This window comes from Ranitomeya variabilis, chromosome 1 (genome assembly GCF_051348905.1).
Source record: "Ranitomeya variabilis isolate aRanVar5 chromosome 1, aRanVar5.hap1, whole genome shotgun sequence".
NCBI lineage: Eukaryota > Metazoa > Chordata > Amphibia > Anura > Dendrobatidae > Ranitomeya > Ranitomeya variabilis.
Window position 1 is genome coordinate 278564000 of NC_135232.1, and position 288358 is coordinate 278852357.

Here is a 288358-nt window from a genome sequence, read left to right on the forward strand (position 1 = left end):
ATTATTAAAGGAGTCTGTGTCATTTTTTCAATTAAAGGACTTTATTCTAGGTGTCTGTGTTTTCTTACAATGTGACTATGGGGTTAGTAATGGGGGCGTTTTATTGATGACTCTCCATTACTAACCTCTCGGCTTGATGTCACCTGACAATACAAAGGTGACATCAACCCCCCCCAACTATCACCCCTTTTGCCACTGCTACAGGGTAAGCGGGTAGAGTGAGGCTAAATGCCAGAATTGGCGTATCTTAGAGATAGCTGAGAGCTGCTAATTTTAGGTTCGAGGGGGCCAGTATCCATGCTAACACCTAACATTTTGGCATCATAATCTTTGAACATGTGATAAACATGCAAACCGTGACATATGGTAATGTTTTGTAGTTGATTATTTGTAATATGTGATATGTGTATGTAAATTAACTGTTTGTTTTGCATAATTGTAAGAACATTGATGAGAACCTGATACCAATAGCAGACCTCTCGGATTTTCAAAGAGGACAAATTGTTGGTGCTCGTATGGCAGGCGCTGGTGTAACAGAAAGTGCCAGAATGCTTGGCGTGTCAACAGGTACTGCCTCCAAAGTAATGACTGACTGCGTTTGAAAGAGAAGGAAAAACGTCCTCAGCAAAGCACAGGTCCGGTCGAAAGTCAAAGTTGACTGAGAGAGACCGTCGGACTCTAAAGTGAATTGTGAGAGAGGATCGCAAGACCATGGCGCCAAAAATCAATTCTGAGCCCAATGAACACCTACAGAACCCAGTTTCCACAAAAACTGTTCGTCGGGAGCTGCACAAATCTGGATTCCACGGAAGTGCTGCAATTAGAAAACCGCTGCTCTCAATGACAAATGTTTCCAAGCATTTAGAGTGGTGTAAAAACCTCCAGAATTGGTCCATCGAGCAGTGGAAATGTGATATTCTCAGATGAATCATTGGTTACCCTATTTTCAACCTCCGGCCGAGTATGCGTTTGGAGACAGCCGAAAGAAGCATTCCATCCAGACTGCCTTCTCCCAACCGTAAAACATGGCGGAGGTTCTGTGATGATCTGAGGTGATATTTCGTGGAGATCCGCCGGGCCAATGATATCCCTTCATGGAAGAAGTAACAGCTGAGATTATTTAGGCATTTTGGGAGACCAAGTGTTAGGAGTTGAGTTCCCGCTGCTGCACAGGGGGAATTTCGAGCCGAGTCTGCTGCAGTCTCCCATTCTGCATCGGCCACAGTGGAGCCTGCTCGGCGGAGACATCGGTCCCAGCGTCTCACTGAGTCTGATACTGTGCAAAGGGTTACTGCTGTCTCTCCAGGCTCTGCTATTGTACCCTGCACTGATCTGTGGCGAGCAGGCTTTTCTGGGACTAAGTCCTGCTTTGCACACACTGACCATGCCCAGGGTAAGATCTCTCAGTGGAGATCAAGGGTCACATGCTCAGGTACTGCAGCAACTTCCATTGGTCCTCCAGGAAGGTCCTGTACCTGATCAAGTTCTGTGGCAGCCTTCCATTGGTCCTTCTTGGAAGGTCCTGTGGGTGCTGCAGCTATATAAGGTTCTCATGACCGCATGGCCATGCGCTAGTGTCAAATATGTAGAAGCTCAGCGCCAGTGTGGTCGTGTGTGTGTGTGGACAGGGACCCGGCTGAAATAAGCCCCTAGAATGCTGGCACCTCCGGCGAGTTTATGTGTGAATTCAGGGCTGGCTAATAGCCGATAGAATTCCGGCTCCACCGGAGAGGAGCTGCGTGTTGGTTGGACTGCATGACCACTGTCGGCTCTACACAATAGCTGTGTCCCCTGTGAGCTAAACAGGGCACAGCGTTCTCTTTACTACGGGCTCTGTGAAGTAACAGAGTTCGTTTATTCTAATTTGCTTCACCACCTTACTTAGCAGCAGGTTCTTTCCTGCACGATGGATCCCGGGTTGCGAACGCACCTATCCCATCTAATAAATATATTCGGTGCGTTCCGCCAACCCTAACACCAAGTGCATCCAATGGTTCCCGGAGGGGAACACCATCTTTCAGGATAATATTGCACCAATTCATACAGCTAGAATCATTAAAGCATGGCACGAGGAACATTCTAATGAAGTTGAGCATCTCATCTGGCCCCCACAATCCCCAGTCCTCAACATTATTGAGCATTTATGGTAGATTTTAGAGATTCAAGTTAGACGTCAATTTCCGCTGCCATCGTCGCTCAAGGAACTTTTGGAAACAATTCACACCTTTTATGAATCCATACCTAGGAGAATTGAGGCTGTAATAGCTGCAAAAGGTGGACCTACACCATATTAAACTAACTTTGTTGATGTTTCCAGGTGTTGCCATTATTTTGTCCAACCCCTGTAGGTAACTTATAGATTACATTATCTCTGATTGGCGTTGTTCTCTCTCTTTTCTTCTCTGTCTTGTTCAGATGTCATGATGACTTTTCGCGTAAACAGCTCATCTCAGCATACTCCCATCTTCTCCAGTGCTCTGCAGCACATCCTGACATGGTGCCCTTAAAAAGAACAGTGTCACTATAATGTTTCTAAAAAAAACAGACCTACACTGTGCCCAGAATAAAAAATTAAATAACTGAATAAACCACTGTGCTCCTTAAACTAAATATGTCTCCACACTGTTTCTCTTATGATACATACATGCTACACTGTCCTCTTCTATAACAATTGATTCCACACAATCTGCCCTTATGAACTATAACTGCCGTTGTCTGCCCTTATTAACTGTAACCGTCACATTGTCCATGGTTGTTAATGATAATTGCCAAAATGTCCACTTTTTTGTCCACTACCACACAGTCCTTAAATTAATTGTTCCCACTCCATGCTGCTCCCTTTCTATACTAGGCCCCCTCTTCACTATGCCCTTCTTTATACTGTGCCCCATACTGTGCTCACACTGTGTTCCCCTGAATACTGCCCAGTCTCTATACTGTGTAACCTCCTCAAACTTTTCCCTCTATGCATACTGCACCCTCCATACTCTGCCCTCATATACTCCCCCATTCTGCACCCTTTCTTTACTGGCACATATATTGTACCTCATACTGTGTCCCCCCTGACACTGCTCAATTTCAATATTGTGCCCAATTTCCACACTTTTCCCATAATACTGTCCCCTCACACTATTCCTACCAATAAAATTTCTCTCTTCCTCAATTCACATCAAAGCACTTCACTGAATCAAGTTTTCCCTATAAAAATGTGAATCGAGTCTACCCTGAAAAATCCACGTAATATGCAGAATTTGAATCTTGACAGATCTGCTCATCTCTTCTTGGAAAGAGTAACATTTGCTACTACTCTCTAAGTGTAACTATTGCAGTTCATCAATTTAGCGATAAATGGAGATCAATACTTTGCAATTAGCAAAATGCAAAGTAATCCCTTGTGAGATAAGAGACTTAGAATTATTTTTAAACTTAGTTGTGGTGAAATAAAAATGGAGTATTGTCGGTAAATGGAGTTTCCTTGAGCTTATTCTGTAGCATGTCACAAATGGATCTGTAAGTGTTTACAGTTCAAACTAGCTTTGCTAATGTGCCCCATGTTGGAATGAATTATGAATAACAGGGGTACACGTGTTTCTGGTTTACTGAATATTTTATCGATTTACTAAGAGTTGTGCTCAAAGGTTTACACAGAGAGTATGAATGATAACACCAAAACTTTTTCTCCACTCATGGTTAGTCGTTGGGTGAAGCCATTTATTGTCAAACTACTGTGTTTTCTCTTTCTAAATCATAATGACTACTCAAAACATCCAAATGACCCTGATAAAAAGTTCACATACCCCATTTCTTAATACCGTGTATTGCCCTGTCTAACATCAATACTAACACCAGGCTGGACGGGATGGTGAACAAATTCAGGGAAAGACAGTACCCCGCCGGACTACTAGAAAAAGAAAGAAGACGAGCTATAACCCCACCCTCCCTGGCTCCACCTTCCCACCAGACTCAGAGAGTACCTTTCGTACATACATACCATCCTTGCATGCCAAAGGTATATTCCATTATTAAAAAACATTGGTCACTCCTCTCGAAGTCATATCCTAGCATTGAATCTTTTAATGCACCAGCAGTAATCTGCACTCGGAGACCTACCAATATCAGGGACTCGGTGGTTCGGGCTGACGTGGGAAGCGCACTTACGGAAACCACACAGAGATTTTTCGGCAACAGACGCTTAGGCACCTTCCCATGTTTGAGTTGTGCTGCCTGCTCCAATGTCACCAAGGCAGAAAACATTACTCATCCCAGGACAGGCAAGAGTTACCCCATTAAGGGTTACTTCACATGTAACTCGAATTTTGTGATCTATGTGATTAAGTGCCCATGCGGTCTTCTTTACGTTGGGGAGACCACTCAACATGTTCGTGATCGAATAGCGAGTCACAAGTCCACAATCCGATGTGGCAGAAACTGGCTCCCACTGCCCGACCACTTCTCAAAATTCAAACATTCAGTTACACAGTTGCGCTTCCAGGTTGTGGAACAGGTAACACGTCCTAGGAGAGGGGGGGACCACGTTAGGCTCCTAAGGCCGGTTTCACACGTCAGTGGCTCCGGTACGTGAGGTGACAGTTTCCTCACGTACCGGAGCCACTGACACACGTAGACACATTGAAATCAATGCATCTGTGCAGATGTCATTGATTTTTTGCGGACCGTGTCTCCGTGTGCCAAACACGGAGACATGTCAGTGTTCGTGGGAGTGCACGGATTACACGGACCCATTAAAGTCAATGGGTCCGTGTAAACCACATACCACACACGGACGTTGTCCGTGTGCAGTCCGTGTGCCGTGCAGGAGACAGCGCTACAGTAAGCGCTGTCCCCCCCACATGGTGCTGAAGCCGCCATTCATATCTTCTCTGCAGCAGCATTTGCTGTAGAGAAGATATGAATAATCCTTTTTGTTGTTGTTTCTCATGTTTAACATAAAGATCCATGTCCCCCCCCCTCCCACCCCCTGTGGGGCCGCCCGCTGTTATTAAAATACTTACCGGCTCCCTCGCAGTGTCCTGTCCTGACCGCAGCTTCTACTGTATGCGGTCACGTGTGGCCGCCCATTACAGAAATGAATATGCAGCTCCACCCCTATGGGAGGTGGAGCCGCATATTCATGACTGTAATCGGCGGCCCCACGTGACCGCTCATACAGTAGAAGCTGCGGCCAGGACAGGACACTGCGAGGGAGGCGTGTAAGTATTTTAATAACAGCGGGCGGCCGCACAGGGGGTGGGAGGGGGGTGGGGACATGGATCTTTATGTTAAACACGAGAAACAAAAAAAAAAAGGATTATTCATATCTTCTTTACAGCAAACACTGCTGCAGAGAAGATATGAATGGCGGCTTCAGCACCACGTGGGGGGGACAGCGCCTATCTCTAGCGCTGTCTCCTGCACGGTGCGTGTGGTACCCAGTCGGCACACGGGCGGCACACGTGTGCCACACTGATGTGCCGCAGAAACGCACGGGCACACGGTCACGGATAATTCCGGTGCCGATTTTTCCGGTACTGGAATTATCTGGATGTGTGGGACAGGCCTTAAGCAGAGGGAATCATACTGGATATACAGTTAGGTCCATATATATTTGGACAGAGACAACATTTTTCTAATTTTGGTTATAGACATTACCACAATGAATTTTAAACAAAACAATTCAGATGCAGTTGAAGTTCAGACTTTCAGCTTTCATTTGAGGGTATCCACATTAAAATTGGATGAAGGGTTTAGGAGTTTCAGCTCCTTAACCTGTGCCACCCTGTTTTTAGAGGGACCAAAAGTAATTGGACAATTGACTCCAAAGCTATTTCATGGACAGGTGTGGGCAATCCCTTCGTTATGTCATTCTCAATTAAGCAGATAAAAGGCCTGGAGTTGATTTGAGGTGTGGTGCTTGCATTTGGAAGGTTTTGCTGTGAAGTAAACATGCGGTCAAAGGAGCTCTCCATGCAGGTGAAACAAGCCATCCTTAAGCTACGAAAACAGAAAAAACCCATCCGAGAAATTGCTACAATATTAGGAGTGGCAAAATCTACAGTTTGGTACATCCTGAGAAAGAAAGAAAGCACTGGTGAACTCATCAATGCAAAAAGACTTGGGCGCCCACGGAAGACAACAGTGGTGGATGATCGCAGAATAATCTCCATGGTGAAGATAAACCCCTTCACAACAGCCAACCAAGTGAACAAAACTCTCCAGGAGGTCGGTGTATCAATATCCAAATCTACCATAAAGAGAAGACTGCATGAAAGTAAATACAGAGGGTTCACTGCACGGTGCAAGCCACTCATAAGCATCAAGAATAAAAGGGCTAGACTGGACTTTGCTAAAAAACATCTAAAAAAGCCAGCACAGTTCTGGAAGAACATTCTTTGGACAAATGAAACCAAGAGCAACCTCTACCAGAATGATGGAAAGAGAAAAGTATGGCGAAGGCGTGGTACAGCTCATGATCCAAAGCATACAACATCATCTGTAAAACACGGCGGAGGCAGTGTGATGGCTTGAGCATGCATGGCTGCGAGTGGCATGGGGTCACTAGTGTTTATTGATGATGTGACACAGGACAGAAGCAGCCGAATTAATTCTGAGGTATTCAGAGACATACTGTGTGCTCAGATCCAGCCAAATGCAGCCAAACTGATTGGTCGTCGTTTCATAGTACAGATGGACTATGACCCAAAACATAAAGCCAAAGCAACCCAGGAGTTTATTAAAGCAAAGAAGTGGAATGTTATTGAATAGCCAAGTCAGTCACCTGATCTCAACCCAATTGAGCATGCATTTCACTTGTTAAAGACTAAACTTCAGACAGAAAGGCCCACAAACAAACAGCAACTGAAAACCACCGCAGTGAAGGCCTGGCAGAGCATCAAAAAGGTGGAAACACAGCGTCTGGTGATGTTCATGAGTTCAAGACTTCAGGCAGTCATTGCCAACAAAGGATTTTCAACCAAGTACTAGAAATGAACATTTTATTTAAAATTATTGAATCTGTCCAATTACTTTTGGTCCTTTTAAAAACAGGGTGGCACATGTTAAGGAGCTGAAACTCCCAAACCCTTCATCCAATTTTAATGTGGATACCCTCAAATGAAAGCTGAAAGTCTGAACTTCAACTGCATCTGAATTGTTTTGTTTAAAATTCATTGTGGTAATGTCTATAACCAAAATTAGAAAAATGTTGTCTCTGTCCAAATATATATGGACCTAACTGTACACGTTAGATACCCTGGAACCTAGAGGTCTCAACAGAGAAATAGATTGGCATGTATGAATTGGACTGTCGCAGTGGTCACTAACTATTTCTTCTTTTTAATTTCCAGACACGCTGACTTTGATCCTCCATTTGTGAGTCCGTGTTCCATAAAATTAAGATTTTTAACCATTTTTTCCATTTAGTTTATTTCATTTTATTTTTATTTTTTATTTTTACAATTTTTTCGGCTTTACGTTCATTCTATTTCACTTTATTTCATTATATATTTTTATTTTTTCTGCTTTGCGTTCATTTTTTTACTTTACTTTACTTTTCATTTACATCCATTCACCCAATTATTATTTATTTTTTACTTCTTATTTTTTATTTTTTATTTTTATTATTTATTTTTTAATTTTAATTTAAATTTTAATTTTTTTATTTTTTTATTTTTTTTTATTTATTTATTTTTTATTTATTTTTTTTATTTATTTATTATTATTTCTATTTTTTTCTTCATTTATTCCTCATTACAAGACGCTATGTTCACTTTATTTCTAATTCCAATTTATTTTTTATTTTTTTTTCATGTATAATGAGTGCCAGATTACGATCTCCACTTAGTACTACGTTCCTCCATTGATAATATTACTTTGCTGATATTTACCGGTAGAATTACATTTACCCATATTAAACAGATCTGGGTTACACCTGTCAGGGATGTATGATCTTTTGTTTAGACACATTCCTGTTCCTGGGGGCAGTGGTACCGCCATACATGCAGGCACATGCACATTGGAAGGCTCGCACGCTTCATTACGGCACCTGTGTGCAACCTGGGCAGACCCACGTCACTTCCGGGAGGAGGAGCCTTCCTCTCCACAGCATGAACATGGGGTTATGAGTGCCTCAGATACCAGTGCAGGCACACACAGCTACAGCAGGGCGCGGGAGCGCCGCTCTTCCTGGCTCACTTAAGGTAAATACCTATGCCATGCACCTACACGGGCGCACAACTTTGGGATCATTATCGGTCCGGGTCGCATTACTTACTTATTTCCCATAATATTACAGGCTCAGCTAATGTGACTTATTCCCCATACGAACGCTGTACACCACGTCTCTAGGTAACTAAACACTTCTCCCTTTTTTTTTTTCCTCCTGACTATAGTATATAGCCTTCTAATCCCCACACTATTCCTTACAGCAAACAGACTGAGTTCATTTGTTCCTTCCCTTTGGGTGTTTACCACTCATCACTTTGCCAAAGGTAACTTCATATTGCTCTCTCCTCACTCATGTGTGATTTTGGGTGATATATGCAGGCACGGCTTGAAACTGGTGTTATTTCCCTACTTTAAGGTTTTGGAGTTCGGGGCAATTGCTTTTGGGTTCATTTACCATTTGTGTACTTGATACCATGAAAATGTTATTATTCTTTGTATATTTTATATTTGTATATATATTGTATGTTTTCTTTTTTCTTTTCACAGCGATATATGATTAAGGACCCGGAGGGTCCGAAACGTCATTTGTTCATAACGCTTTGTAAATTTCATTTGTACAGTGATGCTACGTTGTTTATGTACACAATAAATTGTTCACACTTTGCATGATATTCCACTTGTGAGTGCGGTATATTTCTGAGCTATCTGTCTAACATCAATGGCAGCTTGATGTATTTTGTGGTAGTTGTGGATGAGGTTCTTTCTTTTCTCAGATGGTAAAGCTGCCCACTCTTCTTGGCAAAAAGCCTCCAGTTCCTGTAAATTCCTGGGCTGTCTAGCATTAGTGATGAGTGAACAGTTGCTGGAGTCGAGCAGATTGGAATACTCGGTTACTCGGCCAGAACAGCGAGCTCAATGTAAGTTTATGGGAGACCCAAGTATTTTACTGCGATCCCCCCCAGAGGTCCTTTTAAGGTCTAAAAATGTCTGAAAATTATGGAAACACTGCTCAAATGACACAGGGACATCATGGGGATCACCCCTGGAAGCATTCCTGACTCCTAGTTCACAGCTTTAAACAATTTTTTCCGAGATTCATGCAATTTTTCCCGGTGCCACCAAAAACACACTAAAACGAAACCAAAATGGATTTTGCTGGGAAATATGTTAAGGTACATTCTTTGCAGGTTAATCACTTGCCTGTAAGGCCAAATTATTAACCACAGAACGAAAATTTCCTCCTCCACTTAGGCTTAGTTCAGGCGCAGCGTTTTTGAAGCGTTTTCCAACTTTAACATTGCTTTCAACCACTACAAATGCGTTCACTGGGAAATGTCATTGTAACATTTAACAACCCTAGCTGGCCATGCGGTGTGTGCCCAATTCCCAATTCATGACCAATTCCCCAATATAGGTTCTTTTTTTTACAATACAATACAATAGTGCCATCACAGCCCACGTGCCCAAAATGCACCGTACAGAGTACATTCACCATGGTGATCTATGTGCAGTTAAAGGACACATTACAGGAGACAGAATGAAGAAGTAGGCCCAATGTAATGTCATGCCCAATTCCCCAATGTTGGGTCCTTTTTTACAAATTAAAATAGTGTCATCACAACCCCCTTGCCCAAAATGCACCATACAGAGCATGTTCACCCTGGTGATCTGGTGGCAGTTAAAGGACACATTGCATAAGACAGAATGAAGAAGTAGGCCCAATGTAAAGTCATGCCCAATTCCCCAATGTAAGAACAAAAAAATCGGGCACTCAAAATCGGCAATATTTGGTTTATTTGGATCACGCAATCCCAAGACTCATAACATTTCAGTCCTACAATTGGACCTTCATCAGACTAGGATTGAAAACAAAAACATTAAAAAAAATCAACGTATAAATATATGCCTTACACATGGCCAATTCATATTACAAATAAAGGTTTCCATACAATGTCACTTTAGATAGCAGTATATAATGAACAATAGTACATAAGGTAGTTCTGAAAAACGTATTGAAAACAATTGAGACCATAGAACAACATAATCACTAGTGGTTTCATAAGAAAATATGCATTTAGTGAAAGTATAGACTCCATACAATAAGTTCAATGTCATGACAGATAGCTATGTAAGGGCTGTCCCACACGTCCAGATAATTCCGGTACAGGAAAAAATCAGTACCGGAGTTATCCGTGTCCGTGAGCTCACGTAGGCCATACGTGCGGCACACGTGTGCTGCCCGTGTGGCGAGTCGGTACCACACGGAGCGTGTGGTACCCACGCGTGTGGTACACTGCATCGTGCTGAAGCCGCCATTCATATCTTCTGTGCAGCAGCATTTGCTGCATAGAAGATATGAATAATAGTGTTTAAAAGAAAGATCTATGTGTCCGCCACCCCCCCCCACCCCCTGTGCGCCCCCCCGCTGTTCTGAAAATACTCACCCGCTTCCCTCGTTGGCTGTCGATGCTTCCTGGTCTGACCGCGCCTTCTACTGTATGCGGTCACGTGGGGCCACTCATTTACAGTCATGAATAGGCGGCTCCACCCCTATGGGAGGTGGAGCCACCTATTCATGACTCTAATCAGCGGCCCCACGTGACCGCATACAGTAGAAGGGGCGGCCAGCACAGAACACTGCGAGGGAGGCGGGTGAGTATTTTCAGAACAGCGGGGGGGCGCACAGGGGGTGGGAGGGCGGCGGACACATAGATCTTTCTTTTAAACACTATTATTCATATCTTCTATGCAGCAAACGCTGCTGCACAGAAGATATGAATCGCGGCTTCAGCACCATGTGGGGGGGACAGCGCTTACTGTAGCGCTGTCTCCTGCATGCCACACGGACTGCACACGGAGAAGGTCCGTGTGTGGTCCGTGTTTTACACGGACCCATTGACTTTAATGGGTCCGTGTAATACGTGCACTCCCACGAACACTGACATGTCTCCGTGTTTGGCACACGGAGACACGGTCCGCAAAAAATCAATGACATCTGCACAGATGCATTGATTTTAATGGGTCTACGTGTGTCAGTGGCTCCGGTACGTGAGGAAACTGTCACCTCACGTACTGGAGCCACTGACGTGTGAAACCGGACTAAAACAAAGTCAGTAAAAGGCGGATTCTTTAGGAGCGCTGGACAGGTAGCCCTAGTGAGGTTGTTAGTTTCCTTTCAGCACTCCTTGGACTGAGTTTCACCCTTTTCCTACTACAGATAACCATGACACATATAGAAGTGATTAAGTACCATGTGGGTTTGTGGAGGCAAAAATGAAAAAAAAACTTTCAAAGGAAAAAAGGAGAAAAAATATATATAAAAAAATTCATAAAAAAGAAAAATTAATAAAAAAGAAAAACGCCAAACAATTCTATATATTCATGACATAAGATTCACTATAAACCATATAGAAATGGTGCTATATAAAAAAATTCATAAAAAAGAAAAAATAATAAAGAAAAACGCCAAACAATTATATATATTCATGACATAAGATTCACTATAAACCATATAGAAATAGGTGATGTGCTTAGCGGATTGCTATGGAAATGTGAAGTATTCAATCTGCGGCGCAGGGTAATGGAAAGATTCCTATTTAGTAAGGAGCTAAAGATAGAGAGCCAGGACATGCTTATATACCTTACTGCTAGTAGAGATGCTGGCAAAAAATTCAAATGCGCATCTCAGGAAGTGGATATGATGTCAGTAAAGTGGTTTCCTCGAACGTACCTTGTGCACATGTCCGGAAGAGCGTGTGACATGGATGGAGCACAATGATGGAACGCATGGTGAAATGGGGGCCTGGCACGCATATTGTGTGCATGTCCGGAAGAATGTGTGATGTGAACGAACCGCAACTTTGGAACACACAGTCTGCGCATGTCTGAAGTTGAAGTGGAAACGTATTCTAAGTAGATTGCTATCCCAATAATCACAGAGGTCTCGGAGTAAAAAGAGAACTTTGTATTTGTGCTAGTGTAATCCAGAAACCAATAAAACAAGTGGTGACTAGAAAATAAAAGGAAAGAAAGTTGTTAATTGTAGAAACGATAGTATGTGGACACTAAAAATTACATTGAAATAAGTTAAAAAGAAAGAATTAACAATTAAAAATAAAATTAAAAAGATACAAATAAAAGGAGTAAAAAAAAAAAAATAAGAAATAAGAATAATAATGAAAAATAAGGACTACAATTAGACAATTAGAAAAGGAAGGTAGGAAATTGGGTAAAAGTTGGATAAAAATTATACAAACCAATAAAATAGAATCTGAGGGATACACAATGAATAATAAATGATAAATTTAAAAAAAAACATATCAATATAAAAAGGAAACAAAGGGAAAAAAGGTAAAAAGGATAAAAAAAGGAAAAGAAAAGAAAATTCCTCCATCCCTTCTGGTGAATAGGTCAAATATGCGATTGGGAAAACTGCAAGAGAAGGAACAATGTTGAAACAAATATACAGACTATAAATGAACCTATAAATTTATAATGTCATATTCCCTATGAAGTCCTTTAGGTTCCATACTTTGCAAGCAGTGTATCCAAAATGCCTCCCTCAATGTAAGTCATCTGACATGGTTACCTCCTCGTCTATTCAGATAATCATGTTCCAGCACTAGAAATCTAAGCTGTGCAATTGTATGGCCTACGGTATGAAAATGATAATGAATAGGAAGGTAATCCCTTCCACATCGTATATCAGATTTATGTTGAGGTCTTTAACCGCCTGTGTAGTTTCACCAACGTAAACCTTGCCACATGGGCATTTAATGGCATAGACCACATATTTGGACTCACATGTGTAGTAACCTTGTAGATGGATGTGAGATTTTGTGGCCCTTTAACACATTGGCACATTGTGCACACTGTAAACAAGGGAAAGTACCTGTCTTCTGGGTTCGAAGAAATACCTGCCTAGCAACTTTTTGAGTGGATCCTATATCAGCTATTACTAGTTTATTCGTCAAATTGCTAGGTTTTCTAAAACAGGGAAAAAAAGGTACTGTAAATTCAGGTATTTCTGGATAACTTGTCTGCAAAAGTGACCAATGTTTACGGATTTTCTGGTGTAGTTTATAAGTGAATGGGTGAAACGTGTGAACAAATGGTATTCTACATGTGGTATTCTTGTTACCAGTTGAACTAGACTAAGGGTATGTGCACGCGTCAGGATTTCTTGCAGAAATTTCCTGAAGAAAACCGGAAATTTTCTGCAAGAAATCCTTTTTGTTTTTTTCCCCGTTTTTTTCGCGTTTTTTTTTTTTAGCATTTTGCAAGCGAAATTAGCTCGTATGCTTGTGTGTTCAGGGACCTGGCCGAAATAAGCCCTTAGAATGCTGGCACCTCCGGCAAGGAGATTCGTGTGCGTGCAAGACCACTGACTGCTCTTGTTTAGACAGTTAGCCTGTGCCTCTGTGGAGTCTAACAGGGTGCAGCGCTTTGATTTCACGGCTGCTCTGTGAAGTAACAGTTAGCTAACACTGCCATTAGTTCTGCTATTTGCTAGCACCAGGTTCTCCTGCACGGTGGACCCCAGGCTGCAAACGCATCTATCCTAATAAAATATATACTTTCATTAGGTGCGTTCTGCTAGCCCTATCATAACATAATACTAGCGCCAGGGTCTGGCTAGTAAATGGCAGACATACAGCAATCTTTGCGGTATATCCAGCAGCTGGAGGGTAGGTTGGCGGCTCTCGAGAGCTCAACCTCAGCTGTGGATATTTTCGCCGTTGCTGTACAGGCTGCTAGTGTGGCAGCAGCAACTTTGTCTACTGCCACCCCTGTTCCGACATTTTCGCACCTCCCGCTCCCATAAAAATTTTCTGGAGAAAACAGATCTTGTAGGGGATTCATGAGTCAGTGCTCTATTCACCTTGAGCTTCTGGTTGCACGTTTTCCCACAGAGCGGGCTAAGGTGGGATTTATTGTGTCCCTCTTGTTGGACAGGGCGTTGGAATGGGCTACGCTGCTGTGGGAGCGTGGCGATCATGTTGTGCAGAGTGCTCCGTTGTTTCTGAACACTCTGAAACAGGTCTTCCTAGGACCTCAAGTCACCCATGATATGGCGCTCCAACTGCTGGCATTAACTCAGGGTGAGTCCTTGGTCAGCCAATTCGCCATCCGTTTCCGTACTTTAGCTTCAGAGCTGGAGTGGTCGGATAAAGCCCTTATCCCCATATTTTGGAGGGGGCTGGCTGATCACGTTAAGGACGCTCTGGCCACTAGGGAGATTCCAGCCACACTGGAGGAGTTAATAACTGTCTCTACCCGCATTGACCTCCATTTTAATGAGCGGAGGTTTGAGCGAGCCCAGTGTAGGCAGAGGTTTCGGCTGACGCCCACCTTCGCCAGACCTCTGGAATCTCCGGTCCTGGTTCCTGAGTCACATGAGGCCAGGGAGGTGTCACGAGTGGATTCTAAGTCCCGGAACGCTTGGGCATCCAAGGTTCGTCATGTTTGCCAGCAGTCTGGACATCTTGCCACCAGATGTTCTCAGCGGTTGTGGAGACGTCAGCCTCTAGTGGTAGTCGGGGGAGGTACAATAGATACGGCGATGTTTGCCTCAAAATTGTCCTTTAACCCCTTTCTGTCATTAGACGTACTATTCCGTCCATGTGGGGTGGGCCCTACTTCCCAAGGACGGAATAGTACGTCATACGCGATCGGCCGCGCTCACGGGGGGAGCGCGGCCGATCGCGGCCGGGTGTCAGCTGACTATCGCAGCTGACATCCGGCACTGTGTGCCAGGAGCGGTCACGGACCGCCCCCGGCACATTAACCCCCGGCACACCGCGATCAAACATGATCGCGGTGTGCCGGCGGTATAGGGAAGCATTGCGCAGGGAGGGGGCTCCCTGCGGGCTTCCCTGAGACCCCCGGAGCAACGCGATGTGATCGCGTTGCTCTGAGGGTCTCCTACCTCCCTCCTCGCCGCAGGTCCCGGATCCAAGATGGCCGCGGCATCCGGGTCCTGCAGGGAGGGAGGTGGCTTACCGAGTGTCTGCTCAGAGCAGACACTTGGTAAGCCTGCAGCCCTGCACAGCAGATCGCAGATCTGGCAGAGTGCTGTGCACACTGCCAGATCAATGATCTGTAATGTCCCCCCCCGGGACAAAGTAAAAAAGTAAAAAAAAAATGTCCACATGTGTAAAAAAAAAATTAAAAAAAAATTCCTAAATAAATAAATTAAAAAAAAATATTCCCATAAATACATTTCTTTATCTAAATAAAAAAAAATCAAACAATAAAAGTACACATATTTAGTATCGTCACGTCCGTAACGACCCCACCTATAAAACTATATCACTAGTTAACCCCTTCAGTGAACACCGTAAAAAAAAAAAAAACGAGGCAAAAAACAACGCTTTATTCTCATACCGCCAAACAAAAAGTGGAATAACACGCGATCAAAAAGACGAATATAAATAACCATGGTACCGCTGAAAACGTCATCTTGTCCCGCAAAAAACGAGCTGCCATACACCATCATGTGCGAAAAAATAAAAAAGTTATAGTCCTCAGAATAAAGCGATGCCAAAATAATTATTTTTTCTATAAAATAGTTTTTATCGTATAAAAGCGCCAAAACAAAAAAAAATGATATAAATGAGGTATCGCTGTAATCGTACTGACCCGAAGAATAAAACTGCTTTATCCATTTTACCAAACGCGGAACGGTATAAACGCCTCCCCCAAAGGAAATTCATGAATAGCTGGTTTTTGGTCATTCTGCCTCACAAAAATCGGAATAAAAAGCGATCAAAAAAATATCCCGTGCCCGAACATGTTACCAATAAAAACGTCAACTCGTCCCACAAAAAACAAGACCTCACATGACTCTGTGGTCTCAAATATGGAAAAATTATAGCTCTCAAAATGTGGTAACGCAAAAAATATTTTTTGCAATAAAAAGCATCTTTCATGTGTGATGGCTGCCAATCATAAAAATCCGCTAAATAACGCACTATAAAAGTAAATCAAACCCCCCTTCATCACCCGCTTAGTTAGGGAAAAATTAAAAAAATGTAAAAAATGTATTTATTTCCATTTTCCCATTAGGGTTAGGGCTAGGGTTAGGGTTAGGGCTAGGGTTAAGGCTACAGTTAGGGTTGGGGCTAAAGTTAGGGTTAGGGTTTGGATTACATTTACGGTTGGGATTAGGGTTGGGATTAGGGTTAGGGGTGTGTCTGGGTTAGAGGTGTGGTTAGGGTTACCGTTGGGATTAGGGTTAGGGGTGTGTTTGGATTAGGGTTTCAGTTATAATTGGGGGGTTTCCACTGTTTAGGCACATCAGGGGCTCTGCAAACGCAATGTGACGCCTGCAGACCATTCCATCTAAGTCTGCATTCCAAATGGCGCTCCTTCCTTTCCGAGCCCTCCCATGCGCCCAAACGGTGGTTCCCCCCCACATATGGGGTATCAGCGCACTCAGGACAAATTGGACAACAACTTTTGGGGTCCAATTTCTCCCGTTACCATTGGAAAAATACAAAACTGGGGGCTAAAAAATAATTTTTTGGGGAAATTTTTTTTTTTTTTTATCTTCACGGCTCTGCGTTCTAAACTGTAGTGAAACGCTTGTGGGTTCAAAGTTCTCACAACACAACTAGATAAGTTCCTTGGGGGGTCTAGTTTCCAATATTGGGTCACTTGTGGGGGGTTTATACTGTTTAGGTACATTAGGGGCTCTGCAAACGCAATGTGACGCCTGTAGACCAATCCATCTAAGTCTGCATTGCAAATGATGATCCTTCCCTTCCAAGCTCTGCCATGCGCTCAAACGGTGGTTCACCCCCAGATATCAGGTATCAGCGTACTCAGGACAAATTGGACAACAATATATAGGGTCCAATTTCTCCTGTTACCCTTGGAAAAATACAAAACTGGGGGCTAAAAAATAATTTTTGTGGAAAAAAAATATTTTTTATTTTCACGGCTCTGCGCTATAAACTGTAGTGAAACAATTGGGGGTTCAAAGCTCTCACAACACATCTAGATGAGTTCCTTAGGGGGTCTACTTTCCAAAATGGTGTCACTTGTGGGGGGGGTTTTACTGATTAGGTACATTAGGGGCTCTGCAAACGCAATGTGATGCCTGCAGACCATTCCATCTAAGTCTGCATTCCAAATGGCGCTCCATCCCTTCCGAGCCCTCCCATGCGCCCAAACGGTGGTTACCCCCCACATATGGGGTATCAGCGTACTCAGGACAAATTGGACAACAACTATTGGGGTCCAATTTCTCCTGTTACCCTTGGGAAAATACAAAACTGGGGGCTAAAAAATAATTTTTGTGGGAAAAAAATTTTGTTTTATTTTTACGGCTCTGCATTATAAACTTCTGTGAAGCACTTGGTGGGTCAAAGTGCTCACCACAGCTCTAGATAAGTTCCTTAGGGGGTCTACTTTCCAAAATGGTGTCACTTGTGGGGGGTTTCAATGTTTAGGCACATCAGTGGCTCTCCAAACGCAACATGGCGTCTCATCTCAATTCCAGTCAATTTTGCATTGAAAAGTCAAATGGCGCTCCTTCGCTTCCGAGCTCTGTCATGCGCCCAAACAGTGGTTTACCCCTACATATGGAGTATCGGCGTACTCAGGACAAATTGTATAACATCTTTTGGGGTCCATTTTTCCTGTTACCCTTGGTAAAATAAAACAAATTGGAGCTGAAGTAAATTTTGTGTGAAAAAAAGTTAAATGTTCATTTTTATTTAAACATTCCAAAAATTCCTGTGAAACATCTGAAGGGTTAATAAACTTTTTGAATGTGGTTTTGAGCACCTTGAGGGGTGCAGTTTTTAGAATGGTGTCACACTTGGGTATTTTCTATCATATAGACCCCTCAAAATGACTTCAAATGAGATGTGGTCCCTAAAAAAAAATGGTGTTGTAAAAATGAGAAATTGCTGGTCAACTTTTAACCCTTATAACTCCCTAACAAAAAAAAATTTTGGTTCCAAAATGGTGCTGATGTAAAGTAGACATGTGGGAAATGTTACTTATTAAGTATTTTGTGTGACATATCACTGTGATTTAATTGCATAAAAATTCAAATTTGGAAAATTGCGAAATTTTCTAAATTTTCGCCAAATTTCCATTTTTTTCACAAATAAACGCAGGTAATATCAAAGAAATTTTACCACTATCATGAAGTACAATATGTCACGAGAAAACAATGTCAGAATCACCAGGATCCGTTGAAGCGTTCCAGAGTTATAACCTCATAAAGGGACAGTGGTCAGAATTGTAAAAATTGGCCCGGTCCATAACGTGCAAACCACCCTTGGGGGTGAAGGGGTTAAGGGGACAATTAACATTGGCTCATCTTCCCACTCAGTAGAGCTCTGCGTGGATTCTGGGGCAGAGGGCAATTTCATGTCTTCCGCCTTTGCCCAACGTCACGCAATACCCCTGGTTATGCTAGCGCAACCAGTTACGGTACGAGTGGTGAATGGGTCGACACTAGTGTTGAGCGATACCTTCCAATATCGGAAGGTATCGTATCGGAAAGTATCGGCCGATACCGTCAAAGTATCGGATCTCGCCGATTCCGATACCCGATCCCAATGCAAGTCAATGGGATGAAAATATCGGAATTAAAATAAACCCTTTCTTTCCTTGTAGATTCATTCTACATGAAGGAAAACAACTAAGAATAATGTAGGATGTATTGGGGGAGGTGGCGGAGATATTAAAGGCACAGAGGTTTAGCCCAATCAAATAGAATAGCATGAATTTTATTTTTTTTAAAGACGTTCGGAGTTACAAAGATATTGACTATGTTAAGATTTTTTTTATTTTGTCAGATATTGATGTTTCACTACTTCCACGCCCTTCACCCTCTTTTTTACTTTCCCACACTTTCTTCTTCATCATCAGCATCTTTGACATCAACTTCTTCACCATATTCATCTTCTTCATCTTCTACCTATAATTTTTTTTTTTACATTGTTCATATTCTTTTTATTTAACTATTGTTCTTCTTCATATTCAACTTCTTCATCATATTCTTATTTGTGACAGGCATTCCCGTAGTTGTGATCTATAAAAGTTTGAAGATTACACCTTCCGTTCTGCCTGTCACAAAAGAGTTACATTTGTCCGCGTTCAGTTTGGCCTGCAGCATCAGGCTTTATCCAGGGGCACCACGAGGAGGAACGGACTCACCCCCATACACTGCTTAGTCTTCTTCTGCTTATAATTTAGATAATATCTTTTGCTCTGATATTTAGTGTTATGCTTAATGTTCTTCTGCTCTTTGTTCTGCAGCCTCTTGTTCTTCTGCTTCTCGGTCTCCCATGTTGTCGTCTTCGGGTTCGTCGTCATCGGGGTGGTCTTCAGGGTCATCGTCTCCAGGGTCGTCGTCATCTCAGCGGTTGTCATCTCTGGTGTCGTCGTCATCTTAGGGGTGATCTTCTGGGTCATCGTCTTTAGGGTCTTGAACTTGGAAATGTAGCAGAAGGTACAAGAAGGCTGAGAAAATGCAGAGAAACAGCTGATGGAACTGGAACTCGGATGGCTACCCGAAGGTCCAAGAGCCAATGGAACTACCGAGGACCAGAGGGAGGGACCTAAGCCAAAGGCTCTGCCCGGAACCAGCTGATGGTACTGGAACCAGGATGGGGAGCAGAAGGTGCAAGAGCAAAAGACACTGCCGAGAACCAGCTGATGGTACTGGAACCCGGATGGGTAGCCGAAGGTCCAAGAGCCAATGGAACTACCAAGGACCAGCTGACGTTACTGGAACCCGGTTACTAAGCAGGAGGTACCCGTGCCTGAAAGCACTACCAAGGACCACCTGACATTGGTGGAACTTGGATACCCAGAGGGAGGCACCTAAGCCAAAGGCTCTGCCAGGGAACCAGCTGACGGTGCTGGAACCAGGATGGGGACCTATTCAAGCTTGTCTTCCTAGAGCCCCAACTAGCGGTGTTGGAGCAAAGGGTCAGCAGGGGGAGCAGAGTGTAGTCCGAAGCCTGCACTGGAGGCATTTGTAGGTCTGTTGTGTCTGCGTGGCGTTTGCAGGACACGATGCCGGCTACACAGCAGGGAACAGCTGGCGGTGCTGAACCCCACTGACACATTGGCGGGTGTTTTTCTCTGTGCAGCCAGCACTTCGGGGCACCAACTGGCGGTGTTAGAGCCCAGGGTCAGCAGGAGGAGAGGGAGCAGAGTGTAGGCTGAAGCCTAATTGAACCAATGTTAAAGGTAACCTTTAACCCCCCCTCAGGTGTTACAAACTAGAAGAGCCACGCCTTATGCAGCAATAGTGCTGCACAAGTCAAAGGTTGCTCTTTTAATTTTGTTCCTTGCACAAGCTGAATGAAACACGTACAACATTTTGGCCCTTATACAGTCAATCTGTCTTGTAGGCGGGAGTTCCCTTCGTAATGAGACGCAGCACAGCTGGCAAAAATACCACCTTGGTGCTTGGCGCGGCCTCCTGAGCGTCGGTATTTGCTGCACAGGAGTCTGCCCTGTCGTGTTATCCCTTGGCCTTGCACTGTTAACGCTGCCCGTCTTCTGACTTCATTTAATGTCGGCCGTTGCGGTTCGCGATGCCCATGAATACCAGCCCCGCAGTGTCTTCTCATGTATTCACACTGCAGGGCTGGGATTCATGGCCTCTCACACTCGTGTCCTTACACCTGCTTCAGACTGTGCGGCGTCAGCTGATCCCTTATCGCATACCACGGCCATGAGGACGCACAGTCTGAAGAAGGCGGAAGGAGATGAGGGACTGGCGAAGATATGCACTGCTGATGCCCATCAATCACACCCTCGCAGTCAATATAAATAAGACACCGAGGGTCGTTGTGTCGGGCAGGGCGGCAGCAGAGGCACAGCCAGCCAACCAAGGATGCCAGAAGACGGGTAGCACTACCAAGGGGGTTGCAGCGTGTCATTACAAAGGAAAGTCACACCTCAGGGACGGTTTAATGGTCTCAGATGACACATTTTAGATGTGTTTCGTTCGCCGTGTGCAAGGAGAGTAACTTAATGAGCCACCTTGTACAAATGCAGCATTACTGCTGTACAAGGTGGCTGTTATACATACAAACGCCTGGGTTACCTTCAATTTCCTTCAATTTCAGTTTCAATTACCTTCAATTTCAGTTCTTGTGTCTGCGTGGCTTTTGCAGGACACGATGCCGGCTACACAGCAGGGGAACAGCTGGCGGTGCTGAACCCCACTGACACATTGGCTGGTGTTTTTCTCTGTGCAGCTAGCACTCCCGGGCGCCAACTGGCGGTGTTAGAGCCCAGGGTCAGCAGGAAGAGCAGAGTGTAGGCCGAAGCCTGCAGTGGAGCAAGTTTAACCCCCCCCAAGGCGTTTGTAGCTGAAAGAGCCATCTTGTACAGCACTAATGCTGGAAAAGGTAAACTTATCTCTTTTAATTATGGTCCTTGCAAACGCTGTACTTGACACTTATGAAATGTGTCCCCTCCCACCGTTAAACCGTCCGGTAGGTGGAAATTTCCTTCGTAATGTGACGCAGCACAGCCGTCATTCTTACCCCCTTGGTGCCGTGCGCCGCCTCCTCAGCGTTGTTTGAATCTGTCCCGGAGCCTGCGCTGGTATGTTAGCCCTTGGCCATGCACACATTTTGCGCTGCCCGTCTTCTGACATCATTTGGTGTCAGGCTGGCTGCGCCTGTGCGGCCGCGCTGGCCAAGATCCCGCCTCGCTGTGTCATCTAATGTAATCACTCTGTGGACCTGTGATCCATGGGCATGAGCAGTGCATATCCTCGCCTCTCACTCCCCTCCCTACGGCTTCTTCAGACTGTGCGGCGTCACGGCCGTGGCATGCTATTAGGGATCAGCTGACGTTGCACAGTCTGAAGAAGGCGTAGGGAGATGAGTGAGAGGCGGATGTTAAGATATGCACTGCGCATGTCCATGGATCACAGGCCCGCAGTGGGATTAAATCAGAAGATACTATGAGGCGGGATCTCGGCCAGCGTGGCTGCACAGGCGCAGCCAGCCTGACACCAAATAATGTCAGAAGACGGGCAGCGCTCAGTGTGCATGTCCAAGGGCTAACATAACAGCGCAGGCTCCGGGACAGATTCAAACAACGCTGAGGAGGCGGCGCACGGCGCCAAGGGGGTAAGAATGACGGCTGTGCTGCGTCACATTACGAAGGAAAGTTCCACCTACCGGACGGTTTAACGGTGGGAGGGGACACATTTCATAAGTGTTAGGTTCAGCATGTGCAAGGAGCACCACGAAAACAGGCACTTTTTCCTTTTGCATCATTACTGCTGCACAAGGTGGCTTTTTCAGTAAGAAACGCCTGGGGGGGGACAGGTTCCCTTAAATTTAAGTTGTTGTGCCTGCGTGGCGGTCGCATGTCACATTGCCGTATACACAGCAGGGGAGCAGCAGGCATTACTGAACCCCACTAACACATTGGCGAGGTGTTTGGCTCTGTGCGGACAGCACATCTGGACAACTAGCAGTGTTGGAGCCCAGGGACAGAAGGAGGAGGAGGTGGAGGAGAGAGGAGGGATTGCCACACACACAGCTGGGGAACAGCTGACGTTACTGAACCCCAATAACAGAGGAGCGACTGTTGACTGTGCGGACAGCACTTCCAGGCACCAACTAGCGGTGTTGGAGCCCAGGGACAGCAGGAGGAGCAGAGGAACACAGTGTAGGCCGAAGCCTGATTGGAGAAGGTCGAAAGGGAACCTTTAACCCCCCCCCCAAGGCGTTTGTAGCTGAAAGAGCCAGCTTGTGCAGCACAAAGGATGCAAAAGGAAAAGGTGGCTCTTTTCATTATGCTCCTTGCAAACACAGAACTAAACACTTATAAAATGTGTCCCCTGATACCGTGAGACCGTCCCGGAGGTGGGACTTTCCTTCGTAATATGACGCAGCACAGCCGTCATTCCTACCCCCTTGGCGCCGTGCCCCGGCTCCTCAGCATTGTTTAATTCCGTCCCGGAGCCTGCGCTGTTATGTTATCCCTTGGCCAGGCACACTTAGCGCTGCCCTTCTTCTGACATCATTTGGTGTCAAAACTAACAAATAGCAGTCCAGCCGCACCCTAAACATGTGACGTCTCTATGGACAACGGGTGCACGTCCTTACCAGGGGATCCATCCTGGTGTCTAAGTCCAAATATAAAAGAGGGACAGCACCGCAGCAGTTGTGAAAAAAGAACCACGTATTTATTCCACCTCCTGCACCGTTTCGGTCCTCAGACCTTTATCAAGCATAATACAAAAACACTCCAACCACCATTATATATCATTAGTCCCACCCCATCAATTGACTAGCAACCAATGGGACGGTTCAGTACAATCAGACAAAATATAAACATATAACTGTAATTAAAAACCCACATCCCATGAGCAGCCCACCATACATACTGACCATTAACGGGGTTATACCCTCCCTGATCGCTCCTTTTGTGTGAATCATCCCCAGAAAACACAACAATACACAACCCACATGTCCTGATGGAAAACAGCGATCGCACCAATCCATACGATGCGTCAGCCGTTCTCATAGCAACGGGGCGTGTCCATAACATCACTAGTCCAATCTTATCCACAGGATTCCCACGTGACATCACAACAGGCATGTCCATAGAGGCGCTGGTACAATCATAATCATGGACGTGACATCAGCGTCATATGTCCAGCATGCCTTGCACTGCTTACATTAGTTGATTCTCCAGATCGTTCGTTCCTCAGCGCACATGTCCACAGCGCCATCTTCCACTTAATCCTTTGTGCGCAAGTCCCAGTTTAACGCTCCGACACCCTTTCTGCGCTGGCACAAATCTAACGCAGTAGCGCATCACAGAAGACTCTCCTCAGACATCACAAAATGTCCCGGGTATGCACAATAACCCAGCAAGGTAACATCCGCATATAGATAGCGATCTAATCAGCAGCCGAGGAACCTCATGATATTTCATCACCTCAGGTCCACATGTAAATATAACGGATATCCCAATCCATCCGGATCTCAGCCGTTCCATATGGACCTGAAATGAGAAATCGCACATACAGGGAGAAAACTGACATCTAAATAAATCTATACATCAAATAATATATGTCTTCACACATAGGGATATATGCTATCATTAATCTATAATACATAAGTAGGGACACCATTCCTCCTCATATTAATCCCTACAGGAGCTTATTGTCACACATATACTGTACAATGATTACCATGGCCAACATATAATGATCCCTTTATATATATTTACATCCATGGGAACCGGTTGCGTATATATCTGTCCACAAGGGACGATTCTATATATAGGGGGCTGTTCTGATTAATACCATAAAATACTATACAACATAGGTTAAAAACAAAAAACATACCGATGAAGAGATTGCAATGAATCAATAGAACGTTTATAGAGGACAACTTTGTGGATAATCAATATTTAAACCCTTTGGGGAGAGTGTATCTAACTCATATATCCATTTTAACTCTTTCCTTTTGAGAAGAGAAATCCGATCCCCCCCCCCACGTCTGAGTATGGGTACATCGTCTATAATGCGATATCGGAGCTGATTGATAGAATGCCCCAGATCATGAAAATGTCGGGGTACTGGAAGGTCAATAAGTTTTTTTCTAATCGTGCTTTTATGCTTTGAAATTCTAGCCTTGACCTCCATCGTGGTCTCCCCTACATAGTAGAGACCACATAGGCAGCTCAGAATGTACACCACAAAACTACTTTTGCAAGTATAGCGTTTACGTATTGTGTATTCCTTACCAGTTCGGGGGTGGTAAAAAACCGCCCCCTTCAGGAGGTTATTGCAACTTGCACATCCGAGACATGGGAAATTACCCATGCTCGGACGACTCAAAGTAGTCTGTAGGTCCCTCCTTGCGCTGCCCACATCAGAAACCACTAACTCATCTTTAAGGCTCCTATTCCTCTTATATGAAAATAACGGAGGCGATTGAAACTCACCGACATTCCTATGACCCCTACTGAGTTCCGACCAATGTCTACTAATGATCTCTGAGATCTGTCCACTCTGGCTATTGAATGTTGTGACGAATGGTATTCTCACAGAATCAGGGGCCACCCTGGGGGTCAGGAGCTCATCCCTATCCGTATTCAATGTTTTTGCCTTAAATTTGTCCAAATCCCTTTGTGGATATCCTCTCATTAGGAATTTTTGGCACATCTCATTGAGTCTAGTGTCTATCCTAGATTCATCAGAGACAATTCTCCTGACCCTCAGGAGCTGGCTCCATGGCAAAGACTCTACCATTCTATCATTTGGTGTCAGTCTGGCTGCGCCTGTGCGTCCGCGCTGGCCGAGATCCCGCCTCGCAGTGTTGTCTAATGTAATCCCACCGCGGGCCTGGGATCCGTGGCCATGCGCAGTGCATATCCTCGCCTCTCACACCCCTCCCTCCGGCTTCTTCAGACTGTGCGGTGTCACGGCCGTGGCATGCTATTAGGGATCAGCTGACGGCGCACAGTCTGAAGAAGGCGAAGGGAGATGAGTGAGAGGCGGAGGTGAAGATATGCACTGCGCATGCCCATGGATCCCAGGCCCGCAGTATGATTAAATCAGAAGACACTGCGAGGCGGGATCTCGGCCAGCGCGGCCGCACAGGCGCAGTCAGCATGACACCAAATGATGTCAGAAGAGGGGCAGCGCTAAGTGTGCCTGGCCAATGGATAACATAACAGCGCAGGCTTCGAGACAGAATCAAACAACGCTGAGGAGCCAGTGCACGGCGCCGGGGGGGGTAAGAATGACGGCTGTGCTGCGTCACATTACGAAGGAAAGTCCCACCTCCGGGACGGTTTTACGGTATCAGTGAACACATTTTATAAGTGTTAAGTTCTGCGTGTGCAAGGAGCTAAACAAAAATAGCTACCTTTTCCTTGTGCAGCATTACTGCTGCACAAGGTGGCTCTTTCAGTAACAAACGCCTTGGGGGGGGGACAGGTTCCCTTACATTTCAGTTGTTGTGTCAGCGTGGCGGTCGCAGGACACATTGCCGGCTACACAGCTGGGGATCAGCTGACGTTACTGAAACCCAATAACACTGGGTCGTATGTTTTGACTGTGCAGACGGCACTTCTGAGCCTCAACTGGCGGTGTTGGAGCCCAGGAATTAAAGTTCAGGTGGTAGAAAGATGAACACAACTGGAGACCTGGATACTGTAGACAGTCACCTAATTATTTAATCAGGAAGAGGAGTGGCAAAGTCCTGCGAGATCCAGGCCTGGTTCATTTTCAGGAAAGTAAGCCGGTCAACGTTATCGGAGGATAGTCGCATGCGATGGTCAGTTAGTACACCACCTGCAGCACTAAAGACGCATTCCGATAGTACACTAGCCGCAGGGCAAGCCAGCACCTCCAATGCATACTGGCTTAGCTCTGGCCATGTATCCAGCTTTGAGACCCAAAACTTGAAAGGGGAAGAGCCGTCTGGGAGTACAGCAAGAGGGCAAGACATGTAGTCTGTCACCAGTAGAAAAGGAAGGAGCAGCAACCATTCCAGGTGAAAAATATCAAAAGTCTTTATTCCGCCATAATAGGATATACAACGTTTCGGCCATATTGGCCTTTATCAAGTATAAAATCAATCACATGTGGCCATCTTAAATAGTGTGGTGCCTATGCAGCACCCAATCACCATTAAGAGGCGGCCTTTATTTAAACATATATAAAAACAACATAATATACATCTGCACAAAACCTCTAATGCAATATACATAAAATCATGTTCAATTACATGCGCATCCCATAAAAACGATAACTGGAATACAAAAGGGAAACATGTTATCGATGTAAACATATCGCTGCCCCAATCATGGCACAGCTCCTGCGTTGTCATAGTGAAAATGCCTCCAATCCCTGGCCTTAGATACACTAAACAAGCTCCCCAGCCAATCCTAGATAGTCTCTAAAAGAAGCGCCAAAGCTCGCACTATCCAATCATGCCATACCTGTATAATAGTGTCCCTGGAGTAGCGCACGCCGGCGCCTGCGCACACACACACTCCAGACAGGCGGTCATATGACCAGCCCCGGAGTGCGCCGAGCGCACGCGCAAACCGCCGCCACCCAGACGTCATCTCAGGGAGCATCCAGCCGGATAGCCACGTGATCCACCAGGGGCGGAGAACCGCTGACCCGGGGAGCCCACGTGACACTCCGGATCTGTGTCCACAGGGAGACGCGGACCTAGCCATTACCATGGCAACAATCATATACTACCTAATAAACCGTGATCTGGCACGCAAAAATCCACAAGAAGGGGGCACATTAGCATACGGATCTTGCACAGTTGGAGGAAAACAATAATTGTACAAAACAAAGAAAGAAAAAGAAAAAGGAAAGGGGGCAGGAAAAAAAGGAGGAGGAATATCCTCCACATCTTCCACATGTCCCTTGTTTATCAAATCCCTGATGCACTGTAAAGAGCAAACAAAACAAGAAAACAGAAACAAAAAGAGTTAAAAAATATATACATATAGCAGTACATAATTAAAAACCTACACACATAAGGACCCACCATAAGGGAAGGAGGACTTAGGATATACATATTTGAAGGTTATAGTCCACATTTAACCCTCCAGGTTGTAGGGTCTCCAACACCGAGATCCACCTTAACTCCTTCTGTTTTAATTTCCGTACCCTGTCACCCCCTCTCCTCAAGGTCGGGACCCCATCGATCACTCTAAAGCGCAATTGATTAATCGAGTGTCTACACTCACTGAAGTGCTTTGGAATAGGTAATTCCAACAAATTTGTTCTTATAGTGCTCTTGTGCTTACTTATGCGTGCGCGAATTTCCATAGTAGTCTCGCCGACATACATAAGTCCGCAAGGACATACTATTAAATAGATGACAAATTTTGAAGAGCACGTATATCGTTCCTTAATCATGAACCTCTTACCCGTCCGGGGATGGTTGAAGCTGTCGCCTTTTAGCATATTGCCACAGCAGGCACAATTGAGACAGGGAAAGTTGCCCATCCGAGGTGGACACAAGGTCCTTTGGATGGCAACTTTACCTGTGCCAATATCGGACCTAACCAGTTTATCTCTTAAATTACGTCCCCGTCTGTAGGACAGAATGGGTCGTGAATGAAAATCCTGAATCTGAGGCATACCTTTGTTCAGTATACCCCAGTGCCTATTCAAAATGTTGGCAATGCCATTGCTAGCTGGACAATATGTCGACACAAAAGGTATGCGTTTCGGTTTGACTTGCTTTTGAGTTCGTAGGTCCCCATTGGATAGTTGTACTATTTTATCCCTATGGCCAATCACTTTAGATTTAGGATACCCTCTATATAAGAATTTTTTACACATTTCATCTAATCTTAACTCACAGGTTTCATTGTCCGACACAATCCTCTTAACCCGGACCAATTGACTCCAAGGAAGCGAATCCATCATCTTCCTTGGATGATAACTGTCATAACATAAGAGGCTATTCCTATCTGTTATTTTCGTGAATAAATCAGTACATAGGTTACCATCCTGTTTATACACCATAGTGTCCAAAAATTGTACTCTATCGACAGAGTATGTCATCGTGAATTTTAATTCGGGGTGTATGTTATTCAGTTCCGTGAAGAAATCAAAGAGTAGCTCCTCAGTACCCTCCCATATACAAAAAATGTCGTCAATGTAGCGCCACCAGGCCCGGACGTGGCCCCAGAAGATGGATCTGTACACATGTTGATCCTCGAGTACCGCCATATAGATGTTAGCATAAGTGGGGGCCACATTGGACCCCATGGCGGTACCCCTTAACTGCTGGTAGTAATCATCCCCAAAGAGGAAAAAATTCCTCCTGAGGATGAACTCCAGCAGTGTGAGGACCAACTGTGCACAATCCGGAGGCACGTCCGAGCCTGATAGCACCACACCGACGGCATGTAGACCTCTTTCGTGTTCTATTGATGTGTACAAAGACACAACATCGAATGATACTAGAATAGTAGAAGCACTAGTAGGGACACCACTTAACTTCTCCAAGAAATCATTGGTGTCTCTAATGTACGACCGTGCAGAGGTAGAGAAACATCGAAGGACTTTATCTAGAAAAATTGACACCTTGTTGCACATAGACCCCCTACCAGATACGATAGGGCGCCCAGGGGGATCCACTAGATCTTTGTGTATCTTTGGTAGTGTATATAGGATTGGGGTAATTGGTGCGTCTACCTACAGAAACTCAACCAGCTTCTGATCAATGAGTCCATTGTGGAGGGAGTCATTGATCAGAAGCTGCAACTCGCCCTGGAAAGCAGTAGTAGGATCACTTTTCAATTTTTTATAAACAGCAGTGTCTGACAATTGTCGCATAATTTCAGCCCTATATTTAACGGTGTCCATTGGCACAGGTAAAGTTGCCATCCAAAGGACCTTGTGTCCACCTCGGATGGGCAACTTTCCCTGTCTCAATTGTGCCTGCTGTGGCAATATGCTAAAAGGCGACAGCTTCAACCATCCCCGGACGGGTAAGAGGTTCATGATTAAGGAACGATATACGTGCTCTTCAAAATTTGTCATCTATTTAATAGTATGTCCGTGCGGACTTATGTATGTCGGCGAGACTACTATGGAAATTCGCGCACGCATAAGTAAGCACAAGAGCACTATAAGAACAAATTTGTTGGAATTACCTATTCCAAAGCACTTCAGTGAGTGTAGACACTCGATTAATCAATTGCGCTTTAGAGTGATCGATGGGGTCCCGACCTTGAGGAGAGGGGGTGACAGGGTACGGAAATTAAAACAGAAGGAGTTAAGGTGGATCTCGGTGTTGGAGACCCTACAACCTGGAGGGTTAAATGTGGACTATAACCTTCAAATATGTATATCCTAAGTCCTCCTTCCCTTATGGTGGGTCCTTATGCGTGTAGGTTTTTAATTATGTACTGCTATATGTATATATTTTTTAACTCTTTTTGTTTCTGTTTTCTTGTTTTGTTTGCTCTTTACAGTGCATCAGGGATTTGATAAACAAGGGACATGTGGAAGATGTGGAGGATATTCCTCCTCCTTTTTTTCCTGCCCCCTTTCCCTTTTCTTTTTCTTTCTTTGTTTTGTACAATTATTGTTTTCCTCCAACTGTGCAAGATCCGTATGCTAATGTGCCCCCTTCTTGTGGATTTTTGCGTGCCAGATCACGGTTTATTATGTAGTATATGATTGTTGCCATGGTAATGGCTAGGTCCGCGTCTCCCTGTGGACACGGATCCGGAGTGTCACGTGGGCTCCCCGGGTCAGCGGTTCTCCGCCCCTGGTGGATCACGTGGCTATCCGGCTGGATGCTCCCTGAGATGACGTCTGGGTGGCGGCGGTTTGCGCGTGCGCTCGGCGCACTCCGGGGCTGGTCATATGACCGCCTGTCTGGAGTGTGTGTGTGCGCAGGCGCCGGCGTGCGCTACTCCAGGGACACTATTATACAGGTATGGCATGATTGGATAGTGCGAGCTTTGGCGCTTCTTTTAGAGACTATCTAGGATTGGCTGGGGAGCTTGTTTAGTGTATCTAAGGCCAGGGATTGGAGGCATTTTCACTATGACAACGCAGGAGCTGTGCCATGATTGGGGCAGCGATATGTTTACATCGATAACATGTTTCCCTTTTGTATTCCAGTTATCGTTTTTATGGGATGCGCATGTAATTGAACATGATTTTATGTATATTGCATTAGAGGTTTTGTGCAGATGTATATTATGTTGTTTTTATATATGTTTAAATAAAGGCCGCCTCTTAATGGTGATTGGGTGCTGCATAGGCACCACACTATTTAAGATGGCCACATGTGATTGATTTTATACTTGATAAAGGCCAATATGGCCGAAACGTTGTATATCCTATTATGGCGGAATAAAGACTTTTGATATTTTTCACCTGGAATGGTTGCTGCTCCTTCCTTTTCTACTTGTGAGTATTGGTCCTGTTGGATCCCTGGACTCTGGAGCGTGCAGCCTTCAGCTGTGTGCTGTTGGTTACCTGTGGACTGAATTGGCTTGGATCTGAACCAGCGTGCACCAGATAATGGCAATGGAACCTAGAAGAAATCCAGAGGTGGGTGAACTGGATACCGCCACGACTTTTTCCTACACGGATGAGGACGCAACACGGATCCTGTCTGGTACGTCTAATGACAATACTTTCTTAAGTAAACCTACTGCAGAGATGCTATGTAGGAAACATGAAAGTGAGAAAAGGAGACTTATCTCTTTTGAACTACATGTGACAACACTCACTGAATATTACAAAGCCCGTAGGATACCACGGGGTTTACGTCCACATCTACGCCCTACATTGATGGCGGACAATGTACAATTTTGCAACAAATTTGAATCCATCACTAACAAATTTTCTTTTGATTTAATGCTCCTAAATATTGAATTCCTTCGGAAAGAGATGGAGCTTATTGAAACAACTGTGGTGGATTTAGAGCAACAATTGACTGGTATGATGACCACACATGAGTTTGATTTGTATAAGACTCGGTTGGAGGAAAATCTTGCTAAATTTCGTAGTGACATTGAGAAGACCAAAAGGTCTAAATGGTTCCGTGATATGGAGGACTATAGATCTGGCCGCATCTTTTCATGGCACCCTGGTTCACAATCATCCTTCAATAATAGAAGACCTAGAGCCTCTCATCAACATAGGAGAAAGAGGACACCTCAAGAGAGGGACCCACAGAGATTCGGCTTTACAACTGCGGAATCAGACTCCACGGATGATTCCAACCTGGGAGCTGCTTCTTCTTCTTCTTCTTGTATTTTTTTAGGCCCAAAAAAACCAGATATGACAAAAAGAGGAGTGTTGTGAATTTGGATTCTGGGCTCCCCCGGTGGCTACTGGTGGAATTGAACTTGTGACATCATCTTCCCTGTTCACCTGTTCTGATTAGATCTGGGTGTCGCTATATAACCTGGCTTCTCTGTTAGATGCTTGCCGGTCAACAATGTTATCAGAAGCCTCTCTGTGCTTGTTCCTGCTCCCAGACATCTACTAGATAAGTTGGACATTCGTCCATGTTTTGTTTTTGTATTTTGGTTCCAGTTCACAGCTGCAGTTTCGTTACTGTGTCTGGAAAGCTCTTGTTGATCAGGAATTGCCACTCTGGTATTATGAGTTAATGCCAGAGTCCTAAAGTAATTTCTGGATGTGTTTTGTTAGGGTTTTCTACTGACCATGAAAGTATGCTTTCTGTCTTCTGCTATCTAGAAAGCGGACCTCAAATTTGCTAAAACTATTTTCCTGCTGCGTTTGTTGTTTCATCTCATATCACCGCCAATATATGTGGGGGGCTTCTGTCTCCTTTTTGGGCATTTCTCTAGAGGTGAGTCAGGTCTTATATTTCCCTCTGCTAGCATTATTTAGTTCTCCGGCCGGCGCTGGGCATATAGGGATAAAAAGTAGGACATGCTACCTGGCTACTTCTAGATGATGCGGTAGGTTTAGTTCATGGTCAGTACAGTTACATCTTCCAAGAGCTTGTTCCTATTGAGGCTTATGCTAGTTCTCTGGCCATGGAGATCATGACAGTTTGACCGGCCCACTAAAGGGTTAAATCCTTGGCTGAGAAAGGAGAGAAATAAGAAGTCTGCTGAGAGTTTTTTTTTTTTTTTTTTTTTTCTCTGTGCTCTTAATTGGATCACTTGCCAGTCTGTCTATGCTGCAGTCTTTCTTTTTTTTCTCTCTCCTTCTAATCTTTGAATGGCTCTATGTTCACCTGTCTATAATGGATCTACAGAGTGTAACTGCAGGTTTGAATAATCTCGCCACGAAAGTACAAAGTTTGCAAGATTTTGTTGTTCATGCTCCGGTATCAGAGCCGAGAATTCCTTTGCCGGAATTCTTCTCAGGGAATAGATCTAGCTTTCAGAATTTTAGAAATAATTGTAAGTTATTTTTGTCCCTGAAATCTCGTTCTGCTGGAGACCCTGCACAGCAGGTTGGGATTGTGATTTCCTTGCTCCGCGGCGACCCTCAAGATTGGGCTTTTGCATTGGCACCAGGGGATCCTGCGTTGCGCAATGTGGATGCGTTTTTTCTGGCCTTGGGCTTGCTTTATGAGGAACCTCATTTGGAACTTCAGGCAGAAAAAACTTTGATGTCCCTATCGCAGGGGCAAGATGAAGCTGAAATTTACTGCCAAAGATTCCGTAAATGGTCTGTGCTTACTCAGTGGAATGAGTGTGCCTTGGCGGCTACTTTCAGAGAGGGTCTCTCTGATGCCATTAAGGATGTTATGGTGGGGTTCCCTGTGCCTGCGGGTCTGAATGAGTCCATGGCAATGGCCATTCAGATCGATAGGCGTCTGCGGGAGCGCAAACCAGTGCACCATCTGGCGGTGTCCACTGAGAAGACGCCAGAAAACATGCAGTGTGATAGAATTCTGTCCAGAAGCGAGCGGCAGAATTTTAGACGGAAAAATGGGTTGTGTTTCTATTGTGGGGATTCTACTCATGTTATATCAGCATGCTCTAAGCGTACTAAAAAGCTTGATAAATCCGTTCCCATTGGCACTTTACAGTCTAAATTTATTTTGTCTGTGACCCTGATTTGCTCTTTGTCATCTATTACTACGGACGCCTATGTCGACTCTGGCGCCGCTTTGAGTCTTATGGATTGGTCCTTTGCCAATCGTTGTGGGTATGATTTAGAGCCTTTGGAGACTCTTATTCCTCTGAAGGGGATTGACTCCACCCCATTGGCTAATAATAAACCACAATACTGGACACAAGTGACTATGTGTATTAATCCGGATCACCAGGAGACTATTCGTTTTCTGGTGCTGTATAATCTACATGATGATTTGGTGCTAGGATTGCCATGGCTGCAGTCTCACAACCCAGTCCTTGACTGGAGAGCTATGTCTGTGTTGAGCTGGGGATGTGGGGGGACTCATGGGGACGTACCTTTGGTGTCCATTTCATCATCTATTCCCTCTGAAATCCCTGAGTTCCTGTCTGATTATCGTGACGTCTTTGAAGAACCCAAGCTGGGTTCGCTACCTCCGCACCGTGAGTGCGATTGTGCTATAGATTTAATTCCGGGTAGTAAATACCCAAAGGGTCGTTTATTTAATCTGTCTGTGCCTGAACATGCTGCTATGCGAGAGTATATAAAGGAGTCCTTGGAAAAGGGACATATTCGTCCATCGTCATCTCCCTTAGGAGCCGGTTTTTTCTTTGTGTCAAAAAAAGACGGCTCTTTGAGACCATGTATTGATTATCGGCTTTTGAATAAAATCACGGTTAAATATCAATACCCATTGCCGTTGCTGACTGATTTGTTTGCTCGCATAAAGGGGGCCAAGTGGTTCTCTAAGATTGATCTCCGTGGGGCGTATAATTTGGTGCGGATCAGGCAGGGGGATGAGTGGAAAACCGCATTTAATACGCCCGAGGGCCACTTTGAGTATTTGGTGATGCCTTTTGGTCTTTCTAATGCCCCTTCAGTCTTCCAGTCCTTTATGCATGATATTTTCCGCGATTTTTTGGATAAATTTATGATAGTGTATCTGGATGATATTCTGATTTTTTCGGATGATTGGGACTCTCATGTCCGGCAAGTTAAGAGGGTTTTTCAGGTTTTGCGATCTAATTCTCTGTGTGTCAAGGGTTCTAAGTGCGTTTTTGGGGTTCAGAGAATTTCCTTTTTGGGATATATTTTTTCTCCCTCTTCCATTGAGATGGATCCTGTCAAGGTTCAAGCTATTTGTGATTGGACGCAGCCCTCTTCTCTTAAAAGTCTTCAGAAATTTTTGGGCTTTGCCAACTTTTATCGTCGATTTATTTCTGGTTTTTCGGATGTCGTTAAGCCATTGACCGATTTGACTAGACAGGGTGCTGATGTTGCTAATTGGTCCCCTGATGCTGTGGAGGCCTTTCAGGAGCTTAAGCGCCGTTTTTCTTCTGCCCCTGTGTTGCGTCAGCCTGATGTGACTCTTCCTTTTCAGGTTGAGGTCGACGCTTCTGAGATCGGGGCTGGGGCAGTGTTGTCGCAGAAAAGTTCTGACTGCGCCGTGATGAGGCCTTGTGCCTTCTTTTCCCGTAAATTTTCGCCCGCTGAGCGGAATTATGATGTTGGGAATCGGGAGCTTTTGGCCATGAAGTGGGCGTTTGAGGAGTGGCGCCATTGGCTCGAGGGGGCCAGACATCAGGTGGTGGTATTGACTGACCACAAAAATTTGATCTATCTTGAGACCGCCAGGCGCCTGAATCCTAGACAGGCGCGCTGGTCATTATTTTTCTCTCGGTTTAATTTTGTGGTATCGTACCTACCGGGTTCTAGGAATGTTAAGGCGGATGCCCTTTCTGGGAGTTTTGAGCCTGATTCACCCGGCAACTCTGACCCCACAGGTATTCTTAAGGAGGGAGTTATCTTGTCAGCCGTTTCTCCAGACCTGCGGCGGGCCTTGCAGGAGTTTCAGGCGGATAGACCGGATCGTTGTCCGCCTGATAGGTTGTTTGTTCCTGATGATTGGACCAGTAGAGTCATCTCTGAGGTACATTCTTCTGCATTGGCAGGTCATCCTGGAATTTTTGGTACCAGGGATTTGGTGGCAAGATCCTTCTGGTGGCCTTCCCTGTCACGAGATGTGCGAGGCTTTGTGCAGTCTTGTGACGTTTGTGCTCGGGCCAAGCCTTGTTGTTCTCGGGCTAGTGGATTATTGTTGCCCTTGCCTATTCCTAAGAGGCCTTGGACACACATCTCGATGGATTTTATTTCAGATCTGCCTGTTTCTCAGAAGATGTCTGTCATCTGGGTGGTGTGTGACCGTTTTTCTAAGATGGTCCATTTGGTTCCCCTGCCCAAATTGCCTTCTTCTTCCGAGTTGGTGCCCCTGTTTTTTCAAAATGTTGTTCGTTTGCATGGTATTCCTGAGAATATCGTTTCTGACAGAGGAACCCAATTTGTGTCTAGATTTTGGCGGGCATTCTGTGCTAGGATGGGCATAGATTTGTCTTTTTCGTCTGCTTTTCACCCTCAGACTAATGGCCAGACCGAGCGGACTAATCAGACCCTGGAGACATATCTGAGGTGTTTTGTGTCTGCTGACCAGGATGATTGGGTTGCTTTTTTGCCATTGGCGGAGTTCGCCCTCAATAATCGGGCCAGCTCTGCCACTTTGGTGTCCCCGTTTTTCTGTAATTCGGGGTTCCACCCTCGATTTTCCTCCGGTCAGATGGAATCCTCGGATTGTCCTGGAGTGGATGCGGTGGTGGAGAGATTGCATCATATCTGGGGGCAGGTGATGGACAATTTAAAGTTGTCCCAGGAGAAGACTCAGCTTTTTGCCAACCGTCACCGTCGTGTTGGTCCTCGGCTTTGTGTTGGAGATTTGGTGTGGTTGTCTTCTCGTTTTGTCCCTATGAGGGTCTCATCTCCTAAGTTTAAGCCTCGGTTCATCGGTCCGTATAAAATATTGGAGATTCTTAACCCTGTTTCCTTCCGTTTGGACCTCCCTGCATCCTTTTCTATTCATAACGTTTTTCATCGGTCGTTATTGCGCAGGTATGAGGCACCGGTTGTGCCTTCCGTTGAGCCTCCTGCTCCGGTGTTGGTTGAGGGTGAGTTGGAGTACGTTGTGGAAAAAATCCTAGACTCCCGTGTTTCCAGACGGAGACTCCAGTATCTGGTCAAGTGGAAGGGATACGGCCAGGAGGATAATTCTTGGGTCACTGCATCTGATGTTCATGCCTCTGATCTGGTTCGTGCCTTTCATAGGGCCCATCCTGATCGCCCTGGTGGTTCTGGTGAGGGTTCGGTGCCCCCTCCTTGAGGGGGGGGTACTGTTGTGAATTTGGATTCTGGGCTCCCCCGGTGGCTACTGGTGGAATTGAACTTGTGACATCATCTTCCCTGTTCACCTGTTCTGATTAGATCTGGGTGTCGCTATATAACCTGGCTTCTCTGTTAGATGCTTGCCGGTCAACAATGTTATCAGAAGCCTCTCTGTGCTTGTTCCTGCTCCCAGACATCTACTAGATAAGTTGGACATTCGTCCATGTTTTGTTTTTGTATTTTGGTTCCAGTTCACAGCTGCAGTTTCGTTACTGTGTCTGGAAAGCTCTTGTTGATCAGGAATTGCCACTCTGGTATTATGAGTTAATGCCAGAGTCCTAAAGTAATTTCTGGATGTGTTTTGTTAGGGTTTTCTACTGACCATGAAAGTATGCTTTCTGTCTTCTGCTATCTAGAAAGCGGACCTCAAATTTGCTAAAACTATTTTCCTGCTGCGTTTGTTGTTTCATCTCATATCACCGCCAATATATGTGGGGGGCTTCTGTCTCCTTTTTGGGCATTTCTCTAGAGGTGAGTCAGGTCTTATATTTCCCTCTGCTAGCATTATTTAGTTCTCCGGCCGGCGCTGGGCATATAGGGATAAAAAGTAGGACATGCTACCTGGCTACTTCTAGATGATGCGGTAGGTTTAGTTCATGGTCAGTACAGTTACATCTTCCAAGAGCTTGTTCCTATTGAGGCTTATGCTAGTTCTCTGGCCATGGAGATCATGACAGAGGAGCCGCAGAGGTGGGAGAAAACACAGGAGGGGTCGGCAGGAATCAAGACCAGAGGAAAATCTACAGGTCCCCTGTGAGGACCCGGAACAGGAACGAACGACGGAAAGCGAACTAAACTGCAGTGAACTGGTGGTAAATATATCATCTGTACAGTTGTCAGAAGTTGAATGCAACATTTTAGCCAAAGGCCTTTCTTTTTGCCCTAAAAATCTGCCTGACTGGTTCCAAATCGAGTGTGATTTATATGCATTCTTCAGAAGGCTACGGTTAGCCGCATATTTCTCTGAGATACAACAGAATAATGTGGAACCCCCAGATGTAGGTGTGGGTGGGTTTACCCTTAAAGGGGCGGGTTTATATAACAAAAGTTCTTTTCAACCCCATGTTAAAAATCATTTTGTTGAATCCTACATCGAATTGGTGGAGAGGGATATAAAATCACTGAAGAATGGAATTTATAATGCCGGATATAACAACTTGTCCAGGGTTGAGAGACAGGCCCTTGATCGCTTGTCAGGTAATACTGAAATCACTATAAAACCAGCCGACAAAGGCGGAGCAGTGGTGATTATGGACACCGTTAAATATAGGGCTGAAATTATGCGACAATTGTCAGACACTGCTGTTTATAAAAAATTGAAAAGTGATCCTACTACTGCTTTCCAGGGCGAGTTGCAGCTTCTGATCAATGACTCCCTCCACAATGGACTCATTGATCAGAAGCTGGTTGAGTTTCTGTAGGTAGACGCACCAATTACCCCAATCCTATATACACTACCAAAGATACACAAAGATCTAGTGGATCCCCCTGGGCGCCCTATCGTATCTGGTAGGGGGTCTATGTGCAACAAGGTGTCAATTTTTCTAGATAAAGTCCTTCGATGTTTCTCTACCTCTGCACGGTCGTACCTTAGAGACACCAATGATTTCTTGGAGAAGTTAAGTGGTGTCCCTACTAGTGCTTCTACTATTCTAGTATCATTCGATGTTGTGTCTTTGTACACATCAATAGAACACGAAAGAGGTCTACATGCCGTCGGTGTGGTGCTATCAGGCTCGGACGTGCCTCCGGATTGTGCACAGTTGGTCCTCACACTGCTGGAGTTCATCCTCAGGAGGAATTTTTTCCTCTTTGGGGATGATTACTACCAGCAGTTAAGGGGTACCGCCATGGGGTCCAATGTGGCCCCCACTTATGCTAACATCTATATGGCGGTACTCGAGGATCAACATGTGTACAGATCCATCTTCTGGGGCCACGTCCGGGCCTGGTGGCGCTACATTGACGACATTTTTTGTATATGGGAGGGTACTGAGGAGCTACTCTTTGATTTCTTCACGGAACTGAATAACATACACCCCGAATTAAAATTCACGATGACATACTCTGTCGATAGAGTACAATTTTTGGACACTATGGTGTATAAACAGGATGGTAACCTATGTACTGATTTATTCACGAAAATAACAGATAGGAATAGCCTCTTATGTTATGACAGTTATCATCCAAGGAAGATGATGGATTCGCTTCCTTGGAGTCAATTGGTCCGGGTTAAGAGGATTGTGTCAGACAATGAAACCTGTGAGTTAAGATTAGATGAAATGTGTAAAAAATTCTTATATAGAGGGTATCCTAAATCTAAAGTGATTGGCCATAGGGATAAAATAGTACAACTATCCAATGGGGACCTACGAACTCAAAAGCAAGTCAAACCGAAACGCATACCTTTTGTGTCGACATATTGTCCAGCTAGCAATGGCATTGCCAACATTTTGAATAGGCACTGGGGTATACTGAACAAAGGTATGCCTCAGATTCAGGATTTTCATTCACGACCCATTCTGTCCTACAGACGGGGACGTAATTTAAGAGATAAACTGGTTAGGTCCGATATTGGCACAGGTAAAGTTGCCATCCAAAGGACCTTGTGTCCACCTCGGATGGGCAACTTTCCCTGTCTCAATTGTGCCTGCTGTGGCAATATGCTAAAAGGCGACAGCTTCAACCATCCCCGGACGGGTAAGAGGTTCATGATTAAGGAACGATATACGTGCTCTTCAAAATTTGTCATCTATTTAATAGTATGTCCGTGCGGACTTATGTATGTCGGCGAGACTACTATGGAAATTCGCGCACGCATAAGTAAGCACAAGAGCACTATAAGAACAAATTTGTTGGAATTACCTATTCCAAAGCACTTCAGTGAGTGTAGACACTCGATTAATCAATTGCGCTTTAGAGTGATCGATGGGGTCCCGACCTTGAGGAGAGGGGGTGACAGGGTACGGAAATTAAAACAGAAGGAGTTAAGGTGGATCTCGGTGTTGGAGACCCTACAACCTGGAGGGTTAAATGTGGACTATAACCTTCAAATATGTATATCCTAAGTCCTCCTTCCCTTATGGTGGGTCCTTATGCGTGTAGGTTTTTAATTATGTACTGCTATATGTATATATTTTTTAACTCTTTTTGTTTCTGTTTTCTTGTTTTGTTTGCTCTTTACAGTGCATCAGGGATTTGATAAACAAGGGACATGTGGAAGATGTGGAGGATATTCCTCCTCCTTTTTTTCCTGCCCCCTTTCCTTTTTCTTTTTCTTTCTTTGTTTTGTACAATTATTGTTTTCCTCCAACTGTGCAAGATCCGTATGCTAATGTGCCCCCTTCTTGTGGATTTTTGCGTGCCAGATCACGGTTTATTATGTAGTATATGATTGTTGCCATGGTAATGGCTAGGTCCGCGTCTCCCTGTGGACACGGATCCGGAGTGTCACGTGGGCTCCCCGGGTCAGCGGTTCTCCGCCCCTGGTGGATCACGTGGCTATCCGGCTGGATGCTCCCTGAGATGACGTCTGGGTGGCGGCGGTTTGCGCGTGCGCTCGGCGCACTCCGGGGCTGGTCATATGACCGCCTGTCTGGAGTGTGTGTGTGCGCAGGCGCCGGCGTGCGCTACTCCAGGGACACTATTATACAGGTATGGCATGATTGGATAGTGCGAGCTTTGGCGCTTCTTTTAGAGACTATCTAGGATTGGCTGGGGAGCTTGTTTAGTGTATCTAAGGCCAGGGATTGGAGGCATTTTCACTATGACAACGCAGGAGCTGTGCCATGATTGGGGCAGCGATATGTTTACATCGATAACATGTTTCCCTTTTGTATTCCAGTTATCGTTTTTATGGGATGCGCATGTAATTGAACATGATTTTATGTATATTGCATTAGAGGTTTTGTGCAGATGTATATTATGTTGTTTTTATATATGTTTAAATAAAGGCCGCCTCTTAATGGTGATTGGGTGCTGCATAGGCACCACACTATTTAAGATGGCCACATGTGATTGATTTTATACTTGATAAAGGCCAATATGGCCGAAACGTTGTATATCCTATTATGGCGGAATAAAGACTTTTGATATTTTTCACCTGGAATGGTTGCTGCTCCTTCCTTTTCTACTTGTGAGTATTGGTCCTGTTGGATCCCTGGACTCTGGAGCGTGCAGCCTTCAGCTGTGTGCTGTTGGTTACCTGTGGACTGATGTAGTCTGTCACCATCTGACGGAACCGTTGCCTCCTGCTGACTGGAGCCGTCTGTGATGGTGTAGACTTTTGTGGCGGGCACACAAAACTGTTCCACAGTTGGGCCATACTGGTCTTGCCTTGGGCAGAGGCACTGCTTCTGCTCCCTCTTTGTGCAGAGCCTCCTCCACTGCCTGGACGCACTGAGCTGCTTTGTAATGCACTAGCAGCACTTCTCTCAGTTGGAATGGAGAAGATGATGGAATTCACCAGTGTGTCTTGGTACTCCCGCATTTTTCGCTCCCGGTTCAACGGTGTGATGAGGCTTTCTACGTTGTCCCGGTAGCGAGGATCGAGGAGAGTGAACACCGAATAATCAGACATGTTGAGAATGTGGGTGATGCGGCGGTCGTTTCTCAGGCACTGCAGCATGTAATCCACCATGTGCTGCAGACTGCCAACTGGCCAAGAAACGCTGTCTCCTGCTGGAGGCGTGATCTCTGCCCGCTCGTCATCACCCCACCCTCGCTGTACACACTGAGTACTGGACAATTGTGTAACTCCCTCCTCTGGATGGATGTCTTCCTCCTCCATTGACTCCTCCTTATCCTCCCCACAAAGTGTCCCCTGCCTACGCGCTTGTGAGGAACCACGTGGCGCTGACTGTCCAGAAGATGATGGAAATGGTGAATCCTCATCCTCCACCTCTTCCACAACATCATCCCTTAGCGCTTGCAGTGATTTTTCAAGCAGGCAGATAAGGGGGACAGTCATGCTGACTAGTGCATCATCTGCACTCGCCATCCGCGTGGAATAATCGAAGGGACGCAAAACCTGGCAGACGTCCTTCATAGTGGCCCACTCTGTGGTTGTGAAGTCTGAACGGCGCGGAGTGCGACTTCTTTGTGCCTGATGCAGGTGGTACTCCATTACTGCTTGCTGCTGCTCACACAACCGCTCCAACATATGTAACATGGAATTCCACCTGGTAGGTAGGTCACATATGATGCGATGTTCCGGAAGGCGGAATCGGCGCTGCAGAGCCGCAATGCGCGATTTTGCCGTGCTGGAACGCCGCAAGTGAGCACACTCTAGGCGGACCTTGTGCAGCAGTGCATCAAGATCCGGATAGTCCCTCAAAAAACTCTGCACGACCAAATTGAGCACATGTGCCAGACATGGGATGTGAGTGAGGTTGCCGAGGCCCAGAGCTGCCACCAGATTTCGTTCATTATCACACACTACCATGCCTGGCTGGAGATTCGCTGCCACAAACCACACATCGCTCTCCTGCTTGATGGCATTCCAGAGCTCCTGCGCTGTGTGGCTTCGATTCCCCAAAGAAATTAATTTCAAGACGGCCTGTTGACGTTTGGCCACGGCTGTGCTCATGTCGGTCGTAACAGGTAAACGTTCAAGTAGGGTTGAGCGAAACGGGTCGTTCATTTTCAAAAGTCGCCGACTTTTGGCTAAGTCGGCGTCTCATGAAACCCGATCCGACCCCTGTGCTTGTCGGCCATGCGGTACGCGACTTTCGCGCCAAAGTCGCGTTTCAATGACGCGAAAAGCGCCATTTCTCAGCCAATGAAGGTGAACGCAGAGTGTGGGCAGAGTGATGACATAGGTCCTGGTCCCCACCATCTTAGAGAAGGGCATTGCAGTGATTGGCTTGCTGTCTGCGGCGTCACAGGGGCTATAAAGGGGCGTTCCCGCCGACCGCCATCTTACTGCTGCTGATCTGAGCTTAGGGAGAGGTTGCTGCCGCTTCATCAGAAGCAGGGATAGCGTTAGGCAGGGTCCACTAACCACCAAACCGCTTGTGCTGTAGCGATTTCCACTGTCCAACACCACCTTCGGTGTGCAGGGACAGTGGAAGCTATTTTTTTTTTTTTCCCTCAGCGCTGTAGCTCATTGGGCTGCCCTAGAAGGCTCCGTGATAGCTGTATTGCTGTGTGTACGCCACTGTGGAAACCAACTGCTTTTTTCAAAGCACATATCCTCTTGTTCCTTCCTTTCTGCACAGCTATCTTTTTTGTTTGTCCACACTTTTTATTTAATTTGTGCATCAGTCCACTCCTATTGCTGCCTGCCATACCTGGCTTACATTACTGCAGGGAGATAGTAATTGTAGGGCAGTCCCTGTTTTTTTTTTTTTTTGTGGAAGATTAAGATTGGCATTTCTGCTACAGTGCCATCCCTGTGTGTGCCATCTCTCACTGAGTGGGCCATAGAAAGCCTATTTATTTTTTTCCTTGATTTGTGTTCTAAAATCTACCTCAACACAAAAACACTACATCAATCAGTGGGAGAAAAATATTGGCCTCAGTCAGGGCTTGTGTGCCACTCCTGTGTGTGCCATCTCTCATTCAGTGGGCCATAGAAAGCCTATTTATTTTTTTGCTTTTTTTAATATTATTTGGTTTCTAAAGTCTCCCTGAAAAAAAAAAAAAGTACATAAAAAAACAGTGGGAGAGTAATATTGCCCTTTCAGCTTGTGTGCCAGTCTTGACTCCTGGGTGTGCCACCTCTCTCTCTCTAATTGTGGGCCATAGAAAGCCTATTTATTTTTTTGCTTTTTTTAATATTATTTGGTTTCTAAAGTCTCCCTGAAAAAAAAAAAAGTACATAAAAAAACAGTGGGAGAGTAATATTGCCCTTTCAGCTTGTGTGCCAGTCTTGACTCCTGGGTGTGCCACCTCTCTCTCTCTAATTGTGGGCCATAGAAAGCCTATTTATTTTTTTGCTTTTTTTAATATTATTTGGTTTCTAAAGTCTCCCTGAAAAAAAAAAAAAACATAAAAAAACAGTGGGAGAGTAATATTGCCCTTTCAGCTTGTGTGCCAGTCTTGACTCCTGGGTGTGCCACCTCTCTCTCTCTAATTGTGGGCCATAGAAAGCCTATTTATTTTTTTGCTTGATTTGGGTTCTAAAATCTACCTGAAAAAAAAAAAAACACTACATCCATCAGTGGGAGATTAATACTGTCCTCAGGGCTTCTGTGCCACTCCTGACTCCTGTGAGCGCCATCTCTCACTTAATGGGCCATAGAAAGCCTATTTATTTTTTTGCTTGATTTGGGTTCTAAAATCTACCTGAAAAAAAACCACTACATCAATCAGTGGGAGATTAATACTGTCCTCAGGGCTTGTGTGCCACTCCTGATCCTGACTCCTGTGCGCGCCATCTCTCACTCAGTGGGCCATAGAAAGCCTATTTATTTTTTTGCTTGATTTGGGTTCTAAAATCTAACTGAAAAAAAAATCACTACATCCATCAGTGGGAGTTTAATACTGTCCTCAGGGCTTGTGTGCCACTCCTGATCCTGACTCCTGTGAGCGCCATCTCTCACTCAGTGGGCCATAGAAAGCCTATTTATTTTTTTGCTTGATTTGGGTTCTAAAATCTACCTGAAAAAAAAAACACTACATCCATCAGTGGGAGATTAATGCTGTCCTCAGGGCTTGTGTGCCACTCCTGATCCTGACTCCTGTGCGCGCCATCTCTCACTCAGTGGGCCATAGAAAGCCTATTTATTTTTTTGCTTGATTTGGGTTCTAAAATCTACCTGAAAAAAAAACACTACATCAATCAGTGGGAGATTAATGCTGTCCTCAGGGCTTGTGTGCCACTCCTGATCCTGACTCCTGTGAGTGCCATCTCTCACTCAGTGGGCCATAGAAAGCCTATTTATTTTTTTGCTTGATTTGGGTTCTAAAATCTACCTGAAAAAAAAAACACTACATCCATCAGTGGGAGATTAATGCTGTCCTCAGGGCTTGTGTGCCACTCCTGATCCTGACTCCTGTGTGCGCCATCTCTCACTCAGTGGGCCATAGAAAGCCTATTTATTTTTTTGCTTGATTTGGGTTCTAAAATCTACCTGAAAAAAAAACACTACATCAATCAGTGGGAGATTAATGCTGTCCTCAGGGCTTGTGTGCCACTCCTGATCCTTACTCCTGTGCGCGCCATCTCTCACTCAGTGGGCCATAGAAAGCCTATTTATTTTTTTGCTTGATTTGGGTTCTAAAATCTAACTGAAAAAAAAATCACTACATCCATCAGTGGGAGATTAATACTGTCCTCAGGGCTTGTGTGCCACTCCTGATCCTGACTCCTGTGAGCGCCATCTCTCACTCAGTGGGCCATAGAAAGCCTATTTATTTTTTTGCTTGATTTGGGTTCTAAAATCTACCTGAAAAAAAAACACTACATCCATCAGTGGGAGATTAATGCTGTCCTCAGGGCTTGTGTGCCACTCCTGATCCTGACTCCTGTGCGCGCCATCTCTCACTCAGTGGGCCATAGAAAGCCTATTTATTTTTTTGCTTGATTTGGGTTCTAAAATCTAACTGAAAAAAAAATCACTACATCCATCAGTGGGAGATTAATACTGTCCTCAGGGCTTGTGTGCCACTCCTGATCCTGACTCCTGTGAGCGCCATCTCTCACTCAGTGGGCCATAGAAAGCCTATTTATTTTTTTGCTTGATTTGGGTTCTAAAATCTACCTGAAAAAAAAAACACTACATCCATCAGTGGGAGATTAATGCTGTCCTCAGGGCTTGTGTGCCACTCCTGATCCTGACTCCTGTGCGCGCCATCTCTCACTCAGTGGGCCATAGAAAGCCTATTTATTTTTTTGCTTGATTTGGGTTCTAAAATCTACCTGAAAAAAAAAACACTACATCCATCAGTGGGAGATTAATACTGTCCTCAGGGCTTGTGTGCCACTCCTGATCCTGACTCCTGTGCGCGCCATCTCTCACTCAGTGGGCCATAGAAAGCCTATTTATTTTTTTGCTTGATTTGGGTTCTAAAATCTACCTGAAAAAAAAACACTACATCCATCAGTGGGAGATTAATACTGTCCTCAGGGCTTGTGTGCCACTCCTGATCCTGACTCCTGTGCGCGCCATCTCTCACTCAGTGGGCACTGGGCCATAGAAAGCTTTTTTTTTTTATTATTATTATTTGGTTTCTAAATTGTCCCTGAAAAAAACAATTTATCTTATTTGGTTTCTAAAGTCTCCCTGAGGGAAAAAAAAAAAAATAGGTGGGAGATTAATATTGACATTTGTGTTTGAGTGACATTCCTGCGTGTGTGGCATCTCTGTGATTTGGTGCCACAGAAAACAGAGTGTGTAACATTGTGCCTGATTTTCCTTGTGGTCTCACCAACCTGTTAAGGGATATTGAAATCATACTGAAGTTATAGCGCACCGTGTAAGTTGTTTGACAGCAACAAATAAAGTTACTTTGGTTAAGTTTTTAAAACAATGAGGAAGTCTGGTGCAAGAGGTCGTTGTGGGCGTTCATTATCAGCTGGTAATGATGGTAGTGGTAGTGGAGCATCAGGTGGTCGTGGGGATAAAAATATTCCACCTAAGTCTGGAGCTGTGGAGCCAGTTTCGTCGTCTGGCTACACAAGGCCTCGAACGCTCTCTTTTCTGGGAGTAGGAAAACCGCTTTTAAAGGCGGAGCAGCAACACCAAGTTTTGGCTTACATTGCAGACTCAGCCTCTAGCTCTTTTGCCTCCTCTTCTGAAACTGGTAAATGTAAAAGCAGCGCGTCACTTGTGGATGTGCACGGTCAGGGACAAGTCGCTTCCTTGTCCTCTTCAGCAAAAACTACAACAAGAGAGAAGGATGCAGCAGGCGACACAACGGGTTACTCCATGGAGCTCTTTACACATACCGTCCCTGGCTTACAAAGTGAAACACTTAACAGGCCATGTCCATTACAAGTTGATTCTGACATGGAGTGCACTGATGCACAGCCACAGCCAGAGTACTATGCTGCTCCTTTGACTCAGACCACCACATTGCCCTCTCAGGGTACTGATCCACAATCAGACCCTGATGAGACTATGTTGCCCCGCCACGAACGCTATACCACCGACCGACACAGTGACACAGACGAAGTTGCACACGAGCTCGAAGAGGAGTTAATAGATGACCCAGTTATTGACCCCGATTGGCAGCCATTGGGGGAACAGGGTGCAGGCGGCAGTAGTTCAGAAGCGGAGGTGGAGGAGGGGCCACAGCAGGCATCAACATCGCAACAGGTTCCATCTGCCGGGCCCGTATCTGGCCCAAAACGCGTGTCAAAGCCAAAACCTGTTGGAGGACAGCGTGGCCATCCGGTTAAAGCTCAGTCTGCAATCCCTGAAAAGGGATCCGATGCTAGGAAGAGTGCAGTCTGGCATTTTTTTAAACAACATCCAATTGATCAGCGCAAAGTCATCTGTCAAAAATGTTCAACTAGCTTAAGCAGAGGTCAGAATCTGAAAAGTCTCAATACTAGTTGCATGCATAGACACTTAACCACCATGCATTTTCAAGCCTGGACTAACTACCAAACGTCCCTTAAGGTTGTAGCACCCTCGGCCAATGAAGCTAGTCAGCAACGCAACATCCCTTCCGTCACTGTAAGGCCACCATTTTCCGCACCACCGGCAGTATCTGTGCAGGTTTCTTTGCCAGCCAAAAGCACTCAGGGTCAGGGAATCACCAGTTTTGTAGGAGGAAATATTGCATCTAGGTCACCGGCGGAAACAATACCATCTCCAACCGTCTCGCAGTCTGCCATGTCCACCGGCACACCCGCAAGTTCCACGATCTCCATCTCTCCAGTTCAGCTCACACTACATGAGACTCTGGTTAGAAAAAGGAAGTACTTATCCTCGCATCCGCGTACACAGGGTTTTAACGCCCACATAGCTAGACTAATATCGTTAGAGATGATGCCCTACCGGTTAGTTGAAAGCAAAGCTTTCAAAGCCCTGATGGAGTACGCTGAACCACGATACGAGCTACCCAGTCGACACTTTTTTTCCAGAAAAGCCATCCCGGCCCTGCACCAGCATGTTAAACAGCGCATCGTCCATGCACTCAGGCAATCTGTGAGTACAAAGGTGCACCTGACTACAGATGCATGGACCAGTAGGCATGGCCAGGGACGTTATGTGTCCATCACGGCACACTGGGTGAATGTGGTGGATGCAGGGTCCTCAGGGGACATCAATTTCGGGACAGTTGTGCCTAGCCCACGGTCTAGGAAACAGTTGGCTGTAGGCGTTCGCACCCCCTCCTCCTCCTCGTCCTCCTGCAGAAGCTACAGCTCTTCCACAGACCGCAGTCGGCCAACCACTCCATCGGCAGATGACACTGTTGCACACCAGTTGTCCCATTATGGGCCAGCTACTGGCAAGAGTCAGCAGGCTGTATTGGCTATGAAGTGTTTGGGCGACAACAGACACACCGCGGAAGTTCTGTCCGAGTTCTTGCAACAAGAAACGCAGTCGTGGCTGGGCACAGTAGATCTTGAGGCAGGCAAGGTAGTTAGTGATAACGGAAGGAATTTCATGGCTGCCATCTCCCTTTCCCAACTGAAACACATTCCTTGCCTGGCTCACACCTTAAACCTGGTGGTGCAGTGCTTATTGAAAACTTATCCTGGGTTCTCCGACCTGCTCCTCAAAGTGCGTGCACTTTGCTCACATATCCGACGTTCGCCTGTACACGCCAGCCGTATGCAGACCTATCAGCGGTCTTTGAACCTTCCCCAGCATCGCCTCATCATAGACGTTGCAACAAGGTGGAACTCAACACTGCACATGCTTCAGAGACTGTGCGAACAGAGGCGTGCTGTTATTTATTTGTGGGAGGATACACGGGCAGGCAGTAGGATGGCAGACATGGAGTTGTCAGGTGTGCAGTGGTCTAAGATACAAGACATGTGTCAAGTCCTTCAGTGTTTTGAGGAATGCACTTGGCTGGTTAGTGCAGACAACGCCGTAATAAGCATGAGCATCCCCCTAATACGTCTGCTGATGCAAAGTTTGACGCACATAAAGGAGCAGGCGTCTGCACCAGAGGAAGAGGAAAGCCTTGATGACAGTCAGCCATTGTCTGGTCAGGGCAGTGTACAGGACGAGGTAGCGGGCGAAGAGGAGGTGGAGGACGAGGAGGATGATGGGGATGAGTATATTTTTAATGCGGAACCTTTCCCGGGGGCACTGGAAATTGGTTGCGTGTCAAGGCCGGGTTCTGGTTTTTTGAGGGACACAAGTGACGTAGATTTGCCTGCAACTGCCCCTCACCCAATCACAACCGGAGATTTGACAACTGGAACTTTGGCCCACATGGCGGATTATGCCTTACGTATCCTAAAAAGGGACACACGAATAACGAAAATGATGAACGATGACGATTACTGGTTGGCCTGCCTCCTTGATCCACGCTATAAAGGCAAATTGCAAAATATTATGCCACATGAGAACTTGGAACTAATATTAGCAACCAAACAATCAACTCTTGTTGACCGTTTGCTTCAGGCATTCCCAGCACACAGCGCACGTGATCGTTCTCACACGAGCTCAAGGGGGCAACAGACTAGGAGTGTTAGGGGTGCACACATCAGAAGTGGCGTTGGACAGAGGGGTTTTCTGACCAGGTTGTGGAGTGATTTTGCTATGACCGCAGACAGGACAGGTACTGCTGCATCAATTGAAAGTGACAGGAGACAACATTTGTCCAGTATGGTTACTAACTATTTTTCATCCCTTATCGATGTTCTCCCTCAACCGTCATTCCCATTTGATTACTGGGCATCAAAATTAGACACCTGGCCAGAATTGGCAGAATATGCATTGCAGGAGCTTGCTTGCCCGGCAGCAAGTGTCCTATCAGAAAGAGTATTCAGTGCTGCAGGTTCAATATTAACCGAAAAAAGGACTTGTCTGGCTACCCAAAATGTTGACGATCTAACATTCATTAAAATGAACCACAACTGGATTTCGAAATCTTTTGCCCCACCTTGCCCGGCCGACACCTAGCTTTCCTATGAAAAGCTCTTGCCTGTGAATTACTTTTCTAATGTCTAATTTGCTGCAGCTGATTGTACAGCATACGACATGTTTACACCTCCCTAAATGGCCAAACTCCCCACACGGGGCCGTGGTATCGCGACTTGGCGCAAGCACCCGTGAGACTGCTGTTTGTCTGAAGAGGTGGGTGTGCTCGCTTTTGGTTGACGGCATTGCTACTGGGTCCCTCATAGTACAATGTAGTGTCTCTGGCGGTGGTGGTGCGCACCCAAGTCAGACACACCGTTGTAACATGAGGGGCCCTGGGGCGGTCCCGCCGGCCTCAAGAGAGTTCCCCCCTCCCCCAGCTCAAACTGTGCTCTACCACGTGCAAAATTATGTCGCACAGCTCCACCAATCTTTAGTCTATTCGCTGACATCATTCAATGTCTGGCACTGACAATACAAATTTGTAGACATCTATGATGCAACTTAAAGTAGTCTATGTCTGTGTCCTATATTGGCACCATTAAATAGTTACTGCCAAATTACTATGTCAGAAACTCAGCAGATGAGCCCACCCCTGTACCTAAGTATGCCACCTTTTTTTTTTTTTGGTTGTTTTGCGAGACATTAACATCTATTTATATTTTGGGAGTACTGGGACAGACACTCCTTGCAATACTCCTCCACTGACCACCAAGCTGCCTGCCCGTGTATCCATGTAACCGATGTAAAACAGCCATGAGCCTATTGTTTGTTATTTTAGGCCTTTGATAGCCTGTCTGCGGTCCCTACTTTAAATACTCCTCCACTGACCACCAAGCTGCCTGTGTATCCATGTAACCGATGTAAAACAGCCATGAGCCTATTGTTTGTTATTTTAGGCCTTTGATAGCCTGTCTGCGGTCCCTACTTTAAATACTCCTCCACTGACCACCAAGCTGCCTGTGTATCCATGTAACCGATGTAAAGCTGCCATGAGCCTATTGTTTGTTATTTTAGGCCTTTGATAGCCTGTCTGCGGTCCCTACTTTAAATACTCCTCCACTGACCACCAAGCTGCCTGCCCGTGTATCCATGTAACCGATGTAAAACAGCCATGAGCCTAATGTTTGTTATTTTAGGCCTTTGATAGCCTGTCTGCGGTCCCTACTTTAAATACTCCTCCACTGACCACCAAGCTGCCTGTGTATCCATGTAACCGATGTAAAGCTGCCATGAGCCTATTGTTTGTTATTTTAGGCCTTTGATAGCCTGTCTGCGGTCCCTACTTTAAATACTCTTCCACTGACCACCAAGCTGCCTGCCTGTGTATCCATGTAACCGATGTAAAACAGCCATGAGCCTATTGTTTGTTATTTTAGGCCTTTGATAGCCTGTCTGCGGTCCCTACTTTAAATACTCCTCCACTGACCACCAAGCTGCCTGTGTATCCATGTAACTGATGTAAAGCTGCCATGAGCCTATTGTTTGTTATTTTAGGCCTTTGATAGCCTGTCTGCGGTCCCTACTTTAAATACTCCTCCACTGACCACCTGTCTGCCTGCCCGTGTATCCATGTAACCAATGTAAACCAGCCATGAGCCTATTGTTTGTTATTTTAGGCCTTTGATAGCCTGTCTGCGGTCCCTACTTTAAATACTCCTCCACTGACCACCAAGCTGCCTGTGTATCCATGTAACCGATGTAAAACAGCCATGAGCCTATTGTTTGTTATTTTAGGCCTTTGATAGCCTGTCTGCGGTCCCTACTTTAAATACTCCTCCACTGACCACCAAGCTGCCTGCCCGTGTATCCATGTAACCGATGTAAAACAGCCATGAGCCTATTGTTTGTTATTTTAGGCCTTTGATAGCCTGTCTGCGGTCCCTACTTTAAATACTCCTCCACTGACCACCAAGCTGCCTGTGTATCCATGTAACTGATGTAAAGCTGCCATGAGCCTATTGTTTGTTATTTTAGGCCTTTGATAGCCTGTCTGCGGTCCCTACTTTAAATACTCCTCCACTGACCACCAAGCTGCCTGCCCGTGTATCCATGTAACCGATGTAAAACAGCCATGAGCCTATTGTTTGTTATTTTAGGCCTTTGATAGCCTGTCTGCGGTTCCTACTTTAAATACTCCTCCACTGACCACCAAGCTGCCTGTGTATCCATGTAACCGATGTAAAGCTGCCATGAGCCTATTGTTTGTTATTTTAGGCCTTTGATAGCCTGTCTGCGGTCCCTACTTTAAATACTCCTCCACTGACCACCAAGCTGCCTGCCCGTGTATCCATGTAACCGATGTAAAACAGCCATGAGCCTATTGTTTGTTATTTTAGGCCTTTGATAGCCTGTCTGCGGTCCCTACTTTAAATACTCCTCCACTGACCACAAAGCTGCCTGTGTATCCATGTAACCGATGTAAAGCTGCCATGAGCCTATTGTTTGTTATTTTAGGCCTTTGATAGCCTGTCTGCGGTCCCTACTTTAAATACTCCTCCACTGACCACCTGTCTGCCTGCCCGTGTATCCATGTAACCAATGTAAACCAGCCATGAGCCTATTGTTTGTTATTTTAGGCCTTTGATAGCCTGTCTGCGGTCCCTACTTTAAATACTCCTCCACTGACCACCAAGCTGCCTGTGTATCCATGTAACCGATGTAAAACAGCCATGAGCCTATTGTTTGTTATTTTAGGCCTTTGATAGCCTGTCTGCGGTCCCTACTTTAAATACTCCTCCACTGACCACCAAGCTGCCTGTGTATCCATGTAACCGATGTAAAACTGCCATGAGCCTATTGTTTGTTATTTTAGGCCTTTGATAGCCTGTCTGCGGTCCCTACTTTAAATACTCCTCCACTGACCACCAAGCTGCCTGCCCGTGTATCCATGTAACCGATGTAAAACAGCCATGAGCCTATTGTTTGTTATTTTAGGCCTTTGATAGCCTGTCTGCGGTCCCTACTTTAAATACTCCTCCACTGACCACCAAGCTGCCTGCCCGTGTATCCATGTAACCGATGTAAAACTGCCATAAGCCTATTGTTTGTTATTTTAGGCCTTTGATAGCCTGTCTGCGGTCCCTACTTTAAATACTCCTCCACTGACCACCAAGCTGCCTGCCCGTGTATCCATGTAACCGATGTAAAACTGCCATAAGCCTATTGTTTGTTATTTTAGGCCTTTGATAGCCTGTCTGCGGTCCCTACTTTAAATACTCCTCCACTGACCACCTGTCTGCCTGCCCGTGTATCCATGTAACCAATGTAAACCAGCCATGAGCCTATTGTTTGTTATTTTAGGCCTTTGATAGCCTGTCTGCGGTCCCTACTTTAAATACTCCTCCACTGACCACCAAGCTGCCTGTGTATCCATGTAACCGATGTAAAACAGCCATGAGCCTATTGTTTGTTATTTTAGGCCTTTGATAGCCTGTCTGCGGTCCCTACTTTAAATACTCCTCCACTGACCACCAAGCTGCCTGTGTATCCATGTAACCGATGTAAAGCTGCCATGAGCCTATTGTTTGTTATTTTAGGCCTTTGATAGCCTGTCTGCGGTCCCTACTTTAAATACTCCTCCACTGACCACCAAGCTGCCTGCCCGTGTATCCATGTAACCGATGTAAAACAGCCATGAGCCTATTGTTTGTTATTTTAGGCCTTTGATAGCCTGTCTGCGGTCCCTACTTTAAATACTCCTCCACTGACCACCAAGCTGCCTGCCCGTGTATCCATGTAACCGATGTAAAACTGCAGTATTTTGCTTATAAAAAAGAAAATACTGGAGAGATATCAAATGCAGACATTTTAACATTAAAAACAAAAACACATACAACAAAAAACTGGTACAGTACAAAAATTGGCCACCAGCTACAAAAACTTTCTCCTGCAAGTCGTTAACTGAAAGGTTTTTTTCCATTGAAAACACAGATATGGCATCCACCGAGTGTTGTCCTGTCGCGTCTTCTTTATATTATTGCCAAGAAGCTGCAACTGAATAAAGCTGAGCTTCTACCTTCTGCCTCTTATTAACTGCTTTTTTTTAAAAAAATTGTCCACCAGCTACAAAAACTTTCTCCTGCAAGTAGTTAACTGAAAGGTTTTTTTCCATTGAAAACACAGATATGGCATCCAACGAGTGTTGTCCTGTCTCGTCTTCTTTATATTATTGCCAAGAAGCTGCAACTGAATAAAGCTGTGCTTCAACCTTCAGTTCCAAATTACCATTTTTAAAAATGCAATTGGCTGTTCCGGCCTACTAAAGGTGTCTGTCTGCCCCTGCCTGGTGTTGTCCTCAACTGAATAAAGCTGAGCTTCAACCTTCAGTTCCAAATTACCATTTTTAAAAATGCAATTGGCTGTTCCGGCCTACTAAAGGTGAATGTCTGCCCCTGCCTGGTGTTGTCCTCAACTGAATAAAGCTGAGCTTCTACCTTCTGCCTCTTACTAACTGCTGTTTTTTAAAAAAAATTGGCTGTTCCGGCCTACTAAAGGTGTCTGTCTGCCCCTGCCTGGTGTTGTCCTCAACTGAATAAAGCTGTGCTTCAACCTTCAGTTCCAAATTACCATTTTTAAAAATGCAATTGGCTGTTCCGGCCTACTAAAGGTGTCTGTCTGCCCCTGCCTGGTGTTGTCCTCAACTGAATAAAGCTGAGCTTCAACCTTCAGTTCCAAACATACAACCAAAAACTGGTACAATACAAAAAGTGGCCTCCAGCTACAAAAACTTTCTCCTACAAGTAGTTAAATGACAGTTTTTTTTCCACTGAAAACACAGATATGGCATCCAACGAGTGTTGTCCTGTCTCGTCTTCTTTATATTATTGCCAAGAAGCTGCAACTGAATAAAGCTGTGCTTCAACCTTCAGTTCCAAATTTCCATTTTTAAAAATGCAATTGGCTGTTCCGGCCTACTAAAGGTGTCTGTCTGCCCCTGCCTGGTGTTGTCCTCAACTGAATAAAGCTGAGCTTCTACCTTCTGCCTCTTACTAACTGCTGTTTTTTAAAAAAAATTGGCTGTTCCGGCCTACTACAGGTGTCTGTCTGCCCCTGCCTGGTGTTGTCCTCAACTGAACAAAGCTGTGCTTCAACCTTCTGTTCCAAATTACCATTTTTAAAAATGCCATTGGCTGTTCCGGCCTACTAAAGGTGTCTGTCTGCCCCTGCCTGGTGTTGTCCTCAACTGAACAAAGCTGTGCTTCAACCTTCTGTTCCAAATTACCATTTTTAAAAATGCCATTGGCTGTTCCGGCCTACTAAAGGTGTCTGTCTGCCCCTGCCTGGTGTTGTCCTCAACTGAATAAAGCTGAGCTTCAACCTTCAGTTCCAAATTACCATTTTTAAAAATGCAATTGGCTGTTCCGGCCTACTAAAGGTGTCTGTCTGCCCCTTCCTGGTGTTGTCCTCAACTGAATAAAGCTGAGCTTCAACCTTCAGTTCCAAACATACAACCAAAAACTGGTACAATACAAAAAGTGGCCTCCAGCTACAAAAACTTTCTCCTACAAGTAGTTAAATGACAGTTTTTTTTCCAGTGAAAACACAGATATGGCATCCAACGAGTGTTGTCCTGTCTCGTCTTCTTTATATTATTGCCAAGAAGCTGCAACTGAATAAAGCTGAGCTTCAACCTTCAGTTCCAAATTACCATTTTTAAAAATGCAATTGGCTGTTCCGGCCTACTAAAGGTGTCTGTCTGCCCCTGCCTGGTGTTGTCCTCAACTGAATAAAGCTGAGCTTCAACCTTCAGTTCCAAATTACCATTTTTAAAAATGCAATTGGCTGTTCCGGCCTACTAAAGGTGAATGTCTGCCCCTGCCTGGTGTTGTCCTCAACTGAATAAAGCTGAGCTTCTACCTTCTGCCTCTTACTAACTGCTGTTTTTTTTAAAAAATTGGCTGTTCCGGCCTACTAAAGGTGTCTGTCTGCCCCTGCCTGGTGTTGTCCTCAACAGAACAAAGCTGTGCTTCAACCTTCTGTTCCAAATTACCATTTTTAAAAATGCCATTGGCTGTTCCGGCCTACTAAAGGTGTCTGTCTGCCCCTGCCTGGTGTTGTCCTCAACTGAATAAAGCTGAGCTTCTACCTTCTGCCTCTTACTAACTGCTGTTTTTTAAAAAAAAATTGGCTGTTCCGGCCTACTAAAGGTGTCTGTCTGCCCCTGCCTGGTGTTGTCCTCAACTGAACAAAGCTGTGCTTCAACCTTCTGTTCCAAATTACCATTTTTAAAAATGCCATTGGCTGTTCCGGCCTACTAAAGGTGTCTGTCTGCCCCTGCCTGGTGTTGTCCTCAACTGAACAAAGCTGTGCTTCAACCTTCTGTTCCAAATTACCATTTTTAAAAATGCCATTGGCTGTTCCGGCCTACTAAAGGTGTCTGTCTGCCCCTGCCTGGTGTTGTCCTCAACTGAATAAAGCTGAGCTTCAACCTTCAGTTCCAAATTACCATTTTTAAAAATGCATTTGGCTGTTCTGGCCTACTAAAGGTGTCTGTCTGCCCCTGCCTGGTGTTGTCCTCAACTGAATAAAGCTGAGCTTCAACCTTCAGTTCCAAATTACCATTTTTAAAAATGCAATTGGCTGTTCCTGCCTACTAAAGGGGTCAGCCCCTGCCTGGTGTTGTCCTCAACTGAATAAAGCTGAGATTCTACCTTCTGCCTCTTACTAACTGCTGTTTTTTTAAAAAATTGGCTGTTCCGGCCTACTAAAGGTGTCTGTCTGCCCCTGCCTGGTGTTGTCCTCAACTGAACAAAGCTGAGCTTCCACATTCTGGCTTTCGCCCTATACTATCAGATATTAAACTGCATTTGGCCTACTAGTGTGGTTAGGCCCTTGAAACAGTGTCTGCTGCTCTTGGGTTTGCTACTCCACTGAACAAAGCAATGCCGCCTGTTTAGTCCTGTTACCAATTTTGAACTGCATTTAGCCTACATTATTCTTTGGCCCTATATCTGTTTCCTCCTCATCCTGCCCATTGCCCAGACACTGCTAGATGAGTCTGCTGGTACATTGACCTAGACCACTACATTCCCCTTATACTCTACACAGCCAGAATCTGACCCTGCTGAAAGTAAGGTTCCCCTTCCCGCATGTTATACCACCTTACACAGGGACAGAGAGGAAGGTGCAGATGAAAGTGCAGGTTCCTTCATCAGGTGGGGGGGCATACTCGTTGGCGACGTCACTGGCACAGGGCCCCTCAGAGTACGCAAAAGTGTCGCTGCTGGTGGGAGGCGCCCCCGCCATGCAAACACACTGCTGTACTTTGAGGGGCCCTGTGCCAGTGCCAATGCGAACGAGTGGCCCCCCCCGCTTGCTCAGGATCACAGCACTTGCAACGTTGAAATACTTACCTTTCCCTGCAACACCGCCGTGACGTAGTCCGCATTTCCTGGGCCCACGAAAAACTTGAGCCAGCCCTACTCCCCCCACAACTTTTGCCAAATGACCCCCAATTCCCTATGCCCAACTATTATTATAAAGTTAATTAAGATTGACAAGCTTCAGAAACAAGAATGGATGTTTTTGGCATTAAAATGGGCACTGTAGGTGTTTTCCTGGCCTCCACTCACTGCCGACTATGCTTCCCCATTGACTTGCATTGGGTTTCGTGTTTCGGTCGATCCCCGACTTTTAGCGATAATCGGCCGACTGCACTCGACTCGACTCTGGACAAAATCGGGTTTCACAAAACCCGACTCGATCTTAAAAAAATGAAAGTCGCTCAACTCTACGTTCAAGGGTCCATGTGGAAGTGGACTGTGACGGCTCCTGCAGCGATGATTCTGAGGAACTGGTGTAAGAGGAGGAGTCAATGCGTACAGACTGGATTCCTGCAATCCTTGGAGTGGGCAGGACACGTCCTGCGCCACTCGCACGATCTGTACCCGGCTCAACACATTAACCCAATGGGCTGTGGGGGAAAGGTATCGCCCCTGTCCATGTTGACTGGTCCACGCATCGGTGGTGAGGTGGACCTTGCTACTGACGGCGTTCAGTAGCGCGTGTTTTATGTGTCCCTCCACATGCTTGTGCAGGGCAGGGACAGCTTGCCTGCTGAAGTAAAAGCGGCTGGGCACATTGTACTGTGGGACTGCCAATGACATCAAGTCACGGAAGCTGTCAGTCTCCACCAGCCTGAATGACAGTATTTCCAGTGACAGAAGTTTGGCAATGCCTGCAGTCAGAGCCTGTGCTCATGGGTGGTTTGACGAGAAAGGCCGCCTTTTCTCCCATGCCTGTACTACCGATGGCTGTAGACTGGGCTGGGAGTGTGAGGATGCCTGGGAACGTGGTGCTGCGGGTGGAATTACAGTGGGTCTCTGGACAACAGGGCCAGAGGTTCTTCCACGGCGATCCTGGGAGGAAGCTGAACCAGCTGCGTGTGAGCTGGAGGAAGAGGCAACACGAGCTGAAGAGGTGGTAGCTGCCGCTGTTGGTTGGCCTAGCTCTTCAGTGTGTTTTTCTAACTCCGCCACATGCCTGGTCCGCACATGTTTCCACATGTTGGAGGTATTGAGGTTGCTGACATTTCGACCTCTTTTGACTTTGTGATGACACACCTTGCATTTGACATAGCAAATGTCATCTGCAACTGTGTCAAAAAAGGACCAGGCACTGCAAGTCTTGGGAGCGCCCTTTTTGGCTTTTGAAAGAGACACGCTCCTAACGGGTGCCACAGCGGAGGCTGCAGGATCGGCAGTCTTCCCCCTCCAACTCCCTCTTTGGCCCGTTCGGGGAATCTCTTCCTCAGAGCTGCTCCCACCACCTTCCTGTCCCTCACGCCAAGATGGGTCAAGGACCTCATCTACACTACCCTCTGCCACCAACAGCTCCTCCTGGGTAGTCTCAGCAGCAGAGCACGCACCAGAAAGTGGCACCTGAGTGTCATCAGCGGATGCGTCCTGCGATGTGGTGACCGGAGGCACTGGCCCACCCACCTCTTCAGACTCAGAGAGAAAAAGCTGTTGGGCATCACTGCACCCTGCCTCTTCTCCCATTTATTCAATGCTGCTTGGCTGGCCCCCTGTTTCCAAGCCAAGAGATTCAGAGAACAGAAGTAGAGACGGCTCCTGTCCTGGGCTCTCTGTCTGCCTGGGCAATTTGGCAGGTGGTGAAGAGACAGATGGGTGCTCTCCAGTGCTCTGTGTCTGAGAGGATGTGGCACTAATTGAAGTCGATGCATTAGCTGCCATCCATCCAACAACGGCTTCAATTTGGTCTTCACGCAGCAGCGGTGTACGACGCTCTCCGACAAAGCTGCGCATGAACGACTGTTCCCTGCTGAAAGTGGGTGCTGATGAGTCACCGGTGCCCGCAGCAGGCACAGAATCCCCACATCCTCTCCCACGTGCCTTACTCCCTGCCTTCTTCATCTTGGTTGACTGATAAAGATAAGCAGAAAAGTACTAACGGCTTTGTGTGCTTATTCCTGAACAGCTCCCAGTCCTAACAGGTATAAGAAACACAAATTTTCTAAAGTGTAGACTAGACTTTAATATGAGCTAATGTGGCCTACACAAATGTAAAGTGGTGTGTTTGGTGAACTTTATTATTTATTTATTTTTTGGGGGCTGAACTGACAACAGGGAGAGCTGCAGTCACACGGAGACCGTGCAGACAGCCGTAAACGGCGCTGCAAGGCCCAAAAACACTCCTCTACGTTTTCCTATGTAGTGTTTTTCCACAAGTTAGCTGTATACGGGTGGAAAGACACTAATAGGAATTTTTTGAAAATATGTGCAGCAGCCTGCACTACTTGAAAAAAAAAAATAGAACAGTATGAGGCAGTGAACCACCCTCCCTGAACTGAATACAACCAGCTATGGCCTATGGCTGCACACAGACACACACACACACACACACACACACACACACACACAGAGACCTTGCAGATCGCTGTGAAAACAGTGCTGCAAGGCAAAAGCAAGGTGATTAGTAGGTGAACACAGCGGTTGCTAAATTAGCCTTGGAAAAGAACAATGAAGCAAATCGCTATCTCTAAACTGGCCCTCAGTCAGCAAACAGCGTCCTGTCACTAAGGGTACCGTCACACCGTGCAATTACGATTGCTACGACAGCACGATCCGTGACGTCGCAGCGTCGTATGAATATCACTCCAGCGTCGTAGACTGCGGTCACACTTTGCAATCACGGCGCTGGAGCGATGCCGAGGTTCGCTGGTAACCAGGGTAAACATCGGGTTACTAAGCGCAGGGCCGCGCTTAGTAACCCGATGTTTACCGTGGTTACCAGCGTAAAAGTAAAAAAAAAAAAACCGTACATACTCACCATCTGATGTCCGTCAGGTCCCTTGCAGTCTGCTTCCTGCTCTGACAGTGCCGGCCGTACACTGAGAGCAGAGCGCAGCGGTGACGTCACCGCTGTGATCTGCTCTCACTTTCCGGCCGGCGCTCACAGTCAGAGAGGGAAGCAGACTGCAAAGCCCTTAGAATGCTGGCACCTCCGGCGAGGAGATTCGTGTGCGTGCAAGACCACTGACTGCTCTTGTTTAGACAGTTAGCCTGTGCCTCTGTGGAGTCTAACAGGGCGCAGCGCTTTGAGTTCACGGCTGCTCTGTGAGGTAACAGAGTTAGCTAACACTGCCATTAGTTCTGCTATTTGCTAGCAGCAGGTTCTCCTGCACGGTGGACCCCAGGCTGCGAACGCATCTATCCTAATAAAATATATACTTTCATTAGGTGCGTTCCGCTAGCCCTATCATAACACATGTTGCTTTTTTTTCTGCGATGCGATTTTTTTTCGGGGAAAAAAATGCAACATTTGCACTAGAAATGCGGAATACACTGTAAATAATAGGAGGCATATGTAAGCGTTTTTATCACGTTTTTATAGCGAAAAAACACGAAAAAAACACGAAAAATACTGAATGTGTGCAGATGGCCTTAAGGCGACAGTTTTGCAACAATTTTCGGGGATAATCTCTCTGTAAAAATTTTGTTTACATTTCCTCAAGTCGTTGGGCACATATATCTTTTTCGCTAACAATTTTCCTTACTCTGTGAAACAGAGATTGGAATTTATTTTTTAGTTGCTGCCGGATGGCAGCTTTGGTGCAACAGTAAATTATTGCAATCGGAAGTTTCGGTATACAAGTCTGTGTTTAAAGTCCCATCCGTATTTTTTATTACGGTTGTATCTAGAAAGTTAATCTGACTAAAACTGTTAGTAATTGTGAATGTTAATTCAGGCCAAATCCCATTAATTTAGTTATAAAAGCTTTCCAGTGTTTCAAGTGGCCCTTCTGTTGTGAATTCCGTTCTTGGGCTCCATCCTGTGGTTGCGAATGGTATTTTTGGGAGTTCTGCTCTTGGGCTCCCTCTTGTGGTTTCGAGTGGAACTTAGCAGCTGCGTTCACTAATCGGTTTCCTGGCCTTGTTATTTAACTGGGCTTTTGGCTTTAGTGCATGCCAGATGTATTTCCTGTGGATTCAGTCCTTTCCTGGATGTTCTCTGTTGGCCAGTCCATTTTCAGCTTAAGATAATTCTGCTACTTTTTGGGTGTTTCCCTGCTTATGACCTTCTGTTCAGTTCAATTTATGTCTTTGTCCAGCTTGTCATTATGAAATATTCCGGCTAGTTGGAAGCTCTGGGGTGGCAGATTTTCCCCCTCCACACCGTGAGTCGGTGTGGTGGTTATTTTTGTAAACTCTGCGTGGACTTTTAGTTTTTATACTGACCGCACAGCAACCTATCATATCTCTGTCTATTTAGATAGTAGTGGCCTCCTTTGCTAAAAAATCTAGTTTCATTTCTGAGTTTGTCATTTCCCTCTCCACTCACCGTCAATATTTGTGGGGGGCTATCTTCCTTTGGGGGTTTCTCTGAGGTGAGATAGCTTTCCGTTTCCATCTTTAGGGGTAGCTAGTTCTTAGGCTGTGCAGAGGCGTCTAGGCAGAGTTAGGTACGCTCCACGGCTATTTCTAGTGTTGGTGTTAGGAGTAGGGATTGCGGTCAGTAAAGTTACCACCTCCTCAGAGCTAGTCCTATTTTTGTTTTACCCACCAGGTCATTTCAGTGCTGCTCCGTAGTGAGTCCATGATTGGTTTTGCCCACCAGGTCATCTCAGCACCGCTCCGTACCCACCAGGTCATAACACCCTTCCCATATGCAAAACACGTCATCTATGTATGTAAGCCAATGATGACAATGAGTACAGTATAAAGAATTAGGGTAAACAAATTTGGATTCGAAATAAGACATGAAAGTATTAGCATAGGGTGGGGCCACATTGGACCTCATGACTGTTCCTTGTGTCTGTAAATAAAATGTATCTTCAAACAGAAAACATTTTTCTGTAAGTACGAGTTTTAATAATTCCATCAAAGTTAATGACCATTGAATTCATATTGGATTGTTCCAGTAGGAGCCTAGCTGCTTGTATGCCTTTCTCGTGTTTTATTGATGTATATAGATTATTTACATCTAGTGTGACCAAAATAGTTTCTTTTGTGACTTTGCCCATATTCTTGATAATGTTAAGGAAGGCCCCTGTATCCAAAATAAAGGATGAGGTGTTTTTAACTAAAGGGGTTAATTAATACCTTCTCCAGCAATATAGATAGTGGTGATAAGATGGAATTTGTGGAGACCACTATGGGTCTCTCTGGGGGGCTTATCCAGCCTTTTGTGGATTTTGGGCAATGTATAAAATACTGGTATCATAGGGTCCACTTTAATAAGAAACTCCTGTTTTTTTTTGTCAGTAATGCCTAAATGAATAGCCTGTTCTAAAACACCTCTGATTTTTTGTTCTATGGCCATAGTGGGATTCTGCTTTAGAGGTAAATAGACAGTTCTGTTATTAAGTTGTTTTAAAATTTTGTCTCTATACATGGAATGGTCCATAATGACCGTGGCACCCCCTTTATCCACTGGTTTTATAATTATGTCTTATTATGTCTTATGTCATCAGACATGAGGGCTTGAAGTGCCTTACGTTCACTTGGGTCTAAATTTGTTTGAAAAAATAACTCCCCTTTAGTGATTTGTTTAGAAAAATTACTGAGTCTTTCTCTATCAGAGCGATAAACGTCTCAACTGGTGGGTTGATTTGGGGTGAATTAAATTTACATGGTAGCTTGAGACCTAGACTGGGTCGGTTAATAGGTGTAATGGTAGTAGTAACTCTCTCTGTATTATTCAGAGGAACTTAATTGTGAAAGAAAGTTTTTAATCTTAAGTTTCTGTAAAATCTTTGTAGATCAAGATCTAGATGGAATGTATTAAATTTATATGTGGGACAGAATGATAAACCTTTCTGTAATAAACGTAACTGTGTATGGTCCAAAGTTTTAGAGGAAACGTTGATAACTAGATTGGTAGTACTACCTGTGATCTCGTGTTCATCGTATGGCGATTGATTTCTGAAACATTGCCCACCCCTCTTTGTTCTTTTCTTTGATTGTTTCTTCTGGCTGTACCTAAAAAAGGAACTCCATGTGTATCCATTCGTTCGTTGTCTGAGCTGGATGCTGAAGAGCCTTCTGTATATCTGGATCCTCTGTGATAGGGTCTGAAGGGGGTTTTAGAGCCACACCATCTATAAACTCTATTTTGCAGGTAGTCTTGTGTGAAACGGATGAGCTTCTGATGTTTTCTTTTTTCTGTTTCCAGTCGAAATGAATCTAGATTGTCTTTCATACGAGATTTTATAGAATCAAATTCTTCTTTAGACAACGTATCTTTTAGTTGTGTTTCAATACCTTGTAATTTGTCTTGACTAGTTTTCACCTCTTTATGTAGATAATCCAAGGTCAAAGTAATCAGATCTAGAGAGCAATTATTAAGAATTTGCTCAAAATGTTGACAAAAATCTGCGTTGTCCTGAAAAAGAGTTGGACAATTCCCCAATGTGGGGTCCTTTTTTTACTAAATAAAATGGTGCCATCACAGCCCCCTTGCCCAAAATGCACCGTACAGAGCACCTTCAACATGGTGATCTAGTGGCAGTTAAGGGACTCATTGCAGGAGGCAGAATTAAGAAGTAGGCACAATGTAATGTCATGCCCAATTCCCCAATGTAGGGTCCTTATTTTACAAATTAAAATAGTGCCATAATAGAAAAAACTTGGCACTCAGTAGTGAGGAAAATTATTTTGCTTCTTTTTATTATTAATGCATCCAGACAAAATTAACGAATAAACGTTTTCGGTCCAGCAAAGGACCTTCATCAGACAATTCTTTAGTGTGAACTGGATGTAGAAGCAATCTAAGAAGGTATAAGGACATCCACAGATTATATAACAGTAAACTTTATTACAAAAATATATAAAATAGTACAAATATATTTCAAAAAAGTGATTTTTAAAACCGGATGATGTGCCAGATCAATAGCGCCACCTATACCCCAATAGTATATAATACATAGTGAGAGAAAGGTATGTGTTGCAAATATAAGGTATTTATATCCAGACCAAGTGGTCAAAATGTACCAATGTACAACAGGAACAACACTCACCAAAAAAGTAGATGGGGAAGGTGGCACTAGGTCGCATCCAAGAGCGCCCCAAAGATCTTTACAAAGTTGGTAACAGAAGATCTCAAATAGTTGTCTACCAGACGCCGGTTTGACAATCTCACACAACAACAACGGCAAGCCATCAAAGAATTACAATCATACAAAGATGTAGTATACAAGCCGGCTGACAAGGGGGGAAACATCGTGGTCTGGCCATGTCAAAAATATGAGAAAGAAGCGTTTTGACAATTGAGGGATGATAACACCTACTCAAAATTGTCATATAATCCGGTTGCCTCTTTCTCATCTCAGTTGCAGCGAATCCTTATTAAGGCTCATGAGGGAGGTATTATTGACAAAAGGATGTTGGAGGGGTTGACGGTCAGGTTCCCCAAGACGCCAACTTTCTATCTCTTGCCGAAAATCCACAAGGATGCCGTCGACCCCCCTGGACGTCCGATAGTGTCTGGCATTGATGGTCTATCTGACCCGATATGCAAATTTATTGATTATTTCTTGAAACCTTTGGTAGAAAATCTACCATCTTATGTACGTGACACTACAGACATCCTCACAAGGGTCGACGGCGTCCTTGTGGATCAACATGTATTATTGGTCACCGCCGACATTCAAACCCTATATACATGTATTGACCATACTCATGGTTTGGATGCGGTCCGTTTCTTCCTGGGGACCTCCGACCTGGACAGCTCTCTGTGTGGTTTAATCCTCGAGCTGCTGCATTTTATCCTCACCAATAATTTTTTTGTTTTCAAAGATGTTTTTTACTTGCAGAAGCGTGGCACAGCCATGGGTGCGGCCTGTGCGCCCTCGTACGCTAATCTCTTCCTTGGTTTTTGGGAGAGATCCTTGTTTGGCGACGAGGGTGCGGGGAGCCGCTGACCATGTGCTGTGCTGGCTTCGGTACATTGATGATATTTTTTTCATATGGGCGGGGACACCGCAGCAGCTCGAGGATTTCATGCTTCAACTGAACACGAATCCGTTTAATTTCAAACTTACTTACCAGTATCACTCTACCCGGATTGACTTTTTAGACGTCACTCTGGAGGTCGACGCTGCTCGATACATCCAGACTGACATCTTTCGCAAACCTACTTCTGTCAATGCCTTGATTCGTGCAGATTCGGCACATAATCCTGCCACCATCAGAGCTGTCCCGGTCGGACAGTTCCTAAGGTTGAGACGGATCTGTTCATCCGACCAGAAATTTCAGAACCAAGCCACAGATTTGCAGTCTCGTTTTTTAGCACGCGGCTATAGCCGCAGGAGTGTTAAGCGTGGCTTTGATAGGGCCGGAAAAATTCGGCGTAGTGACCTACTATATACAACTAAGAGAAGAAAGACAAATACCAGTGATGATACCATTAGATTCATTGGTACATATAATCATGAATAGCAAAACATCAGGGGCATCCTGAAGAAACACTGGTCTATTTTGAAGACAGAGCCCACCCTGGGGGCTAGCCTGGGAGATTTTCCTGCTATGACCGCCAGGAGGGCACCCAATTTAGGTAACCTCCTGGTTAGGAGTCATTATGTTCCACCTATTCAAAACCTTTTTGGCACTCGGGGACCCCTACTTGGGTGTTTTCAGTGTGGCCACTGCCTGGCCTGCGCGAATGTCGACCGCATCTCTACTTTTGATACATCAGATGGCCTTAAACAATTTCAGATTAGACAGCACATCACGTGTGGCACAAGTAATGTTGTATATTACGCCACATGTGCCTGTCCTCGCATATATATAGGCCTCACTTCTAGGGAGCTCAGAATTAGGGTGCGGGAGCACGTTCGAGACATTCGCGCGGCTGGGACGGTGGTCGATCCCTCTGAGCTGGAGACTCTCCCGCGTCACTTTAGGACTTTTCACAATTGTGACGCGGGGTCTCTTCGGGTCAGGGGGATCGAAAGCCTTCACCTTGGAGTGAGGGGTGGAAATTATAAAAAATTCTTAGCCCAACATGAGGCGAACTGGATAGTTCGCCTCAACACTATGGTGCCCAATGGGCTTAATGAGACACTAAGCTTGTCGTCCTTTTTATAATATAGTACCGTATTCTGGGGCTCATTTGTCTTACCCCTTTTTGACATCATTATGCACCTTTTGGATCATATAATCGGATCCTTTTATTGCTCTTTATGTTTTTAACTTTTTCTTTTTCACTATTTCTTTAGTTTTCATGGATTTATGCATGAATCAACGTATCCCAGATATATTTTGACGTGTCTCTACTTGGACCCCAAAGTCTCTCGTGCATGCACCTTTATTCTTATTAAGACATATACATCATCTGATGAAAAGAGGATCTCTTCTGACAACAAGCAGAACATAAATGATGGACGTTTTGTTTTCTATGACATACCATCTCTGGCTTGTCAAGGTAAGGAGGCTTATTTGCCGTGCAATGCTCCTCTGGGAAATTAAATATGCAAATTGCCTCTTCTGAGAAAATGAGGACTTAACTCTATAGCGCCACCTGTTGGAAGTAGTGATCCTACAAGTCACAATCAACCCTCTAACGAGTCGTGCAATATGACTTAGGATAAAAGCGAAATCAGTATCTCAATTCGCAGACACGGTGTTTCGGGCTGTTGGCCCTCGTCAGTGCGAAGCATGAGGACTGATTTGGCTAGGTGAGAGGCTCTGGACTGGGGTCTAAGGGGTATCATTTCTCCTTATGGAGAGTGACATACCATCTCTGGCTTGTCAAGGTAAGGAGGCTAATTTGCCGTACAATGCTCCCCTGGGAAATTAAAAATGCAAATTGCCTCTTCTGAGAAAAAGAGGACTTAACTCTATAGCGCCACCTGTTGCATATGTTTATATGGAGTGGGGTAATCTTGTTCCCTATGGCGTTATTGTACGTAATTTCTGAAACATAATGTGGTTGTCTGGTATTTTGTTTAGATTATATAACAGACAGCAAAAACAGTGGCAAAATGGCCTACAATGCCCAAAGATGGAGATGTATGAGGGTTCTCACAGAAATACCACACTGGCAAATATGTGCCCTTTTTATATTTTTTTTATGCTAAGTAGTGCTGTATATAATTTCAGTAACAGACAGCAAAAAAAGTGGTACATTGGCCTACAATGCCCAAACTTGGAGCACACAGATATATGAGGGCTGTCACGGAAATACCACACTGGCAAATATGTGGCCTTTTTATATTTTTTAGGCTGAATAGTTCTGTATATAATTAGAGTAACAGACAGCAAAAAAAGTGGTAAACTGGCCTACAATGACCAAACTTGGAGCATGCAGATATGAGGGCTCTCACGGAAATACCACACTGGCAAATATGTGGCCTTTTTATATTTTTTATGCTAAATAGTGCTGTATATAATTAGAGTAACAGACAGCAAAAACAGTGTCAAAATGGCCTACAGTGCCCAAATTTGGAGAACGCAGATATGAGGGCTGTCACGGAAATGACACAATGGCAAATATGTGGCCTGTTTTTTTTAGAAATGCCAAATAGTGCTGTATATAATTAGAGTAACAGACAGCAAAAACAGTGGCAAAATGGCCTAAAATGCAAAAACTTGGAGCACGCAGATATATGAGGCCTTTTTTAGTGAATTTAAAACACCAACAAAAAAAAAGGGGCACAAGGCTAGCAAACACAACTATGCTACGTATGCCTGACAAACTATGATTTTTAAACAGGCCTCTGTATGACAGAACACTCTGTATATATTTTTTGGGGGGTGAATTTTTGGGAAAAAAAATGCAACTAGGTATATAGTAAAGAAGCTGCAGTAGCAGCAGCAGACAGTTATGAAGCTTTGGGAGGGATGCAGTGGGAGCAATGGACACACATACAGTGCCTGCAGGCCTTGCACTGATGTGGATATGCTGTGCCCTGCCTACCTAGCGCTCGGGACCCACAAATTAGCTCTAAAAAGGACTGTTGGTTTCTCAGGAGTTGTGGATTTAAGAGTTGCAGACCTACACTAACTCTAAAAACCACGATTCTGACCCTATCTTGGCAGCAGCTCTCCCTACTCTCACTGAATCCATTGCAGAATGCGGCGAGCAGGGCGGCGCCAGGTCTCTTATACTCAGGATGATGCTGTGCGGCCAAGCCAATCACTGCACGACCACAACAAAGATGGTGTGGCATTTCATCAACTGGGAGACAATTCCTGCATCGTGATTGGGTCTCTAAAGTCCATAAAAAATGCTGGGTGGAGACACCAGTTACCGCCAAATAATCCCGGAAATGCACGGTGCTCGCCTAGTACACTGAGCATAGTGATACTCGGGCGAGTAACGAGTAGTGGTGAGCACGTTCACTCATCACTATCTAGCATGAACTGCACGCTTGAGATCTCCCCAGACTGGCTCAATGATACTGAGGTCAGAGGACTGAGATGGCTACCCCAGAACCTTCACTTTGTTCTGCTGTAGCCAATAACAGGTCGACTTGGCCTTGTGTTTTGGATCGTTGTCATGTTGGAACATCCAAGTACTTCCCATGCGCAGTTTTTGGGCTGATGAGTGCAAATTTGTCTCTAGTATTTGCTGATAACGTGCAGTATTCATCTTTCCTTCAACTTTGACCATGTTTCCTGTGCCTTTGTAGCTCGCACATCCCCAAATTATCAGTGATCCACCTCCATGCTTTACAGTAGGAATGGTGTTCTTTTCATTATAGGCCTTGTTGACCTCTCTCCAAATGTAACGTTTATAGTTGTGGCCAAAAAGTTCAATGTTGGTCTCATCACTCTAAATTACTTTGTTCCAGAAGTTTTGAGGCTTGTCTTTGTGCTGTTTTGTGTATAGTAGGTGAGATACTTTGTGGCATTTGTGCAGTAATGGCTTTCTTCTGGAGACTCAACCTTGTAGCCCATTTTTCTTCAAGTGCCTCCTTATTATGCATCTTGAAGCAGCCACACCGCTAGTTTTTAGAGTGTCATGTATTTCAGCTGATTTGTGGGTTTTCTTTACATCACGAACAATTTTCCTGGCAGTGGTGGACAGCATTTTTGCTGGTCTACCTGACCGTGGTTTTGTTTTTATAGAGCCCCTGATTTTCCTTTTGTTAATCAGTTTGAATTCTGCTGACTTGCATTATTAGTTCCTTGGATATCTTTTTGTATCCCTTTCCTGTTTTATACAGTTCAACTACTTTTCTTGTAGATCCATTGACAATTCTTTTGCTTTCCCCATGACTCACAATCAAGAAACAACAGTGGCTGGATGAAAGATGCAAGAGTCTGTCTTGATCCCAGAAACTCACTCAGCTTTTATGCACATACACTATAAGCAAACAAGTCACCAGTGAGGATGTTACTTTTAGTAGCCATTCAAACCCATTTGTGTTAACTTCAGTGCATGTTATCAGGCCAAAATCACCAGAGTATGTGAACTTTGATCAGGGTCATTTGAATGTTTTGGGTTGTCATTATGATATAAAAAGAGAAAGCACAATAGAGAATCATAAAAGGAAAGTAACTGGCCAATGAGCTCAGAGACAGAATTGTGGCATGGCACAGATCTGGCAAAGGTTACAACATAATTTCTGCAGTAATCAATGTTCCTAAGAGCACAGTGGCCTTCATAATCCTTAAGTGGAAGAATTTTGGGACCACCAGAAGTCTTCCTAGACCTGGCCGTCCAGCCAAACTGAGCAATCATGGGAGAAAAGCCTTGGTGAGAGAGGTAAACAAAAAACCCAAGATCACTGTGTCTGAACTTCAGATATAAAGTAAGGGGATGGGAGAAAATTCCACAAAGTCAGATATCACTGCAGCCCTCCACCAGCCAGGCCTTTATGGCAGAGTGGCTTGACAGAAGCCTCTCCCCAGTGCAATATAACATATGAAAGCCTTCATAGAGCTTGCTAAAAAACACATGAAGGACTTCCAGGCAATGAGAAATAAGATTCTCTGGTCTGATGAGACAAAAATAGAACTTTTTGGTGATAATTCTAAGCCATATGTGTAAACAAAACCAGCAACTGCTCATCACCTGCCCAATACAATCCTAACAGTGAAAGATGGTGGTGGCAGCATGAGGCTATGGGGGTGTTTTTCAGATGCAGGGACAGGATGACTGGTTGTCATTGAAGGAAGCATGAATGCGACCAAGGATAGAGAGATCCTGGATGAAAATCTCTTCCAGAATGCTCTGGGCCTCAGACTTGGCCGAGGGTTCTCCTTCCAACAAGGCAAATGGCCATAAGCACACAGCTAAAATAACAAAAGAATGGCTTCAGAACAACTCTGTGACCATTCTTGACTCGTGCAGAAAGAGCCCTGACCTAAACTCAATTGAGCATCTCTAGAGAGACCTGACAATGGCTGTCCACCAACGTTCACCATCCAACCTGACGGAACTGGAGGGGATCTGCAAGGAAGAATGGCAGAGGATCCTCAAATCTAGGTGTGAAAAACTTGTTGCATCATTCTCAAGATGACTCATGGCTGTACTAGCTCAAAATGGTGCTTCCACTCAATGCTGAGCAAAGGGTGTGAATACTTATGACCATGTGATATTTCAGTTTTCCTTTTAATACATTTGCAAACATTTCTACATTTCTGTTTTTTTTTCAGTCAAGATTGGGTGCAGGGTGTACATTAATGAGAAAATAAATTATTTTTTTTAATTTACCAAATGGCTGCAATGAAAAATAGAGTGAGAAATGTAAAGGGGTCTTAATACTTTTGGTACCCACTGTATGTATAGCATGAGGAAACTTTGACTAAATTTAGCTTTCCCCCTCTAATCATAAATGCTATAATGGGAATGTACTTGGCCACATCAGCGAGAATAAGGCTTTACGGCTCATTAACAGTTTCATTCCAAATATGTAATGGAACGAGACAGGGACGTCCGCTATCATCTCTTCTGTTTGTGATGACCATAGAACCCCTGTTACAGGCTATCCAACAAAATCCTGAAATCAAGGGTATTTGCATAGGAGAAGATCTTTATAACACAGGAGCCTTTGCGGATGACCTCTTGTTTGTGCTCTCCCAGGCTTTGAGAGGGTTGCCAGCCTTAAAACAAGCATTGTAAAAGATATGGTGATCTATGAAATTTTAAAGTGATTACAACTAAATCTGAGGCGCTGGGCCTGGACCTTCCTGGGGAGCTGGAAAGAAAACTCAAGTAAAATCATTCCTTCATCTGGCCGCCTAGATTTATATCATACCTAGGTATTAAAATAGGAAAGACAGACAGAGATCTCTTCACTTTAAACATAAAACCGTTAATAGAAATCACGAATGCCTGCATTCGATCCTGGAGAAACCCCTTACATTCATGGATGGGGAGAAAGAATATCTTAAAAAAACATTTCTCCAACATGGGACACTGTCCTCTTTCCTTCATAGACATAAACATAAGCTACATTTAAGCAGACTTATCACACCTTTTGAAGGCCTCTGGGCCAAAACCGAACACCCCACCAGGGCGCTCTCTACAATTTACCAGCAATTGCTAAAAAGCTGATACTACCCTGAAACAAGCATACCTAGCACTTTGGGAAAAAGACCTTGGCAACAACTTTTCAGATGCTCAGATAAAACATATATACCAAAATTCACATGGATATTTGCATTGTGTACGAATCCAAGAGAATTCCTTTAAAATAATAACTAGGTGGTATACCACTCCTAAACAGATACACAAATGGCACAACTCGGTGCCCAATACATGCTGGAGGTGCCAAAAAGCTGAAGGAGGATTCTTCCACATTTGGTGGTCTTGCCCAACTCTGCAGAGTTTTTGGAAAACAATATCCAAGACTATTTCTGAAGCCATAGGCAAACAATTCACACTGACACCTGAAACGGCTTTATTAAATTTTCCAATCAATCAATCGCCATATAGAGGAAGTAAATAAACAGATAAATACCAGCGTTAATACAACCACTATAAAAGGTATTAGGGGTGTTCCATAAAAGAGGGGGAAGCATTAAAAAAAATATATGCCTAGTACGGCTCTCACTGTAAAATACAGTCGTGGTTCAGTGCACTTACGTTGCCCAAAAGGAGGGGGTGAGACCAGATGGGTGCCGTGTGCTGCCTTCAGCAGTGTCAGGTAAGGTTGCCGTAGTTGCGCACGATCCTCCGTAGCCCCGTGCACTTCCGTTGTCAGAAGGGGATGAAGTCAGGTGAAAGCCGCGTATTGCCTTTAGAATAGCGGGCTGCAGGCACTGCCCCGGCCGGTGGCAGAAGATCCTGCGCTCGCGTGTTCTGTAGAGTAGGTCAGCGTTGCTGGGCTAAGCCGCTAGGTGCTCTGCTGCTGCAGGACCTTACGTGACGTCACGGTCACGTGATTGCTCACGTGACAGGCTAGGGAAAGCGTATAGGACCAAATCCTATGCGTTTCGGAGACAACCGTGCTCCTTCATCAGGGATCCCTAAAATAAATAACTTTGATATAATTTAGTCTTACATAACTATAAAAATTTCAACAAGTAGCACTTCTTTAATAGATCTAGCCATGCTTGGTCATTTATTGCATTAAGTTAAACTCTGTAAAGCTATTACCTTTAGGTAACTTCTCACACTCGGGCTCCTGTTGAGCTTCCCCTTGGATGGGGAACTTTAGTTTTTCATTCCATCAAGTCGGCACTGGATTGTCCGATTCATGTTACTGTAATATTTACCTTTTTCTGTTTTATACTCTACTACATGCTTCACAATTCTTATATGGTTAAGATAATGTCTTTGAATGTATGATCTGTTTTTCTATACATGGTTTATCATTCATTGTATGATTTATTATCGTTAAATAAAAAGAACATTGAAAAAAAGAGACAATGGGCAGTGAACTTTGCATTGCAATAAAACAAAAGCTGGAGTGGTGCTTTACCCCAAATCTGAAAATTAATACAATTTGAGGACATTACAAGCTTACCTTAACCTCTTTCTGACATACGGCATAATAGTACACCGATGTTGGACTCCCCCTGTTTGGTGCGGGCTGACATGTGACCGCAACAGCTGCAGGTGGAATCACTATCCACCCACTGCTGTTAACTAGTTAAATGCCTCTGTCAATTTTTAATTGTGCCTCACCAATGGGTCAGCATGACAACCAGAGATCTAAAGCAGACCTCTATGGTTTGCATTGCTGGATTGATATGAGTATGGCCCACTGGTTAGCACTAGGGTTGAGCAAAACGGATCGGACAAATTCAAAAACCGCCGACTTTCGGCAAAGTTGGGGTTTTGTGAAACCCGACCCGATCCCACTGTGGGATCGGCCATGCGGTCGGCGATCTGCGCGCCAAAGTCGCGTTTCATATGACGCTTTCAGCACCATTTTTCAGCCAATGAAGGAGGATGCAGAGTGTGGGCAGCGTGATGACATAGGTCTCGGTCCCCACCATCTTAGAGAAGGGCATGACAGTGATTGGCTTGCTTTCTGCGGCATCACAGGGGCTATAAAGGGGCGTTCCCGCCGACCACCATCTTACTTCTGCCGATCTCAGCATAGGGAGAGGTTGCTGCAGCTTCGTCAGAAGCAGGGATATAGTTAGGGAGAGAAGATTAACCCCAAACCACTTGTGCTGTAGCGATTTCCACTGTCCAACACCACCTTTGTTTTGCAGGGAAAGCGGAGGCTATATCTTTGTGCATCAGCTCTGTAGCTTATTAGGCTGCCTTATAAGGCTCCCTGATAGCTGCATTGCTGTTTGCACGCTGCTGTGCAAACCAACTGCTTTTTTAAAAGCAAAAATCCTGTTGCTCCTTTCTGCAGTTATCTTGTTTATTTGTCCACACTTTTGTGTGCAGCAGTTCTTTTTGTTGCTGCCATACTTGTCCTGAGATCATTGGAGGGAGATTGAAATTGTACTACAGTCCTTGTATTTTTTCAGATATCTTCCAGCCACTTGCTGCCACTTACATTGCGTTGTGTTACACACTGTGCCTGAGTTGTGGTGTTGTCTCCCCCCAAAAAAGTGAGATTGAAATTCTCACAAAGTGGATAACCTCAGTCCTCTTTGTTTGTGGTGTATCAGCCAGCCACCTGCTGCCACTCACATTGCATTGTGAAATACACTGGGCCTGAGTTGTGGTGCAGTCTCCCCAAAATAAAAGGGAGATTTTAATTGTCACACACTGGATATACGTCAGTTCTGTTAGTTTGCCGTATATCAGCCAGCCACTTTCTGCCACTTACATTGTGTAGTGTAATACACTGGGCCTGATTTTTGCTGCAGTCTTCCCCACAAAAAAGGGAGATTTAAATTCTCAACAAGTTTAGATACACCTTTTACATTGTTTTACAGTACCATATAACAGTTGTTATTTTGGTTACATTTTCCCAAAAATGAGGAAGTCTGGTGGAAGAGGCCGTGGGCGGTCGTTGCCAGCTGGTAATGATGGTGGTGGTGGTGGAGCATCTGATGGTAGTGGGAAAAGCAAAATAGCACCTAAGGCTGGAGATGTTGAGCCAGCGTCATCGTCTGGCTACACAAGGCCTCGAAGGCTCCCTTATCTGGGAGTAGGAAAACAGCTTTTAAAGCCGAAGCAGCAGGAAAAAGTTTTGTCTTTCCTTGCTGACTCAGCCTCTAGCTCCTTCGCCTCCTCTTCAGAAAGTTCCAAATATAAAAGCAGCGAGTCATCAGTGGATGCTTCCTGTCAGGAACAAGTCGCTTCCTTGTGTCCTTCACCCAGAACAGCAGTGAAGGATGCGTCAGGCGACACTACAGGTTACTCCATTGAGGTCTTTACACATACCGTGCCTGGGTTAGAAAGGGAAATTGTTAACAGCCCATTACAAGATGAATCGGACATGGAGTGCACTGATGCACAGCCACAGCTAGATTATTATGCTGTTTCATTGACTCAGATCAGTACATTGCCCTCGCAGTGTACTGAGCCAGAAACTGACCCTGATGAGACTATGGTGCCCCGTCCCGAACGCTATAGCACCTTACACGGTGACACAGAGAAAGGTGCACATGACATTGAAGAGGAGATGATAGATGACCCAGTTGTTGACCCAGATTGGCAGCCGTTGGGGGAAGAGGGTGCCCCTGACAGTAGCTCAGAAGCGGAGGGGGATGATCCGCAGCAGCCATCAACATCACAACAGCTTTCATCTGGCAGGCCCGTCTCAGGCCAAAATAGTTTGTCAACCAAAAAAACAGTTTTAGGACAGCAAGGCCATCCGGTGAAAGTAGCACAGCGTGGAATGCCTGAAAAGGTATTGCATAGTAGGATCAGTGGAGTGTGGCAATTTTTTAACCAAGATCCGAATGATCAGTGGAAAGTTATCTGTAAAAAATGCTCAAAGACCTTTAGCAGAGGGAAGAATCCCCTAAATTTAAATACAACGTGCATGCGTAGACATTTAACCAGCATGCACTTGCAAGCCTGGACTAACTACCAAACGTCCTGTACCATTGGTGCACCTTCTCAGAATGAAGGTAGTCAGCAACGCTACATTGCATCCCTAACTGTAAGCCCACCAGTTAGGACACCACCAGCAGCAAATGTGGAAGTATCGTCGCAAGGCCAAAGCAGTCAGGGAATCACAAGGTTTTTGGTAGGAAACATTGTATGTAGGTTAACATCAAGAATACCATCACCAACCCTCTCTCAATCCGCCATGTCCACCACCACCGCTAGTTCCACCATATGCACCTCTCCAGTCCAGCTCACCCTACAAGAGACTCTCTCAGGAAAAGAAAGTACTCATCCTGTCATCCGCGTACACAGGGTTTGAACGCCCACATTGCTAGACTAATCTCGTTATAGATGATGCCCTACCGGTTGGTTGAAAGTGAAGCTTTCAAAGCCCTGATGGCCTACGCAGTACCATGCTATGACCTACCCAGTCGACACTTCTTTGCGAGAAAAGCCATCCCAGCCCTCCACCAGCATGTCAAAGACCGCATTGTCCATGCACTGAGGCAATCATTCAGTAGAAAGGTTCACCTCACAACAGATGCATGGACCAGTAGGCATGGCCAGGGATGTTACATGTCCATCATGGCACACTGGGTTAAAGTGGTGGATGCAGGGTCCACAGGGGACAGCCATAGTGGGACAGTTCTGCCTAGCCCATGGTCTAGGAAACAGCTGGCTGTAGGCATTCGCCCCTCCTCCTCCTCCTTTTCCTCCTCCAGAAGCAAGAGCTCGTCCACAGAGTGCAGTCACACGACCACTCCATCCGCAGCTGCCAGTGTTGCACACGAGGTGTCCCATTATGGAACAGCTTGTGGTAAGCGTCAGCAGGCTGTGTTGGAAATGAAGTGTTTGGGTGACAACAGACACACCGCGGAAGTTCTGGTTGAGTACTTGCAGCAAGAAACTCAGTCATGGCTGGGCAGTGTACATCTTGAGGCAGGCAAGGTAGTCAGTGATAACGGAAGGAATTTTATGGCTGCCATAGCCCTTTCACAACTGAAACACATACCTTGCCTGGCTCACACCTTGAACCTGGTGGTGCAGTGCTTCTTGAAAAATTATCCGGGGTTACCAGCCCTGCTCCTGAAGGTGTGAAGACTTTGCTCGCACATCCGCCGGTCACCCGTACACTCCAGCCATATGCTGAACCATCAGCGATCGCTCAGGCTTCCCCAGCACCGCCTAATAATGCTTCAGAGGCTGTGCGAACAGAGGCGGGCTGTAATGTATTTGTGGGAGGAAACACATACATGGGCAGGCAGTTGGATGGCAGACATGAAGTTGTCAGGTGTGCAGTGGTCGAAGCTACAAGACCTCTGTCAAGTCCTTCAGTGTTTTGAGGAATGCACACGGCTGGTAAGTGCAGACGACGCCATCATAAGCATGAGCATCCCACTAATGCATCTGCTGATGCAAAGTTTGACAACACATTAAGGAGCAGGCGTCTGCAGCCGAGGATGAGGGAAGCCTTGATGACAGTCAGCCATTGTCTGCTCAGGGAACTCTCCTGGACGAGGTGGCGGACGAAGAAGAAGAGGAGGAGGATGATGGGGATGGATATTTATGGGAGGAGGATGCTTCTCAGGGGGCAATAGAAACTGGTGATGTTGCAAGGTCAGGTACAGGGTTTTTGCAGGAGACAAGTGATGTTGATTTGCAAGAAAGTGCTCCTCACCCTAGCACAAGCAGTGAATTGACACCTGGAACATTGGCCCACATGGCTGATTATGCCTTACGTATCCTAAAAAGGGACCCCCGCATTATCAAAATGATGACCGATGACGATTACTGGTTGGCCTGCCTCCTGGATCCACGATATAAAGGAAAATTACAAAATATCATGCCACATGAGAACCTTGAGCAAATATTGGCTTCCAAAAAAGCAACTCTTGTAGACCGTTTGGATCAGGCATTTCCAGCACATAGCGGTGGTGATGGTTCTCACACGAGCTGTAGGTGGCTACATGGCAGAGGTGTTAGAGGTGCACAAATCAGAAGTGGCGTTGGACAGAAGGGTTTTATGACCAGGTTGTGGAGTGATTTCGCAATGACCGCAGACACGACAGGTACTGCTGCATCTATTCAAAGTGACAGGAGACTGCATTTGTCCAGTATGGTTATGAACTATTTTTCCTCCCTTATCTATGTTCTCCCTCACAGGTCATTCCCCTTTGATTACTGGGCATCTAAAATAGACACCTGGCCTGAATTGGCAGAATATGCATTACAGGAGCTCGCTTGCCCTGCTGCTTGTGTGCTATCAGAAATAGTCTTCAGTGCTGCTGGTTCAATACTGACCGAAAAAAGGACTCGTCTGGCTACCCAAAATGTTGATGATCTAACCTTCATTAAAATGAACCAGTCATGGATTTCAAATTATTTTTCCCCACCTTCCCCTCCTGACACGTAGCAGCTGCTGAATGTCCACCATAGGCCTTTTTTTACCTCCCTAAATGGGCTGACTCCCCCCAGAGGGCCATGGGCACCCGTGTGAGTGGCGTTTGCCTGGACAGGTGGGTGTGCCCACTCTTGGGCGACGGCACTGGCACAGGGTCTTTTATAGTACAATGAAGTGTCTCTGATGGTTGTGGTGCACAACCAACATCAGACACACCGTCGTAATATGAGGGCCCTGTGCCAGTACCGCCGCCCACGAGAGAGTGTTCCCCCCAGGTCAAACAGTGCTCTACCACTTGCAAAACTTACCTCTCCCTGCTCAACCACTGTGTAGTCTGTGCTGTTAAATCCTTCAATGCCACTGCCAATACAAATTTGTTGAAATGATAGATGATAGCAAAAATATACAGGGGCCCTGGCCTCCATTTAGAACAGTTAACACTTTGTGCCAACTACCACTGGCTGCTACTCAGCAGATGAGCCCACCCCTGTACCTAGCTATGCCACCTGTTTATTTATGAACATATTTTGGGCAGACATTTACTCACTTTATTATTTTGGCCTACTAACTGTGTCAACCACTCCTTACAGTTGTCCTCCACTGAACAAAGCTCTGCCTCCTGTGTACTCCAGTTACCAATTTTGAACTGCATTTAACCTACTTTTTTATTTTAAGCCTACTAACTGTGTCTGTCTGCACCACTCAATACAGCTGTCCTCCACTGAACAAAGCTATGCCGCCTGTTTACTCCTGTTACCATTTTTGAACTGCTTGGAGCCCACTTTTTTAATGTGGGCCTACAAACTGTGTCTGCGCCACTCCTTTCAATTGTCCTCCGCTGAACAAAGCTGAGCCGCCAGTTTCATCCTGTTTTGAATATTAAACTGCATTTGGCCTACTTGTTTGGTTGGGCCTACTAACGGTGTCTGCAGCTCCTTGCTTTTCTCCTCCACTGAACAAAGCTGAGCCTCAATTTTCATCCTGTGTCGAATATTAAACTGCATTTGGCCTACTTGTTTGGTTGGGCCTGCTAACGGTGTCTGCCGCTCCTTGCTTTTCTCCACTTTACAAAGCTGAGCCTCAGTTTTCATCCTGTGTCAAATATTAAACTGCATTTGGCCTACTTGTTTGGTTGGGCCTACTAATGGTGTCTGCCCCTCATTACAGTTGTCCTCCACTGAACAAAGCAATGCCGCCTGTTTAGTCCTGTTACCACATTTGAACTGCATTTAGCCTACTTTATTATTTGGGCCTCTATATCTGTTTTTCCTCCTCATCCTGCCCATTGCCCAGCCACTGCTAGATGAGTCTGCTGGTACATTGACCCAGACCACTACATTCCCCTTTCACTCTACACAGCCAGAATCTGACCCTGCTGAAAGTCAGGTTCCCCTTCCCGCATACTATACCACCTTACACAGGGACAAAGAGGAAGGTGCAGATGAAAGTGCAGGTTCCTTCATCAGGTGGGGGGAGGCATACTCATTGGCGACGTCACTGGCACAGGGCCCCTCATAGTATGCAAAAGTGTCTCTGCCGGTGGGAGGCGCCACCGCCGTCAAACACACCGCCGTACTTTGAGTTGCCCTGTGCCAGTCCCAATGCGAATGAGTGGGCCCCCCTGCTTGCTCAGGATCACAGCACTTGCAAAGTTGAAATACTTACCTCTCCCTGCTCCACCTTCGTGACGTATTCTGCTTTTCCTGGGCCCACGACAAACTTGAACCAGCCCTACCCCCCCCCCACAACTTTAGCCAAATGACCCCCAATTTTCAATGCCTAACTATTATTATAAGGTAAATTAAGATTGACAAGCTTAAGTAACAAGAATTGATGTTTTTGCCCTTAAAATGGGCACCGTAGGTGTTTTCCTATCCTCCACTCACTGCCGACTTTGATTCCCAATTGACTTGCATTGGGTTTCGTGTTTCAGTCGGCCCCCGACTTTTCGCAATAATCGGCCGATTTCACAGCCGATTTCACCTGACCCGACTTTTGAGAAATTCGGGTTTCGCGAAACCCGACTCAATTCTAAATAAGTAAAAGTCGCTCAACTCTAGTTAGCACTCATAGCAACTGAGCACTGCTACATATAGGTGATCTGATCATCGCCTGTGTGCAGCAGAGGTGATCGAAGTAGTGCAGCTTCTAGTCTCCCATGGAGACTATTGAAGCATGCAAAAGTGAAAAAAGTTTTTAAAAGTATTAAAATCAATTATGCACATACACTCACTGTCCACTTTATTAGGTACACCTGTCCAACTTCTTGTTAACACTTAATTTCTAATCAGCCAATCACATGGCGGCAACTCAGTGCATTTAGGCATGTAGACATGGTCAAGACAATCTCCTGCAGTTCAAACCGAGCATCAGTATGGGGAAGAAAGGTGATTTGAGTGCCTTTGAACGTGGCATGGTTGTTGGTGCCAGAAGGGCTGGTCTGAGTATTTCAGAAACTGCTGATCTACTGGGATTTTCACGCACAACCATCTCTAGGGTTTACAGAGAATGGTCCAAAAAAGAAAAAAAATCCAGTGAGCGGCAGTTCTGTGGGCGGAAATGCCTTGTTGATGCCAGAGGTCAGAGGAGAATGGGCAGACTGGTTCGAGCTGATAGAAAGGCAACAGTGACTCAAATCGCCACCCGTTACAACCAAGGTAGGCCTAAGAGCATCTCTGAACGCACAGTGTGTCGAACTTTGAGGCAGATGGGCTACAGCAGCAGAAGACCACACCGGGTACCACTCCTTTCAGCTAAGAACAGGAAACTGAGGCTACAATTTGTACAAGCTCATCGAAATTGGACAGTAGAAGATTGGAAAAACGTTGCTTGGTCTGATGAGTCTCGATTTCTGCTGCGACATTCGGATGGTAGGGTCAGAATTTGGCGTAAACAACATGAAAGCATGGATCCATCCTGCCTTGTATGGAGCATCTTTGGGATGTGCAGCCGACAAATCTGCGGCAACTGTGTGATGCCATCATGTCAATATGGACCAAAATCTCTGAGGAATGCTTCCAGCACCTTGTTGAATCTATGCCACGAAGAATTGAGGCAGTTCTGAAGGCAAAAGGGGTCCAACCCGTTACTAGCATGGTGTACCTAATAAAGTGGCCGGTGAGTGTATATGGTATCGCCGCTTTCAGAATAGCCCAATATATCAAAATAAAAAAATAATTAATCCACTAAATTGCATAACTAGAAAAATAACACTTTTTTGGTTGCCGCTACATTGCAGTAAAATGCAATAACAGGCGATAAAAAGATTGCATCTACACCAAAATGGTATCAATAAAAATGGCAGTTTGACGCACAAAAAAAAGCCTCATCCAGCCCCAGATCACGAAAAATAGAGATGCTACAGGTCTTGGAAAATGGCACCTTTTGTTTTGCACCAGATTTTGAAAAAAATTTTCACCATTTCAATAAAAAAAGAACCAAGTCATGTTTGGTGTCCATGAACTTGTAATGACAGGTCAGTTTTAGCATTTAACCCCTTAACGACCGCCGATACGCCTTTTAACGGCGGCCGCTAAGGGTACTTAAACCACAGCGCCGTTAATTAACGGCGCTGTGGAAAAAGTGAATAGCGCCCCCCAGAGTCGGATTTTCTCTGGGTTCTCGGTTGCTGAGGGTAGCCGAGACCCCAGAGAACATGATACAGGGGGTTTTTACCGACCCCCGAGTTGCGATCGCCGGTAATTAACCGTTTACCGGCGGTCGCAACAAAAAAAAAAGCGATTTGCCATTTAATTTCTCTGTCCTCCGATGTGATCGCACATCGGAGGACAGAGAAATAGTGTCCCCGATGGCCCCCAATAGCCCCCCAATACTCATCTATCTCCCCCGGTGCTCCTCGTGGCTCCCGATGGGCGCCGCCATCTTTTTTCCGGGAAAAAATGGCGGGCGCATGCGCAGTGCGCCCGCCGCCCGGCACCCGGAAGATCTTTGGGGTCTCGGCTGCCGGGGGTAGCCGAGACCCTAAAGAACATGATCGGGGTCGGTTTTTACCGACCCCTGTTTTGCGATCGCCGGTAATTAACTGTTTACCGGCGACCGCAAAAAAGAAAAAAAGCGATCTGTAATTCTCTGTCCTCTGATGTGATCGCACATCAGAGGACAGAGAAATAGGGGGATTCGGGGACCCTATCATACTCACCCGGTGTCCCCGGGTCCTCCTGCGTCTCCTCTTGCCGGCCGGCTTCTTCCTCTGCAAAGAAAATGTCGGGCGCATGCGAGGTGCGCCCGCCATCTGCTGCCATCTGCCGGCCGGCAGGAGAGACGAGTTGAGGCTAAAATTAGGGCTAGGGCTAGGGTTAGGGCTAGGGTTAGGGCTAGGGTTAGGGTTAGGGCTAGGGTTGGGGCTAAATTTAGGGTTAGGGCTAGGGTTAGGGTTAGGGTTAGGCTACATTCACACTAGCGTTTTTTGGCCTCCGTTACAATGCGTTGTTGGAGAAAAAACGCATCCTGCAAAAGTGCTTGCAGGATGCGTTTTTTCTCCATTGACTTGCATTAGCGACACATTGCGACGGATTGCCACACGTCGCATCCGTCGTGCGACGGATGCGTCGTGCTTTGGCGGACCGTCGGCACAAAAAAACGCTACATGTAACTTTTTTTGTGCGACGTGTCCGCCATTTCTGACCGCGCATGCGCGGCCGGAACTCCGCCCCCGCCTCCCCGCACCTCACAATGGGGCAGCGGATGCGTTGAGAAAACAGCATCCTCTGCACCCGTTGTGCGGCGCTTACAACGCTAGCGTCGGTACGTCGGCCCGACACACTGCGATGGGCCGAGTACGTCGCTAGTGTGAAAGTAGCCTTAGGCTTCTTTCACACTTGCGTCGGTACGGGGCGGTCGCAATGCGTCAGCCCGACGTACCGACGCACATTGTGAAAATTGTGCACAACGTGGGCAGTGGATGCAGTTTTTCAATGCATCCGCTGCCCAGTCTATGTCTTGGGGAGGAGGGGGCAGAGTTACGGCCACGCATGCGTGGAAATGGCGGACGCGATGTACAAAAAAAAGGTTACATTGAACTTTTTTTGTGACGACGGTCCGCCAAAACACAACGGATCCAGTGCACGATGGACGCGACGTGTGGCCATCCGTCGGTAATACAAGTCTATGGGCAAAAAAGGCATCCTGTGGGCACATTTGCAGGATCCGTTTTTTGTCCAAAACGACGGATTGTGACGGATGCCACACGACGCAAGTGTGAAAGTAGCCTTAGGGTTAGAGTTGGGGCTAAAGCTAGGGTTAGGGTTAAATTTAGGGTTAGGATTGGGGCTAAAGTTAGGGATAGAGTTGGGATTAGGGTTAGGGTTTGGATTAGGGTTGGTATTAGGGTTACGTTTGGGATTAGGGTTACGTTTGGGATTAGGGTTGGGATTAGGGTTAGGGTTGGGATTAGGGTTAAGGTTAGGGTTGGGATTAGGGTTAGGGGTGTATTGGGATTAGGGTTAGGTTTGAGGAGAGGGTTGAGATTAGGGTTAGGGGTGTGTTGGATTTAGGGTTTTGATTAGGGTTATGGTTAGAGTTGAGATTAGGGCTGTTTTGGGGTTAGGGTTGTGATTATCGTTAGGGTTGTGATTAGGATTATGGATCGGGTTGAGATTAGGATTAGGGGTGTGTTGGAGTTAGGGTTGGAGTTAGAATTGGGGGGTTTCCACTGTTTACGTACATCAGGGGGTCTCCAAACACGACAGACAATTTTGCGCTAAAAAAGTCAAATGGTGCTCCCTCCCTTCTGAGCTCTGCCGTGCGCCGAAACAGTGGTTTACCCCCACATATGGGGCATCAGCGTACTCAGGATAAATTGGACAACAACTTTTGGGGTCCAATTTCTCCTGTTACCCTTGTGAAAATAAAAACTTGGGGGCTAAAAATCTTTTTTGTGGGAAAAAAAATATTTTTTTATTTTCACTACTCTGCATTATAAACTTCTGTGAAGCACTTGAGCATTCAAAGTTCTCACCACATATCTAGATAAGTTCCTTAGGGGGTCTAGTTTCCAAAATTTGGTCACTTGTGGGGGGTTTCTACTGTTTAGGTACATCAGGGGCTCTGCAAACGCAACATAACACCCACAGACAATTCTATCAAAGTCTGAATTCCAAAATGGCGCTCCTTCTCTTCCGAGCTCTGCCGTGTGCCCAAACAGTGGTTTACCCCCACATATAGGGTACTAGCATACTCAGGACAAATTGGACAACAACTTTTGTGGTCCAATTTCTCTTGTTACCCTTGTGAAAATAAAAATTTGGGGGCTAAAAATCTTTTTTGTGGGAAAAAAATATATTTTTTATTTTCACTACTCTGCATTGTAAACTTCTGTGAAGCACTTGGGCATTCAAAGTTCTCACCACATATCTAGATAAGTTCCTTGGGGGGTCTATTTTCCAAAATGGGGTCACTTTTGGGGGGTTTCTACTGTTTAGGCCCATCAGGGGCTCTCCAAACGCGACATGGCGTCCGATCTTAATTCCAGTCAATTTTGCATTGAAAAGTCAAATGGCGCTCCTTTGCTTCCGAGCTCAGCCATGCGCCCAAACAGTGGTTTACCCCCACATATGGGGTGTCGGCGTACTCAGGAGAAATTGCACAACAACTTTTGTGGTCTAATTTCTCCTGTTACCCTTGTGAAAATAAAAATTTGGGGGCAAAAAGATCATTTTTGTAGAAAAAATACGATTTTTTTATTTTCACGGCTCTACGTTATAAACTTCTGTGAAGCACTTGGTTATTCAAAGTGCTCACCACACATCTAGATAAGTTCCTTAAGGGGTCTAGTTTCCAAAATGGTGTCACTTGTGGGGTGTTTCCACTGTTTAGGCACATTAGGGGCTCTCCAAACGCGACATGGCGTCCGATCTCAATTCCAGCCAATTCTGTATTGAAACAGTCAAACGGCGCTCCTTCACTTCCAAGCTCTGCGGTGCGCCCAAACAGTGGTTTACCTCCACATATGGGGTATCGGCGTACTCAGGAGAAATTGCACAACAAAATTTGTGGTTAAATTTCTGTTTTCACACTTGTGAAAATTAAAAAAATGGTTCTGAAGTAAAATGTTTGCAAAAAAAAGTTAAATGTTCATTTTTTTCTTCCACATTTTTTCAGTTCCTGTGAAGTACGTAAAGGGTTAATAAACTTCTTGAATGTGGTTTTGAGCAGCTTGAGGGGTGCAGTTTTTAGAATGGTGTCACACTTGGTTATTTTCTATCATATAGACCCCTCAAAATGACTTCAAAGGTGATGTGGTCCCTAAAAAAAACATGGTGTTGTAAAAATGAGAAATTGCTGGTCAACTTTTAACCCTTATAACTCCCTAACAAAAAAAATGTTGTTTCCAAAATTGTGCTGATGTAAAGTGGACATGTGGGAAATGTTACTACTTATTAACTATTTTTCGTGACATATCTCTCTGATTTAGGGCATAAAATACAAAGTTTGAAAATTGCAAAATTTTAAAAATTTTCGCCAAATTTCCATTTTTTTCATAAATAATCGCAAGTAATATCGAAGAAATGTTACCACTAACTTGAAGTATAATATGTCACTAAAAAACAATCTCAGAATCATCAGCGGGATCCGATAAAGCGTTCCAGAGTTATAACCTCATAAAGTGACAGTGGTCAGAATTGTAAAAATTGGCTCGGTCATTAAGTACCAAATTGGCTCTGTCACTAAGGGGTTAATGAACATGGTTAAAAAAATAAAAAAAAAGTGGAATTGCACTTTTTTGCATTTTCACTGCACGTGGAACTTTTTTCCAGTTTTCCAAAACATGATATGTTTAAAACAAGTGGTGTCGTTCAAAAATACAACTTATCTCACAAAAAACAAGCCCTCACATGGCCATATTGACAGAAAAAGTTATGGTTATTGGAAGAAAAGGAGCCAAAAACGAAAAGGCGAAAGGGAAAATATCTCTTGTTGTGAAGGGGTTAAAGTCTAAAGTTTGAGGGGAAATATTGTATTTTAATAATAATATTGTCAAACATTATTTGTATCTGGAATTATCTTCTTAAAAATAAGGATATAATAAACTTGTATCTGCTTTATATATCAGCCTCCTTAAATGTTATGTGATGGTTTCGTTAAATGAAAGTGAATAATAAAGGAATACAGCATGCAATATAAATGCTTTCTGGGGTACAAGAAAACTCATTCAGCGTGTGTCAGAAAAGGACTGGAAAACATGCTCTGGTAATGCATGCATCTATAACACTTGGATGACATACAAACAATGATGTTTTACTGATTTTGATTTATTTTGGCATATGAGGTCTTGTAAATGTACAATAGCAGCCCAGCTGTGTTTAGCTGAAAGGGATAGAGATACAACTTATTACCTTTGATCTGACAAGTTATGTCCTTGCATTTTTCATTTCTATACCATCTGTAAAGCCGGAAGCACGTTTCTTTTCATTAAAGTTGATATGATCAAATGACAAAAAGAGTTAATTAGAAATGTACAAAGAACAAGGCGTCTAATGACATGAAGATATTTAGCATTCTTTCCCAAGTCAGTTGTTGGACATTTAATAATAAATGCTTGACGTTCAAAGACCAAATAAAAAATATATTGCAGTAACAATAGCACAGTAAGGAATCACACTAAGGTCAGATAAGACCCAGTCGACTTGGTGGGCAGATGAGAAAATGATTTACGGAAACCTTAACAAAGGCTATAAAGAGTGATCACCCTCTTAACACTGCTGAAAATCTCACCAGGGAATATGTAAATTGAAGCTACTGACCTGAAATAGAGAAAATTTCTCTTATAATAGAGTATTCAGTGTCATAGACATGTCTAGTGAAAACCTATTTTGCTACATTAATGGAAAAATTGCCAAAGAGTTTTACTGATCTTGCTTAAAAATGGTTTGTCATAAACAATAAATAAGTATGCAACAAACTAAGAAAATAATCTATATATGGTATATTAGAATTTAGTAAATGAGCCAATGCAAATGCTGCAATACTGCAAGGGTATGGAGACAGTCCAAATACAATCCACCAAGGAAGTTAATATATCCCTACTTGGTCCTGCTCCAGCAGTACCTGCCTCCATCACCATGTACCACCACCATATGTGTACTTCGAGTGGCGCTGGTGATGGAGGAGGCAGCATTACCAATATTATTGGGTGTGACAGGTGCTATTCACCCAGGAATAAGGGTGCAGCTGTGACTCATGGTGCAGCCGGGGAAAATATGTGTGTATGACTAAGGCCGGGGTCACACTTAAAGTATGAAAAATCAGTCCGAGTTTCTTGGCTGAGAGTCTCCTTTTGGTTATCCGTGTGTAATCCATTTGTAATGTGATGATGCGTATCCGTATGACATCCGTATGTCATGCATATGGCTTGAACTTTCTCACTGACTTGCAAAATGGACATAAATGGATAAATGGCCTGAAATAAATAAAGACCTAATCAAAGACCCTGTTTATTGGCTCCTCAAAAGTTCCACCCTCCCATCTTTGCATTAGAGTCCATGCTGGTGATTTGCTATTGCTGCTTTGTGTCAAACATGTCAGACAGGTTTACTTTCAACACAACTGTTCTTTTACTCTGGGTTTTGTTCCAACATTTTGGGGAGCCTTACCCAGTGATTGTGGATCCGAGGAGGCGGAGACAAATGTGGGTACATACGCTTCTGAGGTGACAGCTGACTGTTACGGTTTGGAGGAACACACCAAATATATATTTATAAAGTAATAGGTGCATTTGCAACCCGGGGTCCACCGTGCAGGAGTAAACCCTCTGCTAGTAACAGACGGTACTATATGGCGGTATAAGTGAAGTCCGCTACTTCACAGAGTCACTTAAGACAAGAGAACGCTGTGCCCTGTTAACCTCACAGAGGAACACAGCTATCAAATAGAGCGAACAGTGATCATGCAGTCAGAATAGCACACCAAAATTCCTCACCGGAGGTGCCGGTATTCTAGGGGCTTATTTCAGCCGGGCCCTGAATCCACTCACACAAAACTCCTCACCAGTGGTGCCAGTATTCTAAGGGCTTATTTCAGCCGAACCCTGAAACCACATGCATATGACCACACTGGCGCTGAACACAAAACTTAGTTGATACTAGTGCATGGCCGTGCGGCCATACAAACCTTTTATAGCTGCAGCAACATCAGGACCTTCCTAGAGGACCAATAGGAGCTGCTACAGTACCTGAGTCACTTCAGGACCTTCCTAGAGGACCAATGGGAGCTGCTGTAGTACCTGAGCATGTAACCCCGTCCTCCAATGAGAGGTCTTACCCTGGGCATGCTAAGAAGGGGAAAAGCAGGACTTAGTCCCAGAGACGTCTGCTCGCCGCTGACCAGTACTGGCTACAATGGCTGAACCTGGAAAGGCAGCCGTAACCATCTGCACCGTATCAGGCTGAGCCAGACGCTGGGACCGACGTCTCCGCTGAGCAGGCTCCACTGTGGCTGGAAAAGAATGGGAGACTCCAGTGGAGATGGTTCGAGATTCCCCCTGTGCAGAGGTGGGAACTCGACCCCTAACATTACCCCCCTCCTAGGGCCCCACATCCTTGGACCTCGCTACGCTCAAAGGCCGCAATGAGCTGCGGAGCTCGAATGTGCTCAGTAGGTTCCCAAGACCTGTCCTCTGGCCTATAACCCTTCCAGTCCACCAAATAAAATTTCTTGCCACGTACCACCTTGCACCCCAAAATAGAGTTCACCTCGTAATTGTCCATAGACGAACCCGATGCCCTGGCAGATGACTCGGAAAACCGGGACATGTATACAGGCTTCAAGAGGGGCACATGAAAGGTGTTGGTGATACCTAGGAATGGAGGAAAGGCCAGGCGGTAGACCACAGGGTTAACCTGTTTGAGGACCTTGAAGGGACCCAAGTAGCATGGTGCAAACTTAGTGGACTCAACACGCAGCCTGATGTTATGGGCAGAGAGCCACACTAAGTCACCAGGAGCATAGGTCGGAGCGGGGCGCCGATGAGCATCGGCGGAGGACCTCATTCTCTCCTTGGAAGCCCGAATGGCATCCTGAGTGTGGTCCCAAATGTCCTGTGCCTCCACAGCCCAGTCTGCCACCTTGGAGTTGGCGGAAGACACGGGCATGGGCACAGGGACACGCGGATGCTGGCCGTAATTAAGGAGGAATGGAGTCTGACCGGTGGAGTCAGCTATGGCGTTGTTAAGCGCAAACTCCACCCATGGTAGCAAGGATGCCCAGTCATCCTGCCTGGCAGAAACAAAATGACATTGGTCACATATCTGAGTCAGGTTGGCCCTCTCTACCAACCCATTTGTCTTGGGATGATATGCCGAGGAGAGATTCAACTCAATCCTGAGTAGACGACAAAGCTCTCTCCAGAATCGAGATGCAAACTGGGAACCCCGGTCACTGACAATTTTGTCCAAGGCATACCTTGTAGGCAAAAGATATGTTTGATAAACAATGCTGCCAGCACCCATGCAGAAGGTAGCCCTGGAAGAGGCACCAAGGGCAACATTTTGGAAAAATGATCGGGGATCACCCAAATAATGGTGCAGCTACGAGACTTGGGCAAGCTCACCACAAAATCCATCCCGACCATCTCCCAGGGCCTGTCCGTCACCGGCAGGGGTAAAGCAACCCAGCTGGCCATTGACGAGCAGAGTTGTTCTTGGCGCAGGAGGCACACGCCCGAACATAGTCTGCGACGTCACGGGCCATATGTGGCCACCAGTATGTCCTCTTCAGTAGCTCAGATGTGCTTTTGGACCCAAAATGTCCACCCACCCTGGACGAGTGAGCCCAAGAGAGAACCTCCAGATGCAGACTGGATAGTACAAAAGTCTTGCCTGGAGGCACAGACTCTAGCGAAACCGGGGCCACAGTTCTCAGACTCTCGATAGGGACAAAAAACTGAGGCTCCTCTTCCTCCTCCTCAGATGATACAATGGAGCATGAGAGAGCATCGGCACGAATGTTCTTCTCCCCAGAAAGGAAATGGAGGGTGAAATGGAACCAGGAGAAGAACAAGGACCATCTGGCCTGGCGAGAATTTAACCGCTGGGCTGTCTGTAGGTAAACCAAATTCTTGTGGTCTGCGAATACTTGGAAAGCAAAGCAAGCCCCCTCCAAAAGATGTCTCCACTCAGAGAAGGCCAAATTCATTGCTAGCAACTCCTTGTCCCCGATGGAATAATTCCTCTCCGCTGGTGGGAAGGTCTTGGAAAAGAAGAACCAAGGATGCTTCTGACCTTGAGCATCCTTTTGAAAGAGGACTGCTCCAGCACCAACGGAAGAGGCATCCACCTCCATTATAAAAGGCTTACCTACATCGGGGCGATGTAGGATGGGAGCGCTAGCAAAATGGGACTTAATAGAAGTAAAGTCCTTGGAGACCTCCTCAGACCACAATTTGGGATTTGCTCCCTTCTTGGAGAGGGCTACCAAGGGAGCTATCAAAGTTGAGAAATGAGGAATGAACTGGCGATAATAGTTAATGAACCCCATAAAGCACTGCACCGCTTTAAGAGAATGGGGTTCTTGCCAGTCCATCACAGCCTGTAGTTTGGCAGGATCCATAGCCAATCCCTGGGCGGAGATGATATAGCACAGGAATGGTAAGGACTCCTGCTCAAACACACATTTCTCCAACTTGGCGTAAAGGGAAATAGCTCGTAAGAGGTTGAAGACTTTGCAAACATTTCTCCAATGGGAGTCAATATCTGGAGAGTAGATGAGGATATCATCCAGATAGACTTTGACCGAGGTGGAAAGGATATCCCGGAACATATCATTTACAAAGTCTTGAAAAATGGCTGGGGCATTACAGAGCCCAAAGGGCATCACTAGATATTCATAGTGCCCATCCCTGGTGTTAAAACCCGTCTTCCATTTGTTCCCCTCATGGATGAGAATCAGGTTGTAAGCACCCCCGCAGATCTAGTTTAGTAAATACCCTTGCTCCCCGAAGCCTATCAAAGAGCTCAGATATCAGGGGCAGGGGATATTTATTCTTAATGGTGATGGCGTTAAGACCCCTGTAGTCTGCATGGACGTAGTTCCCCATTCTTCTTCTGCACGAAGAAGAACCCAACCCCTGCAGGTGACACTGACTTCCTAATGAATCTCCTTGCCAAATTTTCCTGGATGTACTGTGACATTGCCTCCGTCTCCGGGAGAGATAACGGATAGACTTGACCCCGGGGAGGCTCAGCACCAGGCAAGAGGTCTATAATACAGTCATAGGGGCGGTGAGGCAGAAGGGTCTCCGCCGCCCTTTTGGAGAACACGTCCACAAAGGGCCAATATTGCTTTGGGAGAGAGGATAGATCTGTGGGTACTTCGGTAGTAGCAACCTGAACGCATTCCATCTGACATCTACCCCCACAAGATTCACCCCATCCCAAAATTCTGCCTGGTGACCACTCAATATGAGGAGAGTGGAACCGTAGCCATGGTATCCCTAATAGGACCTCATCAATTCCCTCAGGAATGACGAACAGAGATATAATCTCCTGAAGAGATGGCAACATGGACAGAGTGAAAAGGGTGGTCTGGTGTGTTATGTTATCTGAGAGGGCAATGTCGACCCATTCACCATTCGTACGGTAACTCGTTGAGCTAGCATTACCAGGGGAATTGCGTGACGTTGGGCAAAGGCAGAAGACATAAAATTGCCCTCCATCCCAGAATCCATGCAGAGCTCTACTGAGTGGGAGAATGGGCCTATAGTAATGCCCCCTTAAAGGACAATTTGGAGGCAAACGTCGCCGTGTCTAGTGTACCTCGACCTACTACCACTAGACGCTGATGTTTCCTCGACCGCTGGGGACATCTGGTGGCAAGATGTCCTGACTGCTGAAAAACATGACAGACTGTGAGAGCACAAGCGGTCCGGGACTTAGATCCCACTCGTGACACTTCCATGGCCTCATGTGATTTAGGGACCAGGACCGGAGATTCCAAAGGTTTGGCGAAGGTGGGAGCCAGCCGAAACCTCTGCCTACACTGGGCTCGCTCTAACCTCCGCTCGTTAAAACGGAGGTCAATACGAGTGGACACAGTTATTAACTCCTCCATTGTGGCAGGAATCTCCCTAGTGGCCAGAGTGTCCTTCACGTGGTCAGCCAGCCCCCTCCAAAATATAGGGATAAGGGCTTTATCTGACCACTCCAGCTCAGATGCTAGGGTACGGAAGTGGATGGCAAAATGGCTGACCAAGGGCGAGCCCTGAGTCAATGCCAACAGTTGGAGCGCCATATCATGGGTGACTCGAGGTCCTAAAAAGACCTGTTTCAGAGTGCTCAGGAACAGTGGAGCACTCTGCACCACATGACCGCCACGCTCTCATAGCAGCGTAGCCCACTTCAACACCCTGTCTGACAGGAAAGACACTATAAAACCCACCTTTGCCCGCTCTGTGGGGAAACATGCGGCCAGAAGCTCGAGATGTATAGGGCACTGGCTTATGAAACCCTTAGAAGATTTACTATCTCCAGAAAATTTATCTGGCAGCTGGAGGCGAGAAAGAGTCGGAACAGGGGTGGCAGTGTACAAGGTTGCTGCAGCCATGCTAGCAGCCTGAACAGCAACTGTGGTAATATCCACTGCTGAGGTTGAGCACTCGAGAGCCGGCCACCTACCCTCCAGCTGCTGGATGCACCGCAAAGATTGCTGTTTATCCGCCGTTTACTAGCCAGACCCTGGCGCTAGTATTATGTTATGGTTTGGCGGAACGCACCAAATATATATTTATAAAGTAATAGGTGCGTTCGCAACCTGGGGTCCACTGTGCAGGAGTAAACCCGCTGCTAGAAACAGACGGTACTATATGGCGGTATAGGTGAACTCTGTTACTTCACAGAGTCACTTAAGACAAGAGAACACTGTGCCCTGTTAACCTCACAGAGGAACACAGCTACCAAATAGAGCGAACAGTGGTAATGCAGTCAGAATAGCACACGCAAAACTCCTCACCGGAGGTGCCATTAATCTAGGGGCTTATTTCAGCCGGGCCCTGAATCCACTCACATAAAACTCCTCACTGGAGGTGCCGCTATTCTAAGGGCTTATTTCAGCCGAACCCTGAAACCACATGCATATGACCACACTGGCGCTGAACACAAAACTTAGTTGATACTAGCGCATGGCCGTGCGGCCATGTGAACCTTTTATAGCTGCAGCAACATCAGGACCTTCCTAGAGGACCAATAGGAGCTGCTACAGTACCTGAGTCACTTCAGGACCTTCCTAGAGGACCAATGGGAGCTGCTGTAGTACCTGAGCATGTAACCCCCGACCTCCAATGAGAGGTCTTACCCTGGGCATGCTCAGAAGGGGAAAAGCAGGACTTAGTCCCAGAGACATCTGCTCGCCGCTGACCAGTACTGGCTACAATGGCTGAACCTGGAAAGGCAGCTGTAACTATCCTCACTGTACCAGACTGAGCCAGATGCTGGGACTGACATCTCCGCTGAGCAGGCTCCACTGCGGCTGGAAAAGAATGGGAGACTGCAGTAGAGATGGTTTGAGATTCCCCCTGTGCAGAGGTGGGAACTCGAGCTCTAACACTGACTAAAAGGCATTTCCACCATCTGTATGCTTCACTACCTCTGAATTTGGATCTGCTATACATGAAATTCCAAGTAAAAATCAGCACCTGGTGTAAATTACCATTATCTGTAGTGGGTCACACAAACTTGGTTAAAGTGATTCTCATGCCCCAGCTGCTCTATGCCATCCATAGAGCCCTGGGGTGGATTCCTTTGAAGCACTTTTACAAATTTCCAGCTTTGTTCAGAGAATTAATTTGGAGAAAAGGCACAGCTCGGATTAAATATGACACATTACAGAGGGGGAAGGAGGAGAGAGGACAGGCTACCCCTATCCCGTGGCTCTATTGTCCATTGCAACAGCTTAAACTGCTTCAGGGCACTATAGCTTCCTTTGTCCAATGGTTTTGGGGGGGGATCCAACTATCTCATTTTTGGAAGCAGGTTATTTGGGGGAAAATAAGATGAATCTCCCTTCTCTAGTCCTTATGATTAAAACCTGAGAGGAAACTAAGCAACTCCTTAATATTGATGGGTTAACTCCAGTTACTCCTATGTGGCACAACCCAAAGTGGCTGGAAATAGTCAGGTTAGCCCCTGGCGACACGCAGGGATCCTATTTATAGATCAACTTCAGTTAGATGGAGTCTTAAAAAGTTTTCAGCAGTTAAAGCAGTTAAAAGATGAATTACAGCTACCACATAAATGCTTTTTCAGTACCTTCAATTGAGACATGCATGGCATAAACAGGAGTCCCTTACTCAGCTTAGAACCCATAATCATTTATTGTTTTCTATGGTTGCGAACCAGGATTGTGTTGCTGCTGCAATTTCTAGGTTTTATCAACAACTCCTTGCCCAGGTTAAAAATAAGCATCCGTTGAAGCTGACAGAGAAATGGGAGCAGGGTGTTTGGGTGATTGACAATGAGCAGTGGGATGACATACAGGGGGGGGGAGTAATTATTTGATCCCTTGCTGATTTTGTAAGGTTGCCCACTGACAAAGACATGATCAGTCTATAATTTTAATGGTAGGTTAATTTTAACATTGAGAGATAGAATATCAAAAATAAAATCCAGAAATTCACATTGTATAAATTATATAAATTTATTTGCATTTTTGCAGTGAGAAATAAGTATTTGATTCCCTACCAACCATTAAGAGTTCTGGTTCCTGCAAACCAGTTAGACGCTCCTAATTAACTTGTTACCCGAATTAAAGACAGCTGTCTTACATAGTCACCTTTATAAAAGACTCCTATCCACAGACTCAATTCATCAGTCAAACTCTGACCTCTACCACATTGGCAAGACCAAAGAGCTTTATAAGGATGTCAGGGGCAAGATCATAGACCTGCTCCCAGCCTAGAACTGAACGGGGGGAAATGTTAATGATCTCAAGACAGCTTGGACCACAGTCACCAAGAAAACTATTGGTAACACATTATGCGGTAAAGGGTTAAAATCCTGCAGTGACCACAAGGTCCCCCTGCTCAATAAGGCACATGTGTAGGCCTATCTGAAGCTTGCCAATGAACACCTGGATGATTCTGTGAGTGATTGGAAAAGGTGCTATGGTCAGATTAGACAAAATTGACATTAACTCACCTTGCCATGTTGAGAGGAAGAGAAATGCTGCCTATGACTCAAAGAACATTGTCCCCACTATCAATCATCGAGATGGAAACTGTTAGGAGTCGAGTTTCCGCCGCTGCACAGGGTAAACTTGAACCTTGTCTGCTGCGGTCTCTCATTCTGCATCAGCTGCAGTGGAGCCTGCTCAGCAGAGACGTCAGTCCCAGCATCTCGCTCAGTCTGGTTCTGTGCAAAGCGTTACTGCTGCCTTTCCAGGCTCTGCCATTGTAGCCTGTACTGATCAGCGGTGAGCAGACGTCTCTGGGACTAAAGGTCCCATCACACTAAGCGACTTTTCAGCGAGAACGACGACGATCCGTGACGTTGCAGCGTCCGGGTTAGCGATCTCGTTGTGTTTGACATGCAGCAGCGATCTGGATCCCGCTGTGATATCGCTGGTCCGAGCTAGAAGTCCAGAACTTTATTTCGTCGTTGATCACCTGCTGTCATCGCTGGATCAGTGTGTGTGACACCAATCCAGCGATGTGTTCACTTGTAACCAGGGTAAATATCGGGTTACTAAGCGCAGGGCCGCGCTTAGTAACCCGATATTTACCCTGGTTACCATTGTAAAAGTAAAAAAAAAAAACACTACATACTCACCTTCTGATGTCTGTCACGTCCCCCGCCGGCGGCTTCCCTGCACTGAATGTGTCAGCGCCGGCCGGCCGTAAAGCAGAGCACAGCGGTGACGTCACCGCTGCTGCCGGCGCTGACACATTCAGTCAGTGCAGGAAGCTCTGAGCAGCAGCGTGTAACCCTGTGGACGCCGGGGGATGTGACAGACATCAGAAGGTGAGTATGTAGTGTTTTTATTTTTACTTTTACAATGGTAACCAGGGTAAATATCGGGTTACTAAGCGCGGCCCTGCGCTTAGTAACCCGATGTTTACCCTGGTTACCCGGGTGCTGCAGGGGGACTTCGGCATCATTGAAGACAGTTTCAACGATGCCGAAGTCATTCCCCTGATCGTTGGTCGCTGGAGAGAGCTGTCTGTGTGACAGCTCCCCAGTGACCACACAACGACTTACCAACGATCGCATCGCTGGTCGTGATCGGTGGTAAGTCGTTTAGTGTAACGGTACCTTAAGTCCTGCTTTTCCTCTTCTGAGCATGCCCAAAGGAAGACCTCAGTGGAGGTTTGAGACCCTTCCGCCTCACCGCCCCTATGACTGTCCTATTGACCTCTTGTCTGGTGCTGAGCCTCCCCAGGGTCGAGTCTATCCATTATCTCTACTGGAGATGGAGGCAATGTCCCAGTACATTCAAGAGAATCTGGCAAGAGGATTCATTAGGAAGTCAGTGTCACCTGCAGGGGCTGGGTTCTTCTTCATCCAGAAGAAGAATGGAGAACTACGTCCATGCATAGACTACAGGGGTCTTAAGGCCATCACCGTTAAGAATAAATACCCACTACCCCTGATATATGAGCTTTTTGATAGGCTTCGGGGAGCAAGGGTATTTACTAAACTATATCTGCGGGGTGCTTACAACCTGATTCACATCCATGAGGGAGACGAATGGAAGATGGATTTTAACACCAGGGATGGGCACTATGAATATCTGGTGATGCCCTCCAAGCTCCTTAATGCCCCAGCCATTTTCCAAGGCTTTGTGAATGACATCTTCCGAGAGATGCTCACCACCTCGGTCGTAGTCTATCTGGATGATATTCTCATCTACTCTCCAGATATTGACTCCCATAAGAGAGATGTTCGCAAAGTCTTCTACCTCTTACGGGCAAACTCCCTCTACGCAAAGTTGGAGAAGTGTGTGTTTGAGCAGGAGTCCTTGCCTTTCCTTGGCTATATTATCTCTGCCCAGGGATTGGCTATGGATCCTACCAAGCTACAGGCTGTGATGGACTGGCAAGGACCCCATTCTCTTAGAGCGGTGCAGCGCTTTATGGGGTTCATTAATTACTATCGCCAGTTCATTCCACACTTCTCAACATTGGTAGCTCCCTTGGTTGCCCTCACCAAGAAGAGAGCAAATCCCAAGTTGTGGTTGGAGGAGGTCTCCAAGGCCTTTCTCTTGATTTAGTTACACTTCGCTAGCACTCCCATCCTGCATCGCCCCGATGTAGATAAGCCATTTATTATGGAGGTGGATGCCTCATCCGTTGGTGCTGGAGCAGTCCTCTTCCAAAAGGATGCTCAAGGTCAGAAGTATCCTTGCTTATTCTTCTCCAAGACCTTTTCACCAGTGGAGAGGAATTATTCCATCAGGGACAGGGAGTTGCTAGCCAGGAAGTTGGCTTTCTCAGAGTGGAGATACCTCTTGGAGGAAGCTCGCTTTCCCTTCCACGTGTTCACAGACCACAAGAACTTGGTGTACTTACAGACGGCCCAGCGGTTGAATTCTCGCCAGGCTAGATGGTTCCTGTTCTTATCCCGGTTCCATTTTACTCTCCATTTTCTCTCCGGGGAGAAGAACATTCGTGCCGATGCTCTCTCTCGCTCCGTAGTGTCATCCCTTCTGAGAGCCTGAGAACTGTGGCTCCGGTTTCGCTAGAGTCTGTGCCCCCAGGCAAGACTTTCATTCCATCTATTTTGTGACCGGAGATTTTTCTTGGGCTCACTCGTCCAGGGTGGGTGGATATTTTGGGACCAAGAGGACATCTGAGCTGTTGGCAAGGACGTACTGGTGGCCGCATATGGCCCATGATGTCGGGGACTATATAATCGGGCGTGTGTCTCCTGCGCCAAGAATCAGTCTCCTCGGCAATGGCCTGCTGGGCAACTTTACCCCCTGCTGGTGGCAGACAGGCCCTGGGAGATGGTCGGGATGGACTTCGTGGTGGGCTTACCCAAGTCTCTCAACTGCACCATTATCTGGGTTGTCACCTATCATTTCTCTAAGATGGTGCACTTGGTGCCGCTTCCACGGTTACCTTCTGCACGGGTCTTGGCGGCGTTGTTCATTAAACATATTTTCCATTTACATGGCATGCCTGATAAGATTGTCAGTGACCGGGGTCACCAGTTCGTGTCTCGGTTTTGGAGAGAGCTCTGTCGTTTACTCAGCATAGAACTAAATCTCTCCTCTGCATATCATCCCGAGACGAATGGGTTGGTAGAGAGGGCCAACCAGACTCTGGTGACATATTTGTGACATTTTGTCTCTGCTAGACAGGATGACTAGGCATCTTTGCTACCTTGGGTAGAATTTGCTCTGAACAACGCCGTAGCCCATTCCACTGGGCAGACTCCTTTTCTCCTTAATTACGGCCAGCATCTGCGTGTCCCTGTGCCCATGCCCGTGTCATCCACTGATTCCAGGGTGGCAGACTGGGCAGTGGAGGCACGTGACATTTCGGACCGCACACAGGATGCCATTCAGGCTTCCAAGGAGAGAATGAGGGTTTCTGCCGATGCTCACCGGTGCCCCGCTCCAACCTTCGCTCCTGACGACTTAGTGTGGCTCTCCGCCCGTAACATCAGGCTGCGAGTTGAGCCCACTAAGTTTGCGCCTTGCTACATTGGTCCTTTCAAGGTTCTGGAACAGATTAATAACTAATAACAGATTAGTCAATATCTTTGTAACTCCGAACGTCTTAAACAAAAAAAAATATTCCTGCTATTCCATTTGATTGGGCTAAACCTCTTTGCCTTAAATGTCTCCTCCACCTCCCCCAATAAATTCTACATTATTCTTAGTTGTTTTCCTTCATATAGAATTAACCTACAAGGAAAGAAAGGGTTTATTTTAATTCCGATATTTGTGTCCCATTGACTTGCATTGGTTTCCGGTATCGGCGATATCCGATATTTTTTGGATATCGGCCGATCCAATCTGATCCGGATATTTCCCAATATCGGAAAGAATCGCTCAACACTAGTGACGTCACCAAACTATGTAGGATATTAAAATCTGACCCTGACATTACAATATTGCAAAACGATCTGAATAAGATTACTGAATGGGCAAACACTTGGCAAAGGAGATTTAATATAGATAAATGTAAATTAATGCACCTAGGACGGAGTAATCCTATTGCTGCATATACATTGAATGGGAGGATACTCGGGACTACAGATCAAGAGAAGGACTTGGGTATTCTCATTACAAATAAGCTGTGCAGCAGTGCTCAGTGTCAAGCAGCAGCTGCAAAAGCAAGCAAGATTTTTGGATTTATAAAAAGAGAGATAAAATCCCACAATCCCAACATATTATTACCCCTTTATAAATCACTGGTGAGGCCACATCTAGAATATGGGATCCCACTTTGGGCTCCACATTTTAAAAAGGATATTCAGAAGTTAGAATAAGTTCAATGACGGGCAACTAGATTATTACAAGGGATGGAAGACCTCTCATATGAAGAGAGGTTGGAAAAGTTGGGCTTCATTAGCTTAGAAAAAAGGTGCCTCAGAGGGGATCTAATTTACTTGTATAAATATATGTGTGGCCAGTACAAAACACTGTCACATGACTTGTTCCTTCCAAGGACTATCTTGAGGACTAGTGGGCACTTATTACAAGTGGAAGAAAGGAAATTCCGACAGATAAACAGGAAAGGTTTCTTTACAGTTAGAGCAGTCAGACTGTGGAATGCTCTACCACAGGAGGTAGTAATGGCAGACACTATAACAGCTTTTAAAAAAGGGCTGGATGATTTCCTTGATACACATAACATTGCAGGTTATAGCTAGATTAGTGAGGTGGTACATACAGTTGGTGGATAAAGGTTCAACTTGATGGACCTAGGTCTTTATTCAGCCTACATAACTATGTAACTGATGAGAAGAAAAACGGCTGCACTCACCAACCTTCTTATACAGGTCACTTTATTCAGTCCATTATAACACGGCACGGGGGTGTACACATAGGGTAATGCGGCAGCTGAACGACGATCGTTTCGCACCTGTCTGGTGCTTCAACGGGTTCAGTGTGTGTGCAGGAAATGACGCTTTAAGAAGGACACACTCACCGTGCGCCTCCCTCCAGCCTCAATCCGCCCACCACAAGTACACAAAACACTAAAAATAGTTAAAAACAATTAATTTAAAAACAAAACACTCACCATAGGCATGAATCATTACATTGCTACTATTGTCATTACATTACTACTATCTAAGCGCTCTCTTATCATTTATTAATGGTCTCATGGGGAGGCCACGATTGTATAGGTTAACCCTTCAGGTTCCTTCCCAATGAGTCCGACCTGATGTTACCAGAAAGAACTATACTTATTGTTAGTCCAAGATAGGGGTCCTGGTGAGGGGGTGGTTTTACGTTTGCAATAAAAATCTATACTATACTCTTATCTTACCATCTCGCTGTAACTTAACCCCACGGTCTCATGCTCACTTTCTCTGTTCTGGACCATTGATTTGTTTGAGGCGCAAGTCCTCAGGGACGTAGAAGCCCAGATTTATCCAACAGCTCCACCTAATCTCACACCCCAAGAGAATCAGGCTCTAAAAGACATAGCCAGTTGGGAGGATACTGTAGTCCGCCCTGCGGATAAAGGGGGAAAAACGGTGCTAATTCCAAAAGAACAGTATGTGAATGAGGCATATAGGCAGTTACAGGATGCCAATACGTATAAGAGATTAGCAGGAGACCCCACAAATAAATTTAAAGGGGAATTAAGATCCCTACTTAGGCAAGCAGTAGAGAAGGGGGTTCTTTCAAATAGCACCGCGGAGAAGCTGCTGCCGGAGTTCCCCATACGGCCGCATTGGTATCACGTCCCCAAAATTCACAAGGCCCTGGACAACCCACCAGGCCGACCCATTGTGTCGGGGGTGGGTTCCCTAACGGAACCACTTTCTAAATATATAGACTGGTTGCTTCGCCCATTGCTGGCACAAATCCCCTCTTACATTAAAGATACTGGGGTATTCTTAACACAGATTCAGCAGTTTTCGTGGCAACCTGGCTTCAGTTTGGCATCTATTGATGTTGTCAATTTGTATACACGGATCCCGCAACAACTAGGGGTAGATTCGATACGTCAAATCCTGCAAACCACACAGAAAGGGAACCATGTTATAGATTTCATTTGTAGTGGCCTTCTGTTTATTCTCACTCATAATGCTTTTACATTCATGGACCTCTGGTACCTCCAAATGGTTGGCACTGCTATGGGGACTCCGGCAGCGTGCACATTCGCAAATTTGTTTCTGGGGTATTTTGAGGAGCTTTATATGTATTCAGCAAGGAACAAATATTTCAAACACATAAGAATGTATTCACGTTATGTGGATGACATGTTCCTTGTATGGGACGGACCAAAGGATATATTTGAGGAATTTGTCACCTTGCTGAATGACAATACTATGGGCATGGCATTCACCGCTGTATTCGGGGGCACACATCTGGACTTCTTAGATGTGGCCATAGATATAGTGGATGGAGAGGTTAGCACCTCATTATACCGGAAAGAAGTAGCCACTAACGCACTAATGCACTTTGAAAGCTATCATCCCAGTCACACTAAGGCTGGTTTCACACTTGCGTTTTTGTCTGCAGCGTTTTTTGCACAAAAAACGCATGCGTTTTTTTTTCCTATATTTAACATTGAAAACGCATGCGTTTTTTTGCACATGCGTTTGGTCACGTTTTCAAACGCATGCGTTTTTTGTCTGCATGCGTTCATTTTCAAAAATGCTACCTGCAGTATTTTCTTGCGCGTTTTTTTGCCGCGAAAAAACGCATGCGTTTTTTCGCGGCAAAAAAATGCATTGCTGTCTATGTAAACGCATGCGTTTTTAAGCACATGCGTTTGTTTGCGCTAAAAACGCATGCGTTTTTATAGAAAAAAACCAGAAAACACACTGAAAAGCCACCCACACCACCATCAAGGTGATAAAGGGATCCAAACCCTAACCCTAACTCTACCCCTAACCTCACCCCTAACCGTTTAATGAACATTTTCTGACAGTCATATTGCCACGTATTTAAGTGCCACGTATCACGTATTTCAGTGCCACGTATGCCACGTGCCACGTATTTAAGTGCCACGTGCCACATATTTAAGTGCCACGTGCCACGTATTAAAGTGCCACGTGCCACGTGCCACGTATTTAAGTGCCACGTGGCACATATTTAAGTGCCACGTGCCACGTATTTAAGTGCCACGTGCCACGTATTTCAGTGCCACGTATGCCACGTGCCACGTATTTAAGTGCCACGTGCCACATATTTAAGTGCCACGTATCACGTATTTCAGTGCCACATATGCCACGTGCCACGTATTTAAGTGCCACGTGCCACATATTTAAGTGCCACGTGCCACGTATTAAAGTGCCACGTGCCACGTATTTAAGTGCCACGTGGCACATATTTAAGTGCCACATGCCACGTATTTAAGTGCCACGTGCCACGTATTTGAGTGCCACGTATTTAAGTACCACGTATTTCAGTTGCACGTATTTCAGTGCCACGTATTTCAGTCACGTTTAGGGTTAGGGTTAGGGGTAGGGGTAGGGTTAGGGTTTTCTTGTTTTTTCTTGTGTTTTCTTGTGTTTTCTTGTGTTTTCTTGTGTTTTTCTATAAAAACGCATGCGTCTAAAAAACGCATGCGTTTTACCGCGTTTACATGCGTTTTTCACACATGCGTTTTTTTTAAAAAAACGCATGCAGACAAAAACGCAAGTGTGAAACCAGCCTTAGTGCGCGTTACCTTATGGACAATTAGTAAGAGCCAAAAGAGCCAACAATACAACGGAGGGATTCTTAAGACAGACAGGAGAACTTGAACAACGGCTAAAACATAGGGGGTACCCTGATCACATTTGGCAAGGGGCCCGGAGAAAAATAGAAAGCCATAGCAACACAGTAGGAGATAGAGGTAATCCCATGGATAAAAGATTTACTTTTTGTTTCAAGTATGGTCCAATGGACCAACAAATCAGAGCCGCAATCAGGAACAACTGGCACTTACTTAATAATGAGAGAGAACTCACTGAAGTAGTAGCAAGGGGGCCTCTAATTTCCAACAGAAGAAGTACCCGGGTTAGAGACTTGATAGTGCGTAACCAGGTTATAAATGAGAGGGAAAGTAATTGGTTGGAGCGCAGTGCCCCAGTAGGAAACTATTGATGTGGGCATTGCTCATACTGTGACAAACATGTCACAGATAAGTTGTTAAACATCGGTCCCATCCAACATAAAGTAGCACAAATGATTACCTGCCAAACCAAGCATGTTGTTTATGTAGTTTGGTGTCCCTGCAGTAGATTTTATGTAGGCAAGACAATTAGATGTCTCTATGTACGTTTTAGAGAACATTGCAGGTCAGTAATAACTGGTAAAGGGGTGTCTAGACTAATTAAACACATGCGTGAAAACCATAATGGGAACCCAGCCTTAATGTCCTTTGCAGGTATAGAGAGAGTTAATGTGGCTAGGAGGGGAGGTGATTATCACAATGCCCTACTAAGACGTGAAGCCGTATGGATTATGCAGACGGGAGCTGTAGGCCCGGCAGGGCTTAATGATAAAATAGACATGTCTATATTTTTATAAATGATATTAACATCAAAGGGTGGAGATAGCCTGGTTAATGGTCCAGAACAGAGAAAGTGAGCATGAGACCGTGGGGTTAAGTTACAGCGAGATGGTAAGATAAGAGTATAGTATAGATTTTTATTGCAAACGTAAAACCACCCCTTCACCAGGACCCCTATCTTGGACTAACAATAAGTATAGTTCTTTCTGGTAACATCAGGTCGGACTCATTGGGAAGGAACCTGAAGGGTTAACCTATACAATCGTGGCCTCCCCATGAGACCATTAATAAATGATAAGAGAGCGCTTAGATAGTAGTAATGTAATGACAATAGTAGCAATGTAATGATTCATGCCTATGGTGAGTGTTTTGTTTTTAAATTAATTGTTTTTAACTATTTTTAGTGTTTTGTGTACTTGTGGTGGGCGGATTGAGGCTGGAGGGAGGCGCACGGTGAGTGTGTCCTTCTTAAAGCGTCATTTCCTGCACACACACTGAACCCGTTGAAGCACCAGACAGGTGCGAAACGATCGTCGTTCAGCTGCCGCATTACCCTATGTGTACACCCCCGTGCCGTGTTATAATGGACTGAATAAAGTGACCTGTATAAGAAGGTTGGTGAGTGCAGCCGTTTTTCTTCTCATCGTATATATTCATTTGGCTTCCTTGGCTACGGCACCCGACACCTAGCAGGACAGCAACATTCCATTAACTCACAGGCTCGCATACATACAGGATCTGTGGTGCGGGTCGCTGACTTCCTTATCTGCATAACTATGTAACTACCCAGTCATAGTTGTCATGGTTTGGACAGGGTTCATGCCCTGCCCTCTCAGGGTTAATTGTATGTGGCCTCCTTTTGGATCTGGGAGGGATATTTATATCCACTCTGAACCTTGATTCCCTGTCAGTTATACTTTCGTTTTGTCTGTGTGTCTGACCCCCCTGGTGTGCGTGTGCATACTGCATTTGTTTGACTGCTTTCCTTGGATCTGACCTCCTGGCCTGTCTGTTCTGACTTCTTCACCTCACGTCTCTTTTGAAACTTCATTGCTTGGTTCGGCTCCCTGATTTCCATCTTTCACCTGACTATCCTTCCGTCTCACCCCCGGTACCTCATTGACCACCCGGTTTTTACCTCGGCACCTTTGACTTCTCTCTCTGGTGCCTGTCTCTGACCTTGGCCACTCCCCCTCAGTCACGTGGTTCAGATTCTGCTCGCTGCCCAGTGAGTTCTCCGCCACTTTGCCTGTTTCTCCCTTACTGCGGCTAGCCACCCGCCTTGCGTCAGTTAGACCCTATGTTCGTGACAATAGTTACATAGTATTTTTGACAATGAAGGGAATGTTTTAAAAGATGATCAAGCAATACCTGGCCAACCACACCACCGTAATCCTCAATTCCTCTGCGTCCTTCAGCTATTGAATCTCAAAGCTGAACAACTAGCATGAGCTGTCCCTCTATGCCTTGGAAGTGTTGTGCTGCCCTGCCGCTAATGTCTTGTCTGAGCAGATTTGTAATACTACAGGGGGATCATAACAGACAAACACTTTCGCCTAACAACAGAGAGTGCTGACTCTGATAACAATGAACAAAGACCCAACTTTTACACACCATCGGATGGTAGCAGCACATAAACTGTTTTTATTGTTCTACAGTATATTTGAATGAGGCCCACCAGTTGTTGCCTATTAGGGTCTATGGATGACCTTAATTATAATTTTTTACTGGCTTCGCACTTTGTGCAAAGCCATTATGAGTGTGGGAGTACCACAACTACACTTTGTTCACAATATTTGAATGAGGCAATAGACTTAATATCCCTACTGATGCCCGCCAGCCAGCAGCCTCCAAGCTCCTGGCCCTTACTTCATCCTTTGGACTTACTCAGTTGTCCTCCACATCCACCCACACAGACGGACATACACTAGACCTCATCTTCACCCTCCTCTGTTCCTTATCTAATCTCACAACCGATCCCTTCCCCTTATCTGGCCACCATCTACTCACCTTCTCATCCTTGTCCTCCTCACCACCCCCATGTCCAGCCATTACAACATCTTCGCAGAAACCTTGCACACCTAGTCATTCACAGACTCTCAGACTCACTTCTACCACTGTCCTTCATATCTTCAGTCCATGACACAGACAGCGCCACCGCTTTCTATAGCTCCACCCCCACAACAGCCATGGACTCAGTCGCCCCTCATGCATGGCAAAGTGCGACAAATCAATAGGCAACCCTGGCATAACAATCTCACCAAAAAACTCCAAAAAGCATCCAGGGTCACGGAGCGGCTTTGGAAGAAAACACGCCTGCCAGATGACTTCACTGCTTTCAAACAAGCTACACTTGCCTTCAAACTAGCCCTCACTCCTGCTAAACAGACCTATTTCACAAACCTTGTATCTTCATTATCCTACAACCCAAAACAATTGTTCAGCCCATTTAACTCTCTCCTCTGCCCACCACTGCCACCTCCAACTCCTTTCATCTCTTCCGAGGACTTTGCTACCTACTTCAAAAACAAGAATCGACCAAAAAAGGCAAACCTTTACTGTTCCACCACCCCAACCACTCCATATACCAGATCTCTGCCCTTCCCTAATAACCTCCCTCTCCAACATCACTGAAGGAGAAGTTACTCACCTCCTTTCCAAATCACACCAGTGCACTTGACCCCATCCCTTCCCACCTGCTCCCCAACCTCACTAACATGCTCATTCCAGCCCTAACCCATCTCTTCAATCTATCGCTATCTTCTGGTACCTTCCCCTCTGCCTTCAAACATGCCACCATCACCCCCATCCTAAAAAAAAGATAACCTTGACCCAACTGCTATGTCCAGCTATTGCCCCATATCACTGCTCCCATTTTCTTCCAAACTCCTTGAGCAGCATGTCCATGCTCAACTTTCCTCCCATCTCTAAGGCTACTTTCACACTAGCGTCGGGCTCGGCCCGTCGCTGTGCGTTGGGGGCGACGTTCCCGACGCTAGCATTGTCTCCGCCGCACAACGGGGGCAGCGGATGCATTTTTCCAGCACATCCGCTGCCCCATTGTGAGGTGCGGGGAAGTGCGGGGAGGTGGGGGCGGAGTTCCGGCCGCGCATGCGCGGTCGGAAAAAGCAGACCGTCGTGAGCAAAAAAGTTACATGTAGCGTTTTTTGCTCCCGACGGTCCGCCACTGCACGACGCATCCGTCGCACGACGGGTGCGACGTGTGGCAATCCGTCACAATGCGTCGCTTAATGTAAATCAATGGTGAAAAAACGCATCCTGCAAACACTTTTGCAGGATGCGTTTTTTCGGCAAAATGACACATTGTGACGGAATGCAGTTAACACTAGTGTGAAAGTAGCCTTATCTAGCTCTCTCCTTGACAACCTCCAATCTGTCTTCCGCCCCCACCACTCCACCGAAAATGCTCTGACCAAAATTACTAATGACTTTCTCACAGCCAAAGCCACAGACAGTTCTCCATCCTCCTCCTTCTCGACCTGTCCTTTGCTTTCGACACAGTCGACCACTGCCTATTGCTACAGATTCTTTCTTTCCCTTGGCATCAAAGGCCTTGCAATGTCCTGGATTGCCTCATACCTTTCTGACCGCACATTTAGCATTTCCCACTCCCACACTACCTCCTCATCCAACCCTCTCTCTGTTGGAGTCCCTCAAGGCTCTGTCCTAGGGCCCCTACTTTTTTCCATCTATACCCTTCGCCTAGGACAACTCATAAAGTCCCATGGCTTCCAGTACCACCTATATGCAGACGACACTCAGATCTACCTCTCTGGCCCAGATGTCACCTCCCTGCTGTCCAGACTATCTATCAGCCATATCCTCCTTCACCTCTCACTTCCTAAAACTCAATGTAGACAAAATACTCATCATCTTTCCCCAATCTCACGTATCCCCCTACCTGATTTTTCTATTATGGTAAACGGCATCATGCTCTCTCCTGCACCTGAAGCCCACTGCCTCGGGGTAACTCTTGACTCTGCCCTGTCTTTCAAACTGCACGTCCAAACTCTTGTCGCCTCCAACTCAAAAATATTGTCAGAATCCATCCCTTCCTCAGCCCACCGTCTACTAAAACTCTTGTGCATGCCTTCATCATCTGCCACCTCGATTACTGCAATACTTTCCTCTGTGGCCTCCCCGCTAACTCTCTTGCACCACTCCAGTCTGCCCTCAACTCTGCTGCCCAGCTAATCCACCTCTCTCTCTGCTACTCCCCTCTGCAAATCTCTCCACTGGCTCCCAATTCCCCAACAAATCCCGTTCAAGCTACTAACACTGATCTACAAAGCCATCCACAATCTGTCCCCTCCTTATATCTCTGAACTAATCTCCCACTATCTTCCCTCACGTAATCTTCGATCCTACCAAGACCTCCTACTCTCCTCCACACTTATTCGTTCCTCACTCAACCGTCTCCAAGATTTCTCCCGAATATTCCCCATCCTCTGGAATTCCACGCCTCAACACATCCGATTATCCACCACCCTCGGATCCTTCAGACGAAACCTGAAAACCCATCTCTTCAGAAAAGCCTACAGCCTGCAATAACCATTCTGCTGCCTCACCACCACCTGACCTGCCACCTCACCAACCACCCAAGCTGCCGCCTAACCAATACCCGAGCTGCCACCTCATCACCACCAGAGTTGCCGCATCCCCCGACCTTCTGCCTCTTCCCCATTATCCCATAGAATGTAAGTCCACAAGGACAGGGTCCTCTCCCCTCTGTGCCAGTCTGTCATTGTAAAATTGTTTACTGTAAACGATATCTATAACTCTGTACGTAACCCCTTTTCTCATGTAGAGCACCATGGTGCTACATAAATAAATAATAATAATAAAAATAATAATAGTGCCTTAAAAGGTGTACTGATGACCCTGCTTGTAATTTTTGGCAGGATTTTCAGAATTTGTATGAAGCCCTCCTTTATGTCAAATACAGGGTGTATCTGAGTCTCTCTGAGTCCCTAATATTATTTTACAGTTCTTGCTTACTTCATAAACTAAGCTGAAATTTCATATTTTAATAAAAAAACAATTTTGGCTCCATTAAATTATAATTTTTAAAAATCCTTTTAACTTTTTGCCTTATATACGAGTCATTATACAGGAAAAAATGGTTCTCAACATTTTCCTACTTGTAAAATGTAATTTTTTTGTCGATTTGGAATGTTTTATTGTCATTTCTTAATCCCTTTACCCCCAAGGGTGGTTTGCATGTTAATGACCAAGCCAATTTTAACAATTCTGACCACTGTCCCTGTGACCAAGCCAATTTTAACAATTCTGACCACTGTCCCTGCACTTCAATGGATCCTGATGATTCTGACATTGTTTTTTGTGGCATATTGTAGTTCATGACAGTGGTAAAATTTCTTTGATAAGACTTGCGATTATTTGTGAAAACATTTTTTTTTTTTAAATGTTGCAATTTTTCAAATTTGAAATTTCATGCCTTTAAATCACAGGGATATGTCACACAAAATACTTAATAAGTAACATTTCCCACATGTCTACTTTATATCCGCACAATTTTGGAACCAAAATTTTACTTTGTTAGGAAGTTATAAGAGTTAAATTTAAACAGCGATTTCTCATTTTTATAACACCATTTTCTTTTAAGGACCACCTCACATTTGATGTTACTTTGAGGGGTCTACATGATAAAAAATACCCAAAAGTGACACCATTCTAAAAACTGCACCCCTCAAGGTGCTCAAAACCACATTCAAGACATTTATTAATACTTCAGGTGTTTCACAGGAATTTTTGTAATGTTTTTAAAAAATGAACATTTACCATATATACTCGAGTATAAGCCGACCCGAGTATAAGCCGAGACCCCTAATTTTGCCACAAAAAACTGGGAAAACTTAATGACTCGAGTATAAGCCTAGGGTGGAAAATGTAGCAGCTACCGGCAAATTTCAAAAATAAAAATAGGCACCAATAAAAGTAAAATTAATTGAGATATCAGTAGGTTAAGTGTTTTTGAATATCCATATTAAATCAGGAGCCCCATATAATGCTCCATATTGTTCACGATGGGCCCCATAAGATGCTCCATACAAAATACGCCCCATATAATGCTCCATAAAGTTTATGATGGGCCCCATATGATGCTCCATAATAAAATATGCCCCATATAATGCTGAATAAAGGTTAATAATGGCCCCATAAGATGCTCCATAGACTCATTTGCCCCATACAGTGCTGCATAAAGGTTAATAAGGGCCCCATAAGATGCTCCATAGAGACACTCGCCCTATATAATGCTGCACAAATGCTGATTATGGCCCTATAAGATTTTCCATAGAGATATTTGCCCATATAATGCTGCACAAATGCTGATTATGGCCCCATAAGATGCTCCATAGCATATTATGCCACAAATGATGCTGCTGCGATTAAAAAAAAAATTAATGACATACTCACCTCTTATCGCTCAGGCCCCCGTCACTTGCGATATTCACCTGTCCTCGTTCCACTGCTGCGCGTCTCTCCATCTTCCGCATCTTCTGCACTGACATTCAGGCAGAGGGCACGCACTAACCACGTCGTGCCCTATGACCTGAACATCACAGCCAGAGGATGCGGAAGATGGAGCGGTGCCCTGGCGGTGGAATGGGGACAGGTGAATATCGTGCAATGCTCACCCTCCCCATTATACTCACCTGCAGCTGTCCCTGGCAGCTTCCCTGATTGTCTTCTCTGGACGCTGACAGCTTCTTCCAGCATTGAGTGGTCACCGGTACCGTTCATTACACAAAATGAATATGCGGCTCCACCCCTATGGGAGTGGAGTCACATCCATATTCATTATTGTAATGAGTGGTACCTTGTGACCGCTCAACACTGGAAGAAGCTGTCAGAACATGGAGACCATCAGGGACCATGCCTGGAGCAGGTGAGTATGTCACAACCTCCGCTTCTCCTCCCCCGCCAACCTCCCTGGGACAAGGACAAGAGTATTAACCAAGAGGGGCACTTTCAGCCTAAAAAAATGGGCTGAAAATCTTAGCTTATACTCGAGTATATACGGTAACTTTTTTCACAGAAAATTTAATTCAGATCTAATTTTTTTCATTTTCCCAAGGGTAACAGGAGAAGTTGGATGCCATAAGTTGTTGGGCAATTTGTCCTGAGTATGCTGATACCCCATATATGCAGGTAAACCACTGTTTGGGCACATGGCAGAGCTCGGAAGGGAAGGAGCACCATTTGACCAATGCAAAAGTGGCTGGAATTGAGATCGGACACCATGTCACGTTTGGAGAGTCTCTGATGTGCCTATACAGTGGAAACCCCCAACAAAGTGACAAAATTTTGGAAAATAGACCCCCCCCATGGAACTTATCTAGATGTGTGTTGAGATCTTTGAACCCCCAAGTCCTTCACAGAAGTTTATAACGTAGAGCCGTTAAAATAAAAAAATCATATTTTTTCCACAAAAATGATCTTTTTGCCCCAATTTTTTTTCCCAAGGTTAAGAGGAGAAATTGGACCCCAAAAGTTATTGAGCAATTTGTCCTAAGTACGCTGATACCAAATATGTGGGGGAAAACCACTGTTGGGGTGCATGGCAGAGCTCAGAAGGGAAGGAGTGTTGTTTTACTATTTCAACGCATAAGTGGCTGGAATTAAGATCGGACACCATGTCGCATTTGGAGAGCCCCTGATGTGCCTAAACAGTGGAAACACCCTACAAGTGACACCATTTTGGAAAACAGACCCCCCAAGGAACTTTTCTAGATGAGTGGTGAGCACTTTGTTATAAACTTCTGAGAAGCACTTAGGGGTTCGAAGAGCCATAAAAATACAAAAATCATATTTTTTTCCACAAAAAAGATCATTTTGCCCTCAATTTTTTATTTTACTAAGGGTAACAGGATAAATTGGACCCCAAACGTTGTTGTGCAGTTTTTCTTCAGTGCGCTGATAATCCATGTAGGGGGATCCTACTTATAGGGGTATAGCTAATAGGACATTTTTATACAACAAACTGAGGTCCATTTTTTCCTGAGTGTGCCAATACCCTACATGCAATCGGGAAATATTTTTCAGGAACAGTACAAAGCTCACTGTTATAGTTTGCAGGTGCCATAACCAACTGGGAGAGCCCATGAGATGCTAGAACAGCAGAACCCCCATAAGTGACACCATTTTATGAGCTACACCTCTCAATGAATTCATCTAAGTGATAATATTAACACCATGGGTGTGTCACAGAATTTTATACCATTGGGAAGTGAAGACAAAATAACTAAATTTTTACCACCAACATTTTGTTTTAACCAAAGATTTTACATTTTCACACAAAAACTGCATAAAAATGGCACCAAAATTTGTCCCACAATTTCTACTGAATGTGGCAATACTACATATGTGGCTGATACAGTACTACTTAGACATATGGAGAGACTCGGAGGAACTAAGTGCTATTTGCCTATTCAAGTGAATGGGTCTGTGCACTTGTAAGTGTGTTTCCATGGACCGTGTGTCCATGGGCAAAAGACACTGACATGTCCATTGTTTATGTCAGCATGGGCCACAAAACACCCCGCACATGTGCATACTCATAACACACGGTTATCATCCGTGTGACATGCATTGGCGCTGGGCAAGAAGCGTCTCAGTAAGTGCTCTTCCCAGTCACCAGGTGCTGTACACAGCTCTCATCATTCTCCTCTTGCTCTGCCGGCGATCGGGAACACGCCGTTTTTTTCCATTTATATATTTATAGCGCAGGCAGTGGCTGATGAATACCCCATCATTCGCTCTTGCTGTCACTGTTATTAGCAGCAGCAGGGATGGGCTGATGGGAGTAATAGTCCCATCAGCTGCCACCTGCTCTTTTATCACTTAAATGTAACTCTCATCATTCTCCCCTGCTCGTGACAATCGCCGGCAGAGCAGGGGAGAATATTGAGTCGTGTTCAGCACCCGGCACCTGGGAACAGTGCTTACTGAAAAGCTTCTTTGCTGGCGACCTTCCGTGTGGTACTGATGCGGCACAAGCATGCCACATGTGTGCCACATGTATTACACACACGGACACTGACATGTCCTGTACCAGAAATATCAGGGCGTGTGAAAGAGACCTTATAGCGGGTTTTTATGTTTGGCTGCTGTCACACACTAAAAGATGCTTTCTATTGCAAAAAATAGTTTTTGCATCGCCACATTTTGAGAGCTATAATTTTTCCATATTTTGGCCCATAGAGTTATGTGAGGTCTTGTTTTTTGCGAGACGAGTTGACGCTTTATTGGTACTATTTTTGAGCACATGACATTTTTTGATTGCTTTCTATTCCGATTTTTGGGAGGCAGAATGAACAAAAACCAGCAATTCATTAATTTCTTTTGGGGGAGGGGAGTTTATACCGTTCCGTGTGTAGTAAAATTGATAAGGCAGTTTTATTCTTCGGGTCAGTATGATTACAGCAATACCTCATTTATATCATTTTTTATGTTTTGGCCTTTTATACAATTAAAATCTATTTTATAGAAAAAAGAATTCTTTTTGCATCGCTTTATTCTGAGAGCTATAACTTTTTATTTTTCTGCTGATGCAGCTGTATAGTGGCTTGTTTGTTGTGGAATAAGATGCCATTTTCAGCGGTACCATGATTATTTATATCGATCTTTTTGACCGCGTGTTATTCCACTTTTTGTTCGGTGGTATGATGATAAAGTGTTGTTTTTTGCCTTGTTTTTTATTTTTATTTTTTATAGTGTTCACTAAAGGGGTTAACTAGAAGAACAGTTTTATAGGTCAGGTCGTTATGGCCGCGGCAATACCAAATATGTGTACTTTTATTGTTTAGATTTTTTTTTCATTCAAATATTTATTTAGTGATAGAATATATATTGATTTTTTTTATAATTATTTTTGATTTTTTTAATATATTTTTACATTGATTTAAAAAAAAATGTTTTACTTTTTTACTTTGTCACACTACGGGACAATCATTTTTTGCAGTCTGAAAGCTTCTATAGCATGCAGATGAAGGAGCATCTGCAGGTCATAGTAGCTGTCAGCGCTGCACTGACAGGTAGACTTGCTGACCATGCACTGCGCATGACCAATAAGTTTTCTTGCTCTGGTGACCCAGATGTCATCATGATGACATCCACTCACCATGGCAATGATCGAGACCCTGCGTAATGCCAAAGGGTCTCGGATCCAAAAGCAGAGGGGCAGTCATCCCTGCGCCAGCCTTCGGAATGCTGCGATCATGTTTGATTGCAGAATTTTGGGGGTTAAAGTGTTGGGAGCAGTCTGTGACTGCTCCTGGCATCTAGTGCCGGGTGCCAGCTGTCAAAATTAGCTGACATCCAGTGGTGATCGCCCTCGCTCCCCCCCGTGAGCGCGGCCGATTGCTCAGATGTAATATTCCATCCATGGTCAAATTGGTCCAGGTCACATGGAAGAAATATTACATCTGATGTCAGAAAGGGGTTAAAGTAGAGCAAAAGTATCACATCATTGTTCTCAGAAGCAAGCGATCTGGGAGTCAGGGAAGCTTCCAGGGGTCGTTCCCATGCTGTTCTCCTTCTATTTAGCACTTTTCCCACTCATTTCAACATTTTCACTGCCACACAGACCTTTTTGTAGTGTCTGATGGAAAAATGTTTGGATTTCCCATTGACTCCCATTATACTCATTATTTGAAACAAGCATTTGAGCAATAGGATCTGAACATTTTAGTGCTCACTCATCTCTAGATATTTTCCTTGTTTGGTGCAAAATGAGAAAGAGAGAGATGGAGAGAGAGAATGAGAGAGATTTTTCCATGTGCAAAGTTCGGGTCCCTATTGAATTCAATGAGATTCGGTTCAAGTTCGGGTACATTTCTGGTAACTCGTATTCGACCTGTTAAAAATATGTATGCAATATTACTTTTTATTAAATAGAGATACAACTGTCATTCATAATATTCCTACCATGGTGAGACTTTATGGCATTTAAATTTAACTTTTAAATGATTGGGGCTATGCAGATTGTATCTGCAGTCTGCAACAATCCATGCTGTGTTTGCACGCAATGCATGACACATCTGCTCCAGGTCCTGTCTCTTCCCCTCATATTCCATTCATGTCTATTTCCACTTTTTAATCATTTGTGCTATACCTTACTGAGGTTTCTAAGACTGTTTCAGGACACACACTGTGGTGCACATTTGCATTGAGCTCTCTTCACAGGCATTCCGCTGCCAAGCTAACATAAGATCGCGCGTGGATTCCCCACCCTCCTGATCACCATGGTGACTCGGCTCGCTTGCACTTCTACTACATGATGTAGTGTGCCAATAGTGAATTGCGTGATCCTGTCCCGTAACTTACCTTCCAATCATGTGGTTTAAAAGAGAGGCAATCAGTGGCTAATTTAATGTTCACTGTCCCCCAGTCTCAGGGGAAGTAGGACAAAACACGGGTTGGGGTGGAGGGACACGGCACACAAACTGTGTCCCTTTTTTGAGGCAACTATGTTTTATACTTTATATGTAATTTAACTATTTACTAATAAAATTACATTTTAAGGATTTATTTAACTTCTGTTATATTGTGCATGTAGTAAGATATTTCAGTAAAAGGGTATTGTTATACAGTAATGTATATGTATATACGTATTGTTTTATTTATATTTTTTTACAAGTTTCTGAGCTTGGTTTTATAAATTTAACAATAAATTCCCTGCATAGAAATTCTAGCTACCTGAACCCACCACTAGGATGAGATAAGAAGTTTACTACATACAGTACTATTTATATTTTGAACTGATAATAAAAACATAAAATACTTAATCAAATTTTTAAATCCTCCTTTTAAGGGAAATTATATTTTTTTATTTTCATTTTAATTGTATGTAGGAATTGTTCTTAAACCAAACATCTTTAAGACCAATTGTAGCTCTCCTTAACATCAGATTGTATAGTTATTTTTTGTTTTTAAAGGTCACGTTAAATTGATGTAACACTACAGGCCCTCGAGGTAATTTTTGTCAGCCCCTGGTTTAAGTAATATAAACACTAAGTGCCTAAAGGATGATAAAGTTAAAGATAAATAAAAGTTCAGCATAAGTCAGATAGAAAAGTTGTTCAGACATTATTATTATTTTTACTTTTTATTTACTCCACTTAGCTCCTTGTATGTGTATATCAATTTTCTGGTAACTGGCCTGTGTCTACCTCAATTCATCCAATAGGTCATGCTTATTGTGAAAATAGAGAACAGAATGTATAATAATACAGTAGCGGCGCTCGTGAGATGGAAAAAGATGGCTGCGGGTACTGCTCCTTACCACACCAAGGAGAAAAAAGGAGGGGTAACTGCAAAAGAATGATATATAGTATACTTCAAAAACAATGTCTTTAGAGTTGCATATATATCTGTACCTGCGCTAAACTTATAGTGCACTGGAAAAAGATCACAATAAAATTAGTTTACCTGTGCGATGTGGAGTTTGTTTTAAGGAGAATTGCTTGTGAATATGAGTATCAGGTCATGAAATGATATGAAGAGGGACTAGGGAGGGAAAAATTGAAAATGAAGAGTATAAATAAATAGAAATAAAGTCACAAATATTTAGCATTCGGTATATATCTTATTTCCCATGGAGATACAAGTACTACTGTATTAGTATAGGAGCTATAGAGGATGTGTAGTGATCCGTAAGGCTGGATCACTAATGTGCAAGTTAAAAAACAAAAACTAAAAAACTGACACCCTGTGAGTGCGTTCCTTGGACTAAAAAGGGTGCGTGCAATATTGCTTGCAGAGTTCAATACCTGAGATGCAGGCGTTGGTTAGAAAGAGGGAAAAATAATCTCCATTAAAACTTGGTGGTAGGCTAGAAAGCAGTTTGTACTTAGCTGGGTCGGAGATTTTCTTTCTGTTAGTCAGGCGGCTTCTGCAGGCGCCGTCCCGGCCGGTGACGGGCGCTAGCGCGGCCTGGATTCTGTGAGTCCGGAGTTTTGCTTCGCAGGACCTGCAGTAAATTCAGGTCACGTGATCGCTGATCACGTGGTGCCCTTGGTACTAGTACGGAGCGCTGTGGGAGCCAAAAAACCAACGCGTTTCGGAAATACTACGGTTTCCTTCCTCAGGGTTGGCTCCCCCTGCGCTTTCTGGCCTTTTATATATGTGTGCTCAGCAATCTTGTTCTTTAAGGGCTCAGTTGAATGCAAATAGTTCTACTTCGTTGTTTAAGCCCCTTGGTTTTAGGGTATCCAATTCAAAGATATACCTAGTCTCTTCCCTGGACATCTGTTGTATAAAGTCCCCATTTCGCCAATCTTGTTGGACTATTTTTATTCCTATCACTTTGATTCCTTGCGTGGATCCTTTGTGGTAATATGCAAAATGCTTAGATAATGGATGCGCATCATACTTTTTACGTATATTACTCAGATGTTCATTGATTCTTTTATGTAAAGGGCGTTTGGTGCGCCCAACGTACTGTTTTCCACATGGGCACTCTAAAACATATAGACTAACAGAAAGAAAATCTCCGACCCAGCTAAGTACAAACTGCTTTCTAGCCTACCACCAAGTTTTAATGGAGATTATTTTTCCCTCTTTCTAACCAACGCCTGCATCTCAGGTATTGAACTCTGCAAGCAATATTGCACGCACCCTTTTTAGTCCAAGGAACGCACTCACAGGGTGTCAGTTTTTTAGTTTTTGTTTTTTAACTTGCACATTAGTGATCCAGCCTTACGGATCACTACACATCCTCTATAGCTCCTATACTAATATAGTAGTACTTGTATCTCCATGGGAAATAAGATATATACCGAATGCTAAATATTTGTGACTTTATTTCTATTTATTTATACTCTTCATTTTCAATTTTTCCCTCCCTAGTCCCTCTTCATATCATTTCATGACCTGATACTCATATTCACAAGCAATTCTCCTTAAAACAAACTCCACATCGCACAGGTAAACTAATTTTATTGTGATCTTTTTCCAGTGCACTATAAGTTTAGCGCAGGTACAGATATATATGCAACTCTAAAGACATTGTTTTTGAAGTATACTATATATCATTCTTTTGCAGTTATTGTGAAAATAGATAAAAACGTTACACACTGAAGTCATATCTGTATGCATACATTAATTTTCAATTGTCCTTATGTTATATATATATATATATATATATATATATATATATATATTCAATATATATATTTATATATATATTCAACTAATAAAATAACTAAGGAATGACCATTAAAATCTTAACATTTGTCAGTTGATTTAAATATTGTGAAATATAAAAGATAAAATTACACCAAGCAACATTTTTATTTTATCTGGAAAAGTTAGTTTTGCATTGTCTACAGAGTAAAGCAGTAATAAAATATACATTGCAATCCCAATAAACTCATTTAGCTATGCTAAAACACTATTCATCTCCCTATAAAAGGAAACAATGTGAAATGTAAAAGACTTTTCAAACTCTCACTTATCATTCAACATTTGAGGGGACACTTCTTCCCTGTGTGTACTATTGTAATGCAAGAAAATGTTAATTTCTATGGTATATATTCTTATTGTTAACAAACTGTTGGGGTCAACAGTATTGGCACTATTAACTATTTTTTATTGTAAAGAAGTTATAACTTCTGCTCCAGAGTGTGCAACAAGAAGATAAAGAAGCCACAGCTTATTTTAGCTGTGCCAACTACTGATGGGCGAGCACTAAAATTTAAGTATATGGGAAACTTGAGCATGTTTCCGGCAGCCCCCCACCCCCCCGGCGGTCTGCAGAGGAACTAGAAATTGTGGAAATTGGTGGGAACCATGCTCGTATGACATATGAACAGCATAAGGAAGACCCCTGGAAGCATTTCTGACTCCCAGGTCACTGCTGTGAACAATGTTGTCAGAGTCTTAGGCCACTTTTCCAGACTCACAATAAAACATACAAAAATGAAACTAAAATGGATTTTCCTGGAGAATATGCTAAGGAACATCCTTTCCGGGGTAATGACTTGTATATAAGGCAAAATAACCAAAAACTAAAATGCTCCTCCATACCTTGAGTTATGTTCACACGTAGTATTTTTTATGCATTTTTCAACTATAGTACTGCTTTCATCCAAGGCAAATACATTCTGGGAAATGTCTTTTTAACATTTTGAAACTTTATCTGGCCATGTGGTGTGTGACACATCATCAGACACATCCTGTTTCATTTATGAAGGAGGAACTCTGAAAGTCACACAGCCTATTTTTATAGGGCCATCAGGCGGCCTTTACTATTCTTAAAGTGCCAGCAGTCGGCCCTCAATATTCTTACAAAGCCATCAGCCAGCTATGCTTTGTTGTTCTCATTATTAAACAGTGGGTCTTCTATACTGTTATAGTATGCAGTGAGTGGCATGGCTGCCCAAAATTTGCACGCACCCCAATAAACCTTTAAGGAGATGTACAAGAGGTCCTCCTAAAAACAATGTTCCCATTATTAGGAAGTGAGTCAGTTTGCCTTGGCAGTGAATGCAAGTGCTGCCAAAAACTTGGAGGCACTACAATGCCCCTTTGAAGAGAGATAGAGGAGGGCCTCATGAAAAATTGTTCCCAATATTAGTAAGTGGGTCTCCCATAGTGTTTGCCTATGCAGTGAATGCAAGGTCTACCAAAAATTTGGAGGCACTTCAATGCAACTTGGAGGAGATGTGGAGGAGGGCCTCATAAAAAAATGTTTCCATTAGAAAGAGTGGGTCTCCTATACAAGGTACTCCCTCAGCATCTTCCCAAACTTTGAATTCCTTGTGAGAGAACCCTGCGCCTCAGGGCCTGTGCGATGGGAGGGTCTGAGAAAACTTTCCCAGAACTTTGACAGTATTGGCCTGCCTATGCTGGATTGGAGTTGTGTCTCTCACCTGCACTCCTTGGTTGTCCAACAAGCTGTGTCCTCTGTCGATAACGTTTTCAGATGGGAATTTTTTAAATAATTCTGCAACAAGGGCCTTCTGGTACTGCATCATTTTAGTAGACCTGTCAGCCTTGCGAATAAGAGATAGAAAGTTCTCCATGTAGCATGGGTCTAGAAGTGTCATCAACCAGAAGTGAGTGTCACTCAAAATTTTCAGAACTCGAGGGTCACAGGAAAGGCAGTGTAACATAAACTCAGCCATGAGTGCCAGACTGCTAATAGGCAAGACTTCTGTGTCCTCACCAAGAGGATGACTGACCATGTTCCCCTCCTCCTCCCTGTCCTCAAGCCATCCACGCTGAACAGACGATATGATAGTTGTGCAGATAGTACCATCTATATCGCATGAAACTAGCTTCTGTTCTTCCTCCTCCTCTACCTCTTTCTCTTCCTCATTGTCACCCAATCCATGTTGGGATGACATGAGGCTGGGCTGTGTGTAATCACCCTGTATGGTTCCTTGCTCCATTTCATCGTGCTCCGCCTGCAATGCATCCTCTTTGATTGTGAGAAGAGAGCGTTTCAGGACACAGAAAAGTGTCATAAGTGGGCATAAAGAGCAAGGATATCCCCTTGAGAAAGCAAGTACTAAAAGAAGCAAAAACGCACGTTGAGGGCTATTTTGGATCCAATCCATTGTCTGTCGACTGCTATACATACTGGTAAGCGCTGCTCTTTATACCCAATGGGCTTTTATGGTGATATTTATTGTTTGACTTGCACTAGCATTACATTGAGCAGCTCTCTGCCCTGATACGTATTAATTGAGCTGGCCATTCACAAGGGGGTTCCTTCCTTATTCCATCCTCATTCCATCCTTGTGCACTTTATTGCTTTTGTAATTTTGTATTTTACTGTATAATGTATTGTTAATAAAAAATACTGTTTTATTTCTTGTAGCGTGGCTAAAGGGTTGTATAGTCGACAGGAGGTATGTATCACAGAGAAGGCTTGTCGCTGTGATGTAACCCGGAGTGTTTTCTGTAATGCACATAAAGCAATAAGGAAGTGTTTAAGTATAATTGGGTCCGGGTTATGGGTAGCTATGAGAGATGGGAGGGTCTGGCTACCCATATACCTCACCCCTGGGTAAGGGGCATAACCATGCCTATCTATGTTTGTTTCAGGACCTGTGGTGATGTCAGAATCACATGTCTAATCATGTGACAGGTACCTGGGTGTGGTTTCAGGCTACATAATGGAGGTGTGTTTGGCACATGCTGGTGAGTGTTTGGGAATCTGTGAGTGTGGACAGATCCCTGTGTCCAGGCGGGACACTACAGACAGGAGTCTGTGTGTGTGGAGGAGAAAGCCTCCACAGTGTGTTAAGGCTCCAGGAATGGGCCTGCGTGCTGGACATAGCACAGTCTGTGTGCCTACAGACCTGAGGGAGAGCGGAGCTCTACTATGGACACTGAGGACTTATCCATCTGATGTAAGACTGTTTACCTTTGTTTTGCTGACTTAAATGGTTTATGGAGTGAATAAACCTACATGAACGCTGAAGAGAATGTGCCTCCTGTTTCCTCCTATGCACCTGAGCGAGTGAACCCCTACAATTGGTGTTTCGGATGCGGGCAAAGATCCGAAGAGCACATGTTGCAGCACTGGCTGGTCTGAGCCAGAAGAGTGGAAGGTCTTGAAAACCGTCACAAAGTTTGCTGTGGCTCGGTGGGGTCACGAAGGTGACTAGCGGCTTGCTGTGGATCGGCGGGTCCATGAAGGTGACAAGCGGCTTGCTGTGGATCGGCGGGTCCACGAAGTCTGTGGTTGAGCTGTGCAGCACGGTTGCAGCAAAGAGAGAAAAGAAGAAAAAAAAAATGACATTGCTGGTTTAGTGTGCAGACTCTTAAAGGGCCAGAGTCACATTGGTGTGCTGGGCGAACTGGGGCCTGAGAGTACTGTGGGAAGTCGACAGGGTGTACCCCAGAGTGGGGTGGTGTCCCTAAAAGTGGGTGGAGTCCAAAAAAAAAAACAGAGCAGTGCCCAAATAATTATGGTTGGTCAAAAAGGGGCTGCGTCTCAAAAGGGGGTAGTTGCCCAAAAGGGGGTGGAGTCCCTAAAAGGGGTGGTGGCCCTAAAGGAGAAAATGGTCCACAAGGGGGCAGTAACCCAAAAGGGGGTGGAGTCCAAAAAAGGGGCGGCGGCAAATTCGCTGATGAACTGTTGCCGGGTTCAGTGTTCGAACAGCGCATGTTCAGAATGTTGTACTGACTTTTCATCTGGCAAGATGACACAGAGCTGTTCTGTGGAAATCAATGGAGTGTGCGTGACTGGACTTCTGGACTCAGGGAGCCTGGTGACGCTGGTGAGCGCCACACTCCCTGTCTATCTGATTCCCGGAAGGAAGATGGAAGTCCACTGCGTTCATGGGGTCGCTAGGGATTATCCGGTGTCCAGGGTAATCATTGAGACGCCCACTATTATTACCAGCCATGATGTACCTGTAGTCTCAGATTTGCCATTCCCTGTTGAAAGGTTTTGGGACTTGTAGGAGGAAAGGGGAGTGTCTGATTGCTCAGAACGGACTCAGAATGACCCTAAGGGAGCCCCACCACAACAGGCGGCTGTAGTGATTCCGAGTGGTGTGAGGTGTGAAAAGGAGATAGCGACACCTAAGGTCGATAATCCAGAGTCCCGGGTGACTGGAAGAAAGTGTGAATTTGACACTTGTGTAAATGGGGAATTGCTGTTCCAGGATGACAGAGTGAGAGGAGGTGACTCCTATCCAGACTGTGACTTGAGCACAAAGGGAAAAGTGTGCAGTAAGGAGGAGCCGAGTAAAAATCACAGATCTTCCTCTCGTCGCGGGGGACGGAAAAAGGTGGGACAGGTTACACCCTCTGAGAAGAAAGATGATGAGGAAGAGACATTGTCAGGTGCAGATAACATTATTGTCCTTGATGAGGAGGTCACTTTATCTCTGACAAACCCTAGTACTGAGGTAGTTAGTGACGGGCTGGGGTTAGAACAGACCTGTGGTAGTCCCATATCTGCAATGCCCAGAAAGGGTGAAGTGGCTCAGTATGAAGGCTCCAGAGTACCTGATGCTAAAGAGATGGAGAACTCTGAAGTTACAAAGAGCCCAGGAGAGACCATGGAGGTGGATGCAGAAACAGGTGGAACTCTGAAGAGGCAGAGTCTGGCTGGGCAAGAGACCCTGTATGAAAGTTTAATTAAAGAACTGGTGGTGCAACATGTGCTAGCCAAAAGAGAGCAGGACCATGAGATAGAGCTGCTTAAAGAGACAGTCAAGCAAGAAAGGGTCCTGAGACTGGCGATTGGTCACAGAGTGGATGAGCTGGAGAAGGAAGTCTCTGAGCTCAGAGGTCACCTGTCAATGTGGCAAAGCGTGAATAAAGCCTTAAAGGAAGATGTGGATGTGCTCAGGGAAGCATTAAATGGTCTTCTGCAAGAGAAGAAGATGCTGGTCACAGACTCACACCGACGGTACCAGAGTGGTAACGAGGTGAAGTTGCCAGTGCCCATCCTGGCCAACGTTCTGGAAGAGTGTAAAGCGGAGGAAGAATTGGCACTAAAAGCGGAACAAGACAGTCACCCGGTCATGACAGATGTCTTGGTGGAAAGGTCAGAGGCAAAAAGGGAGCCGTCTGTCTATGAAGAGAGAGAGACCCCGCTCTTCAAGACCGTGATTGATGTACCCGAAGAGGTGCAAGAAGCCTGTACCGGTGAAGGTGTGCATGAGGCCTTCAGAAAAGCAGTGGAAGCATGTAGTGTGCACTGGGCACCAGAGACTAAACAGTTGGTGATACTGTCGACTATGGAAGTCACAGTGAAGCGGGTGGCTATCCTGAGGGATATGCACCTACACTGCCTCCATACAAAACAGAGGATCATTTTGAAGAATGATGAAGCCGTTCGACGTTTGGAGCATGAAAGGAAAGCTCTTAGTCGGCTGGGCTTAGTGGAAGACACAGTCCAAGTACCCAAAGTTCTGGTGGCGAAAGTCATTGGGAAACTTGGGAGAGTGATGCAGGAGATGGTGGATAAATCCGGTCTGAAGAGATTGAGGATACCGGCTGTGAAGAGCGGAACAAAAATGGTTATCTCAATAAACCAAAAATAATTTGTGATCAATATTGACCTGTCCATTCAAGGACATTTTAGCTATAGTGTGAAATCCTATTTTTTGTCTGTGAAACTGCCACTTAGGCGAAACTGTACTGTTTTGTTTGTTGTGAAACTATCACATAGCCGAAACTGTTTTTTTTTTGTCTTCTCTTTTCTCTCTTTGTTTAAACAAGCAAAACTTGTATAACCACTGAAACTACCTGTCCAACTATATAAAGAGGGAATAGCACCTTGAAGGCAGGCGTGCTTCAAGAGGCTTCCCAGTGATATACTATACGAGACGTGTCTTGTGTATTATTTCTGGTGATTCCCCACTTCCAAAGGCTGCTCCGACTGAGTGTGGTCCCGACATTTCCTGGCGCCTGAACAGGGACCCGAGGTCTGTGTACTCCTTCAAGAACACCGGCAGAATACGAACGAAAAGAGAATCTGGGATAATGGACGGCAGATGAATAAAAACCTGGCCAGGTAAGAGACACTGTTAGATCTCTTATATCTGCCCTGCACTGTCCGTAAGATTTTCTGTGTCGTGTCCTTTAGCGGGTAGTTCTAGTAGAGGAGGATACCTATAGCTCGGGTTCTTGAACTACTTAGGAATTGACCACCTCACGGAGTACGGCATTGAATGAGAGTGAATGTGAATAGAAGGTGTGTGGAAGTTGGGAATAGCCCTATAAGCCGCCCAGGGTGTTGAAACAGAAGGAGTGACTGTCCCACTGGGCAACGTGGTTGCGTCCTTTCGGGGAGACTTCCGCGCCTATGTTCAATCTCTGATCCTGTCTTTGACGAAAACCTGGTGACGGATAAGTGTATGATAGTATGAGCCCAGGACAGATAAATTAGCCTGGGACAAGATACGTTGTATTTTGATCCTCTGTCTGGTTGCATTTGTGTTGTTTGCTATAGGTGTAGGAATCAGGATTTTCTTACATCAACACGGTACGCAGAAGCCGTTAAACATCCTAGCTCCTTAGGAAGAAGGTAACGAGGTATTCTCATACCCAAACGCCACCTAGGGCAAGAAAGCTCAGGATAAGAAAATGGGGAATAAGCAAACAAAGTCGGAACCAGAAGAATTAGATATCTATACTATCATAAAGGAGAGAAGTGGTGAAGATGCCACTAAGGGGCTGAGAAAGATTTTTAGTAAGTTTGGAGTTACTAAGGCAGAAGCCTTTAGTAGAAAAAAATGGGAAGGAATTCAGGAAAAAAAAAAGGCATAATCAGAGACAAGAAATGGATAGATCAGATCCAAGCGTTGATTGATGTCTCTAGGGTAGCAGAAATGCTGTGGTCTGCCCTATTGGAACAAGCATGTGGGCATGACAGCATGTGCATACAGAAACGGTCGGTCTTGAATAAATCAAGCAAACGACTACAAATGTTAGCTAAACTGATCTGTGTGTATGAGGAATCCCTGTGTAATGCAGATTCCCCAAATTTCCACTGCCAGTGTTGTGTGAGTAATGTGCAGAGAGTGTGTGCCTTACAGACACAACTGGCAGAGAATGAACAGTATAATGTAGACAGAGAAAAGCAGATTGCTAGTCTTGAATCACAACTGCTGAAAATGAAAAATCATTGTGTTGATATGGAAGCCCAGCTGATTCAGTCTGGGGCTGAGGTCAGAGCTGTGAAGGAAATGGCAGCAGCCAGTGATGCCATTGTTAATCAGTGCAGTGTGGAGCTGGATACTAGTTCCCAACTGATTACTAGTCTGAAAAATATCATCAATGATTTTTCAAATGTGGTGCCGGCCTTCTCTTTGTCTCTGAACACAAGGTCAGATCCCCGACCAATTGTGCCCTGTGCAGGGCAAAAAGGGGGGAGTGATGGAAAAGGTGATATATCAAATATTTTATCAAATTTTGATCCAATAATAAAAAGTAATGACAGATATGTGCTGTCTAAATTACAAAGAAAGTTCAAACGTGACATTGTTAAGAGTGCATCCTTAGTAATGGAAGAGTTTAAAAGTTCCAGACAGAGGGAGGTATGTTCTGTCCGGGCCCATAAATCAGGCTTGGCATGTGTTACATGTTATGCCTGTGCTGGCTCCGGCCATATTGCCAGGTACTGCAAATGGCCGGGTACGATGAAGGAGAGGAAATATTATTCTGTGAAATGTTTTAAATGTGGTCACTTTGGACATATTGCAAGGAACTGTTACTGCACAAGTAATTGTGAGGGGCCTAGCAATATTGTCAGGGAGCACAGGCATTTTCACAGACATAATGGCATTTTCTCTCAGTCTGTCCCAAGCCACGGGCAAACTCCTCAAAATGGCCAATTACAACCAGGGAGGATAGTGAGGTCTTGATGTAAACTCAGATTATAGAGTTTCTATCTGGTCTCTGGTCTTTCATTGTTTCTTTTGTTTTAGCTCCTTTTATTCTTCTTCTATTTGTTAAGTTTGCTCTTTTGTTATTGAAATGAATTGTTAGACCAGTGTGGTTTAGACAGGAGGCAGAAGGGCCTTATCTGAGGTGCAATGTGATTGCAATGATAATAGGATTTGTTAGTTGTTGTTTTTTTTTTTTGTTTTTTTTTTGCTGTTTTCTATCAGACCCCCTGTGGTTTTTAACTCCAGGTTTCCATAGAATTCATAATGATAAGAGTAACACAGATCACAGGATAATAGAGTCACATCCATGGATGCTCTGATTTGTTGCTTGAACTAAGATAGGTAGGGAGGTGTGTGTTCACCTAAGCTTTGAAGTTCAGCTGTAAAACTGACTTTGTTTGTTTGTTTTCCTGTGCATCTTAGATTAGATAAAGGGTGTTGTTACGTGAGCTAAGATAGGCGAGTAAAGGCCCCGTCTCACTTAGCGATTTACCAACGATCACGACCAGCGATATGACCTGGCCGTGATCGTTGGTAAGTCGCTGTGTGGTCGCTGGGGAGCTGTCACACAGACAGCTCTCTCCAGCGACCAACGATCAGGGGAAGGACTTCGGCATCGTTGAAACTGTCTTCAACGATGCCGAAGTCCCCCTGCAGCACCCGGGTAACCAGGGTAAACATCGGGTTACTAAGCGCAGGGCCGCGCTTAGTAACCCGATGTTTACCCTGGTTACCAAAAAAAACAAACAGTACATACTCGCCTTTCGGTGTCCAGGTCCCTTGCCGTCTGCTTCCTGCTCTCTGACTGAGCCGCCGTACAGCGAGAGCAGAGCGCAGCGGTGACGTCACTGCTGTGCTCTCACTTCTCACTGTACGGCCGGCAGTCAGTGAGAGCAGGAAGCAGACGGCAAGGGACCTGGACACCGAAAGGCGAGTATGTAGTGTTTGGTTTTTTTGGTAACCAGGGTAAACATCGGGTTACTAAGCGCGGCCCTGTGCTTAGTAACCCGATGTTTACCCTGGTTACCAGTGAAGACATCGCTGGATCGGTGTCACACACACCGATTCAGCGATGTCAGCGGGGCCTCAACGACCAAAAAAAGGTCCAGGCCATTCCGACACGACCAGCGATCTCGCAGCAGGGGCCTGATCGCTGGTACGTGTCACACATAGCGAGATCGCTATGGAGGTCGCTGTTGCGTCACAAAACTAGTGACTCAGCAGCGATCTCGCTAGCGATCTCGCTATGTGAGACGGGGCCTTAAGCATGGACAGATAACGGATGTACACGATGGAGTGTCATGTTATACAGTGTGCTGACCTTGAAGTTTGGACGGACAACATGGTTTCGTTCACCTGATGCAGGATACAACTAGAGTCAGTGTACCTTAGCTAAAAGTTTAGTTTTCCTAGGGTGTTAAGTAGCCGCAATTTCACTGTTATTAGATAAAGCTTCTGAGATTGTTCTTGATCACCCACTTCTAGTTCAGACCACTCATGATGTACATGGCATTCTTAACCAGGTCCAACCTAAACATATTTCAATGGCCAGACACCTCCGTCTCCAATGTCCCCTACTACTGCCGCCCAACATTTCCTTTGCCAGGGTTCAGACTCTTAATCTCGCGTCTTTGCTCCCTTTAGAGTCTGAGGGGGGTACCATACCTGAGGAAACTGCACTCTCCAACTCCTTTGACCCATCAGAGTCAATGCATGATTGTGTACAATTAATGGAACAAGAGACTCAGGGCTTACGTAATGTACGTGACAAGCCACTCTGTAATGCTACATTTGAACTTTTCATAGATGGCAGTAGATATGCAGATATGAATGGACAATTTCATACAGGTTATGCGGTATTAACTCAGCATGAAGTGCTGAAAGCAGAACCTCACCCTGCTAATCAGTCTGCACAAGAAGCAGAACTTACGGCATTAGTTGAAGCTCTAAAAATAGCCAAAGATCAGACAGCAAACATATACACTGATTCTAGATATGCACATGGCATTATTTTCGATTTTGGCGTAATATGGAGAGCCAGAGGTTATATGACTGCTTCAGGCCAACCTGTTAAACATGCCTCCCTCATTAGACAGATTCTGGAGGCAGCACAAGAAACTAAAGAAATAGCGGTGATAAAGGTAGCTGCACATGTGAGACTCGACACCGAGGAAGCCAGGGGTAACGATAAAGCCGACAAAGCAGCAAAACAGGCAGCACGTAAACCCTTACATCATGCCCACACACTAGATAGCTCTGAAGATGATGAGGAGAGATTGAAGGAAGCTCAGAAACAGGTAGACGACGAAGAACGAGGGCAGTGGCAGAAAAAAGGGGCAGAAGATCAGCAAGGATTATGGAAAAAAGGAACTTTGTTGTGTTTACCCAGAGCCTGGTACCCCGCAGTGGCGAGTGACCTCCACCTACCTACGCAAGTATCGGCAAACGGTATGACGCTCAAGGTAAAAGAAAGGTGGTTGGCTCCAGGCTTTGGTAATTTCGCTCGGAACATGTGTGCTGCATGCGCTATATGCCTGGCACACAATCCAGGTCAGACCATTAAAACCCCAACCAAGCATCATGTAAGACCACTGTATCCCTTTCAAAGACTCCAGATCGACTACATCCAGCTTCCTAGGTACAATGGATACGAATATGTGCTTGTGTGTGTGGACATGTTCTCAGGGTGGCCAGAGGCTTATCCAGTTCGTAAAGCCTCAGCAAAAACTACTGCCATTAAAATAGCACATGAACTGATACCCCGTTACGGCATGCCTGAGGTGATCGAGTCAGATAGGGGTACCCATTTTACTGGAGAAATATTCCAGAATGTTATGAAAATGTTGGGAGTAGAAAACCAGTTTCACACTCCGTATCACCCACAGAGTTCAGGTAAAGTGGAAAGATTAAATGGAACAATAAAATTAAAAATCCAGAAGGCCATGGCAGAAACAGGAAAGCCTTGGACCGAGTGTCTACCACTTGCCCTGTATTCCATCCGAAACGCCCCAAGGGGGAAGGCTAAGCTGTCACCACATGAGATTCTTTTTGGTAGAACAGCAAATTTGGGTTGTTATTTTCCACAACAACTGATGTTGAATACTGAGACTTTAACTGCTTATGTACAAGAATTACAAAAACGTTTAACTAAAGTGCATTCGCAAGTTTTTGCTTCCCTTCCAGATCCAGAAAATCTCGAAGGAGGCCACAAGTTGGAACTTGGTGATCAAATCTACGTGAAAAGACACACCAGAAAGACTCTGGAACCGAGATTTGACGGACCTTTCCAAGTCCTGTTAACAACTCCAACAGCAGTCAAGCTTGAAGGAAAGGCATCATGGATACATGCAAGCCATTGCAAAAAAGCAGTATAAGACTCATGATATTGATAATAATGTTAACCTCAACGGAATGCATGTATGTGGGAATCCTGCAGCCGGGTACTGTAGCCCCTTGGGACAAAAACCCACTTGGTGTATGCTTCAGAATGTATCTAGTTTTGTGGATTTGGCTCACAGATTGGTATTGCAGCACTCAGCTTTGTGGGATCTGCCTGAGGGTACATTTTGGATATGCGGAGAAGGAGCATATAAATGGCTTCCCGTAGGTATAAAGGGTACTTGTACATTAGGACGCCTAACCCCGGCTACTTTCATAATTTCGAACAAACAAGTGAATATGCAAGCCGTGCCCAAGCACACACTGTATAAAAGAGCTGCAGATAACTCACCACGTCCCTCGGGGAGGCCACATATAGTACAAATGGGAATTCCCAACAAAATTGCTAGTACCATTTTTATTTATCCTATGTTAACACAGATGTGGGATAAATTAGTTAGAGCCACGGATTATCTAGATGACCAGATTTGGGATATATTGGACATATTAAATACTAGTATAGCTGTACAGAATCAGCTTATAATAGTCACTAACCAACATACCCTGGTATTGGATTACCTAACTGCCTCACAAGGGGGTATGTGTCAAATCATCGGACCCACCTGCTGTCATTATATAGACCCGAATAGTACTATGAGTATGAGATTTAAATTAGAAGACGTACAACGACTCAGGGATCAGTATGACAAAGACAATGACCAAAATAAGGATAGCTGGTGGTCAGATACCTTTTCTTTTCTTAACCCGGCCAATTGGTTCAGGGGGATCGGTGAGTGGGTTACCGGGATTATGCAAAGCCTAATACATACAGTTATAGTTATTGTAATTATATATGTATTATTCAAGGTTGTACTCAAAGGTATCTCGGTATGCACAAATAAATTTTGTGTAATGGATGCGAGAATATAAAGTTTTTTTTTTGTAATATCACAAAAAGAATGACTAAAATAATCGTCTATATGACAATGTTTTGAATGGAATATGTCAAAGGGGGGATTGTGAAGAGCGGAACAAAAATGGTTATCTCAATAAACCAAAAAGAATTTGTGATCAATATTGACCTGTCCATTCAAGGACATTTTAGCTATAGTGTGAAATCCTATTTTTTGTCTGTGAAACTGCCACTTAGGCGAAACTGTACTGTTTTGTTTGTTGTGAAACTATCACATAGCCGAAACTGTTTTTTTTTGTCTTCTCTTTTCTCTCTTTGTTTAAACAAGCAAAACTTGTATAACCACTGAAACTACCTGTCCAACTATATAAAGAGGGAATAGCACCTTGAAGGCAGGCGTGCTTCAAGAGGCTTCCCAGTGATATACTATACGAGACGTGTCTTGTGTATTATTTCTGGTGATTCCCCACTTCCAAAGGCTGCTCTGACTGAGTGTGGTCCCGACACGGCTGATGAAGAGGTCCAGGCCATGGGTGAAGATGGGATGGTTCCATTCCTTGTTGTCGGATCCAGAGAGAGTCTTAGGAATATCCGCATGCTCCTGGAATATCGCATGGCATACCTAAGGGAGGTAGAACAGCTGAGACTTGAGAGAATGCAAGTTAATAAACAGCTGCCAGAGAGGCGAAGAGGTGCTCTAAAGCCTGGAAGTCCTCAAGCTGAAGTTAACAGAGGATATAGACGTAAAGAGAAGAGCTGCTCTCCGAAGATAGACAATAGGAGAGATCAACGACTGAGAGAGAACCGAAGGTGGTCAGATGGAAGAGCTAGAAATAGTGACTCCTCAGTTTGCTCAGGGCTCAGTGACTTAAGCGGGAGATCCTGTAGCAGACGAGATGACAAGGGGTCATCGTTATCAAAGGATGTGACGGAAAGGGATGACGAATACTGACAAAAGGGTTCAATAACAGGACCTGACTTAGACAGATGGTTTGACTGTCAGGAACGACTGAGAGGGGTCTCTAGTTGGTTTAGGATAAGTGCCAAGCCCCACGGCTTTAGGCAGAGGGGGGAGGTATGTAGCGTGGCTAAAGGTTGTATAGTCGACGGGAGGTATGTATCACAGAGAAGGCTTGTCGCTGTGATGTAACCCGGAGTGTTTTCTGTAATGCACATAAAGCAATAAGGAAGTGTTTAAGTATATTTGGGTCCGGGTTACGGGTAGCTATGAGAGATGGGAGGGTCTGGCTACCCATATACCTCACCCCTGGGTAAGGGGCATAACCATGCCTATCTATGTTTGTTTCAGGACCTGTGGTGATATCAGAACCACATGTCTAATCATGTGACAGGTACCTGGGTGTGGTTTCAGGCTACATAATGGAGGTGTGTTTGGCACATGCTGGTGAGTGTTTGGGAATCTGTGAGTGTGGACAGAGATCCCTGTGTCCAGGCGGGACACTACAGACAGGAGTTTGTGTGTGTGGAGGAGAAAGCCTCCACAGTGTGTTAAGGCTCCAGGACTGGGCCTGCGTTCTGGACATAGCACAGTCTGTGTGCCTACAGACCTGAGGGAGAGCGGAGCTCTACTATGGACACTGAGGACTTATCCATCTGATGTAAGACTGTTTACCTTTGTTTTGCTGACTTAAAGGCTTTATGGAGTGAATAAACCTACATGAACGCTGAAGAGAATGTGCCTCCTGTTTCCTCCTATGCACCTGAGCGAGTGAACCCCTACAATCTATATACTCCTTCATTCTCCTTTCTTGGCATATGATATGGAGTTGTTTTTTCCGGTTTTGGGTTCTTTTGCATGATTTAGTGCAACTTTCCCTATTTGACCAATATGTTACCTGGTTCGGATGTTTTGCTGCCATGTGCCTGATCTTGCTGGTGGTGGTTAGGCTGGTAGTTTTGCTACCCCTACTGATACTGGCCTGGCAGGTGGTGCAAATGGCCTGTTTGGGGTTATCGGCAGAGTCTTTAAGAAACAACCAGACTTGGGAAGACCTAACAGTTGGACTGGCAACTTCCATTGTGTTGGGTGTTATGGGAAATGGTTTCCTGACTTCTGTCTGTGGCTACCAAACTGCTTCTTCTTGCCTGTTGGGGTGCTACGCCTACCTCCCCTGTGTGCTGCTGTCCTCACTCTGCTTTTCTTCCTGCCAGGTTGGGTCAGTTACTATATCATTCACCACCTCGTCTTCCACTTCCGCACCCTGGTCCTCCTCCTGATTTTTTCTGGCAATTGTGTCTCATCATTGTCCACCTCTTGTGACACTTTCCCACCATCACCTTCGTGTGACCATGGCTGCTCAAATATTTTGGCATTGCTACAGGCAATCTCACGGCCCCCGGAAGAAGCCTACGTGAAACGCGCGTAGGGGCTGGCGTTCCCACATACACACCACGACTGACATGGGTGAGGTCCAGTCTTAGACTTTTATATTTATGTACTTTTATTTGGTTCCCAGTGGGACTATGTAGTGTTTACTATTAGTAGACTTATCCCAGTGAACCTGTGACCTCAAGTCGCTTAATAGAGGTGTGTTGTGTGGGCTCTGTTACCTGTATCCGTGATTTATTTAGCAACCCTTATGATTGGATGTTTTAGATCATCAGTGTACTTGAATTTCTAACTTATGATGTTACTTAATAAATGTTATAATCTTTATACTTAATTGGCAGTTTGTTGACTCCTTCTTCCTGATTTGTGATATTGTTTGGGAGTTTCTGTCCGTGAGTGGATTTATATGTGGCTCTGTTCTAATTATTTATTTATAGGCCTGTTCTAATTATTTATTTATCTCCTCTTGCCCCACTTCAAGTGGACTGAATCTATAAATGGAAAAGTGAGCATCTCTTTGGATTGTCCAAGTGTGCTATCAGTTGTCTCAGGGCACTCGGCAGGGTGGGAAGAAGGAGGGTCAGGGTGATGAATATGCGGTCCAGACTCACAGCTACTGAGGCTTGACCGTGTGGAATACAGGGTGGTGGTGGTGGCAAAGTGACTTAAAGAATTATCCTCAATCCAACCAACAACCTTTTGACACTGCTCTGTGTTCAATAGTGGGGTGCTGCGGTCCCCTAGTAATTGGGACATGAAGTTTGAGCGAGAAGATGTGGGTGTTTATTGGGGCACAATTTCAGCTAGCCCATGGCCTCAGCCTCTTCATGCACCATCACCATCATATCACGTCCAGTGTTATGATCCTAGTGGCTTAGGATCACAAATCTAACCAGCTAAGTAGAAAATAGGACGAGCTCTGGGGATGTGGTAACTGGACTAACTGCAAACCTGATCCTAACCGCACACACTATAGGCAGCCGTGGAACGTTTCCTGAAATCCTAGACGTCTCTTCACGGCCTGAGAAACTGACTACCCCTAAAGAGAAAGTAAAGACCTCACTTGCCTCAGAGAAATCCCCCAGAGATATAGAAGCCCCCCACAAATAATAACGGTGAGTTAAGAGGAAAAGACAAACGCAGAGATGAAACAGGTTAAGCAAATGAGGCCCGCTAACGCTAGATAGCAGAAAATAGCATGGGATCTGTGCGGTCAGTAAAAAACCCTATGCAAAAATATCCACGCAGAGAATGCGAGAACCCCCACACCAACTAACGATGTGGGGGGAGCAACTCAGCACCCCAGAGCACCAGCAAGCAGGGAAATCACATATTAGCAAGCTGGACAAAAACTCATCATATACTAGGAAACATCTTGAACACAGATAAGCAAAAATAAGCAAACAGAACTTAGCTTCTCTTGGAGAGACTGATAACGGATGTAGACAGGAGCAATCAGAATAGCACTGAATACAACGGCAACAGGCAAGGAATGAAGGACCAGGTGGATTTAATAGGAAACCTAACTAGCAGATGACGAGACAGCTGATCCTGCCAGAAACCTGCAAAATAACAAAAAGAGCCACCAGGAGGAGCCCAAAGAGAACTCACACAGTACCACTCATGACCACAGGAGGGAGCCCGGAAACAGAGTTCACAACAGTACCCCCCCTTGAGGAGGGGTCACCGAACCCTCACCAGAACCCCCAGGGCGATCAGGGTGAGCCACATGGAAGGCACGAACCAAATCGGCCGCATGAACATCAGAGGCGACAACCCAGGAATTATCCTCCTGACCATAGCCCTTCCACTTAACCAAATACTGAAGCCTCCGTCTTGAAATACGAGAATCCAAGATCTTCTCCACCACGTATTCCAATTCTCCCTCAACCAGCACCGGAGCAGGAGGCTCAACAGAAGGAACCACAGGCACCACATACCTCCGCAACAAAGACCTATGGAACACATTATGGATGGTAAACGATGCCGGGAGGTCCAAGCGAAATGACACAGGGTTGAGGATTTCCAAAATATCATCCAGATACACAATCATAAATTTATCCAGATATTCTCAGAATATATCGTGCATGAAGGACTGAAACACAGAAGGGGCATTAGAAAGTCGAAAAAGGCATCACCAAGTACTCAAAATGGCCTTCCGGCGTATTAAATGCTGTTTTCCATTCATCGCCCTGTTTTATACGCACAAGATTATACGCACCGCGAAGATCTATCTTGGTGAACCAACTAGACCCCCTAATCCGAGCAAACAGATCAGACAACAATGGCAAGGGATACTGGAATTTGACCGTGATTTTATTTAGAAGGCGATAATCTATACAGGGTCTCAACGAACCATCCTTCTTGGCCACAAAAAAGAATCCCGCACCAAGAGGGGACGAGGAGGGGCGAATATGTCCCTTCTCCAAAGACTCCTATACATAGCTCCGCAGAGCGGCATGCTCTGGTACAGACAAATTAAACAGTCGTCCCTTAGGGAACTTACTACCAGGAATCAAATTTATAGCACAATCACAATCCCTATGAGGAGGTAGGGCACTGGATTTGGGCTCATCAAATACATCCTGGTAGTCCGACAAAAACTCAGGGACTTCAGAAGGAGTAGAGGAAGCAATTGATACCAAGGGAGCATCATCATGAATTCCCTGTCAACCCCAACTCAACACAGACATAGCTTTCCAATCCAGGACTGGATTATGAGCCTGCAACCATGGCAGACCCAACACGACAATGTCATGCACATTATGTAACACAAGAAAGCTAATCACCTCCTGATGTGCAGGAGTCATACACATGGTCACTTGAGTCCAGTATTGAGGTTTATTCTTGGCCAATGGTGTATCATCAATTCCCTTCAATGGAATAGGGAACTGTAATGGCTCAAGGATAAAACCACAGCACTTGGCAAATGACAAATCCATCAGATTCAGGGCGGCACCTGAATCTACAAAAGCCATAACTGAGTAGGATGACAGAGAGCAAATCAAAGTAACAGACAAAATGAATTTAGGCTGTACAGTACCAATGGTGACAGATCTAGCAAAGTTTTTTGTGCGCTTAGAGCATGCTGAGATAACATGAGCTGAATCACCACAGTAAAAGCACAACCCATTCTGACGTCTATGATTTTGCCGTTCCATTCTGGTCAGAATCCTATCACATTGCATAGACTCAGGTTTCTGTTCAGAAAACACCGCCAGATGGTGCGCAGGTTTGCGCTCCCGCAAACGCCGATCAATCTGAATGGCCAAAGCCATTGACTCATTCAGACTCGCAGGCGTGGGGAACCCCACCATAACATTCTTAATGGCTTCAGAAAGACCTTCTCTGAAATTTGCAGCCAGGGCACACTCATTCCATTGAGTAAGCACCGACCATTTCCGAAATTTTTGACAATACACCTCAGCTTCATCCTGACCCTGAGAGAGAGCCAGCAAGGCCTTTTCTGCCTGGTTCTCCAGATTAGGTTCCTCATAAAGCAATCCAAGTGCCAGAAAAAAGACATCCACATTCAGCAATGCAGGATCTCCAGGCGCCAGGGAGAAGGCCCAATATTGAGGGTCGCCGCGTAACAGAGAGATAACAATTCTAACTTGCTGAGCGGAATCACCAGAGGAACGAGGTCTCAAAGAAAGAAATAATTTACAATTATTCTTAAAATTCAGAAACCTAGATCTATCTCCAGAAAAAAACTCAGGAATAGGTACTTTTGGCTCAGACATAGGACTGTGAACAACAAAATCCTGAATGCTTTGCACCCTTGCAGCAAGATGATCCACACTAGAAGTCAGACTCTGAATATCCATGTCTGCAGCAGAACTCAAAGCCACCAAGAGATTAAGGGGAGGAGAGAAGCAGGACAGACTGCAGAGCAGAAAAAAAAAATTGAACTCAGGATTTCTCTTATCCCACTTTTGCGATGCATTTAACACTTTTGGCCTGTTGCACTGTTATGATCCTAGTGGCTTAGGATCACAAATCTAACCAGCTAAGTAGAAAATAATAGGACGAGCTCTGGGGATGTGGTAACTGGACTAACTGCAAACCTGATCCTAACCGCACACACTATAGGCAGCCGTGGAACGTTTCCTGAAATCCTAGACGTCTCTTCACGGCCTGAGAAACTGACTACCCCTAAAGAGAAAGTAAAGACCTCACTTGCCTCAGAGAAATCCCCCAGAGATATAGAAGCCCCCCACAAATAATAACGGTGAGTTAAGAGGAAAAGACAAACGCAGAGATGAAACAGGTTAAGCAAATGAGGCCCGCTAACGCTAGATAGCAGAAAATAGCATGGGATCTGTGCAGTCAGTAAAAAACCCTATGCAAAAATATCCACGCAGAGAATGCGAGAACCCCCACACCAACTAACGATGTGGGGGGAGCAACTCAGCACCCCAGAGCACCAGCAAGCAGGGAAATCACATATTAGCAAGCTGGACAAAAACTCATCATATACTAGGAAACATCTTGAACACAGATAAGCAAAAATAAGCAAACAGAACTTAGCTTCTCATGGAGAGACTGATAACGGATGTAGACAGGAGCAATCAGAATAGCACTGAATACAACGGCAACAGGCAAGGAATGAAGGACCAGGTGGATTAAATAGGAAACCTAACTAGCAGATGACGAGACAGCTGATCCTGCCAGAAACCTGCAAAATAACAAAAAGAGCCACCAGGAGGAGCCCAAAGAGAGAACTCACACAGTACCACTCATGACCACAGGAGGGAGCCCGGAAACAGAGTTCACAACAGTCCAGTTCCCAGTCCCGTGCCCATTTTAAATGGAGGACAATATTTTCCACATTCACTACAAATGGCTGAATTTGTAGCAAACTTATATGTGGCCTGTGTGACTGAAAACCACAGTTTCAAATAGCTGGCCTGTAGGTAACTACTATTTTAACAGCAAACTGGTGTCAATAACTTCGCTAACACACTGCAGCAAAATTTAAATGGAGGCTAGAAATGGCAGAATTTTGAGCGCACTTATATGAGATCCATGTGATGGACAAAACATAATTTTAAATAGCTGGCCAGTAGGTCACTATTTTTAACAGCAAATTAGTGTCAATAACTTTGCTAACACACTACAGCAAAATTTAAATGATGGCCAGAAATGGCAGAATTTTGAGTGCACTTATATGTGATCCATGTGGCGGACAAACCTTTTTTAAATAGCTGGCCTGTAGGTGACTATTTTTAACAGCAATCTGATGTCAATAACTGTCATTTATGATGTCATTCATCCTCATGTTTATAGTCTTTTCACTAGGCACTGCTCCTAATAGCCAGTTTCCTACTCCACACTGATGAGGGGCAAATACCCCAAAACAGCTGTCTGTGGATGGATACCATGTTTTGGCATAGGTGGTTTTCCTTTATTGGATGCTGCCCTTCCCGTTGTTGTTCCATACCGGTGAAAGACCTGGCTATTCATTGCTTGCGTTGAGAAACACGTGATGGTATCTTCGTGGCTTTTCTACATGCATTTGCATATTTCCCTTAAAGGATGGGGGCAGTATTCTGGATCACTGCGTTGAGAAACACGTGATGGTGTCTCCGCGGTGTTGGATGTTTTGATCTCCCCGAGGTCATTCATCCTCATGTTTATACCGAAGTTTTAAATACCTGGCCTGTAGGTATATATTTATAACAGCAAACTGGTGTCAATAACTTTGCTAACACACTGCAACAAAATTTAAATGGAGGCTAGAAATGGCAGAATTTTGAGCGCACTTATATGTGATCCATGAGATGGACAAACCAGTTTTAAATAGCTGGCCTATAGGTAACTATTTTTAACAGCAATCTGGTGTCAATAACTTTGCTAATGCACTGCAACAAAATTTAAATTGTGGCAAGAAATGGCAGAAATTTGAGTGCACTTACATGTGATCCATGTGACGGACAAACTACAGTTTTAAATAGATGGATTTTTTGCAATATGCAGTGCCAGCAAGCAAATGGATCAGAAAAACGGATTGTTCTCTGGATTGCTTTTTAAGCAAATAATCAGGATTAAGATCCCCAAAAAATTATTCTTTGCCCTTGATACCTGGGGCTATGTCTAGATCTATCTGTAAAAGCAGCAGCAGGAGACAGAACTGGAACTCTATTTTATTTGTAAAAGTAGAAAACATTACAATTAATATAACATAACTTCATAACAAGAGCCAGCAATAACAAAAGCAAAATAACTCAACTCTCAGTACAAATCAAACAAAATTACACCACTCACCTGGCTCCACTGCCATATATAACCTACTATTACCTTCACCAAGTCATCTAAGATGTTACTACAAACCTCATCCACTGGGAGAATTTTACTACCTGTCGAGACTAAGCACCGTGCATTCCACGTGAAGTATCTAACCACTATGCTAACTAGAAAAAGCGTGGTTCTGTCCTGTCCACCAACGTCCCTGAATACCCCATAGGCCCACTTACCATAGGAGAGGCCAGCCATCCTAGGCCAGCCGGTGGAAGCACCCACCCTGTTATAAACCTCTGTAATAAATAAAGGACAATGAAGCAGGAAGTGCTCCATACTTTCCAGCATGTCAGCACAACTCTCACGATGATATTTCCTGTCCTCAGAGTTCCTATACTTCAGATTATCCCTCACATACAGATTACCCTGGAAACCGCACCAAGTCAAGTCCAAATACTTTGAGGGGATACGTTTTGTTTTGAATTGAAAAGATGCATCCCATCCTCCAGATCTAAACTTTGGCAAACTCTGAGGGACAATGGTTTCTGAAAATGTGTAGACAAGATCCTCTTATTGGGGAGTTTCCTAGACAGAGTCCTCACCTCCCATATCGCCAGACACGACCGACGAATAGCTTTCAAAACTGGGGTAACATAAACCGGGAGATGCCCTTGCGGTTTGCAAAGATCCTTCACACACCCTCTTGCCTCCCATTCCTGGAAGAAAGGCTGTAACCATCCCCTGCAGGAGAATACCTGCAGAGGAGCCATCTCTTTTTAAGGTTTGCTATATTTACTTTCAAAAGCTATTTGAAAGAAACACCACGGGGTTGACCATATTGAAGAAAACAAAGCAAAAAAACAGCTCACCTGATGCGGCTTGTGGTGTGGGGAAGCACGGAGCAAGTGTAGTTGCACTGTGATGAGATCAAAGAAAAAAAAATAGATTGTTCCAGCTTCCAAGTAGTCAGAAATAAATTATTTATTGCTTGCATATAAAAACCAGACTTGTGGAGGCAAATTCACATGTCCAAATAGCGGCGTATAGCCGTTACGCGTTTCAAACACACTAGGTGTTCTTTGTCAAAGCTATACCATAGATAAAATGGCAAGTAATTAACTACACTATAGCCAATGAAAATCAGTCAAAAGGTCATGTGACAAACACTGATTAAGATCACAACCAAAATATGTGAGAACAACCACAATGTGAAAAAACGTAACAATTTCATGCAAAAATTATACATATATTAACAAATTATTAACAAATTATTAACAAATTTCATTAAATGACACCATTAACATAGGTTCTAATAATGGTACATAAGTGTAACGCTCGTGCCCAGACTTATTGGCGCGGGCAGACCAGACTTTCCTGGAAGGGGCATAACTAAGTAGCTTCCTAGGTGTTCGCTGGAGCCTCTGATGGTGAGGTCAGACTTGTGCAATAGGTAGCTACCAGGTACCACTACAGGGTGGAATCTGACTGTGGATGCTGATCCTACCGGGGGACAAGACACAGGCAGGCACGGCTGTGACACTGGCTGATGGACGTGTACGGCAGAGGCCCTGACGGGCAGACTGGCTTGACGGAGATACACACAGACAGGCGGGTATGGCTGGCACTCTGGCAGACAGGCGGGCATGGCTGGCACTCTGGCAGACAGGCGGGCACTCTGGCAGACAGGCGGCTGTATGGAGACTGGTGAGATCCTGTACGGCAAATTGCAGAACAGAGATAGAACAAGGCCACAAGAGTGGATGCTAAGCAGAACCACAGGAGGTGGAGTTAGGAGCAGGAGGCAGAGCCAAGAACAGAAACACAGGAAAGAGCAGAGAAGGAGAAGACTGAGCTAAGAGCAGAAAAGAGGAAGGCGGAGCTAAAAGTAAAGAGGGAGAAGGCAGAGAAGGAGAGGGAGGAGCTAAGGAAGGAGACACCAGAGGCAGAGCCAAGAGTGGAGATGCCGGAGGCGGAGCCAAGAGCGGAGATGCTGGAGGTGGAGCCAAGAGCAAAGACGCTGGAGGTGGAACCAAGAGCGGAGATGCTGGAGGCAGAGCCAAGAGCGGGGTGGCACAGAGCCACAGGTTGTGGTGAGAAAAGCAGAGAAGCACAGAGCACAGAGAGAGATAGCGCACAGATACACACAGCAGAGTGGGAATGGCAACAACCAAAGCAGGAACAGGAACAGACATAAAACAGAGTTCAAACAGGAACGGACATAGACCAGAGTTCAGACAAAGAAGTAACAGAACACAGATTCAGACGGGTACGACGCCCCACTGGAAGGATAACACAGACCAGGGTACTACACCCCACTGGGTGGCGGACACAGAGACCGAACCAGACACCACAGCAGCAAAGTACTGACTGAGGAGGTAAGTTTGCTCCGGCATCCTTCAATGGGTGAGGATGCCTTAAGAATCAGAGGCCTCTAGGCTATTGGTCAGAGACACCTTAGGGAGGTGCACACAGACTGAATAAGAAACAAGTGTTGCTGGTGCTGCCCAGAGTGTACACAGAGCAAGCAGCCATGAAGCACACGGCATGGAGCCGGCAGCAGACAGATCTCAGAGCATGGCACTGGGTGAGTGAGTTGATGTAACAGTCAGGTGGGGTAGGGCAGGGTTGTTACAATAAGTTCACGGTGCGCATTCAAGCCGGCCAGATGATAGGTTCCAAGACAAAACATCCAGAATGATGCGTGAAGCCTTCTGGATGTTTTGAACCTATCTATTCTAGACCTGCACTGACTACCTCTAATGAAAGTGAACCCCACGTGGCCTATGGTGTTCCAAATGTGGACATACACCAGGAGATCCTTACTGACTATACGATTCAAAGCGATGCTATTGTAAGCCAACCAGTCTCTGGAACCTCCTCTTTCCTGGAGTCTCAAGATGTTATTGAAATCCCCTCCAAAGACCACCTGTCGACTACAAAACAGAAATGGTTAAATACTCATAGAAAGACTTTTACGATCTCACTTAGACTGGAGATCATAGATAATCATGAGCTGAAGCTCCTGTCCCTTCATGAGTACATCCAAGATCAAGCACCTCCCCATTTCCAACTCAATAACCCATCAGCATACTACATCTGCGGTTTTAATAAGAACCGCCACTCCGCTATACATGTCGGCCGCAAGAGACCAGTAGGAGGGCCCATGCATCCACTCCCTCCATGCTTTCTGCAAGAACATGAGATCTATCAACCTGATCTACTGCAAAAATAAAATGTCGGTATCAAGGTGACCGAGAAAATCACAGGCCATGCACCTAGCAGCATCAGAATTTATGGTGGTGACACTAATGGATGCCAGCATCAATGGAGTGAGTAGCTCCATCATGTGTTCACTCTCCTCAGAAGAAGACATCCCATGCTCCAAACTCACAGACATATCCATCCCATCGCTCAGGTGCACTCACAGACATATACTCGCCCTTGACGGGCGGCCCCGGAGTGACCCCCCACTGATGATGCTTCTGCTGCCCCCAGCGAAGGAAGTCCAGCATCCTCCGGAGCCCCGGTGTCCTTGTCCACAGCATCTGGCACCACACTCTCCGCCTCCTCCAACTCTGAAGAAAGGGGGAACTAGCCAGAGCTTGGCAGCAGTTGGGTGAGGTCCAACGGAGGCACGGTGGTCTACCCTTCATTTACCATCTGGCCCAGCATAGGCTCCTCCAAGGGGTCCCATTCTAGAGACTGGCCCCTGGGCACCCTTACTTTATTTTTGTTCCTATTCTTTCTCATATTCCTTTTTTTCCTTTTGCTTTTGCCACTTCTCCACCTTGTCCAAACTCTCACCGGACAAGGACATGGAACCTGTGGCATCCTCTCTCTGCAACCTACTGACCTCTTTGTTTAGTTCACCTTCTGGGACCTCAGCCGCAAGCTCACCAGGGCTAGGATCCTGGGCCAGGGACATGACTCCTTGCTCCTTTCCCCTCTCCTCGTGGCATTTTTCCTGCCATCTTGCTCTGGAAGGTGGTATCCTGCTCCTCACTGGTCCCTTGCTGCCTCTTGTCTCTTCACCTAGCTGTGTGGCATGGCACATTGTCTTGTTGAAAAAATAAGTCCTCAGAGTTGGGGAACACTGCCTGAGCAGAAGGAATCAACTGATTTTCCAGGATAACCTTGTATACTGCTTGATTCATATGTCCTTCGCAAAGATTAACCTGCCCAATTCCAGCCTAGCTGAAGCATTCCCCACATCATCACTGATCCTCCACCAAATTTCACAGTGGGTGCAAGACTCTGTGGCTTGTACGCTTCTCCAGGTCTCTGTCTAACCATTAGACAACTAGGTGTTGGGCAAAGCTGAAAATTAGACTCATCAGAGAAGATTACCTTACTTCAGTCCTCTATGGTCCAATTCTTATGGTCTTTGGCAAACTTCAGCCTGGCTCTCCTTTGCTTCTCATTGATGAAAGGCTTTTCTCTTGCTTTACAAGACTTGAGTTCTGCCTCTAGGAGCCTGTTTTGAACTGTTTTTGCAATGCACTTCACCCCAGCTGCCATTTGCCATTCCTTTTGTAGGTCACTTAATGTAATCCTGCAGTTGCTGAGTGACATTTGAATAAGATGACGGTCATCCCGTCAGTGGACAGTCATTTTCCCCCCTCTGTCGGTCCGTAGCTTTTTTGTCCCCAATGTCTGTTGCTTGACTTTGTTGTAATGGACTATTGTCTTTGAAATTTTAAGGATGGAGGCAACATGACACTCACTGTGTCCCTCTGCTAGTACAGCCAGAATTGAGTTCTTATTTTCCTCACTCAAGACTTTTCTTTTCAACTCCTTTGACATGGTTAAAAGTTACTTTTTCATTCCTATTACTTTTGAGTTATTACTAGCACTTGTTTTGCCATCTAGCTTGTCCTATTGCAAGAGGATTGTGAATACCACAGCAGTGTTTTTTATACTTTCCTTTGTTAAATAAGATTTGATCACCTAAACAGAAGCTCATTAAGAAGAATGAGGTGTACTCTGGTTGGAATTCAACTGACACTGGAATGAAATGACTGTCAGACATGTAAAGAAGCAAATTTTTATAAAACTGTGCAGTAGTTAATTTTTGCCAGATACAGCTCGGGCAAAAATTAACAGACCACTGCAAAATGTTCAGTTTGTTTGATTTATCTATTTATTGGTATATTTTTGAGTAAAATGTAAATTGTTCTTTTAGTCTATAAACTTCTGACAACATGTCTCTGAATTTCCAAATAATATTTTTTTTTTTCTGAAAAGGAGAAATGGTCAAAATAAAAAAAACAGTGCTTTCAGACCTCAAAAAATACAAAGAAAACAAATTCATAATCATTTAGAAACAACAATGCTAATGTTTTAACTCATGAGGTGTCATGCTTTTGCAATGCTGGTAGGTGCAGGCTTCTCTAGATGGCAGTAGAGAGGAAGCATGTCTGCACCTAAACAGGGCTAACCTGCAGTGCAACAGTGAGGCTACCACATGTGGCATCAGAATAGTCAAAACCAGCCAGGTCAAATCCTAGACTGTAGCGCAGTACCAAAGGAATAAGCAAACTCACTGTCAGAGACAAGCCAGGGGTCAGTAACTGTCAGGAGCAGATAAGCCAAATGACAAAGGACGGAAACAGGTCAGGATACATGCCAAGTCAAACCAGGGAGTCTGCACACTAAAGGGAAACACTGAGTCAAGACGGGAGCAGGGGAAAACAGAGACACAGATTCAGACAGCAAATGGACCAGGACAAATCGGAGCAATCAGAGTCAGCTTCAGCAGCACTAAGCAGAAACTATAACTGACATGATCTGCAAGACACAGCGGGGCTAAATAGCTAACCTGAGACCAGACTGAGGCTGAGAAAAGTTAACCCCTGACATGATCAGACTGGGAAAAGGGATGACAGGACTAAAAACCTGGTCTGGCTCATGATAGTACCCTCCTCTCAAGGGGGGCCACCGGACCCACAGGTTTCCCAGGATAACGTAAATGAAATGCCCTAACCAATTGATCTTCATGGTCAGATCGTGCCGGGACTGAAGATCGATCCTCAGGACTGTAACCCCTCCAAAGGACCAAATACTGAAGTGAATTGCAGACAATGCGAGAATCCACAATCCATTCAACTTCATACTCAGTCTAGCCATCTATGAAGACAGGAGGAAGAGGGGATGGAGACCCAGCAGAGGAAGGTACAAATGTCTTAAGAAGTGACTTATGGTACACATTGGGGATCCGAAGCAATGGAGGTAGGCATAAGCAAAAGGCAACTGGATTGACAACCTCAATGATCTCGTAAGGACCAATAACTCTGGGCCATAGCTTAGTAGAAGTAACTTTCAGAGTAACTTTCAGACTAATGTTCTTGGTAGACAACCACACTTTATCTCCTATGAGAAATATAGGTCCTACCGACCGTCGCTTCTCAGCAAAATGTTTGTGTTTGTCCTGAGCCTCCCCAATGTTCTTCTGGACCTCCCTCCACACCTCCTCCAACTATTGAACTACCGTATCAGCCCCTGGACATCCTGAATCCAGCCTGGAAAATTTGCCAAAATGGGGGTGGAAGCCGTAATTATAAAAGAACAGAGAGGTGCCAGTGGACTGGTTAATCCAATTTTTAAATGCAAACTCAGTCACTAGCAACAAAGAACATCAATCATCCTGCCGAGAAGTAGCAAGACACCACAAAATCTGTTCAAGTGACTGATTGGTCCTCTCCGTCTGACCGTTGGTCTTGGGATGGTAGGCAGAGGAGAAGGTCAAGCAAATACCCATTTTTTTCCAAAATGCCCTCCAAAATTTGGACACAAATTGTACCCCTCTATCGGAAACCACACTCAAAGGAATTCCATGCAACCGCACAACGTGCTCAACAAACAACTTAGATAGTGTTTCTGCATTAGGCAATCCTGACAGAGGTACAAAATGCGCCTGTTTACTGAATCTGTCAACCACTACCCAGATTGCAGTTTTGCCATTGGAGGGAGGGAGATTATTGGTAAAATCCATGGACAAATGAGTCCAAGATCTATCTGGAATTGGCAATGGCACCAATTCCTCGGCCGGCCGGTTATGGAAGCTCTTAGTATGGGCACAGGTATCACAAGCATACACAAACAGTGACATCAGAGGTCATGGAGGACCACCAAAACAGCCTAGTAATGGCTTTCTGAGTGGCTGAGATCTCCGGGTTTCCACTGAATCGTGGAACTCCTGGAGTACCCTCAACCAGTACTGAAGCGGGACAAACAGCTTATTATCAGGCAAAGAGGGAGGAGCAAGAGACTGAGCCTCCCGAATTTCACGCTCTGATTCAGAGGATACCCCAGCAACAACCACCTCATGCTGAAGAATGGAGGAAGGAGGTTCAGGGGGTGATATCGGATCAAAACTGCAAGATAAGGCATCTGCCTTGACATTCTAGGAGCCAGACCAAAAGGTGATAGAAAAATGAAAATGAGAAAAAAAAAAGCGACCACCTCACCGCCTGCCTAGGAGTTAACCACTTGTCAGACTCAATGTAAAACAGGTTCTTGTGGTCCATAATCACCGTGATCCGATGAACTGCCCCTCTCCAAAAAGTGCCTCCATTCTTCAAAAGCCAATTTTATGGCCAATAACTCCCAGTTACCAACATCATAATTCCTCTTCGCAGAAGAAAACTTCCTGGAGAAAAAGGCACATGGTCTTAAATTGGTCAAAGTAATGGGTCCCTGAGACAACACCGCCACCACTCCCACCTCCGATGCGTCCACCTCTACAATGAATGGTTCTGACAGATCAAGCTGAACCAATACTGGAGCAGATATAAAACACTTCTTTAATTAAGAAAATGCTTCAACCGCCAAGGGTGACGAGTCTTGAGATCAGCCCCCTTGCGAGTGAGATCGGTGTGTGGCTTGACCACCTGAGAAAACCCCTTGATGAATTTCCAATAATAATTGGTGAAACCCAGAAAACGCTGCAGACCCTTGAGGTCTCTGTGTTGCACCCAATCAACAATGGTCTGTACCTTCCTGGGATCCATCCAAAACCCATTGGCAGAAAGGATGATCCCCAGAAAAGATATTTCCTGGACACAAAACAAACATTTCTCACGTTTAGCAAAAAGAGAATTTCCCCGTAACATATGAAGAACAGCACGTAAATGACCAGTGCGGGATTCCTTGTCAGATGAGAAAACAAGGATATCATCCAGGTATATGGAGCGCCCCCACAGTCGCAGGGCCGAGGGGTACCCGGTACCGGGCCTCTCTGTCTCGGTTCTGGGATTGTCACGGTGGCTAGACCCAGTCCGTGACCCTGCTGAGGGGCGTCCAGTGAAAGTTGAAAGTGGTAATGTGTGGTGCAGGGTGCGATGAATAATGAGGACACAGGGTTGCAGTCTCTTTACCTCTTTACTGAAGGCTTCAGGATCCTCAATCCCGAGTACGGTTAACAGGGCTGTCTGAGACCGGCCAGTCCGATGGCACCTCCAGAGTTCCCTTTGCAGGTGGAAATCTGTCCCTTCTTTCTAGCGCTTGTGTGTTGTAGTCCTTCCCTGCTGAGCACCACGGGATAGTCCTCACAACTGTTGGGTCTGTTTCTGAAGTTCCCTCACAACTGATTCTGATGTTCTTCTCTGTCCCCCCAGATGATATGGCTAGGACGCACCAGTATGACGGGTAGGCCTGGAGTTCTTCCAGGACCCTAGAGTCGCCCCTCTCCTACTGTTGCCCCCTATGTCTGCTTAGGTGATTTAGGTGAGACAGCCCACCTATAACTGACTGTCCTGCCGTAGGTTTGAAGTAAGGCCTGGAGCTCAATACTTGCTCGACGTTTCCGGCCACCGGCTACGCGCCTCAGTAGGATGTTGCCTCGATCTTACAGCACGACTCCTACTGGTGTTATCTCCTTGTTGCGTTGATCTCGTTTCTCACTCTTCACAATAAACCTCGCTTCTTGTCCTTTCTTGGGGTACCGCTGCAATGAAGTGCAGGCACGGTCCCGTAATGTTCTTTCTGTTCGCTAGGCCTCTGTCAGGATCCCACCCCTGACAGGGACCCCCCTGAATCTTCCCCTGCAACACCCTCTGCCACAGGATGTTGCCTGGTTCCAACCCAGTCAGCTTTCTATCTAACCCCCAGTTTTACCAGACTGTGAGGAGTGGCCTAATACATAGCACCCTTAGCTCCCCCTGGATGCCAGACTGTGAAGTGTATTGGTGTCTGTGATACCTGGTCAGGTGAACTCCTTCAGTGCCATCAGACGTACCAACACCCCCCTTAGCAGCAGAGCATCAGTACTGCAACGACTAGGACTCTGGGGCGCTGCAATCCCCCCCAGTTAAATCCAGTACTCCTGGACTGGGAAGAAAACAACAATACATGTCAGCAAAAAGACATACAATTTTTGGAAATGCAAAAACAAGTAAATTTTATCAGAGCTTCCCTTTATGGGAGGTGAGAACACTTGAACGTTACAAACATGGTTAAATATTTTAAATAACATACTATAAATAACTTCTATTACCCAACCGGGTATTCTACTTAGTGCAATCACTGAACAATAATTTAACTTTGCCTCTAAGGACGTATAAGCTGAATCCACTAAAGGCTTACTCATAAAACACTACAATGTTAATCAACTATTCTTCATTTTCTAACTTTACATTCGCAGGACCACCTGTCTATCTGCCCCAGGCCTACTGCCTCTCGCTCTCTTGCAGGACCACCCCATTCCTCATCTGGGCCTACTGCCTTTCTCTTTCTATACACAGTATAGGACTTATCAACCTTCTCTCAGCACAAGATCACTGAGCCATCTCTGTATGGCTCCTTGGAGGACTCACCAACTAACCCCGTACGGGTTCACTTCCTGTCCTCATTCTCTAACACATTATTAAACATTTCCTACAATCAACTAACTGACTATATATAACTTTTACATATAAATATTATCATTACTTCTTTTAAGGCATCATTATACTTTAAGTGCTATTGGTGAACATTCCCTTTAAGAGAGAACCAAGTCTCTTGGAGGTAGTGCAACTTCTCAAGCTGCAAGTTCGTGTAAGGCAAGGGCTCCTGTACTGTTTCCAGGAACAGTTTCTTCGCAAAGGGTCCGTTTCCTTGTAAAACCAGTAGGGGGCACCTTTAAGAAGGTGCAAACTATCTACAATAAGTTTGTAATCATGCAGTGTTCATGATCCAGCAGTTCTTTCAACAGTGATAAATAGGAAACAAAACAAAAAGGACAAAAATAGGGATCCCGGGTAAACTAAGGGATCCCTTTAAGAGTTAACCCTAGTCGGGTTGTAGCAGCAGAACAATACCAAAAGACGAACAGTTAGCTATATACATTTTGTAAAGCATTTATGCTTACTCAGGTTCTGGCTGATCCGGAGGTGGCCTCCTTCTGGGCCTCACCCGGCAAACGGCCCGTGATGGTATAGAAAGGCCTGATCCTCGTCCAGGCAGCGGCACCACTCCTCTCTGGGCCACCTTCCTCGACCGGGAGCGGGCGCGACCCATAGATGCACTGTGGGCCGGGATATCCTGGGGTTCCACGGTGGCGGGTTCCGCTGCCTCTTCTGCAGGGGATTCGTCCTCTGACGTTCCGGCAGCAGCCTGGAGAGTGACACACTGCTGAACGCCCCGAGCCATCCAGCCGACCTCCCTCCTCCACCGGGTATAGGTCACTGCGTCTCCAGGCTCTAAATCACGGTCTTTGTCATATCTTCCACTGCAGGGCTCCACTTCCCCCGGTCAACGTGGACCTGCAGCGGCTCTACAATTTCCTGGATGACTCCCCTGCCCTCTCGGGGATTAAAGAATACCACTACACCCCAGTGTGAAGGGGGAACCTCCTCAGCACCCGTCAGGTCGATCTGGACCGCAGGTTGGGGTCTATTCCTCCACGCTGTCATCAGGCGCCACAGATGTTCTGCCTCCGGCAGGATCCTCAGGCCCTGTGCCTGCAGCTCGCACTCTGCCGCGGCCGGGATGGAGGAAGCAGGGGACACCGGAGTTAGGCGGACCTCCGTAGGCTGGCCCAGCCGAGCGGTCACACGAGCGTCAGCCTCCCGGCGGCGTGCTATCTGCCGGGCCTCAGCTGCAGCCACACACTCCTCCGACGGCGACCAGTTAGGTCTGCCCGGTGGTAACTCCGTGAGGGCCAGTCCCTGTAACAATGGCTGGGGCTGTGACGGGTAGCGCAGCCTCATGCTGGGTCGGGTCGTCCCCATGCGGTGCTTCCGACGTCGCCATCTTTGCCTCCTCCTCGATATCTTCTTCCCGCGCTCTCTTTCGTGGGCGGTCCCGTCTCCATGGTCTCCACCCTCCAAAGAGAATAAGGAGGCGGACCTCAGCTGCTGACAGACACATCCTCAGGATACAGAAATACTTAGACTGGGCGGCCATTGTCTTTCGCGCTCTCCAGCTTGTCTATGCCCACTCAACGCCCTTCTTCTTCTCCTGCGCCCTCCTCAGCGCTGTAATGGCGGCAGTTTTGGCGGGAGCTTTTGCCGGCAAGTGGCAATACACCGTCTTTGCAATAAGTCACAGTCCAAGTACAATAAATCACAGTTCCAAGGCACATATGACCTGATTCTTCAGGCTTAAGTAGATCCTGTTCGTGATGCCAAATTGGGGCGCCCCCACAGTCGCAGGGCCGAGGGGTACCAGGTACCGGGCCTCTTTGTCTCGGTTCTGGGATTGTCACGGTGGCTAGACCCGGTCCATGACCCTGCTGAGGGGCGTCCAGTGAAAGTTGAAAGTGGTAATGTGTGGTGCAGGGTGCAATGAATAATGAGGACACAGGGTTGCAGTCTCTTTACCTCTTTACTGAAGGCTTCAGGATCCTCAATCCTGAGTACGGTTAACAGGGCTGTCTGAGACCGGCCGGTCCGATGGCACCTCCAGAGTTCCCTTTGCAGGTGGAAATCTGTGCCTTCCTTCTAGTGCTTGTGTGTTGTAGTCCTTCTCTGCTGAGCACCACGGGATAGTCCTCACAACTGTTGCGTCTGTTTCTGAAGTTCCCTCACAACTGATTCTGATGTTCTTCTCTGTCCCCCCAGATGATATGGCTAGGATGCACCCATATGACGGGTAGGCCTGGAGTTCTTCCGGGACCCTAGAGTTGCCCCTCTCCTACTGTTGCCCCCTATGTCTGCTTAGGTGATTTAGGTGAGACAGCCCGCCTATAACTGACTGTCCTGCCGTAGGTTTGAAGTAAGGCCTGGAGCTCAATACTTCCTCGACGTTTCCGGCCACCGGCTACGCGCCTCAGTAGGATGTTGCCTCGATCTTACAGCACGATTCCTACTGGTGTTATCTCCTTGTTGCGTTGATCTCGTTTCTCACTCTTCACAATAAACCTCGCTTCTTGTACTTTCTTGGGGTACAACCGCAATGAAGTGCAGGCACGGTCCCGTAACGTTCTTTCTGTTCGCTAGGCCTCTGTCAGGATCCCACCCCTGACAGGGACCCCCCTGAATCTTCCCCTGCAACACCCTCTGCCACAGGAGGTTGCCTGGTTCCATCCCAGTCAGCTAACCCCCAGTTTTACCAGACTGTGAGGAGTGGCCTAATACATAGCACCCTTAGCCCCCCCTGGATGCCAGACTGTGAAGTGTATTGGTGTCTGTGATACCTGGTCAGGTGAACTCCTTCAGTGCCATCAGACGTACCAACACTCCCCTTAGCGGCGGAGCATCAGTACTGCAACGACCAGGACTCTGGGGCGCTGCATATACATCCATAAAGCACCCGATAAAATCAGAAAAAACATCATTCATGAAGTCCTGAAACACTGCGGGTGCGTTCGTGGGTCCAATGGGCATGACCAAATATTCAAACAGACCCTCGGGGGTGAGAAATGCCGTTTTCCACTCATCCCCTTCCTGAATGCGGATAAGGTTATATGCTCCCCTGAGATTGAGTTTAGAAAACCACTTAGCCCCAGAAATTGGTTATACAGATCTGGAATGAGTGGGAGTGGGAAGGTATTTCTCACCGTAATATTACTTAGTTCCCAGAAATCGAGGCAGCGGCGTAAACCACCATCTTTTTTCTTAACAAAAAAGAATCCAGTGGCCACAGGTGAAACAGAAGGATGGATGTGACCTTGTGTAGACTATCAGAGTTATAGTTTTTCATAGTGGTACGTTCTGGGCCACAAAGATTGTACAAACAAAAGAATAAGATTAATTGTACAATCATACGGACGATGTGGCGGCAAGAACTCAGCCTCTTTTTTGGAGAACACGTCCCCAAATCCTTCAGGTACTCTGGAATACCATCCAAATTAATGGCAGACACAAAAACAGCTGAAAGACAACCATTGGAACAATTAGGACCCCATTTAACAATATCGCGAGACCCCCAGGATTATGCCTCTGTAACCAGGGGAACCCCACCACCAGTCCCACAGGAAGATTATTCATAACTAGTCATGAGCGAGCACTAAAATACTCGGGTGCTCGTTGCTCAGGTCGAATAATTTGTACTACTCTGATACTTGGACAGAACAATGAGCCCAATGTAAGTCTATGGGTGCCCGAGTGCCACGCCTTTCTGTCTGTATCTGGTTTTTGGCGTGACAATGCATGTCTTTGCTGTAACCCTTTGCTCCTTTCCCCCTAAATGAGCTGGCATACTATTGGCTATGACCTGTATGGACCCGGCTTAGATCCCTGTCATGAATCCCAATGGCTAGGGATAGCACAGGACAAGCAAAGTACAAATATATTACGGACGAGCTCTAGGGTGATGGAACCTGGGCTGACCGCTGCCCTACGCCTGACAAACGCAACTAGAGATAGCCAGGGAGCGTGCCTACGTTGGTTCTAGACGCCACGCACCAGCCTAAGAGCTAACTAGCACTGCAGAGAAAATAAAGACCTCACTTGCCTCCAGCGGAATGAACCCCAAAAGATATAGTTGCCACCCACATGTATTGACGGTGAAATGAGAGGAAGGCACACACATAGAGATGATGTTTATAGTTTTAGCAAATTGAGGCCCGCTGTAAACTAGAAAGCAGAATGATACAAAAGGGGACTGAGCGGTCAGCAAAAAACCCTAATCAAAAAAACCATCCTGAGATTACAAGAACCCATGTGCCAACTCATGGCACATGGGGAGAACCTCAGTCCACTAGAGCTACCAGCTAGCATAGAGACATAATAAGCAAGCTGGACAAAAAACCAAACAACTGAAAATCAGCACTTAGCTTATCCTGAAAGATCTGGGAGCAGGTAGGCAGGAACCAAACAGAGCACATCTGAATACATTGATAGCCGGCAAGGGAAATGACAGAAAGGCCAGGTAAAATAGGAAACACCCAGCCACTGATGGACAGGTGGAAACCAAAGGCCGCAACCCACCAAAGTCACCCAGTACCAGCAGTAACCACCAGAGGGAGCCCACAAACAGAATCCACAACAGTACCCCCCCCTTGAGGAGGAGTCACCGAACCCTCACGAGAACCCCCAGGGCGATCAGGGTGAGCTCTATGGAAGGCGCGGACCAAATCAGTCGCATGAACATCGGAGGCGACCACCCAGGAATTATCCTCCTGACCATAACCCTTCCACTTAACCAAATACTGGAGTTTGCGTCTGGAAACACGAGAATCCAAGATCTTCTCAACAACATACTCCAATTCTCCGTCCACCAGCACCGGAGCAGGAGGCTCAACCGAAGGAACAACGGGCACCTCATACCTCCGCAACAACGACCGATGGAACACATTATGAATAGCAAACGATGCTGGGAGATCCAAACGAAAAGATACAGGGTTAAGAATCTCCGAGATCCTATAAGGACCGATGAACCGAGGCTTGAACTTAGGAGAAGAGACCTTCATAGGGACAAAACGAGAAGACAACCACACCAAATCCCCAACAAGAAGTCGGGGACCCACGCGGCGACGGCGATTAGCAAACTGCTGAGTCTTCTCCTGAGATAACTTCAAATTGTCCACCACCTGATTCCAAATCTGATGCAGCCTGTCCACCACCACGTCCACTCCAGGACAATCCGAAGGCTCCACCTGACCAGAGGAAAAACGAGGATGAAACTCCGAATTACAAAAAAAAGGAGAGACCAACGTGGCCGAACTAGCCCGATTATTAAGAGCAAATTCGGCCAGTGGCAAAAAAGCAACCCAGTCATCTTGATCAGCAGAAACAAAACACCTCAAATAAGTTTCCAAGGTCTGATTAGTTCGCTCCGTCTGGCCATTCGTCTGAGGATGGAATGCAGACGAGAAAGACAAATCAATGCCCATCTTGGCACAAAACGTCCGCCAAAATCTAGACACAAACTGGGATCCCCTGTCAGAAACGATATTCTCCGGAATCCCATGCAAACGAACCATGTTCTGAAAAAATAAAGGGACCAGCTCAGAGGAAGAAGGCAACTTAGGCAAGGGTACCAAATGAACCATCTTAGAAAAGCGGTCACACACAACCCAGATAACGGACATTTTCTGTGAAACCGGGAGATCAGAAATAAAATCCATGGAAATGTGCGTCCAAGGCCTCTTCGGGATGGGCAAGGATAACAACAACCCACTGGCCCGAGAACAGCAAGGCTTAGCTCGAGCACACACTTCACAAGACTGCACAAAGGTACGCACATCCCTAGACAAGGAAGGCCACCAAAAAGACCTGGCCACCAAGTCTCTAGTACCAAATATTCCAGGATGACCAGCCAACATAGAAGAATGGACCTCGGAGATGACTCTACTGGTCCAATCATCCGGAACAAACAGTCTTTCTGGTGGACAACGATCCGGTTTATCCACCTGAAACTCCTGCAATGCACGTCGCAAGTCTGGGGATACGGCGGACAATATTACCCCATCCCTAAGGATACCAGTAGGCCCAGAGTCTCCAGGAGAGTCAGGCACAAAACTCCTGGAAAGAGCATCTGCCTTCACATTCTTTGAACCTGGCAGGTATGAAACCACGAAATTGAAACGAGAAAAAAACAACGACCAACAAGCCTGTCTAGGATTCAAACGCCTGGCAGACTCAAGGTAAATGAGATTCTTGTGATCAGTCAAGACCACCACACGATGTTTAGCACCCTCAAGCCAATGACGCCACTCCTCAAATGCCCACTTCATGGCCAAAAGCTCCCGATTACCCACATCATAATTGCGCTCGGCGGGCGAGAATTTTCTAGAGAAGAATGCACATGGCTTCATCACCGAGCCATTAGAACTTCTCTGTGACAAAACCGCCCCCGCTCCAATCTCGGAAGCATCAACCTCAACCTGAAAAGGAAGTGAAACATCTGGTTGACACAACACAGGAGCAGAAGAAAACCGGCGCTTAAGTTCCTGAAAGGCCTCCACGGCCGCAGGAGACCAATCAGCAACATCAGCACCCTTTTTAGTCAAATCAGTCAAAGGTTTAACAATACTGGAAAAATTAGCAATGAACCGATGATAAAAATTAGCAAACCCCAAGAACTTCTGAAGGCTCTTAACAGATGTAGGTTGTGTCCAGTCACAAATCGCCTGAACCTTGACGGGATCCATCTCAATAGTAGAAGGAGAAAAAATGTACCCCAAAAAAGAAATCTTCTGGACTCCGAAGAGACACTTTGAGCCCTTCACAAACAGAGAATTGGCCCGCAGAACCTGAAACACCTTCCTGACCTGTAGAACATGAGACTCCCAGTCATCAGAAAACACCAAAATATCATCCAAATACACAATCATAAACTTATCCAGATATTCACGGAAAATATTGTGCATAAAGGACTGAAAGACTGACGGAGCATTGGAGAGTCCAAAAGGCATTACCAAATACTCAAAATGGCCCTCAGGCGTATTAAATGCGGTTTTCCACTCATCACCCTGTTTTATCTGCACCAGATTATACGCACCGCGAAGATCTATCTTAGTGAACCACCTAGCCCCCTTAATGTGAGCAAACAAATCAGTCAATAATGGCAATGGATACTGATACTTGACTGTAATCTTATTCAGAAGGCGATAATCTATACAAGGCCTCAGGGAACCATCTTTTTTTGCCACAAAAAAAAAACCTGCTCCCAGAGGGGACGAAGATGGACGAATATGTCCCTTTTCCAAGGACTCCTTAATATAATTCCGCATAGCAGTATGCTCTGGCAGTGACAGATTAAATAAACGACCCTTAGGGAACTTACTGCCAGGAATCAATTCTATAGCACAGTCACAATCTCTATGCGGAGGGAGCGAATTGAGCTTAGGCTCCTCAAAAACATCCCTATAGTCAGACAAAAACGCAGGGATCTCAGAAGGAGTAGATGAAGCGATTGAAATCGGAGGTGCATCATCATGAACCCCCTGACATCCCCAGCTTAACACAGACATTGTTTTCCAGTCCAGGACAGGATTATGAGTTTGTAACCATGGCAGACCAAGCACTAGTACATCATGTAAATTATAAAGTACAAGGAAGCGAATCACCTCCTGATGAACGGGAGTCATGCGCATGGTCACTTGTGTCCAATACTGCGGTTTATTCATAGCCAATGGTGTAGAGTCAATTCCCTTCAGAGGAATAGGAACTTCCAGAGGTTCCAGACTAAAACCGCAGCGTTTAGCAAATGACCAATCCATAAGACTCAGGGCAGCGCCTGAATCCACATAGGCATCGACGGAAATGGAAGACAGTGAAAAAATCAGAGTCACAGACAAAATGAACTTAGGCTGCAGAGTACCAATGGCAAAAGATTTATCAACCCTTTTTGTGCGTTTAGAGCATGCTGATATAACATGAGCTGAATCACCACAATAGAAACACAATCCATTTTTCCGCCTATAATTTTGCCGTTCACTTCTGGACTGAATTCTATCACATTGCATAGTCTCAGGTGCCTGTTCAGAAGACACCGCCAACTGGTGCACGGGTTTGCACTCCCGTAAACGCCGATCAATCTGAATGGCCATAGCCATAGACTCATTCAGACCTGTAGGCGTAGGGAACCCCACCATAATATCCTTAATGGCCTCAGAAAGACCATTTCTGAAGTTTGCAGCCAGGGCGCACTCATTCCACTGAGTAAGCACCGACCATTTCCGAAACTTCTGACAATATATCTCCGCTTCATCATGCCCCTGAGAGAGGGCTAATAAAGCCTTTTCAGCCTGAATCTCCAGGTTAGGTTCCTCATAGAGCAATCCCAATGCCAGAAAAAACGCATCCACACTGAGCAATGCAGGATCCCCTGGTGCCAATGCAAATGTCCAATTCTGAGGGTCGCCCCGCAGGAAAGATATTACAATCCTGACCTGCTGAGCAGGGTCTCCAGAGGAGCGAGACTTCAAAGAAAGAAACAATTTACAACTGTTCCTGAAATTCAGGAAGGCAGATCTATCTCCAGAAAAGAACTCTGGAATAGGAATTCTAGGTTCAGACATGGGAGTGTGAACAACAAAATCCTGTATGATTTGAACTTTTGCCGCGAGATTACTCAGGCTGGAAGCCAAACTCTGGACATCCATGTTAAACAGCTAAGATCAGAGCCATTCAAGGGTTAAGAGGAGGTAAGAAGCAGCTAGACAACAATTAAGGGCTAGGCAGCAAAACTCTGAAGGGAAAAAAAAAAAAATAAATAAATTTCCCTTAAACACTTCTCTTTCTCCTGCTTCAGCCCAAACAATTAACACTTTGTGGGCCGGCTATACTGTCATGAATCCCAATGGCTAGGGATAGCACAGGACAAGCAAAGTACAAATATATTACGGACGAGCTCTAGGGTGATGGAACCTGGGCTGACCGCTGCCCTACGCCTGACAAACGCAACTAGAGATAGCCAGGGAGCGTGCCTACGTTGGTTCTAGACGCCACGCACCAGCCTAAGAGCTAACTAGCACTGCAGAGAAAATAAAGACCTCACTTGCCTCCAGCGGAATGAACCCCAAAAGATATAGTTGCCCCCCACATGTATTGACGGTGAAATGAGAGGAAGGCACACACATAGAGATGATATATATAGTTTTAGCAAATTGAGGCCCGCTGTAAACTAGAAAGCAGAACGATACAAAAGGGGACTGAGCGGTCAGCAAAAAACCCTAATCAAAAAAACCATCCTGAGATTACAAGAACCCATGTGCCAACTCATGGCACATGGGGAGAACCTCAGTCCACTAGAGCTACCAGCTAGCATAGAGACATAATAAGCAAGCTGGACAAAAAACCAAACAACTGAAAATCAGCACTTAGCTTATCCTGAAAGATCTGGGAGCAGGTAGGCAGGAACCAAACAGAGCACATCTGAATACATTGATAGCCGGCAAGGGAAATGACAGAAAGGCCAGGTAAAATAGGAAACACCCAGCCACTGATGGACAGGTGGAAACCAAAGGCCGCAACCCACCAAAGTCACCCAGTACCAGCAGTAACCACCAGAGGGAGCCCACAAACAGAATCCACAACAGTACCCCCCCCTTGAGGAGGGGTCACCGAACCCTCACGAGAACCCCCAGGGCGATCAGGGTGAGCTCTATGGAAGGCGCGGACCAAATCAGTCACATGAACATCGGAGGCGACCACCCAGGAATTATCCTCCTGACCATAACCCTTCCACTTAACCAAATACTGGAGTTTGCGTCTGGAAACACGAGAATCCAAGATCTTCTCAACAACATACTCCAATTCTCCGTCCACCAGCACCGGAGCAGGAGGCTCAACCGAAGGAACAACGGGCACCTCATACCTCCGCAACAACGACCGATGGAACACATTATGAATAGCAAACGATGCTGGGAGATCCAAACGAAAAGATACAGGGTTAAGAATCTCCGAGATCCTATAAGGACCGATGAACCGAGGCTTGAACTTAGGAGAAGAGACCTTCATAGGGACAAAACGAGAAGACAACCACACCAAATCCCCAACAAGAAGTCGGGGACCCACGCGGTGACGGCGATTAGCAAACTGCTGAGTCTTCTCCTGAGATAACTTCAAATTGTCCACCACCTGATTCCAAATCTGATGCAGCCTGTCCACCACCACGTCCACTCCAGGACAATCCGAAGGCTCCACCTGACCAGAGGAAAAACGAGAATGAAACTCCGAATTACAAAAAAAAGGAGAGACCAACGTGGCCGAACTAGCCCGATTATTAAGAGCAAATTCGGCCAGTGGCAAAAAAGCAACCCAGTCATCTTGATCAGCAGAAACAAAACACCTCAAATAAGTTTCCAAGGTCTGATTAGTTCGCTCCGTCTGGCCATTCGTCTGAGGATGGAATGCAGACGAGAAAGACAAATCAATGCCCATCTTGGCACAAAACGTCCGCCAAAATCTAGACACAAACTGGGATCCCCTGTCAGAAACGATATTCTCCGGAATCCCATGCAAACAAACCACGTTCTGAAAAAATAAAGGGACCAGCTCAGAGGAGGAAGGCAACTTAGGCAAGGGTACCAAATGAACCATCTTAGAAAAGCGGTCACACACAACCCAGATAACGGACATTTTCTGTGAAACCGGGAGATCAGAAATAAAATCCATGGAAATGTGCGTCCAAGGCCTCTTCGGGATGGGCAAGGATAACAACAACCCACTGGCCCGAGAACAGCAAGGCTTAGCTCGAGCACACACTTCACAAGACTGCACAAAGGTACGCACATCCCTAGACAAGGAAGGCCACCAAAAAGACCTGGCCACCAAGTCTCTAGTACCAAATATTCCAGGATGACCAGCCAACATAGAAGAATGGACCTCGGAGATGACTCTACTGGTCCAATCATCCGGAACAAACAGTCTTTCTGGTGGACAACGATCCGGTTTATCCACCTGAAACTCCTGCAATGCACGTCGCAAGTCTGGGGATACGGCGGACAATATTACCCCATCCCTAAGGATACCAGTAGGCCCAGAGTCTCCAGGAGAGTCAGGCACAAAACTCCTGGAAAGAGCATCTGCCTTCACATTCTTTGAACCTGGCAGGTATGAAACCACGAAATTGAGACGAGAAAAAAACAACGACCAACGAGCCTGTCTAGGATTCAAACGCCTGGCAGACTCAAGGTAAATGAGATTCTTGTGATCAGTCAAGACCACCACACGATGTTTAGCACCCTCAAGCCAATGACGCCACTCCTCAAATGCCCACTTCATGGCCAAAAGCTCCCGATTACCCACATCATAATTGCGCTCGGCGGGCGAGAATTTTCTAGAGAAGAATGCACATGGCTTCATCACCGAGCCATTAGAACTTCTCTGTGACAAAACCGCCCCCGCTCCAATCTCGGAAGCATCAACCTCAACCTGAAAAGGAAGTGAAACATCTGGTTGACACAACACAGGAGCAGAAGAAAACCGGCGCTTTAAGTTCCTGAAAGGCCTCCACGGCCGCAGGAGACCAATCAGCAACATCAGCACCCTTTTTAGTCAAATCAGTCAAAGGTTTAACAATACTGGAAAAATTAGCAATGAACCGACGATAAAAATTAGCAAACCCCAAGAACTTCTGAAGGCTCTTAACAGATGTAGGTTGTGTCCAGTCACAAATCGCCTGAACCTTGACGGGATCCATCTCAATAGTAGAAGGAGAAAAAATGTACCCCAAAAAAGAAATCTTCTGGACTCCGAAGAGACACTTTGAGCCCTTCACAAACAGAGAATTGGCCCGCAGAACCTGAAACACCTTCCTGACCTGTAGAACATGAGACTCCCAGTCATCAGAAAACACCAAAATATCATCCAAATACACAATCATAAACTTATCCAGATATTCACGGAAAATATTGTGCATAAAGGACTGAAAGACTGACGGAGCATTGGAGAGTCCAAAAGGCATTACCAAATACTCAAAATGGCCCTCAGGCGTATTAAATGCGGTTTTCCACTCATCACCCTGTTTTATCCGCACCAGATTATACGCACCGCGAAGATCTATCTTAGTGAACCACCTAGCCCCCTTAATGCGAGCAAACAAATCAGTCAATAATGGCAATGGATACTGATACTTGACTGTAATCTTATTCAGAAGGCGATAATCTATACAAGGCCTCAGGGAACCATCTTTTTTTGCCACAAAAAAAAAACCTGCTCCCAGAGGGGACGAAGATGGACGAATATGTCCCTTTTCCAAGGACTCCTTAATATAATTCCGCATAGCAGTATGCTCTGGCAGTGACATATTAAATAAACGACCCTTAGGGAACTTACTGCCAGGAATCAATTCTATAGCACAGTCACAATCTCTATGCGGAGGGAGCGAATTGAGCTTAGGCTCCTCAAAAACATCCCTATAGTCAGACAAAAATGCAGGGATCTCAGAAGGAGTAGATGAAGCGATTGAAATCGGAGGTGCATCATCATGAACCCCCTGACATCCCCAGCTTAACACAGACATTGTTTTCCAGTCCAGGACAGGATTATGAGTTTGTAACCATGGCAGACCAAGCACTAGTACATCATGTAAATTATAAAGTACAAGGAAGCGAATCACCTCCTGATGAACGGGAGTCATGCGCATGGTCACTTGTGTCCAATACTGCGGTTTATTCATAGCCAATGGTGTAGAGTCAATTCCCTTCAGAGGAATAGGAACTTCCAGAGGTTCCAGACTAAAACCGCAGCGTTTAGCAAATGACCAATCCATAAGACTCAGGGCAGCGCCTGAATCCACATAGGCATCGACGGAAATGGAAGACAGTGAAAAAATCAGAGTCACAGACAAAATGAACTTAGGCTGCAGAGTACCAATGGCAAAAGATTTATCAACCCTTTTTGTGCGTTTAGAGCATGCTGATATAACATGAGCTGAATCACCACAATAGAAACACAATCCATTTTTCCGCCTATAATTTTGCCGTTCACTTCTGGACTGAATTCTATCACATTGCATAGTCTCAGGTGCCTGTTCAGAAGACACCGCCAACTGGTGCACGGGTTTGCGCTCCCGTAAACGCCGATCAATCTGAATGGCCATAGCCATAGACTCATTCAGACCTGTAGGCGTAGGGAACCCCACCATAATATCCTTAATGGCCTCAGAAAGACCATTTCTGAAGTTTGCAGCCAGGGCGCACTCATTCCACTGAGTAAGCACCGACCATTTCCGAAACTTCTGACAATATATCTCCGCTTCATCATGCCCCTGAGAGAGGGCTAATAAAGCCTTTTCAGCCTGAATCTCCAGGTTAGGTTCCTCATAGAGCAATCCCAATGCCAGAAAAAACGCATCCACACTGAGCAATGCAGGATCCCCTGGTGCCAATGCAAATGCCCAATTCTGAGGGTCGCCCCGCAGGAAAGATATTACAATCCTGACCTGCTGAGCAGGGTCTCCAGAGGAGCGAGACTTCAAAGAAAGAAACAATTTACAACTGTTCCTGAAATTCAGGAAGGCAGATCTATCTCCAGAAAAGAACTCTGGAATAGGAATTCTAGGTTCAGACATGGGAGTGTGAACAACAAAATCCTGTATGATTTGAACTTTTGCCGCGAGATTACTCAGGCTGGAAGCCAAACTCTGGACATCCATGTTAAACAGCTAAGATCAGAGCCATTCAAGGGTTAAGAGGAGGTAAGAAGCAGCTAGACAACAATTAAGGGCTAGGCAGCAAAACTCTGAAGGGAAAAAAAAAAAAAAAAAAAATTTCCCTTAAACACTTCTCTTTCTCCTGCTTCAGCCCAAACAATTAACACTTTGTGGGCCGGCTATACTGTCATGAATCCCAATGGCTAGGGATACCACAGGACAAGCAAAGTACAAATATATTACGGACGAGCTCTAGGGTGATGGAACCTGGGCTGACCGCTGCCCTACGCCTGACAAACGCAACTAGAGATAGCCAGGGAGCGTGCCTACGTTGGTTCTAGACGCCACGCACCAGCCTAAGAGCTAACTAGCACTGCAGAGAAAATAAAGACCTCACTTGCCTCCAGCGGAATGAACCCCAAAAGATATAGTTGCCCCCCACATGTATTGACGGTGAAATGAGAGGAAGGCACACACATAGAGATGATATATATAGTTTTAGCAAATTGAGGCCCGCTGTAAACTAGAAAGCAGAACGATACAAAAGGGGACTGAGCGGTCAGCAAAAAACCCTAATCAAAAAAACCATCCTGAGATTACAAGAACCCATGTGCCAACTCATGGCACATGGGGAGAACCTCAGTCCACTAGAGCTACCAGCTAGCATAGAGACATAATAAGCAAGCTGGACAAAAAACCAAACAACTGAAAATCAGCACTTAGCTTATCCTGAAAGATCTGGGAGCAGGTAGGCAGGAACCAAACAGAGCACATCTGAATACATTGATAGCCGGCAAGGGAAATGACAGAAAGGCCAGGTAAAATAGGAAACACCCAGCCACTGATGGACAGGTGGAAACCAAAGGCCGCAACCCACCAAAGTCACCCAGTACCAGCAGTAACCACCAGAGGGAGCCCACAAACAGAATCCACAACAGTACCCCCCCTTGAGGAGGGGTCACCGAACCCTCACGAGAACCCCCAGGGCGATCAGGGTGAGCTCTATGGAAGGCGCGGACCAAATCAGTCGCATGAACATCGGAGGCGACCACCCAGGAATTATCCTCCTGACCATAACCCTTCCACTTAACCAAATACTGGAGTTTGCGTCTGGAAACACGCGAATCCAAGATCTTCTCAACAACATACTCCAATTCTCCGTCCACCAGCACCGGAGCAGGAGGCTCAACCGAAGGAACAACGGGCACCTCATACCTCCGCAACAACGACCGATGGAACACATTATGAATAGCAAACGATGCTGGGAGATCCAAACGAAAAGATACAGGGTTAAGAATCTCCGAGATCCTATAAGGACCGATGAACCGAGGCTTGAACTTAGGAGAAGAGACCTTCATAGGGACAAAACGAGAAGACAACCACACCAAATCCCCAACAAGAAGTCGGGGACCCACGCGGCGACGGCGATTAGCAAACTGCTGAGTCTTCTCCTGAGATAACTTCAAATTGTCCACCACCTGATTCCAAATCTGATGCAGCCTGTCCACCACCACGTCCACTCCAGGACAATCCGAAGGCTCCACCTGACCAGAGGAAAAACGAGAATGAAACTCCGAATTACAAAAAAAAGGAGAGACCAACGTGGCCGAACTAGCCCGATTATTAAGAGCAAATTCGGCCAGTGGCAAAAAAGCAACCCAGTCATCTTGATCAGCAGAAACAAAACACCTCAAATAAGTTTCCAAGGTCTGATTAGTTCGCTCCGTCTGGCCATTCGTCTGAGGATGGAATGCAGACGAGAAAGACAAATCAATGCCCATCTTGGCACAAAACGTCCGCCAAAATCTAGACACAAACTGGGATCCCCTGTCAGAAACGATATTCTCCGGAATCCCATGCAAACGAACCACGTTCTGAGAAAATAAAGGGACCAGCTCAGAGGAGGAAGGCAACTTAGGCAAGGGTACCAAATGAACCATCTTAGAAAAGCGGTCACACACAACCCAGATAACGGACATTTTCTGTGAAACCGGGAGATCAGAAATAAAATCCATGGAAATGTGCGTCCAAGGCCTCTTCGGGATGGGCAAGGATAACAACAACCCACTGGCCCGAGAACAGCAAGGCTTAGCTCGAGCACACACTTCACAAGACTGCACAAAGGTACGCACATCCCTAGACAAGGAAGGCCACCAAAAAGACCTGGCCACCAAGTCTCTAGTACCAAATATTCCAGGATGACCAGCCAACATAGAAGAATGGACCTCGGAGATGACTCTACTGGTCCAATCATCCGGAACAAACAGTCTTTCTGGTGGACAACGATCCGGTTTATCCACCTGAAACTCCTGCAATGCACGTCGCAAGTCTGGGGATACGGCGGACAATATTACCCCATCCCTAAGGATACCAGTAGGCCCAGAGTCTCCAGGAGAGTCAGGCACAAAACTCCTGGAAAGAGCATCTGCCTTCACATTCTTTGAACCTGGCAGGTATGAAACCACGAAATTGAAACGAGAAAAAAACAACGACCAACAAGCCTGTCTAGGATTCAAACGCCTGGCAGACTCAAGGTAAATGAGATTCTTGTGATCAGTCAAGACCACCACACGATGTTTAGCACCCTCAAGCCAATGACGCCACTCCTCAAATGCCCACTTCATGGCCAAAAGCTCCCGATTACCCACATCATAATTGCGCTCGGCGGGCGAGAATTTTCTAGAGAAGAATGCACATGGCTTCATCACCGAGCCATTAGAACTTCTCTGTGACAAAACCGCCCCCGCTCCAATCTCGGAAGCATCAACCTCAACCTGAAAAGGAAGTGAAACATCTGGTTGACACAACACAGGAGCAGAAGAAAACCAGCGCTTAAGTTCCTGAAAGGCCTCCACGGCCGCAGGAGACCAATCAGCAACATCAGCACCCTTTTTAGTCAAATCAGTCAAAGGTTTAACAATACTGGAAAAATTAGCAATGAACCGACGATAAAAATTAGCAAACCCCAAGAACTTCTGAAGGCTCTTAACAGATGTAGGTTGTGTCCAGTCACAAATCGCCTGAACCTTGACGGGATCCATCTCAATAGTAGAAGGAGAAAAAATGTACCCCAAAAAAGAAATCTTCTGGACTCCGAAGAGACACTTTGAGCCCTTCACAAACAGAGAATTGGCCCGCAGAACCTGAAACACCTTCCTGACCTGTAGAACATGAGACTCCCAGTCATCAGAAAACACCAAAATATCATCCAAATACACAATCATAAACTTATCCAGATATTCACGGAAAATATTGTGCATAAAGGACTGAAAGACTGACGGAGCATTGGAGAGTCCAAAAGGCATTACCAAATACTCAAAATGGCCCTCAGGCGTATTAAATGCGGTTTTCCACTCATCACCCTGTTTTATCCGCACCAGATTATACGCACCGCGAAGATCTATCTTAGTGAACCACCTAGCCCCCTTAATGCGAGCAAACAAATCAGTCAATAATGGCAATGGATACTGATACTTGACTGTAATCTTATTCAGAAGGCGATAATCTATACAAGGCCTCAGGGAACCATCTTTTTTTGCCACAAAAAAAAAACCTGCTCCCAGAGGGGACGAAGATGGACGAATATGTCCCTTTTCCAAGGACTCCTTAATATAATTCCGCATAGCAGTATGCTCTGGCAGTGACAGATTAAATAAACGACCCTTAGGGAACTTACTGCCAGGAATCAATTCTATAGCACAGTCACAATCTCTATGCGGAGGGAGCGAATTGAGCTTAGGCTCCTCAAAAACATCCCTATAGTCAGACAAAAACGCAGGGATCTCAGAAGGAGTAGATGAAGCGATTGAAATCGGAGGTGCATCATCATGAACCCCCTGACATCCCCAGCTTAACACAGACATTGTTTTCCAGTCCAGGACAGGATTATGAGTTTGTAACCATGGCAGACCAAGCACTAGTACATCATGTAAATTATAAAGTACAAGGAAGCAAATCACCTCCTGATGAACGGGAGTCATGCGCATGGTCACTTGTGTCCAATACTGCGGTTTATTCATAGCCAATGGTGTAGAGTCAATTCCCTTCAGAGGAATAGGAACTTCCAGAGGTTCCAGACTAAAACCGCAGCGTTTAGCAAATGACCAATCCATAAGACTCAGGGCAGCGCCTGAATCCACATAGGCATCGACGGAAATGGAAGACAGTGAAAAAATCAGAGTCACAGACAAAATGAACTTAGGCTGCAGAGTACCAATGGCAAAAGATTTATCAACCCTTTTTGTGCGTTTAGAGCATGCTGATATAACATGAGCTGAATCACCACAATAGAAACACAATCCATTTTTCCGCCTATAATTTTGCCGTTCACTTCTGGACTGAATTCTATCACATTGCATAGTCTCAGGTGCCTGTTCAGAAGACACCGCCAACTGGTGCACGGGTTTGCGCTCCCGTAAACGCCGATCAATCTGAATGGCCATAGCCATAGACTCATTCAGACCTGTAGGCGTAGGGAACCCCACCATAATATCCTTAATGGCCTCAGAAAGACCATTTCTGAAGTTTGCAGCCAGGGCGCACTCATTCCACTGAGTAAGCACCGACCATTTCCGAAACTTCTGACAATATATCTCCGCTTCATCATGCCCCTGAGAGAGGGCTAATAAAGCCTTTTCAGCCTGAATCTCCAGGTTAGGTTCCTCATAGAGCAATCCCAATGCCAGAAAAAACGCATCCACACTGAGCAATGCAGGATCCCCTGGTGCCAATGCAAATGCCCAATTCTGAGGGTCGCCCCGCAGGAAAGATATTACAATCCTGACCTGCTGAGCAGGGTCTCCAGAGGAGCGAGACTTCAAAGAAAGAAACAATTTACAACTGTTCCTGAAATTCAGGAAGGCAGATCTATCTCCAGAAAAGAACTCTGGAATAGGAATTCTAGGTTCAGACATGGGAGTGTGAACAACAAAATCCTGTATGATTTGAACTTTTGCCGCGAGATTACTCAGGCTGGAAGCCAAACTCTGGACATCCATGTTAAACAGCTAAGATCAGAGCCATTCAAGGGTTAAGAGGAGGTAAGAAGCAGCTAGACAACAATTAAGGGCTAGGCAGCAAAACTCTGAAGGGAAAAAAAAAAAATAAAAATTTCCCTTAAACACTTCTCTTTCTCCTGCTTCAGCCCAAACAATTAACACTTTGTGGGCCGGCTATACTGTCATGAATCCCAATGGCTAGGGATAGCACAGGACAAGCAAAGTACAAATATATTACGGACGAGCTCTAGGGTGATGGAACCTGGGCTGACCGCTGCCCTACGCCTGACAAACGCAACTAGAGATAGCCAGGGAGCGTGCCTACGTTGGTTCTAGACGCCACGCACCAGCCTAAGAGCTAACTAGCACTGCAGAGAAAATAAAGACCTCACTTGCCTCCAGCGGAATGATCCCCAAAAGATATAGTTGCCCCCCACATGTATTGACGGTGAAATGAGAGGAAGGCACACACATAGAGATGATATATATAGTTTTAGCAAATTGAGGCCCGCTGTAAACTAGAAAGCAGAACGATACAAAAGGGGACTGAGCGGTCAGCAAAAAACCCTAATCAAAAAAACCATCCTGAGATTACAAGAACCCATGTGCCAACTCATGGCACATGGGGAGAACCTCAGTCCACTAGAGCTACCAGCTAGCTTAGAGACATAATAAGCAAGCTGGACAAAAAACCAAACAACTGAAAATCAGCACTTAGCTTATCCTGAAAGATCTGGGAGCAGGTAGGCAGGAACCAAACAGAGCATATCTGAATACATTGATAGCCGGCAAGGGAAATGACAGAAAGGCCAGGTAAAATAGGAAACACCCAGCCACAGATGGACAGGTGGAAACCAAAGGCCGCAACCCACCAAAGTCACCCAGTACCAGCAGTAACTGTCATGGTTCTGAATGGCAAGAGAACGTAATTAAGCATACAAAAGGACTAGCTCTTGGAAGATGGGAACTCGAGCTGACCATGAGCTAAACCTACCGCACAACTAACAATGGCCGGGTAGCGTGCCTACGTTTTATCCCTAGACGCCCAGCGCCAGCCGGAGAACTGACTGACCCTAGCAGAGGAAAATACAGACCTGGCTTACCTCTAGAGAAATTTTCCCCAAAAGGCAGACAGTAGCCCCCACATATATTGGCGGTGATTTTAGAGGAAAATGACATACGAAGTATGAAGATAGGTTTAGCAAATTGAGGTCCGCTTACTAGATAGTAGGAAGACAGAAAAGGGAACTTCACGGTCAGCTGAAAAACCCTTTCAAAATACCATCCTGAAATTACTTTAAGACTCTAACATCAACTCATGACTAGTGTTGAGCATTCCGATGCTGCAAGTATCGGGTATCGGCCGATACTTGCTGTATCGGAATTTCCGATACCGAGATCCGATATTTTTGTAATATCGGATATCGGTATCGAAACAACATTAATGTAAAAAGGTGTAAAAGAAAGAATTAAAATAAAAAAAATCGCTATACTCACCTGTCCGACGCAGCCGGGACCTCGGCGATTGTAAGCGGCAGCGTTGTTTCTTTAAAATTCGCGCTTTTACTTGCTTACGTGAATTCCCGGCTTCTGATTGGTCAGGGCGGCCATGTTGCCGGGACTCGGACCAATCACAGCAAGCCGTGACGAAATTACGTCACGGCTTGCTGTGATTGGTCCGCGTCCCGGCAACATGGCCGCCATTAACCAATCACAAGCCGTGACGTCACGGGAGGCTGGACACGCGCTTATTTTGAAAAGCGCGCGTGTCCAGCCTCCCGTGACGTCACGGCTTGTGATTGGTCACGGCGCCATATTGCCGGGATGCGGACCAATCACAGCAAGCCGTGACGAAATTACGTCACGGCTTGCTGTGATTGGTCCGCGTCCCAGGAACATGGCCGCCATTAACCAATCACAAGCCGTGACGTCACGGGAGGCTGGACACGCGCTTATTTTGAAAAGCGCGCGTGTCCAGCCTCCCGTGACGTCACGGCTTGTGATTGGTCACGGCGCCATATTGCCGGGACGCGGACCAATCACAGCAAGCCGTGACGTAATTTCGTCACGGCTTGCTGTGATTGGTCCGAGTCCCGGCAACATGGCCGCCCTGACCAATCAGAAGCCGGGAATTCACGTAAGCAAGTAAAAGCGCGAATTTTAAAGAAACAACGCTGGCGCTTACAATCGCCGAGGTCCCGGCTGCGTCGGACAGGTGAGTATAGCGATATTTTTTATTTTAATTCTTTATTTTACACATTTATATGGTTCCCAGGGCCTGAAGGAGAGTTTCCTCTCCTTCAGACCCTGGGAACCATCAGGAATACCGTCCGATACCTGAGTCCCATTGACTTGTATTGGTATCGGGTATCGGTATCGGATTGGATCCGATATTTTGCCGGTATCGGCCGATACTTTCCGATACCGATACTTTCAAGTATCGGACGGTATCGCTCAACACTACTCATGACACCAGAGTGGCAATTTCAGCTCACAAGAGCTTCCAGCCTCAGAAATATTCAATCACAGAGAACTGGAACAAAAATGCAAAACAAACTTAGGACAACAAGTCCAACTTAGCTGATAGTAGTCTAGGAGCAGGAACATGCAACAGAAAGGCTTCTGGTAACATTGCTGGCCGGCATAGAAATGACTGAGGAGCAAGGCTAAATAGAAAACTCCCACATACTGATGGAAAACAGGTGAACAGAGGAGATGAAGCACACAAGTGCAGTACCACCAGAAACCACCGGGGGAGCCCAGAAACCAAATTCACAACAGTACCCCCCCTCAAGGAGGGGGCACTGAACCCTCACCAGAACCACCAGGGCGATCAGGACGAGCCCTATGAAAGGCACGGACCAAATCGGAGGCATGAACATCAGAGGCTGTCACCCAAGAGTTATCCTCCTGACCGTAGCCCTTCCACTTGACCAGATACTGAAGTCTCCGTCTGGAAACACGGGAGTCCAAGATCTTCTCGACAACGTACTCCAACTCACCCTCAACCAACACCGGAGCAGGAGGCTCAACGGAAGGCACAACCGGTACCTCATACCTGCGCAACAATGACCGATGGAAGACATTATGAATAGAAAAAGATGCAGGGAGGTCCAAACGAAAGGACACAGGGTTAAGAATCTCCAATATCTTGTACGGGCCGATGAACCGAGGCTTAAACTTAGGAGAAGAAACCTTCATAGGGACAAAACGAGAAGATAACCACACCAAGTCCCCAACACAAAGACGAGGACCAACACGACGACGGCGGTTGGCAAAATGCTGAGTCTTCTCCTGGGACAACTTCAAATTGTCCACCACATGCCCCCAAATCTGATGCAACCTCTCCACCACAGCATCCACTCCAGGACAATCCGAAGACTCCACCTGACCGGAAGAGAAACGAGGATGAAACCCCGAATTACAGAAGAAAGGAGAAACCAAGGTGGCAGAACTAGCCCGATTATTGAGGGCAAACTCCGCCAAGGGCAAAAAGGCAACCCAATCATCCTGATCCGCAGACACAAAACACCTCAAATAAGTCTCCAAGGTCTGATTAGTTCGCTCGGTCTGGCCATTAGTCTGAGGATGGAAAGCAGACGAAAAAGACAAATCAATGCCCATCCTAGCACAGAACGCTCGCCAAAATCTAGACACGAATTGGGTTCCCCTGTCAGAAACGATATTCTCCGGAATACCATGCAAGCGCACCACATTTTGAAAAAACAGAGGAACCAGCTCGGATGAGGAAGGCAATTTGGGCAAGGGAACCAAATGGACCATCTTAGAGAAACGGTCACACACCACCCAGATGACAGACATCTTCTGAGAAACAGGGAGATCAGAAATAAAATCCATGGAGATGTGAGTCCAAGGCCTCTTCGGAATAGGCAAAGATAACAACAATCCACTAGCCCGAGAACAACAAGCCTTGGCCCGAGCACAAACATCACAAGACTGCACAAAACCTCGCACATCTCGCGACAGGGAAGGCCACCAGAAGGACCTAGCCACCAAATCCCTGGTACCAAAGATTCCAGGATGACCTGCTAATGCAGAAGAATGGACCTCCGAGATGACTCTACTGGTCCAATCATCAGGAACAAACATTCTACCAGGCGGGCAACGATCAGGTCTATTCGCCTGAAACTCCTGCAAGACCCGTCGCAAGTCTGGGGAAACAGCAGATAATATCACTCCATCCTTAAGGATACCTGTAGGTTCAGAATTACCAGGGGAATCAGGCTCAAAACTCCTAGAAAGGGCATCCGCCTTCACATTTTTAGAACCTGGTAGGTAAGAAACCACAAAATTAAACCGAGAGAAAAATAACGACCACCGCGCCTGTCTAGGATTCAGGCGCCTGGCAGACTCAAGATAAATCAAATTCTTGTGGTCGGTCAATACCACCACCTGATGTCTAGCCCCCTCAAGCCAATGACGCCACTCCTCAAAAGCCCACTTCATAGCCAAGAGCTCCCGATTACCAATATCATAATTTCGCTCCGCGGGCGAAAATTTACGAGAAAAGAACGCACAAGGTCTCATCACGGAGCAGTCGGAACTTTTCTGCGACAAAACCGCCCCAGCTCCGATTTCTGAAGCGTCAACCTCAACCTGAAAAGGAAGAGTAACATCAGGCTGACGCAATACAGGGGCGGAAGAAAAGCGGCGCTTAAGCTCCCGAAAGGCCTCCACAGCAGCAGGGGACCAATCAGCAACATCAGCACCCTTCTTAGTCAAATCAGTCAACGGTTTAGCAACATCAGAAAAACCAGTTATAAAACGACGATAAAAATTAGCAAAGCCCAAAAACTTCTGAAGGCTCTTAAGAGAAGAGGGTTGCGTCCAATCACAAATAGCCTGAACCTTGACAGGGTCCATCTCAATGGAAGAGGTGGAAAAAATGTACCCCAAAAACGAAATCTTTTGAACCCCAAAAACGCACTTAGAACCCTTTACACACAAGGAATTAGAGCGCAAAACCTGAAAAACCCTCCTGACCTGTTGGACATGAGAGTCCCAGTCATCCGAAAAAATCAAAATATCATCAAGATACACAATCAAAAATTTATCCAAATAATCACGGAAAATGTCATGCATAAAGGACTGAAAGACTGAAGGGGCATTTGAAAGACCAAAAGGCATTACTAAATACTCAAAATGGCCCTCAGGCGTATTAAATGCGGTTTTCCACTCATCCCCCTGCTTAATTGGCACCAAATTATACGCCCCACGAAGATCAATCTTAGAGAACCACTTGGCCCCCTTTATTCGAGCAAACAAATCAGTAAGCAGTGGCAAAGGATACTGATATTTAACCGTGATTTTATTCAAAAGCCGATAATCAATACACGGCCTCAAAGAGCCATCTTTTTTAGATACAAAGAAAAAACCGGCTCCTAAGGGAGATGACGAAGGACGAATATGTCCCTTTTCCAAGGACTCCTTAATATATTCCCGCATAGCAGCATGTTCAGGCACAGATAGATTAAATAAACGACCCTTTGGAAACTTACTGCCCGGAATCAGATCTATAGTACAATCGCAATCTCTGTGCGGAGGTAGTGAACCAAGTTTAGGCTCCTCAAAAACGTCACGATAATCAGATAAAAATTCCGGAATCTCAGAGGGAATAGATGACGAAATGGAAACCAAAGGTACGTCCCCATGAGTCCCCTGACATCCCCAGCTTAACACAGACATTGCTTTCCAGTCGAGGACTGGGTTATGAGATTGCAGCCATGGCAATCCAAGCACCAACACATCATGTAGATTATATAACACAAGGAAGCGAATAATCTCCTGGTGATCCGGATTAATACGCATAGTTACTTGTGTCCAGTATTGTGGTTTGTTACTAGCCAATGGCGTGAAGTCAATACCCTTCAGAGGTATAGGAACTTCCAGAGGCTCTAAATCAAACCCACAGCGTTTGGCAAAGGACCAATCCATAAGACTCAAAGCGGCGCCAGAGTCGACATAGGCGTCCGCGGTAATAGACGATAAAGAGCAAATCAGGGTCACAGATAGAATAAACTTAGACTGTAAAGTGCCAATTGAAACAGACTTATCAACTTTCTTAGTACGTTTAGAGCATGCTGATATAACATGAGTTGAATCACCACAATAGAAGCATAACCCATTTTTTCGCCTAAAATTCTGTCGTTCGCTTCTGGACAGAATTCTATCACATTGCATAATCTCTGGCGCCTTCTCAGTAGACACCGCCAAATGGTGCACAGGTTTGCGCTCCCGCAAACGCCGATCAATCTGAATAGCCATTGTCATGGACTCATTCAGACCTGTAGGCACAGGGAACCCCACCATAACATCTTTAATGGCATCAGAGAGACCCTCTCTGAATTTCGCCGCCAGGGCGCACTCATTCCACTGAGTAAGCACAGACCACTTACGAAATTTTTGGCAGTATATTTCAGCCTCATCTTGCCCTTGAGACAGGGCCATTAAGGCTTTTTCAGCCTGAATCTCTAAATGAGGTTCCTCATAAAGCAACCCCAAAGCCAGGAAAAACGCATCCACATTGAGCAACGCAGGATCCCCTGGTGCCAAAGCAAATGCCCAATCCTGAGGGTCGCCCCGGAGCAAGGAAATTACAATCCTGACCTGCTGTGCAGGATCTCCAGCGGAGCGAGATCTCAGAGACAAAAATAATTTACAATTATGTTTGAAATTCTGGAAGCGAGATCTATCCCCAGAGAAAAATTCAGGTAAAGGAATTCTAGGTTCAGATGTAGGAGCATGAATAACGAAATCCTGTAAGCTTTGAACCTTCATAGCGAGATTATTCAAACCTGTAGCTAAACTCTGTGGATCCATATTAATCAGGTGAAATCAGAACCATTCAAGGATTAGAAGGAGAGAGAGACGAAGGCTGCAGTAAGCAGAGATGCTAGTGAATCAACTAATGAGCAAACTCAGGAAAAAAAAAAAATTCTCTGCAGACTTCTTTTCTCCTTTTTTCTGCCAATTATTTTAACCCTTGGCCGGCCAAACTGTCATGGTTCTGAATGGCAAGAGAACGTAATTAAGCATACAAAAGGACTAGCTCTTGGAAGATGGGAACTCGAGCTGACCATGAGCTAAACCTACCGCACAACTAACAGTGGCCGGGTAGCGTGCCTACGTTTTATCCCTAGACGCCCAGCGCCAGCCGGAGAACTGACTGACCCTAGCAGAGGAAAATACAGACCTGGCTTACCTCTAGAGAAATTTTTCCCAAAAGGCAGACAGTAGCCCCCACATATATTGGCGGTGATTTTAGAGGAAAATGACATACGAAGTATGAAGATAGGTTTAGCAAATTGAGGTCCGCTTACTAGATAGTAGGAAGACAGAAAAGGGAACTTCACGGTCAGCTGAAAAACCCTTTCAAAATACCATCCTGAAATTACTTTAAGACTCTAACATCAACTCATGACACCAGAGTGGCAATTTCAGCTCACAAGAGCTTCCAGCCTCAGAAATATTCAATCACAGAGAACTGGAACAAAAATGCAAAACAAACTTAGGACAACAAGTCCAACTTAGCTGATAGTAGTCTAGGAGCAGGAACATGCAACAGAAAGGCTTCTGGTAACATTGTTGGCCGGCATAGAAATGACTGAGGAGCAGGGCTAAATAGAAAACTCCCACATACTGATGGAAAACAGGTGAACAGAGGAGATGAAGCACACAAGTGCAGTACCACCAGAAACCACCGGGGGAGCCCAGAAACCAAATTCACAACAAGTAACCACCAGAGGGAGCCCACAAACAGAATCCACAACAGATCCCTGCTCTGCTGCGTAGCCGTACATGGGTGATTAGGTCTTTGCTCTTCTGCATGACCATCGGCATGTGCAGTCCCTGGTTGCCACTGTGGAAGCTGTCCATGGGCTGTGAGGTCAATTGCAGCTGGTGCATGACTTTCCATGTGTGTCTGGGCATGCAACCGCTGTCAGGTGCCCTGAGCCTCAGTTCTTGCACTGATTGTGCTGCAATGGTTTCTGTTTGTGCTAAGGGTGTGCACGTCCACACCTCCCCTGCTTTTATCACGGCTAGTGTGTGTACTTGAAATGCTGTCCCCAGCTAATTGCTGAGGGGCAGCTCCTATATAAAGTTCCCCTGCCCTACGGGTGGGGCCGGAGCTACTCAAAAAGTTCTTGAACTTTTTTATGTGTGTTTTGTGTTCCTTCACCTCTCCTGTCTATGTTTTGGTACCAAAGTCCTTGCCTTGATTCCTGTTATGTCCTGTTCTGGTGCCAGTTCTGGAGGCGGTATATCCAAGCCTGAATCCTTGATCCTGTACCTGTCCTGTACCTGACCCTGTCTGAACTGTGTCTGCTGTGTTATGTTCCAGGAATCCCTCTGCTTCTGGAGCCTAGCACCCAGTTACTTTGAGTCTCTTGTAACCGGTGTTTCTGCTGAGCATCTACTACTCTGTGCTCTGGGTACCATGCAGTGCTATCTCCTGGCAGGCCCAGCAATCCTGCGGTTCTAGCACTGTGAGGGTGATCCCTTAAAGTGAGATCTATATGATTGCTTGTACCTGACCAAATATAATCTGAGTGTGCGCTTAGCGGCCAAAGAATGTATCAGATACATACTACAGGTAGGAAATGGGGATTGCACAACTTCTGAACAGCTAGGCACTTTGTAATTGGCCCATTCCAACTTCATTTCCAAATATGGTGTCTTGGTGCATTCCAGTGCCTTCACTCCTGCATTCCAAAGATTCCTTCCAGGACAGTTTCAAGGACACAATCGCCATCTTGCTACACCATATCTGAACTGACTATATAAGGTTTAATAATTGATTTCATTAGCCATGCTTTCCTTCACATCACCATCCCACTTGAGTTCCATCCTAGGTCCAATGCACGGAGCCTGACGACCGCAGTCTGGAACCTGATGACCGCTGCCTGGAGCGAGGAGCCTGATGACTGTGGTGGTGCCTGTAGGTCGTGTTGGATGTACAGAATCGAACAACTCCTGTCTGATGTCTGCTGGTGGCCCTGTATCCAGATGTCCTGATGTCCTGTCTGTGTCCTGATGTCTTGCCTGCGTCTTGATGACCTCGTATACCCTGATGTCCTGCCTGTGTCCTAATGTCCCGCCTATGTGTGCCTGGGTGATGCGTTGGTGCCTTGGGGTCCACTGGGTGGTACCCTTCTGAGAGGTGTGGAATCGGGAGCCAGGCATACAGTAGTCATGTCTGATTTATGTACTGTGTGACTTAACTTTAGTAAACTTTACTTTCTCTATACCTGAAGTTGTGCGGTGTAAGCAAGTCCTACGTGTCTCTTTCCTTGTCCACATGCTCAGCTGCCACAGAACCCCGGTCTCTGCCCTCCCCTAGTTCGGGTAGGCCCGGTTCCCCCTATGCGGATAAAAGGTCCATATTGCTTCCCAGGGGACGCGTGCCCCACGCCGTCCTGGTCGGTCGGCGTGGGGTCGTCAACGGGCTTACACCGGGCCATGACACTGAGCAATTTTACAGCGATACCCCCGGGGGTCTTTTTAAAATATAAAAACATCTGAAAATGATGGAAAATGTGCTCAAATGACACGGGAGCATTATGGCAAATGTCCCTGGTAGCAGTTCTGACTCCTAGGTCACAGCTGTAAGCAATTTTGTCAGAGTTTCACGCCATTTTAACAGGTGCACCAAAAAACATACAAAAACAAAACCAAAATGGATTTTGCTGGGAAATATGTTAAGTAACATCCTTTCCAGAGTAAAGACTTGTATATAAGGCAAAATAACTAACCCCAAACAAAAATGTTCCTCCACCACTTGGGCTATGATCACATGCAGCATTTTTTATGCGCTTTTTAACTTTAGCATTGCTTTCAACCAATGCAAATGCATTCACTGGGTAATGTCATTGTAACATTTAACAAACCTAGCTGGCCATGTGTGTGACACATAAGCAGACATATCTTGTTTCATTTATGACGAAGGGACTCTTAAAGTCACAGAGCCTATTTTTAGAGGGGCATCAGGGGGCATTAATCTTCTTAAAGGGCCATTAAACAGTGGGTCTCTAACACTGTTATTGCCTATGCAGTTGGTGGCTGGGCTGCCAAAAAGTAGGACGCACCCCAATACCCCTTTCACGAGAAGTACAGGAGGGCCTCCTGAAAAAAATGTTGCACTGAATGCAAGGCCTAGCCTGCCCCAAAGTTACTTGCACCCCAATAACCGTTCCTGCAGACATACTTGAGGGCTAATTGTTACCATTAGAAGAAAGTGTGTTTCCCATACTGTTTGCTTATGCACTGAATTCAAGGCCTGCTTTGCACCAATGTTACATGCACCCCAATAACTGTTTCAGCAGACGTACTTGAGGGCCTCAGGACAAAATTGTTCCCATTAGAAGAAAGTGTGTGTTAGGTGTCGTGTTCCCGCCTCTGCACAGGGGGAATCTCGAACCATCTCCACTGCGGTCTCCCATTCTTCTCCAGCCGCAGTGGAGTCTGCTCAGCAGATATGTCGGTCCCAGTGTCTTGATCAGTCTCACTCTGTCTCACTTCTGCCATTGAAGCCAGTGCTGGGCAGCGGCGAGCAGACGATTTTGGGACTAAGTCCTGTTTTTTCCTATTCTGAGCATGCCCAGGGCAAGATCTCCCATTGGAGATCGAGGGTCACATGCTCAGATACTGCAGCAGATCCCATTGGTCCTCCAGGAAGGTCCTGAAGGTGCTCAACGTCTGTGGCAGCTTCCCATTGGTCCTTCTGGGAAGGTCCTGTACATGCTGCAGCTATAAAAGGTTCGCATGACCGCACGGCCATGCACTAGTGTACATTTGTATATGTGTGTGTGTGTTGATGAGTGCAAGTCGTCCTTAAATATCCCATCCCTATTGAATGACTGCTCACGTAAGGTGGATGATTGATATCTAGCGCCCGACTTAGTCATCAGCACGTAACACACAAAAGAGCGTCTATTGCTGTGACCGCCAGTGCGGCGCCATGCGCTTTCACAGCGCTTTCCTGACCCAAGCCTGGGTGGTTAGTGGCGTCCGCCAGTGCGGCACTGCATGCACTCTTGTGCATCTTTATTAATATTATTTCTTTCTCTCTGACACCCCAGTTGCGGTGTCGAGCACAAGAGGTCTATATGAAGTCAAATCCTGTGTCTTGGGATTGAGTTCTGGGACTCCTTGCTTGCGCTCTTGGTGCGGTACCGTGGCCCTGTGACGCAACAGGGTTCGCTTCCTCCACACAGGGTGAAGTTAACCCGTGTGTGTATCCACATTGTACCGCTATATAGTCCGTCATTAATTAGCAGCAGGTTCCATCTCTGCACGGTGGACCCCGGGCTGCGAATGCACCTTACTCTATCTATTCTAATTATTTGGTGCATTCCGCAAGCCCTAACAGTGTGTCTCGCACACTGTTTGCTTATGCACTGAATGCAAGGCCTGCTGTGCACTAATGTTAGATGCACCCCAATAACTGTTTCAGCAGAAGTACTTTAGGGCCTCAAGACAAAATTGCTCCCATTAGGAGAAAGTGTGTCTCCCATACTGTTTGCTTATGCACTGAAAGTTAGGCCTGGCCTGCCCCAAAGTTACATGCACCTCAATAATAATTTCAGCAGACATACTTGAGGGCCTCAGGACAAAATTGTTCCCATTAGAAGAAAGTGTGTCTCACATACTGTTTGCTTATGCACTGAATGCAAGGCCTGCCGTGCACCAATGTTAGATGCACCCCCAATAACTGTTTCAGCAAACATATTTGAGGACCTCAGGAAAAAATTCTTCCCATTAAAAGAAAGTATGTCTCCCATACTGTATGCTTATGCACTGAATGCAAGGCCTGCCCTGCACCAATGTTACATTCACCCCAATAAGCCTTTCAGCAGACATACTTGAGGGCCTCAGAACAAAATTGTTCACATTAGAAGAAAGTGTGTCTCCCATACTGCTTGTTTATTCACTGAATGCAAGGCCTGGCCTGCACCAATGTTACATGCACCCCAATAACCCTTTGAAACCAGGATGGCCACATGAAACTAAAGTTTCCATTGTTCTTTTTTTATTACCATACATTTTGACCATGAAGTGAATGCAAGGCTTGGCCCTAATTTGCAGGCACCACAACCCCCCTTGGAAGAAAGGAGGAGTGCTTCATGTGATGGTGTGAAATGCTATGTGGGTATCATTTTTGTATATTTCTATTTTACTTAATTTCATGCTGTTCTCTTGTAGAAGGAGTTATTTGCTAATTGATGAATGGCTGTTGCTGCCATCTGATATCAGACCCCACAGTACTGTATAGTTTGCTAATATGCTAATGACATGTTGACCTAGCTTGTTGAAACAATGAGCCCCTGCAACCTTCCCCTCCTGACCTGTAAATGAGGAGGGAGACTTTTAAAATATCAGTGAGGTTAGACACAGATCAGTCCTGTGTGGAATGATGATGTGTTCACAGCATCTCAGAGAGAAAGAAGAGTATATGGACTATGCTATCTTCTGTCTGCTGGATTGTTGGACTTTTATCCTGTTACTGAACTGCATTCAGGTTCTGGACTATTTTATCCTTTGTGTGGTGGATCGTATATGGACCTTTCATATTTTTGTCTAAATAAAGGTCTTGGGATATTCTCTTGCTCTGTTGATTGTGTGGTATCGGAGAAGGACCCCGTGACAACTGGTGGCAAGCAGTGGGATCAACAGAGCGTAACCTAATGGAGAACCACACACAGAGTGAGTACAGAAATTTGACTGTATCCAGTTTACAGGAGAGAGCCAGAGACCTGGGCCTGAACTACCAGGGACTGACTAAAGAGGCCTTAATTGACCAACTGGTGGGTGCCAGCCCAGCCACCTCCTCCCATATGTCTGAAGGACGAGCCCTGGAGGCGAGGACCCCCACCCCAAAAAGCCAGTGGGTGGTGTGGTACGAAGAAGAGATGGCAGTTCTGGGCCCAGGCATCTCTCAGGAGTACAAGGAGGAGGCTGCCCGCCGGGCACAGAGGAGACAAGAAGCAATGGAGCTTGAAAGAGGGAGTAACTCAATGTGGAATGTAAACCCAACGATCCGGGAGCCTGTACGGATCACCAGGACAGAGTTTAAGCCATTTGATGAGGCTTCCGGAGATGTGGAGGGGTTCTTCAAGGACTTTGAGCAGCAGTGTGCTGTGATGAAGGTGCCCCACTCTGGCTGGATGCGTTTGTTAATGGGACTCCTGAACGGTAGCCTGGCGGAGGCTTACCGAACCATTGACTCACAGCGGAATCGGGATTATAACATTGTAAAGCAGACTATCCTGGATTACCATGCTATCACCCCAGACTCATATAGGGCCAAGTTCCGAGACCTCCCATGCACTACGGGGGGATCGTTTAGGATGTATGAACATAAGATGTCCTAGGCATGTTGGAGATGGCTGGAAGCAGAAAACGCCTTTACTTTGGAAGATGTTATACAGGCGTTCCTTATAGAACAATTTCTTGCCAAGTGCCCCGCAGAGGTACGGGAATGGGTCCGGGAGCGCACGCCATGCACCATAGATAGAGCTGCAGCCCTAGCCGATGAAGCCCTTACTATCTGACTGCAATGGAGGAGGCTTCTGGACAATGAACCATGGCCTTCTCCCGCACCCCATCCCCCTCAGATTATATCTTCCCTTCCACCTAGTCGCAAGCCGATGACCATCCCGCCTCACAATCCTGGGCCACAACAGTTCTGACCATGACCTGGGGGTATTACAATGAGGAGATGTTATGGGTGTGGGCAATCTGGACATTTGCAGTCTGGCTGTCCCTCAAGGATTTGAAGGGAGCCCCACACAGCCCCACCTCGTCCAGTACATCTTGTGCACTCCATCCCGCCTGAGGAAGAGCTACCACCACCCCCACCAGAGTGGATCACTGACCATGGCACCATAGATACCCCTCCTGGAGTGTATGGACTCTGGCCTTTGTCCATCAGAAATACAGAGCAACAGCATTGCCACCTGCAGGATGTCTTAACCCCTTTCTGACATTAGACGTACTATCCCGTCGAGGTGGTATGGGACAGTATAACCACTGACAGGATAGTACGTCATATGCGATCGTGGCGCAGGTGTCAGTTGACTATCGCAGCTGACATCCGGCACTTTGTGCCAGGAGCGGTCACGGACCGCCCCCGGCACATTAACCCCCGGCACACTGCGATCAAACATGATCACAGTGTTCCGGCGGTATAGGGAAGCATCGCGCAGGGAGGGGGCTCCCTGCATGCTTACCTGAGACCCCCGGAGCAATGCGATGTGATCGCGTTGCTCAGAGGGTCTCTTACCTCCTCCTCCCTGCAGCAGGCCCAGATCCAAAATGGCCGCGGCATCCGGGTCCTGCAGGGCGGTGGATTCACAGCGCCTCCTCAGAGCAGGCGTCGGGAAGCCTCCAGGAGTGCACGTCACATCGCTGATCTGACACAGGGCACAGCAAAGTGTCAGATCAGCGATCTTACACTATAACATGATGTCCCCCCTGGGGCAATGTTATAGTGTAAAAAAATATATATTCACATGTGTAAAAAAAAATAAAAAAAATGTAAAAAAATATATATATATTGTTCCTATAAATACATTTCTTTATCTAAATTTAAAAAAAAAACAATAAAAGTACACATATTTAGTATCACCGCATCCGTAACGACCCAACCTATAAAACTGTCCCACGAGTTAACCCCTTCAGTGAACACCGTAAAAAAAAAGAGGCAAAAAACAACACTTTATTATCATACCGCCAAACAAAAAGTGGAATAACACGCGATCAAAAAGACAGATATAAATATCCATGGTACCGTTGAAAACGTCATCTTGTCCCGCAAAAAAACAGCCACCATACAGTGTCATCAAAGATAAAATAAAAAAGTTATAGTCCTCAGAATAAAGCGATGCAAAAATAATTATTTTTTCTATAAAATAGGTTTTATCGTATAAAAGCGCCAAAACATAAAAAAATGATATAAATGAGGTATCGCTGTAATCGTACTGACCCGAAGAATAAAACTGCTTTATCCATTTTACCAAACGTGGAATGGTATAAACGCCTCTCCCAAAAGAAATTCATGTATAGCTGGTTTTTGGTCATTCTGCCTCACAAAAATCGGAATAAAAAGCGATCAAAAAATGTCACGTGCCCAAAAATGTTACCAGTAAAAACTTCAACTCGTCCCGCAAAAAACAAGACCTCACATGACACTGTGTACCAAAATATGGAAAAATTATAGCTCTCAAAATGTGGTACTGCAAAAAATATTTTTTGCAATAAAAAGCATCTTTCAGTGTGTGACGGCTGACAATCATAAAAATCTGCTAAAAAACCCACTATAAAAGTAAATCAAATCCCCCCTTCATCACCCCGTTAGTTAGGGAAAAATTAAAAAATTTAAAAAATGTATTTATTTCCATTTTTCCATTAGGGCTAGGGTTAGGGCTAGAGTTAGGGCTAGGGTTAGGGCTAGGGTTAGGGCTACAGTTAGGGTTGGGGCTAAAGTTAGGGTCAGGGTTGGGGCTAAAGTTAGGTTAGGGTTTGAATTACATTTACGGTTGGGAATAGGGTTGGGATTAGGGTTAGGGGTGTGTCAAGGTTAGGGGTGTGGTTAGGGTTACCGTTGGGATTAGGGTTAGGGATGTGTTTGGATTAGGGTTTCAGTTATAATTGGGGGTTTCCACTGTATAGGCACATCAGGGGCTCTCCAAACGCGACATGGCATCCGATCTCAATTCCAGCCAATTCTGAGTTGAAAAAGTAAAACCGTGCTCCTTCTTTTCCGAGCTCTCCCGTGCGCCCAAACAGGGGTTTACCCCAACATATGGGGTATCAGCTTACTCAGGACACATTGGACAACAACCTTTGGGGTCCAATTTCTCCTGTTACCCTTGGGAAAATACAAAACTGGGGGCTAAAAATAATTTTTGTTGAAAAAAAAGGATTTTTTATTTTCACGGCTCTGCGTTATAAACTGTAGTGAAACACTTGGGGGTTCAAAGTTATCAAAACTCATCTAGATAAGTTCCTTGGGGGGTATAGTTTCCAATATGGGGTCACTTGTGGGGGGTTTCTACTGTTTAGGTACATTAGGGACTCTGCAAACGCAATGTGACGCCTGCAGACCAATCCATCTAAGTCAGCATTCCAAATGACACCCCTTCCATTCCGAGCTCTGCCATGCGCTCAAACGGTGGTTTCCCCCACATATGGGGTATCAGCGTACTCAGGACAAATTGGACAACAACTTTTGGGGTCCAATTTCAACTGTTACCCTTGGAAAAATACAAAACTGGGGGATAAAAAATTATTTTTGTGGAAAAAAAAAGATTTTTTATTTTCACAGCTCTGCGTTATAAACTGTAGTGCAACACTTGGGGGTTCAAAGCTCTCACAACACATCTAGATAAGTTCCGTAGGGGGTCTACTTTCCAAAATGGTGTCACTTGTGGGGGGTTTCAATGTTTAGGCACATCAGTGGCTCTCCAAACGCAACATGGCGTTCCATCTCAATTCCTGTCAATTTTGCATTGAAAAGTCAAACGGCGCTGCTTCCCTTCCGAGCTCTCCCATGCGCCCAAACAGTGGTTTACCCCCACATATGGGGTATCAACGGACTCAGGACAAATTGTACAACAACTTTTGGTTTCCAATTTCTTCTCTTACCCTAGGGAAAATCAAAAAAATTGGGGCAAAAAGATTATTTTTGTGAAAAAATATGATTTTTTATTTTTATGGCTCTGCATTATAAACTTCTGTGAGTCACTTAATGGGTCAAAGTGCTCACCACACATCTAGCTAAGTTCCTTAGGGGGTCTATTTTCCAAAATAGTGTCACATGTGGGGAGGTTTCAATGTTTAGGCACATCAGGGGCTCTCCAAACGCAACATGGCGTCTCATCTCAATTCCAGTCAATTTTGCATTGAAAAGTCAAATGGCGCTCCTTCGCTTCTGAGCTCTGCCATGCGCCAAACAGTGGTTTACCCCCACATATGTGGTATCGGCATACTCAGGACAAATTGTACAACAACGTTTGAGGTCCATTTTCTCCAGTTACCCTTGGTAAAATATAACAAATTGGAGCTGAAGTAAACTTTTGTGAAAAAAAGTTAAATGTTCATTTTTATTTAAACATTCCAAAAATTCCTGTGAAAAACCTGAAGGGTTAATAAACTTCTTGAATGTGGTTTTGAGCACCTTGAGGGGTGCAGTTTTTAGAATGGTGTCACACTTGGTTATTTTCTATCATATAGACCCCTCAAAATGACTTCAAATTAGATGTGGTCCCTGAAAAAAAAAGGTGTTGTAAAAATGAGAAATTGTTGGTCAAATTTTAACCCTTATAACTCCCTAACAAAAAAAAATTTGGGTTCCAAATTGTGCTGATGTAAAGTAGACATGTGGGAAATGTTATTTATTAAGTATTTTGTGTGATATATCTCTGTGATTTAATTGCATAAAAATTCAAAGTTGGAAAATTGCGAATTTTTTTTTTCACAAATAAACGCACGCAATATCAAAGAAATTTTACAACTATCATGAAGTACAATATGTCCCGAGAAGACAATATCCGAATCACCAGGATCCGTTGAAGCGTTCCAGAGTTATAACCTCATAAATGGACAGTGGTCAGAATTGTAAAAATTGGCCTGGTCATTAACGTGCAAACCACCCTTGGGGGTAAAGGGGTTAATTGATGGATACAAAGTGCTGGGATTTAGAGACACAGGGGAATTCCTGACTATCGCTGACCCCCGTGTGGTTCGACCTGAGGCAATTCACCAGGGCCCGGGAATTCCCATTGTCCGGGCGGGGGTGTCAGCAAATATATACAGCGAGCTTTGGATTATGGTTTTGGAGAAAAACTGTGTTGTATTGGAGTTATGGGAGGACTTCCTGCAGATATCTTCCTTGGAAATGATATTGGGGAGTTACAAAGTCATTTTGTGGGAGCAGAAGGTCCGTGGGTCTCTCTCACTCTTCTGAAAGAACAATTGGAGGGAGATAACGCAGATACCGGAATGCCAATCATTCCCTAAAATCTAGAATTCAGAGACTGTCTCACCCAGCTAGATACCTTGGCTAGTGAACATCAGTGAATGGCCCAGTCAAGTCAAAAAGCCTGGTATGACCATAAAGCCAGGACCTGGGAATTTATGGACAAGTGCTCATGATTATTGCAACCCCTGCCACTGTACAAGGAACTATAAACTATTGAGCAATGTGGACTAAAGTGAGCAGGCCAGAGGTCTGTGTAGACCTCATAGCGTGCTCACTTATTATGAGGGGGAGAAGTTGTGATGGTGTGATATGTTATGTGAGTATCACTTTTGTGTATATTTCTATGTTACTTATTTTCACTGTGTTCTCTTGTAGAAGGAGTTATTTGCTAATTGATGAATGGCTGTTGCAACCATCTGATATCAGCCCCCACAGTACTGTATTGTTTGCTAATATGCTAATGACATGTTGACCTAGCTTGTTGAAACAATGAGCCCCTGTAACCTTCCCCCTCCTGACCTGTAACTGAGGAGGGAGACTTTTAAAATATCAGTGAGGTGAGACACAGATCAGTCCTGTGTGGAATGATGATGTGTTCACAGCATCTCAGAGAGAAAGAAGAGTATATGGACTATGCTATCCTTTGTCTGCTGGATTGTTGGACTTTTATCCTGTTTTGTCCTGTTACTGAACTGCATTCAGGTTCTGGACTATTTTATCCTTTTTGTGGTGGATCATGGACCTTTCATATTTTTGCCTAAATAAAGGTCTTGGGATTGTTCACTCTTCTCTTGCTCTGTTGATTGAGTGGTATTGGAGTACAGCCCCATGACACTTCATTAAAAAAAAAATTCATATTGCAAAGGAGCGGTTCACCTATACTTGGAATGCCCATATACTAAGTGTATGGGCTGACAAGCATTTCCCCCTGGGGGGTACATATCAGCATAGTGTGTAAAAAATTTTTTAGGGGAATCATAAACACCTTTGAAAACAATAAAGTGGTTTCCTACACAGTTGCTGCTGGGAATTTGCATGTTTTTAGTAAAAATATGGCGGATGAATCATTGGATGAAGTGATCAAGAAAAGGGGCATGGTGACGACAGGAATAGTAATGTATAGAATTAATAACAGCTGTGGCTATGGGAGGTATGAGATCCAGGATCCAGCCTACAATGATTAGTCCTTTAGCAGTCCCATCACCAATTACCAGAATGTGTTTCATGCCCGTCAGAAGATCGGTGTATTAGATGCGGGTGTGAAGCTCGGTATAAAAAATGCCTGTAAAAAATATGTTGCCAAAAACGCACATGTCCGTATAAAAGACAAAATGCAACATGTTCATGAGATGCTGAATTACAGAAAGCAGATCAGAGGTGGAGGAAAGCGAAACAAACTGATGGATGCTCGTGAAAAGCTAAGTTTAAAGAGGAGTGCACCGTCCGTAACTATCAACCGACTTGTGGCACAAGGTTTTTCATCTTCACCCATACATATTACCAATAATATCCAAATGTCGCAGCCGAAAATTATTTGTTCAAGTGTAACGAACACTGTTAAGGAATGCCACCGAACATAGATAATTATGACCCTGGGAAACACCAGATTTCCTCTTTACAAGATATGGACGATGAAGGTATTGATGACGATGTTGAGCTTTACCACATCCCCACCAGAAGATGAAGATCACAGCTGCAAACACTGTTCAAAAAAGGCCATGAAGGTCTAGAAATTAATTTTCTCTTGTGAAAACTTTCCCTTTTACTAAAATGGTACTGAATGATGCATACACAGCTCTCATGTCTACTCAGCGTGAGATGGTTGAAACATGATGTATTCCATTTTATCCATGTCCACTTTTTGAAAGTGAGCAGAATAGAAGGATGAAATAGCGGGAAGAAGTGTGATTTGGATCAGTAAGGAGGTGATGTCATTGTTAAGGAGAGAATGTATGGCATATGAATATATACTAAAATCAAAATGGACGCTTTGCTGAATATTAGAATCATGTAACTTTAAGGGTTTCTGATTCACTGTCATAAGACTTAATTCTGTTTATTATTCTGTACTAGGATGTACCAAGATACTCCAATGTCCAGATGGACTTTAAAAGGCTGTGTAATTCACCTACCTTATCAAGAGTAAATGCACCTGCACATGGGGAAATTGATCCCCCATAAACCAAAGATCAGTAGAATACGTGCATAGACAGATGTCAGCCTGAAGTAAAGCAGGCCATTAGGGTGATAACTGTACAGAAATAATCTAGCAGAGGCAGTGGAACACTGGCAAAGTTCTGTGATAATTTGGTCAGACCCTCCCATTATGCTGGCCCTGAGGCACGGAGGACTCTCACAAGGAGTGCAAAGTTTGGGAAAATGCTTAAGGTGTACCTTGCTGAATATACCAACGTCCTCTCTCATTCCTCTGTGCCTTATAATTATTGTTTAGCAAAGCTGAACATGTAGCATGAACTGGTTCTCTCTACTAAACACGGTCATGGAGCACACGGCGCCTCACTCTCTGGTGGTCACTGGGCACATGGCGCCTTGCTCTCTGGCAGTACTGCTTTTAGTGGTGAGAGCCAATGGGAACAGTCCTTTGCGGAGCCAGTGCTATAATGACGGAGCACGCTGCTCAGCCTCCTATGCGCTGCTTGTCCACGCCAAAAATCTCTGCTGGGGTGCCCGCTTTCTCTTAAGCTTGCTCCCCTGCCTTTAGGTCACCAGTCTGTCTGCTTCAGTTCATCTCAGCACCGGCACTTTGGGTGCATAGTGCACTGCCCCCCTTGCTGCTGACACGCTGACAGCTGGGGACTCACTCCTGCTTTATGTGTTTTTTCCCTCAGCTTCCAGCCAGGTTCCATGTCTAAACATGCCCCTCTTCCTGGGTAATGTGGCCTGTCCATTCCCCCATTCCTTCCCCTGAGAAACAGGGACGCAGCCTTGACATTTCCAGACCCAGCGCAGCACATATACCCGCAGCCCGGTCATCCTGATTCTATACATATTTGGCCAACCAGTTCTTTAATGCAAGCATCATAGAAGGCATGTTCTAATTTTCAAGAGCAAATTGTACATCATATCCAGAACAGTTTCACTTTGAAGGACTTTGTGGCTTATATCAATCCACAAAATGACACTAGTCCCATACTTCAAAATTTTGGTGGTAAATCATTTCCCCACAGATAGGTTGTGCAATGTTCTGACTTCTGTAATATTATTTGGGTGATAATTATTCATACCTATTTGCTTCACATCATATTCATCTTCTTCTTTAAGGCTTTGGAATATAATGTTGTAACAGTGAAAGCAAGTTGGTGAAGTGTGTGTTAACTGAAATGTGAAAGTAATTGTCATCTTTACTATTTCTCCATTGCATGTGTGGCTAACCACCTCATTGATCTTGTTTTGTTTCTTTGGCAAGAAAACAACAGCTCCATCAATACCATGTGCTTTTCCTATTAATTCATATTGCTGGTAAAGTAGAGGAGAGATTAGGGATCCACATAACATATGTGGACTGTAGTCAACATGACACTGACAAGACCCACTGGGGTCTAGCTACAAATTTGACATAGTTTGTGCACAGCTGAACAGAGTTATGAGAAAAAAGGATTTTGATGCAATAACATGTTGGATTGATTGTCTAGTGGAAACACCCATGTAGTAGAAGTCACATCTACGACCACCACGATCTCCAATTGACACCTCTTGAAATACAGCCGAAATGTCAAAATCTCTAGCTTCTGTTCTGGAAACTGCAGGGGCTCCTTTTTTACGTCCTCGTCCAACAAGTTCAGAATTAGTAGGTGATGGATTGATCGAATCCGGCCCAGGAACACAAGGCTTCAGTAGTTGAGAGTCCTGGCCCCGTGCTCTTCCACGTGCGCTTGCTCTGGGTTTTCCAGTCATGATTTATTCTAGAATATTTCCCTTCATAATCCAGAGACAGAGTACAGCACCACCCAAGCATTCACCCTCTGCTCTTCAGACTTTCTATCTGCACACTGACTGTCTCTAGGCAGAAGATGATGATGGTGGTAGTAGTTGGTGCATTTAAGACACACTCCTGAAGCAGCCATAACAACTTGAAACAGAGGTATTTTTACCGAGATACCACACTGTAAAATATGTGGCCTGTGTTTTTATTTTTTCCCAAAAAAGTGTATAGAAGTAGGGTCACAGACAACAAATACAGTGGAATGTAGCCTTTAAATGACACAATTTGTAGGCCACAGATACATCTAGCATTTGACTGAGATACCAGACATTTCAATAAGTGCCCTATATTTTTTTACATTTGTACCCCAAAATTGTGTACAGAACTAGGGTAACAGACAGCAAATACAGTGGAATGCAAGTCTGAATTGCCGCAATTTGTAGGCCACAAATAGCTCAGCTGTCTGACAGCAATACCAGACTCTTCGATATGTGGCCTGTATTTTTTTATTTTTTACCCCAAAATAGTGTTTTGAGCTAGGGTAACACGCAGCAAAAAGAGCACACTTTGCAGCCCACAGATAGAAGAGGCGTGTCACAGAGATACGAGACTGTTCAATATGTGGCCTGTATCTTTTATTTTTTACCCCAAAATAGTGTATACTAAACCTAGGGTAGCAGACACCAAAAAAATTGGAATGTAGGCCTGAAAAGCAACTATTTGTAGAGCACAGATAAACAGGAGTCTGACGGAGATATCACACTCTTCAATATGTGGCCTGTATTTTTTTATTTTATACCAAAAAATAATGTACTGAACTAGGGTAACAGACAGCAAATACAGTGGAATGTAGGCTTGAATAGCCACAATTTGTAGGCCACAAATAGATCAGGCATTTGACATCAATACCAGACTGTTCAATACGTGGCCTGTATTTTTTTATTTTTTACCCCAAAATAGTGTATAGACCTTGGGTAGCAGACAGCAAAAAAAGTAGAATGTAGGCCTGAAAAGCAACTATTTGTAGAGCACAGATAGACAAGGAGTCTGACAGAGATATCACACTCTTCAATATGTGGCCTGTATTTTTTTATTTTATACCCCAAAATAGTGTACAGAACTAGGATAACAGACAGCAAATACAGTGGAATGTAGGCTTGAATAGCCACAATTTGTAGGCCACAAAGAGATTAGGCGTCTGACAGAGATACCAGACTGTTCAATACGTGGCCTGTATTTTTTTATTTTTTTACCCCAAAATAGTGTATAGACCTAGGATAGCAGACAGCTAAAAAAGTGGAATATAGGCCTGAATAGCAACTATTTGTAGAGCACAGATAGACCAGGAATCTGATGGAGATATCACACTCTTCAATATGTGGCCTGGTGTTTTTTTAAAAAATGTTACCCAAAAAATACTGTATAGATGTTGGGTAGAGGACAGCCAAACAAGTGGAATGTAGGCCTGAAAAGCAACTAATTGTAGAGCACAGATAGACCAGAAGTCTGACACAGATATCACACTCTTCAATATGTGGCCTGGATTTTTTGGGCCCACCAAAATTATGTCAATAAGTATGCTATGACACTAAAAAAAATGTTGGAGTACTAAAATCGTAAACTATTTAGTGCAATGATATGCGATGCGTGTCAATCACCCAGACTATGAAGCTTGTTAATCGATGGACAAGAGAGGCAGTCCTTCTTCCAATGTCCCGAATCTCCACAATAAAAACATAATTTCTCATCGTGTCATTGCTTCCTCTCCTTTTCCTTGGAGTTCGTGGCCCCACCTCCATAGGTTCAGACCATGGCAAAACAATAGGATTAGCAAAGAGCAATGCAACATCTCGCTGTGTAACACCTCTTTCCCGCAGCCTCCAATCCATATGGATAGCCTGAGTCATAGTCTTCTCCAATGAGCTGGGTGGTAGATGGAGAGCCAGAGCATCCTTCAGGTGATCCGACAGTCCTCTCCTGAACTGACATCTCAGTGCAGAGTCATCCCAGGACACCTCAGTGGACCTTCGATGGAACTAGGAGCTATACCATTCAGCCGATAACCTACCCTGAAAGAGACTCATGATTGTGTCCTCTACCACTCTGACCCGGTCAGGCTCATCAAAGATAAGTCCTAAGGCCTCAAAGAACTTATCAACAGACATACATTCAGGGGCAGTAGTAGGTAAAGAGAAAGCCCATGATTGAGGTCTCTCCCGAAGTAAAGAAATGATTACCCCATTCGCTGACTCTCATCTCCAGAAGATTGGGGTCTAAGAGAAAACAACAACTTGCAATTCTTCTTGAACATATGGAACTTCTCTTTTTTCCCTGGCAAGGTATCTGGGAGCCTGACCGTAGATTCAGGAGTGTGCAATGAGACATCAACAGTGTCAGAATGCTTACAGCCAGATTGGGAAGAAGATCCCTGAAAAGATCTTACTGTGTCAGAAAGCTCTCTTTACAGGTGGTTATGAGAGGTGGCCAAGGCCCTATGTTGCATCATTTGTGTCAAACTAGCCATTTGATCCACCAAGGTATGGAGCGGATCTGGTCAGTTGTAATGTCATGCTGCTGCAATGCAGGTAGGTGCAGGCTTCACTAGATGGATTAGAAAGGAAGCAGGTCTGCACCTAAACAGAGCTAAACTGCAGTGCAACAGTGAGGCTACTAAAGGTGGCAGCAGAATAGTCAAAACCAAGCCAGTTCAAATCCTAGATTGTAGCACATTACCAAAGGAATAAGCAAACCCACAGTCAAAGACAAGCCAGGGGGTCAGTAACAGTCAGGAGCATGCCCTCATCATCTCCCACCTTGACTACTGTAACATCCTTTTCTGTGGCCTCCTTGCTAACACCCTTGCACCTCTCCGGTCCATCCTTAACTCTGCTGCCCAACTAATTCATCTCTCTCCTTGCTACTCCCCGCTTCCCCCTCTGCAAATCTCTTCACTGTCTCCCATTCCCTCAGTGCATCCAGTTCAAATTACTAATACTGACCTACAAAGCTATCCATAACATGTCTCCGCCATATATCTCTGAACTAATCTCTCGATATCTTCCCTCACGTAATCTCCTTTCCTCCCAAGACCTCCTTCTCTCCTCCACACTTATTCGCTCCTCACCCAACCGCCTCAAGACTTCTCCCGAATTTCCCACATCCTCTGGAATTCTTTGCCCCAATACATCCAACTATCAACCTCATTCGTATCCTTCAGATGGAACATGAAAACCCACCTCTTCAGGAAAGCCTACAGCCTGCACTGACCCTGCTGCCTCCTCACCACTACCTAAGCTACCGCCTCACCAACACCGCCGGAGCTCATGCAACTCTCAACTTATTGTTTCCATCCCCACCATCCTCTACAATGTAAGCCCACAAGGGCAGGGTCCTCGCTCCTCTGTATCAGTCTGTAATTGTTAGTTTGCTTACTGTAAGTGATATCTGTAAGTTGAATGTAACACCTTCTCATGTACAGCACCATGGAATCAATGGCGCTAGATAAATAAATAAATAATAATAATAATAATAATAATAATAATAAACCAAAAGACAAAGGACAGAAACAGGTCAGGATACACGCCAAGTCAAACCAGGGAGTCTGCACACTAAAGGGAAACACTGAGTCAATACGGGAACAGGGGAAAACAGAGACACGGGTTCAGACAGCAAACGCAGCAGGAAAAATTGGAGCAATGAGAGTCAGCTACTGCTGCCCAAGACAGAAACTAGAACTGACAATAACTGCAGGACACACAGGGCTAAATAGCTAAACTGAGACCAGACTGAGGCTGAGAAAAGTTAATGCCTGACATGATCAGACCGGGAAAAGGGAAGACAGGACTCAAAACCCGGTCTGGATCATGACAGGAAGAGTTCAGAAATCAATATTTTGTGGAATAACCATGATTTTTAATCACAGCTTTCATGCATCTTGGCATGCTTTCCGCTAGTCAGAATACCGAAAACAAATGGACACGAGTTAATTAAAAGTAATATAAACGTTAATTGTAAATATTTTAGAAAAACATAATAAAAATTAGGTAGTAGATGCAACAAAAAAAGTGATAGAAAACCACCTAGTACCGCATCAGGAAAACAAGAAACACAAATAGCACTGTCAAAGGCCACAGGATACTAATAAACGGATTGTACAGAGAATCAAATAATACAATCAAGAAGAAGTCCAAATGGCCTACTGTAATTCATGAGGATAAAGGCCCCGTCTCACATAGCGATTTACCAACGATCACGACCAGCGATACGACCTGGCCGTGATCGTTGGTAAGTCGCTGTGTGGTCGCTGGGGAGCTGTCACACAGACAGCTCTCTCCAGCGACCAATGATCAGGGGAACGACTTCGGCATCGTTGAAACTGTCTTCAACGATGCCGAAGTCCCCCTGCAGCACCCGGGTAACCAGGGTAAACATCGGGTTACTAAGCGCAGGGCCGCGCTTAGTAACCTGATGTTTACCCTGGTTACCAAAAAAAACAAACAGTACATACTCGCCTTTCGGTGTCCCTTGCCGTCTGCTTCCTGCTCTGACTGAGCCGCCGTACAGTGAGAGCAGAGCGCAGCGGTGACGTCACTGCTGTGATCTGCTCTCACTTTCCGGCCGGCAGTCAGTCAGAGCAGGAAGCAGATGGCAAGGGACCTGACGGACATCAGATGGTGAGTATGTACTGTTTTTTTTTTTTTACATTTACGCTGGTAACCAGGGTAAACATCGGGTTACTAAGCGCGGCCCTGCGCTTAGTAACCCGATGTTTACCCTGGTTACCAGTGAAGACATCGCTGGATCGGTGTCACACACACCGATTCAGCAATGTCAGCGGGACCTCAACGACCAAAAAAAGGTCCAGGCCATTCCGACACGACCAGCGATCTCACAGCAGGGGCCTGATCGCTGGTACGTGTCACACATAGCGAGATCGCTACTGAGGTCGCTGTTGCGTCACAAAACTAGTGACTCAGCAGCGATCTCGCTAGCGATCTCGCTATGTGAGACGGGGCCTTTAGGTGATATATATATATATATATATATATATATATATATATATATATACAGACTTAATGTATTAAGCAAATAAATGAATCATAAAAAGTGTCAAGTGCCAAAGTGCAATGCAAATATAGCCTAGAAAAATGGCAGCCGACTCAAAGTATCCTATAAGTAATCTCATCAATATAAAGTGCATAGTGCTAAAGTGCAGTAAATAGTAGATATAGTCACCCCCCAAAAAAACCTACATGACTAGTATTCATCAGTAAACCCCTAAGTCTTTCACACTGCTTCTGGTGCTAAAATTTAAGCAGCTCTTCTTTGTTTGATGGCTTGTGATAATCCATCATCCTCTTGATTACATTCCAGAGGTTTTCAATGGGGTTCAGGTCTGGAGATTGGGCTGCCTATGACAGGTTTTTCATGTGGTGGTCTCTTAATTTCTGCCAGAGCTGTGTGTATATATATATATATACAGTACAGACCAAAAGTTTGGACACACCTTCTCATTTAAAGATTTTTCTCTATTTTCATGGCTATGAAAATTGTAAATTCACACTGAAGGCGTCAAAACTATGAATTAACACAAGTGGAATTATATACTTAACAAAAAAGTGTGAAACAACTGAAATTATGTCTTATATTCTCGGTTCTTCAAAGTAGCCACCTTTTGCTTTGATGACTGCTTTGCACACTCTTGGCATTCTCTTGATGAGCTTCAAGAGGTAGTCACCGGAAATGGTCTTCCAACAGTCGTGAAAGGAGTTCCCTGAGATGCTTAGCACTTGTTGGCCCTTTTTGCCTTCACTCTGTGGTCCAGCTCACCCCAAACCATCTCGATTTGTTTCAGGTCTGGTGACTGTGGAGGCCAGGTCATCTGGTGTAGCACCCCATCACTCTCCTTCTTGGTCAAATAGCCCTTACACAGCCTGGAGGTGTGTTTGGGGTCATTGTCCTGTTGAAAAATAAATGATGGTCCAACTAAACGCAAACCGGAAGGAATAGCATGCTGCTGCAAGATGCTGTGGTAGCCATGCTGATTCAGTAGGCCTTCAATTTTGAATAAAGTGTCACCAGCAAAGCACCCCAACACCATCACACCTCCTCCTCCATGCTTCATGGTGGGAACCAGGCATGTAGAGGCCATCCGTTCACCTTTTCTGCGTCAAACAGACACGCTGGTTGGAACCAAAGATCTCAAATTTGGACCCATCAGACCAAAGCACAGATTTCCACTGGTCTAATGTCCATTCCTTATGTTCTTTAGCCCAAACAAGTCTCTTCTTCTTGTTGCCTGTCCTTAGCAGTGGTTTCCTAGCATCTATTTTACCATGAAGGCCTGCTGTACAAAGTCTCCTCTTAACAGTTGTTGTAGAGATGTGTCTGCTGCTAGAACTCTGTGTGGCATTGACCTGGTCTCTGAGCTGCTGTTAACCTGTGATTTCTGAGGCTGGTGACTAGGATAAATTTATCCTCAGAAGGTGGTCCTCATGTGAGACAGTTTCTTTGAAGAGATTGATGGTTTTTGCAACTGCACTTGGGGACACTTTCAAAGTTTTCCCAATTATGTGCAATAAATGTCTAAATGTTTGCATATCCATTAAACAATATACAAACCACTCATTGCTGTATTTTAGTGCAAACTTTTCAGTTACTTGTGTTTTTTTTTTTTTTTTTAATCTATGGCCCTGACTGCCTATTCCAGTATCTTTATCATTTCCATTTATTTTAAATTTCTCTGGTTTCAGGAAAAACACACACACAACAAAAAGTCAAGAATAAGATCTAATACAATCTTTCACTTTTTTTTATTATTTTAACTTTCCCTGATACTCGTACTCTTTCACCTTATTCCTTTGTGCTCTGAGCAATATAGCTTTGTGTTACCAGCAGAACAGGGAAAAAGACGTGACTATATCCTGCCTGTCAGAAATATTTTAAGAAAAACCTAAAATCTTCTTGAAGGAGCAACTTTTTCAAGTTCCTCTTTCATCGTGAACCAAAAAAGACACTTTCTAAATGTTTTATCATTAGAATGAAAACATAGACTTTGTTCTTAGCATTGTTGTGAATTGGATTAAATATATTTGCTGGAAGACTCCATTCTTTCACCCATCCTAAAACTCAATAACTAGCAAGTCTGCAAAGAATATTATGTAAAAGATCTTGCTTGATATACTAATATATAAAAAGACTAATATTTTATATGCCAGATTAGAGGTTTCCATTAGTGATGAGCGAGCATGCTCACCACTATTCGGTACTCGCCCGAGTATCATGGTAGTAGGTGTACTCAGCAAGCACTGAGCATTTCCGGGATAATTTGGGGGGAGCTCGGGTCTCCTCATTTAAATTTTGGCGCTTTTTAGAGCACCAATAAACATGAAGGGATTGTCTGCCATGCACTGTAATGCCTCAGCAATCTGTTGTGGTATTACAGTGATTGGCTGGCCGTACAGCGTAATCAGGTCTAGAAGAGACCTGGCGCTGCCTTGCTCAGCGCATTCTGCTCCGGACTCAGATAGTGTAAGGAGAGCTTCTGTTGAGATAGGGTCAGATTTGTTCTTTTATTAATTAGTGTGGGTCTACTATTATTCAATCCACAAATCCTGATAAACCAACAGTCCTTTTTAGGTTAGGGCTAATTCGGGGGTATATAGATTGCAGTGCTAGGTAGGCAGAGGAGTCTATGTGCGCATATCCACCTCAGTGCAAGGCATGCAGACACTGTATGTGAGTACATAGATCTCACTGCATACATCAAAAGGCTCCATTACTGTCTGCTGCTGCGTATTTTAGATATACCTAGCTGCAGGTATCCGTGGCTAGGATTTTTTTTTTGCACCTTATACCTGCTAATTTTATTACTAAGCAATCCATAGCCCCCTTTTTTCTACAATTATTTGTTTGGTCACACTGCAGACTACAGCCAGGTCATTTTAAAAAGGGTTTTTTTGTCACAGACATCAGATGTGAGTGCGCAGAAAATTCTTGCCTTTTTTTTGGTACTATAGTATTTTTTGGAGTGTCTTACAACATTTTTGGACACCATTTTGCTGACCAAAAAAATCTTTAGCTGGCCCAAAAATATTTAGCTACAGTTCTTATATTTATCACTTTGATGCAACTTTTTTGTCTGCCTACTAACCTTGGTCTATGCAGTATTTTGGGGTTAAAAAAATAAAAAAAACTCCAGGCCACGTATTGAAACAGTCTGTTATCTCAGACAGACGCCCAGTCTATCTGTGGTCTCCAAATACTTGCTTTTCAGGCATACATTCCACTTTCTTGCTTGTCTGCTATCCTTGGTCTATACAGCATTTTGGGGTTAATTTTTTTTTTAATATCTCCAGGCCGCTTATTGAAACAGTCTGTTATCTCCGTCAGACACCTTGTCTATCTGTGGTCTTCAAATACATGCTTTTCAAGCATACATTCCACTTTTTGTCTGTCTGCTACCCTTGTTCTATACAGTATTTTGGGGTTAAAAAAAACTCTAGGCCACATATTGAAACAATCTGTTATTTATGTCAGACGCCTAGTCTATTTGTGGTTTCCAAATACTTGCTTTTCAGGCATACATTTCACGTTTTTGTCTGGTTGCTACCCTTGGTCAATACAGTATTTTGTGGTTAAAAAAATTAGTAAAAACTCCAGGCCACATGTTGAAACAGTCTGTTATCTTCTTCAGACGCCGGTCTATCTGTGGTCTCCAAATACTTGCTTTTCAGGCACACATTCCACTTTTTTGTCTGTCTGCTACCCTTGGTCTATACAATATTTTGCGGTTGAAAATGTTTTAAAAACTCCATGCCACATATTGAAACAGTCTGTTATCTCCATCAGATTACTGGTCTATGTGTGGTCTCCAAATACTTGCTTTTCAGGCATGCATTCCACTTTTTTGTCTGTCTGCTACTGTTGGTCTATACAGTATTTTGGGGATAAAAAAATTAAAAAAAACTTCAGGCCACATATTGAAACTGTCTGTTATCTCAGTCAGATGCCCGGTCTATCTGTAGTCTCCAAATACTTGCATTTCAGGAATACATTCCACTTTTTGTCAGTCTGCTACCCTTGGTCTATACAGTATTTTGGGGTTAAAAATTTGTAAAAACTCCAGGCCACATATTGAAACAGTCTGTTATCTCAGTCAGACGCCGGGTCTATGGCTGGGGTCACACTGGCGAATTAAACTTAAATTTTTTATCGCATTGCACTCGGACCAATGTTAAAATATGGTGCAGCTCCCAGCAGCCGACTTTCTGGCAGCCGTTTTCCTTGGTCCGAGACAATCGCAGCATGCTGCGATTGTCACCGATTATCAGATCGGACTCGCCAATGCAAGTCTATGGGTGCGATGAAAAATCAGATTACAAACGAACCACAAGTGTAACTTGCGATTAAAACGCAAGACTTCTCCAGGTGACAGGAAATTGCATCAGGCATTGTCAGGATGCTTTGGCATGCAAATTACCCAGGAACAGATAAAAAAACCAGGAACAACCCCTCCACGGATTTCTACCAGCATGTCGATGCTTATTAATGTCGAGATGCTCATAGTTCAGGTCCAAGAGAAGCCTGAACTATGGGACCAGAGAGATTCCCACTATGCCGACAGGGCATGCAAGGAGGCAGCGTGGAGAAAAATTTGTTGCCAAATGTTCCCAGGTTATGCAGACAGATCTCAGGAGGACCAGGAGAGAATTAGTGAGTAAAATACTGTCAAAATATTCACATTTAACTTTGAAAATGTTTCTGCAAACTTAAATGTACAATATTTATATGTAATATTGATTTAAAAAATGTGCCCTCCTATTCAGCTAAACCGTATAAAAAGTAAGACACCAGATTGTTATGTGGTAATCAGGGGCGGATTATAATAGGGTCAATCTGGGCGGTAGCCCAGGGCCCAGTGGTGTGGGGGGGGACCTGGGCTACCGCTCAGATTGCCTGCCACCATCAGGGTATTACTTGTTGTGAACTCTATTTTTAGGCTCCCTCTAGTGGTCACAAGCGGTACTGTGTAGTGTTGTCTTCTGCAGGTTGGCTGCATCAGCTGGTTCGTTATCCTTGGTTCGTTTCCTATTTAACTCACCTGGATACTCAGTTCCTTGCCTGCTATCAATGTATTCAGTGCTCTTCAGATTCCTTGTGATTACCTTGCTCCCAGCCTCTCCAAGACAAGCTAAGTTTTTGTCCGTTCATTTTTTGATTATCAGCATTCATCATGTTTCTTGTCCAGCTTGCTAAGATGTGATCTCCTCGCTTGCTGGTTGCTCTAGGGGACTGAGTTTCTCCCCCTACACCGTTAGTTGGTGCGGGGGTTCTTGAAATCTCAGTGTGGATATTTTGTTAGGGTTTTTTACTGACCGCACAGACCCCTTACTATTTTCTGCTATCTAGTATTAGTGGGCCTCATTTGCTGAATCTGTTTTCACCCCTGTGTATGTGCCTTCCTCTTACCTCACCGTTATTATTTGTTGGGGGCTTCTATATCTTTGGGGATTATTTCTCTGGAGGCAAGAGAGGTCTTTCTTTGTCTCTAGGGGTAGTTAGTTCCTCAGGCTGGCTCGAGATGTCTAGGATTTTTTAGGCACGTTCACCGGCTACTTCTAGTGTGTTTGGATAGGTTCAGATTTGCGGTCAGTCCAGTTTGCCACCTCCCTAGAGCTTGTCCTATGTTTGTTACTTAGCTGGAGTAATTTGTGATCCTCAACCACTAAGGATCATAACAGTATAGCAGGCCAAAAAAGTGTTTAAAGCATCGCAGAAGTGGGATAAAAAGAAGACCTGAGTACATTTTTTTTTTTCCCCGCTTTTCCTTTGCTGCAGTCTGTTTAGTTTCTTTCATCCCCTTGAACTCTGGGTGGTTTTGAGCTCAGCTGCAGACATGAATATTCAGACTCTGACTTCTAGTGTGGATCATCTTACTGCACGGGTGCAAAGTATTCAGGATTTTGTTATTCATAGCCCTATGTCAGAACCAAAGATACCCATTCCTGAGTTGTTTTCTGGAGATAGATCTAGGTTTCAGAATTTTAAGAATAATTGTAAGTTATTTCTGTCTCTGAGACCTCGTTCCTCTGGTGATTCCGCTCAGCAAGTTAAAATTGTTATCTCCTTGTTGCGCGGCGACCCTCAAGATTGGGCCTTCTCTCTGGCGCCAGGAGATCCTGCATTGCTTAATGTAGATGCATTTTTTCTGGCACTTGGACTGCTTTATGAGGAGCCTAATCTTCAGAATCAGGCAGAAAAAGCGTTGCTGGCTATCTCTCAAGGTCTGGATGAAGCAGAGGTGTATTGTCAAAAATTTCAGAAATGGTCGGTGCTTACTCAATGGAATGAGTGTGCCCTGGCTGCAAATTTCAGAGAAGGTCTTTCTGAGGCCGTTAAGAATTTTATGGTGGGGTTTCCCACCGCTACAAGTCTGAGTGATTCTATGGCTTTAGCCATTCAAGTTGATCGGCGTTTGCGGGAGCGCAAATCTGTTCATCCTTTGCCGGTATTTTCTGAACAGAGACCTGAGTCTATGCAATGTGACCGAACTCTGACCAGAATTGAGCGACAAAGTCATAGACGACAAAATGGGTTGTGCTTTTACTGTGGTGATTCTACTCATGTTATCTCAGCATGCTCTAAACGTTTAAAAAAATCGCTAAATCTGTCACCATTGGTACGATGGTACGATACAGCCTAAATTTATTTTGTCTGTTACTTTGATTTGTTCTTTGTCGTCCTACCCGGTTATGGCTTTTGTGGATTCGGGTGCTGCCCTGAATCTGATGGATTTGTCGTTTGCCAGGCGCTGTGGTTTTGTCCTGGAGCCTTTGGAATTTCCTATTCCTCTGAGGGGAATTGATGCTACGCCATTGGGTGAGAATAAGCCTCAGTATTGGACGCAAATGACCATGTGCATGACTCCCGTACATCAGGAGGTGATTCGCTTTCTCATTCTGCATAATTTGCATGATGTTGTCGTTTTGGGTCTGCCATGGCTGCAGGCTCATAATCCAGTTTTAGATTGGAAAGCTATGTCTGTGTCAAGTTGGGGTTGTCAGGGAATTCATGGCGATACTCCGTTGGTGTCTACTGCTTCTTCCACTCCTTCTGAGGTCCCTGAGTTTTTGTCTGACTACCAGGATGTATTTAATGAGCCCAGGTCCAGTGCCCTGCCCCCTCATAGGGATTGTGACTGTGCTATAAATTTAATTCCTGATGGTAAATTCCCTAAGGGACGACTTTTTAATTTGTCTATACCAGAGCATGCCGCGTCTCCCGGTACTTACCTACACGCAACCTCCGATCCTCACAAGATCTCCTTCTCTACTCCCCTCTTATCTCCTCTTCCCACAATCGTATACAAGATTTCTCTCGCGTATCACCCCTACTCTGGAACCCTCTACCACAACACATCAGACTCTCGCCCACCATCGAAACCTTCAAAAAGAATCTGAAGACCCACCTCTTCCGACAAGCCTACAACCTGCAGTAACCACCGATCAACCAACCGCTGCATGACCAGCTCTATCCTCACCTACTGTATTCTCACCCATCCCTTGTAGATTGTGAGCCTTCGCGGGCAGGGTCCTCTCTCCTCCTGTACCAGTTATGACTTGTATTGTTTAAGATTATTGTACTTGTTTTTATAATGTATACCCCTCCTCACTTGTAAAGCGCCATGGAATAAATGGCGCTATAACAATAAATAATAATAATAATATATAAAGGAGTCTTTGGAGAAGGGACATATTCGCCCATCCTCTTCCCCTCTTGGTGCAGGATTTTTTTTTTGTGGCCAAGAAGGACGGTTCTTTGAGACCTTGTATAGATTATCGTCTTCTGAATAAAATCACAGTCAAATTTCAGTATCCTTTGCCACTATTGTCTGATTTGTTTGCTCGGATTAAGGGGGCCAGTTGGTTCACTAAGATAGATCTCCGTGGTGCGTATAACCTTGTGCGCATTAAGCAGGGAGATGAATGGAAAACAGCATTTAATACGCCCGAAGGCCATTTTGAGTACTTAGTGATGCCTTTTGGACTCTCTAATGCTCCTTCTGTGTTTCAGTCCTTCATGCATGACATCTTCCGAGAATATCTGGATAAATTTATGATTGTTTATCTGGATGACATTTTGGTCTTTTCTGATGATTGGGAGTCCCATGTGAAGCAGGTCAGGATGGTGTTTCAGGTCCTGCGTGCTAATGCTTTATTTGTGAAGGGCTCAAAATGCCTCTTCGGAGTACAGAAGGTCTCCTTTTTGGGTTTTATTTTTTCTCCTTCTACTGTGGAGATGGACCCAGTCAAGGTCCAGGCTATTCATGACTGGACTCAGCCTACGTCTGTTAAGAGTCTTCAGAAGTTCTTGGGTTTTGCTAATTTTTACCGTCGTTTCATCGCTAATTTTTTTTAGCGTGGTTAAACCTTTGACGGATTTGACCAAGAAGGGTTCTGATGTGACTAATTGGTCTCCTGCGGCCGTGGAGGCCTTTCGGGAACTGAAGCACCGGTTTTCTTCAGCTCCAGTCTTATGTCAACCAGATGTCTCTCTCCCCTTCCAGGTCGAGGTTGATGCTTCTGAGATTGGAGCAGGGGCTGTTTTGTCGCAGAGAAGCTCTGATGGCTCTGTGATGAAGCCATGTGCTTTCTTTTCAAGAAAGTTTTCGCCTGCCGAGTGGAATTATGATGTTGGTAATCGGGAGTTGTTGGCTATGAAGTGGGCATTTGAGGAGTGGCGACATTGGCTCGAAGGAGCTAAACATCGTGTGGTGGTCTTGACTGATCACAAAAATCTGATTTACCTCGAATCTGCCAAGCGCCTGAATCCTAGACAGGCTCGTTGGTCGCTGTTTTTCTCCCGTTTCAACTCTGTGGTCTCATACCTGCCTGGTTCGAAGAACGTGAAGGCTGATGCACTTTCTAGGAGTTTTGTGCCTGACTCTCTGGGAGTTTCTGAGCCGGCTGGTATTCTCAGAGAGGGAGTGATTTTTTCTGCCATTTCCCCAGATTTGCGACGAGTGCTGCAGAAATTTCAGGCGGATAGACCTGACCGTTGTCCACCAGAGAGACTGTTTGTCCCGGATAGATGGACCAGCAGAGTTATTTCCGAGGTTCATTCTTCGGTGTTGGCGGGTCATCCTGGGATTTTTGGTACCAGAGATTTGGTGGCTAGGTCCTTCTGGTGGCCTTCCTTGTCGCGGGATGTGCGTTCCTTTGTGCAGTCTTGTGGGATTTGTGATCGGGCTAAGCCTTGCTGTTCTCGTGCCAGCGGTTTACTTTTGCCTTTGCCTGTCCCGAAAAGGCCTTGGACGCACATTTCCATGGATTTTATTTCGGATCTTCCAGTATCTCAGAAAATGTCTGTCATCTGGGTGGTGTGTGATCGTTTTTCCAAGATGGTCCATTTGGTGCCCTTGCCTAAGTTGCCTTCCTCCTCCGATTTGGTTCCTCTATTTTTTCAGAATGTGGTTCGCTTGCACGGCATTCCTGAAAATATTGTGTCTGATAGAGGATCCCAGTTTGTGTCCAGGTTTTGGCGGACTTTTTGTGCTAAGATGGGCATTGATTTATCTTTTTCGTCGGCCTTCCATCCTCAGACTAATGGCCAAACCGAGCGAACTAATCAGACGTTGGAAACTTATTTGAGATGTTTTGTTTCTGCTGATCAGGATGATTGGGTGACTTTTTTGCCATTGGCCGAGTTTGCCCTTAATAATCGGGCTAGTTCTACTACTTTGGTTTCGCCTTTTTTCTGCAATTCTGGTTTCCATCCTCGTTTTTCCTCGGGTCAGGTTTAGTGTTGAGCGATACCGTCCGATACTTGAAAGTATCGGTATCGGAAAGTATCGGCCGATACCGGCAAAGTATCGGATCTAATCCGATACCGATACCCGATACCAATACAAGTCAATGGGACTCAAGTATCGGACGGTATTCCTGATGGTTCCCAGGGTCTGAAGGAGAGGAAACTCTCCTTCAGGCCCTGGGATCCATATTAATGTGTAAAATAAAGAATTAAAATAAAAAATATTGCTATACTCACCTCTCCGACGCAGCCTGGACCTCACCGAGGGAACCGGCAGCGTTGTTTGCTTAAAATGCGCGCTTTTACTTCCTTCCGTGACGTCACGGCTTGTGATTGGTCGCGTGCCGCCCATGTGGCTGCGACGCGACCAATCACAGCAAGCCGTGACGTAATTTTCAGGTCCTCAATGCCTAATTCTAGGCATTCATGATTTTAAAATTACGTTCCGGCTTGTGATTGGTCGCGTCGCGGTCACATGGGTGACGCGACCAATCACAAGCCGTGACGTCACGGGAGGCAGGAGACGCGCGCATTTTTAAAATTATGTCACGGCTTGTGATTGGTTGCGTGCCGCCCATGTGACCGCGACGCGACCAATCACAGCAAGCCGTGACGTAATTTCAGGTCCTGATGCCTATTTTTTTTTTTTTTTTTTTTTTTTTTAAGTTTAGTGGAGGTTTTCCTCCAATGGTGTTTTTTTAGATTAGGACTGCCAAGATACAAGGACCCTTGACGTGGGTTGGCAGCTTTAATATTGTGGCCATAATATCAACCAATACCTTGCATACATTGTTATGTTTTTGGTGCACTGTACATTTTTCCAGGGTGCGCCTGGGCCCTAGATGGCTCTGTACACTGTGGCCTCTGTTCACACAGGATGCATCATGGTTAGCCCGCTATATTTATGGCGTCATTAATAGGCTTTTCACCATATACTTTGCAGTCCTGTGTGAACATGCCACATACAGACTATTTTTTTGCATGGGTGCTCCAAGCAGCCAATTCCTGATTGTAGGTTGGCTGCATCGGTATTATTTGCACCTGTGTTGTTTGCTATCTTTACTTGGGCCTGGTGCACCCTGGGTAGTGCAATTGTTGGAGGCCTTGAACAGGTAAGCATGCCTGTGTTCTGGTGTTTTTTTTTTTTTTTTTTTTTTTTGAGTTTAGTGGAGGTTTTCCTCCAATGGTGTTTTACTAGTCTGCTGATCAGCTAAGTGGACTTTGTCCTTTTGTTTTGTATCTTTTGTCCAGTTTGCAGTTTTTGTTATTCTCTGTAGCTGGAAGCTCTTGCGGGCTGAAATTGCCACTCCTGTGTCATGAGTTGACACAGGAGTCTTAAAGTAATTTCAGGATGGTTTTTTGAAAGGGTTTTCAGTTGACCGTGAAGTCCTCTTTTGTATCCTTCTGCTATCTAGTAAGTGGACCTCTCTTTGCTAAATCTACTTTCATACTGTGTATGTCTTTTCCTCTTAACTCACCGTTATTACATGTGGGGGGCTGCTATCATCTTTTGGGGTATTTCCCTAGAGGTAAGCCAGGTCTGTTCCTTCCTCTACCAGGCGTAGTTAGTCCTCCGGCTGGCGCGTGGCATCTAGGAAGTCGTAGGTATGCTCCCTGGCTACTATTAGTTGTGTGGTAGATTTAGCTCACGGTCAGCTCGAGATTCCATCACCCAGAGCTCGTCCGTTATTTTTGTGTTCTGATGTTTCCCTGCCATTGGGAATCAAGACAGTATGACCGGCCAATGTTAAAGTTATTGGCAGAAGAAAGGAGAGAAAAAAGAAGTCTGTAGATTTTTTTTTTTTTCCCCCTTTGCTTGCTCCATAGTTGGATCAGTTGTATTTCAGCTCTAATTACAGCCTTTGCCTTTCTCTCCTTCTAATCCTTGAATGGCTCTGATCTCACCTGTTTAAAGATGGACCCTCAGAGTTTGGCGGTAGGTTTAAATAATCTTGCTACCAAGGTTCAAAATTTACAAGATTTTGTTATACATACTCCGATGTCTGAACCTAAAATTCCTACACCAGAGGTGTTTTCCGGAGATAGATCTCGGTTCCTGAATTTCAAATATAATTGTAAATTGTTCCTTTCTCTCAGACCTCACTCCTCTGGAGATCCTGTCCAGCAGGTTAAGATTGTAATCTCTTTGCTGCGAGGTGACCCTCAAAATTGGGCATTTTCATTGACACCAGGGGATCCTGCGTTGCTCAATGTGGATGCGTTTTTTCTGGCTTTAGGGTTGCTTTATGAGGAACCTAATTTGGAGATTCAAGCTGAAAAAGCTTTGATAGCCCTATCTCAAGGGCAAGATGAAGCTGAGATATACTGCCAAAAATTTCGTAGATGGTCTGTGCTTACTCAGTGGAATGAGTGCGCCCTAGCGGCAAATTTCAGAGAGGGCCTTTCTGATGCCGTTAAAGATGTTATGGTCGGGTTCTCTGCGCCCACAGGTCTGAATGAGTCCATGACAATGGCTATTCAGATTGATCGGCGTTTGCGGGAGCGCAAAACCGTGCACCATTTGGCGGTATCTTCTGAAGAGACGCCAGAGAAAATGCAATGTGACAGAATTCTGTCCAGAAGCGAGCGGCAGAATTATAGGCGTAAAAATGGGTTATGCTTCTATTGTGGTGATTCTGCTCATGTTATATCAGCATGCTCTAAACGTACAAGGAAGGTTGACAAGTCTATTTCAATTGGCACTTTACAGTCTAAATTTATTCTGTCTGTAACCTTGATTTGTTCATTATCAGTTATTACCGTGGATGCCTATGTGGACTCTGGCGCCGCTCTGAGTCTTATGGATTGGTCCTTTGCCAGGCGCTGTGGGTTTGATTTAGAGCCTCTGGAAGTCCCTATACCTCTGAAGGGTATTGATTCTGCGCCTTTGGCTTGTAATAAACCACAATTCTGGACGCAAGTGACTATGCGTATGACTCCAGACCATCAGGAGGTGATTCGCTTCCTTGTGTTGTACAATTTGCATGATGTTTTGGTGCTTGGATTACCATGGTTACAATTTCATAACCCAGTCCTTGACTGGAAAACAATGTCTGTGTTAAGCTGGGGATGTCAGGGGGCTCATGGGGACATACCTTTGGTTTCCATTTCGTCATCTATTCCCTCTGAGATTCCGGCATTTTTGTCTGATTATCGTGATATTTTTGAGGAGCCAAAAATTGGTTCACTCCCTCCCCACAGAGATTGTGATTGCGCCATAGATCTGATTCCTGGCAGTAGATTTCCAAAGGGTCGTTTGTTTAACTTATCTGTACCTGAACATGCTGCTATGCGAGAGTATATTAAGGAGTCCCTGGAAAAGGGACACATTCGTCCTTCTTCATCTCCTTTAGGAGCTGGTTTTTTCTTTGTATCTAAAAAGGATGGCTCTCTGAGGCCTTGTATAGATTATCGACTCCTGAATAAAATTACAGTCAAATATCAGTATCCGTTGCCTTTGCTGACTGATTTGTTTGCTCGCATAAGGGGGGCTAAGTGGTTCTCTAAGATTGATCTTCGTGGGGCGTATAATTTGGTGCGAATTAAGCAGGGGGATGAGTGGAAAACCGCATTTAATACGCCTGAGGGCCATTTTGAGTATTTAGTAATGCCTTTCGGCCTTTCTAATGCACCTTCAGTCTTTCAGTCCTTAATGCATGATATTTTCCGTGAATATTTGGATAAATTTATGATTGTGTATTTGGATGATATTTTGATTTTTTCTGATGACTGGGAGTCTCATGTTCAACAGGTCAGGAGGGTTTTTCAGGTTTTGCGGGAGAATTCTTTGTGTGTAAAGGGTTCAAAGTGTGTTTTTGGGGTTCAAAAGATTTCCTTTTTGGGGTACATTTTTTCCCCTTCTTCTATTGAGATGGACCCTGTCAAGGTTCGGGCTATTTGTGACTGGACGCAGCCTACTTCTCTTAAGAGTCTTCAGAAATTCTTGGGCTTTGCTAATTTTTATCGTCGATTTATAACTGGTTTTTCTGGCGTTGTTAAACCTCTGACGGATTTGACCAAAAAGGGTGCTGATGTTGCCAATTGGTCCCATGCTGCTGTGGAGGCCTTTCGGGAGCTTAAGCGCCGCTTTTTGTCTGCCTCTGTGTTGCGCCAGCCTGATGTTTCTCTTCCCTTTCAGGTTGAGGTCGATGCTTCCGAGATCGGAGCGGGGGCGGTTTTGTCGCAGAAAAGTTCCGACTGCTCAGTGATGAGACCTTGTGCGTTCTTTTCTCGAAAATTTTCGGCCGCCGAGCGAAACTATGATGTTGGTAATCGGGAGCTTTTGGCCATGAAGTGGGCATTTGAGGAGTGGCGTCATTGGCTTGAGGGTGCCAGACATCAGGTGGTAGTTTTGACGGATCACAAGAATCTGATTTATCTAGAGTCTGCCAGGCGCCTGAATCCTAGACAGGCACGATGGTCGTTGTTTTTTTCTCGGTTTAATTTTGTGGTTTCATACTTACCGGGTTCTAAAAATGTTAAGGCAGATGCTCTTTCTAGGAGTTTTGAGCCTGACTCTCCTGGGGATTCTGGACCTGCTGGTGTCCTTAAGGATGGGGTGGTTTTGTCTGCTGTCTCTCCAGATCTGCGACGTGCTTTGCAAGAATTTCAGGCGGATAGACCTGATCGTTGTCCGCCTGGTAGACTGTTTGTTCCTGATGATTGGACCAGTAGAGTCATCTCGGAAGTTCATTCTTCTTCGCTGGCAGGTCATCCTGGAATTTTTGGTACCAGAGATTTGGTGGCTAGATCCTTCTGGTGGCCTTCCCTGTCTCGGGATGTGCGTGTTTTTGTGCAGTCTTGTGATGTGTGTGCTCGGGCCAAGCCTTGTTGTTCTAGGGCTAGTGGGTTATTGTTGCCCTTGCCTGTTCCGAAGAGGCCTTGGACGCACATCTCTATGGACTTTATTTCTGATCTCCCTGTTTCTCAGAAGATGTCTGTCATCTGGGTGGTGTGTAACCGTTTTTCTAAAATGGTTCATTTGGTACCATTGCCTAAGTTGCCTTCCTCATCTGAGTTGGTCCCTCTATTTTTTCAAAATGTGGTTCGCTTGCATGGTATTCCGGAAAACATCGTTTCTGACAGGGGAACCCAGTTCGTGTCTAGATTTTGGCGGGCATTCTGTGCCAGGTTGGGCATTGATTTGTCTTTTTCGTCTGCATTCCATCCTCAGACTAATGGCCAGACGGAGCGAACTAATCAAACCTTGGAGACTTATTTGAGGTGTTTTGTGTCTGCGGATCAGGATGACTGGGTTGCCTTTTTGCCGTTGGCAGAATTTGCTCTTAATAATCGGGCTAGTTCTGCCACTTTGGTTTCTCCTTTCTTTTGCAATTCAGGGTTTCATCCTCGTTTTTCATCTGGTCAGGTGGAATCTTCGGATTGTCCTGGAGTGGATGCGGTGGTGGATCGGTTGCATCAGATTTGGGGACAAGTGGTGGACAATTTGAAGTTGTCCCAGGAGAGGACTCAGCAGTTTGCTAACCGCCGTCGTCGTGTTGGTCCTCGCCTTCGTGTTGGGGACTTGGTGTGGTTGTCTTCCCGTTTTGTCCCTATGAGGGTTTCTTCTCCTAAGTTTAAGCCTCGGTTCATCGGTCCTTATAGGATTTTGGAGATACTTAACCCTGTGTCCTTTCATTTGGACCTCCCGGCATCTTTCGCTATCCATAATGTATTCCATCGGTCGTTGTTGCGGAGATATGAGGTACCGGTGGTTCCTTCTAATGAACCTCCTGCTCCTGTGCTGGTGGAGGGTGAATTGGAGTACGTTGTAGAGAAGATCTTGGATTCCCGTATTTCCAGACGGAGACTTCAATATCTGGTTAAATGGAAGGGCTATGGTCAGGAAGATAATTCTTGGGTAACTGCCTCTGATGTTCATGCCTCGGATTTGGTTCTTGCCTTTCATAGGGCTCATCCAGATCGCCCTGGCGGTTCTCGTGAGGGTTCGGTGCCCCCTCCTTAAGGGGGGGTACTGTTGTGAATCCGCTTTTTGGACTCCCCTGGTGGTTGCTGGTGGTACTGGTGACTTGTGTGTGCTTTGCTGTCTCAGTTCACCTGCTCCCATCAGTGTTTGGGAGTTTCCTATTTAGCCTTGCTCTCCAGTCATTTCCTTGCCGGTCATCATTGTAACCAGAGCCTTCGGTTGCATGTTCCTGCTACTAGTCTGCTGATCAGCTAAGTGGACTTTGTCCTTTTGTTTTGTATCTTTTGTCCAGTTTGCAGTTTTTGTTATTCTCTGTAGCTGGAAGCTCTTGCGGGCTGAAATTGCCACTCCTGTGTCATGAGTTGACACAGGAGTCTTAAAGTAATTTCAGGATGGTTTTTTGAAAGGGTTTTCAGTTGACCGTGAAGTCCTCTTTTGTATCCTTCTGCTATCTAGTAAGTGGACCTCTCTTTGCTAAATCTACTTTCATACTGTGTATGTCTTTTCCTCTTAACTCACCGTTATTACATGTGGGGGGCTGCTATCATCTTTTGGGGTATTTCCCTAGAGGTAAGCCAGGTCTGTTCCTTCCTCTACCAGGCGTAGTTAGTCCTCCGGCTGGCGCGTGGCATCTAGGAAGTCGTAGGTATGCTCCCTGGCTACTATTAGTTGTGTGGTAGATTTAGCTCACGGTCAGCTCGAGATTCCATCACCCAGGGCTCGTCCGTTATTTTTGTGTTCTGATGTTTCCCTGCCATTGGGAATCATGACAGGGGGTACTGTTGTGAACTCTATTTTTAGGTTCCCTCAAGTGGTCACAAGCGGTACTGTGTAGTGTTGTCTTCTGCGGGTTGGCTGCATCAGCTGGTTCGTTATCCTTGGTTCGTTTCCTATTTAACTCACCTGGATACTCAGTTCCTTGCCTGCTATCAATGTATTCAGTGCTCTTCAGATTCCTTGTGATTACCTTGCTCCCAGCCTCTCCAAGACAAGCTAAGTTTTTGTCCGTTCATTTTTTGATTATCAGCATTCATCATGTTTCTTGTCCAGCTTGCTAAGATGTGATCTCCTCGCTTGCTGGTTGCTCTAGGGGACTGAGTTTCTCCCCCCACACCGTTAGTTGGTGCAGGGGTTCTTGAAATCTCAGTGTGGATATTTTGTTAGGGTTTTTTACTGACCGCACAGACCCCTTACTATTTTCTGCTATCTAGTATTAGTGGGCCTCATTTGCTGAATCTGTTTTCACCCCTGTGTATGTGCCTTCCTCTTACCTCACCGTTATTATTTGTTGGGGGCTTCTATATCTTTGGGGATTATTTCTCTGGAGGCAAGAGAGGTCTTTCTTTGTCTCTAGGGGTAGTTAGTTCCTCAGGCTGGCTCGAGATGTCTAGGATTTTTTAGGCACGTTCACCGGCTACTTCTAGTGTGTTTGGATAGGTTCAGATTTGCGGTCAGTCCAGTTTGCCACCTCCCTAGAGCTTGTCCTATGTTTGTTACTTAGCTGGAGTAATTCGTGATCCTCAACCACTAAGGATCATAACAATTACTGCTCTGACTGGCATATGGGCCCGGTGGGCAGAGAGGGGGCCCGCATCGGGCCCCGTCTCATCTGCTCACCGGGCCCCTACCGGCGCTGTGGCAGTTTCACCTATTGACGTGCGGGAGCACGCCCGCACGTCAATAGATAACAACAGCCGCCAGCCAATTGGAGGCTGGGAGCTGAAGTCAGCCGCAGGCACAGCGCACACGTCACCGGCATCTGACATCATTGTCAGTTGCCTGCGAGTGCGCGCTGCTGGAGGGAGCTCGCCGCTGGAGCGCACAGGTCAGGTGAGGAGAACTCATTTATTTTTGGGTTTTTTGCTAACAGCAATCCGGGGGGCCCGGGTGGGTCAGAATGCTGGACACTGTCTGTGGGCAATATGCTGGACACACTGGGGGCAATATGCTGGAGACACTGGGGCAGATTGCTGGACACACTGGGGGCAATATGCTGAACACACTGGGGGCAGGACTGGAGGCATGGGCAGAATGTTACTGTGCAGAGTGACACTATGTCACCTTTTTTCTTCATGTGGCGTAATGTAGAAGTTGGGAAAAATTAAGTAATGTGTTCTGCAAGCGAAGCTCTAGATAACTGTGTTATTTCCTGCAGAAGCAAGCCCTGGCTGGAAGAAATTATGGCGGTCTGTGCTGGATGAAAGATGAAGGACTTCACCTAGAGACGTCACTGGTGAGTCAGTGTTACCTATACACTGACACTGTACACTGTATACTATATACAGAGGTCCTGTGTATAATGTTACCAGTGATCACTGTATAACCTCTACACAGACACTGCATACTAAGTACAGATCTCCTGTGAATACTGGCACTGATGGCGATAGTATTGTTTTTTTTGTTAATTACTGATCAGTATTGTAGTATTCAGTCACTATGTGGTGGTAACATGTGGTCTGGAAATGGTGCTGCGGTATTTGTCCCTTGTATGTGCTATTTGGTCACCATGTGGTGGTAATATGTGGTCTTGACATGGTGTAGCGGTATTTGTTCCTTGTATGTGATATTATTCGATCACTGTAGTTGTAATATGTGGTCTGGTCATTGTGCGGTGGTATTTATTATTGGTCATTTTAAAAATTGAAAAATAAATCAAAATATACCTAAATTGTATTGCATATTTTAACAAATATTTAATAGGTTACAGTAGAGTAGGGCCCGGTCAAAAGTGTCTACCGTGTTATGGTGGCGACTTAAAAAATCTTTGTAACATGACACACATGACCCCATCACATGACCCTGTCACATGACCCCGTCACATGACCAGGGGGGCCCACAGTGTCTGAGCAGCCCGGGGCCCTGGCTACCCTTAATCCACCCCTGGTGGTAATCTTTACACAATATAATTTCTAGATCCATGTATGTTGTCCCCATTATTTTGTAAATGCAGTAATTCAAAAATGTAGTACACAACAAATGTGTTGCTTTTCTTGTTGATGTTTTGCCCATATCTTAGTCAGTATATAGGTGAATGCTTTGGGCTTAAGTAATAATAGATGTCCTAACCCATACCTGAAAACATCATCATTATAGTAATTTTCCTTTCAAGTATGTTCTGATGAAGGTCCTTTTTCGCCCTGATATAGTAACAGCTTTTTTTTTTTCTGGAGCCGTTTAAAAAAAAAACATAATTTCTGTACTGAATGGAAAGTAAATGTTTTTATGCTCAGAACATATCCATATTTGTGGTTAAAACACTTGTGTTTTGAGTTACATTTCAGTGAATGATGTGACAAGGCGTTGGCGCAGCTGTAGGGACTCATATAGGAGGGAGAGATAGCTGCGGGGCCGGAGTGGAGCGGATGCAACCACCAAGAGGAAATACCTCTACTTCAACCGCCTGAATTTCCTAGCTCCGGTGATGGCTCTGAGACTGTAAGTGCATGCCTTTATAAAGGTTAGATTCTATTTTGGTGTCAACTAGTAATGTTTTTTTTTAATTTGATTATAAATATTGCACCGAGTCAAACCTTACAGAGAGGGAGACAGCTTCCAACTCCGAGGTGCAAATAGATCCAGTGGATGATGTTGATGAACAGGCTGGTCCTTCTTCATCACTTTCAAGATGCACTCAAGCACCACCACCACCACCAAGATCACCACCACCACCGGAATCTGCAAGCCAGGCAGCACATCCAGAGGAACAGGGCATCAGTAGCAGTCCCACCATGCCTCTGGATGCCTCTCCACAGGCTTCAGCCATCCCACGGCAAGCCTGGAGAAGGAGAGAAGTAGCAGCTTCTGGCACAAGGAGGCAGTTGGACAGAGGTGTTTTAGACTATTTGTCCACAGCTGCTCATGATGATGTGGAGGAGGCTTATGGACGCAGTCTGGCACAGTATCTCAGGGCTATTCCCCATGAGTAGAGGCTGCGTACCAGAGGGGCAATACAAATAGTCCTGGATGCCGGCACCCCACCAAATAATCCCAGCAATGTATTTATTTTTTTAGAAAGGTGGCAACTTTCAAATGATAATCAAATACATATGCTGGGAAGCCAACAAGTGCAGGGTGAATCAGCCTCTCATCCACCTCCCGCTCCTCCTCCTCCTGCACGGATGCCAACACCTCTGCCTCAGCCATCAATACTAAAAAATGTGCCTCAACAGGTCCAATATATGGGCCATAGTGCACATGCACATTATGGCCACTTGAACATACCCAATGTTGTAGGCTGGCCACAACATGGGTATGGGCGACATGGCCATATTGGGGTATACAATCACATTGGGCAGCCCTACACTCAGGATAACCACAAAATTTCAAAATTATCCTTACCAAAACCCACAACTGGATCTTGGCAGGATCCAACAGAATACAGGTCTGTCTGCCACCACGCATGATGACACTGAGGTTGTGCAGCAACATAGCCAAATCACACAATCTGGACCACCGTCTTCCCCACCCCCGACCTACCATCAGTTGTAGGATTTCTTTTGTGACACAGTGATTGCCTTAAATTTGGACCAAGGATATTTTGATGTTATGTTTTCTATTTTTTAAGAACAATGTGATTGTAACATTATGCCATATGTTTTAAATATGGTTCTTTAAGTTTTTTACAAAAAAAACATGCATAAGAATTAAAAAATCTAATTCACAATGACTGATTGATGATGTTATAACATGTTATGTCATTTTTTAGATAAAGCTAACAATAGAGCAGTAGCAAAACAACAACTAAAAGGTCAAGTTGAAATATTTTATGATAGCAAAATCAAAAAACACTACATAGATAATGCATCCTCTTGCCAGGGAGTAGCACCCTGAGGTGAAACAAAATAAGTAGTGAAAACATCACGTACTTTAAGTCCAGAGAGGGGACGACGGGAAGGGATCACATGTGTCCTAGGCCTATACTCATTGCCAGACACAACATCAGCACCATCAGATGAGGAGCATTCATGTATTCTGGTGAAGTTGTGTAGAAACACACATGTTTGGATTACCACTAGTGTTGAGCATTCCGATACTGCAAATATCAGGTATCAGCCGATATTCACTGTATCGGAATTCCGATACCGAGTTCCGATATTTTTGCGATATCGGATACAGGAATCGGAAGTTCCCACAGTGCAAAAACGCAGTATAATTGAGTGTGGGCGGTGTGTGGGCAGAGACTGCGTGTCTCTGTGCGGGCGGGGTCTGTGCGGGACCGTGGGTGGTCTGTGCGTGCCTGCCGGGGGGTCTGTATGGCCTGCCAGGGGGTCTGTGCTACAAGTCCCATCGGGCTATGCCTGCTACAATGACAGTGATTGACACATTAGCCAATGATGGGACAGTAGTAGTCCCATCATCTGGAAAATGTGTTGAATGTAAAAAAAAAATACTCCATACATACTGCATACATGCTACATACATGCTACATACATGGTACACATATGCTACGTACATACATGCTACATACATGCTACATATATACATGCTACATACATACATGCTACATATATGCTACATACATACTACATACATGCTACATACATGCTATATACATGCTACATACTACATACATACATGCTACATACATGCTACATACTACATCCAAGCTGCATACATGCTACATACATGCTACATACATGCTACATACAGTACATGCTACATACTGTACATGCTACATACATACATACTACATACATGCTACATACTACTACATACATACTGTATACATACATACTACATATATACTGCATACATACTACATACATACATACTACATACATACTCCATGCAGTACATTCCTACATGACATACATATAGACATACAGTACATTAAACATAGATAACAGACTCACCATTACTTGTCATTTTGATCCCTGAAGCCAGTGTCATATGTAAAAAATATGAAAAAAACAAACAACCAATATACTCCCTGTCCGCAGAAATCCATGAGTGTCCCACGACGATCTCCCGTGGAGAACGGCAGCAACCGCTGTTGCGACCGCTCTCTAGGGGCCCCAGAAACACAATGACGGGAGGAAGGTATTCCTCCTCCGCTGTAAAAAAAAAGTCCCTAGTCTGACTTATGGCATTGCTGTATGAGAAATTTTCCCAATCAGCAATTGCCATAAAGTAAGACTTTGAACTTTGGTAACCTCAGTGATACACTGCAGGAGCCATTGTCTCCTGTCAGTGTGTCACTGAGGGTCCTATAGAGCAGTGACATCACCCGATGTCACTGTTCTATAGGGGAGATCGTCGTGGGACACTCGTTATTAATTGGACTACGGCGGACAGGTAGTATACGGTTTATTATTTTACGTTTTTTGCAGATGCTGAAGTATGGTAAGTATGGTGAAATGAAGAATATTAAAATACTTTTTCCTAATGTGTGCGTGTTTTATTAACCCTTTCTTACTATTGGATTAATCATGGATAGGCGTCATATTGACGCCTCTCCGTTATTAACCCGGCTTAATGTCACCTTACAAGAGCAAGGTGACATTAACCCCTTATTACCCCATATCCCACCACTACACGGGAGTGGGAAGAGAGGGGTTAAGTGCCAGAATTGGCGCATCTTACAGATGCGCCATTTCCGGGGCGGCTGCGGACTGGTATTTGTAGCCGGGGGGCAATATCCATGGCCCCTTTCTAGGCAATGAATATCAGCCTGCAGCTGTCTGCATAGCCTTTCTGGCTGTAAAATAGAGGGGGATCCCATGTCATTTTTTTTTGGGGGGGTCCCCCTATTTTCATAGCCAGTAAAGGCTGATATTCATAGCAGGCTACAAATATTGGCCCCCGGCCATCTGCTTTCCCCCTCTGGCGCAGAAAATTGTGCGGGAGCACACGCCATTTTTTCCCATTTTTTTTGTTTTTTTATTAAATTCAACACTCACAAAGGCCTCTTTCACACTTGCGTCGGTACGGGTTCGTCGCTATGCTTCGGGACGACGTACCGACGCACGTTGTGAAATTTGTGCACGACATGGGCAGCGGATGCAGTTTTTCAACGCATCCGCTACCCATTCTGAAGTCCGGGGAGGAGGTGGTGAAGTTTCTGCCGCGCATGCGCGGTAGAAAATGGCGGACGCGACGGACAAAAAAAGTTCACTTGAACGTTTTTTCGTGCCGACGGTCTGCCAAAACACGACATGTAGTTTTTGGTGCAGGTTTTGGTTGCGGTTTTGATGCTGGTTTTGATGCGGTTTTTGATGCTGTTTTTGATGCAGTTTTCATTCCGTTTTTTGATCGGTTTTGCTGCAGTTTTTGTAAATAAATAAATAAACGGAAAATGTGCATGATTTGAATGGAAACATGCATGACAAAATGGATTCGGAGGCCGGATTCATCATTTCACATCTCAGTTTCATCCGTTTTTTGCTGGATCCGTCACTGTGCGTTTTTTCGCCGGATGGAAAAACGGCGGGAACAGCTTTTTTGATGGATCCTGAAAAAAACGGATGAAACGTGTGGCCATCAGGTGCAATCCGGTGCTAATACAACTCTATGAGAAAAAAATGGATCTGGCGGAAAAAACAGATCCGGCGGAAAAAAACAGATCCGGTGGAAAAATCGTATCAGGCGGAAAAAAACGGATTCGGTGGAAAAAATGGATCCAGCGGAAAAAAAGGAACCGTTTTTTCCAAAACTCGCCGGATTGTGCCTGACGGCAAAAGCCTGATGTGTGAAAGCAGCGAGATATATGGATAGATACATCTATGTATCTATAGATATATTTATCTATAAATATATCTATAGATAGATATATCCATAGATATATAATAGAAAGACCAATGTTTCTAAGGCTACTTTCACACTTGCATTTTTAGCGATCATTCGCAATCCGTCGTTTTGGGAAAAAAACGGATCCTGCAAATGTGCTCCCAGGATGCGTTTTTTCCCATAGACTTGTATTAGCGACGGATCGCGACAGATGGCCACACGTCGCATCCGTCATGCAACGGATCCATTGTGTTTTGGCGGACCGTCAGCACGAAAAAACGTTCAAGTGAATGTTTTTTTGTCCGTCGCGTCCGCCATTTTCTACCGCGCATGCGCAGAAGAAACTCCGCCCCCTCCTCCCCGGACTTCAGAATGGGCAGCGGATGCTTTGAAAAACTGCATCCGCTGCCCACGTCGTGCACAAATTTCACAACGTGCGTCGGTACGTCGGCCCGACGCATAGCGACGGACCCATACCGACACAAGTGTGAAAGAGGCCTTGATGAGCGTTGAATTAAAAAAAAAAAAAAAACTGGAAAAAAACGGAGTGGGCTCCCACCAATTTTCTGCGCCAGAGGGGGAAAGCAGACGGCCGGGGGCCAATATTTGTAGCCTGCTATGAATATCAGCCCGCAGCTGTCTGCGTAGCCTTTACTGGCTATGAAAATAGGGGGACCCCCCAAAAAAAAATGACGTGGGGTCCCCCTATATTTTATAGCCAGAAAGACAGCTGCGGGCTGATATTCATAGCCTAAAGTGGGGCCATGGATATTGGCCCCCCGGCTACAAATACCAGTCCGCAGCCGCCCCAGAAATGGCGCATCTGTAAGATGCTCCAATTCCGGCACTTAGCCCCTCTCTTCCCACTCCCATGTAGGGGTGGGATATGGGGTAATAAGGGGTTAATGTCACCTTGCTATTGTAAGGTGACATTAAGCCGGGTTAATAACGGAGAGGCGTCAATATGACGCCTATCCATTATTAATCCAATAGTAAGAAAGGGTTAATAAAACACGCACACATTAGGAAAAAGTATTTTAATATTATTCATTTCACCATACTTACCATACTTCAGCACCTGCAAAAAATGTAAAATAATAAACCCTATACTACCTGTCCGCCGTAGTCCAATTAATAACAAGTGTCCCACGACGATCTCCCCTATAGAACAGTGATTTCGGGTGATGTCACTGCTCTATAGGTCCCTCAGTGACACACTTACAGGAGACAATGGCTCTTGCATTGCATCACTGAGGTTACTATAGTTCAAAGTCTCACTTTATGGCAATTGCTGCCTGGTAGGGTTGAGTGAAACGGGTCGGCCATTTTCAGAAGTCGCCGACTTTTGCCAAAGTCGGGTTTCATGAAACCCGACCCCTGTGTGGGGTCTGCCATGAGGTCAGCGATCTTCTGAATCTGGTATCGGAATTCCGATACCGAGTTCCGATATGTTTGCGATATCGGAAATCGGTATCGGAATCCATATTTAAGTGTAAAATATAGAATCAAAATAAAAAATATTGATATACTCACCCTCGGACGCGCCCTGGTACTAACTGGCAGCCTTCCTTCCTAAGAATGAGCGCGTGAATGACCTGCGGTGACGTCGCGGCTTGTGATTGGTCGCCTGAGCGGTCACATGGGCGGCCGCGACCAATCACAAGCCGTGACGTCATCTAAAGCCCTTCACGCGCTCATTCTTAGGAAGGAAGGCTGCCGGAAAGAAGCCGAGGGTGAGTATATTCCTATTAGGTATATACTCACCCTCGGACGCGCCCTGCTTCTTTCTGGCAGCCTTCCTTCTTAAGAATGAGCGCGTGAAGGGCCTTAGATGACGTCACGGCTTGTGATTGGTCGCGGCCACCCATGTGACTGCTCACGCGACAAATCACAAGCCGTGACGTCATCTAAGGCCCTTCACGCGCTCATTCTTAAGAAGGAAGGCTGCCGGAAAGAAGCAGGGCGCGTCCGAGGGTGAGTATATACCTAATAGGAATATACTCACCCTCGGCTTCTTTCCGGCAGCCTTCCTTCCTAAGAATGAGCGCGTGAAGGGCCTTAGATGACGTCATGGCTTGTGATTGGTCGCGGCCGCCCATGTGACCGCTCACGCGACCAATCACAAGCCGTGACGTCACCGCAGGTCATTCACGCACTCATTCTTAGGAAGGAAGGCTGCCAGTTAGTACCAGGGCGCGTCCGAGGGTGAGTATATCAATATTTTTTATTTTGATTCTTTATTTTACACTTAAATATGGATCCCAGGGCCTGAAGGAGAGTTTCCTCTCCTTCAGACCCTGGGAACCATAGTATCCCATTGCACTGCATTGGGTTTCGTGTTTCGGCCGACCCCGACTTTTTCATAGGATCGGCCGACTTCACTCGACCCGACTTTTGAGAAAGTCGGGTTTCGTGAAACCCGACCCGATCCTATAAAAATAAAAGTCGCTCAACCCTACTGCCTGGGAAAATTTCTCATACAACAATGCCATAAGTCAGACTAGGGACTTTTTTTTACAGCGGCGGAGGAGTACCTTCCTCCCGTCATTGTGTTTCTGGAGCCCCTAGAGAGCGGTCGCAACAGCTGTTGCTGCCATTCTCCATGGGAGATCGTCGTGGGACACTCGTGGATTTCTGCGGACAGGGAGTATATTGGTTGTTTGTTTTTTTCATATTTTTTACAGGTTGACACTGGCTTCGGGAATCAAAATGACAAGTAATGGTGAGTCTGTAATCTATGCTTAATGTACTGTATGTCTATATGTATATATGTATGTCATGTATGAATGTACTGTATGGAGTATGTATGTATGTAGTATGTATGGATGTAGTATGTATGGAGTATGTATGGAGTATGTATGTAGTATGTATGGATGTATTATGTATGGAGTATGTATGAATGTAGTATGTATGGAGTATGTATGTAGTATGTATGCATGTAGTATGTATGTAGTATGTATGGATGTAGTATGTATGGAGAATGTATGGAGTATGTTTGGAGTATGTATGGATGTAGTATGTATGGAGTAAGTATGTAGTATGTATGTATGTAGTATGGATGTAGTATGTATGGATGTAGTATGTATGGATGTAGTATGTATGGATGTAGTATGTATGGAGCATGTATGGAGCATGTATGGAGCATGTATGGAGCATGTATGTAGCATGTATGTAGCACGTATGGAGTATGTATGTAGCATGTATGGAGCATGTATAGAGTATTTTTTTTTCATTCAACACATTAGCCGGATGATGGGACTACTACTGTCCCATCATTGGCTAATGTGTCAATCCATGTCAGTGTAGCAGGCATCGTCCAATGGGACTTGTAGTCCCATCGGACGATGCCTGCACACACGCACAGAGCCCCAGCACGCCGCACAGAGCCCCGACTCGCCACACAGAGACCCCCCCAACGCAGCACAGAGACCCCCCCACGCCACATAGAGACCTCCCACGCCACACAGAGACCCCCCCACGCCACACAGAGACCCCCCACGCCACACAGAGACCCCCCACGCCGCATAGAGCTCAGGCAGCCCGCATAGAGCCCCAGGTAGGCACGTACAGATCCCTGGCAGGCCCACACAGACCCCGCCCATACACCAGACACTCACAGTGTCCGCCCACGCACCACCCACGCACCGCCCACACTCTTCCCCCCTCCAGAACAGCATATAGAAGGACAGAAAGGGCTTATTTACATTCCGATATTTGTGTCCCATTGACTTGCATTGGTATCGGGTATCGGTATCGGCGATATCCGATATTTTTTGGATATCGGCCGATCCAATCCGATACCGATACTTTTGAATATCGGAAGGTATCGCCCAACACTAATTACCACATTTAGATTAGCTTCACTCAGCTGAATGGCTGACTGGAGTACCCTCCACTAGGCACAAAAAATCCCAAAGGCGCACTCCACCAGTCGCCGAGCACGTGATAGGCGCAAATTAAATACTGTATTCGGCGCTGGTGATCAAGGTTTCTACGGGGATATGGCCTCATGACATGACGGGTCAATTGAAAAGCCTCATCTGCTACAAGTATATAAGGCACCGGTTCAAGATTGGAGTCTGAAAGCTGACATGGTGGTGGTAGGTCCAACTCATTATTGCATAGCTGCCGACCCATAATGGAAGAATTGAAGACCCTGGAATCTCCAATTCTTCTATAGCCCCCAATATCTACAATTATAAACTTGTAATGACTATCAACCAGGGCCCTTAACACTGCATAAAAATATTGTTTATAATTATAGAATTGGGACCCTGAGTTCGTCAACTTACGCACACGGATGTGCTTTCCATCCAGGGCACCAATACATTGGGAAAACTGGCACGTGTCCTGAAAACCACGAGAAATGCGCAACCAGTCAGCCATTTTTGGCTCAGGCATGACCTCTTGATGAAGGCGGGACCACATTTCTGAACATGTTGAGCAGACAATGCCTGATATTGTTGACTTGCCTATTAAAAATCCTAAATGCAGAGCTGCATATGAAAGGCCAGTGGAAAGGAAGCTAAAATTAAAAAGAAAAAAAAATTAGAAGACATGCCAACAAATAACAGACAAATCATTGGTTAAACTTTTACAGTGGCTAAGTTGTAAAGCATGCATGCACAACATATAATTAGATGCCATGGCTTGTTTTCATAATACGAAGCATATAATGTGCTACTTGTTATTAAAAAAATATATTCAGAAAATTATACAATAAGTAAGATACAAGGGCAGGAAAGTTACTAGGGTTGAGCGACTTTTACTTTTTTAGGATCGAGTCGGGTTTCGCGAAACCCGACTTTGTCAAAAGTCGAGTGGAGTGAAATCGGCCGATTATCGCGCAAAGTCGGGGATCGACCGAAACACGAAACCCAATGTAAGTCAATGGGGAAGCAAAGTCGGCAGTGAGTGGAGGACAGGAAAACACCTACATTGCCCATTTTAATGCCAAAAACATCAATTCTTGTTACTGAAGCTTGTCAATCTTAATTTACCTTATAACAATAGTTAGGGATTGGAAATTGGGGGTCATTTGGCTAAGTTTTTCATGGGCCCAGGAAACGCGGACTACGTCACGGCGGTGGAGCAGGGAGAGGTAAGTATTTCAACTTTGCAAGTGCTGTGATCCTGATCAAGCAGGGGGGGGGCCACTCGTTCGCATTGGCACTGGCACAGGGCCCCTCAAAGTACGGCGGTGTGTTTGCACGGCGGGGGCGCCTCCCACCGGCAGTGACACTTTTGCGTACTCTGAGGGGCCCTGTGCCAGTGACGTCGCCAACGAGTATGCCCCCCCACCTGATGAAGGAACCTGCACTTTCATCTGCACCTTCCTCTTTGTCCCCGTGTAAGGTGGTAAAGAATGCGGGAAGGGGAACCTGACTTTCAGCAGGGTCAGATTCTGGCTGTGTAGCGTGCAAGGGGAATGTAGTGGTCTGGGTCAACGCACCAGCAGACTCATCTAGCACTGGCTGGGCAATGGGCAGGATGAGGAGGAAACACAGATATAGGCCCAAATAATAAAGTGGGCTAAATGCAGTTCAAAATTGGTAACAGGACTAACCAGGCGGCATTGCTTTGTTCAGTGGAGTAGAAAACCCAGGAGCGGCAGACACCGTTAGTAGGGCCCAACCACACTAGTAGGCCAAATGTAGTTTAATATTAAAAATATAGGCCGAAAGCCTGAAGATTGAAGCTCAGGAAAATAACACACGACAACACCAAGGTGCGGCAGACACCGTTACTAGGCCCAACCAAAGTAGTAGGCCAAATGCAGTTTAATGTTTAAAATGTAGGCCGAAAGCCTGAAGATTGAAGCTCAGGAAAACAAAACAGGAGAAAACCCAGGAGTGGCAGACACCATTTTAAGGGCCCAACCACCCTAGTAGGCCCAATGCAGTTTAATATTAAAAATATAGGCCGAAAGCCTTAAGATTGAAGCTCAGGAAAATAACACAGGACAACACCAAGGTGCGGCAGACACCGTTACTAGGCCCAACCAAAGTAGTAGGGCAAATGCAGTTTAACATTTAAAATGTAGGCCGAAAGTCTGAAGATTGAAGCTCAGGAAAACAAAACAGGAGAAAACCCAGGAGCGGCAGACACCGTTTTAAGGGCCCAACCACACTAGTAGGCCCAATGCAGTTTAATATTAAAGATATAGGCCGAAAGCCCGAAGATTGAAGCTCAAGAAAAAAAAACTGTAGAACACCAAGGAGCGGCAGACACCGTTAGTAGGCCCAACCCAAGTAGTAGCCCCAATGCAGTTTTCAAGTTCCTATAGGCTAAAAACCTGACAATTGAAGCTCAGCTTTTTTCTGAGGAGGACAGCTGTATTGAGTGGTGCAGACAGACACAGGTAGTAGGCCTTAAACCAAAAAGTTGGCTCAATGCAGTTTAAAAAAGGTTACAGGGGTACACAGGCAGCATTGGTGTGGTCAGCGGAGGACAATTGGAAGGAGTGGCGCAGACTTACTAGGCCTAAAATAAAAAAAGTAGGCTCTATGCAGTTTTAAATAGGTTACAGGGGTACACAGGCAGCATTGGTGTGGTCAGCGGAGGACGATTGGAAGGAGTGGCGCAGACTTACTAGGCCTAAAATAAAAAAGCAGGCTCTATGCAGGTTTAAATAGGTTACAGGGGTACACAGGCAGCATTGGTGTGGTCAGCGGAGGACGATTGCAAGGAGGGACCGCAGACAGACTTACTAGGCCTAAAATAAAAAAGCAGGCTCTATGCAGTTTTAAATAGGTTACAGGGGTACACAGGCAGCATTGTTGTGGTCAGCGGAGGACGATTGGAAAGAGTGGCGCAGACTTACTAGGCCTAAAATAAAAAAGCAGTCTCTATGCAGGTTTAAATAGGTTACAGGGGTACACAGGCAGCATTGGTGTGGTCAGCGGAGGACGATTGGAAGGAGTGGTGCAGATTTACTAGGCCTAAAATAAAAAAGCAGGCTCTATGCAGGTTTAAATAGGTTACAGGGGTACACAGGCAGCATTGGTGTGGTCAGCGGAGGAAGATTTTTAAGGAGGGACCGCAGACAAACTTCCTAGCCCTAAAATAAAAAAGTAGGCTCTTTGCAGGTTTAAATAGGTTACAGGGGTACACAGGCAGCATTGGTGTGGTCAGCGGAGGACGATTGCACCGAGGGGCAGACACAGTTAGTAGGGCCAAAAAAGTAATAGGCAAAATGCAGTTAAAAATAGGGTAGAGGAGTACGCAGGCGGCCTAGCTTTGTTCAGTGGAGGACAACTGTAAGGAGTGTCTGACAGTTAGTAGGCCAAAATAATAAAGTGAGGTTAATGTCTTGCAAAAAAAAAAATTCACAAATAAACAGGTGGCATACCTAGGTACAGGGTGGGCTCCTCTGCTGACTTGCAGACAGTGGTAGTTGGCGCAAAGTATTAACTGGTGTAAATGTAGGATAGGGCCCCTGAATATTTTTACTAGCAACAATCATGTCAACAAATTGGTATTGGCAGTGCCATTGAAGGATTTAACAGCACAGACTAAACAGTGGTGGAGCAGTGAGAGATAATTTTGCAAGTGGTAGAGCACTGTTTGAGCTGGGGGGGGAACACTCTCTCGTGGGCGGCAGTACTGGCCCAGGGCCCCTCATGTTACGACGGTGTGTCTGACATTGGGTGTGCACCACCACCGCCAAAGACACTTCATTGTACTATGAGGGACCCTGTGTCAGTGCCGTAGCCCAAAAGTGGGCACACCCACCTGTTCAGCCAAACGGCACTCGCACGGGTGCTTGCGCCAAGTGGTGACCACGGCCCCGTGGGGGGAGTCAGCCCATTTAGGGAGGTGTAAAATTGGCCTATGGTGGACATACAGCAGCTGCAAATGGAGAAATTGGAGCAGTCAGTAAGACGAGTCCAAAAGCAAGACCTTTTTACAGGAAAGCTAGGTGTCAGCAGGGTTAAGGTGGGGCAAAATAATTAGAAATCCATGATTGGTTCATTTTAATGAAGGTTAGATCATCAACATTTTGGGTAGCCAGACGAGTCCTTTTTTCGGTCAGTATTGAACCAGCAGCACTGAATACTCTTTCTGATAGCACACTAGCAGCTGGGCAAGCAAGCTCCTGTAAAGCATATTCTGCCAATTCAGGCCAGGTGTCTATTTTGGATGCCCAGTATTCAAATGGGAATGACGTGTGAGGGAGAACATCGATAAGGGAGGAAAAATAGTTAGTAACCTTACTGGACAAATGTTGTCTCCTGTCACTTTGAATTGATACTGCAGTACCTGTCGTGTCTGCGGTCATTGCGAAATCACTCCACAACCTGGTCATAAAACCCCTCTGTCCAACGCCACTTCTGATTTGTGCACCTCTAACACCTCTGCCATGTTGCCCCCTGCAGCTCGTGTGAGAACCATCACCGCCGCTGTGTGCTGGGAATGCCTGAACCAAGCGGTCTACAAGAGTGGCTTGTTTGGTAGCCAATATTTGCTCAAGGTTCTCATGTGGCATGATATTTTGCAATTTCCCTTTATAGCATGGATCCAGGAGGCAGGCCAACCAGTAATCATCATCAGTCATCATTTTGAGAATGCGGGGGTCCCTTTTTAGGATACGCAAGGCATACTCCGCCATGTGGGCCAATGTTCCAGGTGTCAATTCACTGCTTGTGCTGGGTTGAGGAGCATTTTCTGGCAAATCAACATCACTTGTCTCCTGCAAAAACCCTGTACCTGACCTTGCAACGTCACCAGTTTCTATTTCCCCCTGAGAAGCTTCCTCCTCCCATAAATATTCATCCCCATCATCCTCCTCGTCCTCCTCCTCTTCGTCCGCCACCTTGTCCAGGAGACTTCCCTGAGCAGACAATGGCTGACTGTCATCAAGGCTTCCCTCGTCCTTGGCTGCAGACACCTGCTCCTTTATGTGCATCAAACTTTGCATAAGCAGACGCATTAGGGGGATGCTCATGCTTATGATGGCGTCGTCTGCACTAGCCAGGCATGTGCATTCCTCAAAACACTGAAGGACTTGACACAGGTTTTGTAGCTTCGACCACTGCACACCTTACAACTCCATATCTGCCATCCAACTGCCTGCCCGTGTATGTGTATCCTCCCACAAATACATAACAGCACGCCTCTGTTCGCAGAGCCTCTGAAGCATGTGCAGTGTGGAGTTCCACCTTGTTGCAACGTCGATTATTAGGCGGTGCTGGGGAAGCTTCAAAGATCGCTGATGGTTCTGCATATGGCTGGAGTGTACGGGCGAACGGCGGATGTGCAAGCAAAGTCTTCGCACCTTCAGGAGCAGGGCGGGTAATCCCGGATAACTTTTCAGGAAGCACTGCACCACGAGGTTCAATGTGTGAGCCAGACAAGGAATGTGTTTCAGTTGTGAAAGGGCTATGGCAGCCATAAAATTCCTTCCGTTATCACTGACTACCTTGCCTGCCTCAAGATGTACACTCCCCAGCCATGACTGAGTTTCTTGCTGCAAGAACTCGGCCAGAACTTCCACGGTGTGTCAGTTGTCGCCCAAACACTTCATTTCCAACACAGCCTGCTGACGCTTACCACTAGCTGTTCCATAATGGGACACCTCATGTGCAACACTGGCAGCTGCAGATGGAGTGGTCGTGCGACTGCGGTCTGTGGACAAGCTCTCGCTTCTGCTGGAGGAGGAGGAGGGGTGGCAAATGCCTACAGCCAACTGTTTCCTAGACCGTGGGCTAGGCAGAACTGTCCCACTATAGCTGTCCCCTGTGGACCCTGCATCCAGCACATTCACCCAGTGTGCCGTGATGGACATATAACGTCCCTGGCCATGCCTACTGGTCCATGCATCTGTTGTGAGGTGCACCTTTCTACTGACTGATTGCCTGAGTGCATGGACAATGCGGTTTTTGACATGCTGCTGGAGGGCTGGGATGGCTTTTCTCGCAAAGAAGTGTTGACTGGGTAGGTCACAGCATGGCACTGCGTAGGCCATCAGGGCTTTGAAAGCTTCGCTTTCAACTAACCGGTAGGGCATCATCTCTAACAAGATTAGTCTAGCAATGTGGGCGTTCAAACCCTGTGTATGCGGATGAGAGGATGAGTACTTCCTTTTCCTAACGAGAGTCTCTTGTAGGGTGAGCTGGACTGGAGAGATGCATATGGTAGAACTAGCGGGGGTGGTGGTGGACATGGCAGACTGAGAGAAGGTTGGTGATGGTATTCTTGCTGTTGGCCTACATACAGTGTTTCCTCCCGAGAACCTGGTGATTCCCTGACTGCTTTGGCCTTGCGACGATACCTCCACATTTACATAGTTACATAGTTATTAAGGTTGAAGACAGACTATAAGTCCATCTAGTTCAACCCATAGCCTAACCTAACATGCCCTAACATGTTGATCCAGAGGAAGGCAAAAAAAAACCCATGTGGCAAAGAGTAACTCCACCATGGGGAAAAAAATTCCTTCCCGACTCCACATACGGCAATCAGACTAGTTCCCTGGATCAACGCCTTATCAAGGAATCTAGTGTATATACCCTGTAACATTATACTTTTCCAGAAAGGCATCCAGTCCCCTCTTAAATTTAATTAATGAATCACTCATTACAACATCATACGGCAGAGAGTTCCATAGTCTCACTGCTCTTACAGTAAAGAATCCGCGTCTGTTATTATGCTTAAACCTTCTTTCCTCCAGACGTAGAGGATGCCCCCTTGTCCCTGTCTCAGGTCTATGATTAAAAAGATCATCAGAAAGGTCTTTGTACTGTCCCCTCATATATTTATACATTAAAATAAGATCACCCCTTAGTCTTCGTTTTTCCAAACTAAATAGCCCCAAGTGTAATAACCTATCTTGGTATTGCAGACCCCCCAGTCCTCTAATAACCTTGGTCGCTCTTCTCTGCACCCGCTCCAGTTCAGCTATGTCTTTCTTATACACCGGAGACCAGAACTGTGCACAGTATTCTAAGTGTGGTCGAACTAGTGACTTGTATAGAGGTAAAATTATGTTCTCCTCATGAGCATCTATGCCTCTTTTAATACATCCCATTATTTTATTTGCCTTTGTAGCAGCTGCCTGACACTGGCCACTGAATATGAGTTTGTCATCCACCCATATACCCAGGTCTTTTTCATTGACGGTTTTGCCCAGAGTTTTAGAATTAAGCACATAGTTATACATCATATTACTTCTACCCAAGTGCATGACCTTACATTTATCCCCATTAAAGCTCATTTGCCATTTATCAGCCCAAGCTTCTAGTTTACATAAATCATCCTGTAATATAAAATTGTCCTCCCCTGTATTGATTACCCTGCAGAGTTTAGTGTCATCTGCAAATATTGAAATTCTACTCTGAAGTTGGTGTCGTAAACGGTGGGCTTACTGTGAGGGAAGGATTGTAGCGTTGCTGACTAGCTTCATTGTGAGCGGGTGCAACAATGTTACGGGACGTTTGGTAGTTAGTCCAGGCTTGCAAGTGCATGGTGGTTAAATGTCTACGCAGGCAAGTTGTATTTAAATTTTTGACATTCTGACCTCTGCCAAAGGTCCTTGAGCATTTCTTACAGATCACTTTGCACTGATCATTCGGATCTTGGTTAAAAAAATGCCAGACTGCACTCTTCCTACTATGCAATACCTTTTCAGGCATTGCACACTGTGCTACTTTAACCGGATGGCCATGCTGTCCTACAACTGTTTTTTGTTTTGACACACGTTTTTTGCCAGATACGGGTCTGCCAGATGAAAGCTGTTGCTATGTTGATGCCTGCTGCGGCTCCTCCTCCTCCACTTCAGAGCTACTGCCAGCGGCACCCTGTTCCCCCAATGGCTGCCAATCGGGGTCAACAAATGGGTCATCTATCACCTCCTCTTATATGTCCTGTGCACCTTCCTCTGTGTCACCGTGTAAGCCGGTGCTATAGCGTTCGGGACGGAGCACCATAGTCTCATCACGGTCAGATTCTGGCTCAGTACACTGCGAGGGCAATGTTGTGATCTGAGTAAATGGAACAGCATGACAATCTAGCTGTGCCTGTGCATCAGTGCACTCCATGTACGAATCATCTTCTAGTGGGCTGTTAACTATTTCCCTTTCTAACCCAGGCATGGTATGTGTAAAGAGCTCCATGGAGTAACCTGTTGTGTCGCCTGACGCATCCTTCACTGTTGTTTTGGGGGAAGGACACAAGGAATCAACATGTTCCTGACCGGGAGCATCCACCGACGACTGGCTACTTTTCAATTTTGAACTATCCGAAGAGGAGGCGAAAGAGCTAGAGGCAGAGTCAGCAAGAAAAGCCAAAACTTTTTCCTGCTGCTCCGGTTTTAACAGCGGATTTCCTACTCCCAGAAAAGGTAGCGTTCGAGTCGTTGTGTAGCCGGACGATGACGCTGGCTCAACAACTCGAGACTTAGGTGCTATTTTGATTTTCCCTCTACCACCCGATGCTCCACCAGCACCACCACCACCACCATCAGCATTACCAGATGGCAATGACTGCCCAAGGCCACGACCTCTTCCACCAGCCTTCCTCATTCTTGGAAAAATGTAACCAAACTAACAACCATTATATGGTACTGAAAAACAAGGTAGAAGGTGTATGTTAACTTGTTGTGAATATAAATCTCCCTTTTTATGTGTGGGTGAGTGCTGAATAAATCTGGCCCACTGTATTACAGTATAGTTTCTGTGGCAGAAAATGACTGACAGAGATACCACAGACAGGACTGGCACAGATGCACAGATTTGGCAATATTAAACTCCCTTTTTTTTGTTTCTGGGAGACTAGTGAATAAATCAGGCCCACTGTATTACAGTATAGTTTCTGTAGCAGAAAATGACTAACAGAGATACCACAGACAGGACTGGCGCAGATGCACTGATTGGCAATATAAATCTCCCTTTTTTTTTTGGGGGGGGGAGACTAGTGAATAAATCAGGCCAACTGTATTACACCACAGTTTCTATGTCAGAAAATGACTGACAGAGATACCACAGACAGGTCTGGCGCAGATGCACTGATTGGCAATATTAATCTCCCTTTTTTTTGTTTTTGGGAGACTAGTGAATAAATCAGGCCCACTGTATTACAGTATAGTTTCTGTGGCAGAAAATGACTGACAGAGATACCACAGACAGGACTAGCGCAGATGCACTGATTGGCAATATAAATCTCCCTTTTTTGGGGGGGGGGGGGAGACTAGTGAATAAATCAGGCCAACTGTATTACACCACAGTTTCTATGTCAGAAAATGACTGACAGAGATACCACAGACAGGACTGGCGCAGATGCACTGATTGGTAGGGTTGAGCGACTTTCATTTTTTTAAGATCGAGTAGGGTTTTGGGAAACCCGATTTTGTCCAGAGTCGAGTCGAGTGCAGTCGGCCGATTATCGCTAAAAGTCGGGGATCGACCGAAACACGAAACCCAATGCAAGTCAATGGGGAAGCATAGTCGGCAGTGAGTGGAGGCCAGGAAAACACCTACAGTGCCCATTTTAATGCCAAAAACATCCATTCTTGTTTCTGAAGCTTGCCAATCTTAATTAACTGTATAATAATAGTTGGGCATAGGGAATTGGGGGAAAGTTGTGGGGGGAGTAGGGCTGGCTCAAGTTTTTCGTGGGCCCAGGAAATGCGGACTACGTCACGGCGGTGTTGCAGGGAAAGGTAAGTATTTAAACGTTGCAAGTGCTGTGATCCTGAGCAAGCAGGGGGGGGCCCACTCGTTCGCATTGCCACTGGCACAGGGCCCCTCAAAGTACGGCGGTGTGTTTGCATGGCGGGGGCGCCTCCCACCAGCAGCGACACTTTTGCGTACTCTGAGGGGCCCTGTGCCAGTGACGTCGCCAACGAGTATGCCCCCCCACCTGATGAAGGAACCTGCACTTTCATCTGCACCTTCCTCTTTGTCCCTGTGTAAGGTGGTATAACATGCGGGAAGGGGAACCTTACTTTCAGCAGGGACAGATTCTGGCTGTGTAGAGTACAAGGGGAATGTAGTGGTCTAGGTCAATGTACCAGCAGACTCATTTAGCAGTGGCTGGGCAATGGGCAGGATGAGGAGGAAACAGATATAGGGCCAAAGAATAAAGTAGGCTACATGCAGTTCAAAATTGGTAACAGGACTAAACAGGCGGCATTGCTTTGTTCAGTGGAGTAGCAAACCCAAGAGCAGCAGACACTGTTTCAAGGGCCTAACCACACTAGTAGGCCAAATGCAGTTTAATATCTGATAGTATAGGGCGAAAGCCAGAATGTGGAAGCTCAGCTTTGTTCAGTTGAGGACAACACCAGGGAGGGGCAGACACCTTTAGTAGGCCGGAAAAGCCTATTGCATTTTTTAAAATGGTAATTTGGAGCAGAAGGTTGAAGCTCAGCTTTATTTAGTTGAGGGCAACACCAGGGAGGGGCAGAAGCCGTTAGTAGGCCCTAACCACCATTTTTTTTTTTAAAACCACTTAATGAGAGCCGGAAGGTTGAAGCTCAGCTTTATTTAGTTGAGGACAACACCAGGCAGGGGCACACAGACAGACACCTTTAGTAGGCCGGAAAAGCCTATTGCATTTTTCAAAATGGTAATTTGGAGCAGAAGGTTGAAGCTCAGCTTTATTTAGTTGAGGGCAACACCAGGGAGGGGCAGAAGCCGTTAGTAGGCCCTAACCACCATTTTTTTTTTTAAAACCACTTAATGAGAGCCGGAAGGTTGAAGCTCAGCTTTATTTAGTTGAGGACAACACCAGGCAGGGGCACACAGACAGACACCTTTAGTAGGCCGGAAAAGCCTATTGCATTTTTCAAAATGGTAATTTGGAGCAGAAGGTTGAAGCTCAGCTTTATTTAGTTGAGGGCAACACCAGGCAGGGGCACACAGACAGACACCTTTAGTAGGCCGGAAAAGCCTATTGCATTTTTCAAAATGGTAATTTGGAGCAGAAGGTTGAAGCTCAGCTTTATTTAGTTGAGGGCAACACCAGGCAGGGGCACACAGACAGACACCTTTAGTAGGCCGGAAAAGCCTATTGCATTTTTCAAAATGGTAATTTGGAGCAGAAGGTTGAAGCTCAGCTTTATTTAGTTGAGGGCAACACCAGGCAGGGGCACACAGACAGACACCTTTAGTAGGCCGGAAAAGCCTATTGCATTTTTTAAAATGGTAATTTGGAGCAGAAGGTTGAAGCTCAGCTTTATTTAGTTGAGGACAACACCAGGCAGGGGCACACAGACAGACACCTTTAGTAGGCCGGAAAAGCCTATTGCATTTTTCAAAATGGTAATTTGGAGCAGAAGGTTGAAGCTCAGCTTTATTTAGTAGAGGGCAACACCAGGGAGGGGCAGAAGCCGTTAGTAGGCCCTAACCACCATTTTTTTTTTTTAAAACCACTTAATGAGAGCCGGAAGGTTGAAGCTCAGCTTTATTTAGTTGAGGACAACACCAGGCAGGGGCACACAGACAGACACCTTTAGTAGGCCGGAAAAGCCTATTGCATTTTTCAAAATGGTAATTTGGAGCAGAAGGTTGAAGCTCAGCTTTATTTAGTTGAGGGCAACACCAGGCAGGGGCACACAGACAGACACCTTTAGTAGGCCGGAAAAGCCTATTGCATTTTTCAAAATGGTAATTTGGAGCAGAAGGTTGAAGCTCAGCTTTATTTAGTTGAGGGCAACACCAGGCAGGGGCACACAGACAGACACCTTTAGTAGGCCGGAAAAGCCTATTGCATTTTTCAAAATGGTAATTTGGAGCAGAAGGTTGAAGCTCAGCTTTATTTAGTTGAGGGCAACACCAGGCAGGGGCACACAGACAGACACCTTTAGTAGGCCGGAAAAGCCTATTGCATTTTTTAAAATGGTAATTTGGAGCAGAAGGTTGAAGCTCAGCTTTATTTAGTTGAGGACAACACCAGGCAGGGGCACACAGACAGACACCTTTAGTAGGCCGGAAAAGCCTATTGCATTTTTCAAAATGGTAATTTGGAGCAGAAGGTTGAAGCTCAGCTTTATTTAGTTGAGGGCAACACCAGGGAGGGGCAGAAGCCGTTAGTAGGCCCTAACCACCATTTTTTTTTTTTAAAACCACTTAATGAGAGCCGGAAGGTTGAAGCTCAGCTTTATTTAGTTGAGGACAACACCAGGCAGGGGCACACAGACAGACACCTTTAGTAGGCCGGAAAAGCCTATTGCATTTTTCAAAATGGTAATTTGGAGCAGAAGGTTGAAGCTCAGCTTTATTTAGTTGAGGGCAACACCAGGCAGGGGCACACAGACAGACACCTTTAGTAGGCCGGAAAAGCCTATTGCATTTTTTAAAATGGTAATTTGGAGCAGAAGGTTGAAGCTCAGCTTTATTTAGTTGAGGGCAACACCAGGGAGGGGCAGAAGCCGTTAGTAGGCCCTAACCAAAGTTGAAGGCCAAATGCAGTTTAATTTCTGATACTATAGGCCGAAAGCCAGAAGGTGGAAGCTCCGATTTAGACAGTGGAGGACAATTTGAATTAGGGACTGCAGACAGACTTAGTAGGCTGTCCCCTGTGGACCATGCATCCACCACATTAACCCATTGCGCCGTAATGGACACGTAATCTTCCGTGGCCATGCCTACAGGTCCATGCGTCTGTTGTCAGGTGCACCTTTGTACTCACAGATTGCCAGAGTGCATGGACAATGCGGTCTTCTACATGCTGGTGGAGGGTTGGGATGGCTTTTCTCGCAAAAGAAGTGTCGACTGGTTAGCTTGTAGCGTGGTACAGCGTAGTCCATCATGGCCTTATTAATAGTAAGTAAAATATATAACTAGGCTCTATGAACTTTTAAATAGGTTCCAGGGGTACACGGGCAGCATTGGTGTGGTCAGTGGAGGAGTATTGCAAGTAGGGGCTGCAGACAGGCTATCAAAGGCCTAAAATAATAAACAGTAGGCAGTCATGGCAGTTTTACATCGGTTACATGGATACACAGGCAGGCACTCCAGGCAGCATTGTGGTCAGTGGAGGAGTATTGCAAGTAGGGGCCGCAGACAGGCTATCAAAGGCCTAAAATAACAAACAGTAGGCAGTCATGGCAGTTTTACATCGGTTACATGGATACACAGGCAGGCACTCCAGGCAGCATTGTGGTCAGTGGAGGAGTATTGCAAGTAGGGGCCGCAGACAGGCTATCAAAGGCCTAAAATAACAAACAGTAGGCAGTCATGGCAGTTTTACATCGGTTACATGGATACACAGGCAGGCACTCCAGGCAGCATTGTGGTCAGTGGAGGAGTATTGCAAGTAGGGGCCGCAGACAGGCTATCAAAGGCCTAAAATAACAAACAATAGGCTCATTGCAGTTTTACAGCGGTTACATGGGTAGACGGGCAGGCAGCTTGGTGGTGAGTGGAGGAGTATTTAAAGTAGGGACCGCAGACAGGCTATCAAAGGCCTAACATAACAAACAATAGGCTCATGGCAGTTTTACAGCGGTTACATGGATACATGGGCAGGCAGCTTGGTGGTCAGTGGAGGAGTATTTAAAGTAGGGACTAGTGTTGAGCATTCCGATACCGCAAGTATCGGGTATCGGCCGATACTTGCGGTATCGGAATTCCGATACCGGGATTCCGATACTTGCCGCGTATCGGATACCGGAATCGGAAGTTCTAAGATTCAAAAAGCAGAAATTCAGCCAATGAGATTGATTCCAAGTGTGGGCACATCCTGTTTAGCATGGAGGGCATGAAACTACTGGCAAGGCTGTGATTGGCTGGTGTAATGATGTCATGATGCAGTTTAAAAGTCGCTGGCGCCATTTTGCGATCACTCTGCTGTGAATTCAGTTAGTGACAGGACGCTGTTTGCTGACTGAGGGACAGTTTAGAGATAGCGATTTGCTTCTTTGTGCTTTCCAAAGGCTAATTTAGCAACCGCTGTGTTCACCTACTATTCACCTTGCTTTTGCCTTGTAGCGCTGTTTTCACAGCGATCTGCAGGGTCTGTGTGTGTGTGTGTGTGAGTGCAGCCCAGTCTCCAGTCTGAGTGCAGCCACATAGGCCATCCATAGTTGGTTGTATTCAGTTCAGGGAGGGTGGTTCATTGCCTCATACTGTTCCTTTTTTTTTTTTTTTTCCCAAGTAGTGTAGTCTGCTGCTAATTTATTCAAAAAAATCCTATTAGTGTCTTTCCACCCGTCTCCAGCTAATTTGTGGAAAAACACTACATAGGATAAAGTAGAGGAGGGTTTTTGGGCCTTGCAGCGCCGTTTACGGCTGTCTGCACGGTCTCCGTGTGACTGCAGCTCGCCCTGTAATCTGTGAGCAGCTGTAGCCTGGTTGTCTCCAGCTCAGGGTTTTTCACTGCGTCATACCGCCAAATCAATTTTCTTTTTTTTCAAAGTAGTGTAGTCTGCTGCTAATTAATTTAAAAAAATCCTATTAGTGTCTTTCCACCCGTCTCCAGCTAATTTGTGGAAAAACACTACATAGGATAAAGTAGAGGAGGGTTTTTGGGCCTTGCAGCGCCGTTTACGGCTGTCTGCACGGTCTCCGTGTGACTGCAGCTCGCCCTGTAATCTGTGAGCAGCTGTAGCCTGGTTGTCTCCAGCTCAGGGTTTTTCACTGCGTCATACCGCCAAATCAATTTTCTTTTTTTTCAAAGTAGTGTAGTCTGCTGCTAATTAATTTAAAAAAATCCTATTAGTGTCTTTCCACCCGTCTCCAGCTAATTTGTGGAAAAACACTACATAGGATAAAGTAGAGGAGGGTTTTTGGGCCTTGCAGCGCCGTTTACGGCTGTCTGCACGGTCTCCGTGTGACTGCAGCTCGCCCTGTAATCTGTGAGCAGCTATAGCCTGGTTGTCTCCAGCTCAGGGTTTTTCACTGCGTCATACCGCCAAATCAATTTTCTTTTTTTTCAAAGTAGTGTAGTCTGCTGCTAATTAATTTAAAAAAATCCTATTAGTGTCTTTCCACCCGTCTCCAGCTAATTTGTGGAAAAACACTACATAGGATAAAGTAGAGGAGGGTTTTTGGGCCTTGCAGCGCCGTTTACGGCTGTCTGCACGGTCTCCGTGTGACTGCAGCTCGCCCTGTAATCTGTGAGCAGCTATAGCCTGGTTGTCTCCAGCTCAGGGTTTTTCACTGCGTCATACCGCCAAATCAATTTTCTTTTTTTTCAAAATAGTGTAGTCTGCTGCTAATTTATTCAAAAAAATCCTATTAGTGTCTTTCCACCCGTCTCCAGCTAATTTGTGGAAAAACACTACATAGGATAAAGTAGAGGAGGGTTTTTGGGCCTTGTAGCGCCGTTTACGTCTGTCTGCACGGTCTCCGTGTGACTGCAGCTCTATCTGTTGTCAGTTCAGCCCCCAAAAAATAAATAAATAATAAAGTTCACCAAACACACCAGTTACACCACTTTACATTTCTGTAGGCCACATTAGCTCATATTTGTGTCTAGTCCACACTTTAGATAATTAGTGCTTCTTATACCTGTTAGGAGGAGTTGCTCAGGAATAAGCACACAAATCCGTTAGTACTTTTCTGCTTATCTTTATCAGTCAACCAAGATGAAGAAGGCAGTGAGTAAGGCACGGCGGCGTGGGAGCCGTCGCGGAGCAGGGAGGGGACGTGGGGATTCTGTGCCTGCTGCGGGCACCGGTGACTCATCAGCACCCACTTTCACCAGGCAACAGTCGTTCATGCGAAGCTTTGTGTCCGAGCGCCGTACACCGCTGCTGCGTGAAGAACAAATTGAAGCTGTTGTCGGATGGATGGCAGCTAATGCATCAACTTCCATTAGTGCCACATCCTCTCAGACACAGAGCACTGGAGAGCAGCCATCTGTCTCTTCACCACCTGCCAAATTGCCCAGGCAGACAGAGAGCCCAGGACAGGAGCCGTCTCTACTTCTGTTCTCTGAATCTCTTGGCTTGGAAACAGGGGGCCAGCCAAGCAGCATTGGAGAAATGGAAGAAGAGGCAGGGTGCAGTGATGCCCAACAGCTTTTTCTGTCTTCCTCTGAAGAGGCGGGTGGGCCAGTGGCTCCGGTCACCACATCGCAGGCCGCATCAGCTGATGATGACACTCAGGTGCCACTTACTGGTGCGTGCTCTGCTGCTGAGACTACCCAGGAGGAGCAGTTGGGGGCAGAGGGTAGTGTAGATGATGAGGTCCTCGACCCATCTTGGCGTGAGGGACAGGAAGGTGGTGGGAGCAGCTCTGAGGAAGAGATTCCCCGTACGGCCCAAAGAGGGAGAGGGAGGGGGAAGACTGCGGATCCTGCAGCCTCCGCTTTGGCACCCGTTAGGAGCATGTCTCTTCCAAAAGCCAAAAAGGGCGCTCCCAAGACTTGCAGTGCCTGGTCCTTTTTTGACACAGTTGCAGATGACATTTGCTATGTCAGATGCAACGTGTGTCATCAAAAAGTCAAAAGAGGTCGAAATGTCAGCAACCTCAATACCTCCAACATGTGGAAACATGTGCGCAACAGGCACCCGGCGGAGTTAGAAAAACACACTGAAGAGGTAGGCCAACCAACAGCGGCAGCTACCACCTCTTCAGCTCGTGTTGCCTCTTCCTCTACCTCACACGCAGCTGGTTCGGCGTCCTCCCAGGATCGCCGTGGAAGAACCTCTGCCCCTGTTGTCCAGAGACCCGCTGTAATTCCACCCGCAGCGCCACTTTCCCAGTCATCCACACACTCCCAGCCCAGTCTACAGCCATCGGTAGTACAGGCATGGGAGAAAAGGCGGCCTTTCTCGTCAAACCACCCACGAGCACAGGCTCTGACTGCAGGCATTGCCAAACTTCTGTCACTGGAAATGCTGTCATTCAGGCTGGTGGAGACTGACAGCTTCCGTGACTTCATGTCATTGGCAGTCCCACAGTACAAAGTGCCCAGCCGCTTTTACTTCAGCAGGCAAGCCGTCCCTGCCCTGCAGAAGCATGTGGAGGGACACATAAAACACGCGCTACTGAACGCCGTCAGTAGCAAGGTCCACCTCACCACCGATGCGTGGACCAGTCAACATGGACAGGGGCGATACCTTTCCCTCACTGCCCATTGGGTTAATGTCGTTGAGCCGGGTACAGACCGTGCGAGTGGCGCAGGACGTGTCCTGCCCACTCCAAGGATTGCAGGAATCCATTCTGTACGCATTGACTCCTCCTCTTACACCAGTTCCTCAGAATCATCGCTGCAGGAGCCGTCACAGTCCACCTCCACATGGACCCGTGATGAACGTGTACCTGTTACGACCGACATGAGCACAGCCGTGGCCAAACGTCAACAGGCCGTCTTGAAATTAATTTTCTTGGGGAATCGTAGCCACACAGCGCAGGAGCTCTGGAATGCCATCAAGCAGGAGAGCGATGTGTGGTTTGTGCCAGCGAATCTCCAGCCAGGCATGGTAGTGTGTGATAATGGCCGAAATCTGGTGGCAGCTCTGGGCCTCGGCAACCTCACTCACATCCCATGTCTGGCACATGTGCTCAATTTGGTCGTGCAGAGCTTTTTGAGGGACTATCCGGATCTTGATGCACTGCTGCACAAGGTCCGCCTAGAGTGTGCTCACTTGCGGCGTTCCAGCACGGCAAAAGCGCGCATTGCGGCTCTGCAGCGCCGACACCGCCTGCCGGAACATCGCATCATATGTGACCTACCTACCAGGTGGAATTCCACGTTACATATGTTGGAGCGGTTGTGTGAGCAGCAGCAAGCTGTAATGGAGTACCAGCTGCTTCAGGCGCAAAAAAGTCGCAGTCAGCGCCGTACAGACTTCACAACCACAGAGTGGGCCACTATGAATGACGTCTGCCAGGTTTTGCGTCCCTTTGATTATTCCACGCGGATGGCGAGTGCAGATGATGCACTAGTCAGCATGACTGTCCCCCTTATCTGCCTGCTTGAAAAATCACTGCAAGCGCTAAGGGATGATGTTGTGGAAGAGGTGGAGGATGAGGATTCACCATTTCCATCATCTTCTGGACAGTCAGCGCCACGTGGTTCCTCACAAACGCGTAGGCAGGGGACCGTTTGTGAGGAGGATGAGGAGGAGTCAATGGAGGAGGAAGACATCCGTCCAGAGGAGGGAGTTACACAATTGTCCAGTACTCAGTGTGTACAGCGAGGGTGGGGTGATGACGAGCGGGCAGAGATCACGCCTCCAGCAGGGGACAGCGTTTCTTGGGCAGTTGGCAGTCTGCAGCACATGGTGGATTACATGCTGCAGTGCCTGAGAAACGACCGCCGCATCGCCCACATTCTCAACATGTCTGATTATTGGGTGTTCACCCTCCTCGATCCTCGCTACCGGGACAACGTAGAAAGCCTCATCACACCGTTGAACCGGGAGCGAAAAATGCGGGAGTACCAAGACACACTGGTCAATTCCATCATCTTCTCCATTCCAACTGAGAGAAGTGCTGCTAGTGCATTCCAAAGCAGCTCAGTGCGTCCAGGCCGTGGTGGAGGCTCTGCACAAAGAGGGAGCAGAAGCAGTGCCTCTGCCCAAGGCAAGACCAGTATGGCCGAACTGTGGCACAGTTTTCTGTGCCCGCCACAAAAGTCTACACCATCACAGACGGCTCCAGTCAGCAGGAGGCAACGGTTCCGTCAGATGGTGACAGACTACATGTCTTGCCCTCTTGCTGTACTCCCAGACGGCTCTTCCCCTTTCAAGTTTTGGGTCTCAAAGCTGGATACATGGCCAGAGCTAAGCCAGTATGCATTGGAGGTGCTGTCTTGCCCTGCGGCCAGTGTATTATCGGAACGTGTCTTTAGTGCTGCAGGTGGTGTACTAACTGACCGTCGCATGCGACTATCCTCCGATAACGTTGACCGGCTTACTTTCCTGAAAATGAACAAGGCCTGGATCTCGCCGGAATTTGCCACTCCTCCTCCTGATTGAATAATTAGGTCACTGTATACGTTATCCAGGTCTCCTGTTGTGTTCATCTTTCTACCACCTGAACTTAAATTCCTGGGCTCCAACACCGCCAGTTGAGGCTCAGACGTGCCGTCTGCACAGTCAAAACATACGACCCAGTGTTATTGGGTTTCAGTAACGTCAGCTGATCCCCAGCTGTGTAGCCGGCAATGTGTCATGCGACCGCCACGCTGACACAACAACTGAAATGTAAGGGAATCTGTCCCCCCCCCCCCAAGGCGTTTGTTACTGAAAGAGCCACCTTGTGCAGCAGTAATGCTGCCCAAGGAAAAGGTAGCTATTTTTGTTTAGCTCCTTGCACACGCAGAACTTAACACTTATAAAATGTGTCCACTGATACCGTAAAACCGTCCCGGAGGTGGGACTTTACTTCGTAATGTGACGCAGCCCAGCCGTCATTCCTACCCCCCCGGCGCCGCGCACCGGCTCCTCAGCGTTGTTTTATTCCGTCCTGGAGCCTGCGCTGTTATGTTATCCCGTGGCCAGGCACACTTAGCGCTGCCCGTCTTCTGGCATCATTTGGTGTCTGGATGGCTGCGCCTGTGCGGCCGCGCTGGCAGAGAGCCCGCCTCGCAGTGTCTTCTGATTTAATCCCACTGGGGGCCTGGGATCCATGGACATGCGCAGTGCATATCTGAACCTCCACCTCTCACTCATTTCCCTATGGCTTCTTCAGACTGTTCGGTGTCAGCTGGTCCCTAACAGCATGCCACGGCCGTGACACCGCACAGTCTGAAGAAGCCATAGGGAGATGAGTGAGAGGTGGAGGTTCAGATATGCACTGCGCATGTCCATGGATCCCAGGCCCCCAGTGGGATTAAATCAGAAGACACTGCGAGGCGGGCTCTCTGCCAGCGCGGCCGCACAGGCGCAGCCATCCAGACACCAAATGATGCCAGAAGACGGGCAGCGCTAAGTGTGCCTGGCCACGGGATAACATAACAGCGCAGGCTCCTTGACGGAATAAAACAACGCTGAGGAGCCGGTGCGCGGCGCCGGGGGGGTAGGAATGACGGCTGGGCTGCGTCACATTACGAAGGAAAGTCCCACCTCCGGGACGGTTTTACGGTTGCAGGGGACACATTTTATAAGTGTTTAGTTCTGTGTTTGCAAGGAGCATGATGAAAAGAGCCACCTTTTCCTTTTGCATCTTTTGTGCTGCACAAGCTGGCTCTTTCAGCTACAAACGCCTTGGGGGGGGGTTAAAGGTTCCCTTTCGACTTTCTCAGGCTTCGGCCTACATTGTGTTCCTCTGCTTTTCCACCTGTCCCTGGGCTCCAACACCGCCAGTTGCCGTCCAGAAGTGCTGTACGCACAGTCAACAGTCCCTCCTCTGTTATTGGGGTTCAGTAACGTCAGCTGTTCCCCTGCTGTGTGTGTGGCAATCCCTCCTACCTCCTCCAACCTCCTCCTCCTCCACCCGTCCCTGGGCTCCAACACCGCCAGTTGCCGTCCAGAAGTGCTGTACGCACAGTCAACAGTCCCTCCTCTGTTATTGGGGTTCAGTAACGTCAGCTGTTCCCCTGCTGTGTGTGTGGCAATCCCTCCTACCTCCTCCTACCTCCTCCAACCTCCTCCTCCTCCACCTGCCCCTGGGCTCCAACACCGCCAGTTGCCGTCCAGAAGTGCTGTACGCACAGTCAACAGTCCCTCCTCTGTTATTGGGGTTCAGTAACGTCAGCTGTTCCCCTGCTGTGTGTGTGGCAATCCCTCCTACCTCCTCCAACCTCCTCCTCCTCCACCCGTCCCTGGGCTCCAACACCGCCAGTTGCCGTCCAGAAGTGCTGTACGCACAGTCAACAGTCCCTCCTCTGTTATTGGGGTTCAGTAACGTCAGCTGTTCCCCTGCTGTGTGTGTGGCAATCCCTCCTACCTCCTCCAACCTCCTCCTCCTCCACCCGTCCCTGGGCTCCAACACCGCCAGTTGCCGTCCAGAAGTGCTGTACGCACAGTCAACAGTCCCTCCTCTGTTATTGGGGTTCAGTAACGTCAGCTGTTCCCCTGCTGTGTGTGTGGCAATCCCTCCTACCTCCTCCAACCTCCTCCTCCTCCACCCGTCCCTGGGCTCCAACACCGCCAGTTGCCGTCCAGAAGTGCTGTACGCACAGTCAACAGTCCCTCCTCTGTTATTGGGGTTCAGTAACGTCAGCTGTTCCCCTGCTGTGTGTGTGGCAATCCCTCCTACCTCCTCCAACCTCCTCCTCCTCCACCCGTCCCTGGGCTCCAACACCGCCAGTTGCCGTCCAGAAGTGCTGTACGCACAGTCAACAGTCCCTCCTCTGTTATTGGGGTTCAGTAACGTCAGCTGTTCCCCTGCTGTGTGTGTGGCAATCCCTCCTACCTCCTCCTACCTCCTCCAACCTCCTCCTCCTCCACCTGCCCCTGGGCTCCAACACCGCCAGTTGCCGTCCAGAAGTGCTGTACGCACAGTCAACAGTCCCTCCTCTGTTATTGGGGTTCAGTAACGTCAGCTGTTCCCCTGCTGTGTGTGTGGCAATCCCTCCTACCTCCTCCTACCTCCTCCAACCTCCTCCTCCTCCACCTGCCCCTGGGCTCCAACACCGCCAGTTGCCGTCCAGAAGTGCTGTACGCACAGTCAACAGTCCCTCCTCTGTTATTGGGGTTCAGTAACGTCAGCTGTTCCCCTGCTGTGTGTGTGGCAATCCCTCCTACCTCCTCCTACCTCCTCCAACCTCCTCCTCCTCCACCCGTCCCTGGGCTCCAACACCGCCAGTTGCCGTCCAGAAGTGCTGTACGCACAGTCAACAGTCCCTCCTCTGTTATTGGGGTTCAGTAACGTCAGCTGTTCCCCTGCTGTGTGTGTGGCAATCCCTCCTACCTCCTCCAACCTCCTCCTCCTCCACCCGTCCCTGGGCTCCAACACCGCCAGTTGCCGTCCAGAAGTGCTGTACGCACAGTCAACAGTCCCTCCTCTGTTATTGGGGTTCAGTAACGTCAGCTGTTCCCCTGCTGTGTGTGTGGCAATCCCTCCTACCTCCTCCAACCTCCTCCTCCTCCACCCGTCCCTGGGCTCCAACACCGCCAGTTGCCGTCCAGAAGTGCTGTACGCACAGTCAACAGTCCCTCCTCTGTTATTGGGGTTCAGTAACGTCAGCTGTTCCCCTGCTGTGTGTGTGGCAATCCCTCCTACCTCCTCCTACCTCCTCCAACCTCCTCCTCCTCCACCTGCCCCTGGGCTCCAACACCGCCAGTTGCCGTCCAGAAGTGCTGTACGCACAGTCAACAGTCCCTCCTCTGTTATTGGGGTTCAGTAACGTCAGCTGTTCCCCTGCTGTGTGTGTGGCAATCCCTCCTACCTCCTCCAACCTCCTCCTCCTCCACCCGTCCCTGGGCTCCAACACCGCCAGTTGCCGTCCAGAAGTGCTGTACGCACAGTCAACAGTCCCTCCTCTGTTATTGGGGTTCAGTAACGTCAGCTGTTCCCCTGCTGTGTGTGTGGCAATCCCTCCTACCTCCTCCAACCTCCTCCTCCTCCACCCGTCCCTGGGCTCCAACACCGCCAGTTGCCGTCCAGAAGTGCTGTACGCACAGTCAACAGTCCCTCCTCTGTTATTGGGGTTCAGTAACGTCAGCTGTTCCCCTGCTGTGTGTGTGGCAATCCCTCCTACCTCCTCCAACCTCCTCCTCCTCCACCCGTCCCTGGGCTCCAACACCGCCAGTTGCCGTCCAGAAGTGCTGTACGCACAGTCAACAGTCCCTCCTCTGTTATTGGGGTTCAGTAACGTCAGCTGTTCCCCTGCTGTGTGTGTGGCAATCCCTCCTACCTCCTCCAACCTCCTCCTCCTCCACCTGCCCCTGGGCTCCAACACCGCCAGTTGCCGTCCAGAAGTGCTGTACGCACAGTCAACAGTCCCTCCTCTGTTATTGGGGTTCAGTAACGTCAGCTGTTCCCCTGCTGTGTGTGTGGCAATCCCTCCTACCTCCTCCTACCTCCTCCAACCTCCTCCTCCTCCACCTGCCCCTGGGCTCCAACACCGCCAGTTGCCGTCCAGAAGTGCTGTACGCACAGTCAACAGTCCCTCCTCTGTTATTGGGGTTCAGTAACGTCAGCTGTTCCCCTGCTGTGTGTGTGGCAATCCCTCCTACCTCCTCCTACCTCCTCCAACCTCCTCCTCCTCCACCCGTCCCTGGGCTCCAACACCGCCAGTTGCCGTCCAGAAGTGCTGTACGCACAGTCAACAGTCCCTCCTCTGTTATTGGGGTTCAGTAACGTCAGCTGTTCCCCTGCTGTGTGTGTGGCAATCCCTCCTACCTCCTCCAACCTCCTCCTCCTCCACCCGTCCCTGGGCTCCAACACCGCCAGTTGCCGTCCAGAAGTGCTGTACGCACAGAGCCAAACACCTCGCCAATGTGTTAGTGGGGTTCAGCACCGCCAGCTGTTCCCCTGCTGTGTATACGGCAACGTGTACTGCGACCGCCACGCAGGCACAACAAGTTAAATGTAAGGGAACCTGACCCCCCCCCCCCCCAGGCGTTTGTTACTGAAGGAGCCACCTTGTGCAGCAGTAATGATGCAAAGGGAAAAAGTGCCTCTTTTCGTGATGCTCCTTGCACATGCTGAACCAAACACTTATGAAATGTGTCCCCACACAGCGTTAAACCGTCCGGTAGGTGGAACTTTCCTTTGTCGTGTGACGCAGCACAGCCATCATTTTTACCCCCTTGGCGCCGTGCGCCGCCTCCTCAGCGTTGTTTTAATCTGTCCCGGAGCCTGCGCTGTTAGGTTAGCCCTTGGCCATGCACACATTTTGCGCTGCCCGTCTTCTGACATCATTTGGTGTCAGGCTGGCTGCGCCTGTGCGGGTGCGCTGGCCGAGATCCCGCCTCGCAGTGTCGTCTAATGTAATCCCACCGCGGGCCTGTGATCCGTGCCCGTGCGCAGTGCATATCCTCTCCTCTCACTCCCCTCCCTACGGCTTCTTCAGACTGTGCGATGTCAGCTGGTCCCTAATAGCATGCCACGGCCGTGACACCGCACAGTCTGAAAAAGCCGTAGGGAGGGGAGTGAGAGGAGAGGATATGCACTGCGCACGGGCACGGATCACAGGCCCGCGGTGGGATTACATTAGACGACACTGCGAGGCGGGATCTCGGCCAGCGCACCCGCACAGGCGCAGCCAGCCTGACACCAAATGATGTCAGAAGACGGGCAGCGCAAAATGTGTGCATGGCCAAGGGCTAACCTAACAGCGCAGGCTCCGGGACAGATTAAAACAACGCTGAGGAGGCGGCGCACGGCGCCAAGGGGGTAAAAATGATGGCTGTGCTGCGTCACACGACAAAGGAAAGTTCCACCTACCGGACGGTTTAACGCTGTGAGGGGACACATTTCATAACTGTTAGGTTCCGCATGTGCAAGGACCATAATTAAAAGAGCTAAGTTTACCTTTTCCAGCATTAGTGCTGTACACAATGGCTCTTTCAGCTACAAACGCCTGGGGGGGGGGGGTGAAAGGTTTCCTTTCAACTTGCTCGAGTGCAGGCTTCGGCCTACACTCCGCTCCCCCTGCTCCTCCTGCTGACCCTGGGCTCCAACACCGCCAGTTGGGGCCCGGTACTGCTAGCTGCACAGAGAAAAACACCTCGCCAATGTGTCAGTGGGGTCCAGCACCGCCAGCTGTTCCCCTGCTGTGTAGCCGGCAACGTGTCCTGCAAAAGTCACGCAGACACAAGAACTGAAATTGAAGGGAACCTGTCCCCCCTCCCCCAGGCGTTTTTACGTTATCCAGCCACCTTGTACAGCGGTAATGCTGCATGTGTGCAAGGTGGCTCAGAAACGTATTCTCCTCGCACATGTGGAACTGAAAACACGTCTGCAATGTGTCCTCTGTGTGACCATTTAACCGTCCCGGTGGTGTGACTTTCCTTTGTAATGACACGCTGCAACCCCCTTGGTAGCGCTGCCCGTCTTCTGGCATCATGGTTTGGCTGCCTGCGCCTCTGCGGCCGCCCTGACCCACACAACGCCCCTCGGTGTCTTATTTATTGGGACTGCGAGGGTGTGATTGATGGGCAGGATCAGTGCATCAGTTCGCCTGTCCCTCCTCTCCTTCCGCCTTCTTCGGACTGTGCGGCTTCATGGCCGTGGCATGCGATAAGGGATCAGATGACGCCGCACAGTCTGAAGCGGGTGTAAGGACCCGAGTGTGAGAGGCGAACATATGTGCTGCGCCAGGCCCTGAATCCCAGCCCCGCAGTGTTTTAACAATGTTAAGACACTGCGGGGCTGTGATTCATGGGCATCGCGAACCGCACCGGCCGACATTACATGATGCCAGAAGATGGGCAGCGCTAACGGCGCTAGGCCAGGGGATAACACGACAGCGCAGACTCCTGTACAGCAAATAACAACGCTCGGGAGGCTGCACCCAGCACCAAGGTGGGATTCTTGACACCTGTGCTGCGTCTCATTACAAAGGGAACTCTCGCCTCCATTACACAGTTTGACTGTCTAAAGGGCTGAATGTTATACGTGTTCCATTCAGCGTGTGCAAGGAGAAAAATTACAAGAGCAACCTTTGACTTGCGCAGCACTGCTGCTGCATAAGCTGTGGCTCTTCTACTTTGTAACCCCTGAGGGGGGGTTAAAGGTGACTTTTGAAATCGGTTCAATTAGGCTTCGGCCTACACTCTGCTCCACCTGCAGAGCCCGGGCTCCAACAACGCTAGTTGCTGTCCGGAAGTGCTGGCTGCACAGAGCCAAACACCTCGCCAATGTGTCAGTGGGGTCCAGCACCGCCAGCTGTTCCCCTGCTGTGTAGCCGGCAACGTGTCCTGCAAAAGTCACGCAGACACAACACACCCAAAGCTGCCGCCTGTGCAGGCTTCGGCCTACACTCCCCTCCCCCTGCTCCTCCTCCTCCTGCTCCTCCTCCTGCTGTCCCTGGGCTCTAACACACCGCCAGTTTTTGCCCAGATGTGCTAGCTGCACAGAGAAAAACACCAGCCAATGTGTCAGTGGGGTCCAGCACCGCCAGCTGTTCCCCTGCTGTGCAGCCGGCAACGTGTCCTGCAAAAGCCACGCAGACACAAGAACTGAAATTGAAGGGAACCTGTCCCCCCTCCCCCAGGCGTTTTTACGTTATCCAGCCACCTTGTACAGCGGTAATGCTGCATGTGTGCAAGGTGGCTCAGAAACGTATTCTCCTCGCACATGTGGAACTGAAAACACGTCTGCAATGTGTCCTCTGTGTGACCATTTAACCGTCCCGGTGGTGTGACTTTCCTTTGTAATGACACGCTGCAACCCCCTTGGTAGCGCTGCCCGTCTTCTGGCATCATGGTTTGGCTGCCTGCGCCTCTGCGGCCGCCCTGACCCACACAACGCCCCTCGGTGTCTTATTTATTGGGACTGCGAGGGTGTGATTGATGGGCAGGATCAGTGCATCAGTTCGCCTGTCCCTCCTCTCCTTCCGCCTTCTTCGGACTGTGCGGCTTCATGGCCGTGGCATGCGATAAGGGATCAGATGACGCCGCATAGTCTGAAGCGGGTGTAAGAACCCAAGCGAGAGGCGAACATATGTGCTGCGCCAGGCCATGAATCCCAGCCCCGCAGTGTTTAAACTATGTCAATACACTGCGGGGCTGTGATTCATGGGCATCGCGAACCGCACCGGCCGACATTACATGATGCCAGAAGATGGGCAGCGCTAACGGCGCTAGGCCAGGGGATAACACGACAGCGCAGACTCCTGTACAGCAAATAACAACGCTCGGGAGGCTGCACCCAGCACCAAGGTGGGATTCTTGACACCTGTGCTGCGTCTCATTACAAAGGGAACTCTCGCCTCCATTACACAGTTTGACTGTCTAAAGGGCTGAATGTTATACGTGTTCCATTCAGCGTGTGCAAGGAGAAAAATTACAAGAGCAACCTTTGACTTGCGCAGCACTGCTGCTGCATAAGCTGTGGCTCTTCTACTTTGTAACCCCTGAGGGGGGGTTAAAGGTGACTTTTGAAATCGGTTCAATTAGGCTTCGGCCTACACTCTGCTCCACCTGCAGAGCCCGGGCTCCAACAACGCTAGTTGCTGTCCGGAAGTGCTGGCTGCACAGAGCCAAACACCTCGCCAATGTGTCAGTGGGGTCCAGCACCGCCAGCTGTTCCCCTGCTGTGTAGCCGGCAACGTGTCCTGCAAAAGTCACGCAGACACAACACACCCAAAGCTGCCGCCTGTGCAGGCTTCGGCCTACACTCCCCTCCCCCTGCTCCTCCTCCTCCTGCTCCTCCTCCTGCTGTCCCTGGGCTCTAACACACCGCCAGTTTTTGCCCAGATGTGCTAGCTGCACAGAGAAAAACACCAGCCAATGTGTCAGTGGGGTCCAGCACCGCCAGCTGTTCCCCTGCTGTGCAGCCGGCAACGTGTCCTGCAAAAGCCACGCAGACACAAGAACTGAAATTGAAGGGAACCTGTCCCCCCTCCCCCAGGCGTTTTTACGTTATCCAGCCACCTTGTACAGCGGTAATGCTGCATGTGTGCAAGGTGGCTCAGAAACGTATTCTCCTCGCACATGTGGAACTGAAAACACGTCTGCAATGTGTCCTCTGTGTGACCATTTAACCGTCCCGGTGGTGTGACTTTCCTTTGTAATGACACGCTGCAACCCCCTTGGTAGCGCTGCCCGTCTTCTGGCATCATGGTTTGGCTGCCTGCGCCTCTGCGGCCGCCCTGACCCACACAACGCCCCTCGGTGTCTTATTTATTGGGACTGCGAGGGTGTGATTGATGGGCAGGATCAGTGCATCAGTTCGCCTGTCCCTCCTCTCCTTCCGCCTTCTTCGGACTGTGCGGCTTCATGGCCGTGGCATGCGATAAGGGATCAGATGACGCCGCATAGTCTGAAGCGGGTGTAAGAACCCAAGCGAGAGGCGAACATATGTACTGCGCCAGGCCATGAATCCCAGCCCCGCAGTGTTTAAACTATGTCAATACACTGCGGGGCTGTGATTCATGGGCATCGCGAACCGCACCGGCCGACATTACATGATGCCAGAAGATGGGCAGCGCTAACGGCGCTAGGCCAGGGGATAACACGACAGCGCAGACTCCTGTACAGCAAATAACAACGCTCGGGAGGCTGCACCCAGCACCAAGGTGGGATTCTTGACACCTGTGCTGCGTCTCATTACAAAGGGAACTCTCGCCTCCATTACACAGTTTGACTGTCTAAAGGGCTGAATGTTATACGTGTTCCATTCAGCGTGTGCAAGGAGAAAAATTACAAGAGCAACCTTTGACTTGCGCAGCACTGCTGCTGCATAAGCTGTGGCTCTTCTACTTTGTAACCCCTGAGGGGGGGTTAAAGGTGACTTTTGAAATCGGTTCAATTAGGCTTCGGCCTACACTCTGCTCCACCTGCAGAGCCCGGGCTCCAACAACGCTAGTTGCTGTCCGGAAGTGCTGGCTGCACAGAGCCAAACACCTCGCCAATGTGTCAGTGGGGTCCAGCACCGCCAGCTGTTCCCCTGCTGTGTAGCCGGCAACGTGTCCTGCAAAAGTCACGCAGACACAACACACCCAAAGCTGCCGCCTGTGCAGGCTTCGGCCTACACTCCCCTCCCCCTGCTCCTCCTCCTCCTGCTCCTCCTCCTGCTGTCCCTGGGCTCTAACACACCGCCAGTTTTTGCCCAGATGTGCTAGCTGCACAGAGAAAAACACCAGCCAATGTGTCAGTGGGGTCCAGCACCGCCAGCTGTTCCCCTGCTGTGCAGCCGGCAACGTGTCCTGCAAAAGCCACGCAGACACAAGAACTGAAATTGAAGGGAACCTGTCCCCCCTCCCCCAGGCGTTTTTACGTTATCCAGCCACCTTGTACAGCGGTAATGCTGCATGTGTGCAAGGTGGCTCAGAAACGTATTCTCCTCGCACATGTGGAACTGAAAACACGTCTGCAATGTGTCCTCTGTGTGACCATTTAACCGTCCCGGTGGTGTGACTTTCCTTTGTAATGACACGCTGCAACCCCCTTGGTAGCGCTGCCCGTCTTCTGGCATCATGGTTTGGCTGCCTGCGCCTCTGCGGCCGCCCTGACCCACACAACGCCCCTCGGTGTCTTATTTATTGGGACTGCGAGGGTGTGATTGATGGGCAGGATCAGTGCATCAGTTCGCCTGTCCCTCCTCTCCTTCCGCCTTCTTCGGACTGTGCGGCTTCATGGCCGTGGCATGCGATAAGGGATCAGATGACGCCGCATAGTCTGAAGCGGGTGTAAGAACCCAAGCGAGAGGCGAACATATGTACTGCGCCAGGCCATGAATCCCAGCCCCGCAGTGTTTAAACTATGTCAATACACTGCGGGGCTGTGATTCATGGGCATCGCGAACCGCACCGGCCGACATTACATGATGCCAGAAGATGGGCAGCGCTAACGGCGCTAGGCCAGGGGATAACACGACAGCGCAGACTCCTGTACAGCAAATAACAACGCTCGGGAGGCTGCACCCAGCACCAAGGTGGGATTCTTGACACCTGTGCTGCGTCTCATTACAAAGGGAACTCTCGCCTCCATTACACAGTTTGACTGTCTAAAGGGCTGAATGTTATACGTGTTCCATTCAGCGTGTGCAAGGAGAAAAATTACAAGAGCAACCTTTGACTTGCGCAGCACTGCTGCTGCATAAGCTGTGGCTCTTCTACTTTGTAACCCCTGAGGGGGGGTTAAAGGTGACTTTTGAAATCGGTTCAATTAGGCTTCGGCCTACACTCTGCTCCACCTGCAGAGCCCGGGCTCCAACAACGCTAGTTGCTGTCCGGAAGTGCTGGCTGCACAGAGCCAAACACCTCGCCAATGTGTCAGTGGGGTCCAGCACCGCCAGCTGTTCCCCTGCTGTGTAGCCGGCAACGTGTCCTGCAAAAGTCACGCAGACACAACACACCCAAAGCTGCCGCCTGTGCAGGCTTCGGCCTACACTCCCCTCCCCCTGCTCCTCCTCCTCCTGCTCCTCCTCCTGCTGTCCCTGGGCTCTAACACACCGCCAGTTTTTGCCCAGATGTGCTAGCTGCACAGAGAAAAACACCAGCCAATGTGTCAGTGGGGTCCAGCACCGCCAGCTGTTCCCCTGCTGTGCAGCCGGCAACGTGTCCTGCAAAAGCCACGCAGACACAAGAACTGAAATTGAAGGGAACCTGTCCCCCCTCCCCCAGGCGTTTTTACGTTATCCAGCCACCTTGTACAGCGGTAATGCTGCATGTGTGCAAGGTGGCTCAGAAACGTATTCTCCTCGCACATGTGGAACTGAAAACACGTCTGCAATGTGTCCTCTGTGTGACCATTTAACCGTCCCGGTGGTGTGACTTTCCTTTGTAATGACACGCTGCAACCCCCTTGGTAGCGCTGCCCGTCTTCTGGCATCATGGTTTGGCTGCCTGCGCCTCTGCGGCCGCCCTGACCCACACAACGCCCCTCGGTGTCTTATTTATTGGGACTGCGAGGGTGTGATTGATGGGCAGGATCAGTGCATCAGTTCGCCTGTCCCTCCTCTCCTTCCGCCTTCTTCGGACTGTGCGGCTTCATGGCCGTGGCATGCGATAAGGGATCAGATGACGCCGCACAGTCTGAAGCGGGTGTAAGGACCCGAGTGTGAGAGGCGAACATATGTGCTGCGCCAGGCCCTGAATCCCAGCCCCGCAGTGTTTTAACAATGTTAAGACACTGCGGGGCTGTGATTCATGGGCATCGCGAACCGCACCGGCCGACATTACATGATGCCAGAAGATGGGCAGCGCTAACGGCGCTAGGCCAGGGGATAACACGACAGCGCAGACTCCTGTACAGCAAATAACAACGCTCGGGAGGCTGCACCCAGCACCAAGGTGGGATTCTTGACACCTGTGCTGCGTCTCATTACAAAGGGAACTCTCGCCTCCATTACACAGTTTGACTGTCTAAAGGGCTGAATGTTATACGTGTTCCATTCAGCGTGTGCAAGGAGAAAAATTACAAGAGCAACCTTTGACTTGCGCAGCACTGCTGCTGCATAAGCTGTGGCTCTTCTACTTTGTAACCCCTGAGGGGGGGTTAAAGGTGACTTTTGAAATCGGTTCAATTAGGCTTCGGCCTACACTCTGCTCCACCTGCAGAGCCCGGGCTCCAACAACGCTAGTTGCTGTCCGGAAGTGCTGGCTGCACAGAGCCAAACACCTCGCCAATGTGTCAGTGGGGTCCAGCACCGCCAGCTGTTCCCCTGCTGTGTAGCCGGCAACGTGTCCTGCAAAAGTCACGCAGACACAACACACCCAAAGCTGCCGCCTGTGCAGGCTTCGGCCTACACTCCCCTCCCCCTGCTCCTCCTCCTCCTGCTCCTCCTCCTGCTGTCCCTGGGCTCTAACACACCGCCAGTTTTTGCCCAGATGTGCTAGCTGCACAGAGAAAAACACCAGCCAATGTGTCAGTGGGGTCCAGCACCGCCAGCTGTTCCCCTGCTGTGCAGCCGGCAACGTGTCCTGCAAAAGCCACGCAGACACAAGAACTGAAATTGAAGGGAACCTGTCCCCCCTCCCCCAGGCGTTTTTACGTTATCCAGCCACCTTGTACAGCGGTAATGCTGCATGTGTGCAAGGTGGCTCAGAAACGTATTCTCCTCGCACATGTGGAACTGAAAACACGTCTGCAATGTGTCCTCTGTGTGACCATTTAACCGTCCCGGTGGTGTGACTTTCCTTTGTAATGACACGCTGCAACCCCCTTGGTAGCGCTGCCCGTCTTCTGGCATCATGGTTTGGCTGCCTGCGCCTCTGCGGCCGCCCTGACCCACACAACGCCCCTCGGTGTCTTATTTATTGGGACTGCGAGGGTGTGATTGATGGGCAGGATCAGTGCATCAGTTCGCCTGTCCCTCCTCTCCTTCCGCCTTCTTCGGACTGTGCGGCTTCATGGCCGTGGCATGCGATAAGGGATCAGATGACGCCGCATAGTCTGAAGCGGGTGTAAGAACCCAAGCGAGAGGCGAACATATGTACTGCGCCAGGCCATGAATCCCAGCCCCGCAGTGTTTAAACTATGTCAATACACTGCGGGGCTGTGATTCATGGGCATCGCGAACCGCACCGGCCAACATTAAATGAGGTCAGAAGATGGGCAGCGCTAACGGCGCTAGGCCAGGGGATAACACGACAGCGCAGACTCCTGTACAGCAAATAACAACGCTCAGGAGGCTGCACCCAGCACCAAGGTGGGATTCTTGACATCTGTGCTGCGTCTCATTACAAAGGGAACTCGCGCCTCCAACACAGTTTGACTGTATAAAGGGCTAAATGTTATACGTGTTTCATTCAGCGTGTGCAAGGAGCGAAATTAAAAGAGCAACCTTTGACTTGTGCAGCACTACTGCTGCATAAGCTGTGGCTCTTCTACTTTCTAACCCCTGAGGGGGGGTTAAAGGTTACCTTTGAAATTGGTTCAAGTAGGCTTCGGCCTACACTCTGCTCCCCCTGCAGAGCCCGGGCTACAACACCGCTCGTTGCTGTCCGGAAGTGCTGGCTGCACAGAGCCAAACACCTCGCCAATGTGTCAGTGGGGTCCAGCACCGCCAGCTGTTCCCCTGCTGTGCAGCCGGCAACGTGTCCTGCAAAAGCCACGCAGACACTTGCTCTTGTACCTTCTGCTCCACATCCTGGTTCCAGTACCGTCAGCTGGTTCCGGGCAGAGCCTTTGGCTTAGGTGCCTCCCTCTGGGTATCCGAGTTCCACCAACGTCAGGTGGTCCTTGGTAGTGCTTTCAGGCACGGGTACCTCCTGCTTAGTAACCGGGTTCCAGTAACGTCAGCTGGTCCTCGGTAGTTCCATTGGCTCTTGGACCTTCGGCTACCCATCCGGGTTCCAGCACCGTCAGCTGGTTCTCGGCAGTGTCTTTTGCTCTTGTACCTTCTGCTCCCCATCCTGGTTCCAGTACCGTCAGCTGGTTCCGGGCAGAGCCTTTGGCTTAGGTGCCTCCCTCTGGGTATCCGAGTTCCACCAACGTCAGGTGGTCCTTGGTAGTGCTTTCAGGCACGGGTACCTCCTGCTTAGTAACCGGGTTCCAGTAACGTCAGCTGGTCCTCGGTAGTTCCATTGGCTCTTGGACCTTCGGGTAGCCATCCGAGTTCCAGTTCCATCAGCTGGTTCTCGGCATTTTCTCAGCCTTCTTGTACCTTCTGCTACATTTCCAAGTTCAAGAGACTAAACACGATGACCCGGAAGAACACCCCTAAGATGACGACGACACCAGAGACGACAACCACCGTGATGACGACGACCCTGGAGACGATGACCCTGAAGACCACCCCGATGACGACGACCCCGGAGACCACCCCGATGACGACGACCCCGGAGACGACGACCCTGGAGACGACGACGACCTGGAAGACCGAGAAGCAGAAGAACAAGAGGCTGCAGAACAAAGAGCAGAAGGACATTAAGCATAACACAAAATATCAGAGCAAAAAAATATTATGTAAATTATAAGCAGAAGAAGACTAAGCAGTGTATGGGGGTGAGTCCGTTCCTCCTCGTGGTGCCCCTGGATAAAGCCTGATGCTGCAGGCCAAACTGAACGCGGACAAATGTAACTGGTTTGTGACAGGCAGAACGGAAGGTGTAATCTTCAAACTTTTATAGATAACAACTACGGGAATGCCTGTCACAAATAAGAATATGATGAAGAAGTTGAATATGATGAAGATAATAGTAAAATAAAAAGAATATGAACAATGTAACCCAAAAAATAATAGGTAGAAGATGAAGAAGAAGATGAATAAGGTGAAGAAGTTGATGTCAAAGAAGCTGATGATGAGGATAATTAAGAAGAAAGCGTGGGAGAAGTAAAAAAGAAGGTGAAGGGCGTGGAAGTAGTGAAACATCAATATCTGACATAAAAAAAAATAAAAATAACATAGTCAAATTCTTTCTAACGCCGAACTTCATAAAAAAAAATTAAAAATCCTGCTATTCTATTACATTGGGCTAAACCTCTGTCCCTTTAATATCTCCGCCACGTCCCCCAATACATCCTACATTATTCTTAGTTGTTTTCCTTCATGTAGAATGAACCTACAAGTTTATAAAGGGTTTATTTTAATTCCGATATTTTCGTCCCATTGACTTGCATTGGGATCGGGTATCGGTATCGGATTGGATCCGATATTTTGACGGTATCGGCCGATACTTTCCGATACCGATACTTTCCGATATCGGAAAGTATCGCTCAACACTAGTAGGGACCGCAGACAGGCTTCAAAGGCCTAACATAAGAAAATGGGCTGGCTGTAGGCACTTTATAATTGGTTCCAGGGGTACACGGGCAGCAGTGGTCTGGCCAGTGGAGGACTAGTGGAAGGAGGGACCGCAGACAGGCTTCAAAGGCCTAACATAAAAAAACGGGCTGGCTGTAGGCACTTTATAATTGGTTCCAGGGGTACACGGGCAGCAGTGGTCTGGTCAGTGGAGGACTAGTGGAAGGAGGGACCGCAGACAGGCTTCAAAGGCCTAACATAAAAAAATGGGCTGGCTGTAGGCACTTTATAATTGGTTCCAGGGGTACACGGGCAGCAGTGGTCTGGTCAGTGGAGGACTAGTGGAAGGAGGGACCGCAGACAGGCTTCAAAGGCCTAACATAAAAAAATGGGCTGGCTGTAGGCACTTTATAATTGGTTCCAGGGGTACACGGGCAGCAGTGGTCTGGCCAGTGGAGGACTAGTGGAAGGAGGGACCGCAGACAGGCTTCAAAGGCCTAACATAAAAAAATGGGCTGGCTGTAGGCACTTTATAATTGGTTCCAGGGGTACACGGGCAGCAGTGGTCTGGCCAGTGGAGGACTAGTGGAAGGAGGGACCGCAGACAGGCTTCAAAGGCCTAACATAAAAAAATGGGCTGGCTGTAGGCACTTTATAATTGGTTCCAGGGGTACACGGGCAGCAGTGGTCTGGTCAGTGGAGGACTAGTGGAAGGAGGGACCGCAGACAGGCTTCAAAGGCCTAACATAAAAAAATGGGCTGGCTGTAGGCACTTTATAATTGGTTCCAGGGGTACACGGGCAGCAGTGGTCTGGCCAGTGGAGGACTAGTGGAAGGAGGGACCGCAGACAGGCTTCAAAGGCCTAACATAAAAAAATTGGCTGGCTGTAGGCACTTTATAATTGGTTCCAGGGGTACACGGGCAGCAGTGGTCTGGTCAGTGGAGGACTAGTGGAAGGAGGGACCGCAGACAGGCTTCAAAGGCCTAACATAAAAAAATGGGCTGGCTGTAGGCACTTTATAATTGGTTCCAGGGGTACACGGGCAGCAGTGGTCTGGTCAGTGGAGGACTAGTGGAAGGAGGGACCGCAGACAGGCTTCAAAGGCCTAAAATAACAAACAATAGGCTCATGGCAGTTTTACAGCGGTTACATGGATACACGGGCAGGCAGCTGGTGATGAGTGGAGGAGTATTTAAAGTAGGGACCGCAGACAGGCTATCAAAGGCCTAAAATAACAAACAATAGGCTCATGGCAGTTTTACAGCGGTTACATGGATACACGGGCAGGCAGCTTGGTGGTCAGTGGAGGAGTATTTAAAGTAGGGACCGCAGCCAGACTATCAAAGGCCTAAAATAACAAACAATAGGCTCATGGCAGTTTTACATCGGTTACATGGATACACAGGCAGCTTGGTGGTGAGTGGAGGAGTATTTAAAGTAGGGACCGCAGACAGGCTATCAAAGGCCTAAAATAACAAACAATAGGCTCATGGCAGTTTTACAGCGGTTACATGGATACACGGGCAGGCAGCTTGGTGGTCAGTGGAGGAGTATTTAAAGTAGGGACCGCAGACAGGCTATCAAAGGCCTAAAATAACAAACAATAGACTCATGGCAGTTTTACAGCGGTTACATGGATACACGGGCAGGCAGCTTGGTGGTCAGTGGAGGAGTATTTAAAGTAGGGACCGCAGACAGGCTATCAAAGGCCCAAAATAACAAACAATAGGCTCATGGCAGTTTTACAGCGGTTACATGGATACACGGGCAGGCAGCTTGGTGGTGAGTGGAGGAGTATTTAAAGTAGGGACCGCAGACAGGCTATCAAAGGCCTAAAATAACAAACAATAGGCTCATGGCAGCTTTACAGCGGTTACATGGATACACAGGCAGCTTGGTGGTGAGTGGAGGAGTATTTAAAGTAGGGACCGCAGACAGGCTATCAAAGGCCTAAAATAACAAACAATAGGCTCATGGCAGCTTTACAGCGGTTACATGGATACACAGGCAGCTTGGTGGTGAGTGGAGGAGTAGTGCAAGGAGTGTCTGTCCCAGTACTCCCAAAATATAAATAGATGTTAATGTCTCGCAAAACAACCAAAACAAAAAAAAAGGTGGCATACTTAGGTACAGGGGTGGGCTCATCTACTGAGTTTCTGACATAGTAATTTGGCAGTAACTATTTAATGGTGCCAATATAGGACACAGACACAGACTACTTTAAGTTGCATCATAGATGTCTACAAATTTGTATTGTCAGTGCCAGACATTGAATGATGTCAGCGAATAGACTAAAGATTGGTGGAGCTGTGCGACATAATTTTGCACGTGGTAGAGCACATTTTGAGCTGGGGTAGGGGGGAACTCTCTTGAGGCCGGCGGGACCGCCCCAGGGCCCCTCATGTTACAACGGTGTGTCTGACGTTGGGTGCGCACCACCACCGCCAGAGACACTACATTGTACTATGAGGGACCCAGTAGCAATGCCGTCAACCAAAAGCGAGCACACCCACCTCTTCAGACAAACAGCAGTCTCACGGGTGCTTGCGCCAAGTCGCGATACCACGGCCCCGTGTGGGGAGTTTTGCCATTTAGGGACGTGTAAACATGTCGTATGCTGTACAATCAGCTGCAGCAAATTAGACATTAGAAAAGTAATTCACAGGCAAGAGCTTTTCATAGGAAAGCTAGGTGTCGGCCGGGCAAGGTGGGGCAAAAGATTTCGAAATCCAGTTGTGGTTCATTTTAATGAATGTTAGATCGTCAACATTTTGGGTAGCCAGACGAGTCCTTTTTTCGGTTAATATTGAACCTGCAGCACTGAATACTCTTTCTGATAGGACACTTGCTGCCGGGCAAGCAAGCTCCTGCAATGCATATTCTGCCAATTCTGGCCAGGTGTCTAATTTGGAGGCCCAGTAATCAAATGGGAATGACGGTTGAGGGAGAACATCGATAAGGGATGAAAAATAGTTAGTAACCATACTGGACAAATGTTGTCTCCTGTCACTTTCAATTGATGCAGCAGTACCTGTCCTGTCTGCGGTCATAGCAAAATCACTCCACAACCTGGTCAGAAAACCCCTCTGTCCAACGCCACTTCTGATGTGTGCACCCCTAACACTCCTAGTCTGCTGCCCCCTGGAGCTCGTGTGAGAACGATCACGTGCGCTGTGTGCTGGGAATGCCTGAAGCAAACGGTCAACAAGAGTTGATTGTTTGGTTGCTAATATTAGTTCCAAGTTCTCATGTGGCATAATATTTTGCAATTTGCCTTTATAGCGTGGATCAAGGAGGCAGGCCAACCAGTAATCGTCATCGTTCATCATTTTCGTAATGCGTGTGTCCCTTTTTAGGATACGTAAGGCATAATCCGCCATGTGGGCCAAAGTTCCAGTTGTCAAATCTCCGGTTGTGATTGGTTGAGGGGCAGTTGCAGGCAAATCTACGTCACTTGTGTCCCTCAAAAAACCAGAACCCGGCCGTGACACGCAACCAATTTCCTGTGCCCCCGGGAAAGGTTCGGCATTAAAAATATACTCATCCCCATCATCCTCCTCGTCCTCCACCTCCTCTTCGCCCGCTACCTCGTCCTGTACACTGCCCTGACCAGACAATGGCTGACTGTCATCAAGGCTTTCCTCTTCCTCTGGTGCAGACGCCTGCTCCTTTATGTGCGTCAAACTTTGCATCAGCAGACGCATTAGGGGGATGCTCATGCTTATTACGGCGTTGTCTGCACTAACCAGCCGTGTGCATTCCTCAAAACACTGAAGGACTTGACACATGTCTTGTATCTTAGACCACTGCACACCTGACAACTCCATGTCTGCCATCCTACTGCCTGCCCGTGTATCCTCCCACAAATAAATAACAGCACGCCTCTGTTCGCACAGTCTCTGAAGCATGTGCAGTGTTGAGTTCCACCTTGTTGCAACGTCTATGATTAGGCGATGCTGGGGAAGGTTCAAAGACCGCTGATAGGTCTGCATACGGCTGGCGTGTACAGGCGAACGTCGGATATGTGAGCAAAGTGCACGCACTTTGAGGAGCAGGTCGGAGAACCCAGGATAAGTTTTCAATAAGCACTGCACCACCAGGTTTAAGGTGTGAGCCAGGCAAGGAATGTGTTTCAGTTGGGAAAGGGAGATGGCAGCCATGAAATTCCTTCCGTTATCACTCACTACCTTGCCTGCCTCAAGATCTACTGTGCCCAGCCACGACTGCGTTTCTTGTTGCAAGAACTCGGACAGAACTTCCGCGGTGTGTCTGTTGTCGCCCAAGCACTTCATAGCCAATACAGCCTGCTGACGCTTGGCAGTAGCTGGCCCATAATGGGACAACTGGTGTGCAACAGTGTCATCTGCCGATGGAGTGGTTGGCAGACTGCGTTCTGTGGAAGAGCTGTAGCTTCTGCAGGAGGACGAGGAGGAGGAGGAGGAGGGGGTGCGAACGCCTACAGCCAACTGTTTCCTAGACCGTGGGCTAGGCACAACTGTCCCTAAATTGATGTCGCCTGTGGACCCTGCATCCACCACATTCACCCAGTGTGCCGTGATGGACACATAACGTCCCTGGCCATGCCTACTGGTCCATGCATCTGTAGTCAGGTGCACCTTTGTACTCACAGATTGCCTGAGTGCATGGACGATGCGCTGTTTAACATGCTGGTGCAGGGCTGGGATGGCTTTTCTGGAAAATAAGTGTCGACTGGGTAGCTCGTATCGTGGTTCAGCGTACTCCATCAGGGCTTTGAAAGCTTCGCTTTCAACTAACCGGTAGGGCATCATCTCTAACGAGATTAGTCTAGCTATGTGGGCGTTAAAACCCTGTGTACGCGGATGCGAGGATAAGTACTTCCTTTTTCTAACCAGAGTCTCATGTAGGGTGAGCTGGACTGGAGAGCTGGAGATCGTGGAACTTTCGGGTGTGCCGGTGTACATGGCAGACTGAGAGACGGTTGGAGACGGTATTGTTTCCGCCGGTGCCCTAGATGCAATATTTCCTCCTACAAAACTGGTGATTCCCTGACCCTGACTGCTTTTGGCTGGCAAAGAAACCTGCACAGATACTGCCGGTGGTGCGGAAAATGGTGGCCTTACAGTGACGGAAGGGATGTTGCGTTGCTGACTAGCTTCATTGGCCGAGGGTGCTACAACCTTGAGGGACGTTTGGTAGTTAGTCCAGGCTTGAAAATGCATGGTGGTTAAGTGTCTATGCATGCAACTAGTATTTAGACTTTTCAGATTCTGACCTCTGCTTAAGCTAGTTGAACATTTTTGACAGATGACTTTGCGCTGATCAGTTGGATGTTGTTTAAAAAAATGCCAGACTGCACTCTTCCTAGACTCGGATCCCTTTTCAGGGATTGCAGACTGAGCTTTAACCGGATGGCAACGCTGTGCTCCAACAGGTTTTGGCTTTGACACGCGTTTTGGGCCAGATACGGGCCCGGCAGATGGAACCTGTTGCGATGTTGATGCCTGCTGCGGCCCCTCCTCCACCTCCGCTTCTGAACTACTGCCGCCTGCACCCTGTTCCCCCAATGGCTGCCAATCGGGGTCAATAACTGGGTCATCTATTACCTCCTCTTCGAGCTCGTGTGCAACTTCGTCTGTGTCACTGTGTCGGTCGGTGGTATAGCGTTCGTGGCGGGGCAACATAGTCTCATCAGGGTCTGATTGTGGATCTGTACCCTGAGAGGGCAATGTGGTGGTCTGAGTCAAAGGAGCAGCATAGTACTCTGGCTGTGGCTGTGCATCAGTGCACTCCATGTCAGAATATACTTGTAATGGGCATGGCCTGTTAAATGTTTCACTTTCTAAGCCAGGGACGGTATGTGTAAAGAGCTCCATGGAGTGACCCGTTGTGTCGCCTGCTGCATCCTTCTCTCTTGTTGTAGTTTTTGCTGAGGAGGACAAGGAAGCGACTTGTCCCTGACCGTGAACATCCACAAGCGACGCGCTGCTTTTACATTTACCAGTTTCGGAAGAGGAGGCAAAAGAGCTAGAGGCTGAGTCTGCAATGTAAGCCAAAACTTGCTGTTGCTGCTCCGCCTTTAAAAGCGGTTTTCCTACTCCCAGAAAAGAGAGCGTTCGAGGCCTTGTGTAGCCTGACGACGAAACTGGCTCCACAGCTCCAGACTTAGGTGGAATATTTTTATCCCCACGACCACCTGATGCTCCACTACCACTACCATCATTACCAGCTGACAATGAACGCCCACGACGACCTCTTGCACCAGACTTCCTCATTGTTTTAAAATCTTAACCAAAGTAACTTTATTTGTTGCTGTCAAACAACTTACACGGTGAGCTATAACTTCAGTATGATTTCAATATCCCTTAACAGGTTGGTGAGACCACAAGGAAAATCAGGCACAATGTTACACACTCTGTTTTCTGTGGCACAAAATCACAGAGATGACACACACGCAGGACTGTCACTCAAGCACTAATGTCAATATTAATCTCCCACCTAATTTATGTTTTTTTTTTTTTCAGGGAGACTTTAGAAACCAAATAATAAGAAAATAAATAAATAAATAAATAGGCTTTCTATAGCCCACTGAATGAGAGATAGCACACACAGCAGTGGCACACAAGCCCTGACTGAGGCCAATATTTTTCTCCCACTGATTGATGTAGTGTTTTTGTGTTGAGGTAGAATTTAGAACACAAATCACGGGAAAAATAAATAGGCTTTCTATGGCCCACTGAATGAAAGGGAGAGAGGTGGCACACCCAGGAGTCAAGACTGGCACACAAGCTGAAAGGGCAATATTACTCTCCCACTGTTTTTTTATGTATTTTTTGTTTTTTAAGGGAGACTTTAGAAACCCAATAATATTTTTTTAAAAAAATAAATAGGCTTTCTATGGCCCACTGAATGAAAGGGAGAGAGGTGGCACACCCAGGAGTCAAGACTGGCACACAAGCTGAAAGGGCAATATTACTCTCCCACTGTTTTTTGTATGTTTTTTTTTTTTTTTCAGGGAGACTTTAGAAACCAAATAATATTAAAAAAACCAAAAAAAAATAGCCTTTCTATGGCCCACTGAATGAGAGAGAGAGGTGGCACACCCAGGAGTCAAGACTGGCACACAAGCTGAAAGGGCAATATTACTCTCCCACTGTTTTTTTATGTATTTTTTGTTTTTTAAGGGAGACTTTAGAAACCCAATAATATTTAAAAAAAAAAAAAATAGGCTTTCTATGGCCCACTGAATGAGAGGGAGAGAGGTGGCACACCCAGGAGTCAAGACTGGCACACAAGCTGAAAGGGCAATATTACTCTCCCACTGTTTTTTTATGTATTTTTTGTTTTTTAAGGGAGACTTTAGAAACCCAATAATATTTAAAAAAATAAATAAATAGGCTTTCTATGGCCCACTGAATGAAAGGGAGAGAGGTGGCACACCCAGGAGTCAAGACTGGCACACAAGCTGAAAGGGCAATATTACTCTCCCACTGTTTTTTTAGGTTTTTTTTTTTTTTTCAGGGAGACTTTAGAAACCAAATAATATAAAAAAAAAAAAAAAAAAAAAAAAAAAAAATAGGCTTGCTATAGCCCACTGAATGAGAGATAGCACACACAGCAGTGGCACACAAGCCCTGACTGAGGCCAATATTTTTCTCCCACTGATTGATGTAGTGTTTTTGTGTTGAGGTAGAATTTAGAACACAAATCACGGAAAAAATAAATAGGCTTTCTATGGCCCACTGAATGAAAGGGAGAGAGGTGGCACACCCAGGAGTCAAGACTGGCACACAAGCTGAAAGGGCAATATTACTCTCCCACTGTTTTTTTATGTATTTTTTGTTTTTTAAGGGAGACTTTAGAAACCCAATAATATTTTAAAAAAAAAATAAATAGGCTTTCTATGGCCCACTGAATGAGAGGGAGAGAGGTGGCACACCCTGGAGTCAAGACTGGCACACAAGCTGAAAGGGCAATATTACTCTCCCACTGTTTTTTTATGTATTTTTTGTTTTTTAAGGGAGACTTTAGAAACCCAATAATATTTTAAAAAAAAATAAATAGGCTTTCTATGGCCCACTGAATGAGAGGGAGAGAGGTGGCACACCCAGGAGTCAAGACTGGCACACAAGCTGAAAGGGCAATATTACTCTCCCACTGTTTTTTTATGTATTTTTTGTTTTTTAAGGGAGACTTTAGAAACCCAATAATATTTAAAAAAAAAAAAATAGGCTTTCTATGGCCCACTGAATGAGAGGGAGAGAGGTGGCACACCCAGGAGTCAAGACTGGCACACAAGCTGAAAGGGCAATATTACTCTCCCACTGTTTTTTTATGTATTTTTTTGTTTTTTAAGAGAGACTTTAGAAACCCAATAATATTTAAAAAAATAAATAAATAGGCTTTCTATGGCCCACTGAATGAAAGGGAGAGAGGTGGCACACCCAGGAGTCAAGACTGGCACACAAGCTGAAAGGGCAATATTACTCTCCCACTGTTTTTTTAGGTTTTTTTTTTTTTTTCAGGGAGACTTTAGAAACCAAATAATATTAAAAAAAAAAAAAAAAAATAGGCTTGCTATAGCCCACTGAATGAGAGATAGCACACACAGCAGTGGCACACAAGCCCTGACTGAGGCCAATATTTTTCTCCCACTGATTGATGTAGTGTTTTTGTGTTGAGGTAGAATTTAGAACACAAATCACGGAAAAAATAAATAGGCTTTCTATGGCCCACTGAATGAAAGGGAGAGAGGTGGCACACCCAGGAGTCAAGACTGGCACACAAGCTGAAAGGGCAATATTACTCTCCCACTGTTTTTTTATGTATTTTTTGTTTTTTAAGGGAGACTTTAGAAACCCAATAATATTTAAAAAAAAAAATAAATAGGCTTTCTATGGCCCACTGAATGAGAGGGAGAGAGGTGGCACACCCAGGAGTCAAGACTGGCACACAAGCTGAAAGGGCAATATTACTCTCCCACTGTTTTTTTAGGTTTTTTTTTTTTTCCAGGGAGACTTTAGAAACCAAATAATATTAAAAAAAAAAAAAAAAAAATAGGCTTGCTATAGCCCACTGAATGAGAGATAGCACACACAGCAGTGGCACACAAGCCCTGACTGAGGCCAATATTTTTCTCCCACTGATTGATGTAGTGTTTTTGTGTTGAGGTAGATTTTAGAACACAAATCACGGAAAAAATAAATAGGCTTTCTATGGCCCACTCAGTGAGAGATGGCACACACAGGGATGGCACTGTAGCAGAAATGCCAATCTTAATCTCCCACAAAAAAAAAAAAAAAAAAAAAAACTGTCCTACAATTACTATCTCCCTGCAGTAATGTAAGCCAGGTATGGCAGGCAGCAATAGGAGTGGACTGATGCACAAATTAAATAAAAAGTGTGGACAAACAAAAAAGATAGCTGTGCAGAAAGGAAGGAACAAGAGGATATGTGCTTTGAAAAAAGCAGTTGGTTTCCACAGTGGCGTACACACAGCAATACAGCTATCACGGAGCCTTCTAGGGCAGCCCAATGAGCTACAGCGCTGAGGGGAAAAAAAAAAAAATATAGCTTCCACAGTCCCTGCACACCGAAGGTGGTGTTGGACAGTGGAAATCGCTGCAGCACAAGCGGTTTGGTGGTTAGTGGACCCTGCCTAACGCTCTCCCTGCTTCTGACGAAGCGGCAGCAACCTGTCCCTAAGCTCAGATCAGCAGCAGTAAGATGGCGGTCGGCGGGAACGCCCCTTTATAGCCCCTGTGACGCCGCAGACAGCAAGCCAATCACTGCAATGCCCTTCTCTAAGATGGTGGGGACCAGGATCTATGTCATCACGCTGCCCACACTCTGCGTTCACCTTCATTGGCTGAGAAATGGCGCTTTTCGCGTCATTGAAACGCGACTTTGGCGCGAAAGTCGCGTACCGCATGGCCGACAAGCACAGGGGTCGGATCGGGTTTCATGAGACGCCGACTTAGCCAAAAGTCGGCGACTTTTGAAAATGATCGACCCGTTTCGCTCAACCCTACTGATTGGCAATATAAATCTCCCTTTTTAGGTGTGGGACAGTGCAGAAAAATACAGGCCCACTGTTTTACACTACACAGTTTCAGGGGCAGAAAGTGGCTGGAAGATATATATATATAAAAAAAAGGAACTGTACTACAATTACTATCTCCCTACAATAATCTCAGAAAAGTATGGCAGGCAGCAATAAAAGGGACTGCTGCACACAAAAGCGTGGACAAACAAACAAGATAGCTGTGCAGAAAGGAAGGAGCAACAGGATTTGTGCTTTTAAAAAAGCAGTTGGTTTGCACAGCGGCGTACAAACAGCAATGCAGCTATCAGGGAGCCTTCTAGGGCAGCCCAATAAGCTACAGAGCTGATGAAGAAAAATCTAGCCTCCACTGTCCCTGAAAAGAAAAGGTGGTGTTGGACAGTGGGAATCGCTACAGCACAAGCAGTTTGGGGGTTAATGTACCCTGCCTAACGCTATCCCTGCTTCTGACGAAGCGGCAGCAACCCCACGCTATGCTCAGATCGGCAGCAGTAAGATGGCGGTCAGCGTGCACGCCCCTTTATAGCCCCTGTGATGCCGCAGAGGGCAAGCCAATCACTGCCATGCCCTTCTCTAAGATGGTGGGGACCGAGACCTATGTCATCGCGCTGCCCACACTCTGCGTCCACCTTCATTGGCTGAGAAAAGGCGCTGAAGGCGTCATATGAAACGCGACTTTGGCGCGAAGATCGCAGACCGCGTGGCCGACCCCACACTAGGATCGGGTCGGGTTTCACGAAACCCGACTTTGCCAAAAGTCGGCGATTTATGAAAATGACCGATCCGTTTCGCTCAACCCTAAAAGTTACTATGCTGATTGAAACATCATCAACATATCGTTGTCAGACATACCGTAAAGTAAGGATAAGCCGCTCCTCAGCAGAAATAGCTTTGTGCATCCTGGTGTCCTGAAACGTCATCCCAGGGTGCACAATCTCCAACAAAATATCAAACGTAAGAATGTTCATCCGACAATATTGAAAAATCTTGTCCGGATGGCTCCTCAGAGACCAGTATAGGCGAAGAAAATGGCCTTTTGTTATCCTTCGCCTCAAAAGTGGATGGACCCACATCTTCTCCACCTTCTCGGTTCCACAATAACAGGGTATTGCTGCCCAAAATGTCAAGATAAAACCCAATTGTAAAGCACCCGCTCAGTGGTGTTAAATGTCAGTCTGTCTGTCATGTTTGGCACAAAGCAGAACTAACACAAACCAAGCAAGGACTCTTCTGCAAAGTTTGGAGGCTCACACCTGTTGCAGAGGCAATAAGTAGGGGCCTGGCTGATTATTTAAATTACTTTCAGGCCTAAAAAACGTTATTTGTCCATTTTTGATGGCGCCGACAAAATATCGCAAGACGGATGTCAAACGGATGTCAAACGGACATTCAGATGCGATAAAATCGCGTCCTCGCATTAAAATCGGATGACAAACGGATCACTGTTCAGGGAACATTTGTGTGATTCTCGTCCGTCTAAAACGGACTGATTTTTTCGACGTTGTGTGTGACTCCAGCCTATCTGTCAAGTAAATAAGGCAGCACACTGCAGCGCTGAAACTGTTATGGTTCTCAATGGCAAGAGAACATAGCCCAGCAAACATACGAACTAGCTCTTGGAAGGATGGAAACTAAACTGACCATGAACTAAACCTGCCGCACAACTAACAGTAGCCGGGTAGCGTAGCCTGCGTTTTATCCCTAGACGCCCAGCGCCGGCCGGAGGACTAACTAATCCTGGCAGAGGAAAATATAGTCCTGGCTCACCTCTAGAGAAATTTCCCCGAAAGGCAGACAGAGGCCCCCACAAATATTGGCGGTGATTTTAGATGAAATGACAAATGTAGTATGAAAATAGGTTTAGCAAAATTGAGGTCCGCTTACTAGATAGCAGGAAGACAGAAAGGGCACTTTCATGGTCAGCTGAAAACCCTATCAAAATACCATCCTGAAATTACTTTAAGACTCTAGTATTAACTCATAACATCAGAGTGGCAATTTCAGATCACAAGAGCTTTCCAAACACAGAAACAAAACTACAGCTGTGAACTGGAACAAAATGCAAAAACAAACAAGGACTAAGTCCAACTTAGCTGGGAGTTGTCTAGCAGCAGGAACATGCACAGAAAGGCTTCTGATTACAATGTTGACCGGCATGGAAGTGACAGAGGAGCAAGGCTAAATAGCGACTCCCACATCCTGATGGAAACAGGTGAACAGAGAGGATGATGCACACCAGTTCAATTCCACCAGTGGCCACCGGGGGAGCCCAAAATCCAATTTCACAACAGTACCCCCCCCTCAAGGAGGGGGCACTGAACCCTCACCAGAACCACCAGGGCGATCAGGATGAGCCCTATGAAAGGCACGGACCAAATCGGAGGCATGAACATCAGAGGCAGTCACCCAAGAATTATCCTCCTGACCGTATCCCTTCCATTTGACCAGATACTGGAGTTTCCGTCTGGAAACACGGGAGTCCAAGATTTTTTCCACAACATACTCCAACTCGCCCTCAACCAACACCGGAGCAGGAGGCTCAACGGAAGGCACAACCGGTACCTCATACCTGCGCAATAATGACCGATGAAAAACATTATGAATAGAAAAAGATGCAGGGAGGTCCAAACGGAAGGACACAGGGTTAAGAATCTCCAATATCTTGTACGGGCCGATGAACCGAGGCTTAAACTTGGGAGAAGAAACCCTCATAGGGACAAAATGAGAAGACAACCACACCAAGTCCCCAACACAAAGCCGAGGACCAACCCGACGCCGGCGGTTGGCAAAAAGCTGAGTCTTCTCCTGGGACAACTTCAAATTGTCCACTACCTGCCCCCAAATCTGATGCAACCTCTCCACCACAGCATCCACTCCAGGACAATCCGAAGATTCCACGTGACCAGAAGAAAATTGAGGATGAAACCCCGAATTACAGAAAAAGGGAGACACCAAGGTGGCAGAACTGGCCCGATTATTGAGGGCAAACTCCGCTAAAGGCAAAAAAGCAACCCAATCATCCTGATCTGCAGACACAAAACACCTCAAATATGTCTCCAAGGTCTGATTCGTCCGCTCGGTCTGGCCATTAGTCTGAGGATGGAAAGCAGACGAGAAAGACAAATCTATGCCCATCCTAGCACAGAATGCTCGCCAAAATCTAGACACGAATTGGGTACCTCTGTCAGAAACGATATTCTCCGGAATACCATGCAAACGGACCACATTTTGAAAAAACAGAGGAACCAACTCGGAAGAAGAAGGCAACTTAGGCAGGGGAACCAAATGGACCATCTTAGAGAAACGATCACACACCACCCAGATGACAGACATCTTCTGAGAAACAGGAAGATCCGAAATAAAATCCATCGAGATGTGCATCCAGGGCCTCTTCGGGATAGGCAAGGGCAACAACAATCCACTAGCCCGAGAACAACAAGGCTTGGCCCGAGCACAAACGTCACAAGACTGCACGAAGCCTCGCACATCTCGAGACAGGGAAGGCCACCAGAAGGACCTTGCCACCAAATCCCTGGTACCAAAGATTCCAGGATGACCTGCCAACGCAGAAGAATGAACCTCAGAAATGACTTTACTGGTCCAATCATCAGGAACAAACAGTCTACCAGGTGGGCAACGATCAGGTCTATCCGCCTGAAACTCCTGCAAGGCCCGCCGCAGGTCTGGAGAAACGGCAGACAATATCACTCCATCCTTAAGGATACCTGTAGGTTCAGAATTACCAGGGGAGTCAGGCTCAAAACTCCTAGAAAGGGCATCCGCCTTAACATTCTTAGAACCCGGCAGGTAGGACACCACAAAATTAAACCGAGAGAAAAACAACGACCAGCGCGCCTGTCTAGGATTCAGGCGTCTGGCGGACTCAAGATAAATTAGATTTTTGTGGTCAGTCAATACCACCACCTGATGTCTAGCCCCCTCAAGCCAATGACGCCACTCCTCAAAAGCCCACTTCATGGCCAAAAGCTCCCGATTCCCAACATCATAATTCCGCTCGGCGGGCGAAAATTTACGCGAGAAAAAAGCACAAGGTCTCATCACGGAGCAATCGGAACTTCTCTGCGACAAAACCGCCCCAGCTCCGATTTCAGAAGCGTCGACCTCAACCTGAAAAGGAAGAGCAACATCAGGCTGACGCAACACAGGGGCGGAAGAAAAGCGGCGCTTAAGCTCCCGAAAGGCCTCCACAGCAGCAGGGGACCAATCAGCAACATCAGCACCCTTCTTAGTCAAATCAGTCAATGGTTTAACAACATCAGAAAAACCAGCAATAAATCGACGATAAAAGTTAGCAAAGCCCAAAAATTTCTGAAGACTCTTAAGAGAAGAGGGTTGCGTCCAATCACAAATAGCCTGAACCTTGACAGGATCCATCTCGATGGAAGAGGGGGAAAAAATATATCCCAAAAAGGAAATCTTTTGAACCCCAAAAACGCACTTAGAACCCTTCACACACAAGGAATTAGACCGCAAAACCTGAAAAACCCTCCTGACCTGCTGGACATGAGAGTCCCAGTCATCCGAAAAAATCAAAATATCATCCAGATACACAATCATAAATTTATCCAAATAATCACGGAAAATGTCATGCATAAAGGACTGAAAGACTGAAGGGGCATTTGAAAGACCAAAAGGCATCACCAAATACTCAAAGTGGCCCTCGGGCGTATTAAATGCGGTTTTCCACTCATCCCCCTGCTTAATTCGCACCAAATTATACGCCCCACGAAGATCTATCTTAGAGAACCACTTGGCCCCCTTTATGCGAGCAAACAAATCAGTCAGCAGTGGCAACGGATATTGATATTTAACCGTGATTTTATTCAAAAGCCGATAATCAATGCACGGCCTCAAAGAGCCATCTTTCTTAGCCACAAAGAAAAAACCGGCTCCTAAGGGAGATGACGAAGGACGAATATGTCCCTTTTCCAAGGACTCCTTTATATATTCTCGCATAGCAGCATGTTCAGGCACAGACAGATTAAATAAACGACCCTTAGGGTATTTACTACCCGGAATCAAATCTATGGCACAATCGCACTCCCGGTGCGGAGGTAATGAACCAAGCTTAGGTTCTTCAAAAACGTCACGATATTCAGTCAAGAATTCAGGAATCTCAGAGGGAATAGATGATGAAATGGAAACCACAGGTACGTCCCCATGCGTCCCCTTACATCCCCAGCTTAACACAGACATAGCTTTCCAGTCAAGGACTGGGTTATGAGATTGCAGCCATGGCAATCCAAGCACCAACACATCATGTAGGTTATATAGCACAAGAAAGCGAATAATCTCCTGGTGATCCAGATTAATCCGCATAGTTACTTGTGTCCAGTATTGTGGTTTATTGCTAGCCAATGGGGTGGAGTCAATCCCCTTCAGGGGTATAGGAGTTTCAAGAGGCTCCAAATCATACCCACAGCGTTTGGCAAAGGACCAATCCATAAGACTCAAAGCGGCGTCAGAGTCGACATAGGCATCCGCGGTAATAGATGATAAAGAACAAATCAGGGTCACAGATAGAATAAACTTAGACTGTAAAGTGCCAATTGAAACAGACTTATCAAGCTTCTTAGTACGCTTAGAGCATGCTGATATAACATGAGTTGAATCACCGCAATAGAAGCACAACCCATTTTTTTGTCTAAAATTCTGCCGTTCACTTCTGGACAGAATTCTATCACATTGCATATTCTCTGGCGTCTTCTCAGTAGACACCGCCAAATGGTGCACAGGTTTGCGCTCCCGCAGACGCCTATCGATCTGGATAGCCATTGTCATGGACTCATTCAGACCCGCAGGCACAGGGAACCCCACCATAACATCCTTAATGGCATCAGAGAGACCCTCTCTGAAATTCGCCGCCAGGGCGCACTCATTCCACTGAGTAAGCACAGCCCATTTACGGAATTTCTGGCAGTATATTTCAGCTTCGTCTTGCCCCTGAGATAGGGACATCAAGGCCTTTTCCGCCTGAAGTTCTAACTGAGGTTCCTCATAAAGCAACCCCAAGGCCAGAAAAAACGCATCCACATTGAGCAACGCAGGATCCCCTGGAGCCAATGCAAAAGCCCAATCCTGAGGGTCGCCCCGGAGCAAAGAAATCACAATCCTGACCTGCTGAGCAGGATCTCCAGCAGAGCGAGATTTCAGGGACAAAAACAACTTGCAATTATTTTTGAAATTTTGAAAGCAAGATCTATTCCCCGAGAAAAATTCAGGCAAAGGAATTCTAGGTTCAGATATAGGAACATGAACAACAAAATCTTGTAAGTTTTGAACTTTCGTGGTGAGATTATTCAAACCTGCAGCTAAACTCTGAATATCCATTTTAAGCAGGTGAACACAGAGCCATTCCAGGATTAGAAGGAGAGAGAGAGAGAAAGGCTGCAATATAGGCAGACTTGCAAGAGATTCAATTACAAGCACACTCAGAACTGAGAGAAAAAAAAAAAAAAAAAATATCTTCAGCAGACTTCTCTTTTCTCTCCTTTCTCTGTCAATTAATTTAACCCTTTGGGCCGGTCAAACTGTTATGGTTCTCAATGGCAAGAGAACATAGCCCAGCAAACATACGAACTAGCTCTTGGAAGGATGGAAACTAAACTGACCATGAACTAAACCTGCCGCACAACTAACAGTAGCCGGGTAGCGTAGCCTGCGTTTTATCCCTAGACGCCCAGCGCCGGCCGGAGGACTAACTAATCCTGGCAGAGGAAAATATAGTCCTGGCTCACCTCTAGAGAAATTTCCCCGAAAGGCAGACAGAGGCCCCCACAAATATTGGCGGTGATTTTAGATGAAATGACAAACGTAGTATGAAAATAGGTTTAGCAAAATTGAGGTCCGCTTACTAGATAGCAGGAAGACAGAAAGGGCACTTTCATGGTCAGCTGAAAACCCTATCAAAATACCATCCTGAAATTACTTTAAGACTCTAGTATTAACTCATAACATCAGAGTGGCAATTTCAGATCACAAGAGCTTTCCAAACACAGAAACAAAACTACAGCTGTGAACTGGAACAAAATGCAAAAACAAACAAGGACTAAGTCCAACTTAGCTGGGAGTTGTCTAGCAGCAGGAACATGCACAGAAAGGCTTCTGATTACAATGTTGACCGGCATGGAAGTGACAGAGGAGCAAGGCTAAATAGCGACTCCCACATCCTGATGGAAACAGGTGAACAGAGAGGATGATGCACACCAGTTCAATTCCACCAGTGGCCACCGGGGGAGCCCAAAATCCAATTTCACAACATGAAACATGCAAACATGAAACATGAAAACTGAACTGCATTACTGCACTAGAAATATGAAAAATTAGAGTATTTAGCACATAAAAATGGCCAATTTTATGTGTACCTGGTAGCCACTTTAGGGCATCTCTCGTATACCAGGTCCTACGCTTTCCTTTCCTCGCTGAGAATAAACGTCTCCATCTGAATGGGTACCTGTGAAACCTCTTCTTAGACTAACATTCTCTCTCTCTGTGGAGGGGTAATGGACCTGTTGCGATTAAAACACCTGTGGCTAAGAGGCAGAGTGCTCAGTCAGAAGGCTAAAGAATGCATTTAAAAAAACTGACCGTCACATCCAAACATAGACTAAGTGTGAACAGGTGCTGAACCTAGAGTCACCAACTCATATACAGACAAGTAAATAAGGCAGCATACTGCAGCGCTGAAACATGCAAACATGAAACATGAAAACTGAACTGCATTACTGCTCTAGAAATATGAAAAATGAGAGCGTTTAACGCATAAAAATGGCCAATTTTATGTGTACCTGGTAGCCACCTTAGGGCATCTCTCGTATACTAGCTTATCTGTGGTCTCCAAATACTTGCTTTTCAGGCATACAGTCCACTTTTTGTCAGTCTGCTACACTTGGTCTATACAGTATTTTGGGGTTAAAAATTTGTAAAAACTCCAGGCCACATATTGAAACAGTCTGTTATCTCTGTCAGACGCCCGGTCTATTTGTGGTCTCCAAATACTTGCTTTTCAGGCATACATTCCAATTTTTTGTCTGTCTGCTACCCTTATTCTATACAATATTTTGTGGTTGAAAATTTTTTAAAAACTCCAGGCCACATATTGAAATAGTCTGTTATCTCTATCAGATGACCGGTCTATCTGTGGTCTCCAAATACTTGCTTTTTAGACACACATTCCGCTTTTTAGTCTGTCTGCTGCCATTGTTCTATACAGCATTTTGGGGTTAATGTTTTTTAAAACTCCAGACATACATTCCAGTTTTCTAGCATTGCGTTAATGCTTCCAGTCACTTTGCTGCCACCACCACCATGTCTTCCACATGGTCAAGTCTGAGTAGCCATGAGTCTGGAACACATATTACTCACCCTGATCCTCCTTCTTCCCACCATGCTGAGTTCCCTGAAACAACTGATCCCACAGTTGGACACTCCAAAGAACTGTTCACTTTTCCCTTTAAAGATTTTGGACTCTCGGCCAGTAAACTTGAAGTGGGGCAAGATGTGATCGCATGTAGCGATGCCCAAAGATTTTCACTGCCACAGTCACACAAAGTCGAAGGTGGGAAAGGGTCACAAGAAGTGGACGATGATGAGACACTATTGCCAGAAAGTCAGGAGGATAATCAGGGTGCAGATGTGGAAGACAATTTGGGGGATGACATAGCAACTGACCCAACCTGGCAGGAGGACACGAAGAGTGAGGACATCAGCATACATGGGTAAGGAGGCTGTTATGATCTGGTGACCTTGGAGCCGCATGAAAACTTTCTCTGGAGTCAGTGGAACCTGTACTGACCGCAAATCCTGAACTAACACCGCAACTAGAAGTAGCCGTGGGGTGTGCCTAACAAACCCTAGACACCTCGACACAGCCGGAGGACTAAATACCCCTATAGATGGAAATAGGAATGCTATCTTGCCTCAGAGCAGACCCCCAAAGGATAGGCAGCCCCCCACGAATAATGACTGTGAGTAGGAGAAGAATAGACACACGCAGGTAGAAAACATTATTTAGCAAAAGAGGCCACTCTAGCTAAATAGGAAAGGATAGGACAGATTACTAAGCAGTCGGTATTAAATCCCTTCCAAAAATATCCACAACAGATAATACAAAAAGTTCCACAATCTAACTAAAGACATGGAATGTATATCTGCCACTCCAGAGAATCCAACAAGACTGAGAAAATACTGACACAATCTAAGCTGGACAAGAAAACACAAAGAATAGCACTGAATTGTGAAGCACACAGCATGTGTGCCAAAGGAAAAAAACCCAGACACTTATCTTTGCTGATTTGGCAGAAAGGCAGGAGGAACCAGGCAGAGGTCCTACACCTCCCAACAACAATTGACAACTGGCAAGGACTAATGAATCCTGCACACCTAAATACCCCAGTCAGAACTGCAATCAGCAGACACACCTGACCAGGACTGCAACCCAGGGACAACTGCATTACCACCTACTACCACCGGAGGGAACCCAAAAGCAGAATTCACAACAGGAGGCATAGCACCACAACAGGTAGGAAGAAGCAGTGTGGTGGCTACAGACAGAAGGCATGCATTCGTTCCCCGTAACACAAACATGACGGAAGTTGCCATTCCAACTGTTTTTAAAGACTCTGCCGATAATCCCAAAGAGGCCATTTGCAACACCTGCCATGCCTGCATCAGCAGTGGTAGCAAAACTACCAGCCTTATCACCACCAGCATGATCAGGCACATGGCAGCAAAGAACCCTACTTTGTGGCCTGAACCCCAGGCTCCAGGAACGCTGTCTGCAGGTGACAACACTGCTTCTTCCACTGGTTTGCATACAAGGCAACAAATCCTCCCGACGCCAAAAATTGCAGGCCCTACGTCAATCAGGATTGCCCCCACAGTCTACAGCTCCTGCACGTGCTCCTCCTCTTCAGCCTCCATCTCTGAAATGAGCACATCAGTCAGAAGCTGGAAGCACTGCAGCACTGCCTCAGCCAAGCGGCATAAGCTATGCGGAAGCTAATCTGCTTAGGTGACAAACCACACAATGCTGAAAAGTTGTGGACAGGGCAGAAAGAGTAGAATTTTTGGATGTCGCCGCTAAACCTACAGCCAGGCATGGTCGCGTGTGGTGGTGGCTCTGAGGCAAGCTGAGCTCACACACGTACCTTGCCTGTCCCATGTGCTTAACCTCGTCGTTCAACATTTTCTCAAAAGCAACCCGGAGCTGCTGGATCTGCTAGTGAAAGTACGCTGCCTGTCTGCCCATTTTAGAAAGTCAGCTACAGCTTCAGCCATCCTTGCCGTGCTTCAGCAGCGTTTGCAGCTTCTGTCTTACTGACTGGTGTGTGCTGTCTCCACGCATTGGAACACTACACTGCATATGTTGGAAAGGATTTGTGAGCAGAAGAGGGCAGTTGTTGACTACCAGCATCAACAAGACCGTTGTTATTCAGTTCAGAGTCCACACATAAGACCTCAGGAGGGGATATGGATGTCAGACAAATGTACAATCCTCCAAAACTTTGAGGACTGCACCAAGATGGTGAGCAAAGATGACACCATAATTAGCATCACCATCCTGCTTTTCTGCATTCTGAAAACTTCTCTGCTCACAATTAAAGAGGATGCATTGCAGGAGGAGCACAAGGACATGGAGCAAGGAACCATACAGGGTGATTACACACAGCCTCATGTCGTCCCAATGTGGATTGGTAGACAATGAGTAAGAGGAGGAAGGAAAGGAGCTACTTTCATGTGCAATAGACAGTACTACAAGCACAATTGTAATACCGTCTGTTCAGCATGGATGGCCTGAGGACAGGGAGGAGGAGGACAGCATGGTCTGTCGTCCTGTTGGTGAGGACACGGAAGTCTTGCCTGTTAGCAGTCTGGCATGCATGGCTTACAGTCTGGCATGCATGTTGCGCTGCATTTCTCATTACCCTTGCATTATTACAATTTTCAGTGACACTCGTTACTGGCTGGTGACACTTCTAGACCCACGCTACAAGGAGAACTTTCAATCTCTTCTCCAGAGGCAGACAGGTGTTCTAAAATGTTGCAGTACCAGAGGGCCCTTGTGGTGGAATTACTAAAAAAATTCCCATGTGAGAACGCTGGCAGCAGATGTCAGAGTTTGTTGTACAACCAAGGAGTACAGGCAAGAGAGACAGAAGTACAATCCAGCACAAGCAGGGGAACAATCACAAAGTTCTGGGACAGTTTTCTCAGACCTTCCTATCACGCTGGCACTGAGGCAAGGGGTGCTGTCACAAGAAGTGCAATGTTTGGGTAGATGCTGAGGGAGTACCTTGCTGATCGTATAAATATCCTCCCTGATTCCTCTGTGCCTATTATTTATTGGGTATCCAAGCAGGACAAACGGCATGAACTGGCTCTCTGCACCCTGGAGGTCCTGGCCTGCTCTGCTGCTAGCGTTCTGTCAGAGCAGGTTTTTAGTGGCACCGTCAGAATTATAACTGATATGCGCATCCGCCTGTCAACTTTAAATGCTGACAGGATGACTCTTCTAAAAATGAACAAGTGCTTGATTGGGCAAGACTTCTGTACACCACCGAATGAAAACAGTGAAACATAGCCTCAAAAATATTGTCTTTTTTGGGGAGGTGTATTCTTGTGCACCTCTACACCACCACACATGGGTATACGCATACTGATTTGGTCTATTTTATGTTATCCTCCTCCTTATCCTCATCATCCACAACCACTATAACACCAGGGTGACCGTTGTTAGTGCTGGCGGAATACACCAAATAATATGATAAGTGATAAGAGGTGCGTTCGCAGCCCGGGGTCCAAGTGCAGAGATGGAACCTGCTGCTAAGTAATGGCGGACACAATATGGCGGTATAACGTGTTCACACACCAGTTAGCTTCACCCGATATGAAAAGGGAGATGAACCTTGTTGCTTCACAGGGCCGCCGAACCGCAGAGTGGGGAAAGAGTCTCTCTAGACCACTAGTGCTAAGCGCCGCTACCGCGGTGTCAGGGAAAAACTAACAAACATTTACCGCATGAGAGTGTGTACAGCGCAGCACTGGCAGATGCCACTTGCCACCCTGCCTAGGGCCAAGAAAGCGCACTGATTGTGCATGGCACCGCACTGGCAGTCACTGCTGGATAGACACTGTAAGGATCGTGCTCTTGTGTTTGGATAGCACTGTCTGGCACTAGATTACTTCATCATCATTCGCGAGCACTCAAAAACTCTAGGGATGGGAATGATTCGGAGCTTTCATCCATCGACAGGCATACATCCACACACACGTTAGTAAGTCTATACTAGCGCAGGGTTGTGCGCCCATGCAAACCTTTTATAGTGGAAGCTCTCCGGGACCTTCCCATTGGTTCAATAGGAGCCACTACAGGACCTGAGCATGTGACCCCCAACCTCCAATGAGAGGTCATCTCTTGGGCATGCTCAGAAGAAGAAAAGCAAGACTTAGTCCCAGGGATGCCTGCTCGCCGCTGATCAGTACTGGTTAAAATGGCTGAACCTGGAAGGATAGCAGTAAACAGCCTCACAGTATCAGCTTGAGCCAGATGCTGGGACCAATGTCTCTGCTGAGCAGGCTCCACTGCAGCTGGAGGAGAATGGGAGACCGCAGTGGAGATGGTTCAAGATTCCCCCTGTGCAGTGGTGGGAACTTGACACCTAACAAACGTATTATGTGATGCAAAAGTCACTCAATTTTTGTGCAAGGGTGTTTTTATGATGCCCATTACTAATTTGCAACCTAAAAAAATGTTACTCCCTCAGGGGGAAATGTTTGTCAGCCCATACACTTAGTGTATGGGCATTCAAAATGTAGGTGACCCGCTCCTTTAAATTGAGCCTATTTTTAATGAGGCCTTCCTCCACATCTCATCATCCACCGCGACTAGAACACCAGAGTGAATGTGTTCTATGCTGCTATGGCCAGTCAATTTTTTTGGCAAGGGTGTCTATGATCCCCATAAAAAATGTTTACAAAATATACCCCCCATGGGGAAATGTTTGCTAGCCCATGCACTTAGTGTATGGGCATTACAAGTCTAGGAGATCCGCTCCTTAAAATTGGGCCTATTTTTAATGAGGCATTCCTCCACGTCTCATCATCCACTGCCACTAGAACACCAGGGTGAACGTGATCTATGCTGCTACAGCCACTCTAGTTTTTGCAAGGGTGTTTATGATGTTGTAAACAATTTAAAAAAAAAATTACCCCCATGAGGAAATGTTTATTAACCCATATAATTATTGTATGGACATTACAAGTCTAGGAGACCCACTCCTTTAAATTGGGCCTATTTTTTAATGAGGCCTTCCTCCACGTCTCATCATTAACCACTACTAGAACACTAGGGTGAACGTGTTCTATGCTGCTACAGCCAGTCAATTTTTCGTCAAGAGTGTCTATGATCCCCATTAAATTTTTTAAAAATGTACCCCCCATGGGGAAATGTTTGTCAGCCCATACACTTTGTGTATGGGCATTACGAGTCTAGGAGACCTGCTCCTTTGTAATGGGACAGTTTTTTATGAGGCCCTCCTCCATATGTTTTTCAAGGGAGATTGGGGTGCATGCAAATTTGGGTCAAGGCGACCCTTGCATTCAATGAATAAAGAAACAGTATGGCAGGACCAAGTGAAGAATGTGAAGTTTGTTTTCCTGTGGCCATCCAGTACATGTGTTCAAAGGCTTATTCGGGTGCATATGACTTGGTAGCAGGGCAGGCCTTGCAGTCAATGCAGAAGAAAACAGTATGGGAGTACAAAATGAATAATGTGAAGTGGGTTTTCCTGTGGCCATCCAGTACCTGGGTTCAAAGGATTCTTGGGATACATATGACTTGATAGCAGGGCAGGCCTTGCATTCAATGCAACATTTTTTCTGGAGGCCCTCCTGTACCTCTCATGAAAGGGGTATTGGGGTGTGTCATAATTCTTGGCAGCCCAGCCACTCACTGCATAGGCAATAAAAACATAGGAGACGCACTGTTTAATAATGGCCCTTTAAGAATATTAGTGCCACCTAATGGCCCTCTAAAAATAAGCTTTGTGACTTTATGAGTCCCTCCTTCATAAATGAAACAAGATGTATCTGCTTATGTTTCACACAACACATGGCCAGCAAGGGTTGTTAAATGCTACAATGACATTACCCAGTGAATGCATTTGTATTGGTTGAAAGCAATGTTAAAGTTAAAAAACGCATCAAAAACGCTGCGTTTGAACATAGCCCAAGTGGTGGAGGAACATTTTTAGTTGGGGTTAGTTATTTTGCTTTATATAATTAATTACTCTGGAAAATATGTTCCTTAACATATTTCCCAACAAAATCCATTTTGCTTTCATTTTTGTATGTTTTTTGGTGTGCCTGTAAAAATGGCGTGAAACTCTGACAGCATTGTTTACAGCTGTAACCTATGAGTTAGAAATGCTTCCAGGGGTGATCCCCATGAAGTTCCCATGTCATTTGAGCAGTGTTTCCATCATTTTCAGACCTTAAAAGGACCCCTGGGGGGATCAAGGTAAAAATGCTTTGGTTTTCCATAGAAAAATGTTTAGAATTGAGAGTCCTCAGTAGTTGATACCTTTTAATGGCTAACTTTTTCTGGATTTTTATAACTGAAAAGATGGTAAGAAATTGCAAGCTTTCGAGACTACACAGGTCTCTTCATAAGTCATAGACTAAAAGAAATTCTGGAAAATCACATATTTATGCACAACACATCACAGAAAAAAAACAGAAAAAAACATGGATAAGACAGTTGACATGAAGTAGAATTACCATGAGTGATAAACAGTTATGTCCATAAATATTGGACCTGTTCTTAGACATTAAAAGGTATCAACTACTGAGGACTCAATTCTAAATATTTTTCTATCCACTGGCTAACACGGTACCAAGATATACTGTATATCTTTCGGGTTTCCCATAGACATACATTGGGCTCAGTGCTCGGGTCGAGTACCCGAGTATTCCAATTTGCTCGACTCGAGCAATGAGCACCCGAGCATTTTAGTGCTCGCCCATCACTAGTGTCCATCTCTCAGCTGTTATGTCAGAAATGTATTGACTGGACAATATTTTTGCTATAATTTAAACCAGTTCTCGTAGATGGTTAAGAGGTTTTTACTTTGCTAAGAGGCAGGGTTTAGTATGTTTAGTCTCATACAGGTGATAAAGAAGGGGGGAATCTCTTAATGCCACTATATCTCATAGAGTTCTTAACATGTTTTTGCAATATTAATACTTTCACTCCTGGGCAAATTTTAATTTTTGCTCCTTTGTTTTTCATTCCCTTCTTCAAAAAGTAATAACTCTGTTATTTTTCCATCAACATTGGTGTATGAGGGTTTGTTTTTTTGCAGCACAAATAGTTGTTTTCAATTACACCATTTATTTTACCATACAGTGTAATGAATAAATAGTAAAAAAAACAAAAACTACAAGTGATGTGAAATGGTGAAAACAATGCAGTTCCACCATTGTTTTTGAGGTTTTGATTTTGCATTCATTTTGTGGAAAAAATTACCTGATAACTTCATTATCCAGGTCAGGTCAATTATAGCAATACATTTTGTTAGTTTATGTAGTGAAAACAATTTTGGAAGTTTGTTAAAAAAAATGTTTTGGATTCTGTTACCATTTTCCAAGACCTGTAACATTTTTACTTTTCCATCAAAGCTGTATGAGGGCTTATTTTTTGCATAGCAAGTTGATGTTTTAAATAATATGATTATGGGGTCCTTAAAACATTTTGATTTTTTTTTTACTTTTAAGGAGGTGTGATGACAGTAAAAATTTCAGTTCTAGCATTTTGATTTCTTTTTTTGTTATGGTATTTTCCAATCAGGTTATTTATTTATTTTTTTATAAATAGGACTTTGAGAAAGAACATGAATAGTGTGCAGAAATGAGATAGATCATAAATAGTGTTGAGCATTCCGATACTGCAAATATCGGGTATCGGATGATATTCGCTGTATCGGAATTCCGATACCAAGTTCCGATATTTTTGGGATATCGGAAATCGGAATCGGGATCCATATTCATGTAAAAAATAAAGAATAAAAATAAAAAATATGGATATACTCACCCACCGACGGCCCCTGGCTCTCAGCGGTGCAACCGGCAGCCTCCGTTCCTAAGAATGCAGTGAGTGTTGGACCTGCGATGATGTCGCGGTCTTGTGATTGGTCGCGTGACCGCTCATGTGACCGCGACGTCATCGAAGGTCCTTCATTCACTGCATTCTTAGGAATGGAGGCTGCCGGTTGCACCACTGAGAGCCAGGAGCCGCCGAGGTTGAGTATATCCATATTTTTTATTTTTATTCTTTATTTTTTACATGAATATGGATCCCAGGGCCTGAAGGAGAGTTTCCTCTCCTTCAGACCCTGGGAACCATCCAGGATCGCTCCCTATTACGTTCCGATATTCGTGTCCCATTGACTTGTATTGGTATCGGGTATCGGTATCGGCGATATCCAATATTTTTTGGATATCGGCCGATCCAATCCGATACCGATACTTTCAAATATCGGAAGGTATTGCTCAACACTAATCATAAAACTTCATAACCATCACTTCAGCAGTGAGGCAGTGATGTTACATACATTGAGAAATTCAGTGATGTGTGGGCTGTCTGTGGAATGTGACCATAGTGACATCATAGTCCACATGACTTGCATATGGCATTTATTACATCTATTTGAAGATATAAAGAAATCTCTTAGGCTTTGTTCCCAGAATGATTTCCTGGTGAGTTTTTGATTTTGCAGATTTTCTGCTCCATTTCTGCACCCATTAAATTAAATAAGTTGCTTGCGATATTTCGAAAATAGCAGCATAAAATTCACCACAAACATGTCGTTGTAATGTAGGCTTGCATCTTTGAAAGCAGAGATCCTGGAAACTGATAAAGAAAATATTCCATACAACTAATATAATAAATAATATAACATATTGGCAAATTATATGTCGGCTATATATCAAGTTTATAAAATCATGATTTAGTTCTGCTAGAGAAACAAAGTCCAGGTGAACCAATAGCCTTAGAATGTTCTGTGAGAAAATGTTCTATAAGTAAAATATATGTATCAATTATAGTGGTACACTCAAGAATATCTTGACTTGAGATAAATAAGGCAGCTGAATCAGAGTGCAGTGTATAGTCTGTATTATTTAAAACAAACACAGGTGCAATGCATGATCAAGTTCAAAAACAGCAATAAGGTGAGAGCAGAGTAAGGCCGGTTTCACACATCAGTGGCTGTGGTACGTGTGGTGACAGTTTTCTCACGTACCGGAGACACTGACTCACGTAGACACATTAAAATCAATGTGTCTCTGCACATGTCAGCGTGTTTTCATGGACCATGTGTCCGTTTGAAAAACATGGAGACATGTCAGTGTTCGTGGGAGCGCACGGATCACACGGACCCATTAAAGTCAATGGGTCCGTGTAAAACACGTACCGCACACGGATGCTGTCCGTGTGCCGTCCGTGTGCCGTGCAGGAGACAACGCTACAGTAAGCGCTGTCCCCCCAGCTTGTGGTGCTGAAGCCGCCATTCATTTCTTCTCTCCAGCAGTGTTCGCTGGAGAGAAGGAATGAAAAATCATTGTTTTGTTTTTTTGTGGTTGAAATAAAGTTCCCGGTAACCAACCCCCTCCCATAGGGGTGGAGCCGCATATTCATCACTGTAATGAGCGGCACCATGTGACCGCTCATACATGACAAGCTGCGAAACTGAGAGGAAGTATCGAGGGAGCTGGGTGAGTATTTTATTTCCAGCGGGCGGGCGCACAGGGGGTGGGAGGGGATGGGAGGGGGTTGGTTACCAGGAACTTTATTTCAACCGCAAAAAAATAAAAACAATGATTTTTCATTCCTTCTCTCCAGCGAACGCTGCTGGAGAGAAGGAATGAATGGCGGCTTCAGCACCCAAAGCAGGGGACAGCGCTTACTGTAGCGCTGTCTTCTGCACGGTCCGTGTGGTACCCAGTCGGCACACGGGCGGCACACGGCTGCCATACGTGTGCCACACTGATGTGCCACGTGAGCACATGGACACGGATAACTCCGGTACCGATTTTTCCGGTACCGGAATTATCTGGACGTGTGAGACTGGCCTAACACAGGCAAAACAGCTTGTAGCATGAGAACCACTGCAAGCTGGGAAGGTTTCTCTTGCAGCACAAGCCAGGAATTCTAGCAGAATACACAAGCAAGCACTGATAGGGAAACCAGGGTTATAAAGACATGGAAGGCGGCAGATACGGACTGGGGCTGAAATTCAGCCCTGGCATTTGAAATCACACAGGCCCATGCTGTCCCGTCCCAAGCACCAGATGGGATATATTACCCTGGATGGAGGAAAGCAAGATTTACTAAAAGATCAATATTTCTAATGATACCTGTGGGCTACTGGAGTAAGTGATGGAGTCAGTGACTTTGTGCTCCAACACAACTCTTAACATTATGGGTGCCTTGAGAACACCGATTCTGTCAACAACGTGGCAGACAAGGCAGCCCATGACCAGACAGGCCCTTCTGGCATTTGCCAGAATTGCCAGATGGCCAGTCCGGCCCTGGAAGGCGGATCACATGAGCTGAAGCGAGACAGCACATGCCATCTTGGAAAAGGACAAAAAGGACCAGAGATGAAACAGGGAATCCAGAGTCCTGACATTACTCCCTCCTTAACAGAGGCCTCAGGATGATCCCAGACCAGGTTTCTCTAGGTATCTTTGATGGAACTGAGCAATCTACTGTGGGGTACACAGATGTTAGCCACAGGTTCCCAAGACTCCTCCTCTGGCAGATACCCCTGCTATCTTATAAGATACTGTAGTCGATTTCTGCGGATCATGGAATCAATGATCTCTGCCACCAAAAATTGCTCCTTCCCATCTACCAGTATGGGTTGTGGATGGGGCACACTGCATCCCTGGAATTTATTAGAAGACACAGGCTTCAATAGAGAGACATGAAATACTGGGTGTACCTTCATAGTCCTTGGCAGCTTTAGATGGTAGGCCACAGAACTCAAGATACCCCTGATCTTGAAAGGACTGATGAAATTCTGTCCCAGTTTCTGTGAAGGAATCTTCAATCTGAGATTTTTAGTGGATAACCACCCTGAGTCTCCTACCTTAAACATGGGTGCTGGCTTCCAGAATCTATCAGCCGACTTCCTGTAACGTTCCTGAGCTGACTTTAAAGATTCCTTAGGACTTCTAGATTCTCCTTCATAGTAATCAACCTCTCCTCCACTGCCGGAACTTGAACATCCATCAGAGATCTAGGAAAGATGCTTGGATGATAACCTAGATTAGCGAAGACAGCCATTACCATAGTGGAGGTATTCTGAGAATTATTGTAAGAGAATTCTGCTTAAGGAAGTAGTTCCAACCAATCATCCTGAAGATAGCAGATGTAGCACCATAGATGTTGCTCCAAAGTTTGATTGGTTCGCTTGGTCTTACCATTCATCTGAGTGCTACGTGGAAGAAAGGTGAACATTAATATTAAGCTCAGCACAAAACCCTGTTACGGATAGCGGAACGCACTGAGTAAATATATGAATTGTTATAGGTGCGTTCACAGCCCGGGGTCCACCGTGCAGGAGTGAAGCCTGCTGCTAAAGAAATGGCTTTACAATGTCAGATTAGACGCGAGTTCCGTCACTCGGCCAGTATCAGCATGAACACTGTTGCTTCACAGAGTCGTGAAATAATTAGTGGGACTAAAACCCTAACTAGGGTTATGCTTGCTTTGGAACTCGTCTGTGCTAACTGCACACATGAAGGAACCAGATGCTAAGCCAAGTGACTAATTGCCCCCACTGATGCTAGCTGTCTGCCTATGTAAATTCCCAAGGCTAACGGACACTCTCCACGTGTAATAGTAATAAGTCACTTGGCACTCAAATGGTTTCTTTCAGATGAAAAAAGTGAACATCCCATTTATTTGTGCATCCAGTTCAAAGATTATTTAAACGTTTTCGGTCAAATCACAAGACCTTCATCAGAAATATCTTTAACAAAACTGAAATACAGACAAAAATCAAATACAGATTAGCGACAATCCTTCATACGATGCACAAAAGAGAATAACGGATTCATGGTGTATGTGATGACGAATACATCCATCATGTGATGCAGAGAAAGTGAACAACCGTGGCGGTCAGAGTAAATCCAGGATGGTGTTCCGTGAGTCGTGAAGGTATCTGAATCAAAGGCTGACGCTGTGAACAATTGGTAAGGAAAAAACGGCTAGAGTTTTTTCCTTACCAATTGTTCACAGCGTCAGCCTTTGATTCAGATACCTTCACGACTCACGGAACACCATCCTGGATTTACTCTGACCGCCACGGTTGTTCACTTTCTCTGCATCACGTGATGGATGTATTCGTCATCACATACACCATGAATCCGTTATTCTCTTTTGTGCATCGTATGAAGGATTGTCGCTAATCTGTATTTGATTTTTGTCTGTATTTCAGTTTTGTTAAAGATATTTCTGATGAAGGTCTTGTGATTTGACCGAAAACGTTTAAATAATCTTTGAACTGGATGCACAAATAAATGGGATGTTCACTTTTTTCATCTGAAAGAAACCATTTGAGTGCCAAGTGACTTATTACTATTGGATTGACGGGCTGGAAACCTGACTTGGGCACCACACAGGATCCTTGAGTGCCGTGTGTTTTGTCTTTATCTGTACTCTCCACGTGTAGCCTGAGTGGCAGCAAATTTTGGCGACAAGCACAAAACACAAATAGTTCTAGCGAATGGCCGTGCGGCCATGCAAACATTTTATAGCTGCAGCAACTTCAGGAACTTCCTAGAGGACCAATGGGAGCTGCTACAGTTCCTGAGCGTATGACCCCCGACCTCTAATGAGAGGTCCTCCCTTGGACATGCTCAGAAGGGGAAAAGCAAGACATAGTCCCAGAGACGTCTGCTCGCCGCTGACCAGTACATACTGGCTACAATGGCTGAGCCTGGAAGAGCAGCAGTAACCAAGCGCAGAGTATCTGCCTGAGTCAGACGCTGGGACCGACGTGTCCGCTAAGCAGACTCCACTGTGACTGCAGTGGAGGTGGTTCGAGATTCCCCCTGTGCAGTGGCAGGAACTCGACACCTAACATTACCCCCCTCCTAGGGCCCCATCCTCATTGGACCTCGCTACGCTTGAAGGCAGCAATGAGCAGTGGAGCTTGAATGTGCTTAGCAGGCTCCCAGGACCTGTCTTCTGGGCAATAACCCTTCCAGACCACCAAATAAATTTTTTTGCCACGTACCACCTTGCACCCCAAGATAGCATTCACCTCGTAATCGTCCGTAGACGAACCCCGGCAGATGACTCGGAAAACAGGGACATGTGTACGGGCTTTAAGCTGGACACATGAAAGGTGTCGATGATACCTTGGCGTTGAGGAAGGGCCAGACTGTAGACCACAGGGTTAACCTGTTCGAGGACCTTGAAGGAACCCAAGTATAGAGGTGAAAACTTAGAGGACTCAACTCACAGTCTGATGTTATGGGGGGAGAGCCACACTAAATTGCCAGAAGCAAAGGTCCGAGCGGGGAGCTGATGTGCATCGGCAGAGGACCCTCTTCTCTCCTTTGAGGCCCAGAAGGCATCCTGAGTGCAGTCCCAAATATCCTGTGCCTCCACAGCCCAGTCTGCCACCCTGGAGTTGGCGGAAGACACGGGCATAGGCACAGGAACCCACGGATGCTGACCGTAATTAAGGAGGAATGGGGTCTGCCCAGTGAAGTCGGCTATGGCGTTGTTTAACACAAACTCCACCCACGGTAGCAAGGATGACGAGTCATCCTGTCTGGCTGAAACAAAATGTCGCTTATATGTGACCAAGGTCTGGTTGGCCCTCTCTACCAACCCATTCGTCTCAGGATGGTATGCTGAAAAGAGAATCAACTCAATGCTGAGCAGACGACAAAGCTCTCTCCAAAACTGAGACACAAGCTGGTTTTTTTGTCCGGCATACCGTGTAGGTGGAAAATGTGTTTCATAAACAATGCTGCCAAGGCCCGTGCAGA

The 288358-nt window shown here is 46.0% G+C and overlaps 1 long non-coding RNA gene across 1 annotated transcript; it reads left to right on the forward strand.

Annotated features, from left to right (window-relative positions):
• Nucleotides 1-7730: 7730 nt before the first annotated feature.
• LOC143793930 (uncharacterized) lies at nucleotides 7731-212595 on the forward strand. The gene is made up of 3 exons (XR_013220338.1): nucleotides 7731-8195; nucleotides 66698-66903; nucleotides 212518-212595. It is a non-coding gene; the product is annotated as an uncharacterized LOC143793930 (long non-coding RNA).
• The last annotated feature ends 75763 nt before the right edge of the window (nucleotides 212596-288358 follow it).